Raw genomic sequence first — 233,926 nt, 5'->3', positions numbered from 1 at the left:
GAATGAGAGCTCTGTGTGTATATCATAATATCATAAAACTACTTGTGTCAAAAAAAACCTATTTGTTTTATTAATAGGTCAAGTAAATATAAAAACAGACACCTGTGTGCAGGGGGTGTTTCCCCATGAAATGGGTTTAAATGATGGTAATTGAAAAGATCATATGTTATTGTTTTTCCACGTGGGTAACCACTTTGTGATTTTAGGTTTAGCACCCCACGCCCATGAAGTAACAGGTGGGAGCGAGGCAAGGCGCAGGGCAAAGCGCAACAACCACATAAAATACCACATGAGAGTTTTACAGAAGAAAAACAGCATCTAGAGCTGTCTACACAGCGGTTTCTCAGCTGCTGGTGGGTGAAAGTCTGCTGGAGATGGAGCTCTTTATTCACTCAAACCACAGGAAGAAAACAATAAGCTTGTGCCAGTCGGGGTGGTGAGAGGCTGGAAATGAATTTGAATGTGGTAACATACAGTATTGAGACTTATCATTTACATACAAGTTTTCAGAGATAATTTTGCTGAAGTCAGTATAGCCAAGTGTGCTACATGGAATCTAACTTATACTAAAAATATTTGACCACTAAATGTTACATCTGACCAATGAGAATTATTTCAAATTATGTTGACATTTCCTGTCAACTGGGATATTTTCGATAATTCCAATGCATGTCATAATTCCCATAAAATGTTAGGCTACAACAAAATTCTCCCTTGATACAGTTAGAGATGCTTTTAGACTTGTATGAGTCATTTTTTGTGACATTTCTCATTTGTAGCCAACATCTAATTTCATATAGAGTATTTGGGACTTTTTCGCACTAATGCTTCCCTTTTTATAGAAAGATATCACTTTAAGACAGATTTGAAGCAGTACACTAGGTAAATGTACATAGGATTCAAAAGTTTGATTTCTTTGAAAAACAAATAAAACATGAAACCAATTTATACAAATTTTACTTCAGCCATGTGACATTTAATAGTGCATTTAACAAATACTAGGAAGGAGCTTGATAAAATGCTTGAAGCTTGATTTAATTGAGAATTCGAAAAAGCAAGTGAATCATCTGTATTTGGAAAAAAAATGGGGCACATTTTGATTTCATGTTGACAATAATTTAATTTAATGAACATACTTTGCCAGTCAATGTATTTCCCAGCAGTCATACTGACTTTTAGAACATGAGAAAAGCACAACATCATCACTTGTCTTCAAGAAAACAACATAGCCAATAGAAAAGTGTATATGAGTTATCATAAAATGTTAATTGATGTTTTATACTTTTTTATGTTTACATGACATTTAACGTATTGCTCCCTGAAATCGCTTTGGATAAAAGCATCTGCTAAATGTAAATGTACACTTTCTCACGGTGACAGATCAAACGAAAAGCCTGGTGTTCAAATACGAGAGATTGTTCAAAGAGTTTTTTATGACTGTTAACTTTCCCCACGGATGTCTTTCTACAACATAGAAACTACAAATTAAACCATGAAATGTGTACTTTCTATAATAGTGCTTTCTTAGATTACTCATAAACAACCCCATAACTCTTTAAAGGTTATGCTGAGGTTAACTGAGCAGGGGCGCCGTATAGGAAGTTAGGACAATTCCAAGGGCCCATGACTGACGGGGCCCTAAAAATAAGTGAGAAAACTAAAATAAAATTATCAAACCATCATCATTCATTATATATTACAAGTCATTATATAATACAATGATTGATCTCTTTGTTATTGACAGTTAATGTTACAAATCCCCAATGACCGAAAAGTAAACATCCACATTGACCGACCAACCCCCTGTATCTGCATGAAATGGTTTGGTCCTGCCTTAGCGCTCTGAGCGACGGTGTTCAGTTGCAGTCAGTAGATGCGCCAGAATTACAGTGACCACAATGTTTCCTAATGTAAATCTGGTTTTCAAAAAAGGAAAGAGAAAAAGAGAGAGAGAAAAGACAATGGAAAGCGGGTCAAACTTTAAACCAGTTTTTCACCAAGAAAGGTATGTAGCCTATAGCAGTGGTTCTCAAGACTGGACCTCGAGATCCACTTTCCTGCCGAGTTTTGCACCAACTCTGATAAAACACCTGAAGAGGCAAATCAGTGACTTCAGGAACAGACGCGTTCAACTTCATGTTGTGCTGCGCAGATTGTTTGGCATACAGCATTAAAGTACCGCGAGAGCCATTCAAAGCGTACAGCGCAATCTGCACTTGATTCTCTTTTGCGGTACTTAAATGTCATACGCGGGCCAGACTTGAGAACCACTGGCCTATAGTCTGTGAGTGGTATTAACCTGTTGGCTTAATTTACATAGGGAAATAAAATAGCTAGCAACATACTAGTGTTAGCCTAAATTAAATCAGTGCAGGGAAACGTTTAGCACTATAATTACCCAGGTGTGGAAATTCCAATTTACATGTCCACTTTATTTTTTTGTTGGCATATATGTGCAGCTAAGTAAAAAAATATTCCGTTTTCATTGTTTTGAGAGGATGATGTTAATTTTTAAGTTTGTTCGTTTTTCTGTTTTAAAATCTTTCATTAATAATTATAATAATAATAATAATTAACAATAATATTAATTTTGTTAGGAGAACTTTCCCTTTTGTCAAATTTTACAATAAAAATACATTGAGACTGTTAAAGATAGCCTCCAGCACATTTTTTATGGTTGATTTTAATCTTGCATCAAATAGTGAACTGCATACTAGACTTGCATGGATGTACAAATCACCAGCAGTAAATATCGTGCTAGTACTTGTATTGAACTACAAGAAGGAAGACAGTTGCAAGCCTTTAATTAGAGTAATGTAAAGCTTTTGATTGAACTGTTAGGTCCTAGATATGTTACAACATATGCTCAGAGGGGGTCCAATTTGACTTTTTTTGACGTTTGACGTTTTTTGGAATATTATAATATATTAAATATATAATATTGCTGTGAAGAAACTGTTCCATTGCAGTGAACGGAGTTTGCGCGACTCTATCTCTCATCACCTCTGCGTCCACCCTACCCCCACTCCACATAACAAATAAAAATTAATTGCTAAAGTATATTCTGGTCAGCTTCAAATATTTTTCTTTATTTATTTCCCTTTTTCGGCGATACAGTATAAGTTCATATATGTATAGTACCCCCTCCAGCCTCCACCAACCTGGAAAAAAATCACTTGGGTCACCGTTCATCTCATATCCGGAGCCGGGCCAGCTACGGTCAGTAATTATAAAATAGATACATTAAAATAGTGTATTTAAATAAACTTGTTTAAGTGTTTCATTTCCTCTCGAATAATTTGTTCTTATTAGCAAAATAGATATTTAATAGACATTGTAAATGTGTGGGAGAAGCAAGCAAATCTTTTTAATGTCAGCCACCAGGGGGCAGTGTACAATTAAAAAACAAGTGTTTTAGCAAAAATAGCAAAATCGGGCCTTTTTAAGGTATTTATTAAAAAAGTCAAAATTCTGTACTTTGAGTTTGATATTTCTTGGATTAGATGCTTTTTCCACACATGCATCAGCCACATGCAAATAGCGTTTACAACACCATACACAGAAGGGGCACAATTCATCCTTTTAAGCCTATATCGGATGTTCCACTACCAACTGACGCTTAGTTAAATAAAGTCTGATATGAAAAACATAAGCACGGCCTGTTTCAAAGTGATGTTCTCTCACAGGATGGCACACAGTTCAGGATGATCTAACTGAAGGCTAAGGATCAGGTCAGAAATTGAGGTCACACTTTTGGGTGAGCCTGTGCAAAGAAATTCATTACCTACATCCAGGTGAACCGGAGTAAGGGGCTTTTTGGAAGAGGATAAAAGATTGAGACTGAAATTGGCATCAGGGTATCAGTCTTAACGTAACGCCATGTTTCCAGGAAAAAAAACATGTCTCGGCCAGGTCTGGAAGAAGAGACTGTGAAGTCTCAATGGGAATATGGGGGTAAATAAACAAAATATTATTATGGTCCAATAAATGTCAAACCTAAATGTAATCCTTTAAGGACATTATAAGAAGAATCATCTGAAATATTTGCTCTAGGAATAAAAGGACAGGAACAAACATTGATGGTTTTTCAGTTTTATTTGCTAGCTGTACAGACTCATGGAAATAAATGAGATACTTAACCACTTTGATCACTCAAACTCTGTCTATGAAGGAATTAAATAATATTTTTAAAGCATAAAACTTACTTACAAAATGAGCAAGGGATAAAAAACTTGCAACAACACCTTTTGTCTTTACAATTATGGACTCTGAACATGCAATATATTTTATTCTATGTGTTTACTGCAGGGTGACACTAATTAAAAAAAACACAAGATCAATACAAGTTGAACATTTACTTTACATCTATCAAAGGGAACATAAAATGTGCCATATTTGTGCAGCCTTCTAAGGTTTATAATTGTTCTAGCTGGCTTGCTTTCTTAAGGAGATACAATGCTTTCTATGGTAGCTGGACACAAAAAAAAACAAGAATTTAGTATTACAAAATCTGACAACATGTAAGTAATATCAAGTGTGGTCAAATATGATGAGACCCCAACTAGAGGAGTTTAATTAAATGTCGAATAAGCATTTGAGGTTACTGAGGAGATTGTTTTTAAGATTTTTTTATTTTAACAGGAAGACTGTTTCAGTATGACAAAAAAACTTCTGGAAGCCGTAAAGATGTATTTTAAATTACATTACATTCATTCGAAATACTGTATTGTTTTGTAGCTTGCTTCTGCAATTCAGTGAAACCTGCCTAAAGATAATAAAATCATCAAATTAATTTACATTATTAAAACTTTACATCAAGCCTATCAGGTCCAGTGTATGACATAACATGGATTTATTGAACAAGAAAAGCACAATTAAACAGGGAGAACTGTTATATGTTGACAATACTGTCTAACAGTACATACTGTATAATATGTTCCCTAAAGGGGTCATATCAGGAGAAATAAAATGAAAATTGTAACATTAAAAGCTTTTTCCACTACAAATATTCCACTAATATTTGGTAATTTTGAATACTTGGACATGACCACCCATGTTTACATACTGTATTTCTACAGACAGAGCAGACCCGATTAAACATAAGGGTCAATGAGAACATGCGTTTAAAATAATGATATGATAAAAAATTTGGAATAACAAGTGCAACTCAAAGAAAAAAAATATTAGAAAGAAATGAGTATAACATGACCCCTTTAATAGACTTAAAAATGTATTCCTAGACTGATGACGTCATACAGATACACTTAGATAATAACCAATAAAAACCAACACTGACTGATATAAAATCATTAAATACACACCAAAGTATAAGAGCATAACCATATCCTTTTCTTTAATTATACATGCCAGAAAATTTAGGGAGGGTAATGTGTGCTTTTTGGCTATCAGATTGAAAGTACACAGCATAAGCCTTAGGGACTAGGGGGTTCTCAAATCAAACCAGATTTTCAACAAGGAAAGACAAAAATATTTAGTGATGAAATTGGATAATTGACCATCTCAAATGAATTTTGATCCTGCTCTACAAAATATTGGATTATTTCGTAAATAGTGATAATTACTCTTTTTATTTAAGCTTTCTTTATGTAGCTATTTTGTTCTCCAGAAAAAAACAATAATCAAGATTTTTAGCCGGAGACCTCTGGTCGAATTGACACAGAATGAGCATATTACTAATATTAGGATCACAGACTGTATTCTACAGTAAACTACAACAGACAGTCCTTCAGAATACTTGAAAATTCATCATGATAACAAGAAAATGATTTAAATAGAAAAGTGCATTCACACAATATCATCCTATGCTAACACATGTGACCTAAAATATATAAGCATGTCAAATGTCATGTAAATGCAGCATTCAAATAAAACAAAACACTGAAGCTTTGGTTAATTAGAGCGTTGAACATTCTCTTGTGCATTGCACATTATCCCAATGTCTGGAGCAGTGCATTCTGGGTATGAACGTCTACTTACGGCAGTGCATTTAAGGTCCCGGAAAATTAAATATTGGAAGGAAATGAAACGATAACGTATGTAGTTAATAAGGATAAACGTCTGGGATTGAAACTTTACAGTTTGCAGAAATATAGACTGCATTTATATTTCTAAAAGGACTGTATGTGCAATCTATTTAAAGGTGCCTTTTCTTTTTAGAAAAATAAACCCTTTGTAATTAAAATATTCATTCAACACTCACTTTTATTTTGGGAAACATAACAAGCAAACAGCCATTTATATCAGTCAAAATCAGGGTGATTCAGACTTATCAGCAACCAAAAAGCACCATGGGTAAAATTCACATGCTGAAGGTTTGATGTAACTGTTTTTTTATCCATTTTAACCTTTTATGGTGAACAGATTAATAAAATAGCTACATTCACACTGCCAAGTTTAGGGAGTGACAAATATGATTGTTATGTGTGTATGAAACACGAGCAGCATCTACAACCCCAAACTCCTAATGTTTGTTTGGCTACTTAACGTTTTCAAAGAATGCATGTGAAACGTTTTAAGCATTATACAACTATAAATGTTGAAAACTTTCTAACGTTACATTGCTTGCCTTAATAAGTGCTGCCCAGCTGATATGATTGCCAGTTCTCCATGCTGGAATTGAAAGGTCAAGATGAGTGCAGTGCATTGTGGGATGTGGTATTCTGTACAGAGTGCTTCTTGTCAATGTTCTAGTGGGTCATCTGGACATTCAATGCAGACAGAAAACTCACATCCTCACATCATACATACATCACTACACTATTGTACCGTATGACGTTTAATAATGCAGGTACAGCTGTAGTGGTGGTATTATCCCATTTCAAGAAGATTAAGCAGTGTTTACATAGTTTTGTTTAAGATACTTTAGAGAAGACCAAACAAAGACTGGGGAACATAAACCGCTACTGACAGAAGCTTTAAACATCCGCTGCTAATAAATATCATGCTCTTGCTAGATCCCCCTGAATTTGTAACATTGGCAACATAACTATAGGAAAATAAACCATGGTTTTATATCATAACATTCAAAACCTGTACATGGCACTTTCCTCTGTGGAACACAAAATAGGATACTTTGAGAAATATCTGAGTGGCTTTGTGTCTATTCAATGGCAGTCAATTGGACCAATGTTGTTCGGTTACCAACATTCTTCAAAATATCTTTTTGTGTCCTGGAGATGAAAGAAAATCATACAGAAATCACTCATGACAGTGAGTAAATTATAAAAGAATTTTGGATGAACTATCCCTTTTAAGGCCAAAAACATGCTTGACTAAAGTATGTGAACCAAAATGCTTGAGGTGTGCAGCATGTTCTTATTTAGCTTCCTGTCAAAACAAAATTGTGTGAAGTTGTGCTTTTGCCTCATTGTGATTTACAAATATATTATTTATAACAGAGACATCCCCATGGATGCACAGGAAACCGCTGCTAAAACACTGATCACATCCCTAAACGAATGTGGTAGAAGCAAAGGTCCACCTTAGAGGATGGTGTGATATGATACACAACACTTGCAAAAACAAAAAATGCATTTATAGTGTCCATCCCATAATATAAGCCCTGGTTTGCTGCACCCTAATGTGTCACTTTATTATCTGATATCTATAATAAAAACTCTTAACAAGACACTTTTGGTGTATTTTGGTTCTTCTCAGAAGTTCTAAAATATAAAGGGGATCTTTGTTACTTTGGCTGGAGGACAACTAAGCGTGCATTTTTTCACTGATGCTGTCTGTAGTTCACACAAACTGCGTTTGACACTATGCACTTTGTGTCAAGATATAAATTTGTTGTGAAATATTGCGTGTATCGGCAGTGATCCCTTTGAGAAGCTAAACAGTCAAAATTTCCACTAAATCGAAATGTTTAAATGGAAAAAGTTGGGTTGCTTTCGTCAATCTACTTTACGCACCGCACCCTCAGTAAACAAAGAGCAGAAACATTTAGGGATACTTGTGGAATAAAAACAAGCAGTTCCTGTGACAGTGGAACAGAAAGCTGATGAGGTCACGGGTTCAGAAAATATCAGTGCACTCCCTGTGCTGCTACTGCATTCGCATGCTTTTATTGTTTGTTTTGGGTCCACTACAGACCTGCTCCCTTAATGGAATGCTGAGTCCATCGGCCCCTATGGCGACCTCACAGGACTTCACATCTTCATGTTCCGGTTCTGGCTCTGACTGAAGGTCTGTGTCGGACAGGACCAGCTCCACTGGCATGATGAGGGACGTGTCTAAATCATGACTAACAGAGGGCTGCTGTTCGCCTGAGGAAACAGAGAAGAGCAAATTAGGTCATGGAAATTCAAATATGGCAGCACTGCGGTAACTTTGTTTATTTACATCTTACTGGTGATATCGGTGACTAGTTGATTTCTCTCACAAATGTGTATTTTGCATCAGAAAACACCTGAGGGATGTGTGTGCATCGCCATTTTAGGTGAGCTGACATCAGAGGAACAGTTTAATGACTGATATTAAAGTGCTGCATGTGCACACAAGCACACATTACACTAGAGCTGAAACAGAGAACAAGAGCAGATGAGCTTTCATCAGCCTGAATGGGCACTAGAGCAGGAATTGGAACATGCTGGCACAGATTAAATGTAGAACCAGAGGAAATGACACACATCATTTTGATTTCCCAGAGCCCTGGAGACTGGTTTCTGTAACACCCAGATAACATTACTTAAATCATGTCTGAGATAAAAGAAAATTAGGTCAGGACTGTCTTTCTGTTTTCGATTGTGTCTCTGTTCTCCGTTAGTTTGTCATGCGTTGCACTAATTGGTTCAATGTCTGTTGTCGCAGTTTCTCATTGAGTTCCTGTTTATTGTGTTAGTTTCTGCCTGTGTTTTAACTTCTTCTTGTTTAGTTTAAACCTTTGTCGGTTCTTGTGTGTCTAGATTGTTTATGATTGCTTACATCTTGTTCTTCTGTAATTCCCAAGATGCATATCAAAGTCTTTTTTTACATTCCTGACCATTATTATTTATTCCGCAACATCCTCAGGGGAGCATACGGCCTCAACAACAGTCTTCCAGCGAACTCGGTTTTGAGCGACTCTGTTCATTTTGGCCCACGACCATCCAGCTGCCATCATCTTAGTCTCCATGTCCATCTTTTTTATTCTCTTTTATTTATATAGCACAGTTTAATACAACACCAGGTTGCCCAAAGTGCTTTACAACATCTCAACAAAATGACATACACAAACAGAAATTTTTCACAAATAGACACCAACAGAACACAAAATTGCATGGGCATGATTTAAGTGAGCTAAACCTGCATCACCACAACTCCTCATTTGATTTTAACATAGCTTTGAAGACTGGCAATGAGTTGACAGATCTAATAATGAGAGGGAGGTCATTCCACAGTTTTGGACCTAATTGTGAAAAGGTTCTATCTCCCCTGTGTTTGTATTTTGTCCTAGAAACACACAGGAGGTGTTGATTTTCAATTGAGGGAGTTACAGTAATCTACTCTAGTGAAAACGATACGCATAATAGCTTTCTGCAAATCAATGGTGGATAAAAGCGATTTAGTGTTCGCTAATTAACATGAATGAAAAAAACAAGATCTCTCTACTGTGTTTATTTGCTTGTACATCTTTAATTCACTATCCAAGATGAAGCTCAGATCTTTCACATGGGATTTCATAAAACCTCCCAGGTGCGTTGAACTTAAACATTGAGTAACCTGATTCTTAGGGCCAAAGACAATAAGCAGTTTTATTTTCATTGAGCATCAAAAAATTAGGGCCGTCCAGGCCTTAACATCCTGTAAACAATCTAACAATGGAATGTTCATTTTTGTTGTAGTTTATAGAGAGAAAAAAAACACTGGTGCCAAAATTGAACATTGCGGAATTCCCAGGGGAGATGCAATCTTGAAGAATTGCAGTCTTGGCCTGCCCACTCCTCTCTTTCCTTGTGGGTTCCACTCCAGTGCCTGTTTTTATGGTTTGTTTGCCTCCACAAGCTTGAGTTTGATATGGTTTCTGGCCATCTAATGTGAAGAATGCAGTGGAGGCATCTGTTGTTATCTAATGGCTTCTTATGTTGGAAAGTGCTGTTTTTCAATTCTGTTTAGTGCTTTCGACTTATACTAATACTTAAGTAGGGCTGTAGAATATTAAAGAAAAATAAGACATGTAATGCGATTTTCGATATGCAATACGATTTTTTTCCTAAAATCAATTGAAATTGTTCTAAAATATATTGAAAACAACATATAACCAATGTGGCTCCACAATATTATAGAAAAAATGTGATATACAATAATTAGCAAAATAATGCGATGTGGGATATAATATTGGTGTTAGCTTTGGATGGAGGTTGTTAAATTACTCCAAAGTGGTCTATAAGTAGCTTTTAGAATTTTTTTAACAATTCAGTTATTGCAAATTATTGCCATTTCCATATATTGAATGCGATTTGCGCAGCCCTATACTTAACTGTAATAAAAAACCTCCAAGTTTTCAATGTCTGCATTACTTGCTACTTTCAATGTACATATTAAAGCGTGTCTACACCAAACACGGTGTGATGCGACACAACAAAAGACAACAGAGTGCATTAGAACCAATTATCATTTAAAATTTTGTCCAAACTGAATGCGGCACGACAATCCCATTAGAACAAGCTGTGTGTCATGTAGCGTTGGTTTAGTCTGGTGTAGACAAGTTGTTACGATGTATATTGTGCACAAATGCATTTATTGTATATTATGTGTACACTGTGAATTCAACTACAGTGTTCATTACTGTGTATGTACAGTATATGACTGCAGTGTTAAATACTTATCTTTGCCATAAATTAAAGTCAGATTTTTTTACACTTTCATATTGAATATCACTTTTTTTTGCTTTTGTATAAAGCACCACACACCATTTCTGGATACTCACTGCTTTCTCCGACCTGCGGAATGGAGTCTATCTCATGGTACATGTGTGACAGGCTTGTTGTTCTGACTGGATCTAACACCACAGAGTTCTCGCCCAATGTGACTTCACTGGCCCCCATCATAGGATTTGTGGGGGGGCCCCCGATTGAAACCTCATAGTCCTGAGGGATGTCATCATAACAGTCTGTATCGGGCTGTTTAGATTGTAAATTACAGCATTGTAAGAAACTACATATAGAATGTTCAGGCAAAACCCAAGGTCAAAGGTCGCATAAAGTAGCCCAGTCTTACCGGGATGCCCAATGCCTTGAGGATGTTTATTTTGCACATTGGACAGGTTCTGTGCTCCAGTAGCCAAGGGTCCACACAGCTCTTATGGAAAACATGGCTAACAAAAACAGAACAGACGCGTTAAAACTAAATACAAATTTTTTTTTTGAAAAACAACTATGTAATGCTCTATTGTGCTTAGCCACAGGGGTGTATCTGAGACTCATAATTCTAGAATTAATCAATATGTCTGACTGGAAACTTACTGGCATGGCAGTATCCTCACAACATCATTTGGCCTGTAGTCTTCGATACACACTGCACAATTGTCAAACTCTGACTCGGTCTCCTAGCAAGAGGAGCACAAACAAATTATTTGATAGTAAAATCTAAAGTTATCTTAAAGGCCCCGTTTGTTCCTGTTTTCGAAGCTTTTATTGTGTTTTTGGGTGTTTAACAATGGATGTTCATGTTTATAGTTTAAAACAAACTTCATATTTCACAAACTTTGAGTCTATTGTCCACCCTTGTCTCTCTTCTCACGAAACGACTGGATTTCTTGCGGTTTCTTAAAAGTCTCGCCTTTCAAAACGCTCTGATTGGTAAAGCTGACCAGGTCTGTCGTGATTGGTTCTCCGCTTAGAGTGTGTGTGTGAAGATGTCCCACCCACACCATATCAGCGAGTTCCACTCCTCAAGCTGTTGTAATTGGTCTGTGCCCCTCTCAGTGAACATGAATTCATAAGCTTTGGCTTTTAGCAACAAACAGTAACAATGGGGTCAACTTCACTTCATCAGTTAAAAACATGCGGATCGATCGAAGTGTAACGGAGGTCTGCTAGTGCATACGCAAATGTCAATCTTTGTTAGAGATCACGTTTTTTCTACTATGGCGAGGAAATGACACCGGACCGATTGGCGCCAGACCGGTTATATTATAACTAATAACAGAAGCATTAGTTTGTTTACAATCTCTGATAACCAAACACTACTCCAGCGGCTCTTCCTCTTCTCTAAAGAAGGCCCCGCCCCGTTTTTGGCGTGTTCATTTGGTCCGAGGTTATTAAAAGCACTCGGAATAGTGACATCATGTAGGAAGTAAAGGGCTGTAGTCAATTACAGCCGTTCTCTGTAGTCCTTGAAAAGCGAATTCTGTCAAAGACAATATCTCGCTTGGCATTTATTTTTGAGCTTTATCACTTTGCAGGTATTATTTAAGATACAATAGCAATACTACACACTAACTAAAGTTTGAAAACTACGATCACGGGGAACGTGCTTTTTAAAATGTACTCCAAATGGCGAGAGGCACAAAAAGAACAACCATCAATCATAAAAGCAATCCAAATGACTTCAGTGGGTTTATAAATCAAAAACTGAAAAGAAATCAAAGACACTCACCTTGTCTCCCTTCCTGATGGTCCTTACTTGTAACTTGCTTATGGCCTTTTTTGCAGCGTCCCCCAACCGCCTCTGCAAAAGACTTCAAATGAGCTACAAAGACAATAGGCCTTTTTCACACTTCCGGGTTTTTGAGATCCACATTGTTCTACGCAGGGCAAACGATGTTCTGGTTACAGCCTCATCCAAGTCTAAAAAGAGTGTATGGATTAACTACCTTTATTACCACCTTTTTAAAGATAAGACCTTAATTTAAAAACACCCCACAGCTAAGAGGGGGCTTTAGTACTGCTGTTTTTGTCTTACATTAAGGTTTGTACCGTTTATGGGACAGCAACCTGAGGCAGGTACTTGCTGATTTTAACTACTGAACTGCATATAATAAATCCAGTGATGATGTTCTCTCTCTCTCTGATTTGGTCCAGCATTATATCGATAAAAAAAACTAGCGTTACAGTAAAGGCGTTGTGCTTAAAAAAAATCACCCGATCCTTCCTGTCATCAGACTTTCTGTTTCAGAAAATTACAAAAAATGGCTTCTGTTGTCTGTAAATCTCGCTAGTGCTTCTGGCATAATCAAAAAATGTTCAAAATGTGAAATATATTATATCAGGCGTTCTACTCGCTGGTGCATTGGATCATGGGCACGCATTATGTAATCGTCTTTTATTAGGTCTGCTCTGTTACTGTGATAGGGGAGTGAATAATTGTCTATGGATACAGTATATTAAAATAAACTGAAGACCATGATTATTCAGGAACATTAGAATCTTATGCACAGTATTGAAAGATTGGAGAAGGACAATACAGATGATTATGGTTAACATTTCATAATAATTTATTAACATAAGTTAGAGCGCAATGTAATACGTATTCTTAACCTTGGTTAATTTTTAAGTTTTACATTTATTAGGCTTCACAATTAAAGTTTGAACATTTTACATTTGGTAGTATGAATGAACTAAGAATCGTGTTTTAATTACAATAAAAAAGAAACCCTACCTTGCTCGTTTATGATATCTTATTTACAAACAAATATTAACGAGTTACACACTATGTTAACAGTGAACCTATATTTTAAAGAGATTTCTTATAATACAGTGACGCGATCACATTTGAAACACACAAGCTAGGGTTTATAAACTCAAAACACCTAAATCAATATTAGCAGTCTGAGTGCACAAAACAGATAAATGCACAGATATTAATTTTCATATTTAATATATATTAAAGTCGCAAAAAATGACAGTACAGATAAACCTAAGTAGCTTACATGACACAAGCGCATTCTATAACAATGGGATTTAATCTGTAGGTGAGGTTACCCTGTGGTGAAATAGTTTCCGACTATTTTTTTTGTGAAAAAGGCCTATCACCTACAGTAGATTGACAGATATCAGCCATGGCCGGTCAGAACGATGCAGTTATAGCGATGATCCATATAAATTCCCACTGAATAAATTTAACTCTACGAAAACCAGGTTTCCTTTTTTTAAATGAGTAATGTACATTTATTCTGATAGATTGCTTTAATGTTCATTTCAGTTTCAAGTTCTGTGTTTGTTAGCGTGACTGCACCTGGTTGCGATCTCTCGCGCTGGCGTAGCAGAACCTCTGGATGTAGTAAAAGACCAGCCAGGCCAGAGAGAGGATCATGAGAACGATGAAGGAGATGGAGACGAACACCACTGATGTGCGGCTGACGTACTTCTGCAGGTTCCTTGTCCCGATGTTGATGTGCATCTCCACTGTGATGTTTTTCTCCAGCAGGGCCATGATCTCACGTCCTTTGGGCTCTGGAATCATGATAGCTACCACATCTCGGGTACCTAAGGGAATGAGAGACATGAGTAAAACAGAAATGTAATCTGATTAGAGAGTTGCTGAAAGCCAAACAAACTGCTTTACTCATGTTATGGTATACAGAATCTTATTCGTGCATAAATGGAAACACAGACTAACATTTGCTGACACAGACAGTCAGTGCGACTGCGTCTTTAAGTTCCCCTTATGATTCCCTGTGGCTGCATCGGTGCAGGAACCTCTGTGGTGAGACAATAATACTGAGCTTTTAAATAGAATTCAGACATCTGATCTTCTTTATCGTCTTCTAACAATACCCAAAGCAGCCATACATAAACACCCTAGCAACAACCTAAATAACATAGCAACCGCCTCTAACAACCATACATCCCCTCACTTTTTCAAATGTACAGCATATTCAAACCTTTAAAGAATTAAAACTAGATTACCGCATTTAAACTTCACAAGTCAGCCTTCGAACAATGTTTTAAGACAATGCAAAGAAACATTTAGTTATTCATAGAATTTTTATACAACGTGAAATGTTTTTTGTGTATTTAAGAGTTCAAAAATGTATGTTTGATGGATATACTTTTTTATGCATCATGTCATGGTCTCAGTTTTTAACATTGCCGTTGGGAGACATAATGCCGGCCTTAAGGTTTGCTTTTTTGGAATTCAACAGACATTGGAATGAAATGGTTGTTGTATATGTGATTAAAGGCACATTTGTAGAGGCCTCTTAATCATCTTCAGAGCTACCATGTTTGTAGCCTAGAGGCAAATATTTAGCTTGCTATATTTGACCATCTTTTGCCTGTTTCCAGAGGAAACATTTTCTCATTCTGTCAAGTTCTAGGCAGGGCTAAAAGTGTTACTACTTAAATTGTAAGATGCACTAATTTTTACCATATGAAAGAAAGATTTTTTTTCCAACACATGTTCAGTTAGGAATTAGCTGTAAATGTTGAGCTGTAGTACAGCCTGGTTTGTGTACATAAAAATGTGGTTCAAAGTAAAATATTAACATGAAGTTCTAGAACAGGATACTAGTGTTACAGTCTTACAAGCTTTTGTATCAGTGCCACCACAGCAAATTGACGAAGAATTCTTAAAGCGGTGCTTTTGTTTTCATAAGAACTCTTAAAGGCAAGGTGTCCGATTTCTCATAGGCGTTGTTGATGTTGAAATCATCAAAACTGACACAACCCTACCTCCATCTGTCGCTTTCGTCAGTTATCGGCTCGACTAATGTCCATCCTGTGCACTGTGCTCCTTACTGCTGATTGGCTACAAGGTTGTTTGGTACTTGGCCTGACTTTGTCTAATCAAGCGTAATTCGGAAATCGGACACCTTGCCTTTAAGTGAAAAATAAATAACAGCAACTTAAAATAATAGGGACACATGCTGTATACAGCTTTGGAAATAATAGAAAAATGCCTTTAATTTCTGCATGTGTTACTGGCATCTATTGAATTCTAATAAAAGCAAATTTTAGGAACGAAATAAACCCCCCAACACAATGTAAAAAACTGAGAGCATTCCAAGACACACGAAAGCCGAAATCTGTTTTATTCCATGAAATGTTAATTTTGGAACCTTTAAATACATGTAAAACGTTTTATGATATGAGCTTGTTATTTATGTTATAATAACCATGTTAAATAATGTGTTGTTTATACTTATTGTAACCAATTTGTCCAGTTTTCATTTTCTGGGGGGGATGTTGAGAAAAATATACTTCCCATAATAATAAATGAACAAATTTATTCAGAAATACTGAAAATAATTTTCCAGTCCCCTAACATTTTCAAAAGCTGTATATTTGAGGTGCTGAACCAAAGAATTCCAAAACCAAACTGCAAGACAGGAAGAGGAAAAGAGCGACACCCATCACAGTGCAAAACAGAGACTTAAAACTGCTTGTCAAGCTAGTGAACGCAACCAAAGCAGAAGTCATGAAAAACACAGGAAGTGAAAGATCATATGAAATTTCTGCCAATGTTTTGACAACATCAGGCATCAGCACACTCAAATATTTACATCATGTTCGAAGAACTGCATTCCACAGAACACATAAAGATATTTTATAACTGGTTAAGCAAACTCATTAATGTCTGCATGTGAACGCTTTTGTTTAACTAGGTGTTTGGACACATGATCCCTACAAAACCCCTGAAGGTGTCCTGCCGTAGCATCAAGAACTTAGCAGCAGGTCTTGTAGGTTGTACGTTGGTCCCATTGAGGATCAAACTTTTTGGTCCACCACATCCCAAGGATACTAAATTCAATTGAGATCTAGGGACTTTTGAGACCATAAATGTACATACCCAAGGTTTCCCAGCGGAACATTTGTCTACATATTATTCTCTTACCTTGGTGTGACATAGTAATGGTTTCATTGGGATTGTTGGAGCCCAAATTGAATATGACGACAGCAGATGCATTGAGGCTGGCTGCATGTCTTATCTTCTCTCTATATGTACAGTTTCCTCCTGCTATCAGTGCTATCCATAGACTGTTGGGATGGGGCAGTGGGAATTTGGTATTGCTGTCACACACCTGTCTGTCCTGCAGTAAAGAAGGCATGAGTACAAATCCCCGAGCATCTTTTTTAGGGGAGTGTTCCCCGTATCTCCCGCATTCAGTTTTCTCTGTTCTGACTTGAGATGTTACTGGGTCCAAGTAAGTGATGTTGACAAACGCAGTGTACCATTCCTCTTTCTCGGCCACTGTGAAGTCCAAACACAACAACTGCACAAAACAAAATGACAGCAGCCATATAGACAGGGCAAGACTTCGGCAAGCTTGCGTTAAGGACATTGTCATGTTTTCTTAAATGGGCCCCAACAACAGCTGTGAGATGTATTTCTCCATACTGTCATTTAATATTCTAATCCATAAAAAAAGTGACGATCTTTGAGTAGCGCATTAATATAAAAGTCCACCATAGAAACATGTCCACGTTTAAGTCTGTCGTCATTTTAAAGCGGCTTACAGACGCAGTCAAGCATCCCGTCTTCACCCATCAGCATTTGCGGTTCTTGTGACGGTGCTACCCACAAAGTTGCCAGTTATTGCGACAGTTAGGTTGGAGAAAATATAAAGCCGTGTATTTCCAGATAAAACTATATAATTAAAAAGTAGTAGCAGTAGTATTGGTAATAAAAATAATAATGAAGAGTTAGTGGGGACAGACAGCGATTTCAAGTATTTGACATAACTAAACATTATTGCTATGTCCCACACACACAAAAAAATTCAAACTAAAAAAGAAAAATCAATAATTGTAATTGTAATCTGTATCAAAATGTAATTGTACATAGCATATGATGTGTCAGCACATGAAAATAAGTAATATACCTACCAACATGCTAACTGTCAACGACCGAAAGGAAATAAAGTCCTAAACGTGTTTTGGTTGTTACCTGGCAACCCGTTCTGACTACAACAGCAAAGTACCGTGTGTAGCCTCATATCTGATGGCGCGGGACTACATTTCATTTATTTTTCCAGATTTAACCTGTCAAATGTTAAAATAATATTGCCATAGACATACAATCTGATATAGTCACATATACAGTATAAACAAACCAAAACACACAAAAACCAGCTTCCAAATGCGAGAGGAACTAATGAAAGCGCTGGAAAGTCTTCGTACGTTCCGTTTTACTGTTGCACACACCCTGTGATCAGCACAGTTGTAAGCTGACTGTTTCCTGGGCGATTTTGCGGTTTTCTAGGTATGTTTGGCATGACAGAATCGATCGATTATGTTGTTTAGCTCTGCACTGAACTTTAATGCGTTTGTAAAAGTAATTGTTAAGTGATGTGTCTATTAAAATCATGTATTCAGAGGTCAATTCATTCACGTGCGCTCTGTGGGATAACACATCAGTAGCATATCCGGACGGTAAAGCAGTGTCACCGCAGTTTAATTCGCAATTCTTTTTTGTGACATCGAAGGTGAGAGATGCCGAAAAAGAAGACCGGGGCTCGTAAGAAGGCTGAAAGCCGAAAGGAGCGAGAGAAACAGACCCGAGCCAACAAAGATAATGTTGATGTGGCTAAACACCCGTGCAACTTTGCCATGGTAAGCATGTTTTTTCTAGGCGTTTATGTTACAGATTACAAAATACTATTAACCTTATACCTTATGTCGTATCTTGTCGTGTTTTTCTGTAGTATAATACAAAAATGGACAACCTTTTTATTTTTATTACAGGAATGTGATAAATGTCAAAGGTAAACTTCATTATATATAGTTTCTTGTTGCAATTTTTGCAGTAATAACAATCAAAGTGGAAGGAATAAACACATTTTTATTTTTATATTTTTTTGTCAGGCGGCAAAAGAACAGAGCATTCTGCTATTTCTGCTCGTTAGTGCAGAAACTTCCCATGTGTGCACAGTGTGGTGAGCCTTACTTTGTTAAACAATGTTATTTGATTGAGTATCCTGAACAACTTCACGCTCAGATGTTGACACAACCTGTGGCCAATATAGTTGACTATATTGGGGTATTTTGAAAACCAGTGGAAAACTACTTACATTGATTATGGATGAATTACACATCTCACATTAGAACAGATTTATTCAAAAAAATGCTTTCATTTATACATTTTCTTTCTTCAAAGGCAAAACAAAATGTATGAAGTCTTCAGACTGTGTCGTCAAACATCCTGGCATTCACAGCACCGGAATGGGAATGGTGGTATGCAGAAACAACGACAAGTCTTAAATGCTAGTGCACTTGAACAGCTATTGGACATTTTCTGTCTGTCCAACGGACTATAAAACAATTGAGTGAAATGTGAACAAGGACATGAAGTGGGTTTTTTTTTGGATTTTGTGATTTAATGTTTATGCAGTACTGTTTGTGACCATTAGGGGGCCATCTGCGATTTCTGTGAAGCCTGGGTGTGCCATGGCAGGAAATGCCTGAGTACCCATGCCTGCTCCTGCCCCCTTGTAGATGCAGACTGTGTTGAATGCGACCGCAGTGTTTGGGAACATGGTAATGTGCAAACAACAGAGTCTTGTCTATGATGCATTGGAAAATAACTATCAATAACAATTTACTGTTGGTGAAATTATCTGCTTTTATATTTTGCTGGACAAACAAGTGCAATGATTGTATAAAAACATGCTTTTTATCCAGGTGGTCGAATTTTCCGTTGCTCTTTTTGCCACAATTTTTTGTGCGAGGACGATCAGTTTGAACACCAGGCGAGCTGTCAAGTGTTGGAGGCTGAGACTTATAAATGTAAATTTTGTCTTTTTTAAATATAGTCATTTTAGGTAAAATTTCTGTGACTTAGTCTTTTAATCCAATTCCAGGCTTATCCTGCAATCGACTTGGTCAGTACTCCTGTTTACGATGCAAGGTTAGGATTTTTTTCTTCTTTTGATAACATGTTTGTTTATGTAAATACTTTGTTTGGACAAACGGCACATCTTATTTGCAGGTGTGTTTCTGTGACGATCATGCCCGAAGCAAAGTATTCAAACAAGAGAAAGGCAAGGCACCACCGTGCCCAAAGTGTGGACATGAAACTCAGGAGACAAAAGATCTGAGCATGTCCAGTGAGTGCTATCTCTTATCTCCCATTAAACATTTGTTTAAATTAAGCATTTATATGTGAGAGAAGCAGGGATGTGTTTTCTTCAGTACTCTTGATCGAAATAAAACAAAACCGTGATAAGGCCGTGACTTGCTTGCCAGAATAATGCATTGTTTTTCTATTACTGTAGCAGTTTGATCTCTCTCTTTTCCACTGGATAACTTTGCTTGTACATCTTGCAGCTCGAAACCATAAATTTGGTCGTCAAAGTGGCACTGATGAGGATGGAGCATCAGGATACGCCTCGTACTGGAAGAATTTAGAAAGTGGGGCAGGAGACGATGATGAGATCGAGGAGGACTATGACTTTGATGATGAAGAGGAAGACGATGAGGAGGACGATGATGACGAAGAGGAGGAAGATGATGCTGAGGTTGAGAACTCGCTGTCAAATCTCAGCTTGGAAGCCACCTGTGGAAAGACTTCATAGAAATGGAAAAAATATTTTGTTTGAGATTGTGCAGGTTTAGACCCAAAGTGAGTTTAGAAAGTGAGTTTAACGTAGTCAGATCTGCCTATGTGTGTCTACATTTTAAGACATCCTTTTGAAATTCAGATATATCTGAAGTAATATTTTTAAAAGTAAGTTTTGTGACGTTTTTCATGGTTACCTCAACTTGAGATTTTGAGGCTTGGAAACTAATGTCAATGAATAAAACTTCAAGTAAAAATGTATGTGACCGATTTCATTGATCTATTTTCAAAAGAAAAAAAACACTGGGGCAGTGTTTTTCAAATGACGTCAGTTTTGGGCGGGGACACGAATTTGTTGGCATACCATGGTTTTCAATGCAGTGCACATAGAAACAATGCCATGTATTATTATAATAATTACTATTAATAATAATCTTACTTAAAAAACGTATTACTATCTTTTTATTGTAATATATCATGTATGAAGATTTGAAAGTAGTTACACCATAAGTCTATGACATGATTAATGGTTTTCAGACGCTGTCGTGTGCGTATATGTTCAAATAAACTACGAATTACATTCATCGAGTAGGTTTTCTTCACAGGTGTTTGATAATAATCACAATTATAACGCCCAAATTAAATGATAGACAGAGTGACGAATGTTCACACTGCAAAGTTTTCCGCAACATTGTATCAAAGTGAAAGAGATTCAGCCAGTCGACGGGCTGGGCGTTCTGTTAGCGTGCGTGGATTTCAGTTGCAGCAGATCAGCGGAAGACAAGACGGGTTCAATGTGCGCTCGCGGAGGAATAATGTATAGAAGAATATCTCGCTGGAGTAATAAATAGGATTTGACCCATTCAATGACACACTTCAAGGAATTCAACATAACGAAAACATGTGAATTGTATGCAGCTCTCGTGGTTGGCCTATAATCGATCTGGGTTCGATGATTCTTATGACCATCTGCTTCGCAATTATCGTAGGATTTAGGAATAAACCACCAAAACTTAAAACAATGGTACGTGCTCTCTTGTAAAGTCAATGCATCGGGGTTAATACATAAGTCAGTGATTGTAACGCACTGCATTGGTCAATGCACCGCCGTGCATTTATGAATAGATTGTGGATTTTCTTCTGTAAGGGGATAAATGCCCGTTCATGAAATGTATTCAACTTATTAGCCTAACATATTTTTGCATGTAGCAAAACGTTTTTGACATGTCTTCGTGGTTTGTTAGTCTATAGAGCTGTAAACTAAGGCTAGGTTAGGTTACTAATCTTTATGTAATTGCAGTGCATGCCACAACCGGCTTCTCAATGTTGCTTTGGCGTATGAATATGATAAAGTCCCATTTCTGAATGTGTATTTCCGCAGCAGCATTAGTGTGACGCATCATGATTTTATAAATTGCAATTAGCAGAGAGGAAATGTTTTCTTTTGTTCATGTGTCCATTTTGCCGTGTGTTAGTATTAACCACTGGAGCTCCAAAAAGAAGTTTTTTTCAGCAATTGCAACCTTAATTTGTTAAGTCTATTGGTGTACTAGTTGACTATTAGTGAAAGCTTCTCAGCAAATATGTATCAGCTTTCAGTTTCGACAGACTGTCTTGTAATTGATTCCAGTAACTGTTTGGCCTTCAAATAATTATTTTCCTCAAACTGGAAAGTTCTGCTTTATTTTGGTCACTGAATGTATTAAAGCCGCGTATGATGTTTTTCAGAGAATTGTGAGATGTGGTTGTAACCCCTGGTGCATTGAAACTCACCTGGAATGCCCTTTGAACTCCGAGGTTTGGAATTCTTTCTTAATTCTAAGGTATATCCGAGAATGACTGCTTATTTCATTTTATTTTATTTTTGTCACATTGCTCTTACTAAAGCGATGTGTATGTAGCCTACTATGGGGTCCCAAAGACAGAACTATAGAAAAAATACCAGTTCAATTTCTCCTCTATGTTTTGTTGTATTGTATTTATTTCTAATTACCAGATAAAGTAAAAACGTGAGCAGTTGTCATACTTTCGGGCCTCGCAGTAGTTGCAATGCATTAAAAAACCGACGTGATGTTGTGCACGCATTTACATGTGACAAAAAAACAACAATTTCTCCTTATCGGCCGTTGTCTTTGTTTGCCTGCCTGCCGTTGCTATGTAAGTAGCAAGTGACACATATGTTATAAAATATTATTCTGCTTTAGCTTATTATTAGCTTGATAATGTGATCTTAAGAGCTGTGACCTTGGCATGAGGTAATGTGAACCTGCTATTATGACAATTTTAAATTCAACATGCCTGAAGCAAACAACATTTCCTGCCATAACTTTCAGTACATTATAAATATGAAGGATCGCATAAAAAACTATTTAGCTACGTTATACAAAATGGTTGTCATGACTTTAAAACAATTAGGTAATAGATTTGAAATGTAAAAGCAATATCATAATGACTTGTGATATATTATAACATGATAGTGGTAAAAGCATCAAATAATGCTTGTCACACACTGGTACACAGTGTTTGTCTATTTAGCCAATATTGCCATTGCAGAGAGTATATTAGAGTCACATGGGCAAGGGTGTCAGCTGCCTACGCATTTAAGGACATGGCATGCTACCTACCCAACTCTTCGACAGCATTTAAAGTGGCACACTGACGTTTCTGGATAAGTTTAGTCGAATGTTACTAGGGTAAAGGTTAGGAAGTACGAGCAATACTCAGATTACTTTACTGCCTGGTCAATAAGACTGCACTCATTGATGCTTATGGATGCACAATGGAGATAAAGTGAACAGTTTAAGTGGTTGTGGTTGCAGGATTAGTGAAGCATGATAGAGTGACTGCTGTAGTGGAACATTATTATAGAGATGCTTTCTGTGGGCCAAGGATATATTGCTATTAAGTGAAGCTCACAAAACACGTTGAGGTGCATTCCGTTGCAAGTGATGTCTTAAAAAGTGACTAAAGTTCACCCAAAAACGAACATTCTGTCATCCTTTGCTCGCACTCACGTTGTTCCAAATCAGTATAAATGTCTTTGTTCTGCTAAACATAAAGAAAAATATTTGGAAGAATGTCAGCAACTGAAGATTCTGTGGTTTCATTGACTACCAAAGTAGGAACATCTATAAAAAACGTTTTTGTTCTGTAGATCACAAAAGAAAAGATATTTTGAGGAATTTAGGAAAGCAAACAGTTCTGGGGCACCTTTGACTACCATTTTAATTATTCCACTAGTCAAAGTAGGACAATCAAATGTTTGCAGAAATTGAAAATATATTGCTGGAACTGCTTGCCATGCATCTCTGCACAGTGATTTCTGAGTTCCTGTAATGAGTTTTCTTGCATAATAATAGTAGAAATTCTTAAAATGGAGATTAAGCACCTTTTACATGACAGTGGATAAATAGTTCGCTCAAGTATGTTTTGTCATAATTTGTCAAAATGTCTTGTTGAAACCACAGAAAGTTGTGGCAGAAAATACACTCTGTGCCAAAACGGCATCAGATTTATGTCAAAATACATATTGGCTATTTCAGACTGCAGTGTGAAACAGAAATGTATACAAGCTTTGCCATAAAAGTAATTTATGTCATTTTTCTGTAAAGAATTGTTTATTTGGGTAGTACAAGTGAGTCCATGACTTGTACAGTTCTATAAAGTGATAGTTCTCCAAACACAAATTAAGATTATTTGTTTGTTTTCTCTGTGTGTGTGTTTAGCTGTCTAAGTGCTCTGATGCCTGTGGCTGACAGTCATAAAATACAGGCTCTGATAGACCTCAAGAATGCTCTAAACCAGACAAGAGCTGCATTTGAAGTGAGTCACTAATGGCTTTTGTGTGATTTAAATGCAAAGCGTCTTATTTGTATGCCATGAGGGCCACTTTATGGAGTTTAAAAAGTAAGGACCATTTGTTAAATCTTTTTCCTCAATTGGAAGATGCAAGCATTGCAAATGACTTTTTTAAATGAAATATGTTCAATTGCATTCTATTTAACCATTTTACAGAGCTTAAAAATACACTGCTTAATATATAAATTCTGTGTAGTACTTAATGTAGTATCGTTTTGTTCCCCCCAGAGGTCCGATGCCAGCTTGTATGCACCAAATATTGAAAGTATCAATGTAAGTGTAACACTCTTACACTAACCATTAGCATAACATATAATTTGATCCGTGTATAAATGAATCCAGTACTAATGTACCCTAATTTTTTGTCAGAAATGTACAAATAAGTTTTTCGACTGCTATTTGTTGGAGATGAACGTTGTTCTGCATGAGGAAAAGGTCACAGGTATAAACATGGAAAAAGTGGAGGCAACTTTTGAGGAATATAAAGAACGTGTAAGTGAAAGCACCACAGCAGTTAGCGTGTAATAAAAGAGAGCGTTCTGACTTTAAATTTGGTTGTGTTTTTTTTCCACTGACTGTCTAGAACTGCTCATCTATACATCCATGTGAAGCAGAAGAGCTCACAACCTCTGTTGTGTTTTATGAAAGGATGAAAACTTTTCTTGAAAAATTGACTGTTCTTTGCCAGGATAAACCTAGTGAATCTTCGTGTGATTAGAAGGATTCTTCATGTCAAATAAGCTTATTTATCTTCTATTATATAAATTATACTAACAACTTTTTTATCCATATTTATATGTAACACTTCCCAAACCTATCTCAGGCTAAAGAGTGTCATTTTGTAAAGGTTGTAATAATTATATATTTTTGTAACAAATTAATGTCTAATTGTAAATATTTCTGACTGTACAGAATTTATGGTGAAAAAATATGAAATACTGTTTAAAGTTCTTTGTACAGATGGGAGCAGAAGGTGCTGTTATATATCCATATACTGCTGTTTTTTTACAGTCTTGTTACATTAAACATATTTAACAAAGCAAATGGAGTCTTTTGTTGAATGTTAGGTTCAGCATAACTTTCATTAATCACAAAACCAAAAATCGACCAGATTGCACATTTCTACAGTTCATAATGCACATGTCAATAGGCGTGTTTATTTTAAGAGCTTTGGCTTCTTTGGGCATCAGGAGGAAGTGTGGATATTATTGTTCTTTCCCTTAGGAAGTTCTCAGGGAATTCCTCTGTGACGTAAACCCTCATAAATAAAATATGTTTCAAATTGTGCACAGTTTCTAGCATGACATTTCCTCAAGTAACATTTTGACTTCTTTAACAATAGTTACTTAATCTTGAGGTGGTCTGGGGCCTCATTTATAAAACACGCCTACTGACAGATTTGATCGTAAAGTGTGCACACGCAAAAATCCACTGCAACGTTGAAATTTATAAAAATGGTATTTGACGTGGAAAGTGCTTAGCGCCGCGTCAAGGTCTGAGTGAATAATAATTCATTCCGGCTGCTTGTATAAGATTTGGACGTTGACAGGCGCTATTACATAACCTATATCAAAGACATTTATTATACATAATTAAGGGGGGGGGGTCTGAAACTATCCACCTGCGCGCAATTTCACGATCATTTGCGATTGGTAAATTTCCCATCTGATAAGAGAGCCATAGGCTTCACGTGTTTTCTGTGCGTAAGTTCGTTCTATGATCACACGGACGCACTCTGAGAAATGATCGTAAAATCACATTAAGGACAGTTTCTGCGCAACATGGCCCCCGGGGCCTCATTTATCAACAGTGCGTAGACAAAAAAATGTATTTATCAAACGTGCGTACACGGTTCCTACGCACACCGGTGAGTTGTTGTTGATAAATCCCACGTTTGCTCGTTGACGATCACGTTCATTTGCATTCGGAAACGCCCTCAATGAATCATATTTGGTGACGAAACCTCCCTTTATAAAACACGTGAATGTACTCTGTGTTCATACTAAACAGATCACAGCAGTCTTTGCGCAATGCATGGTTTGCTCAATTATATTTTTATTGTTCATTTCAAAATGATTTATAGGAGATTCATTTTGCATAAATTAAAATGAATTACACGAGAATTCGCAATGTTATTATGATTTGGGAAAGGGATGTAGTAATAGCAAAGCAATAAGATTTTATATTAATATAATTTGATAATAATGATTAATATGCAAACTTCTTTCTTTTTTTTCAATTTGTTTGAATGTATTTTCTTTTCTTTTTTATATATTGTTCTATTAAGTGTGTCTTTTACATTGTCCTTTCAATAAAAGGTCTGCCAGCAAAGTGACATAGGCCATCACATTACTGCTACATTTCAAATTTGTATTCAGATTTCCCATCTGTCTTTTGTAGCTTCCCAATTATACAAATGTCTAACTTGAACTATGAATGAACTAATTGAGTGTTTGCAAATAAAGGACACAGGACATCAGTGGCACTTCCTTTTTGTAGTATCACTGCACTACATTTTCTGCGTAAGCATGCTCAGATGTGTTCTCGTATTTACACAAGTACACGAACAAGTTGGAAGATCCCACACTTGGCCTTAAACTGTTCTCACAGTCCCTGGTCTTTAGGATGTTCCCCCAGGATCAGTAGCAGTATGAAAGCAAGTGTGAACACAAACCAGAACAGACACGTATTGGTTACAAGCAGAGTTTCCATGACATCTGACCCCAAGGAAATGTGGTTATTATGTTTCAAGTTTAGTTTTGGAGAGCCTGTAGGATCTTTCAAGATTGCTTATGAAGGAACAACTTTCTTGTCCAAAACCTGCCCCTAACAGATCTTAACACACACAGTATACCACAACAAAGTTACTACAGTAGTTCCCGATGTATCAGAAGTGTTATGATCAAAACAGGGACAGAAGAACAGTTGACAAAGGCATTTGATGAGCAAACAGATATAATAAAGAAATGAAAACAACTCAACAATTTGAGTAAGAAGAGTAAATAGCAAAGCCTTGAAGGTTTAGACGACTTCACCGTCATTCTACTTCGTCATCAACACCTGTTTAGCTGTTTTGATGGGCTGTCATGCAAATATGTGGATTCTTTGTTTTCCTTGGGCACACACAGTTGATGCACATGGTGTTATTGTTTTAGGAATGTACAGTTGACTCTTTCTACAATACGTCCTGTTCTGACTGGTGACAAATGAGCACAGACATTTAGATAAACACTTAGCTGTAGAAAACACATTAAACGTAATAGAAAAAGGATCAGCTTGGTTTGGATTCAATATTTGTTATTATGAATGTGGATTGCCTGTACCATGAGAGGCATCCTACTGGACAACATTACAGAAAAAAAAACAAGAAAAAAAATGTAAGATGTACAAAACAAACCGCAAAGTCCATAGCAGATTTTAAGAAATAAAATATTTCTTACAAGATGCTAATATATAGAGCACACAGTGTGTAAACAAAATTTACATTTCGTGCAAATGTGCATTATGTTAAATTTACAATCCTTTTAAAATAAGTAATATTCTTCATCGTCCTAACAAACTTCGATGATATTGTGCAATTGCTGTATATACCAAAACAATTATGACAATAAAATATATAAAAAAACAGCTTAAAAACAACAGGTTTTGACACTCAAACATATACAGAGAGGTGATAATGGAGGGGGATACATCAAACAATTACAGAGAGATGCCTGACCTTCCCTTTTTAATAAAACATAAAAAATGATATATCTAAAGTTAACATGGTATTTTTGAATCATGTAAAATAATTCTGTGCATCGGCTAAACAGTCGAATTTAACATTTTAATTTTTGGTGTCTGTTGTAGCATCTATAAATGCATACACACACACACATAAATACATACAGAAGTCTAAGACCATTTGTGTGATATTTTGCTATTTTGTGTTTTTCTCATGTATTTCAGTTAACAAATGATATTATCAGCATAGCAATCAGAAATAATTATGGGGCATTTTCTCATATCCTTTCCAGGTTGAAATGTAACATTTCAAAAGTCTGAGACTTTTTAACCACATTGTTAAAGTGGTCTCAGACTTTTGGACCCCGCTGCACATGTGGTAACCGTAAAAATAATCTTGAGTCTCTCCTGGATATGTTTCAAGAATCCACTTTGCCATACGTTCCTTCTGGTGGTCGGTAGCATTTTGGAAAGGCCATCAGTTGTATCATGTTGAAAGCATATTTTCTGCACTTTATATTCTTTTGCACATTCTCAATCCGGCATCCTTCTCTAATGATGGAAGATGGAGAAAGAAAAACAGAGGTGATGATGAAAAGACATGCCTGTGATGTTTAAGCCAACACGTTATGCAAAGCATGTGGAACCTAAATAAAATGGCACATCATGAATCAAATGCAGATGGAAAAATGTAAATTCTTAATATGTCATAACAAACAAATGAAACAGCTGGTTTTTCACATGCTTTCCAAAAATACCCATGCATTTATCTTGGCTTGGTGGAAAGGAAACATTTGCCTTTATCAAAATTACAGGACTTCAGTGGAACACATGTTTATTCTAACTCCTTACAAAAAACATGCACCAGCACAGTACATAAAACCCATGAGCAACATTCTAAACGTTTTTCAGCTTGACCTTTAGTGTTCCACAAAAAATACATTGTAAGCAAAACATGAAGGAAACTGAACTGATTGAACTGAGGATTGTGTGCCAAAAGTGAAATAGCTTAAACCTGTTAGTTATTAGCAGATAACCACAGCACTCACAAAAAAACACAAAAAATTTGTTTGTCAAGACTAGTTGTGAGACCCAAGAGAAACACTCAGAGCAACCAAGCAAGAAAGTTAGACAGATCTTAGGTGTGACATAATCGGCAGTTTATTGGTATTTTGCAAGCAAAAAAACAACGCTTAAAATGAGCCAGACCACCAGCAGGTGGGAGCTGACCAGCAGAAGGGCGATGGGATAGAAGTGTCGAGACGCCGGCTTGTTAATAGCTATCGAGCCTGTCTCAGGGTCGTCCCATTGGGCTACATCTCCCTGGGCCAACCGACCGCTGACTCAGACCCAAATTAGAGAGAAAAAGCACAGACAAACAGCAAAAGTTAGTAAAATAGTATGTCAAGACATTAGTTTAGAAGAACACTAGTTTAAAGGACACACGTGCACAATGAAGAGGAATGGGTCTGTGAATGCCCAGCAAACACCTAACGTATTAAAGGATAAAGAATGAATGGAATCCAAAGAACAGGAAAGATGTGAAGATAGTTGTAATGCAGGTCAACAGATAATCCAGGTGTGGGTTCTAGTAAGAACTCTCATTTACCCTTCAATTATTTTGTTAGGACATCTATAACTTTATTCAAGAAGTTAATCACAGAATGTTAACAGATGTGGAAAATAAATTGTATTATTTCCGTGTCAACGGCAACCTTTTATTTATATTGCGAGTTACTTAATAAGTGAGAACAGTAAGCTAAGGTTAATCTTCCACCTGCTTCTGGATTCCAAAAGCGGCAAACATTATTTTTCTAAGGCGTTCTTTTGAAAAGAAATGAAAAGGTGTTTGTTACAATTATTTGCTTTATCTTCCTCGTAAAAAAAAAGCTTCACAATTGAGCTGACGTCACGCGTTGACACAGATCCAAATTAAGCACCATGTGCGTCAGATACAATTTCTGAACTGCTTTGGTTTTAAACTCAACTAAACCGGTTCAGCTATGTGAAATCAAACCCTGACATCAACAGCCTTCCCTTTTCCAAAAATAACAAACTGACAGGTCATGAAGTGAAGCCTCTTTTAAATCAAAATCATTTGATGTATACTACAATAACATCACATTTAATTTCACATTAAAGTTGCAAGAATAGGGTCTATTTTGATCACAATGCCAAATGAGGGTGAATGTCTATTGAAAAGTCGATAATTATATTTTTTTGCTTTATTGTAAATATGTTATGTCTTATCGTATTTAAAACGTATTATCGTATTTGGTTTTGACAAAAGTTCTCAAATCCCTGCCTTTATCTCTAGAACAACGAATTTGAGCGCACACACAGAGCCTGCTGTGACAAGCATGAAAAATAATGTATTAAAGTAGGTCAATGATCAGATTTCTCAAAAGTATTTAATTATACCTTGATATGGTTTCAAGACCCATTTGAGTTAACTATTTGGCGTTGGATTGAACGAATCTGAAAGAGCAATGCTATTCAGTGTGATGTGGGAAATAGTGTTATAAACAATTAAATCAATTATACTACTTAAACAATTAAATAAATTAAGTTCATAGAAAGGGAATCTATTAATTGAGTAATTATGAAAACAATGTGGTTATGAAGGCTTACTTTGAGCTCCGATTGGCCGTGTAAAGGGGGCAAAAAAAAAGCAATTACAGTAGTGGCCAAAAGTTTTGAGAATTACATAAATGTCCGTTTTCAAAAAGTTTGCTGCTAAACTGCTTTAAGATCTTTGTTTCAGTTGTTCCTGTGATGTACTGAAATATAATTACAAGCACTTCATACGTTTCAAAGACTTTTATCGACGATTACATGACATTTATGCAAAAAGTCAGTATTTGCAGTGTTGGCCCTTTTTCAGGACCTCTGAAATTCGACTGGGCATGCTCTCAATCAACTTCTGGGCCAAATCCTGACTGATAGCAACCCATTCTTTCATAATAACTTCTTGGAGTTTGTTTTGTCAGAATTAGTGGGTTTTTGTTTGTCCACCCACCTCTTGAGGATTGACCACAAGTTCTCAATGGGATTAAGATCTGGGGAGTTTCCAGGCCATGGACCCAAAATTTCAACATTCTGGTCCCCGAGTCACTTAGTTATCACTTTTGCCTTATGGCACGGTGCTCCATCGTGCTGCAAAATGCATTGTTCTTCACTAAACTGTTGTTGGATTGTTGGAAGAAGTTGCTGTTGGAGGGTGTTTTGGTACCATTCTTTATTCATGGCTGTGTTTTTGGGCAGAATTGTGAGTGAGCCCACTCCCTTGGATGAGAAGCAACCCCTCGCATGAATGGTGTTAGGATGCTTTACTGTTGGCATGACACAGCACTGATGGTAGCGCTCACCTTTTCTTCTCCGGACAAGCCTTTTTCCAGATGCCCCAAACAATCGGAAAGGGGCTTCATCGGAGAATATGACTTTACCCCAGTCCTTAGCAGTCCATTCACTATACTTTCTGCAGAAGATCAATCTGTCCCTGATGTTTTTTTGGAGAGAAGTGGCTTCTTTGCTGCCCTTCTTGACACCAGGCCTTCTTTCGAAAGTCTTCGCCTCACTGTGCGTAGAGATGCGCTCACACCTGCCTGCTGCCATTCCTGAGCAAGCTCTGCACTGGTGGCACTCCAATCCCTCAGCTAAATCCTCTTTAGGAGACGATCCTGGCACTTGCTGGACTTTCTTGGACGCACTGAAGCCTTCTTTACAAGAATTGAACCTCTTTCCTTGAAGTTCTTCATGAACCTATAAATTGTTGATTTAGGTGCAATCTTAGTAGCCACAATATCCTTGCGTGTGAAGCCATTTTTATGCACCGCAATGATGGCTGCACGCGTTTCTTTGCAGGTCACCATGGTTAACAATGGAAGAACAATGATTTCAAGCATCACCCTCATTTTAACATGTCAGGTCTGCCATTCTAATCCAATCAGCCTGACATAATGATCTCCAGCCTTGTGCTTGTCAACATTCTCACCTGTGTTAACAAGATGATTACTGAAATGATCTCAGCAGGTCCTTTAATGACAGCAATGAAATGCAGTGGAAAGGTTTTTTGGGATTAAGTTAATTTTCATGGCAAAGAAGGACTATGCAATTCATCTGATCACTCTTCATAACATTCTGGAGTATATGCAAATTTCTATTATAAAAACTTAAGCAGCAACTTTTCCAATTTCCAATATTTATGTAATTCTCAAAACTTTTGGCCACGACTGTACTTCCATAATCTGTTAATCTCTATGGGACATAATTCCATGGAATACTTTCCATTTAACAGGATATCTGTTACTCAAATGCCATAGAACTGTGTCATCTATTTGTTAGGACCCCCAACCGATTTCTTTGAATTGAGTAACTGAAAAAAGTAATCGAAGCCAAGGACTTTAAATTCACCAACACTTGTCAACATTTTGGCATCCTCACCCAATAAATTCCAGCACACTTGTAGACTTTTAATTACATCCTGTGATGTACATGCCGATATTGCATGCCTGTATGCTTTGTGCCACCGTGAGCATGTAGGCTTCACAGCTTAGGGCTTTGGGTACACACACATCTAGTTTTTCTAGCCACAGTTAAGTCGAATTGGCAAGATTTTAGGAAAACTCATCTGCACAGTCTGACATAAGGTTGTCCGGGAGTGTAGTGGAAAGTCACCAACTATGTTGGCTCTAAATTCTGGAACTTGTCACAGTTAATTGTCAACTTCCTTTACAACAGTGCAAAAGCCCACAGAGATCAACTTTTCTTAAAAGCTAAACCTCCAACACTTCTTAAAAAAAGCATCTTCATCTACTTAATCACCATAATCATCTACTCCGAAGTGTCAGGGTTCCTGTCTACTGTGTCTTTGTTTTCTCTTGTTGAGCACATGATATTGGTTTACAGCCTGTCATGTGCTTTCCTGTAAATTTGGAGTAACTCCGCCTCCTCGTTACCCTGTTGTCTCCTCGTTATTGTTTCAGTCTTCTCACCTGTGCTAATCAGTGTCTTATCTCTTCTCTCTCCTATCTTGTTTTCTTTATGACTCTCACCTGGTTTACTCGTTGTCTTCTCTCTCCTCATGTTTCTAGTTTGGGTTTTTATTTCCTTCCCTTTATATTCCTTTCATTTGTCAGATTGTTGTACGTTACCAGTATTTAATACCCTGTGTTTGTTACAGTCGTTTCTTGACCGATCATAGTCCTGTTTGTATATTATTATCCCAGTTCGTAGTCCCAAGTAGTGATGGCAAAATTAAGCCTCCTGAACCCCTGAAACTTCGCAGACTATTGGTTCATCAAAATGTTCATTACTCGAAGCTTCATTCAGCATTGCTCATTAGTGACACCTAACTGTTAGGCAAAGAAACAGCAGACAAATCAATTAATTCTGAGCCAGTGATCACAGAAGACAATTGCCCATTGCTTAAGTGTCAAATAAAATGTGTTTTTCTCTGTGTAACTTTCTCTGTGTAACTTGTGCGTGCATTCTCTCTCTCTCTCTCGCTCTCTCGCTCTCTCGCTCTCTCGCTCTCTCGCTCTCTCGCTCACTCGCTCACTCGCTCACTCGCTCGCTCTCTCGCTCTCTCGCTCTCTCAAGAATATTGTTTGAAGTTTTTTGAATAAAACGTAATTATTTAAAACGTTAATTATATAAAACTTCTAACAATTTTGTCTAGCACTTTAAATGAGTTCAACAATTATATTTTAGCAAGTTACTATGTCAACAGTCACAGGACCAAACGGATCGAACAAAGAAACATCATGAGGCGCAGAGACATTGAAAAACAAGTTAATTGACAAGTATAGTGAAGACAACAATTTCCAAATGGATAAATATTGGTATAACAATTTTTGCATTTTGACGCATTCCAGAGGTCAAGTTTGGTGAGCTCGGATCTGTGAATTGATATAACATGATGATGAACAGAAGATCGACATATCACAGCGTGACCTTTCATTTGGAGGAAATGTTAATATTGCTAATAAAATTGCTAATCTAATTTAATACGATACAGCTTTGAAATAACGAGGATGAGTTTGATATATGAAGGGACAAAACAGAAGTGTGTAAAGAAGAAGAGCAGGTGGATCAGGCCTGAAAACTCGCTCACCTCCGCATGCAGTCCAGAGCTCGCACAAAGTAGTCTTTATTGAGCTGGTGCTCGTCCCTCAGTATTGAGCACTGCTCCAGAGTTACTGACATGGACGTCCTGTCTTTGGCACTTTTACAGCTGGTGAAGCGGATTCCGTTCAGTCGGCGACAGATCTGAGGAGCCAGATGACATTTCAGTTGCAATTTATTACTGTGACATTGATTTCAGATTATTGATTTTTGTATGATTCTTCTGTCTTGAGTACAGTAGCTTTAAGACAGGGACAATAATAAGAATGTTTAAACTCCAATACCATATTGTATCTCGCATAAGGGAGTAAACCACTCACATTTTTTTAAATATATATTATTATATCTTTTTATGTGACAACACTGAAGAAATGACACTTGTACACAATGTCAAGTAGTAAGTGTATAGCATGTATAACAGTTCAAATTTGCTGTCCCCTCAAAATAACTTGACTCACAAGCATTAATGTCTAAACCGCTGGCAACAAAAGTGAGTACACCCCTAAGTGAAAATGTCCAAGCTGGGGCCAAAGTGTCAAAATTATATGTGACACAATTATTTTCCTGCACTGCCTTAACCCTGGCATGGACTTAACCAGAGCTTCATAGGTTGACACTGGAGTCCTCTTCCACTCCTCCAGGAAGACATCACGGAGCTGGTGGATGTTAGAGACCTTGCGCTCATACACTCTGTAGGGTTTAGGTCTGGAGACATACTCGGCCACTCCATCACCTTAACCCTCAGCTTATGTTCTCTGTTTGACTTTTAGTGTGCGTAATAAATCGTACACTTCCCGGACAGATTCCATAACCTCAGAGCAAACCTTACCATTCCTGCCAGCCACAGAATCTCCACATTCTTCCTCTTCTTAGTTACAACATTCTGGCCAAGGGTGTCGAGAAGTTCTTTAATGTCGGTCTGTGTCTGAAAACAGGGCAAGCCTTTAGAAAGGAAGAGACCGGGAACAAAAAAAAGAAGATTTGAGATATCACGCATGAATGAGTTTAAAGAGGGCCTGTTTGTCTTTGTATCGACAGGCACTGACTGGGATGAGATTAAAAAGTCTAGCGACATGTCCTCCAGTTGTTCTTGAGATACGGAGATTAATGGAAATAGGACAAGAAGTGACATGCTATGATGCATCTTGGCATCCGTCTGCTGGGAGCGCTCATAAGCTAAAGCTGTCACGCTTTGTCAGGAAGATCGACATATCATAGAGCAATAAGTACCTGCCCTTATTTTCTTAAACTTTAAAAATGAGGTCAAATTCTGTAGAAATGCACTGATGTAGGTGATATGTGATAACTTCATGTTTTGTGCAGTTCTAAGTTTTAACAAACAGATTCAGTGAAGACCCACAGATATGACAAATGAATGTTTAAGTAATTTTATGTTTTTGATATAAATAAAAATATACAATATACTTTTTATAGGCCTAGTGCTCCCCCCTAGTGTACATAGGATTGAAGAATTTTTATTTTGTAAACTTATTCCAAAATTTACATTTTGTATAATTCAACATTAAACTTACATTCTGATGGTACCGTGTTGGTTAAGGATTTATAATAGCCTTCAAGAGTCTCAAAGTTCTTCTGGTTTATTCTCTCCTGTAAAGATATGTCACCGAATCTGTGAGGGAGACAGAGAGGGTATCAGCTCAGACACGCTAGAACCCACATCACTGATGTATTATGATTTATTAAACACTTGATTCACAGGCTTGTAACTCAATAGGTGTTGAAGGATAGTGATTTGTTCGTATCAGTGAGATCTCTAACCTCTCGGCGAAGGTCTGCTGCTCGTTTATGCCCACATTGAAGAGCACAGGAAGCACACGCAGCGGCTTGCCCTCTCGGAGCTCCTCGGGTAACGTTTGGAAGGCATGATGTGGGAGTGGCACCTCAAGAGTGTAACGGTCTCTGGAAGGAAAAGAGGTCACATTTAAGAAGTCCATTAAGCACTTGTGTCGAAATGGAAGTATGTGAATGTTGTGTTCAGTATTTGAGCAATATGTGTTGATTAATAAACGCTAACTCTTTTAGAGCAGACATGTATCATCTAGATCACGGTCTCTCTCACCGTCTACCGCTGACGGTTGGCTGCAGGCTGTCTGCTTCTTCAGACATTGCCTCTGTGATTTTGAAGGTCACTCTGTGCAGGTCAGATATTCCCACCTCCATATCCTCTAACATTCCTATTTCTTCGCCTATGTGAGAAAAGTCCATAAAAGTCAAACAACATGTTTATATTGAACACATAATATGAATTTTTTTACAAAGGCACTATGTTACTCTTTTAACATCGTAGTTTGACACATTAATCTGCTCTTACTATGCATTCCAAAACCATAACAACAAGATCTTAATGATGGATCGGAGCTCTGCATTCCTCACATAAAACTATGAACAACATCCTCGAGGACTCAACGTTAATAAAAAAAAATAACGGAGTAAAGTAGAGTGTGTGCTTCTGAGAGTAATGTTATGTTTATTTCAAAGTTTTGTTACCATGGGACACAGCGTCATCATGACCACGCAGTGCACTTACAATGTAAAACATGACGAGAAGATGAACGCTATTATAAGTGAAAGTGATACATACACTACCAGTTGAAAGTTTTAGAATACTTGAGTGGAATGTTTCCCATCATCTTAAAATACTTTTGATATGAAGGTGAATGCTTAAATGTCTGAAATTAGTTTCGTAAAAATAATTTTAATTCTACAATTCATTAAAAAAATTAACTTATAAATAATAAATAGAGCAGCCAACAAGAGCTCACAATATATGTGAATATTGTATAAAAGAAATCTCAGGGAAAGGGAAATCTCAAGAAAGTGCTTGCCAAAATACAATCCTGCAAATTCCAGGGAAAATGTGAAAATATATGTAGAAAATAAATAAGTTTTGATTTATTTTTTGTTACAACAATTCCCATAGTTCCCTTTGTTTAATTTCATAATGTCGACGAGTTTAGTATTATTCTAAAATGTGGAAACAATATGAATAAGTGAGTAAGTGTTTTAGAGCCTCTAACCGCTAGTGTACATATAGAAATATAAAATAAGCAAGTAAAATAGGCAAAAATAATTTTAACATGTAAGGTGTGTTCTTTAAAGGGATAGTTCATCCAATAATAAAATTTCATAATTTATTCACCCTCATTCAAAACCTGTTTATTACTGTTTTATAAGATATTTTGAGAAATGTCTTAGTGGTTCTGTGTCCATACAATGGAAGTCAATGTTGGTGTCAACAGATGCTTGGTTACCAATACTCTTCCAAATATTTTCTTTTTGCAGAAGATACAAAGTCACACAGGTTTGGAATGACATGAGGGTGAATTTTTGGGTAAACTATCCCTTTCAGTAATATACCATACATTTTTGCTTGTGTTGAATGTTTGCATTGGAAATGAAGTTTGTGAATGATTTGCATATGTAACGTTCATCGTTCAGGAGAGACACACATAAAGTGTGAACCGTGAACATACTCACTGTATGTACTGAGGAGACTTTCAAACTGAGCCACAAGTCCGACCGTATGCAGCTGTCTGAGAAAGCCCTTATCCTCCAAACCCGCATATAAACGCATGACAAATCCACACGCCAATGCAGCCAGCTACAAAAACAAAAAAACTATACATTTTGCATTCTGTTTAAACACTGTTGGAAAAAAAGAGCATAGACAGGTTTTGAAATTCTAAGACGGTCTTAACTGGCATCAGATCTGGCGCTGGTGATTATTATTGTATAGAGACTGGCCACGAGATTACTAGACGTTTTACATGACACATGCAATGTCTTCTCCAAATTGAATTTCATTGTTTTTTCTCAGTAAAGATGTCTTTTAGGGGACATTGCAACACGAAAAGTTTCAACCAGTTTATTTTCTTTCTTTGAAGCAGGACATGTTTCTGTTCCAAGTTCAAATACTGTTCAAATACTGTACATGTTGTTACTGTTAGCTGCGGCACGCAAGTCCTGCCCTCATGTTAGCCTACAACCTCGAATGATTTGCTATTGTTTGATGCAATCTTCAGCGCTTTTGGTGTTGAGACCAAAGCAGAAGCTTTAATGCAATTTGTTAAGGGCCTTAAAGGAACAGTGTACACAAAAATGAGAATTCTTTATTAAAAAGTTGTCAGTCACATTTGTGTACTATAGGAGCATGAGATTTGAAAGTCTCAAAATTCCAGAAAATAAAGTAAAAAAAATTGTCCTGTTCCACAAACCAAAGGGTGAATTACTAAATAGCACATGTTATATAGCACACTAAATAGCACACTTTCAAATAGCAATTTTGGAGCTTGTCTGCAACCATCGTCAATTGGCTCTCTCATCCGAATGGTGGATCTGACTCACGGCTTGGCTGAAGACAGCATCTCGTCTTTGCTGGAGCTGAAGACGCTGCACGGTGCTGCACGCCGCTTCCTGGAGTAACACAAAGCTCATCGAGTGTCTGGCTCTCTCTGTCACATCCATCACACATTCCTTTAGAGTGTGAACCAGAACGGCCAGCTGATCATGTAAATCTGCAGCTGTTGAGGAATATGGACACAAAACAGATATTTGAAACTAAGTTTTCGTTGGGAGCAGTGGTTTGGCTTGAGGGTGTAACATTTACGCATTTGGCAGTGAGATGTTTTTATTCAAAGCAACTTGCAGTGCATTCAAAGTACGTTTTCCCTGGGTACCCAACCAACAAATGTTGTACTATTCACTGCAGAGATATAGGTATTGCAAAACGGTTGCTAGGCTAACCTGTTTGGTTGGTATGGACATGGCCTAGCATCTCCCAGTTGATGAAATTATAGGCTATGAGTGAAATTAACCAATCCCCATGTCTCTTCGATTTTCTAATGTTTAGATATAGGTATTGTTAAACGGTTGCTAGGCTTTCCTGTTTGGTTGCTATGGGCGTGGCTTAGCAGAAGCCAATTGATGATGCGTCAAGCTCCAAGTGAAACAAACCAACCCCCATGTCTCAACGAAGTTCTGATGTAGAGTTATAGGTCTTGTTAAATGGCTACCAAGTTAACATGTTTTGTTGCTATGGGCGTGGCTTCATAGCTTAATGAAGTTTCTGGGAAACTGATTGGTAGCCTGAGTCAAATGAGCCCACCCCCTCGTCTCTAAGTGGTTGTACTGCGAAGATATTCAACAATAAGTCTGGCTCTGTCAAGCCAACATAACTAGATTGTAAAGTTTGAGTACAAACTTTATGTTGGCTTGACAGAGCCTGTCCTGAAGAGTTTGAAATAGTTTGAAAGGTTTTATTGTTGAACTTTTTCTAGCATGATGGAAAAAATAACGTGACAAAACGGAACAGTTGTGACGCCTTATATGGGCATGTTTCCTATCCCATCATAAGTATAGGGGGAATTTTGGGGGGCTCTTACACCCCAGGGGTAAAATATACACCCCATTGTGAATTATGTTCTTAAAGAGCCTGCCAGCTTCTTGTTAACTTGCAATTTTGTACGTATATCAAGTCAGTTTGAAGGTTTGTGCAAAGTTTGGTGGCTGTAGCTTGAAAGGTCTATGAGGATTAGTGTTTAGAAATTTTGGGGACGACAAGAATAATAATAATAATAATAACACGTTTAGAACAAGGAACAGTATGTTGGCTCTGTCAAGGCAACATACTATGCTTAACTTCAAATAAATGAGGGCTTGTTATCTCAAAATCCTGAAACCAGACCTTTCCTATTTGCCTGTTTAAACTAGCATCCCATCTGGCAGGAAAGGCTGAAATGCCATGAAAGGGGACAAGAACAATAGAGGTTCAAAACTGTAAAATAAGGTAAATTCATGGTTGTTGAACTAAAGTATATCTCTGATCGTCTGCCTCATAAGAAGCAGAAAATGTATCTGGATTAAATGAGCAGATAACATGACTCTCCAGAACAACAGAAGACCATTTCAAGTCTGAAGCCAAGAATTACAGTATTATACTATACTATAGTCTCTACACAATTTACCAGAAATATTGTTTAAAAACAACATATTATCAAATTGTGAGTTTGCATTTACTCAAATTTACACAAGGTAGAAAACTATTATGACTGTCTATTATTGCGGTTATGGTTTTCAGTGTACTAAAATATGAATACTATAAAAAGTTATTAAAAGTTAGTTAGACATAAGCCCAGTCCCCATGAAAATCAATAGTAAATATTTGATGCCCTTTTCTAAGTGCATCTTTTATACTGGCACATGCGCCAGCTTGTTACTCTTGGCATTTATCATATAGTCAAGGGAATCATATTCATTTGTTGTTTTAGAAAAAGGTTCAAAAGCAAAGCCCTTTCATTTGGATTCCTTAAAAAAGACGCTCGTATGCTCAGGAAAAGGTTCATCATTTTAATACTGGAGTGTGCTCGAATGCATTTGTGTGATTTTGTGTCAAATTTTTTCAGTGCCTACTTTTACTCTGACAGAACAGCCGGATAAAAGCTCCTGTCTCTTTAAATCCCCCATCCTTAAATGCTCAGTCTACTCTGATTGGTCAATTAAAACCACAATACACTTAGCCAAGATAAATAGGCCAACACAAAATACGTTTGATAATCTATAGCTAAATCAAATGAAAAAGTATGCGACCAATAAACACAGCGTTTTGGTTTATTTTTGTGACTGTCACCATAAACCAAAACAAAAAGCAAAAAGCTTTTGTTGTTGTGTTATTATGTACAGTTTGTTATTGTGTTAGCATTTTTAAGATTTTAGATAAGATAATCTGCCAAGTCATGTTTGCGCTCCTGCTGCAACCCGAATTCATAACCGCCCAGGATTTTTTAAATCCTGTGGTCGGAGTCAAGACAACACTAAACACAACAAACAATCTGCATAATTCTGTATGTAACTTTATGTAAATCTAGGCGTGATAAGCAGGTTCACTCTGTATGTTAATTCTCAGTATAGCAGATAAATGGATGGATAACACTTGTTTGGTTTAAAAAAGACTCTGACTTATTATTCAGGAAAAAGTCCGCTGCTTTAGAATCTGTACAGTAAAGGTAGCTGCTATTGCAAAAATAATGAGAAAACCGTCTAAATATAGAATTCTGTAGCCTAGTGCTTATGAATCTTGTTAAAAAATTAAATGCTGTTTTTATATTCCTCTATAAAATGTTGCAATCAGATCTAAAAAAAGCGTCTTCTCAACAACCTTTTCAACAAGCTGTTGATACTCAGTTAACAAACACATTTAGTCTAGTGCATTTTTGGTTTGTATTTGATTCCGCTTGGATCTCATCAGCCAGTGGGCGGCCTTTATTCAGATATGTGACTTGTGTCTACATAGACATGTCACGGAAGTAACTGACATTCCAGACCTCGTTTCTGGAAAGTGATTTCACTTAAAGAGAATACATACCTTCAAAGTTGACTTTTATGCCCAAACAGCAACGTTACACACTAAAAGGAGATAAAAAAGCAAAATAGCATCCAAGCGGCTCTTTAATCTAATGACTGAATCGGCATTCTAATCTTGTTTGTTTTTCAGACACGTTCTGTTTTGCCGCTTCTGTTGCATTAGTCATCAAATATTTGGCAGTATCATCATTTCTATTTTGCATGTCTCCATTCCGGACAAAGATTTGTCTTTGAAGAATCACGCTTGACGGATACACACCTGCTGGGGTGTATCTGTCGATTTGAATCGCAACATAGCCGTCTTTCTTCATAGTTTTAATTTCATGTTCACCTCTTGCCTCGAGCTATGACACATCAAACTCAACAGGTCCATCAATTCATCATTTATTTAAATGTACTGCCATTGTGAAAGTTATGTGTTTCAAATATTTTTTACAACGACACGACACTGCAACTATTCTAGACAGAACAATGCACACATGTAGACAATACTGCATAATGTGTATGCTGTCAATAGTAATTTAGCACGTTAAAAATCAATAATTGGCGGATAATGCTAAATATTTGATGACATCTGACGCAATGCATTTTTTAACCCACCAATCCTTTGTTTACATGTTTATAGGGAAATAATAAAAGAGCTAGTCGAATTTTAAATCAAATTTGGCCAGAAATAAGTTTGGTATGGACACAGAATCAAAAGCAAATTTATTGCCCTGTCAAAGTTCATTATTATATTGAGAATTGCAAAACTGCAAATTCAGTCTGTTTCCAATGGGTGGCAGTATTGTCTTTGTGAAAATATTTTTTCTCACTTGCACAGCTTGTCATTGGTTGTGGGATTTCACACTTTCTAACGCTTTGTGTGGGTAGTTGGCAAAAAACTGCAAATTGCTGCTAAAACTCATCTCTCAAATGACCGATCTGACAAATGTGCTTGGACAAAGTATACCCAGATGGATTGTTGCTTACGTTTCTCTAGCTTATGTAACTGGTAGATCGCTGTGCTGTCAGTGCAAAGGTCATGGGTTCGATTCCCAAAGAAACACAAACTAATAAAATGTACACTGAATGCACTGCTACTTTTGATAAAGTTCAAAGAAGCAAATAAAACCAATTTTGAAAAGTTGCTGCGACAACTTTTCTGTGTATCGTAACTAGCAGAAATAACTTCTGAGATTATGTTCATGGTTCACATTTTTGGGGAGAAATATCTCAAATACAGGTATTGTGCGAGAGTGGTGGTTTGTCATGTGTCAATAACACACCAGGATTGTGGGAGGTGATGACATCAGCAAGGGCTTGACCAGGTGCCGTCTCTTGGTTGTTGTTTTCTAACACTTGTATCTTCTCCACCATGGCGATAACACAGTTCAAGCACTTGGCTACGCCGGCCCACACCCTGTCCTAGAAGAGGCAAACCCAACGTTAATGGACCAATAGTGAGTTGGTCAAAACAAGAATATGTCTAATCAACAACCCACTTTTCATTTGACATGTTTTTCTTCCACATGTTTTCAATAACTTAAAGGGATAGTAAATGAGAATAGTTTTATTAGTTCCTCATCCTCATGTCATTGCAAACCTGTATTACTTTTTTTCTTCTGCAGAACACAAAAAGAAGATATTTTAAAAAGCCTAGTTGAGACCCCCATTGACACCCATTGTATGGACATAAAACCCTTGACATTTCTCAAAATATCTTCTTTTTTGTTACACTAAAGAAGAAAAGTCATACCGGTTTGGAATGACATGAGGATGTGATAAAATATTTTGATTTTGGGTGAACTATTCCTTTAACTCCTATATTACTTGAGAACTGAATTTGTAGCATCTGATTGTAGCATCAGTCGGGAAGGAGAATGAAAAAAAACTACAAGTCAAATTAGATTTTTAAGACCATGTCTCATCTTGTCCGCTAATGTTGAGTTTATATTTTGTGTTATATAGAGTATAAGAAAATACTAAGGAAAAGGCTTTCAACAAAACATTCAATTCCATAACTTTACCCATACTTTTCACCAGATTTGCTTTGAAACATTTATGTAAAAGATGTTACACACGTTACATACCACGTTTGGAGTTTGGATCCTGCGTTTATAGACTCCCCACTGAGCACTATGATCACAGGGCGCTCAAAAGTTTGCCTCTCTTTAAGCTTACCAAAACTGGCCGTACCACAAAGTCCCAAAGTGTTAGCAAACCTAGAGCATCCCTTCATAGGATGTCTTTTTATCCTTTACTTCTCCAAGTGGTGCACAAGGGCGCAGGAGTTATTTTGACATTGATTAGAGATGGTTGTCTTATCTCGGCCTCTAATCCTCTCTTTAGCCTGGTTATGACACACACACACTCCAGAAGGCAATTACAGGAGCTAGACGCCACACTATTTCACCTGCTTGTCACAGCAACGACGGCCATATAAACAAAACACACTCTTTTTGAGCATCTTAATATGAGATATCCTTTGTTTAATGACATAAAGGTCCCTAAAAAAAGTTAAAAGCGACTGTTGAATACGACAAGGCTAACCCCATCTCCTGCCTCGCCTCATTCATGTCTCTATTTCTGCCAAATTAGTTTCAGCCTCTTGAGATTCTATCAAATAAGTCAGAGCACAATTGTTTTTGTACCTAAGAGCGTCACTGTGATGTGCTGAAGAGCACAGCCCAGACATACGGAGGGCCAGGTGTGTGAAATAAATCAATTAGAAAAATAAATCAGGTTTTAAATTGATGCTACGCTGACATAGGATCAAACGTGTCTGTAACGCCAAAGACACAGGATGCCAAAGTTCAATATAAAAGTTTGACGACTGACTACTTGATTTTCAACATTACATTTATAAAATATGCCTCTTTATAAACCTGTGAAAAAATAAAACCCGAACAAAACTTGCCCATTCTTCCTCGTCATACTCTGTCTGGTGAGGGATGGAGTCAGAGCGAATTGGAGACACTTTGCTTTCTTTTGGAGCCATCTGAGAGCTGACAACATTGTTGCAGAGGGTGTGCGGCTCTGCGGTAACGTTCGCATTCGCGTCAGCTTTGGGCTGGCGGGACGGAGTGCATGTTTTGCTGACGTAGCCAGGACGGGCGGCATGCAGGGCCAAAAGGGCACTCTTGACCAACTCGTCCTTCAGGGCGTGCACAAACTGCTCTGTCTGGAGAGAGAGAGAGAGAGAGAGAGAGAGAGAGAGAGAGCATGTGTGTATTTTTCAGGGTTGACAGTAATCAATTGAAGACTCTCACAACAACCAACGATTTGGCAAAAAAAGTTTCTTTAGAAGTTAATGTACTCATTTTGTCATATTATATATTAGTTTACCACTTTTGTGTTTATAGAGTACCTAAACTGTCAGCGATAACTGCGATTTATCTTAATGAAAATTGTAATGTAATTTTTACCTTTTTCCCAACATTGCATGACATTGCAATACATACTTTGAGATGTTGTTGAAATGACATTGGGATGAAAATAATATTTGTTCTCAAAAACAGAATTCATGCTGCACTGTTCGACAAGAAAGTACGTTTATTTCCAAAAAGTCCACAGGGCTGAAACCATGTATTGGGACATCCCCCGTGAGCATTTGATAACCCAGTATTTTAATAAGGCTGCGTTTTATTAAAGTACAGCGGAGCGTAAGAGTGAGTGGGAAGATTAAAGAGATGGGGAGAACCAATTCTGAAAAGCTAATAAGCAGCCAAGGACAAGAGCACATAGCAATGGCCGGACGATAACCGGAGAACAGCGAATGAAGACGTTCGGATGAAAGAGAAGAAATGAAAAGACAACAGATGTGGTTCATCTCGGTATAACAACATCACCACACGATTTGATTAATCTTTAAGAAATTCAGAAAACAGGAAAGTTGCATCTTTAGAGATATATTCTCACACTTGTGCAACTGGATGTTTGACAATTACTATGTCTGGTATAAAAAAGACTGGTGCAACACCAAATGTAGCGTTCACACAGCGGCTACCTATGGGTGTCACTCCACTTCTAAAGACTGAATAAAAAAAAACTGTAAAAAAATTGTGTTGTGCCTTCAATTACGCCATTGTAATTCTTACTAACAAACACTTGAAGACTGAAAACAATCGATAAAAGTGAAACAATTTGTATTTGAACGTAGCCAGGCAGCACATAAAAGCCACTAAACTGCTGTCTACCGCCCTCAAGGCCCTGTCTCGGCCAAGCATTTTGCATTCTGTCCCAACTTCATCTGGCTCCATGAGACTATTAGCAAATTCACAGCCCCAGATTGCTTATCTTTTCAATGTAATTTGCCAGGCGTCAGCCGTAAGGTTTACACAGCCTCATTGCTTTTCACAGGCCAATGAGCAGATTCTCTTCTAGCTCGATTGAGCTGTTTGCCTTGACCTTTTCTCCAACCCACCGATCGCTATTTCAGATATGATAATCAAATTTCACAATTAAACACAATTTCTAGCAACAAATTCACTCTCGTTTGGATTCTCGCCGGTCTGAAAATGATTTTTTTAATGTTTTTATATAAAACTTGGATCTCAGCTCGGTGCTATAGTTACTACAGTTAGGAAACAGATACATACACAACTGTTGACATTATCCAGGGCTTCAAATTTAAAGCACTCAGACATCAAGCATGATAAAATGTTGTACGTGTGATGTTGTGTCATAGCAATTCACATAACTGTGAATGACACGTTCATGTTTACAATTCCAGTCCTGGGACGCCAACATTGCACGCGTTTCCTTTGTCTGCCAGTTCAGTTTATGGACCTCTGCTGACAGGCATCTTAAATATGAGGAATGGTGGGTCTCAGGAATAGAATTAAGATCTACTGCCTTAGGGTTTGTTGATATTATTAAAAAATATATATTGTGTGACCCTTTCCAGGTATTTCAGGACATTCAATATATAAATATATATCAATATTTCTGTATTTACTTTGAAAGTGTTAAAGGGATGATTGCACTAGAGGAACCTTGAGGCAGATTTAAAATGTTTAATGCATTAAAGTCTTATATATAAATAAATGTAAAAGTAAGTAACTTACAGTAAAAATCTTTTAAAAATGGGCAAATTTTTCACTAAATATACAGGAAACATTTTTTTTTAGACCGCTTTATTTGGACACGCATAAAATACAATAATAATAATGATAATCATCATGATTTTAATAATACAAATATTTATGGAAAAAATTGAACAGTACCAATACAACTACTATTTCTTATAATATTTTTTATTTAAATATTTATATATTCATGTGCATATACTAAAACAATTTTTTACTCAACAAATTAAGTTTCTTCTTCTCTATGTTATTAATAGATGATGACTTTTTGCTTGAAAGGATAGTTTTTAAGAGCGAATACAAAAAGGGACAAAGCAAAACCATTTGTGAGTAAATACAAAAATATAGATACACACTGTATATTAAATATCATCAAAGGTCTGACAATTTTTTTGCCTTTTTAGCTACATCACTCAGCGCTGGTTGGTGGTGAAAAAAGGGACAAAGACCGGAATACAAAATCAACACAAACACATGCTCACGGTTGGAGATTTCAATCAACTCGAGCCAGCTAGCTTCAGCTTTTGAATCGGGTGGCCGCCGTCACACTTCTAATCAAGGAGATGACGAGGGGCGACAGGGAGAATTAAGCGATGAAGGCGTCTGATTGCTGTTATTCCACTGAGGCAGAAACAATCTCTGTGTCACAGATTGCCCACCGACAGCACCAGATGTAATTCATTAATTACACCCATAAAACATGAAGTTCTCCAAACTAGTTACTCAGACTGGAGGCTTCTGTTGGTTTTGGCCGAGGGATGTGACGGAGCACTGGCAGTTTGTCAAACTGCCTCAATGATGTAAATCTGACCCGTTTCAAGCCAAGACTTGCGCTCTTGTGTGAATGGAAATACATGGTATCTGAACACTGTTTGTGAGCTGAGGTGAGATTTGGTGCCATCTGCAGAGAGACGGTGTAGGGATTTGTGCATGCACAAAATCTAACATTTTAGAGTTCTGATATTTGAGAATTATTAAGCATGCACAAAACAACATCTTTAGAATTCAAAAAACTGTAAATATGATACCGTGTTAATACCACACTTATCTGATACCCTTGCATTACCGACGGTCATTTGCAATAAAACCTGAACGTATTCTCAGAGATTTTGTAATTATTTTGTCACCTTTATTTTTTAGAGTGTGGGTCTCTTTGAACCCCCGCTGGATTTCATAGATAAGAAACTGGTCTCACCTTCTCCTCTAGGTTCTTTAGTGTGTCCTTCAGCGCCTGGCTGGAGCACTGCTGGGCCACCTGCAGTAGCTGGTCAGCAAGCTCAGAGATGAGAGGCTGCAGCTGGAACACCGTGCCCAGTATCTCCCTGGCCCTGGCCGTCTGTTCTGGAGGGTAGTAGATGGACTGATATGCCGTGCTATAGCTGAAGACAGGTGGGCGGTGAGAAAAACAGGGGAGAGAGATTGAATAAATGTCAGCGGCAGCAGAAGGCTGTCATATTGTTCGTGATCAAACAGGTGTCAGATTATTGTGCCGCTGTGTACAAAATACGCCGTGACATCAATGTGTCGATATGAATGGCTAACATATCTAATGAACTCAGCTGAACCAATTACAATCCCTTCGTGAATACGCCTCACTTCCTGTGGTGTGGTTCGATAAGGTATGATGATGGGTTTGTGTGAACTGGATTGCGGAATGGGTTTCGTCTAAACTCAGGAGCCAGTAGAGAAATAGCTCCTTTGGAACGAGTCAACAGACATGTACTAGCTTTGCTGTACAGGGATTTTCAACCAATCAAGAAACAGTTTGTTAATGTATATAGGCAATACTCCAACACACACAAATTGGCAAACTAACAAAAATGAATAGATTCATTGAGAGTAGCGTATTTCTTTCAACACTTCCAAAGAACAGCATCCATGCTAAGACAACTAGGAGAAAAGAGCCAATACATATTGACCAGAGGATGTGCAGCCACGCTGGGAGGTGCATGTGTCCCGCCTGGCTGGACCCAAGTTAGTCTGTACGTTTGTTTGCGATGGTGGAGATTAGAAGCGGAGTGAGAGCGTCCTGATCCCAGATCAGTGTATCAGTGCGAAACTCAGACAGTCTGGGCTCATCGCTTCAGATAATTGGCTCCTGAGAGAATCACTAACCGCTGCGGCTCTGAGCGAATAAAAGACCCCGCTTAAAGACAGGAGACACATACCAAAGCATATGAAAAATAAAAGAGCGTGTCGATAACACCGCCGGGGCAGAAAGTGATTGATTTCACGTCTGTACCGAATCTGGTTATCTTCAGTGTAGGGTTATATAACAAAATCAAAAGAGCGATGTTACTAACTCGAGTACATTTTTCAGCGCTTAAATTAGTATCCTTGTAAAATTAGTGTAGCTTTTAGAGTAACAAGTGAATTGTTGCAAAATGCAGCAATTTACAGTAGCAAGACAAAAAGGGGTGACATTGATCTGTTTGAGCAATGCAATTTAAGAGATTCGTAGATCAGCCAGTTCATTTGAATCATAACAGCATCCTGAGAAGACCATGTGTGTGTTTTAAAGGGGACCTACTATGGAAAGTTCACTTTTACATAATGTTTGACATAAAAGTTTTCAGCATTGTATGCTCTGCTTATACACACATGAAAGTGATGTTGCTGCAATGACATTTGTCATAGGCCAACCCAAAAGTTACCATTACAGTGGATCTTTCTACACGCTGTTGGATTATTGCAAAAAAGCTCTGTGATCAACAAAGGTTTATTATACTTATATGTTTTGTCCATAAAAGACAACAATTAACGTTAAAGAATCTCGAAGCCTAAATGTAATTGTCCTTGAATAAAAAGCTAAATGTAGGCTATACGCAAACTACACCAGGTCATAACATAATCCCCACCCTCATAAAAATGAACCATATTGATTACCATTTGTATAACCATGGGTTTACTACAAAAACCACTGTTAAACTATGGTTACTGAAGCAAATCCATGGTTTAAGTATAGCAACCCTGTTGTTTTTGGTTGTATTTGTAGTAAAAATTTTGTAAGGGTCAGTTTCCATAAACTCATTCAAAATGTTCTCTGATTAGAAAGTATTCTTTGGATGAATCTACATGCCTAATTTCTTGGGAGTTGTGTCCAACATGCATTATTTTGTTTTAGATTTTTACGTTACGACATGTCCCTGACAGTATTGGTAGTACCATGTACAGTAAAAACTTGTTAGCAACCGCCTTTTGACCTCTGGAGGGAACATGAAGGGCTATAATAGAGCGTTTTGTTAACATGTGCTGGAAATGTCCAAAAACCATATGTCTGCACGTGCCCTGTGTACTCAGGTGGACTTTAGGACCCAGGAATGCTTGGAAATCATCAGTCTGTCTAAAGAAATATAAAGTAAAAGTATTTCACTATACAGTTTTTGTAAAAAAAATTGGACCAAAAGGCCTGTGATCACAAATAAATGGGAGCAGATGAGGATGTATCTATAACATATTCATAATGCGACTCTGTTATCTGTTGCTGACTTTGGATAAAGCTGGACAGTATTTACCTTTGGTAACGATAAGTTGGTAGGGTTTAATGATAACTAAAATATGACTGTTAATATGCTATTTTGCAAAGCAGTGTATCATAGGATCCGTCATGTAACAAACAAGGAGAAGAAGAAAAATAACTTCCGTTTTGCCGTCGTGCTGGAATTATAGACAGAACATGTTTTCAAGTACTTATCGTAGCACCTTCGCTAACACACAAAGAAAACAAAACACTTATCTTCATAATCAAACAGATACTGTTCGACAAAGAATTGATATCCTTCATCTAGCTTTGATCTTGTCTTATGCGAAAATTTGCCTGCAAGATGTTGTTCATCATCTAGCCGTATTTGTGGCAGCTGTGAAAGGCAATTGGTAAAGTCCATTCTGAGGCGTTAGAGGAAGTAACGTTACTGCTACTCTGCGGAACGGAAGATGTGTGACGTCATGTGAAAAGGGCCTATTGGTTGATGTCTTCATGCAAGGGTCCTGCAAATCAAGCAAACCAGCAGGAAACAGAAAGTGTGCACTATTTTATCAGAACCTTATTAGGATGTGATTCACAGAAAGTGCTGGAGACATAATGCCATCTGATACCCAGCAATATGGTTAATGACTTGTTGGGCTGACGCCTCATGGGAGCAAGACCCTATCTAGAGTGAAAAGAGATTCTTTATCAACCCTGCTTCAAGAAAACATCACTCGTGCAAAGATGGCAAGCGGCACGAGACAGCAAGCAAACAGTGGCGACCGACTCATTCATCAAAAAGCACTCACAAATCCTTAAGCCATGGATCCTGGTCTCTGCAGACCTCCGTCTGAGCAAACGGCATGTTTAATTTGACATAAACAAAAACAAGGCTGTCAGGGGCGCAAGTGCTGTCTGCTCAGTACTGTTGTGTAGTGGCCGAGGCAATCGGGCGAAATGAACAACAAGACATCAGGTCACACAAATTTAAGTCATCTTTGAACATTTATACTTACAGTCTCAGAAATCAATATTATGGCATTTAATTTATTTGTAAGCTATTTTGAATAAAATAAGATGTCCCACTGGTATTTGTAATAAAGCTTTACCACTGACAAGATTTTCCAACACAAAAAAAGTTTATATTGTATAATACTCTCGCAATAGTTATATACCTATGTATTTGCTTACATTAGTAGTTGTAAGCTGAATTGGTGTCTTAGATTAAAACTGCTCACATCACTCAAAACATTATTTCTGTTTACACTAAATATAAACCATATAAATATAAACAACATAAATATACATATGAAGAGTTTGGCTCCAAAATGAGAAAACTTTTCAAAAATAGTGCATTGCAATGAATATCAATCAAACAGCAGTTGGATTTAAGCCATGATAACTACAAAATACAGCTAACTAACACAATACAAACATAATAACTAGTGGTGGGCATAGATTATTTTTTTTAATCTAGATTATTCTAGATTAATCTTGGAATTAATCTAGATTAATCTAGATTAAAATGGCTCATTTGAATTCTGCCGAAGGCATTCAGAATATGTGTGCTACCCAAATAATGACTAAAAGTAAGTCTTTGAGAACGGGTTTCTCAAGCCAGGTGGCGCATTAGATCAGGGGCTCATCTCCTGTTTCCAAAATGCATCTCAAACTGCTTGAGAAAGCTGTTCTACTATGATAATTGGTGATGAAAATTAAATTATGTTCAATAAGATGAACTTGTGTTTACTTTCGCATTAGCTAAGGGATGATTTGCGTTTAGGTGGTACTTGAGACTGGAAGAGCTCCTACAGTACATTTACATTTAGTCATTTAGCAGACGCTTTTATCCAAAGCGACTTACAAAGAGTGAGGGAGCAACAAGCGACCTGTCATACAGGAGCCATAATACATTAGATCTCAATACAAAGTTACTGGTTTCAACTAAAGCTAGACCAGTACCTGTTGAGAGAAAGTTTTTTTTTTTAAACCAATTCCGCATTGCACAAGGTGCAAACAACCTTAGTCTTGTCGATGTTTCCATTGGGAAGCTTCTTAAAAATTAATATTCCCTGAAGCAAACCCAGCGGCTTCATAGCTGCATCCATGTTAGCACGTCACGTTTGATGCGGTAATTTCACAGTAACGTTGAGTTGTGTTCAGACCAAACGCGAATGGCGTGTCAAGCGCGAGTAATTTATGTGTTAATGCAAAGAGGCAATAGACCTACTTGCGGCGCGAATCGCGCGAATGAAGCCCTGGTTATGAGATGATGAGGCGGCGCGAATGACGCGAATCAAGCGAGTTAAAAAATCTTGTTCTCGCCCCGTACAGTGCAGTTAAGCTGGTATACATCTGCGCTAAAACATCAAGGTGAAAGTCATCATAGCTTGCGTAGTATAGACCCAGCTCCCAACCCAACTTTGAGAATAGATTAACGGCGACATTTTTTTTATCGCGCGATAACGCCGTTAACGGCCCACCACTAATAATAACATAATAAAAAACATGATTTCTGATTTTTTTTAAACAGAGTTATCTCATCTTGGAACCAAACTCTTCATTAAAATATATCTAATTAATATAAAAATAATATCTAACAAACAAATCAGCGACCGGCAAAGTGTGTGTCCAAAGGGTTTGAAACAAGCTTAAAATAATCTACGACTTCAGCCTCACAAACACACAGCATGGAAGCAAAGCAAGTTTCACCAAACAGCAGGAGACATTAAAAAAGGTCTGCAACCATTAGCCAAATCCTTCATGTGCAAAAGATGAAAAGTGTTTAAAAACAACATAAATATCCACCCTACATATTCACAAATTATCAATGGAAATAAACTACGGTAATGAGAAGAAAGGAAGCACAAAGCCCTGGGTGTATTCAGGCCAACATTATGTCTCCAGTGTATCTCTTATTAAAAGTCCAGATATGGAGGCTGGAAATGATAAAACACATTTTATGAAACTGTTCAGCTGTACTACAAAAAATATATAATCTTAGCATGCATCCAGTAAAACTGCCTAAAACTGTTTTATTTTTCTATTATGAAAAATATCTTCAAAATAACTGCATTTTTACGACACCTCCCTTGTTTTTTGTGCCAAGTTTCAAACTGACAAAAAAAGTGAAAAATAAATTCAACGCAATAAGACTCTTATTCCACCTGCGCTGAATCGTTCACGTTGCTTAATCGTTCCACCCCAAGAACAGTTTGTTATTGTGCTGTATCGTTTCATGTGCTTAGAACGGTTCGGCGTGATGGTGGAAAAGTGCTCAACACAGACTTTTATTTGAGATGTTTTACTTAAAAACAAGTCTTAAAATATGATGCACATAAGTAAAGAGTCTTGTATCTTTTTCAGCTGTTTTTTAGAAACGCATCACCAAAAGTTTGCGTAATGTTTTACTGAGTAACTCACAAATGCCTCTGGCCTTCGGAATATACAGTACCATCTGAAACGTACGCATGTGCAAATACACACTTGCTAAAAAACCTCCACCTCTCGCCATCTAGAAGAAGTAAATTAGCATTGTGCAGTGAGCAATGCTAAATCCAATGCTATAAGATGGGAAAAAATGTCCTCTCGCTCAAACTGAAGACAAATCAAATGAAAATAAAGGCGTAAAGTAGCACCATTGTACACATTAAGAAGAAATATAAGCACAAGCTTTTTGTTAGAGGAGGCCACATGAGAATGGATATTGATTGGCTCTCAAACAGACGGCCAATCAAAGGCAATGCAGATGCATATTACATTGGACCGAGTGTCCGCCCCTGACCCGATGAATCAACCCATGGCTCCCTATCCGCCTCTCTTTCTTGGCTTTTCAGACAGGGAAGACAGACAAATGGCTCTTTCATTTTGCTCTCGGCGCCCTTTTTCTCCAGCACCCTTTTTCCAGCGATCAATTAATAATGACCAAGTATCATGTCTGTTCTATGATTTGTCTTTTAATCAAAGAAAATGATAAAAGCTCGCTTTCTGAGAAGGTCATGACGGGCGGGCGAATCAATATGGGTGTGCGCTTCAGGTTGTATGTGATTATCTGTAAAGCGACACAAAATAGTCCAAGATGATGCAACATATTTATACAAAACAAATTCATGGTTGACATGAGGTTTGAAATAATTTTATTCTCAGAACATCACTGAGGTTTACAGAAGGAGCCAGAGAACTACACAATTGGCGCTGTGAAGGAACTATGTCAAATAGGGAAAAAAATGAGGCCGGTATCTGCTTGGATAACTGTGCAGCGCGAACGCTCTTTCAGAAATTGATTGAAACGGCAAATGTCCTTGCCTTGTATCAGCGGCTCACTCGGCCGATAAATCTCCCCAAATGCTGCACCAAAGGTTTGGAGGGCAGAAAACCTTCGAATACGCTACTTTACAATTACTGGTTGGGCTCGGTAACTTAAAAAAACAACTTCAAATAAATGGTCTTATGGATGTCTTTTAATGAGCCAGTTTCTCTGAGGGTTCAGGAAAGTACAAACCAAGCGATTGCAAAATGGTCACATTCACAAGGACGAAATCAACCCCTCAGACTGGACTATATGCACAAAATAGATCTTCATTTCTGTGTGCAAAACTCAATTGTTCAGAGAGACGAACAATGAATATCTTGTGAAACTCTTTGTTTATAACAATCACTGGAGGACAGAACCCGAGATGCCTGAGTCTCCTCTTGAGAACAGAACATTCATATTTGAAATGTTTCGTGTGACAGACAAACTGCTGTCGTTTCTGCTTCAATCACAGTTCGGCTGCTGCAGTGGAGAGAAAGTGACTCAGTATGTAGAGAACTCCCCAATTAAACATGTCTCCTGTGTCTGTGAGAGAGAGAGAGAGAGAGAGAGAGAGAGAGAGAGAAAGAGAGAGAGAGAGAGAAGGAAGTAAGAGAGGGCTGACAAACATAAAAAGAGAGAGATGAGGATGTGAAGAAGTGAAGGAGGGCAGACGAGAGAGAGAAAGACTGGGTGAGGACTTTAAGAAGAAGGGAGTGAGGGCTTACAGACAAAGAGAAAGAAAGGGGGAATGCGAGATAAAGAGAAAAAGAAATGAGGAGAGGGCTGACAAACCCACAGAGAAAGAGACTGAGAGACAAAGATTAAGGGAAGTGAGACGGGACACACGGTCAGAGAGTGAGAGAGGCAGAGAGACAGCAGCACAAAGCTCCAGAATGCAAACTGGCCACTAAAGCACTATTTTAAAAGGACAAATTACAGATCAAATAAGTTGTTGTACGTCATAGTATGATAGTAAATTAAATATAAAGTTGAATGTGTTTTTCCAAGCTGAATTAAACATCTATACAGGAAACACTGGTGTGCTCATTGTGCAAGTTGTTTGTTGTGTACCGACTGAGTCAGATAAAACCACACATCAAAACGAATAAAGTTTTCCTCTCTGTGGCCGATGCCCATTAGATTACAGCTGCGATTTTATTTTGTTTTTTTAGTTACATTTGTGACCATCTAAGCAGCAGTCTGGAGCCTTGAGAAAAGTAATTAAATCACAGTCAGAATTTATTCAAGAGCGACAAGCAATGTTACACCGATGGGAGCTCACAGGGGCTCCTGCTCCAAATGTCACGTCTCTGACGTTATTAAAGTTATTAAGGATGAGAGACCGAGAAAAAACAACAGACCAATTCCGTATCCCAGCCTGAGCACAAAATGTATCAAATCCATTGTGCTATAGCAACGCATCTGAAGCAAAACCACTCGTACCGTCAGTAAAAAGCAATTATTCTTCATGACAATATAATTTTGACTCATAAGAGGTTCCTCACAGGCAAACCAGAGCTTGATATATTTGAAAAAGGCCGCTATAATGACTGAATGAAGAGGAATGTGGGTTTTTGCGTACTGATTCAAGGCTTGTCAGACTGTACCAAATGACCCCAGTGAGATCTTGTGAATGAGCTCAAACTGTCCGCTGTACAACATCTGTTTTGTACAACACTGCACGTGTGGACTGGGTCTTTCAAATCATCAATCCACGTCACATTCTTCCATCATCTACATGAGAAACCAAAGACTGCTAATATTGCCAATGCCTGGAAAAAATTAAAAATGAGTATCTTGAGTCTGTTGTTGCCGTAAATAAAAACGAAAGTTTCCGACTGCTAGTTCTACATAGCGAGGTAATTTAATTTAGATTTAACGTGAAGGGAATGCTAAATTATGGGGAAAAGAATTTACAGCGAAGACGTGAAGGCAGAGCACGTCACATTAAACAATCCAAGACTGCCCATTTCGTCCCACTATGACAGACCTCCCGGACCAAATGACTAAATGTTCACAGCCAGCGCTGAACTTATAAATGATGATGCCCTGGAACAAAAACTGGTCACAGATCAGGCACTCAACAAAACCAGACTTACTGCCCGCATTGTTGCGTCTGACTCGTGTTGTTTTTTTGTAACAATGTTTTAGTTAAGTTGCGATGCTTACAGTGTAAATTCAAAAAAAAACAGGCGCACAAAAATATAGCCACGGTGCATTTCTCAATAACTTGCAATGTGGGAAATGACTGTGTATGTAACATTATTGGCTAGACTGAAATGTAATTCACATGAGTTGCAGGGTATTTACACAAATATCCAGGGAGCCGAATGGAGATTGCATCATTCGAACGCTGAAATCTCATTAACGTGTGCATTTTATAGCCAAGTTAAAGTTTTTTTGTTTGAATCAAATATTTTCTCTCATTAAGTGCCAATATTGTTAATCTCCCTAGAGACAAACCTGGTCTACTGATGGTGGTACATTTCTATTTTCTACTGCAGTATTCATAGAGCGGTCAACAAAAACCTTATGTTCACACGTACTTGACTTTAGGCCAATGAAATGCTTATGTTCAATTATATGGACGTCAACAATATAATGAACTCAAAAGGGTACCGCCTTGAAGTAAATTTACATTAAACATAAGACAAAATGTTTCAAGCCCTCATTTTTAAGTCACTTTGGGAAAAAGTAAAAAAATGATTTTAAAACATTCTGTTTAATCAGAGAATGTATTTGAATACATTTGTTCTAGTATCTATATATCAGGCCAGTGAGATTGTGGTTCATAAGGCAAGGTCGGGCTGTTTCATTTTGCTGTTATAAAAAATAAAATTCACCCTTAAAGCAGAATAATACCTAGCATTAAGTGAGATCAACTAACCTTTTCTTCTCCGATTCGTATTTGCTGACCAGTCTTTGCAAGCCTCCGTTTTTGAAGCCTTGCGAATGGGCCGCCGGAGCTCCAACTGTGACTACATCATACACACAATCTGTGGAGAAAACAGCAACATCCTTCAGCAGGTCTCACAAATCACCAACGAGGCCACCGAACAGGATTTATGCCTGAATTTCCTCTTGTTTTGAAAGCGTCCTGTTGTTTTGTGAAAGTATTCAATCATTCACTTTCTATACCCTATTACACTTTTTACTCTCTTTCTAAAGAGTCTTCCTGACACGTATATTAAACACAATGCTATTGTTACAGTATTTATGTTCTTCAGACACATCCCAAACATACTAATGGATTTAATGGTTATAATGGGAATTGTCATCATCATCAGTATAATCAATTCATACGTTTTTATATTTTTATCATCTCAGATCACAAAAATTTGCAGTTCTGCTTGCACTGAGCTCAATGCAGTAAAAAAGAAACAGTTCTAATGCCACAGATGGCCTTTCTGTTACTCTATGGCTATATTTCTCATGACAATATACAAAGATGTCTTCAATACCTTCAAATCCTTTCTGTAGACTTTTCTGAATGACCCTGAATAAAATAATCAGTCCACATGTTTGTGGAACCAAGGCCCATGTGGCCATCTACAGGTAATACATTGTAAAAATATGGTAAGCCTGTACAGAGAGCGGGCTCTCACACCCATTAAAAAGCTATTAATGAGACCCTCTTCAGATACACGGGCCCCAGAGAAACAGGATGGTCGAATCGGCCCGCACTATGGCTTCCTGGGGTAGTTCTCTCTCTCCTAATGACGACTAGGTTCTCGCATTACGGCTTCTACAACACCCTTGTGCTCTTACACTGCCCCAGTCTCTTATAGAATGTCTAATTGGCTGTTTCAAACAGTGCTCTCATACAATAAATATATTGCTGTACAGTATACTGTATACAGAGCAGGATCATCTGTCACACTGCCCCAATTTGAGCCCGTTTGTGCTGGATTCTGCGATCTATAAAAATGGAGGCATTGGAGGATGTGTGCTTTGGAGAATTGTGGCTAAGGATCATTATTTTCTAATCCTAATATGTATTTAAATGCTGGATACTTAAGCTGAATTTGTATTCGTATAACGCTCTTATATACGAGGGCTGGGCAATTTGCAGATTTCAGATAATTTCAGATTTTGACCAAATGTTTTTAAATGTTTGATATTGTTCTATAATAATTAAAAAGTTGTTTCTGAATTTTTCTTTTTTTCTGAAAACCTGACTATCCCCATATTACTTTTCGGGGACAAATTAGATCTTGCACACCTGTGTCGCTTGAAGTCGGCATTTTTATGATACTGTGTTACATTTTGTGCTATTTGTATTAATCTTATTTTTCAAAAATATTCGATATTCACAATGTTCTGTAATTTTACATTTATAACATCAGCACATGCTCAGAATCGAAATAATATTCAATTTATATAATATATGCAGTCTTACTTACACCTTTAATATACTGACAATATTTTAAGCATACACATTTACCTTAAAATGCAACAGGTCAACTGCCATCATTTGTGCTTTACATGTCAATCAAATGGTCGATTTTAATCAAATTAAGTTTGTTTATATATTGTAACAGTTTTTGTTACAAATAATACCCTTGAAACCAATGTTTAACAACAGGAATAGCTTCCTGTGCAGATTTTTTTCTTTTCAATATTCCCAAATAAAATCCTTTAAGATTTTAATGACTATTGATTCATCTGACATGCTATGGCACAACTTAAAAGCAGCTAAGTGGCTTGACATCACTATGCAACTCGTAAAAATCACATCACTGCCATTCTGCAGTAAGAAGCCTGACAGCGGCTGTCTCCAAATGTCACCTCACTTCTTATATTTGAGACCATAAGCAAAACGTTTTCCTTGAAGTGTGTCTTTGTGCAGAGTCCATAAAGATGGGCCGCCATTAAGCACTTGAATTGGTGAAGGATTTGGGGCTTTTAAACTCTTATTCTGTCAGTCATTCATTACAGCATTGCTCTGGACTTTCAGTCGTGGTCTAAGGCACAAGTTTTATGCGTTTTTAATGACATTCTTGCATAGAAACCGACAGTCATTTTTGGCATAAGCAATAACCCGCTCGTAATTTAATTTGTCATTAGAAGTGAAAAGGCATTCACAATCATCACATGAAATGCATTTCAAACACCTTGAGTCGACAATCTATCTATCTGTCTGTCTGTCTGTCTGTGAAGAACTGCTCATATTATTTTGTCCTACAATCAGAAGTGTGAATTCCTGCTGTGCTGCATGTGTCCTGCCGTCAGATCCTCATCAGTGATCTCAATGCAGATCTGTACCTGTCCACATGTCCCTTCTGACCCCTCACTGACTGCATCACCACCTGCTGCTGTTTCACACATGTATGACTGAGCCCACTGCTCTGAGCTAATAGGGTGGCACTGATCTGTAGGACCACCACATGCTGCTTCCCAGAAAATGATATACTACCAGTAGCTTAAAAGCTAGACAAGGAGAGTAGGTGAGTGGATGTGTCTGGAACTGCATTTCTGCAGTATATCCTCTGCATTGAACAGTATGCACTATGCACATCTCATACATTTATAGAATATCAAGATGACCTACTTTACTACACTATGCAGTTCAGTAGAGTGCACTGTGTGCAATGCTATATCCCACAATGCATTGTGCTAAACTTGATCTTCCAATTCCAGTGTGACTCACTACTTTAAAAATGTTTGAAATTAGATTTTTTATTTCTAAGATATCAATTAGAAGGCAATGGTTTAAAAAGTTCTAAAAGTATACACTATATACTGTACAGCAATGTGTTCAGTAAGCCATTTCTCCTATTCAAACACAACCAGAGAAATCGAGAGAAAATGCATTGCACCTGTTTTTCTTGGACACGTCACAAGCATTCTCTGCGTGTGCAGGTTGATGGGGATGAACTCCAGATACTTCTGGCCTTTGCTGCAGCTTGGCTTGAACGACGGGCCTAGGAAAGATTGGGAGAAGCCAGACGTTTACACATAATCTGTTTTAGTCCTCCTTCAAAAACAAACAAACAAACAAAGACGGCAAAGTACAAACAGACAGTCTCGCTGCCCGCATGGGAGCTCTCTTGCCATCTGCTTTTATTGAATTACATGCAAATATGGGCGCTTGCTATTCGTTTCATGCGTCTTTATTATGCATTATAGCAATGGATTTGAACGCATTCAAGAACAAAGTGACGTCTTGATCAAATGAATACCACTGGGGCTCGCGGTCTCTGGAAACCGATGGTAGGCAGATTAAATTCATAAAAATATGGCAATTAAACCTAAATTGAAAGAGGGAGCCACAACAAAGACCTTTACAAGGGCCTTTCATTCAAATCTGTGAAAAGAACATCGTTCATACAAGCCGGATAAAAGATCAAATACATCACAGTTGACCTTGAATGAATACTATAATAACCTGTGCTACACACTAGCGAGTCAACTCAAAATCTGATTGTAGATGTAGCAACTAGCGTGAGTACACATATCGCTCTCCAGAACATTAGCAAGTCTATTCTTCCAGTGTAAATCTAGAAACCCCAGGATTTAGTGAATCACAGCACCACCTGCTTAGTAAAAAAACAACCCAATTAAAATCTTAATAAACTGATACAGTAAAGCCCCTTTAATGAAGCACATATCGCCCGGTGACACCCGCGTGTCTTTTGATCCCTTGAATTTAAGATATGCTAATAAAGCCAGCCAAAACCACTTTGAAATGCTATCAGCCCTTTTAAAGTACTTTTAAGCATATTGTCTGGCCCTTTGTGCTGTGAGTAGACAAAACATTAGACATGCATAAATAATACAAGTACATTGTAAGCAAATATCTACATAATTACATAATGGGTATTGAAGAAATACAAAAAAATATGAAAATATAAAGCCTTGCAAAAATGTGGTATTATTTAACCCAGCACAAAAGCAAAATAAAGTGATTACATTTCACAAAAAATAAGCACTGGCTGTTCTTGTATTCTCACTATTCTCAGTGGTAATTTGTATTAATATACAGTATTAATATAAAATCCTGCATACTTCACATTTAATCAAAATACATTTCTGTATTGTGATTGAGATTAACCCATGCTGCGTGTTGTGTTAGCTGTTCAAATCCATATCTTAAAGCATGTTAATAATAGCACACCGAAGTTAAGATTACTCACTGAAAAGCTCAAAGGCTCAATGCTTAATAACCTCAATAGAAGCTCAAGGACTTCCATTACAGCCCACCCAACATTAACATGTTCTTGCATGTGATCTTAAACTCTCTGAAAGGCTGATCTTCTGCTTACACAGGTGCTCCAGGAAACTAGCCCAGGCACTTAAGAACTCGCCAGAATGGATCAGACCTGCCAGTGCATGGATAAAATGTCTCTTTCCATAGTCAGGAGGTAGAGCTTGCCCCCTTTAAGCGAACTATGCGGCTGCATCGCCCCTAGGGGGCCCCCAAGAGCACATGTAATTACAACTCTTTGGTGATACATTCACCAAATGCATGCATTTTCTCACGTAGAGCAGTACCAATTATTTTTCTCTGGTATGTGTCAAAATGTGGGAAATTGTTGACGTTGCATCGAATGCAACATTGCATCGAATGCAAGGAGGCGGGAGTTACTGGTTATAGAGCCAAGCAGTGACCAATCAAATCAAGAATACGAAGCTACTGTCACATCTTCAGCTGTAGTTCAGCAAAACGTGACAACTGAATAATTGACAACTGTTTAGTGTTTAATGACAGAAATGTTGAACATCTGACAGTATTCACTGATGCAAACGACAAATATGTAATTTACGTGATTCATGTAATTTATCATTATTCGATTGTTTTGGGGGCACAGGGGGACCCCCAAATAAATTTCTGCTTGAGCCCCCTTAAGGCTTGGGTCGGAATAGCATCCTCCTTACATACAACTTTTTTAAGTCTTATTGTAAGTTGTAAAAGCACTTGTTAAAGGGACAATTCACCCAAAAATAACCCTAATGTTGTTCAGAGCTTGATTTGACTTTAATTTAGATATTCTGAGAAATGTTCTCTTTGTGTCCATATAATTGAAGTCTATGGGGTCCAATGTTGTTTGGTTATCAACTTTCTTCAATATATCTTCTTTATGTTCTGCATAAGAAAAAAAGTCATATACATTTTAAATGACAAGGAGGTGAGTAAAAGATGAAATCACTACACAAACTCACAAAGTCACTACACAACATGTCGCATGGATGGTGACCAGGGCCATATGGTGGTCTTCTGTAATTAGACAATGTTTCTTTTTTCCATTTGAAACTTTACCTAACACCATCAAAAAACTACAACTACTTTAGGCTACTGTTGTACTTTTACTGTATATGTATATAATGCTGCTTGTCAAAACCACACAAAGCCATCAAAGTTATATGTGTTAACGGACATTTAAATATTACAACTATTAAATATTTTAAGTGTATAAATATTATAAACCAAATTCTTTAATTATTATTACTGACGTTTGTTTACCTATAAGATATTATTAAACTAACCTTATTTTTAGCTCAATAGTCAGCTAATGCTGCACAAACAGTGCAGCTGTAAATACTGGGGCCGTCAAGGAGGTGTAACTGTAATTATTGAGATAACTGGCTCATTCACACATCATTATCACAAGTACAGTCAAGATCCTGTTGTGAAAATACATGAATAGCCCAGTCGCTTCGTAATTACTCCATTTCTGATAGTTTGACAGTTTTGGTTACAATATTACATTAGGCACGATTAATTTATTCCACAAGCAATACTCCATGCAAAATACTGTATAACAACTTTTAAGCTATTTAAATGACAGGGAGTGTGGACGCAAACTCCCTCAGTCCATCATTATAAAAGAACGGCTTAGCGTTATTTTCTCCCAATGTGTATCGTGTGGCAGCTGAAGCCACCCAGCGCATCATGAGACGGGACAGTGTGACTCTGCTGTCATTCAGACAGGTGTGTCATCCCTCTGGGACACAGGCTAATGGAGCTGGGCCAGCCAGCCATGGCAGAGGAATTAACCTTATCGCAGACACCATCTGGCCATCCAGGTGCATTCAAAGGCTGGTGAGGGAAACCCCAGCAAAACTGACCGCCCAGTCTGCAGACCAGCTTGTTTTAGAAGGGGACGGTACGACTAAATCCTTTTATGATGGAAAAGTACATATTACATAAATAACACAATCTTTTAGTCTATAGCTCATTATCTATTTAAAGTCTGCTCATAAAATGTAGAAAAACACATCACGACAACAGTTTAATGCGATCATGTCTCCAATCAGAGTCTTCTGGCAGGCGTACCTGAGCGTATGTATAGAACATTATGCATGTATTATTGCTTTCATTACATGCCCGCCTTTTTGTGCCAAAATCTCCAAGGTAAACCCAGGTATTAAAAAACGGCTTAGGCCCACCAAACTGCCAGAGGAGACGATAGGCACAGAAGTCAAAGCTTAACACACTGCTGGCTAAAGGTGCGAATACTTCTGACTGATGCGGAAGAGATTGATGCATTTTAAATGGGCCCACATCTCCTTGGCTGCGCCAACCGCTTTCAATGTTTTCCTCTCATTAAACAGACGCCAGCAAAACTCCCTGGGCAGCAGCATGAAAAGTAACGTGTGGCGTCTGCCTCGTACCATAGACTGTCTGTGGTTTCGCTGTGAATCTGGAAAGCAAATCAGCGTTTAAATGCAACATTAACTGCAGCAACAGTTTTCACTCTTTGCTGAGACAGTTTAGCTGGCAGAGATCTTAAAGGGACGGTTCAGGCAAAACTATACATGTTGTCGTTTAATCACCCTCATGTCATTTTGAGCTTTTTCCAAATATGTTGAGGAGGGCTGTTCAACTCGTACTGTGAAAAAAGCACCGGTAAATAATCAAAAATGATCAAAATTGTATAGTGCAATATAGCACATAATGTATATACTTTTTACAGAAAAAGTAATAATTTTGACTGAACTGTTTTTTTTCAAAGATGCAATCCATCTCCAACTTTTCTTTTTAAAAGTATACTGCCATCTCTGTTAAGAGAACATTGCAGTTTTCTTTACGTACTTATCCCTATGTGGGTTAAAGGGATAGTTAACCCAAAAATAAAGATTTTGTCATCATTTACTCACTCTTGTCATTTCAATCCTGTATGATTTACTTTCTTCTGCAGTAACAAAATAGGATAATTGAAGACTGTTGGTAACCGATCAGTACCCATTGACTTCTATACAGTTGTTGTTAGGTCAGTTGACTGTTACCAACACTCTTCAAAATATATTCTTTTGTGTTCTGCAGAAGAAGTCATACAGTATTAAAATGACAAGAGAGTGAATAAATGATGACAGAATTTTCATTTTTGGGTGAACTATGCCTTTAAACTTGAAAACTTGTAAAATTGTACCTGACAGCACAAATTTTAAATAAGCGTCTTATTATAACCTTAACATTAACGTCAAAGTAAAGCAAGATGATAATTCTGAACACGGATTTTACAAACCTGCTTAATTTTTGTTTATTTTAATAAAAAAGAAGAACAAAAACAGTCCTGAAAGCGTCCTTTCTAATTATTAAAATGACGAACCATACTTCCTCACTGAACCGACCCTTTGCTTGGATTTGTTCCACTTTGCCGTCTCTCATAGGCCGGGCGAGTGTGCGGTTTCTCTACCCAAGGCCGCACAAACCCGCGCGAGGTCTGACAAACAACAGGATAAGCTCACAGAGCCGCTAATTCCAGCAGCTGCAAACAATGCTAACAGAAAATGATTAATTCATTAGCTAACACCGTCTGAAGTACCCAGAGTCAGGCCTGTCTAATTAAAAATGAATTAAACTAGAAAAGAAACACTGCGCAGGCGACTGCCCTGCCGCCCCAGGGTTATGAGGCCGGCGAGAGAACAGACCTGGCCTTTGCTAGACGACGACGGAAAACCAAACGCTCTCCTGAGCCACGAGTTGCCAACCTTATTATAACTGATAACATGAGGTATCAATAATTAATACTCTGCAGTGGTACTGCGGTGGATTATGGCAACATCCCACAGGAAAGAGGGGGCATATACAGCTCGGGTACAACAGTGATGAGTTGATCAGTGAGATTTTCTAAGATTTAATATACTTTTCGTTTCCATCTGTACACATGTGAGATTACTGCCGTCTTTTAATTTCTGTTCAAAAATCCTGAGGAGCCACAGCGTTTAACAAATCATTCTTCATTCTCACTTCATTCGTTATCTCTTCTGCATCTCAGTTGTGTCTCTTTCATTCACCCAGGAGACACAACTGAGATACAAAAGAGATCTCGATTGAGATCAAAGAGTGTTTGGTTTGAAGTGGAATAAACGGCAGCTACAGCAGACAAGATTAGAGCACGATGAAGCAGCCGGGAACTTATGTGACGAAGGGTTGCAGAATAACCTCTCTCTCTCTCTCCCTCTCCCTCTCCCTCTCCCTCTCCCTCTCCCTCTCCCTCTCCCTCTCCCTCTCCCTCTCTCTCTCTCTCTCTCTCTCTCTCTCGGGACAGAGGTGTCAACATCGCTCAGCTGGTCAAGCACAAACCTGTGAACTCTTGTCACTGCATATCGGCCCTAGTAATGGCTGATCGATGTTAGAACAGGTTTTTTGTCTAGACGACCAAAATCATCAATGAGTATTTTTGCTTTCAGGCCGAGGTGAGTTGCCACAAATACTGACATTTAGTGCTCTGATTTTACTTTTATTCATAATATGGATCATGAATTATAGTCAGGACCATGTGGGATAATGGTATACACTGCTTGATGGCAAACATTTTGTTGTATCTTATACAAATATTTGCACGACTAGGAAAGTGGAAACTCCTCAGAGGTTTGGTCGCGCACATATTCCTCAATGGCAACTGTAACAACGAAAAAATCATGTTCCACGCCCCTTTTAATAAAGTAACCCACTTCGTGTAACCCACTTAATCCAAACTTATTCAAAAAACGACACTTGAATATACATCAGCTTAATGACTAAAATCACAGAAACCAACTCTAGCCAAAATATATTGGGAGTGCAATAGGATTTCATAGTTTAGCATGAATTCCGTTCGTTTTCATGAAGAGGCAGGGTTTATGATCTATACTGCAGCCAGCCACAAGGGAGCCACATTTTTTAGGATGCATGCTTGGTTTTTATACACAGTGGTTGTTGCTAGAAGGGATACAGCAACGGCCGGAAATTGTCCTAAATCTCGCCATATTATTACAATAAATTGCATAAGCTAACACCTACACCTTGCCTAAACCTCACCTTACAATAATAATACAAAACTGTTGTCACCGTGACAAAATTGATGCATTATTGAAGTGCGCATGCCCAGTGGAGGTAGCTGTATCCTGTTCTACTGAAAAGCATACACAGCTGGTAATAACACTATAACTTACGAATCACTTAAACGAATCAAAATTCCCATCCCTACAGCTAGATGCTGCTAAATTTCATACACTAGACTTTAACCCTAAAAAATGATAAGCCATTTTTGTACTATTGTTAACATGTTCCAAAATAAATGAGTAAATCCCAATATGATTATAATAATCTGTAATATTTCTAATATATAATTTTTGTTATTGTATTGATTTTGGTCACAGTGCCTAAGCTAACACGCACTATTAAATAAGGCCAAGAGGAGCTTGGGCAAAATGTATGGCGACAGTGTGATAATTGTCATTCTGGGATATGCACTGTGTGTACTATGTGGTTTACACAAGAGGCTCTGAGCTATAATTTGAAACCGTGCCGGTAGAACCACAGCATAAAATCACAGCACATATCCGACTAATTGAGCCATTCTTGTTTTTGTCCCTTCTACTCAATTCAAACTTTGTTGCCATGGCTACATTACCCCTTCACACAGACATAAAAGAATACCTGCGACCGCTACACTATGGCAGACCCTGGTGTGCCACCCATCGTATCGTTTAAAGCAACAAATATGTATTTATTGTAAACAAGTAAATGAAAATAAAGCGTGCTGTATGTATGTTTATGCAATAGGAGTCAGCAATAAAACGGCAAGCGCACAGCACAGCTTTTCTTGTTCTTTCCGCAACCATGTGTAGCCATTCGAGTTTAATGTTTCATTGAATTTTACAGCTAACCGTGAGCTGCATGTATAAATTTTATGAACCAATAAATCACGCATGAGCGCAGGTCAAAAAAATTGTTCTTTCATGACGGAACTATTGATAAAGCGAATGTGAAATGCAAATTGCAGAAACTATTTGCACTGGGGAAAAATCTCATTTAGGAACGCGTGTGTGTGTGAACCTCAGAATCTCTCACCGGTAAGTTTCTCCAGTTCAGCGAGTGTGTGCTGGTATTCTTTGATGATATGGTCATAGCGAGAGATGACCTCTTTTCTCATGTTGTCCCAGTGTGGAGAAAGTGCTCCCAGATCATTCAGCTCCTGTATCCTGTGAGAAAGAAAATGACATCAATCATAATCATTACAGCAGACCCTCATACAGCGGAAGTTCAAAATACATACATTAGTGGCCAAAATTTATGTCCACGGGTACTTGTAAAATATTAGTTTTTAATGCTCCTTTATAGCATAAAAAAGAATGGAAAAAACACTAAACTGAAGGTAGGCCTATATATTGGACCAAATTATTGAGCAAAAATGCCATAATATCAAATCATATTGGTTTTGTTCAAATATACAACAAGTGCATTTACATTTAGGCATTTGGCAGACGCTTTTATTCAAAGCGACTTACATTGCTTTATCCTATACATCTTACATAGGTATTTGCAATCCCCTGGGATCGAGCCCACAACCTTGCGTTGTTACCACTGAGCTACAGGAAAGCTGTATAGAATGAGGTTGGAGGAAAAAAGCAAACATTGAATACGATTTCATCTGTATTAGTATCATTAATATTAATATTTAGGAATGCACCAAATATTCGGCAATCTAAAATATTCGGCCGAAAATATGAAAAAAAGCATGTTTGGTGTTTGAAATAACGTGAAATGGCTGAATAAATTTCCGGAACATGACATGTGATACGATCAAGCAGCAACAAGCGCAGAGATAGAGATAGAGATAGAGAGAGAGAGAGAGAGAGAGAGAGAGAGAGAGAGAGAGATTATAAATGAAGCAACATCTCAGCAGCGTCTTTACCGGTCAGTAACTTGTACTTCAGACTGGAGCGGGCGGCCTGACAGTAGAGCACACAGTTCCCTGTACTAAACAACATGTCAAAGTATTTACTGTGCATCACAGCCACGAATGCAACTTATGAGACAACAGTCAGCTTTTGTGGGCGGAGTTTGTAGGAGAGACGTGAACTGAAATGGTTGTTTGCCAGCGTCACTCATGGATGTTTTCTTTCTTTTAATTATTTTGCAGTGTAGCCTATAATAATCCAACAGTTTTCGTTTATCGTATTTTTAGCCTATAATGTTGAATGGCACTTTTTAAAGAAATGTTTTGTTGTAGGGGTAAAGAGTGCAGTACAGCAGTCGGATATTGGCCTAATATTTTCAAGAAGAGAGAGGGCTCAATTTGGAAAAAATTGTCAAAATAAATGGAAAAAAAACATGTTCGGTGTTCATATTGGTTTTCTACACTTGAAAAATGCACCAAAAAAACTAAAACCTTACAGGAAAAAGAAAACATTGATGAAAATTTGATCTGTTAGTTATACTATACTTCTAATTAACTATTATTATTAATATGTTAATTGTGTGGTGTACTAACGTTTTGTTGCCATTTTCCTGAGTGATGTTTTTATAAACTTAACTTTTTTGCCAAGCCTCTTTAAATCTTTCTCAAAGTCGTGCTTCAGTATACAACTATGTGACACAAATAACCAAACAACCAATCAAATCAATAGAGAAGACGTAATTGTCTAAAATTAGACATTTACTCTTGACCGGGACTGTATAAAGGCCAAAGACCACTTAAATGCTTCTGTTCTTTATTCTTCATTCGTCATACACCATCATTTTCATTAGGTTTTATCCGATCAGCTAAATATATTGAATGAAAAACTTAAACAAAACGCTCTTGTTTCTTTAATCTAAAAAGATCAATGAAAACATAATTCCCTCTGATATGACCCCTTTAAATTCAACTTTTAGATGTACACTTTGACATATACAGAAGATGAGCAAACTATAGACATGGACTAAACGGTTCAAATCTCCCATCATCAAGTGGATTATTCATGTACCCTTATACATGTGACCGGCTCATGGAGCTATCGAACAAGCTCAATTATTCACTAACTAAATAGACAACAGAGGAAAGAACTCTCGCCTTCAGCAAGCGAACACCCATACACATGGATTTTCCCTTTATATCTCTCGCCCAACGCTTCTCCCTGTAACAGAGAACTCGTTCTAATTGGCCCCATCTCTTTTGCTAAGATGTTCCTTTCCTTGACTTGCAATGGCTTTTAGAAAGCAATTGTTCATTGTTATCATGTGATGTCTGTAGCTATTTGTTGCACAACATGACACAAGCACGCTAGATTTACATAAAACATAGGGACTTATCTCTCTAAGCAGACAGCGAGCGCTTTCTAACGGGTGTCATTAAGAAATGGTTCAGACGTCTTTCATTGTGCCGGGAAATTCCAAGGGAACAATGATTAATTTTCATGTAAATTCCCTCTCAGCGTTTGTGAAAGTTTAATAATTTCAACAATGTGATTAGAATCTTCAAAGAAAATAAAGAAACGAGCAGAAATGGCCTTTTAAGAAAAGAGTGATTATGATTTTATTTAAATTTGTCAAAGGGTGGATCTTTATTTATAACAAGCTAAAGAAAGAACACGTCTGATAAGTTTGAAGTGTTTGTAGATTGAAGCACCTTATCTAGATCTGTTCTGATGATCACCTATAGTACATCAGGGGAAAACTTTGATGACACAGTAGCAGAAAAAGCACTGTGATAACATTGCCAGCGGCGGCGCTAGGTCAGAAAACTGCTTAGCCCCGGCAAAGCACCCCCAAGGATTTAGCCCGTCTTGTAAGCAGAGGCTATATACACTGACTCTGCCTACCAGTTTTGACGCTGGCCAAATAGTGTCTCAAGTGGCCGAACTATTTTCATAATTTTAGTTGAGTTCATAAATACGTTTGTTTCGTCGGTTACTTTACACATTGTATAGTGTTTTCAACAAAAAAGCACAGCTTATAATGAGCTTGTTCAAAAATGTTCACAAAATCTTATTTAATTAACAATGACTATAACCAAGTGCACCCACTGAGGAAGTGTAGGTTATTAAAATTGTAAAATTGAATGTTGTCTTGCTAAGCGTTTATTAATTTAATAATTTTATAAGCCCACCCTCTAAACTGTTAAGCCCGCCCTTAGCACCCGCAAGAAAACGTCCTGGCGCCGCCCTTTAGCAGTGAAAAGGTTTTGGGTTTGGATAGAAGCATCTGTCAAATGCAAGTATGTAAATAAAGCGAGGAGAAAACACTTTCTTTCTGGTTGATATCAAAGGTGGTATATCTAATTAAACTCGGTGCAAATTCATCTGTCACTTGGTAGACGCTAGTCAAATTAGTCAGATGCAAACATAGACAGTTTGTGGGAACGTGACATGAATTACACAAGGTGAAAATAGAAAATACTTTCTATACTATCTTTAAAAAAAGCGAATGATAAACAGGTGCACAAACAAGAAATACAAACATGGTTTATATGTTTTGTGCAGTAAAGTGCTTAATTATAATATAATATAAGATATTTAATTTAAAAAATATATATATTTTATAGTTATATTCATATTAAGATATATATATATATTTATATATATTTATATAATTAATATTTAGTTATATTAAGATAACATTTATATTATACATTGTAAAATATGTATTTAAGAAATTCACATATTTTTTAAATAATTTCTGTCAGAAATAGACAGCAAATTCGGGTATAAAATGAAACGCATGTAATTTCACTTGACAAAAATGCCATTTTACTTTAAACTGGTGCCCCAACCAGTATTATGCAATATTATTAGTATTATGCAATATTTTTTTATAGTGTTTAATATTAGTTTTTCATATAAATATTGCCTAAACTGTTCGGTAACATAAAAACGTTTTAATGCTTGACTTTTTTCCTTTGTATGCAGAACAAAGTGTATCATGTCCACAGCAAAACAAAAGGTGAGAAGGACTGAACTATGTGAAGTGCTCACGGATTATCTGAAAGTACATGCATTGTTTCATGTTCAAGGTCACACAGGGCAGATTGGTATTATGGGACCAAATTACTGCAGGTTATTTAAAGATTTTTGCTTTAGACACCAGTCCGTATCTTCCTCAAGTACCCAAGGCATTCAGAATGATCTATTCCTGTTTCATTCTCATTGTTAAAGAAGCGTTATCTTAGGAAAAAAGGTGAAAAGAAATTATTCAATTTCATGCCTACAAGTCAGAGAAATCTTGCGCCGAAGCAGGCGAGTCGCATATAAAATCATATCTGCCATCTTGTTCGGTTCAAAAGCTGCGACTTGAATGTAATGTAGCTTTATCAGAATGTGCTTTGAGTGGACCAGGATGTGATGATAAAAGAGAGATTTGTAGGTGAAAAAAGCGCATGCGGGACAAAAGTCAAAGAAATTTCTGTTTCCTATTTTTATAGGTTTGGGGTGAAAATAGACATACTGATGGTATAGCAGAGAAAAAAGACGTTAGAGAAAAATGAGGAACGGTATCACGATGAGAGAAAAGCAAAAGTTTTGATGATGAGAGATGAAAACGCTGGAATTATGTGCATGTGGCAGTAAAGGAAGCGGTTACACAGCGGCCTTCATTTCATGGTGCGTTACAGCCCCTGTTCGCTTTAATTTACCAATGCCTTTATGTCTGCCTTCAATTCCACAAAGGTGAAGGGAATAGCAATTAAATGCAGCTACCTTTACTGCAGGACGCCAGCGCAAAACCGGACAGATCTCCGACGAGGTTGCAGTGAATTGATAGTTCACCCAAAAATGAAAATTCTCTCATAATTTAATCATCCTATTGTCATTTCAAACCTGTATGATTTTCTTTTGACCGCAGAACACAAAAGAAGATATTTCGAAAAATGTTTGTAACCGAATAGCAGCTATTCGCTTGCATTGGTTTTGTGTCCATGGGTGCCGGGGCTGTTCTGTTACCAACGTTCTTCAAAAATATCAGCTTTTCTGTTCTGTGGAAGAAAGGAAGTCATACAGGTTTGAAATGAGGGCGAGTAGATAATGGCAGAATTTTTTTTTTCGGATGAAGCCCTTCAAGAGCTCAAATCGTATTGCGTCATGTTACGGATGGTTGTGAAACAATCGCTCAAGTTTATGCTTGCCCAAAGTACAATGAGAGAGAAAAATGATAATGTTCATCTGTCTCGTAGCAGAGATTCAACATTGTATTATAAACGTTCGCTGCAGTCGGGTTTTTGCACGTAATGAACATCACGATTTAGATTTATTTGGTAATGTTGAAACTACAAAATACACCAACCTGAGGGTTAATTGACTAAATAAGCTGGGAAAAAAATATTTGTAACATGGTGCTGGAATAATGACAACATTAGGTGAGAAAATGTCACTCTATCTCTCTCACTTGCTCTCTCTCGCTTTCTCCCTCTATCTCTCTGTCCAATCTTCCTTTTCTCTCCTACCAAAACCCACTGATGGGCTGTCTGCATCAAAGAAGGATAGAATAAAAAAAGAAGTCTTGATGCAGCACCTGAGCTACAGTAACATTTTCAACGTTCTTCAACAAACACACTCCTGCACTTCAAAGGCTTTTGAAGAAAATGCCACATCAAGTGACATGTGTGGGCTGATCAGATGAATGCGCAAATAAAGACACGAAAACAAAGACAAAAGATTGCATTTATAATACAGACAAACTACATATGTATATACGCTGCTTGTCTGTGTAAAGTTCTTCCTGCAAGAATTTGAATTATAGAATTTGAATTTTTTTTACATTTCTGAATTTGAATTGCGGTAGCAAATATATTTAAGCTATTTAACCCTCTGGGGTCTGAGGGTGTTTTAAGGTCCTTCAGAAGTTTGGATATTCCCTTACATATGTGCTTTTAAGCAATTGTGGTTTATAAACACATTAATCGCTAAAGTTCTATTGAAAGTCCTGTTCAATTATTTTAAGAATTAAATATTTTTTTTATTAAACAATTAAAATTTAAAGTCCTCATGAAATTAAATCTGACTATTCTTATTATTAAATGGACTATTGCAGTGTTAATTATAAATGATTTATCTGTTCAGGTCACAACATGGGTCTCTGCATGACATGTCTCAATGTGATGCATGATTATATTTCAGGCTAACTTCCAATATTCCAATCAATTCCATCCTGACAGATGATATGAATTACAAATTATAAATGCAACTTTCTTTTATGTATATTTTTGTTTGCTTTACAGACCAAGTTTATCAAGCTTTCATCAATGTGTCCAAGGAAACAGGAAGTAAGGGTAGGGCATCTCCCCCTCTCATGCAAACATCACACAACATAAAAACATTGAACCTATTTGAATAAAGTGAGAGATTGCATGTTTTGAAAGCTTGTATCTTCTATGCTAACTTTGTCAATGAGCGCAATAGTTTATAGATATCCTTGAGGCTAACAATTTTTAAAAAACATAAATTTTGACTTCATGGAGACTTTATGTTCCACTTTAAAACAGCCTACTTCTGTTCCATTTATATATGTATACAATTATATTAAACCACGGTGAAAGGATTATTTAAACTACTTTTTCCATTAAAACCAATGCACGTTTCATTTACAGAAGATCACCATTACATAATTCCTAAACGTGAGAAAGCCAGACAACCAAAATGTGGGTGTAGAATTCCTAGCTTTCACCTTGAAATCTGAAACCCTATTTAATAAACTGCTATTTGGTTTTGAATTTAATCAAATTGTGTTAAACCAGAACCAACACAAGCAGATAAAAACAGGCTTAAAGGTGAATGTGGTGCCCGGGCTGATAATTGGATGTCTTGGGATAGAAACGGCTACTTAAGTTACCTGTCTACACGCGGGAGAGCAGGTGTTGAGGCCAAATAGCCTCGCTGAATAATGCACACATGATGATAATTGCTTAGCAGGGTCTGACCCACGGGCGCTACAGTCTGGGAATGTGTGTCTGGCCGAGTTAATGATCGGAAATTCTTGAACGGCCATGCACGATTCCTGGTCAGCCTTAAAAATGATTTTGAGGAAAATGCGTCTATGCTAATATCTGTCAACTTTAGCATAGTCGCCACGGATAATGATGTGAGCTGAGAGGCATTTCGCATGTGCATAGAAACTCGAGGGACAGAGCGAGTCTAGGAGACGCAAACTTTGCTTAGACAGGCGCCAGAAATAAGACTCAAATCTGTGTTTGGTAAACTGAACAGCAGAAAAATACACAAAAATAAACATGAAATCTGCGTTTGCAAACCAGAGCTAAACATTTTTTTTGATTGAGCTGAGCATTCATACATACTCAGAGTAGCAATGCAAATCCAGATCCGTCACCTCTGTTCTTTCACAGATGTTCACAGAGGTGCGTGGCAATCGTGAAAAGCTACTTTGCGGGGACGGCTTCATTTTATTGAATAGCGCAGGAGCTGAGAAGTAACACCCAGTGTTCTTAAAAACATCAATGCACTTTGTTGGAGAGTACTATTTACCGCTGTGCTTTATAAACCTTTTGACTTAAGGTTTCTTCCAGCGCACACTTGTTCTTTTCACCTTGCGATTCCATGTAGTTCAATTTGCTTTTGCACAGGTAACAACGATCCAACAATGAGGAAGAGGGAATAGAAACGGAAGGGTAAAAATGACAGAGAGAGAAAGAGAGAGGGAGGTGGTGGAGTTTCCGAGGCAGAGGACGGGCACTCTGCTTTGAAGTGTTAAACATCATTGAATAATTTAGCACCGGCTCTAAGTATAGCTCTAAAACAGCCATTTCAATCTTTGAAATAAACCCTTGCACGAGGAGCATCATATCTCGCTGGCTTTTTTGTTGCATTCCTTTTTCCAACAATTCCAGACTTTCCCCCAACGCTTACCTCGAGGAGAGGGAACCACCAGGGATCTTACAAAAGAGTCATCATATTTATATGCTCATGTCTACAGCGTTTTATAGCATTGTGTCTTTATTGGAAGCAACTGATGATGCATCATAATGGCAGTACTGTAATATGTTATTTTCACCGGAATGCAACCGAAACCAATTGGATCTAAAGGTGCTGTGTGTCATTTTTTGGAAGATCTATTGACAGAAATGCAATATAATATTCGTAACTATGTGTTCAGAGGTGTATAAAGACTTTACATAAAGAGGCATTATGTTTTTATTACCATAGAAGGAGCTATTTCTATCTACATACATCAAGAGTCCCCTTAAATGGAATTCACCATGTTGTTTCTACAGTAGCCCTAAACGGACAAACTGCACACAGAACGTGTTTCGTAAATACTTTCGAAAAATCTCCTTTGGGAAAGTTGCGAAAATGTGATAACATCTTAGTTCTGTGTCAGCCACCGTAGTGCTTCAAAGGGGAGGGGGGAGGCGTGGAGTGAGCAGTTGGTTCCAATTTGCAACCTCACTGCTAGATGGCACAAATTTAATGCACTGGACCTTTAAAGTTGACTTTCATTAGGTTATTTAAAAACCTGATTATGTAATAGAACAGCAATATTTACTACTAATTTTGATATTGTCAATATTATTTTAAATAACTATTTTAGTTGTATTCATAAAAGCTGTGATTACTTACAGCCATGTCATACAAAATGTATTTAATATCAGAAACGAAATATCATGTATTTAATTTTAAAATAAAGGGATATCATTAACATCACTATGTGAATGCATTACAATTAACAGCAATAACAATTAAATCAAAACTATTTAAAATAATTACTCAAATAAATATGACACATGCATCCAGTGTAGAAACAGTTTAAGTGTTTTGAGGTTCAAACCTGCACGCTTTTGTTTAGCAACCCAGGCCTGTCGTGGCCTCTAAATCTTCAACACTTTACTCCGGCTGTCACCTTTGATCAATGCCAAGACTGAGGTCTCACCTGTATGTGTCCTCCTCAATGTAGAGGCTGATGAGCTGTTTGGGGATGCTAAAGGACAACGTGCACTCAGCCATCTGCTCCCGTACCAGCATCCATTTACTGTCCACCGTCTGAAAGCGATACACCTTACAAATGGCATTCTTAAACACTGAAAAAGAAAGTGAGAAATATTATGTCAGGTTTGGAACAATATGAGGGAGGAAAAATAAAGAGTTTTATAAACAAATAGTTTTTTATTAATAAAGATAAAAAATAGTTTTTTGTTCATGTCAGCTACACACGCAAGAACATTTTATGTGATGTACAGTTATACTAAATCCAAACTCTCAACAAACATCTACCCTGTTCCACCGCATTGTTTAAAGTTATTGAAAACCCTGCTAAATAACAGAAGGACAGATGAATGAGTGACCTCTAGAGGAGGACTAGTGGACGTAAACGCCCTCAACCGACTCTCGGTTCGCCAGAGAACAGGATTAACCTTTGACTCCACTCTCGTTCTAATCCAACAATCAAAGTAGATTGAAGCGAGCATCTGCTCAAGCTCTTAGAGTAATGACATAGCTTTAGGTTTGTATTGGAGCACAATACATATCCATGGATGGGGGTGGTGGAGACAAAATTCATTAGCCAGTCTTACCGCAGTACAAAGACTAAAATGTTTTGACACTAGCAACCACGATAGTAAAACGTCACACATTGTTGGTCGACTAATTGTTTCGCCTGGCTGCAGTGACAAATATAGATCGAGAGACAAGAAACAGATATTTTTATACCACATAAAGGAAAGACTTTCAATAATGTTGACTTTTATTTTAGTCCTTGCACCCACAGAATCGTGAAAACAAACAAAAAGCCAAGGAGCGGTGAGATGTTTAAACCTTGGAGTAAATGGGGCTGACTTTTTCCACACCAGGGCCCAGTTGCATAAACTTAGCTGCTAAATTAAGACCTCGTCTTAATTACTAGTCTCACTGACTAGCAGTAAGTTAGGACTAATTAGTCTTGCTTTTTGATATTTAAGTTAGCCCAATCTACCTTCTTGTGTAACTGATTTAAAGAAGTAATGACAATTCTATGACAATAAAAAGGTGAGTAACTTCTAAGCAGTTTATGCAACTGGCCCCAGGTCAAATAAATCGACATTGACTAAATGTCTTTTAATCTTTACCTATTCTCTGAAAAGTGTTTACACTGCTTCCTAAGGGAGTGGTTCCCAAGATGGGCACCTGATGTGACAATAGGGTTCGGAAACATTATGTTTTTCTATCTACGTATATACACCGCGGGTCCCCTTACATGGAATTCATCATGTTGTTTCAGTAGCCCTAAACGAACAAACTGCTTTACAGAGTGTGTTTCGTAAATACGTTATCTCCTTTGGCGAAGAAGCGAAAACATGACATCTTGTTGTTGTGTCAGCCACCGTGCTTCGAAAGGAAGGGATGAATGGTGGAGTAAGCCGTTGGTTGCAATTCGCAACCTCACCAATAGATACCGCTAAGTTTCATACACTAGACCTTTGAAAAAAATACATATCACAATACATTTAAATAAAAAAATGTATGTACTCACCAGCATTCATTATAGGTCCATTATCTTTGTCATTACTTCCATGTGACGTTTCATACACGAGCGTGCACTGTTGCAAAAACAGAAGTGTGTATTAATATTAACAGCAATGCCACTTTTTTATTTTATTTGTACACTACACAATGTTTTAAAGCAGCTTTCGCAGAAAATCATACTGTAGTATCCTAACTTTCCTGTTCAATGACATTTCTTAATGCCTCCTTTGACACTTAAAAATATTGGCTTGTTCTCTAGTGGTTAATTTATACCAGCAGTTGGGTTTTATTTTACTGCATTTGACCCATCCATGGGTTAAAAAAAAAATTTTTTTTAGAGTGTAGGGCAGAAGATAACAAGCCAAAGATGATATTCGAATGGAAGTGGAAGTCTATGGAAGACATAATGAGCGGTAGTTGGCAAAAACACCCAGTCCTTCTCTCTCTCTCTCTCTCTCTCTCTCTCTGCTACAAGCCACACAAACATTTGATAAGCTGTCACCTGCACCGGTGCTCAGATAATAATCGAGGGGTTCTCCAAGTATCCCAGAGTGCCAATGTAAGCAATCCGGGAGCCAAAGAGACCCTCCCTCACGCCAGCTCAAGACAAACACAGCTCCTCCATCAACTTTAGAGAGTCAGCCCCGAAGCGCTTACGCCCTGATCACTTTAAATTCAGACTCCGCACCAGTGTTTAGTGCCTGACAGATGACTCTTCACGTCTCATTACATCACATGACCTTCATTGGGCCTGGAACAGTTTCGAGACACTTCTTGGCACACAGCTCAAACAAAAAATGTACCATATATCTAATTCCAAACATGTGCAATATAACCTAGTGTGACGATAACAATCATTTGTAAAAACTTTATTTACATTACTTTTTAAAATTACATTACATCATTGTGGGTTTATGTTGACACATAACCTGTAGAAATAAATAGTAATTTAAATGACTTTTTATAGGTGTATTAGAACCTATTGTATTATTGCTACTGTATGACATATCATCTATTGCTCCCTGAACTGTCTGTAAGTCTCTTTGGATAAAAGCGTCTGCTAAGACTAAATGTAAATTAATAAATACTGCAAATGTATATCACATTGATATAGTTTATTCCTCAAAAAATGCAGGGTTATCTATAATTCTCTTTGATTTGCATTGTAAAAACCATGTACATCCTTTAGAAAGAACAGCTTAAGCGGGTTTGCGGATTTGAGCTTGTCTCCCAGCCCAGTTAAGCTTGTTTCTTGGCAGGTTTAAGTCACTTCCATCTGGTCTGGAAAGTTCAGCACTACCTTTGACAGACTCCCTTTATTCCTGCTTTATATCTTCAGCACACAGTATTCCAAATTCACTCACTTCCACTCCACTCATTGTAGATGTCGCTTTATAGGGAATAGTATATGAGCGAGCGAGTGAGTGATTTCAGACACAGCAAGTTCTCTAAACACACAGTGGCAGACGCTGCACTCAAACATCAGCTCTGACCAACACTCCCTTCAGAAGAACTCGAGGAATAAGGACTAAGCTAAAGATTTGAGCCGATACATTCTCAGACACTTGAATTTTAATGCTTTTTAGAAAGATGCAAGAATGTTAAGTTGCTGTGTTAATGTTGGACTGCTAATTGTGAGTCTTCTGTCTGTCTATCTAGTAGACTGTTTCAAAGCAACAACAAACTTTACTGCGCATGCAGGCTTTTGTGATAGACTCCCTGCAAATTATTTGCAAAAGTGATAAGAAGTAAATTAGATTAGCTAGCAAGTTAAAAGTATGTCTAGTCAGTATTATTTTGGGTTACCAGTAGAAGAAGGAGCCACAGGAGCTGCTCACACAGTACTACTCGGCCATCATTGAGTCTGTCCTGTGCTCATCCATAACTGTCTGGTTTGGTTCAGCTACTAAATCAGATATTAAGAGACTAAAACTAACAGTCAGGACTGCTGAGAGGATTATTGGTGCCCCCTGCCCAACCTCCAAGATCTTTACACCTCCAGAAAGAGAAAATCATTTTGGACCCCACTCACCAAGCTCACTCCCTCTTAGAACTGTTGCCATCTGGCCGGCACTACAGAGCACTGACCACAAGAACAGCCAGACACAAGAACAGTTTTTCCCGCAGGCTACACTCAGGCTGAACAATTAAAAGCTCTTACAACACACTGTCCATCACATTGCACACTTGCACATGGCACATAGCATGTGGAAACTGTACATAGTAAGAAACAATAGGTTAAACCTGTGAATAATACATCTGTACACTCTTTAAAAAATATATAAATGTTGTTTTTTGTCTATATTTTTTCACTTTTTGGATATTCCATTCCATTTTCTACCGCTTATCCGAACTACCTCGGGTCACGGGGAGCCTGTGCCTATCTCAAGAGTCATCGGGCATCAAGGCAGGATACACCCTGGATGGAGTGCCAACCCATCGCAGGTCACACACTTTTTGGATATTGTGCATTATTATTTTTTATTTGATTTCAAAAATGTTCTATCTTAATGTATATTTGCACTATGTTCAGACCATGTGTACACTTTCTTCTGCACTTAGCTCCTGTCGCCAAGTCAAATGTGTGTGTAAACATAATTGGCAATATAGCTCCCACTGATTCTGAAGAACGGTTTCTTGGCTCTAGTTAAATGCGACAAAGTTATTTTGTGTTCAACAAAATGTTTATATAATGCAATTATTATACAATAAATTATCATTATAAATGAATGTTAATATAAATTAAATAAAATATAAATAGTTATATTATTAGCCACTAGCCAGACCGATCAAAAACAACAGAACGCAAGTAATTAAATGTTCACAGTATATAGCCTTCTGTATATATTGTTCATAGAACATTCCTTCTGTAAAGTATTTTCATAGTTCATGCCTATTGTATATTTTTTTTCCTAATATTGTATTCTGTATTTATTCACACTGTATATCCCGCACTTGCTAATTTCACTTCTGGTTAGACCTAAACTACATTTCGTTACACTTGACTTGTATATGTGTATTGACAATAAAGTTAAATCTAATCGAATCTAAACTTCGTGCCATGTGTCCGATGAAACCACCAATAAAGTCCTTGTCAGGCTGGATAGAATTATAAATAAATGCCTTTAATGAATGAATGAATTTATTGAATATAATGAAATAAAAATGAATCAAATACAAATTTCAAAATGGTGGTATTTAAAATATTGACTTGTATTGTTTTTGGATATACATCAAACAATAGATGTGTGATAACATGTTTATCTTTACCTACCAAGCTTACAGTATATAACCTTCAACCTCTAAGATTTGTTTTTTCTGTTTCTTGTTGAATGTTACATTAGGAATTACATAAAATACATATTTATAAAATTCCATGTTATTATTTCTTATTCAAATAATGCCGCATCCAATATGTTACATCACTTCAATATGAATTGGTTTTCAGCTGTTAAAATAATTTTCAATGCATTTCTGAATGCAGCACAACCCAGATTCTCTGTGTAAATCTCCTCCATTTGCTCTTCACGTTCATCTCCATAACTCTCAATAATTTTCCCACCCTCTTGATTCCCTTGCTCATCACACACTCTCTCTCTCTCTCTCTCTCTCTCTCTGATTAATGAAGGTTAAAGGGGTCTGCTGGTGTGACAGTGTTAGTTATTAAGCTGACATTCTGTCTCTCGGGGTAGCATATATAAACGCTCAGAGAATTCTCAAAATGGGTAAAATGGATGTTTGCTTTTTCACCGAGCTTTGCAATTTAATTTTGGTGATGTGCAACTTTACCTCCACTCAGTACTGGAAACCAGCATCACATAAAATGCAGCTTGTGTAATAACTTGTTGCAGTTACAGTTAAATCAAACAATTCTAAACATTTCACTAAACTATTTTAGTGTTGTACGGAGCAACAGATGCCGCTTCAACACTCCACGGCCATTCTCGCCACAGCTCTTGGAATAGGTAATAAACATTAAACATTACCAAAATGACCTTAGAGGACTTGATTTACTGTGAACAAAATTGTATCAAAATATGTTTCCCGGCGTATCCACATGCAAATGAATGTAAAAAGCTTTTGAAAGGGTTTATTTGGATAACCGGACCTTGTGTGCATGTGAGAGAGTCTTACCTTCTGGTGCATGTCGGTGGTGATGTGGTCCACCTCTCCATCCTCTATCTCACCCATCTTCAACCTGCTCACCACCACTGTCCCCACTGTTGCTGAATCATCTGTTGATCTAAAACACATGAACAGAGAAGATTAAGGAAAGTGTGTGTGCGGTGGGCATTTGAGTCATGCATATTCATGAGTACGAATAAGCGTGTCCAAATACTTTTCATTTGAGGGATTAATGAGCTCTCTAATCATTTATAAAGATCGAAATGAAAACAATGACGTCCAGGGATAAGGATAAATGTTTACATAAATTAAAACATGATAATGAAGTCATGTGAAGGTCTCAATCTGGGATTACATTTGGTGATAGATTGTTCACATGTCACTCTGACAATTCTTCCTGTCTAAGTGGGCGGACCTTGCCCGCAAAACCATCTGAACCTTCTCAGCAGTCAAAGGTCCGGATACAAGAGACTGCGAGGGATATAATTATTCTGACGGCATGTCGAAACGCTTTCCGGAGACGCTCTCTCCTATTCTACTTGATATTCCGTGAAACGCATTGATTAAAAAAGATTAATCCATTTGTGTTTGGACTGCAGTAACCAGCCACAGGTTTGGCACGAGCACCGGCCGTCGATGTTTGCTTGCCAACAGACTTGGAGCGGGTGTGATGTTTGAGGGTATGAGTGACCTCATATTAACTTTGAAGCTCAATTGAGTCGTTGAGGAGACACAGAAATCTCAAGCCAGCCATTAGAGACGCACTGGCGAATAGTCCACCCATGACCATGTCCTAGACAAATCTAATTGGCCCTGGGTCTCTTTATGACAACAGTAAATCAAAGAGCTTTGTTATAGAACAAGCTGACTGCGTATTGTGGGATACCTACGCTTTTTGACCGGGGGCTTACACAGTTTTTCCAAGACTTTACAAGCCAATTTGCAGTTATATAAATTATTCTAAAAGGATTTTTAACCTTCCATACGCTCCCCGTTTGACTGCCTTAAAACTGCATTGATTTCCACTCCATTTCAAGGTTTCCCAAGACTAAGATTCTTCGTTGAAGTCACTACTTTATTGTAATGCATTAGTGCATTACAATACATCAGAACAGGAAGCTCTATGCAATCAGATTTATTATCTAGTATTTATTTTCATCTTTAAGTCAGTATCAACAGGCAGACAGACTGCCACAGAAGAACATCTTTTGATCTGTATGCACATACGGCAGACTTTGTATCTTCCGCCCACAGTGCGGTGAGATCGAGCCATCATTAGCTGTCTACCGCATGGCTGCACATAAAACAAAAGATGTGGGTATTTTAGGTTTTAGATGCTACTTTTTCCCCCACTGCTTTTAATTAAGTTTCCGTTTTATCATTTTAATGGTCCTGTGGTGCGGCAAATGTATTTTAAATACAAATACTCCATGTAGCCTCTCAATTAATGCATGTTTAATTATGCAGTCTTGTTTAGTATGTCACACTGCATGTCATTTAAAGCTATAAGGATATTTTGACACATTGTGCTCCATACACACACTGTAAATACTTAAGAACTTTAACATGTAGTAGTTAACTTGTAAAATGGTAAAATTGCTCTCTATTGTGCAAAGGCAGCACGGGACTCAAAACATGTATATGGAAGCTACACATTTCATGAGCAGCAGGAAGGTCAAATTCTCCCTCTCTTACAAACACTCAAAATGGAAAATACCTTATTTTCTACATGCGGTCCTAACCTTTTTGCTACTACCGTTATTTATTTGTATTTTTCGGGATAGGTTTACGTTATTTTAGATACTATATTCTTTATATTATTTTAATTGTATTGGTAAATTGTTAGTTTCACTTCTACCCTTTTTTCTTGTGAGAAGTATACAAAGTAAGAATTTCATTTCACCTGGTACACGTGACAATATCTTGGATTAATAACATTGTCAAGAGATTTACAAATTAAAAAATAATTTGTGATATAATTGTATAATTTGTACATCATTTTATTCCATTAGTTATATTTAAAAAATAGACCCCACTAAGATCACAATGGTTTTTTATGCTTATTTTTTTATTACATGTTGATTTTTATACATTTCTGTATTGCACGGAAATTGAAAGGCTATTTTTATGTTTTTTTAACACTTCCTTAACTTCACATTTTAATATTAAATTTTGGGGGGGGCAATGATCATTATAAGTCATCCTTTATGTTTCTAATTTTTTTGCCAGTAAAACCATCAAAAGTAACGTTTATCACAATATTTAATCGTTAAAAAATACAGCGTGTTTTCCATTTCCTGAAATTTGGATCTAATGATGAGAAATAAAAGTTTGAGTTCAACCATTCATTTACCATGATTTCAATCTATGACATGTCATTACACTGTCAATATTAAAGATGTCAGTATTATAACTTCACAGAATGTTCTTTACATTATGTGGGATGATTTTATGTAGAAAAAAAATTATCAGAAAAAAATACTATAACTGGGTTTCACAGGCAGGGTCACAAATGTATCATGAAGTCCTGCAGCGTTGTACGGAAGGGTGTCGGAGGGAGCTGAACGCGTTGATGTCAGTTCCATAAATCTTCACACGTATGCTAACACGAGTCTTGATGATTTATGATGTCTTTAAATTCACAGCTGCTCTGACACAATTCTCCACTGTGACCAAGTGTACAGTCAATTAAGCTGAGCAGAATTAATATTTCTCTCTCACACAGCCTCAGCCTTTTTTATTTTGATAGAAGGCAATTGAAGAACTTGATGCTCTTAACACACAATAAAAGATCTGAAGAAAGTTGCCACAAAAGGAGCTGGAGTAGTTCAGACTGTACGTGATCTTCCGGAGGCAGCAGGTAGTGAAAAGTCAGTGGAGGAATGACATTGAGGATACACTTGACTGATTTGTATGAAACCAGAGGCCTGTGTGTTGCAGACATCTACAATGAAAAACCTTTCTCTATGAGAAACTATGTGGGATAAAATCTGTTTCAAAGTTTAGGACCACTAGACGGAAATATTTATTTGATCTTAAAATCTTATCATATGAAGGAATATGTCTGAACATTCGGAACTAGTAATTTAATTTGTACTAGTAAAAGTCATTTGGACAAAATATTAAAGGAAAATAATAAAATAAGAAGCCATAATAGATGGCAACTCAATGTTGAAAAAGCATCTCAGGGTTAGAAGTTGTCTTATAAAATGCTGAAAGTAAACTTTTGCAACTTCTAGTTATACGGCTGTCTATTTAGATAGAAAATAACATTAAAAATAACATTTTTAGTTACGTTTGTGTTATTCCTCAGTTTTATTATAAAAAATGAATTACCTCTAAACTTTTGATTGGTATCGCATTTTTGGAATTATGTTCAAATAAAATGACCCAGAGCTATTTGTGTTTGCAAAGCACGTTATAAATTGCAAAAATCTGTCTTTATTTTTCTCCCAGGTGAGAAGTTCCATACATTTCGACCCACCAGGAGAGAAATTTGTCTCCGATTCTTGACCTACATAAAGCCTAGACCGGGATAAAAATAGTTTGGCGATTTTATGATTTGTTTGTAATGACAGCAGAGTAATGCAGGTATACATTTAAAGTGGATCGTAGAGCAGTTCTGGATCCTTGTTAAAGATAAATGGGGTCTTTTCCCTCTGTGTTTCCAGTGACAGCAGTAATTACGTTTGGATTGCCGTCTCAATCCGTGGCATGAGACGATGAACAGAAATTGGTGGAGACTGACTGTGCAGATGGCTGTTTTGGACAACATCCAGTCTTTTTAAGATGACGAACCCATTAATGAACATGAACAAGCCGAGTACACTGCGCTATTTTTACAGTTCCACATAAAAAATTGATTTTATTCATTCAAAAGTCATGTTGCATTTGCAGTCGCTGACAACAGGAGGTTTTGATTTATCTCCTCTCTCTTTATTAAAGTGAACAGCTCGCGGATGCCGCTCGGCTCTTTGAAAAGGTCATTCGTCTGTTGATTTCCAAGGGCGGTTAAAATCGCTGCTACAAACGAGGTTGTGTTATGAACGTCATGTATGGACTTGATGCTATAACAGTCTATTATAGACTCCATGTTTCGTTTGAAGAAAGGTGGTGATCTTTTCAATAGGCTAACCGAGAAATCGGTTAGTCTGTGTACGTGTCGTGATTGATTGTAGGGTTTAATCTCAAGAAACCTGTCAAGAAAATGTCCACTTCATATATCATCCCAAAATAAAAAAAATGCTTAATAAAAATTGGGACAATAAGACAATAAATACTGAATCAAATGACAATAATAAAAGAAAATATGTTAACAAAGAGATACGGTATGGTGCATTACGGTAATTATGGTGAATTCTGGTAATGGCAAATATTAAAAAAGTGCAAAAAAACAACTAAAATAAACAATTTGTATACGAAAATGCTCATCTTTTACTTTCTGTTGTTCTTCATCTGTTTCAGCCCTCTGATGTCTAGCTCAATCTTTCTCTGTTATGAAGTCCACATTGCTTTTTCTGAAGATTATATATCATGGCTGTGTGTTTGGTGCAGTCTCTCATTTCCATAAAGCTTCATTATGTAGGCCCTGCTTGTGGTTGTGAGTCAATTTGTGCAGGCATTTGAGAGACAGGTCCCAATCGATGACAATTGAATGAGAGAGCCAGTCATCGGTGCTGAAAACAGGAAGCCAACCATTGACCAATCACAATTCAGCACACTAACTTTGCTCTATTATCATCTTAATATGGATGTTTCTTAAACCTAATTATTCCTGTTATTCAGGTATATTTACATGAAAAAATCAAAATGGCTCAAGGGAAGTCAGACCGAATATACTGTTATTGTTATTTTTTACATTTTCTGCATCACGAAAACATGGTCAAAACTGTTTAACGGAGCTAGACATATTGCAAACCTTAGAAAAAGACACAATGTAAATGTTACATATACACAGAATTCTTTCACAATATCTTCCAAATAAAATAAAAAGTAAACCTCTTGTTGCAACTTAGTTGCATCGCTACAAAAACTTGTGAAACCTACTTTTTTACCTCTGATTGATAATGGCAATATATTATATTTGCATGCAGCGTCCTGCACCATAGTGGGTCTTGATTCTATGTAACATGCATCCTTGCATTTTATTAAAATTGTAAAGTCATTTACACATCATTGCACTCCCATCACTTATGATTAGGTGGGTTGGACATCATTGTCCACCCGAATAAAACAGCACTGGCATATATTAATTCATAAAGCTATATGTGGGACACTTCCTACCTATCTTTTTCACATTTTTAGTCTTAACTCTGGAAGTTATGAGTTACGCTCTTCAAACAGGTTACTTTTTACTGTACCCTTTTCCTGAGGGAAAACTGCTTTTTCTTAATATGCCACATGGAATTAAAAAAACTTCTAAGGAATGTTGTAAAGCGACGTAATTGTTTCCTTTAGAAAGATTTGTGTGTGTTTAAGGGGTGCTGCATAACCTGTATTTACATGTATTTTAATTGTTTGTATCTTAATCAGAGTATGTATGGCTGCAACATTGGCCAGGTCTCTCTTGTAAAAGAGATGTTTGATCTCAATGGGACTTTCTAGAGAAAAATAAAGGTAAATAAATAAACACGTCCTCACTGCATCACCGATAGTCGCTGAAGTCACAGGAAATCGCCAGATCTCTTTATAAACAAACAAGAGGCACATCGCTGTAACTGTACAGTTTGTGCACAACCTTTGAGAAAAGAACATGTTCCTTTTCACCGTTCGTCAACACTGAAAATGTGTTTTTCACAAGTCACTCTTTCTGTAGCTTCAGCAAGTTCACAAAACACTCAGTGTTAACAGAACAAAGTAGCAGCTTACAAACACAGTTTCTTGACTGACAACATTCAACACCATCTCTTTCCTCCAATGCATTGTTCCACTGCAAATAACTTAAACGTCCCCTGATACAATGTTTTTTGTATGCATATCTTTCCTACACAGTGTGCGACCCTTATATCTGACCTGTTTGCAACTGGATAATGCAAACAGGTTCTCAACCTTTAACACCAAAAGTCTAGTCCTGTGGTTGCGAATGTAAAAGTCCCCCAGGCAAGTAAAAATGTCGCAACGACCATTTCCTGCAGAGTGTAAGTAAAATGCACGGCAATCTATAAATAACTTGTTTTGAGGGACTGGACGGAAATAGCTAAAAGGTACGCAGTCAAAAATAAGTCATGTTTTAGAAACTCTGAAAGCCTTGGCTGGAAAAAGCTCTTTATGTCACGTTGCATGCATAATGAAGCATTCAAAACACAGTTGTGTAAGCCTGTTTGTTGGATGGAAAGTACAAAAGTCTTACATATAAACAATTTTGTCAGTCATAATAAGTTACAGACTGCCATTTTATAGTTTCACAATTAGGATACAATATATTAATACTGACCAACCTCGATTTGATGCATATTTGAAATTGTCAATCATTTTTTTAGTTCACTATTATAAAAATAAATATTTCTCATTATAATAATAGAAAAGATTCTCTGTATTTTTTCAGAGCTCAAATACTGCAAATAAAATAAATTCATATTCACATTACAGCAGTAATATTTGTAAATGTACTTAGGAATAGTTTATCGTAGTTTACATGGGTCTTGTCATGCTGTCAGTCTTTCACTATGCTGTTGGATGACTTTATGTCACTATAGAGTTCACTATAGAGTTCAAAGGAGTTCACTATAGAGTTCACTTTATTTCACTATAGAGTTCAAAGGCAAAAGTGAGTGCTGGTGTCTTTTTCGTGACGTGTGCAGTGGGCTGGCAGAGCTCAAGCAGGAAGGATTTGAGATGTTGATGTGAATCATTGATATTGACAGTGTGGGATGTTAGCATTCTGCCTGCGAGCTTGCGAAAATCCCCAGGATTATATTCATCAGAATTGATGCAATACCAGCGCTAATCTTCACTCGCATTATCTCACTCACATACAAATACTCCTGAATCAAAATGCAAGAACTGGATAATAAATTAAGTAAAAAGTTGAAAAAATGTAGGGGCCTCAGTTGAAAAAATCTGACCAGGAATTAAAAACGTCAAATCCCACCCCCCCCAAAAAAACAAATACTGTTACTAACCCATAACCTCAAAAACTGTGACAGATCAAGTGCTTAAACTAACTTTTGACATTTTTGATGAAATCGAAATTGAATTTTAAATCTGCAAATGACCGGAATACATTAGTTTTACTACAATTTCATTACATTTTCAATACTTAAAGTTTTATTGAATTTCTCTGTGAACTGAAAAACCCAATTTTAAACATTACCAAATAACATATTACCCGTATAATACCAGATAACCAACCTGATCTCACAGGAATTTGTAACAATTTTATGAGGTGGCTTATTCGAATTTGTACGTTGTGAATCGTCCAAAAACGTACGATTAATAGAAGAAAAGCAACACTGAATTCCCATCCCTGAGCCCGCCCCTACCCCTAACCGCTAAAGCAAATGATACAAAAATGTAGGAAAGAGATCGTATGAATTTAAATAAATTAGCCAAAATTAGCCACAAAATTAACTATTTCAACACAGCCATGTGATGAAATAACCCTTATTTTTTACCAGGGTACGTACAATTCAAACATTGACATTAAACCTTCTGAAGTTTGACTGTCCGCAATCCCAATTAAACAAGCTCTTCACAAATCTCCATCCTTTGCATCCCTGTCAAACATGACAAACAACATGAATACATGCGTGCGCGTTCTTTTTGCTGGTCATTAAAACCGAACGCATCCTCTCGCCTCGCCCCACATGTCAGGCCATGACAAGCCGGTCTTATCCTCGTCCCTCTGGTGTCAAAGCCTACTTCCTCCGCTCGAAATGCACAATCCACTCTGTCAGCCATTTTAAGTCACCGTGGAGGAGCTCTGTCTAATACCTTCAGACTAACAATGAGAAAAATGTCAGAGCCATGAAAAATGGACCTGCTCGTCTGCCAGCGCGCCGGCTTTGAGCTAAACGTCAAAGCAGGATCGGACGGCCGCTTGCTCTTTAACCTCAGCAAACAGACTGTGGTTTGTTTACCCTCTAGCTTTGTTTTAAGAATGGAAATGTGTAGCAGTAAGACAATAAACAACTTTGAAGTCAGGTGTAGGTGTCCCAAATACCCGTGAGCCCCCTTGCTCTCTACCCAGACGACAATTGAGGTTACTTTTTATAACTCAGAAAGTTTAACTGTGAGGTTTCATAGGAGACGTAAAAATAGAGACAAATGAGACAACTTCTGACATAAAGTGGGAGTAAAGAGGTATAAAATAAATGTGATGTATGATACGTGGCCCAGATTATTTCTTCCTGGCAGAATTTAATAAGGAATGTTTGAGTTCATCTTAAACCGATCAAATCTGACCACAATGACACATCGATGAGATTTCTCTTGGTTGAAAGACAATAGGTTTGTCTTTCGAAACAGTCTTTATAACATGTCTTGAAATTGTCTCTACGCAGGCAGCTCACTAAGCTTTGAGACTGTTTTTAGGACCGCAGCTGGAACAAAATCTACAAAGCAAGCTAATATTTAGATAATCGCTTCCGAGTAACATGCCAGCTGCACACGGAAGGCTGTGTTCATGAATTTTCAAATCGCAAAATCTTCCAGCATTTGGCACGCAGAACATCACCAACCAGCCTGGTTTTAGAGGAATACAAAACTTTTTAGTTTTACGCACCGAACAGAAATATGAGACACACCTGAACAAGACAGAGTCCTAAAGATGACTGAGGTTGGGTTACTACATTCCCTCCGATCAGTGAAACTGTTGATCTCAAACTGAGAAAAGCATGCAGTTAAAACAAAAGCAAGTATAACGCATCAGAAGCATGACACTTCTGCTACAACCTTAAAACAACCTATCCTGTGTGCACGCTGTGTGAAACCCGTCCTGCCTGCCTCAAACATGTAGATGACTTCCTAAGTGAATGCTTGCATACTTAAAATGAGAAACAAGTGTTAAGAAGCAGCCCACAATTAAAAACCAAAGAGGAAAACACATGCAGACAAGAGACAAGAGAAACACTGCCGTGAGAAGCCACTGTAAAGTGTGAAGTGCTTGTGTTTTGCCATAGGAGAGCTGTTTATACAGAGGTGCACATATCCATTTTCTACTAAGATATGTAGCCTATTTAACAGGAATAAGCCGGGCTACACAGTTTGTGTGTGTGTAGGTCTGTGTGTTTGTTTGCTTTTGAACGCTGCAGTGTTGTGATATGAAGACTATTAGGCTGAGAGTTTATGAAAAGCTAAGGATTGGTACAGCATACTGTAGATAGCCAAGCTTAATACCAACACTTCTGATAAAACGATTCAGTATAATCTCACCATAGTGAGCACAAACATACATACCGTATACACGTTCAGCGTCTTGCGAAAATTCCAATACCACGTGACATGACAGGAAATTGAAAAACTCGATATATTCATTTTGTGTTTTAAATACACTTTTAAATGTTATACATGATCGATAAATATGTAATACATATAATATAGCCTTTGTGCAATTTTAGTATAACTGTTGGTAGTATGAATTATTTATTATTATTTACTGGTCGATGACGTAACTGTAGCGTGACAGGCAGCTCAAACACAGAGCGGGAACATACACGCTTGTGACTCTCTCTCACTCTCTCTTTTCAGATGACCTGCTGGTAAATTAAGCTTCTTATGTATTTCTGGATTTGAACCGCTTTTTTAAAGCTTATGTTAATGCTTTAAAGCGCTAATTCAACACGCGTCTGCATCTACTCTAGGTTAATCAATGAAGCGTGTGTTGCCATAGTTGTGAACATTTTAAGAGCCGCTGAAAGAAGCCGATTTTAAAAGGGTTATGTTTTTTCTACTATTCATAATATTAGTAAAGTCATAATGTAGTTTTTCAAGTGCACTTTGTACCCTCTCTCTGAACACTTAACAAATATACAGGCTTTATTTTGTTTTTGCTATGCATTTAAAGGGGTCATTTGATGCGGCTAAAACAAATATTATTGTTTGCTTTAGATGTAATACAATGTGTATACATTATTTAAGGTTAAAAAACGATGTATTTCCACATACCATTCATGTTTGTATCTCCTCTTTGCTCCGCCTCTCTGAAACGCGTTGATATTTTACAAAGCTCATCGCTCTGAAAAGCGAGGTGTGGTATGATTGGCCAGATCACTAGTCTGTAGTGATTGTTCAAATGCTGCACGGAAATGTAACGCCTCTTACCATATTTGGAACATCAGGTTCAAAAGCATGTGTACTGACAGGTACGCCCACCTTACTTGCGTTTAGATTTGGGCGGTCTTAGTCAAATCGTGTTACGAAGTGACGTAGATTCGCCGGGGTGTGGTTACGATGCGTTTCAGGCAGGTCTGGGTGAGCATTCGCTTCTAGATAAAATACATCTTTTGTTCCGACACTTACATTTCTACAATTTTACGTGTCTAATACATGCATGGGCAACTTATAACACACCAAAGACAAAGAAAAACACGTCATTTTGGCGAATCACCCCTTTAATGCAAATGCGTAAACACCCATGATGGGTCTCTGTGAGAGGTTAAACTTCAAGTTAATGTCCAATCTGGCCATCGTTGGCAAACCAATAAAGTTATACTGACCGTGATAAATAACAAGTCTGGCAATTTTTTTGCGTTTTATGAAGAGAGGTTATCGAGGGTGGTGTGAAGGTACATTTATCGAGAGAAACATTGTTATGGAAATAACATTTAATGTGTTCCGGTGATATAGTATGTCCTAGGGATGTAAATATATAAAACTGCAGCTATACCTCGCTATAAAGTCCACGGTACGATTCTTATTCTAATATTCAAGATGACAAATGATTACTTGGAAATGTGCTATAAGCTTCATATTTTCTTCCCAATCCTCTTTATCCTCCTCTAATCATAACTGTCATATAGAAGTATGAGTAGCATGAGATGGGTCAAATGACCAAAAAATCCTTTCTAAACTATATCTGAATTTCTGAATATTAGGGTTGTGCTTTTAAAGACACAGCTCATACTACAGTTCCCTTTGTGAAAAGAGGCATTCACGACTGAAGTAATTATGTGTTATTAAGGCGGAGGTCGACGGAAGCTATTCATCTCCACGACTATTTAGAACAGAAGAAACAGGGTCATACAGGGTGAGCAAAGCATCATGGGTTCTGATAATTGCCTTCCTGGTCGTCCATCAGCGGGTATGTCGATAGCGACATTAGGTATTAGCATGCTAGCAAATCACTTAGTAGATTGGAAAAGAAGTTCCATTACCGGTGCAGACTCTCTATTGCATTTTGATGTTGAAAGTCTCATTTTGAAATCATTTTTATTCTTAAATAGCATGCACTCCTTTCCATTTACCCTATAAAGGGTCCGAAAACAGAACACTTACAAGCTGTGTACTCAATTACACTGAAATTCAATTATACTGAATTTGGGTGACTGATTGCTATCCGTATATCCATGCGGTTTATCATGTGGTTTACAACAAACAAACCCCAAAACTTTGTCTAACAACTAAAATGTTACCTGTTAACCATGGTTAATTTTCAGATGCAGAGAATTCATTTTAAATGGGAAAGTAAAACTGATCATATTTTAGGGATAGTTCATCCCAAAATTTTAATTCTGTCATCGATTAATATCCTCTTGTCAATTCAAACTTTTATGACATTCTTCCTTCCACAGAACACTCAAGATATTCTTTAAAATGTTGGCAACCGAACAACGCTGTACCCATTCGCTTCTATTGTATGGACAGGCAAGTAAATCATGACAGATTAGAATTTTTGGGTGACCTATATAAAAATAAATGGTCACACAATATTATTAATATATCCAGCAATAACAGGTGCACCATAACGTTTCACACCCTGACCCAACATTAGACAGCTTCAAGGAAGTCGTCATTCAGCACAAAGAACAACCGGTTTAAATTACGAGAATGCAGGATTTGTTACGCCATGGGTACGGCACGTCTAGTAGAGAATCAACCAATATACTCCTTTCAATCAATACAGACTTGTAAAGTGATTGCATTTTGAATGCAAAGATCTCCACAGCAAACCTCCCATTTTTTGTCCTTCACTCTTTACATCTGCTCGGATAAAGATCTATAAATAACTGTCATGATACACGGAGAGGAAACAGATAAACAGACGGCTATGTATAGGTGACCTGCAAGGGAACAATGTGTGGTAATACAATGCCTTCTGAAACACAGCGTGGAAGACCTGAAGTCATCTTGACGAATGTGAGCAAAATTCCCACAAACATACGCTATTCCCTCATTTCCTATTCAAATGATAAATATCGCTTCAATTAAAGCCATAATGTTTGTTGGAAAGTTCACTCACCATGCAGATAAATTAATGGAAATGCTGCATATTGATAATCATTTTTATACAAACATTTTTGTTTAAATAAGACAATATCAACACCATATGTAAGCCTGTTTACAAAGTAAACAACAACTATAATTAAAGTAATTTCACACCATAGGGCACAAAAAAATCGATTTGGTTGTAAGTGATTTAAACTGCCAAATTCAGCCAAATATTCACAAAACAACACAACAAATCAAGTAAAGCAATCCAACAAATATATCTATCGTTGTATACCAAAGACTTTGCCCATTCGTGCCCCCTCAGATTTTTGAACAGTCAGTTCTTCATGCAACCTCAAAATTATGAGTTGGGCATCTATTAATCAGTTGCAGGATTCTATAGGAAGACACTATATCAGTTATGATCTGAACCCTCATCCTCTTTTGGAGATTTTCGCCGCGAGAACTGGACCCATGATCTGGGTTTGTGACTTAAAAGCGGCGCTGCCCAGACCGGTCAGTGTACATCACAAACTACTGTGAGAACAGACTGTTCCATATGCCTATTGTCTTGACCCCTGCCCATCTTGTTACCTTATTATTGCTTCAGTTGCTCCAACTGTTCTCCCGCATTACTTATTTGCTGTCCTATTTATGTTCCTTGTGTTAGCAGTCCTGTTCCAGTTTCGTTGTCTTATGTAATAAATTGTGTGTCTTGCCTGCTGTTTTCCCTTGTCCCGCCTAGCCAGTCAAGCAAGTCAAGTTGTGTATTTCCCCCACGGGGGGGGGATTTTGTTGCATGCCGAGGTGGGTAGAGTAGCCAAATTCTTCACTCAAGTAAAAGTACAAGTAACTGGAGAAATTGTTACAAAAGTAAAAGTCACTATTTGAAAAATTACTTAAGTAAAGGTAAAAAGTATGCAATGGAAAAACTACTCAAGTAGCTAGCTACTTAGTTACTTTGTATCTGATTATATAGACTAACTATTCATAAAATTAATATTAATGGCAATATTTTAATCAATATTTTTAACTATTATTATTATTATAATAAGCAGAGACCAAAGAACAGACAAAGATAGAAGAGACAAGCATTTCTGTAAATTTGATCTATTCCCAATGTCAATGTAGCCTACACAACCACAACTTACATAGATTGAATATAGACGATATCAAACTAAAGTAAAACTGTAGAGTTTTGCATTTACAAAGCATTTAACTAAACTCAGAGCATTTTCTTAGATGATCTAGATCATCTGCAGTGGTCACGCAGTGCAACAAAGTAAAAATACAGATTACAGATTAAAAGTAAAGATTTTCTATTAATTTATCAAATAAAAGCCAGAGACTTCCTGCAAACTTCCATTCACCCACAACCCTGACAGAACGAACTGGCCAAATGAGGACTCGGCGGAAGAAGGGTATTCATCATCCACCAGCTTCCACTCAAAAGCAGTCCCCTCTATGATAGCATTTTTCATTTCAAGACTTGCAGCTGCAGCTTCTCCAGAGGTGGCCATAGACACTGCAGCTTCTCCAGAGGTGGCCATTGAAAATCCAGTTTCCCCAGAGCTGACCAAGGATGCTCCAGTTTCCCATATGTCGGTTGTTCACACTTTGCTTCACTCATGTAAGCGGAGAAAGAGAAGAAAGGCTTCCCTCTAACCAGGCCCTGTGGTTCCAGAGTTCCCAAGCCCCAAGTTTGATGGTCCTGGAGGGGTCCTGGTTGAAGTGGCCCTAGATCTCCCAGTAACGGCCATAAAGTGTATTTGGAGTGCTGTCCAGGGAGCGGGCTCCAAGCTTGCCTGTTCCCATGAATCGGGGAGAGGAGCCGGGGTGGTGGAGGGATGTTTATAGACTTAGAGGAGGCACAGGTAATCGTCTTGTCTATATATATGCTCTCTCACTTGAGTTGATAGGGTAGGTGCCGCGATTGCTGATAGTGTACAAGCTGGACTGATTTATATGCTCCGGCTCCTCCCAAACTTTGTTACTAAAACATCATTAAATGAAAGCCAGAGACTTCCTGCAATTGAGACCTTGCCTTCAATGAATAAAACCACATTTTGAAGATTATGAAAGAAAGCCCGTTTTATCTAGCATTTTTGAAAGCACACACTTCAACGTATTAAAATCTTAAATGAATGCAAAGACTTGTGAAAATTTGTGTCATCTGCGTGAAGATATAGCTCTTAAAGGGGCCGCGTTCTTAAACCTACTGATGTGACTCCTTTCACTGATGCTCATCACAGAACTAAAGAAAAAGATTTGTGTTTAAGAACTTCTATTAAATTTCTGTATAGTTCCTACCTTTTAGAGATGATAGCTCTCAATTATACTTTTGAAGGGCTATAATTAATGTTAAAATAAATAAAAAACTATCCATTTAATAGAGACATCAGTAACAGTACTAATATCAGAATGTTGGCTTTCATTCATAAAGATTCATATATCAATCAGATATTGTTGTAATTTAATCCTCGCAATAATTTGTGCAATGTTTTGAATACGGATAAGAGATATTCTCTATAATATTGCTTTAAATGTATGTATTTGTACATACAGGACATGTTTCTCTGTGTAAACTGTCCCCTCTAAAAAAATGGGTGAATGACGTCCCTGGTATAAACATTGCACAATTAGTCTCAAACCCCCACTGATGTGAAATGCAGACATAACCCAAGCACCCATTGGCCAGTCAGCTCTCTCTGTATGACGACGTAATGCGACAAATACGCAAACAGACGGCGGCTTTCCGCAGGAATCACAGCCTTGTTTGATCAGCTGTTTACTTTTGATTCTTCACTTTCCCCTCAGAGAGTTCAGAGCATGAACACAAATCAATGCCAAATAAAGTTCAGACCATAAAACTGCCGAAACGTAGCAAACACTCAATGCTCTTCAACTTACCTTAAGTTGAGAGAAAGCTGTTGGTCTTTGGACTGGAAGAATTCAGCCACCGAGAAGCTGGTAGTTCCCAAGAATCTGCTCTGTTGAAACAGATGAAAGAAAGCATGAAACGTTACTCAGCATTAGCAACGTGGCCTGTGTTAGTTGCACTAGCAGTGAACTCCACCCGCTTGAACTTGAATGGGGTTAAAAGCCCCCTGAGAGTTTCCAACATACACCTGTCATTCATGTTTAAGAGGCTGTACGTTTTAATATGTTTGACAACCTCAAAGCTGCTGTAAAATGCTGATTAATGCATGCACGCTTAAGTTAAAGGGGCAGCAGATGATTTGAAGAACGTTGGTAACAAAACAAAACTGGACCCAATTCACTTCTATTGCATGGACACGAAACATCAAAATGTCTTCTTTTGAGTTCAACTGAAGAAAGAGTCATATACAGGTTTAGAATAACATGAGAGTGAATAAACAGTGTTATCATTTTAACTTTAAGGTGAACTATCCATTTAATTAATTGTATTATTGTACCTATATTTACTTTTCAGTCAATATTCCATTTTACCCTAAGAATTTTTTTTTTATGTCATTATGTATTAATGACATTAGAAAAGCTGGTCTGTCTTTAAATAGATAAAATGACAACATTTTGATTGGATGAGCCAAATTCGAAGTCTTGAAAAGCGGATACAGAATGAGTTTCATTAAAGGAGCACTGCAGTTATTTTGAACAGACAGCATTCCTGTAGTCGCACCGAGATTTGTCAGGAGGTGACTCAGCCACAATAACCTTGAAGCTCTTTGAGGTCATGAGACCATGATGTTTGCGTGGCTCACTCACACCTGTCTAAAACGCAGCGAAATGACGTGACACGCGGCGGATGCTTTCAAAGGGAACATTTTCATTCCTAGCACACGCGGTAATCGCCTTCTCCTGGCAACCTGTGTGTGGGGAATCCAGGGGTTTTGTGGGCATGCATAAAGTCATAGAGATGAATGTGCAAAGGCCATCAATAAACACACACACACATGAACTGAGTGGATGCAAGTGAAAGAGCGAAAGATAGAGATAAATAGAGGGACAGAATGGATGGATGCTTAAATGACAGACAGATAGACCCCCAGGAGTTGAGTTCACAAATGTATTCTAGTTTAAATATGTAGCATTCTGGCTTCGTCAAGAGCCTAATGAGGAAGATACAGAGAGATGAAAAGTCTGGATTTGTTTAAAACTCTGACTGGTTTTGTTCAGCTACAGAGATACGGTCATAGGAAGGACACACAGATCTCTACACGGCTCCAATTAGTAATTAAACCAACACACACACACACACCTTGACATTTTCTCTAAAATTCTTGTTACAGTCATCTTCACTGTAAAAGTTCTCCACCGGTCCAGCATGATCCACAGACTTGCTTCACATCTCCTGTGCTGATTTTGGTACAATCTATGTTGTTTTAAACAGCGTAAAAACTCTTATCGCAAACTGGAAGCACAATTACATCAAAATTCACATGTTAATTTACAAACATTTTGTTAATTTAAAAAATGTAAAAACATTCCCCATAAGAGAAACCATTTAGTGCAACTTTTGTAAAAATATTGTTCTATTTGCCCGACACAAGAAGCTCTGTAATACTTGAAGAGAGATATCCATTGAGAGACCCATTTATCTCAATTGGCCGGCTATTGCAGATCAACCCAAAATCGTGTAGTTACGGCAAAGCAGAGTCGATGTCATGACTAACTGACCCATTCTAGCCTGCCATTGAATCTAGCGACATTGGTGGAACAGGTGGAACTCCCCTTTGTCTTCATTTTTGATAAACAAACACACAATGGCCGGGTGGAGGGGGTGTTGAACTTTACGCTCCAATTCTTTAGAATTGTGGTCATGCATTACAAGTGCGACATATAATATCATACAGTTATTGTCTCCCTATTCTCACCTTTCTATCAAATACGTTAGCTTGTGTATCTTCCACATAAACCCTTTTAGTTATTTTACTTTAAAATACTACGAATGCAACAATCTGAATATGTGCATTTTTTCATTTGTGTTTGTCTTAATTATTTACTCGTATCGATGCACGACAACATTTAGCCAGCTGCTGCTGTCAGAGATGAGTCACAGATGAAAACAGGAGATCTGTCTCCCAGTCGTGCTTCACATGATGAAATATCGTGGAATATTTTGTACAGTTTTGTTCTGACAGTAACGCGGGGTAATTGGGAGCGCGAATCTGTTTATTCCCGAGCACGCGTTGGCTTAGTATCATCTCTGGAGAAGGTCACTATCAGCTATGCGGAAGGGTAATGCATAGAGAAAATAGTGATTTATTGATCTCTTTGCATGTCCTGTAAAGGTTACAGGCCAATTTCCAGTATTGACAGAAGACCGAGCAGAATTGCTGTACTGCGAGTCTACGTAATAGGTAAATGTACTCTACAAACACTCTGTAATTTACCTCCATTTGTTTTAAAAGTACTGTTCTTTAACACATAGAATGTAATACAATTCTTTGTAATCTTTTACAAAGTACTCCACGAATACTTTAACCACAAATGTTTTAAATACTCCACATCTATTCTACAGATGCTTTATATACAGTATACACTATCAATAGTGCATGTACACACAAGAAAACACAGGGTTAAAACCACAAGCACTTCCAAAAAAACAAAGATCTTCCTGATCCATCATGATTTCCTGATCATGCACAATGGCAAGTTCTTTGTGAGGTCATTTGAAAGCATTGGTTGCAGATTTATGAAACACTGAAATTATTATCGTTTTGACACTAGAAACTTGAGACCAAAAAGGTATAACATGAAAAGCAATGAAATCCACCTAGCAAAAATGGCTCGCATATAGTCATGAATTTTCCTTTATATCATTATAGATGGTTTCTTTGGACACATGCGCCTGGCTGGAAGTTAACTTCCAATCTGTGTTTGTTGATCGGTCTGGCTTATTGGCTAACAATACCATTTATATACTACTATTTTATTGTATAATATTTGTATTACATATACAATTTGTTCAATTTTATTGTATTTAATTTTTTTTAATAAACAATTTGACTGACGTCTTGTGTACCTTTGTCGCATTTAAGTTTAACCAAGTACCAGTGTTACTGGTACCCAAAATAATACTGACTAGACATACTTTTAACTTGCTAGCTAATGTAATTTACTTGTAATTTTGGGACACAAAAGCGTGCATGCGCAGTAAATTTCATTTATGTTGTCACTTACAGTGTAAATGTGAAAATTTGAGTTGTGTTTTACAAAGCCTGATCACAGTAATTCATAACTATTTTACAAGGTGGCAAATTCATGTGAATTATTATGATGTAAGTCATACAAAAAAGCAATACTGAAGCCTCACCCATTAATCTAATTGTACTAAAATGTACAAATTCATATGAATTAGCCTTCGACTGCATTGGTTTTACCTTTTATTATTCTACAGACAAGATATTCTAAAGAAGACTATTCCAAAGTACTCCACAAGCACTCTACATACACTCATATACTCCATTCATACACTATACTACACAAACAAACAATCATTAAACACTCACACAAATTCCCTGCACACTGCGTTCATCTTTGCTAACTCACTTTCATTCACTCACTCACACACACACACACACACGCACGCACGCACGCACGCACACACACACACACACACACAGGTGGGACTTCCTGATGCTAAACCACCTGCAGCAAAATCGTTTTTTTGTTACTCTGTGTTTTCTTTCTAGCTTCCTTTCCTTGTGTTTTCAGTCCTGTGGCTCCTCGGGCGACTCATGAAGGGCCAGACATCAGCTCACAAACAGTCTCAAGATGAGTCACATGAGCAGGCTTTTTTGCTCTTGTACTTTTCCAACTGTTGGTGGAGGAATTTTCAATCTTTAAAGGGCAGCGTCTATTCTGACCTCCTCTACTTCCTTCCTTAGCGCTTTCTTGCTCATTTGTCAGCTGCACAGTTGCGTTTGCAAGATTACACAACCACACGCGTGCATACTCAACATATTTATGCATGATATATTTAAACATCGCTGAACGTCAGAAATGAAGACTACAACTTTTTGTTTGGAAAAGGTAGAGTTCGCCTGCATCGGCTGTCTCTCACACTCAGTTTAAAGAAACATGCATGGAAAGGCAAACACATACACATGCAAAGGTGCAGTATGCGTTGAAGGGACTCTGTGGACAATGCATCAATTGCTTTTCTATTTCAGACATTCACCGATCAACTACTGTCCTCTGAAGCAACAGTTTGACAAGAAAGTAAGTTAAACTCGACATGTTTAAAGGTAGCAAACCGAACAATATGTCCAGACATATAAAAAAATTATCCTATCACTAGGCCTAAGGGACTCAAATTGGAATTGAATTTTTTTTAAATAATCTTTGTTTTCAAAGAGGTTTCCCAAAACACAGCGCAGTTAGCAATTGGTTAGCAAAAAAACATTCCCGCCCCAAACTCATGGCATTGGTGAAGATGAATGTACAATTGGTTCACGTTGTGTTGACCTTCCATTTGTAATTTACTGTTAAGAACGAAAATTACAATCAAAGCTGACACCAAACTAATGCTAAAAATATCTACCAATATGTTCACTGTATGTATTGTGAGAGGTTCAATGCTAACCAGAGTATTGTCCTTCTGAAACCTTGTATCTCCATATTTAGTGTTTTCTATTTTTTGTCATAAATCATTATTATTAGTCTCTCTTTATGTTTGTTTCTGGTCATTGCAAGTTTCTAACTAATAAAAATGTTTTGAAAGTGCTTGTCAAATTTGATGACACCGTATATTATCATTTTAAAAGTTCTGTGTTTTATTTGTATTTCCTGAAAAACACAGAATTTGGACATGCAAGTTTCAGGATGACAGCAACAATATGAGAAATAGTCATCAAAAGAAAAACACTTATCTGTCAAACTTTAACAAAACCGATATCAACGAGATAAGATCAGGGAGGCCTGACATTCATAGTTTGATCACTTGTAATCTCTCATTCTGACAGTTTGAGGATTAATAACAAACTTGTACTCCTGCCTTCTTGACACTGGGTGAAGTGTGTACACGCATAATGCCAGCACGAACCACAAACACATTTATTTAAACAACAACATACTGTAGATTTCTATAATAAAGCTTATTGTGATTTCCACAAACTAACCCAAACCTCACTTTTAAAAGAAAGCATTGCACATCTGTAGAAAATAACATTAACACAAAAATTATGGCTCATTTTCTCACCTGAGGACACTGTATTCTGTCAAATTGAACTCACTTCTGTGTACAACTGTATACCCAAACTAATCACACAAAACACACATGTGGCTCGACAAAGACAGCATGTCTGACACTTCACATCCCACATATATCCACCCCGATCTGCCACCACCTGCGCAAGAGCACCAACTCCAGTCAACGACCAAACAGACCTTCCGACCTATAACTTTGGTCATTTCTGCATCTGTCTCTGAAGAATTTAACACAGGATGGCTTGAAACCACTGCATATATACAGAATTAACCCTCCTATTCACATGTTGACATCCTGGAAAGGGACTCACTTGAGAAGAGTAGCGCGCAGACTGAGAGATCCAGGGAGGAAGTGCCCGAGCAGAGCCGTGTCGCGGGGCAGAAGTGCCTCACGGTGCAGCTGCGCAAGGGGCTCTCGGCATCCTCCTCTGACAAGCGGCGGTCTGGAACAGTCTCCCTCTCGTCTGTTCATACCAGCCGGGGCGAGCAAACATTCACTCACGCACACGCCAGCGGAGAGTGCAGCACGCAGGAACAACAACACAACCTGAATAAACCTCTGCAGACCTGAGTCAACGCCAGTGAGAGAGAGAGAGAGAGAGAGAGAGAGAGAGAGAGAGAGAGAGCTAAAAGGGGAGGGTGAAAATCTGGGTAGGCGTGTAATACAAAGAGATTAAGGAAGGAACAGAGAGAGAGAGAGAAAGAGAGCGAACGATTTCTCACACTGAGTGTTCAGGAGTTAAACAGTAACTGGGGTCAATGACTTGGCTACTTGAATTCACATTGTTCAAATACACACAGAAACACACACATAGAGTCCAGTGTGTAATATTTGAGTTAAATATTTGTGTGTGTGTTTTCTCTGCTTTGCAGTGCAGATGGAGGAATCGCAGTTTTAAGGGCTTACAATTAATCCCCCCACACACACAGCTGATGGTTTTACTACATTAGTGAGGAAATCCCATAAACGCAGTAGTGTTTTATGGAGATGATATTAGTTTAAGCCCAGCCCTTCCCCTAATTCTCGCACAAACTTCATGATATGTATATATCTTAAGCAAAAGATAATTTGGCCATGAGCTGGACCTCTACACACTGAGGGCCACTTTGAATTACTTGACCAATTTCAATGTATTTTACAGAAAATTTCAAATAAATTATCTTACAGTGACGACGGAATAACCCACCTAAATTACAACTTTTCAGATATATAATGTAAAACATTTTGGTCCTGTTGAGGATATCCCACAGGGGAATTTTTCAAGTTAAGCTCAAGAACAAACTGTTCCTAAGCTGCTAAAAGAACACACAAACGCACAAGTCTCTGTTTCTAATGTCAAGTTTAACCAAAGATATTACACACATTTTGTATCTAGATCTTAATGCAAACCAACGTTTGATTGTATTGTCATAAATTGGGCTGTGCTTTCGTAGGTTTTTCTTGGCAGCATTTCAAGCTATACATAACCCACAACAATATGAATGCCAAACACCACAACTCTAGCTACACAAACAACTAAAGAGTCTAAGTTATTGACACTGGTCGTCTGATTTGACCTTCTTGACAAACAAATCTGGCCCACCATTCAAGTAGATGGTAATTATGCCTTAATCCCTTTTGCCAACAAGCAGAGTAAATTAAAAGGAGTTCACCCCAAAAATAAATTAGCCTATCCCAGGTGTATATGGCTATGTTCTTTTAACGGATCACAATTGGAGTTAAATTAAATCATATCCTGGCTCTTCAAAGCTTGGTAATAGCAAAGGATAGAGACCAAGTTTTTAAAGCTCCAAAAATTGTATATAACTTATCCGTCCAGGGACGGATTTAGTGATTTGAGGGCCCTAGGCTCCAAAGTCAGTCCTGGAGGGCCTGTGTCCTGCAAAGTTTAGCTTCAACCCTTATCAAACACACATGAACAGCTAATCAAGGTCTCACAAAGCAGACTAGAAACTTCCAAACAGGTGTGTTGAGCCAAGTTGGAGCTAAACTCTGCAGGACTGTAGCCCTCCAGGACCCACATTAGACACCCCTTCCCTAGGAAAATCCATGTACTGCAACTGCAGTTACAAATGAAAATCTGTTTAATGCACGCAGTATTTTTTGTCAAGACACTCCACATATTTTTGACGAGAGTTTGAGGCGGCACGAAATTTGACTGAGGTGGCCCCCTCCAATTTCTTTATGCAGGAAATACCCCTATAAACAGTATTCCGGCTCTCCGACCTTTCGTGCATTTAAATGTGACCAAATTTCTGTACTAGTGCGTACAGTACGAATCGTTAGCACTGTACTGACGTTATTATATTATGTCAGTAAAGATAAAATAACATAAAACGTTATGGGATTTTCCAACTATTTTGATGATTACTTGGGGCTCTCCATGGCTGCTGACACGGGGTCCACCCTTTGCTTTTGGAGACCCCTCCAAAAACGTAAAGTCTGCCCCTGAATGCTTCTCAAAGTAGTACCTACAACTCCCGGGTTAATACCAGTGTTGGGCAAGTTAATTTAAAAAAAAGTAATCCGTTATAGTTACTAGTTACTTCTCACAAATAGTAATAGAGTAAGTAACTGAGTTACATAATTATAAAAGTAACTAATTACCAAGGAATGTAACTATTACGTTACCTTTTAAAAAGCCTTTTTTTTCATAGTTTCTTTACAAAAGTAAACAGTTTATTAACAAGAAGTGCTCTTAATGGTTTGATTTCTTTCCAATATGATAGCGGAATGTTAGTTTATGCATAGATTACATTTTAGGAGACGGAAATTTGAATATTTAATTACTCGCAGTTATTGTTCGACAGCGGAGCGAAAGGAAAGTTTCGCTTTCGCTTTGGAAATGTTGTAGATTTGTGTTACCCGTAGCAGCATCCCTGCCTCATTCCATCCATTTAAAAAAGTTATTTGAGTGAATTGTTCCTTTAATAAGCCATGAATGGCCTTCGACCTTCATGGGTATCTCTAGTGGTCACTTAGTGAATAAGAACAGAATATATTGCACCAGCTTTAAATAAAAATGCCATGCCTAAGTATAGAGTTGAGCACTTAAATTATTTTCATGTAGATTCAAGCATTTGAAAAATGTTATATCTCAAAAGCACTGTTTATTGTTTTTCAAATCCACAGCCTATCCTATTCTAATGCAGTGAAACAACAGGAATGCTGCATCATATTAATTTGACATAATTATTTAAAAATGAATTGAAATTAAAGAACAAAAAGGAAACCTTGAAAATGAATGTGCTCTTTCGTGATGAATTTCCCATGGTATTCTGAGGATGTTTTGAATTATAGTGAAGATTTTTTGGCTGATGATCATTCAAATTCCCAAAGGCCGTTCACATGGAATGTGTTTGCTGCATTTCTAACTCGACTTTAAACACTGTATTTATATTACAATAAAACACACACGACTGTTGTGCATATGGCAATACAGATGGTATAATAACTGTTTTTTGCGAAAGACTTGATGCCTCTAAGTTTCTTTAAGTTAACTTTTTTGCAAATCTACAAATTTTGTCTGTCTATGCACACACAATGCTGAGTTTGTTATAATACCATAAAGTTTCTCATGCCTTGTGCCAGTAACCAACAAATGAAAGCCAATTACTTAGAATCTTAAACAGGATCACATTATCATCACAACATGATGGAGTCACATACCTGCTTGAACATCAAAGTCAAACAATGCTTTCTATCTTGACACAAACTGCAGGAGACCCTGGCAGTGCCATACGTACAGGGTTTTTCTAAAAATCTCCATACGTGATAGTGAAACACAACATACTGCCATGAAAAAGAGCAGACTACAGTCATTCCACAACATGCCCATGCACGTCGCACACCTCCACATGACTTTTAGGAGCTAATACCTTGTTACTTTCTGTACCTTCAACCAGGGTTAGGCAAAATTCAGATTTTAAAATTGGCTGCTTTTCAACTATTAGTTGGAGCGCTAGATGAAGGCATGAAATCAAAACTGAAAAATCGTATTTTTGTATGGAATATTGTACTGTGTAATTATCTTTGCCCTTAATTATTTTGTGTAATTCATGTGCCCTCATAATCTTGAGCTACTCCCCCTTTCCCCAGCTTTTTTATGGAAGGGTGGCGATGGGAAATCCGGCAAAAACTCGGATTCAAACCTGCCTCCTTTTTTATCAACGCCCATCTTCTAACAATCCAATTAGATCTCGTTGTGGGAAATCAAGTCCCGCCCTACATTTCCTTTCATTTCAGAAGCTGTTTCACTTGGATATACACTCTTAAAAATAAAGGTGTCTAAAAGGTTTGAAATTTTTGATTCCACAAAGAACCATTTAGTCAAAGCTTGTTTAAAGAACCATGTCTTTCCTAAATTGTTGTAATCTGAAGAATCTTTTGTCGCCACAAAGAACCTTTCCTGAAACAGAAAGGTTCCTCGGGTCTTAAAGGTTCTTTATGGAAAAAAAAGTCATTCTATGGCACCGAAGAACCTTTTGAAGCACCTTTTTTTTTAAGAGTGTACATCACATAACGTAAAAAAATATGATCGTTAAAGCTATACAGTTTTGTTACAGTTAGCAATAGCATAGCATGTCTTATTCCCCGGTGTGACAGCGTTACAATTAAACACATTCCATTACAAAAATAATAAACATAAACAACTTACAGATATTTTTAGAGCTTAGCGGTTTTGTAAGCTTGTTGTTTACAGTATGAGTGAGCAGTGTGCATAGTAGGCCCGTACAATGACTAATTGAACATTTTATTTTTCCGAGACCATTAGTTTTCCACAGAAGATCCACTTTAATTATGAATTACTATCAGGATGTGAAGAGATTTTCAACCAGTAGGCCTTATAGCAATAAATGTTTTTGAAAAAGCATTGCCTGCCCTGTGTTTCATATAATTACTACTGAAAACGTAGAATCTATTGAAAAAGTTTGAAATTGCAATTACTGTTCTGCTTATACTGTTTGTCACCTCAATTTGAACTCAATTTTAAATCCGGCACAAAATTGAAAATTAAACAGCATCTAAATTCAAACCTTGTCTCCCACTGTGAAGTGAAAGTCATTTTTCTGTCTTTCAGACCTCTGTGGTTGGGTCTTCTAAAAGCCTAATGACGTTTAGGAGAAGGTATTTACAATATAATGCAGAATCAAGCGGCCATTACCACAGACAAACCCAGACAAGGGAATCAGGAACCGATCTTGCATCATCCGAATGGGTTTATTTCACGATAATGACTCAAGGCATTGACTTTATGGTCACGACTGTAAATTATCCCACTTATTGTTTGCCTATTTACCAAATAAAATGAAGTGAAATATTGATGCCAGTTAAAATGATGTTATATTATTATGACACTGTGTTAATGGGTCTATAGTCAATTAAAGCATGTAGCAGTCCAATAAATGCGTCTGACCTCAAAATGCTTTAATTGACCAATCACAATTAAGCATTCCAGTGAGGCATGTTATAAGATGTAGATATTTGAATGCATCTTCTCGCTTAGTGTCAGTATGTGCTTGCCTATCCGTGCAAGTTTTACTCCACACACGAACCCTGAGGGAGGACAGCAGCCCGCTGGGGAAAAGCTAATCAAATTGAACTCGGAGTCACCTCAAGCCTGCAGGTACAGAAGGCCAATCCAACAGCTTCTTTCGGAGGGATTCACCTACAGCTTTAAATCACCAGGGGACATTACAGGAGGTTCTGGTATAGCAGGGGTATCAAACTCATTACCTGAGGGTAACTTGACAGGTGGTTCTCTGCAGGAGGCCGGTTAAACACAGCTCTGCATGTTTAGTAGAGAAAGGTCTGTATTCTTTATGAACTTCAATTCAGATTGAAAGCAGTTCCACTAAGTTAATAGAAACATGACAAGATGATTTGTAATGATCAGATGGTGTTACTATATGCAATGCAACAATCAATTTACCAAATATATCAGTGGTCAATTTTTAAATATAGTGTGATGTTTATCCTTTATTAATAGCAATACAAATTATTGTAGTTGAATGAATAAAAATAAGATGCTTGTCAGGATTGGAGACATTTAACACAACATTAACTTTAAGCGGCTCTACAGCGCCCCCTGGAAACAAGTTTGAAATCTTGTGGCATATCCCATATGTATACTTAAAAATATGAATAAATTAAAAATGAGTTATAATTCAAGTGTTCTAATACAGTAAGATCTTACTTAAGCCAACAGTGTAAAGTCAGAGTGAACCAGGTCGATTTTAATAGTTTTTCTAATTAAATTCTAATTCGATTTTAATTGTTTTTCTGAGTGAAAAAAAAAATATATAAATAAACATGTCTGCTAATTGAAATCAAATAAATGATTATTATTAAATATAATATTCGTAAACGAAACTAACCGAAAATTAGAAATGTTGCCTTAGCAATAAACTGAAATAAATTTACGTTGAAGCTATAACATGATTGATTTAAAATGAATAAAATTACAGTACAAAAATATTATAATTATATCAAATATTATCAATATAATAAAGTTACTGTAACTTATATAGCGACATAAAAAGTAAAATAACAGAAGCACAGAACAAAATAGCTGAATATCAATAAAAGCTAAATCAAATATTAATACAATAAATACAATAATAAAATACATACAATCAACTGAAAACAAAACTATAACTTTGCCTCAGAGATTAAATAAAGATATTTCATGAGGACTTTTAAATAAAGGTCTGTGTGGTCCCCAGGGGTCAAAGTTCAGAGTTTGAGAGCTCTTATCTCAATAATTCTTTCCATCTTTTCCCTTCCACACACATGCTCATTAAAACACAGTGTCTGTCTGTGGGTTATTTTAATCAAGCTGTTTGATGCTGCCTTGTGTTTGGATATTCTGTAATTGTGAAGTAGCCTACTGTATGCAGGTGGGGGGCCTGCCGATAAAAATAACAATGACATGATAATTCACTCCTGATAATCTCATCACAGACTAACGTTTCAAAACTCTGCTCGACAAGACATAATTTTCAGCCTGCCAGCATCAATACATTTGCCTGCGGCTGGTCGATTGCCTTTTTTTACTAACTCTGTGGTAATATTGACTTTGAGGAATTTAGGGACAAGGTCATTCTGTATACACGCACACAGACAGACGCTTTCACACATTCAAAATAACTCACTGGTGTTGAAAAATTGCTTGAATCTAGTGGTCAGAAGCCTCACAAAAACATTTCCACCAAGAACACGTCCTCACAGTCAATCATTCAAAATGTGATCACACATGTCCACACATGTGATCTGTTTGATATGTTTGAATGCTAGCACTGAAAAGCGCAGATTTGAATTTCAGGAGAGTTTGGTGCGGGCATGTTGCTAACATGGGCGATACACTATTAAAGGGATAGATCACAAAAATAAATGAAAATCAGTCATCAGTTAATCCCCCTCTTGTCATTTCAAACCTGTATAATTGTATTTTTTCTGCGGAACAATAAAGAAGATATTTTGAAGAATGCTTGTAACCAAACAACGGCGGTACCCATTGACCTACATAGGTTTTGAGTTCATACAATAGATGTCGATGGGTACCGCCGTTGTTCGGTTACAAGCATTCTTTAAAATATCTTCTTTTGTCGTCTGAGAAGAAACCGAGTCATTTTTGGTTTGAAATGACAAGAAGGTGAGTAAATGATAACATAATTTTCATTTTCGGATGAACTATCGCTTTAAACTTCAGATTGAACTATTCGTATTGTTTGGATACGTTTCTGTCCTTGAAATTAGTACAATTAAAACCAAAACAATATTTAATTATCAAATGTAAACACTCTCTCTGCTTTTATTATGTGCTCAAAATGGCCACTGTCCCAAGTAGTGTATTAATAATGTACATATAACTCTTTATCACACATGTGAGTCTTTCAAAGTGTTTTGTGATGCACACATCATGATCATATAAAAGTCTAATGTATATATATGAATTTTAGCTCAGAAAGCTATTCTTGTCTGAATGGTGTGAGCAAAAAATGTTTTCAACACATTGTTTCACTCTTATTGATACAGTATTATTAGCATTGCCGCATGTGCTCGTAGCAGTTGGTCTCACACCTGGTGTGTCATATTTAAGACCAACTACATTTCCTTGAAGTCTGTGTTTTAGATGTTAAAGATGTATACATGGTTTATATAAAACTGGATGCATTTTAATTGTTACATTCACCTCAAACAATTCAAATTGACCCAGTCTGATCTCCGGAGCTGGATTTGTAATATCGTACATATGGCAGAAAAACAATTCTTTACCTACTTGTATGGAAGCAACTTCCTGCGCCTAGAAGAGAAACAAAGTAACAAAGTCCAGTGGCCTTTTGTAATTCAGAAGCAAGCATAGCCACTACAGTCCATACACTACAGTGACCTTTATCAAAAATAATTGTACAGTTTTGCCAGTTCACATAGAGCTACAGGTATAAAGATAACACACATGTGTGTCAAATTGGTAATGAGAATAATTTTAAAAGAATTAAGTCCTAAAGAAACATTTCATGAGCTGGGTTCCTTAGATATTAAGAAAACACTAAGTAACTTTGTACAGCGAGAGATTAGCCAACTATTGAATTTAGCTGTGACCCACTAATACAAACGTGCGCAGACAGGTGATAGCAAAAGAATTGGCGATTGGTGGGAGGAGGAGGGGAAAGGTCGATGTGAGACAACCTAAATTACATTTCAAAATGAAAAATGCATTACAAAATTGATCTGGACAAATCCCATCTTAAGGGGATTATAAAGGAAAAGGAGGGGTGTTTGTAAAATGGCCTGGCAGCTTCCCTCAAGAACGACTTTGTTCAAAGATTTGTGATGTTAGGCTGTAAAGTACTATGTCACCTTTTTAAGAAATGCTCACGGCTGGAAGGAATTCTGGGGTAGAAGAAGATATTTAAAAAAATGATTTTGTGTCCATGCAATTGAAGTCAATGGGTGTCGATGTTGTTTGATTACAAACGTTCTTCAAATATCTTCTTTTGTGTTGTGCAGAAAAAAGAAAGTTAAACAGGTTTGGAATGACATGAGGGTGAATAAATGATGAATGATTGCAAACCATAAGCATTAATTAGCATGTTGGTCATTATGTCAAAAGATTTCAGTTCACTTTGCATTAACACTACATTGAAACTTGACTTTTACTTTCTAACTGTACCATTTTCACTCACACTATACAGGATACAACTGAATTCAGCGTGCTGTTCGAGGGCTTCTCGAATTGCCGTATCCGTGTTATTTTTCCCACAAGCCTCGTCCCGGCGCCACCGCACTTTTATAACTGACAGACTTCACAAGATGTTAAAAAAGCAGCTGTCAGAGATTCCGCTCACCAGCTCCAATCTGCATGTAAAAATTCAGCAGCTGCTTGATTTTTGTGAGTGCCACATTTGTCTAACAACCAGTCGGCCGAGTTCCCTCTAGTTCTGGAACCCTGCCACTCTCTACAACTATAAAATCAAGAAGCAGACATCCAAATCGCTGTTAATACTCGCTGCCATATTAAACTCTGATACCGTCTACAATAGCACTGTATTAACAACCTAATTCATCACTTTTCACCTCTACGCATTTATGGGGACGTTTTTTACTGGTCGTTCAGTGTAAAATGCAGAGACTACGCTCGTGGGAAGTTTAAAGGTTAGATAAACAACATAAAAGTGAAATGATGAAATTGGTTACATCGTTTAACAAAGGGGCTCATTTCGACCAAGACGTCATGGTGCATATAGGTGAAAACAAATTCATTTTAGCTCGCTTTTAAAACTTAGTTGGGAAGACTTGCAGTATACTTCATATGTACAGTAAGCAGCAAGTCTAACACCGTGTCTTCACCGGACACGACCTGCAGTGTTAACAGCGTTAGTTTTTTCAGTAACTAGTAATCAAATGCACAACTGTTTCCCCCGTTACAAAGCCGTTACCTTTATTGACAATAAAATGCAGCATTACTATAATTGAGCTCACTGAAGCAGTTTTGATCCGAGTAGGCTCTCTCTCATCCAAATGACCTACAAAGATTTTTTTCTCTGCTGTGTGAGTTGAGGTGTTGGACACATGACTGGTTTTGAATTGCGTGTGGGGTGGGAGATAACCGCATATAACTGATGATGATTGGCTTGGGTAAAGTAAATTTTTCATCTTTTGCCAACCAGAGGCAGACAAGGTTCCCTTTCTGTCGGTCTCTCGACGTTGTGTCGAGAACGACAGATGGGGTTCGCCCTTGAGAACCAATCAACTCTGACTACTATAGAAAAGGCCAATGAAATTTGGCGAATGCAATTTGCATGCCGGGCTCCGCCCCCGGAAATCCGGTATAAAAGGAGGCCGGCGTGCAGCATTCACTTACCTTTTGTTCTTCAGAGCCATCGCTCATGAGTACAACTCAGGATTCAATCCTCTACAACTACACGCTGGTGCTACGACGTGTTACAGCGGATCGTCCCTTCCTGCAGCGACCTTCCCCTGGGCGTCTCGGCGGTTCCGGAGGTGTTAGAGATTTTTTCTAAAAGTCCTTTTCAGGACTGACTGAGCATTCTCCAGCGCGGCATGTCCCGCTGTTCTCTTGGGTGCGGCACCCTCATCGAGGAGGGGGATGGACACGATCGCTGCATTAGGTGTCTGGGCGTCCAGCACACTGAAGCAGCGTTCGTTGACACATCTGCCTGCACTGCGGGCAGATTGTCATTCAGAAGTTGCGGTCACGGGTGGCTGTCTTCCTACGGGAACCAGCCACCATTTCGTCTGCTACCCGGGCTGTGACATCTGTGGCTACGGCCCCGATGACCACCCACGTTAGCAGCGTTAGTGATATGGGGAACTCTGCAAACGTAAACCCGCCAGCCAAGTGCTCACGGGCCGATCGCACCCCGATTCGCTCTTCTGAACGTTCCCCAACCGGCGGTGGCATACCGTCCGGATCCTCACGCACACACTCGGAAACGATGTGTGACGTAGATGAGATGTCGCTCGCAGCATCGGAGGGAGACTGGCATCCGACTCTGCCGAATCCAAACTCCACCCCCAACGGTCGAGTTCAGGAGGAAGCAGAAGTGATGTCATCCGTGCTAACCCGGGGATACGTGGTTCCCGAGGTCGGTGCGCGGTGCAAACCGCGGCCACCCTGGGTGCCATGTTTTTCCCGGAGGTGCATGAGGAGCTGTGTAAAACTTGGAACGCTCCACTCACGGACCGTTCCAGTGAAACCAGCTCCGGCTCCCTTACTTCCCTCGATGGTGAGGCAGCCAAGGACTGCGTCGAGATCCCCCGGGTGGAACGTCCGCCTGCGGTGCACCTGTGCCGCGGACGGCTACCACCTGGGGGGGGATCGACCACTCCTACCGTCCAAAGCACGTAAGACTTCGGCATCACTGGTGTCGAAAGCTTGCGATGTTGCGGGCCAGGCTGCCTCCTCTCTCTATGCCTTGGCCATCCTGCAGGTCCGCCAGGCCAGGGCGTTGAGAGGGCTCCACGAGGGTAAGGCCGACCCGGGTATAATGCAGGATCTCCGTGTCACCGCTGACAGCGCTCTACGGGCGACTAAGGCGGCGGCACGGGCCCTGGGTCGGACGATGTCCACGGTAGTGGTCCAGGAGAGACACCCCCGGCTATACCTTGTGCAGAAGAGTGACAGCAAGGAAGTCCGCTTTCTTGATGCACTCATCTCGCAGGGTGGGTTGTTGGTAACACCGTTGAGGACTGCGCTCAGCAGTTTTTTGACGGCGAAGCAGACAGTGGCAATTAACCACATTTTTTTCACGCCGCAACTCGGCCGCCTACAGGCCTCCGAGATCTCACGTGACGTCTGCTTCCCTGCAACCCAGGACCCTTTCGACATCGGCTCCGGTTCCTGTGCCCCCACAGGCGGCACCCCGGAAGCAGAGGTCGAGGGGGAAACCTCCACCCCGTCAGCAACCTCCTCGCGAGAAGGGACACTGACGGGAAGACCCCAGGGAGAACAACATCGGGCCCGAACCTTCACAGCCACGGCTCTGATCGGTCGGTACGGGACGACTCCTGCCTCGTCACCAAAGCCGGGCCCTTGTTAGGGCTTGGCGCCCACTTACTCACTGAGTTTTCTGTTCTCCCCGGGTTTACTTGCAGCCGATCGCACACTCCACTGGACTGTGCTTGGCGAACCGACCTCACACCCTGGCGAGGCGTGAGGTCGTACACATACGACAGCCGTCACCACTCTCAAACCGACAGTGCGTGCCGTTGTCCCGCCAGGCAGGTAAGCAGGCGGAGCAAAAACCTTCCCTCCGGGGACTCCCCGCGACATGGTTAGCTCCGCCAGCCGACGAACCACCCCCCGTGGGAATGATGAAGCAGACCGTCCCCTTGGTCAACCTGTCACAGTCCCTGGGAGCTCGAGAGCTGCCCACACTGTCTCGCTGGCTAATGAGGGCGGTCCGTCTTGGTTACTCGATCCAGTTCGCCAGAGACTCACCCAAGTTTCGGGGCATCATCTCTCCCTCTGTCAGAGGCAGGGACGCCTCCGTACTTCGGGTAGAGGTCACCACCCTTCTGGCAAAACAGGCATCGAGTTCGTCCCTCAAAACCAAGATGTTCAGTGGGTCACCACCCGCACTTCATCGTTCCCAAGAAAGACGGCTGGTTGCCCCCAAAGGCTGCGTACCCTGAACAGAGCACCTTCACAAGCTGCCATTCAGGGTGCTCACACAGAGGCGCGTCCTGACATCTATGAGGTGTCAGGATTGGTTCGTGGCAATCGACCTGAAGGACGCTTACTTTCATGTCTCGATCCTCCTCGACACCGGCCGTTCCCACGGTTCGCGTGCGAGAGGCGGGCATATCAGTACAGAGTCCTCCCTTTCGGTCTGTCCCTGACCGCCCTTTCTCCCTGAGAGGAGGAAGGCGAGCGGGTACTAAACTATCTCAGCGACTGGCCTATCTTGGCACACTCGCGAGATCTGTTATGTACACAAAGGGACCTGGTGCTCCGGCACCTAGGTCGATTGGGACTCCAGGTCAACCAAGAGAGGGGCAAGCTCTCCCCAGTGCAGAGCATCCTCTTTCTCGGTATGGAACTCAACTCTGTCACCATGTCGGCACACCTGTCCGCAGTTGTGCCCAACCAGTGTTGAACTGTCTGAAATGAACATTTTAGGCAGACAGCGGTCCCCCTGAAACAATTCAGAGGCTCCTGGGACACATGGCGTCCTCGCGGGCTAATACCCCTCGAGTTGATGCACATGACACCGCTCCAACACTGGTTTCAGAGTCGAGTTCCGAGGAGAGCGTGGCACACCGGCAGCAGGCGCATGGTGATGCCGCCCTGCTGCCGACGCACCATAACCCCTAGTCTTTATGACTTTTTCGACGGACTCAGGTCCCTCTGAGCAGGTTGTGAGGCAGGTCGTGGTGACGACTGAAGTCTCCCTGCAGGGGTGCGGTGTAGTGTGCAACGGGCACGCAGGTAGGGTGTTGGACGAACCCCCGCCTGCGCTGGCATATCAATTGCCAAGAGTTGTGGGCTATGCTACTTGCACTGAGCAGGCTACGGCCTCTCGTGCGAGACATGCACGTGCTGTTCCGAGGACAGCACTATAGCTGTAGCGAATACAGATCGTCAGGGTGGCGTTCGCACACAGCAGCTAAACACAACTTGCTCGACGCCTCCTCCGGTGGAGTCAACAGGTGAATCGTTCCCTGCAGGCCACACACCCCGGGCAAACTGAACTAGACAGCCGACGTGCTTTCTCGCCAGTTTATGCCTCGTGGATAGTGGCGACTCCACCCCCGTGCAGTCCAGCTCATTTGGAGGCTGTTCGGGTAGGCCCAGGTATAACCTGTTCACCTCCCGTAACACCACCATTTGCCCGCTTGATAGTCCCTGCCCTCGGCACGGATATCCTTGCGCACAGCTGGCCGCGGGATGGGCGGAAGCACACCTTCCCCCCCCCAGGAGCCTTCTTGTACAGACTCTGTGCAAGGTCAGGGAGCAGGAGCACCAAGTGTTATTGGTTACACCACACCGGTCTAACCGCACTTGGCCTCAGAGCCGATGCTCTGGACAGCGACTCCCCCTGAACCATTCCCCTGACAGAGGACCTACTCTCTCAGGGGAAGGACACGTTCTGGCATCCCAGATCAGACCTCTGGAACACCCATGTCTGGTCTCTAGACGGGACGAGAAGATCCTAAGATGGCTACTCCCCCTATACGGCTGAGACCATCACCCAGGCTAGGGCCCCATCTACTAGGCGGTTACACGCCTCTAGACGGTGCCTCTTCTCGTCCTGGTGTCTTTCTCAACGAGAAAGACCCACTGAGGTGCTTGATCAGGATTGTGTTCCCCTCCTCACGAGACTGGAGACTAACATCTCCCTTCCACACTGAAAGTGTATGTAGTCGCTATTGCCACTCATCACGACTCAGTCGGTGGAAAGTTTCTAGGGCAACACGACCTGGTCACCAGGTTCCTAAGCAGCGAGAGGGCGGAATCCGCCTCATCTCCGCTCCAGACCCTCTTGGGACCCTAAGTGGTCCTGGGGAGCCTCAGGGCCCCCCAAAGAGCCCCTCGGAGGTTCCGATCTTCCTCATAGAGTAAGACGGCCCTCCTGACGGCGCTCACTTTCTTCAAGAGGGTAGGGGACCACCGAGCATCCTCCGTGTCCCTGGATTGCCTTAAACTCGGCCCTGGAAACTCTCACGTTATCTTGAGACCCAGGCCCGGATGCGTGCCCAAGAAGTTCCCACTACTCCCTCCGGGGCCAAGTGGTGAACTTGCAGGCGCTCCCCATAGGGGAGGAAGACCCAACCCGATTAGTGTTGTGTCCAGTACGTACTGGACCGCACGCAGAGCTCTGAAGCTCTGACCAGCTCCGTGTCTGTTGGAGGACAGCAGAAGGGGAAGGCTGTCTCCAAACAGAGGCTGGCGCACTGGGTCGTGGACGCCGTTACGACGGCATTCCGATCTCAGAATCTCCCATGCCCATTGGCAGTGAGGGCTCACTCCACACGGAGTTTAGCCACCTCCTGGACACTGGCAGAAGCGCCTCTCTAGCAGACATCTGTAGAGCTGCGGGTTGGGCTATGCCCAAACACCTTCGCAAGGGTTAACAACCTTCGCGTAAACCCGGTGTCAGCCCACGTCCTGCGTGGCGACATGTAGGACTGGCATCCGGGGGGGCGTATGCCTGCGAAAGCACCTTTCCACCCTCTAACAGGTTGGGTCAGTGTGCTATTTACCTTTTCTTCTTACCCGAACACATCGCTAAGAAACTGGTACCTCACCAGCCTCCCTTCTTACCCAGACACTGGTTAAGAATAGGCATTCCATCCATCACCAAACAAGCACCCCCTGGGGGCTGGCTGGGCAGAGCAGCCTTCCCCCTTAGGCCGGGATACCATGTGAGCTATCACAGATAGCTCTAACCGGACCTAGTGCTACCGGACGTCTGTAACACCCCCTCCGTGGGCTGTTCCGTCTGATGTATCCTCATGAGAATGGTTCCCACTCCTGGTAACCCATGAGCTTCCCCAGGTGGGCCTCCACCTCGCGGTTAACTACTCAGTCCGCACGTTCCATGCGTTCTCTCCAAGGACGAGACCATACCTATATCCACCATATTCCTCCCCACGGGTAGGAGGTGGCCTCTGTAGCGCTTCTCTGATTAAGAGTCGCGCTTACCCGGTGTAAACTGATCTGGACGGCCTCTCGCCTATAGAGAGCTAAGGCCCCGTCCGTGAAAGTTACCGGTCAGGGCTGTACCCATCTTTCTCCAAGAAAGCTCTGGAACCCCCCGACCACCACACTGGAAGGTTACAGTCTCACGAAAGCTTCGAGATGACACGCCCAGGCTTGTTACCATCGCTTCGCTAGAGATTGTGACGCGATACAGCGTTGTGGCGTTTTCCATAGGCAACCCCATCTGTCGTTCTCGACACAACGTCGAGAGACCGACAGAAAGGGAACGTCTTGGTTACGTATGTAACCTCAGTTCCCTGATGGAGGGAACGAGACGTTGTGTCCCTTATGCCACGAACACGTATCGTATTCTGCTGCAGTTTGAGAGGTCTCAGGCTCTTCAGAACAAAGGTAAGTGAATGCTGCACGCCGGCCTCCTTTTATACCAGATTTCCGGGGGCGGAGCCCGGCATGCAAATTGCATTCGCCAAATTTCATTGGCCTTTTCTATAGTAGTCAGAGTTGATTGGTTCTCAAGGGCGAACCCCATCTGTCGTTCTCGACACAACGTCTCGTTCCCTCCATCAGGGAACTGAGGTTACATACGTAACCAAGACGTTTTCACACACGAACATAGTCGCACAGAGTACACCAATGCCTAGGAGTCGGAGAGCGATGGCAAGAGCAGTTCAAATGAAAAGCTCTGTCTCAAGCTCAGTGTTTTATCTGGAACAACATGTTGCCAAATTGCTAAACTATCGAACTACAAGTTCAGAAAACCACATCTTTACAACTTACAACTTTATAAAAGGATAGTTCCCTCCCGATATTATCCCTCTAAGAGGACAACTTGGAAAAAATCTGAACAAATCTGTCTGGCCCTTATTTCTTTCTTTCCTTACATTTCCCTCACAGCAACAACGCAGTCATTTGATCATTCATTGAAACTGAAAAAAACTGGCAGTTGGATGTTGGTACATGTCTTTAGAAGCATAATTTATTTGTTTTGACATTTTCTTGTTGACCAGTTTCTGTGCAAAAAATAGTAAAAGTTCTGAACTATTCTATTGTGTTTTATCGTTCCAGTATAGTAATGATTTAATTTACAATATTGAAATGTAAAATATTTAATTAAATACGTGTCTCACACATTGACCCACAGCAACATTAAAATAGTGTAGATAAGTGTACAATGTTTTATTCAAATAATTTATGTGACTTAGTTTCCATTTCATTTATTTAACATATTTAATATTGGGGGCATCCAAGTTATTTGACATATTTAATTTTTTTTTTAAAAGGCAACGCAATAGTTACATTCCCTGGTAATTAGTTACTTTTATAAGGATGTAACTCCGTTACTATTTGTGAGAATTAACTATAGCTAATTACTTTTTAAAAGCAACGTGCCCAACAGTGGCGACCAGCATGAAGCGAAATGACAAAGGACATAAGAATCACGTTAGAACCCATTATAATAAAAAAATGTGTCCACACTGGATGCGGCGCTCCGGTCGCGTCCAGTTTAGACACGGTGTAAGGAAGTGGTCAAACAGACACTGACTATTACAAGTGGCTGATTCGCAATGGCAGCAGATTATACACATTTAGTTTCTTACACAATAAACATTGATGTTAGCATGTTTCCATGGTAACACTGTGAGGGAATAAAACATTTAAACATACCATTTAAATAATCAACATCTCAGTTGAATTATAGATACCCTGATCACACACATACATCTATGAGACATCTATTTGATGCTGCAATGCATATGTCAATATGTCTCGGAGACGTTTCAAGTCAGATATCTTACAGACATTTAAAATATTTCTGAAAGATGTTTATGGTTTAGAGTGTATGTAAAACTGTGTTTTCTAAGACATTTATCGGATGTTTTTACACAGCAGATGTATTCCAGATCTCAAGATCTTTAGCAGACATTTTACAGACGTACATGTGCTATCTATTTGGATGGATTTGTCTAAATAAGATTGCTCCATTGCCTTCTGGGATTGTTTTATCCTTTACGGGTGCTTATGATGCTACTTAAAATATGCCACAATACACTTAAATTAATATGAATATTTTCCAAATATATTTTTTCATCCGTATTTTGAATTAAGCTGTTTTAGCATGAAGGAAAATGTCAATAAAATTAACTGCTAATGTATTCGCAGAAATTTACAAGCACATTTTACTTTTGCTCAGATATATAACCCAAATATTGTATGCAGGTCACAAAGTTTCAACACATTTTGTTTCATAAAAAAGTGCACAAATGCAATCCTTGGGGCTGGCAGAGAAATAAGATATGAAATGATTCTATACTTGAGCACATGCATTGCTGAGAAACCAGCGACTGCGATGCCATGTTTTTCTAGAGGAACCCTTTGAATGACAGAACATTAACATGAAATTAGCATAAATAAAACTGGCAGATGGGAATAGTGTTCATAAACGTGCAAGATTTTATTCGAGGGCTGTTTTGAAACTACAGTGTGTCGGTGGTTGGAGTGAGTAACTAATCAACACTGTGTGCAGCCCAAGACATCTTAATAATCTCCTCATTAATCTCGCCGTGAAATACAAACACAGCCGTGAGCAAACTCTTCAATTGTCAACTCTTGGTCTAAATTCTATTATTAAAGCCCTTTGCACCTCATTCCACCCTTAAAATACGAATAATCAGAGAAGAACAGAGCGCCGGGGTGGCGGGGATGCGAAGATGGCTTTTCATTGGGATTGACAGGACAGTTTTATCAGCGTGGAGCACCTGCGCGAGGGTCAGAGCCGGAAAACCACACACAAGCAAAGCCGATCTGGGCAGTTACAGCTGCTGTAATTGGTTTCATTGACCCTTCTCTGATCGGAGCTTTTTGATTCTGAAGGATCTCTGACAGGTTGGGTCAGATATTACTTCAGCTCGCTCGGATGCCATCGGGGGCCATTGCTAATCTGCGGGAAGATCCGACACACACACGCTTCCATTCAAATAGCTGCAGTTTAGCTATGATAAAGCTATGAGGTAGAGACCAACTGCTATTTTTAGTATGGTGTACATTTTTAAGAGTTCATGGTGTGTTGAAAAAAAAAATATATATATTAAAATAATAAAAATTATAATAATAATAAATTATATATAAATCATATTTTAGTTGTAGACTTTTTTTAGGGTAAAGTGATAAGATTAAAGTTATAACAATAACATAATAAAGTAAACATTTGATTAAAAGTTAATAAATAACTTTAAATCAAAGTTAATTTAAAGCTGACATATAACACAAATGTTTCATACAATGTTTTCCATAATTGTGTGATCACTTAGTCATTGCATTGCATTATTTACATTACTTTAAACCACCAAAATAAGTTAATACATTTCACTGAGTTTTATGAAGTTAAAGCACTTTATAACAAGCCAAAATTCAAGAAATATGTAAAAAACCTGCAATTATGGCTCTTCCAATTCTATGTGTCATACAGTACTTTTTCCACGGTAAAATAACCGTATTCTATCCACTGTGTCACATTCTGTATTCAGCTGGCTGCTTCTCATTTGACATTCTCTGCTTGAACGCATACAATAGAAGCAACAACTTCAGATCTCCAGAAATGAAAACTGTCCTCATGGGGGAGGAAAGTTGCGACACACGGGTCACTTCTTAATGTAGGTGAGAGAGAGGAAACGTCCTGGCCAGAATATGAAGGATTACCTGTCAGGTCTGAAGGAAACTCGCTGCAGTCTGTGTGTATGATTCTCTTTCTGTACTTTTGCAGAAACAAGCGCATTACTTGTAATAAATCTTTGAATGTGACAGTTAACAAAGCTCAGTAATGTGAAAAGGAATGCTTTTGTGTTTGTTTTATACTTATAAAAATGCAATGCAGATCGCTTTACATACAGTAAAAGCAAGTGCCAAATGCATGAATGTAAATGCTATGATATTGTGGCTGAAATAAATCCACACTTGGAGGAGGTTTTGATTTAAAGGGCAAAATTTGGTCAAAGACCACAAACACTGATACACAATCCACAAAGGAATCAGGCCAAAAGCAGTTATCCAAAAACGTAATCCACAAAGCAGGCCAAAAGGTTGAACATGTGGAACAAAGCAGTAACAATGAAACGCTCAGTAAAGCTGTCAACAATACATCACAGAAAGCCAAATTCATTGCAGATGCTGCATGTGAAAGGTGCTGCCATATTGGAAAGGGCAAAACGGCCTTAAAAACATCAAAAAATAGAGAACCTGCATTTTTCTGAATAAGAAGTACAATGATGCTTACAGTTCTCATCCAATTTCAATGCTTGACAAGCATGAGTTCTCACGATTCCTTTTCTGACAAAAGTAACATCCTGACAATAAATAAATAGAGACAAAACTGTTTGGAGGTCCATGTAGATAACCCATTAAAATTGGTCATGCAGTATGTAATTTCCTATCGTGGAACTGAATGAAAAGTCAAAAAAAAAAAAATTACACACGCCCCCTTTCTGACACGTTCACAAACATACTGGTACCCACCGCCCAAACTGCAATATCGTAGGTTGAGCTAATGTTGCTGAGTTGGGCTCCTACAAACAGGTTACAAAACCATCTGGTGCATCTAGCTTGCAGAAATGAAACACTGTCCCAGTAAGGGCTAATTCTGCAAGGCTTTTATCTAAAATGACTGACAGCACACGAATCTACAACCTTAACTCATCTTTAGCCCCTAAATCAACATGACCACTGAAGTATGCATAAATAACTAAAAGTGTGCCACAAATAAAAGATTCCCTGCTGTCAATCGGCATGTTGTCTTATTCGCTACTAGGCCAAACTGCTGTTATCAATGAAGATTTCCTTTCACTGTATGAGATAAGCAGGTGCAAATAGCCAGTATGATTCTTACACACAACTGGTGTGCAAATTTCTTCCCTGAAGAGAATGCTGGAAAGGTCTTCAGGTGGATACTATTAGATTACAGGCCGACAGCAGAGGGGATGCTGGGATTGAACTGCAGGTGGTTGCCCTTGCTCATGATGGATGCTGTTGTTGTCTGCTTCTGTGTAACTGATCCCAGAAGAGTGCTCATGAGACTTGAAAATATGTGAACATCTATATTATGTCATTTAGCAGACGCTTTTATCCAAAGCGACTTACAAGTTGGGTAAACAATGGAAGCAATTGGGCAAACATAAGGACAACAATGGGGACCAACATGGGACAGACTGTTGAATAGGCAGGTCAGGTCTGGGTACTCATTCGCTTCTAGATGAAATATATATTTTGTTCCTACACTTAAATTTTTGCAATTTCACGTGTCTTATACATGCATGGGGAACTTATATCACACGAAAGATAAAGAAAAACAAGTAATTCCGGCGAATGACTCATTTAACTCGTCCTAGACATTCCACACATTCATTTAGGAGATAAACACCGCAAAAAGGCAGATGTAAGTGTTCAAATGAATATTAATACGCATCTGCAACATTAACTACGGTACAACGATATTACCGTTTCAAAAATAGACGGATATCGCAGGTATTTTTAAGCTTTAGCATCCCGATGCTACCGTAGCACCTGTATACCGTGCAACCCTACTACAGTATACAGAGCCAAGTTCAATTTATCTAAGCATACTTTTTTTAAGTGTAAGCGAACAGACCAAAAAATCAAGAGATTGAAGTATTTATTTAAGCTCATTACTTGAGAAGCAACAATAATGAGATATCACGATTCATCTCTCTTACGGGGTATTGTGTTAATTTCTTCTATCAGGATGCAGTTAAGTGAAATATCATGCAGATTCACAACAAAACACCAAGCCTGTGTTTAATGCTGTGAATGTCTATAAACGTGAAGGTGGGAAGTGTTGCTCCACATCCTGCTTGTTTTATCTTTATCACTCAGTTTCTTTATCTCCGTGTAAGGCTTTGATTCAAGCTTCTCACTGGATTAAAGATGTCTTGTCCTTCAGGGCATAAATGAGTATAAGGATCAGCCTGCCTTTTTATCTGGCATTATGATGACATCATTTTCAGAAAGAATGATGAAATATAATCTGTGAAAGATTGGATTTTGTATGTTTGTGCTGCTCGTAAAGGATCAGATCAGGTTCATTTGAAGCGTGCAGGATGAACTTTAGAATTATGTGAGATGATGTTTGTGATGAAGAAACACAAAGGGCGACATAGTAACTTGTGCTATTTTTCAAATATTGAAAGAAAAATAATTCCTCTGTCAACAGACACAAATATATATGTAGATATACAGTATACTACCTGTCAAAAGTTTAGGATTATTTATTCATTGTTTTTGAATTTTGTTGTAATAAGGTTCAATAAAAGGAAAGAAGGAGATGGGAACCGGCAAACATTTAAACATTTAATAAAATAACAACAAAGTAAAAAGACAGCCGGCAGCCCCACACGGACGACTGCCGGCGAATAACACAAACCACAACTAAAATCCAGGCCTGGTCCTCTCTTATTAACGGTCCGGTCGCTCTTCCTCTTATGCTCCCTATCTCCTCCGTGATACGAGACCGGTGCACGTACAGCTGAAGCTCATTATCACTCACTCAACGGCCTCGACTCACGGTCTCGTCCTGCCTACTTCTCTACAATTGTTCTCACATTTACAATAGTAAACTAACCCAAACTATGGTTATACACTGGAAATGATGTTTTTCACTATAACAATCTAACAATCTGGACCCACCATTTTCCTAAAATTTTAACAAATGTTCTCTCTGTTCTTGATTTATAAATCCTTAATGCTAACTTTTACCTTAATGCTAGACTTGTATAGTGTTGATTTTGGACTTTATAGCTGATGTAAAGCAATATTTGTTTGCAATGTCTAGTCACACCATGTCATGGTCAGTTTAAATACATTAACTTATATTACATAGTCCCCATCCGCCCCCGAATTTGACTTTGAAAACAAAAAAACTCAAACAACACAGGCTATAAATCTCACATCTGCTGTTGTTTATGCACTTCATCATACAGAATGTTTAGTTCTGGGGTTATTGTTGTGTAAACCATGCAAAATCTGTGTCCTGCAGCAAAGCTGCTTTTCATGTCAACAGAGATACAAACACAGGTGCTAGAAAATAAAACTTTGAAATGTTTCATGAAAATGTTCAATGATTTTAATAAAGAATGATGAGCCGGCATGTCTAATTCAACGTCAGTACTTTCAAAAACATGGAAACCCGGATTCTTCATTCATGTTTAATGCTCCACAGCGAGGTGCATTGCAGCTATAAAGCGAAATCAAACATGTCCAACTGAGATCTTTTGATCTTCAGATAAGCCACTATATATAGACAGCAATCTCTTGAGTAAACGCAAAGAAGAACCAGACCTGACAGCAAGTTCTGACTTCAGTCCCCCACCGGGGGTTCAGAAATGTTGCCTTGTGTACACAAATGATGTATTTTTAGAATTTTAAGGTCATGGGAATGTTGTGTTCTTGTAAAGGGCACTGTAGGTTACTCCCTGTACTTTAGATAAGGCTTGAGTATATTTAATGTATAATATTAAATATATTTTTTCTTTAAACATATATACTCGGTCTGTATAAATGCTGTTTCAAAATGAAAAATCTCTTAAAGGAATAGTTCACCTTAAATTATTTACTCACCCTCTTGTCATTTCAAACCTGTATGACTTTTTTTCTGTACAATAACAAAGATATTGAAAAAGAAATAGAAACCAAAGAATAGAATAATAAAATGTTGGCAACAGAAAAACGTTGGACCCTATTGACTTGTATTGGTTTTGTGTCCATTCAATAGAAGTCATGTCTTTCTTAGTGCTTTCCCATAATGCATTGCAAAAGATAGGTGAGTCAATACACCCATAAAAATGCTGATAATAAATAACCAACAAATACAACAAAGTAAATACTGAAAGGTAGCTAAAACTCTAGGATGTTGACGTGAAAGGCAGCTGTCTATGTAGGCAGTTGGGCAGCTCACCAGGTTTTAAAAGGGTGTCATTTGGGACATGGCTCAAAACACAAGTCTACTAGACTAAAGGATCTCCTCCAAAACCCTAAAAAAGCTTCTTTACTTACCTTTGCCTCGCGGTTATCCTTCACATCGTATACGCTGAGCTTGATAACCGATTCACTGTAAACAGGCCAATCGGGTGGGAAACTCACACCAGCAGGAAACAGAGGATCTCTTGTTGCCTGCAAAGAGGAAAAGGACAGTCAGTGTTTGAGGGCTATAAATGAGTCAACAGCCTTCTTTCAACACTTTTAAACACATGTGTCCCTCTCTGCCTTATGCTTCTACAGATGGAAACCGGGCTGTATTGAGTGCAACATTCAACTATTTGCTTTCTGTAAACTCAATTTATTTTCATAAAATATGCGGTCACCAATTCATGTCGAATGACTTCAAGCTCAGGTGAGATGCCTCTGATCAGCGCTTCTCTGGATTTTCTGTGAAAGTCTTACAGTTTCATCTATAAACTTATTTATCAGGGCGTGCAGCAAGACGTTTCAGATGGCCTGTTGAGATAAAACTCGCCCTGCTTGAAAGAACAGGTTGTGGTTCACACTGCTTGATGTGGTGACTCTTGTGCTGATCTCAGATCTGTTCCTGGGAAGGAAACTTGTATTCACGCCTGTATTTACACGCTGGTATTTCCTCAGGTTGTTGTCGATGAACTGGGGCGTGTCTTGAATACGGCCCCTTGAGAAGGGTGGCGACGGATAGCGAATACAGATTGGTGATATGAGCTCATTTACACAGAGAGAAGTCCAGTATTAAGTCTGAGACTGGTACAGCCGACAACTCACCTCTTTCGAGAATAATTAACTGAATCATACACATAAAAGACAGTTGTGACTACTGTATATCTCTCTTAGTTTAAATTATGCAAATTGGCTTTCACTATCTGAATCTTATGTCTGAAACTTTGTACTGGCACTTCTCGTGGCTTGCCCTATTAGGATGAATAGCTTCTTGTGCTTTAAATAAAAAACAGCACCTAAATAAATAAAGTGAATAGATTCGTGGTCTATCTGTTTATTATTTAATGCTGCATTTCCACCGCGGCAACTTTTCCCCCCTGGAACTCGGGACATTGGGGCAGTAATCGGTGTGTTTCCACCGGAGGAACTGGGATCAAAAAAAGTTCTTAGTAAACAACCCCCCAGAAAGTCCCTACTCGTGAGGTGGTACTTTTCCAGAGTTCCAGTAGATTCAGTGGTGGGCCTTGGTTCTTGAATATGATGATAGGTTAACTCTACATGCTGCATCGTGTTTCGGTAAAAACGAATCACCATTTTTTTTAAGTTTGTAGAGGTGCGTGTAGTTTCAGCTGTTAACTGTTTGAAATTGATCAAAAATATGACGGATGGTCCAGGCTTTATTAAGAGTTTTTGCTGAGGACAAAATCCAATGGGAATGTGAAACGATGACCCGCAATGAAAGGTATACTTAAAAATAGTCGGTTATCACGAAAAAGTGTCCGTCGCTTTATGTGACGTCATTGTTGTTTGACATTACTGACCCCCTCGACTGGGAAGACCCGTCACATGTAATCCTACGTCACGGGGCTGATTTTCCTAATCTTCACAGGACTTTAGACCACTATGGAAATGCAGACAGCAACAGGTCTGTGGAGAAAAAGTTCCTTGGACAAATTGTTCATGGTAATTATTGTGGAAATGCAGCCGTAAACTAGAGATTCCTAAAAGTCAGAGGGCTACGACCCACCGAAAGCTTCAAGGCCCCATATTCATTTTTCCTGTCTTGGTATTATAACATACATGAATAGAATACAGCCTGTATATTTTGAATATTTACTTTTAATTTCTATTATGGGCAATTCCATGAAAATGTCAACCGTATCACGAAAATATTACATTTTTTCAAGATATTTACTATGGTAACAGCATAGATTTAACATTATTTCTAGTGCATGATTATTCATAGTCAGGTAAGTGATATTTTTAGGATTGTCACATCCATAACGCTACTTATTCCTCATAAATGGACACTTGAAAATGAATATATAGTAACTATTTTATGTTCTATAAAGAGGCATCCCTTCTCTATTCATTGGGTTTTATTGCTTCAGGATTGTGCTTTTTTTTACAGAAATCCTACAAAGTTTATCGTCTCCCAAAAAGCACGTCCTGGAATTGCCCTTATATATTTATTATATTAGGCTATCAATAGTTTATATTGCATGTATGTGGGATCACTCTAAAAAATGAAAGTAAATATAAAAAAACACAGTTTATCAAATTATTAGTTACTGAAGATATTACAGGATACTATGATATTTATTCTCTACTGTAGTATATTTTACTATAGTTTACTTAAGGAAATACTAAAGTATACTATACTAAAATTCCCACCCAAGTTATCTGCAGTCTGGAAAGCCCTGATCTAGGCAGACAATACTATCAGCGTTGACAAGCACGTCTTTAAGTTTCTTGGTCCTACAAACTAACAGAGAATTTTGATTTGTTCAAAAAAATACTTTTTTAGTATTTCCAAACCAGAAAGCCATCAAGCCATAATGAAGCATTTCAAGGCTAATAAAACCAAAGTAATCAAAATGAAATGACAATTAATACAAAAAATACATAAACAATCAAGTTTGAGGATACAAAATGACATGAGGGAGAGTGAACAATGACGAATTTATTACTGTTCCTAAAAAACTGAGAATGTGCTCCGAAAGACAGACACCTCCCCAAGAATGCTTCAAGTAAAAACACAGAGCCAGATTGATTTTATAAGCTGCTTAATTAAAGAACCAGCAGGGAATGGGGACTAAAAGGCCTTACAGCGGACCCCCGGTCAGGTCCTGAGAATCTTTCCAAGTTTACAAGCTCAGCCATTAAAAACCTTTACGGGCTTCAACAGCACACTAACCTTATCCTCCATCCCTGGAAGTTCAGCAGTGTCGGAGCCGAGCTAAACCAAGTGACCAGCAAAAATCCAAAGGTGCACAATCACAAGGTCAATACCATCGGTGGCAATAAATCAGTGTAGCGTCACAGGGGAGCGCTGAAAATTCTTCTGCTGTGTGGGTAATGGTCAGTCCTCAGGGCTAATGGCCCCGTTTCAAAAAGCCGGGTTTACTTAGTGTGTGTGTGGAATATGCAGGAGTGGGAGGGTGGGGGTAATTTAGACGTGTCCCAAAGTGGCCAATTTGTTCTGTAATACGCTGCCATGCTGCGCAGTTCCCTGCACGCTCATATTTTAACTCCAACCGGCCATTCAATAGAAACATAATACAAAAAGCAAAGTCTAAAGAGATGATTTTGGCCAGAAACACTATGCAGACATGAACACTTACAGAACACACCAGCATCCAGCAAGAGCTCTTCAGTTTCAGCCACTTGATCATGCCGGTCGCCCAATTAGACCAGTACCAAACCTACACTGGTATTACAGCAATGCTGGTATAATCAATAATCATTTCTGCATGGTACAAACACACACATAGCTTTTCTATGCGCATAACCAAATATGGCATTTTATGGAGCAGCAAGATCTTGACGTCATGGCCCCTCTTCAGCACTGATATGCATTTGTAGAATGGGACTTTCCAGCAGATTAAAGGAGAGGAATTCCATTGCCTCTCCTACTGGATGGGAACACACAGACCCACATTCATCTGCTGTATTTAACCTGGGATAATGAATTTACATTTGATCATCTAGCAGAGGATCTTATCCAAAGCGACTCGGAAATAGGGGAAACACTAGAAGCAATCACATCAACAAAAGGGCAATAAAGTACACTAAATACTGGTCTCAGCTTGCTAAACACAGTACACACAGCAAAAACGTGTTTTTATTTGGAAAGGATGGGAACAACAACAGAAATTAAATGTTTGTATTATTGGGCAGGTGTTGATGAAAAATGTGTTTAGGCGTTTGAGGGGTATTAAATTGTGTAAGGTTTTGTAGTCTTCACTACCTGACCTCAAAATGATAGTGCATGATAGATAAATCACTGTTTTGGTCTGATTTACAATCTGAAACACTACATTTTGTTGTTATTTAACGCATTTAAATTCATTAAATAGTAGTTGATGACCCATGTTATTTGTTTCAAATGGGCACCTTGTGTTTTGTAATGGAAATAATGATCAAAAATGTCAAAAAAGGCCTTGTTTGAATAGTGACCTATAAATACAAAAATATACATACGTACATACTGTAAACATATACAATAATATGTAAATAAGCCTTTAGTAACATTTGAATGTGCACTCAGACAGTTACCAAAAGACAACTTATTTGTTAACATTTCTGAGAAGATTTAGTACCACTTGAAGAGTTAAACTACTACTTGTTTTTATTACATTAGTTCTTTTAAAATAAATATTGTAACATTGATCATATTTGTGATTCTGTCTGTTTAGAAGCATTAATAAGTCATGTATTTATCACTGTAAATGAAATATTAAGATCGATTTCGAGATATAATACTCACTTTTTTATTTAAATATTGGATGTTATGTTTTTAAATACTGAACGTATTAATTTTATTGATGATTTATTATATGCATTTACTCTATATATTAGTGCATATAGGTTTTATTATTGTGCACAAAAGAACACAGGAAGTTGGCTTCCTTTACACTCACTTAAATTTTGACATGACATTACTCAAGATAATAGGATTATATTTTCACAGAATATTCTTTACCTTATGTTGTATGTAGAAAACAGTAAATCCAACCTGATTTTACGAGGTGGCTTATTTGTATGCATTCGTACATTGTCAATCCGTACATCATAAATCGTTACGCTTTTGCAGTGATATTGTGTTGGTAAATCACAAAAAAAATGAATCAACTTAATGAATCAACTTCATGACATTTCAATGAATTCAACAACGCATCAGTAATCTACATCACGGTGTTCTGTTTTCCGTCTTCAGATCCAATGGTAACAATCTACAGAGGTCAACAACCGACACAATTAAACCACCAGAGAGCCGAGGGGGTTGTCTTTCAGAATCAGCATGCAGGATCTCTGACACTGCAGCTGTTCCCAAGCAAGACCTCCAATGGGAAACATAGGAATTTGCCAGGATGAACGACTGACTGCCTTCAACATGTTCTCTCACACACACGCTACATGAGATTACATGTGTATTAACAGAAGAGGACGGCAAACAGCTGAAGTCTCTTAGTACACTACCTGTCTATATTAAACAACAAAAGTGGGCCAACTCTTTTCAGAGTGTGCAGCCCACACCTGCAGCTATTTTAGACAACTGCAATTCACTGGGATTCACAACATATATACTATCTCCTGCTCTAGAAATGCCTGAGGAGCACCAGGGATATACACCCCACAGCTTCTTCTATTCGCTTTCATAATCGGTTTATCTTCAGAGATGATCGGATGCATTTGAGGAACATCTCTCATCATTTATGAATGCAACAGCTGCTGGAAGAGGCCAGACAAAATAACAAGATTCCCTAAGGCAGGGCTTCAAGGATGCCCCCTCAAAATTAACATTTAGAAGATTGAAGGTAAAACAACAGCATAAGTTTGAGACAATGTGAGGGTGTTTTTTTGGAGGAGGGTAATACTGTTCCCTAAAATGTATCAGTAAAACATAACATATTAAGAGTTATAAATAAATATTACATTAGTAAGCCTAGTGAAAATACATTAAAATATGCTACAGGTCAAAAGTTTGGGATCACTTATTCATATTTTTCCATATATAGAATAATATTCAACCCATCAAAACCATGAAATAACACAAAAGCTGCATGTGGGAATTATGTAGTGGCTAAAAGCATCCAAAATAAATTTTCTATGTTATATTTTAGCATCTTTAAAATAGCCACCCTTTAACTAGAATCGTACACTTTTAATTTACCATCCAGCTTCTTTAGATCTCATCCTGGGAAGCTTTTTATCCAATACTAAAGGAATTTCCATCTATGCTGGACTGTTATTGACTGCTTTTAATTTTTCATTTGGTCTAAATAATCCATTTAAAAAATAATCAAAAAAATATGTTTTTCTAATAAAAAAATGATATGTTGGCACAATATCACAAAAGTGATTTCAAACATTGAAACACACACCTTCACATTAATTGTTTTTAATAAGATCGTAAACAATTTTTTTTCAAGGGATCCTAAACATTTGTCTGGTAGTGTATGTTTTAACATTATTACACACAATTATCTAAAATTTTGATATAGACATACCCTCAGCCTCCAACAACATGATATGAAGTCCATTGCACCTTTAATCCAGAGTTCACTGAGTTTTTAACCAAAGGTGCCAACCTTTAGAACTTTCCATTACTACTTTAACACTGTATAGCAACATATACACGTACAGATTTTAGCATGTGCGTTGCTGCTGAACTACAAATACAGGCGTAACAACTGCAGTGTGTGTGGATTTCAAAAACCTCTTTCCTCCAGCAAATCAAATTTGAAGGGGAAATAGAGTTCTCTTTGTGCACTCGTGTGGGGCCAACAGTCCATGTGGAGAGAGAGAGAGAGAGAGAGAGAGAGAGAGAGAGAGACATTAAGACACCCCTCCAGTTTCGCGTTGAGAGAGAGAGAGAGAGAGAGAGAGAAGGGGGGTGGAGTGAGAGAGAAATTAAGACACCCCCTAGTTTTGTCTTGATAGAGAGAGTCAGAAAAAGAGAGAAAAAAGAGAGAGAGAGAGACATCCATGTGCCACTGGAGGGTGTGAGATATGGGCAAAAGGAACAGCCAGCTGTTGCCCTCAATAATACTCTCAGGAGTATTGTCAGCAGAAACTTGCTTCCCTCTCACAATAAATAATGTGTGTTTGTATTTTAAAGGAGGCTTATGGTGTGGATAATGAGCAGTTTGTTTAGCGATGGTGTGGTAAACTGTATGTGGGGACACATATTGGCCCACTTTACAAATAGTATGATGGTTTCGTCTGTGAATCCATAAACAGTGACGCCCAACCTTCATGTGTACAGTTATGTACTCTACAGCCGTGGAAAAATTAAGACACCCCTCCAGTTTTGCCTTGCATCAGCACTTTTGTATGTTTTGTGGAAATTCCAGTCCAGTATTTCAACAAAAACAAACCTTAGGAATTACAGAAAGTCAGCAAACAGCAACATGAAAGACAGATAATGCAAAGACGCATACAAGTTGCGTTGTTTCAACATGAATATGAGCTTGCTTTCTTTGCATTATTTATTCAAGATCGGCAAACATCTTTTAGTTATTTTTGCCCTTAGTCCCGCATTCATTTTCTGTAAATACATGCAACAAATACTTTTTTATTTGGAGTTTGGGAAAAATGTTACTAGTTCAGAGATAAAAACTACTATCACCATTTTACTTTCAATTTTAACACATACCTACATGGTACACATACATGGTAAATTTAGACATATTGAAAATAGTTTGGCATGTGGTCTCTAGAATGAATTCATAGTTGTGGTCAAAAGTTATCTGCAACCATGGAAAATAAGGCCTTTGCTTTTCACTCAATAATAATTCAAATATATTCAACATTTTGCATTTATGTTGCAAAGTTGTGCATGGAGTGTAAATTAAAGCTCAGCTTTTATAATTTTAAATGTTTATATATATAAACATATACATATCTTTTACATTTGAGATTTTCAGAATTTAATGAGGCTTTGCGAAAATTACACAAAACACATGTACAAGAGTCAGAGCTCAGGAGAAGGCTACAAAATATTACCACTCAGAAGTTCCAACTAATATTAACACCTAATAAAAGTATTTGATAAAAATTTGTATTTCTATGTTTTTTATGCTTGAACCTTATTCCTCATTATCGCTTTTTTGTTTATCATTTTGTTCAATAAATACCTCAAGTGTTTTTTTATCCATTTTGTATCAAATACCTCATATTTTGATGGTTTGATCAAAGCTGAGGGCACATTACAATCAAATGTTATACAGTACAAATACACTACACTTTAATATATTATCATTTTATTTCATTTTCAAAATTGTGTCATTGGTCCAGCAAAACCATTTTCACCACCATGAAGTTTCCTGTCCTTGATCTCTAACCAACAAGCGAAAACTGTGAATTTGAAAGCAATGACAGTTTTATACACAGATCTGTAGATTAAGAGAAAGTGTACAATATTGTCCAAGATTCACTCCCCAAAAGGAGAGAAACTCTTTAAATGCAGCGAGGGGTTTGTTTGTATCCACAGGAAGTATCTCAGAAGGAAACAGGAACTCTGGCTGGAGGCATGGAACTAGGTGTCTGGAGCTGATACATTGAGCAGTATCTCTTCTCTTTAATTACAACTAAATTTCTATCAGCACCTGCTTTGATGAGGCTTTCAGCCTCCTCTCCTGGTTTCCTCTAGCAGGAAAAGCCAGTCAGCTCTGGAGTAGAGGTCAAGAAGAGGAAGAGGGATTTCGCTTTCATTTCCTACCCATTTCTCTTGTCTTCCTGTATAACTGCACTCCAACTGCCTGATGTATGTTCAATAAGCAGTTTTCTTAGAGTAGTCTAGTTCCAACACCAAAATATAGTGAGAAAAAAACAAGGTCATTGGTTTTACTCCCAACACATACCTTACATTGGACATTGGGTGTCTACGTCCACCTGATTTTGGCAAGCGGTTGATGTCCTCAGGACATTTTTATAAATAAAACCTAAACCCACCCCAAACCCCAACCTTAACCATAACTTACCCCTAAAATCAGAGGGAAATGATGATGAAAAAAATGGTCTCGAAGCACCTAATCCTGGTTGGAAGATTACATTTAAAATAAACTGTAAATTTATTTCTGAAATCTGTTGTGTTGAAAGGTTCAATAAAAGGAAGGAAGGAGGCGGGAACCGGAAGACAGTTAAAATAAAGATTTTATATAAATAATAACAGCCGGCGGCCCTTCACGGCCGACTGCAGGCGAACAAAACATAAATACAAATACAAACGTAAAACATGTTCGGGCCTGGTCCTCTCTCCTCGACGGTCCGGTCGCTCGTTCTCTTATAACTTATATGCTCCCAATCTCCTACGTGATTCGAGACCGGTGCGTGCACAGCTGGCGCTCATTAACAATTACTCACCGGTCTCGAACCACGATCTCGCCCCGCCTACTCCACTACATGTTGATTCAACCAGTTGGCAAAAACAGGAGAGCCTGGGTGTCTATGTACTTCTTTGTTGATTTACAAAGCATAATACACCTGGAAATAAAAAAGTGCAACATGTAAAAAAAGGCAGAACAAGAAGATGAAAATTTAAGAATAAAACTTATTATAATTGATATATAAACAATGTAAATTGTGATTTTGTTTAAACACCTTATTTTTTTCATGACTGGCTTTCAGAAACTACAAAAATTGGATGGACCCTATGAAACGGGAGGTAGTAAAATTGACCATTGACTAACAACCTAGTAATTCATTTTCCTCAGGTCAACGTTGGTTAACTGGAAAAGTATTAATAACGTGATCCGAGCATCCCAGTAGGGTTGTATAAGGTGAGCTTGTACTTGTGCAATATTAGTTGAGTCCGAACTCCAGACGTTTTTCTGTAGTCTCAGACTTGTCTTGGACTCTTACTAGTTGGACTCTTGATTTTCATTAAGTTAATTCTGTTTCCTCTTGGAGTAGGTTACTTTTTTTGATGGGTGTCAATCTATAAAAAAAGATGATAAATAATATCAAATGAAGTTGATGACTGATCTGAGTGTACTGGTTCTAAGATACTGTGCCAAATTAAACCAAAAGTTACAAACCTCAACAATGGTGATAATCATCAAAATAATTAAGATAAACATATTTATTGCAATGCAGGCTGGGAGTCATGCAGGAGTTTGTACTATGGTGTTACCCAGTATGTCTTTTTGTCACTTTTGTTGAGTTTCATGATTCTTGATGTCTTATCGATTTACTAATTCAATTTGATTCACCGTTTTTGTGTGTGTGTATTTTCTATCAATTAAAAGAAGTATAATAAACCATACCACTGCTTTAATCTCACACTGTAGTATCACACAATATGCAGTTAAATAAATAATGGCTCATGAGTGCATTATTTTATTGATTTAAGAGTAAAGACTACAATCATTATCACCTGATCACACTGGATCTTAGTTTTCATTGCTTCAAAATTTTTATTTTAGCACACTGTTATAACAGACAATGAAAACCTTATGCTAAAACACAAGAATCAAGAACCCAACTAAAACTAATACCTTTATGTGACATGCTCTACCTAAAGTTAATATAATGATCTAATTCAATCCGCTTTTTGATCATTACAAATAAAGTATGTGGTCTTGAAGATGATTCTTTTTTTCTGTCTCTGTATTGACCGTCTCAGTTGGACTCGGTCATGACTTGGACTCAAACCTCTTTGGACTTGACATGGACTCGAAGCTCATTAGATTCAATCACAACTAACCCTGTTCTTGGACTTGCAAAGGTGGACTTGAATACAGCCCTGCCGTGTGCTGCAGGTAACGCAAATGTCAGTGTAAATATAGTATAGATATCCCCAACCTACTAAACACAGATGTGTCAGTAGATTAAAGTGGTCTTTGGATTCAAGTGAGTCAACATTATAAATGCCATCCGGCCAAACATTCAGCACAGCAGAGCTCCTGCAGCGTCCTCTTATTGTCTGAGAATGGCTATGAAGAGACCACAATAAACTTTCAGCAGTTAGGGCGGTTGTCATTTTAACACCAGATGTAAATAAATGCGCTGTCCTGCAGTGTGGTTCAGTGTACATAGATGTGCGTGATAAAAATTCTGACATAACACACTAGAATTAGAAGATGATAAATCTCACTTAGATTTTTTCTGAATCCAGACTTCAGCTAATCCTAACAAAAGATCTGCGAATGCCACAAAAAAGAGCCAATGCCAACTCAAGTTTGGGCTGCAAAAAATTTACACAATCTAACAATAAATAACAGTGTCCTCAAGGACAAAACTGCTCATTTATTTATGCCCTTTTTGCATTGTGTTTCATCAGATGTGAAGCTTCCACCGCAAGACCAAAAATCCTTAGACCACAAATACACAAAGACTTTATATCAAGGTTAAATTAGTCTAATATATGTACCTTAAAAGTCAATTTTCAAGTATTTACTTTATTAGTGGGAACCTTCCAATACTTTGGCCCTAACAAGCATCATGTACACACTTACACACAGATACGCACAAACCTTATGGTTGTATTTGTTAACATTACTGAATGCATTACATGAACTAACAATACCATTATAATACGGTAGTAATCTTTGTATATAAGCGCCCCTTTTTTTGAGCATTTTAGTGATTGCAAAAACAAGTTCCGAATATAACTGTTAAGTGTTTTAGATTTCAAATGATGCATAGTTTGTGATAGTTGATTGAATAATAATGTAAAAAAAGATGATAAAAATGCAGACATGATAACACTTATATTTCATGGGCTCATGCGCCCTGTACATTGTCAAGTTTTTTTTTAATGTTAGTTAAAGGCGGGGTGTCCGATTTCCGAACTAAGCTTGTTTAGACAACGTCGGGCCCAGTACCAAAACAACCTTGTAGCCAATCAGCAGTAAGGTGCACAGTGCACAGGACAGACATTAGCCGAGCACTGAAGAAAGTGAAAGATGGGGGTAGGGGTGTGTCTGTTTTTGTGATTTGAACATCAACAACGGCTAAGAGAAATCAGACATCCCTTCTTCAACGCCAATACGATTGACATTAACTAATGTTAACAGTTACAACTTTTAATTTCAAATTGTATTAGTAAATGCTAAAATTAACATGAACAAAGATTAATAAATGCTCAAGTATTGCTCATTGTAAGTTAATGCATTAAATGTTTAGTAACAAAGGCTTGTTTTAAAACCATTTAAATGCACAGGTGTAACATTTTAACAATAACACAAAAGGATATAAGTATAAAAATCTAAATATCAGAACCTTTTACAACATCGTGTCAAAATTTTAATTTCTTACAGTTGTTCATATTTATGCAAATACTAGTACAGTTCTGTAAATAGGCATAAACATAGTTCTGTATAAGTATTTTTACTTTCAACAACATTTTTAAATATGTGTACTTTATCAGTGTTTTTACTTTGAAAAAAAGACTTCACTTGTACCTTTTAAGTACAATAAAATCTAGTATTTTTTCTTACATTATTTATACTTTTGATAATGATAAAGTTAAAAAATAAACTAATGTAGCTACATTAGTACTGTATTAAAGGTAAAAAACGTATCAATGAAATGTAGTGGAGTTAAAAATGATATATTATGAATTATGATATATAATAATGCTTTATAATGTATTGCAGTATTTTATTTAAATTATTCATAAAGTACTAACACTGCATATAAAGTGTCATTTCCAAAGCATTAGCATCACCAAATAATATTAAATTACAAAAATAATGACATTGATGGAAATTAAAAATTACTTATGAAGACTGCTCCATTTTACGTAAAATTACACAATACTATCAGATGGCAAGACTACTGTTATAATAACATTGAAATGCGTTAAACACTGTGCATTCTGTAGCAGGCAGCGTTCCAAATCGGTCGTCATTTATCAAATGAAAACTTAACGTTACATTTATTCCATATCAACTAGACTCTTCAAAAAGCCACTTCATCAGAATTTTCGCACCTGCAAACCTGCTGCGCAATTACGACTATACAAAATGTGATCTTCAATTAGCATAATAATCTAACACTCTGAATAATATTAATCACGTCTGCCAATCCTTGGCAAAGCAATTACGCCACGCTGTTTATTTAATGTGACTGCAATATAGCGACCCATTAGCATAGAAGACGAGTTTGCTCTGTAATTAGTTTACAACAGCGAGACTCGGCAAGTTCGAAATTCATCAATTTGAGGATTCAGGAGAAAAGTGGGGAAACCCATGTGTTCTTTAAATAAGGATTATTAATCACGACAGTATCAACATTTGTGTTTTTAATGTGACGGTATTTGCATCCTCATTATTTAACACCTGTTTGGAGCGTTTATTTGACCAAAAACACAGGCGTGAGAAGGACATCTGACCCGACGTAAACCCTCAAAATTTAAAAGCCTCGTCAGCCAGATGATGCAACTTTCTGAGGTGAACCTTTGAAAAACGTCCTCTTTGAATCTGCATGGAAAGAATGCGATTGTTAAACTTGAGATTTTGTGCGACTGGGTGGCACTTGGACCTCGATGAGCTTGTTAGCGCGAATAAAACAGGCCATAAATGAATACTGACCACCATTAAAACTACAAAAGGCCGCCAGAAGGATTTAAGTAGATTGCATCAAAGGGTTAAATTACTGAATTTAAATGTGCAAAGCTGCGTAACACGTGTTAACAAATCTTTAAAGGCGTCAAACGAATTTGAATAAATCTGTGAGGCGCTAAATGAAATGGCCTTACTAAAATGTTAATTATGAGAAAATGACTGTGTTGGAGACAAAAGATGTATTTTTCTCATCTCACTGAACTTCAGACTTTTATCGTCTGTCCCCGATGAACCCAAATGAGGGCAGATAAAGGTTTAAAATGCAATTTGGGAATTTCAGGTTGAAGGATTGATTGTCAGATTTTCAGGGCAAATAGGTTTCGATGGGTGTTGCTTGTTTACTTAAAAGTGAAAATTTTCACTCTCTTGGGTGGGATATAAAGGGATATTTCAGCACCAAATCAAAATTTCCCTAACTGAATATTGTTTTCTTCTTGAATAATAAACCATATTCTAATACAATGCTCTCCTTGCCGGTCTTCCTGCAACAACTATCAAACCGCTGCAGCTGGTTCAGAACGCAGTACCATGCCTCGTCTTCCAACAGCCCAAAAGGGCTCATGTGACACCCCTTTTCATATCTCTCCACTGGCTACCGGTTGAAGCCCATATCAGGTTCAAGTCATTAATGCATGACTACAGGACAATCTCTGGATCTGAACTGGGATACTTTCACGCACTCCTACACCCCATCAAAATCCCTGAGTTCAGCAAACCAACGTCGTCTTGCATTGCCTTCCCATGAGGGCAGTAAATCGCTTTCCCGCTAATTCTCATTCTCACAACTCCAACTCCGTTCAAGAACCTAATTATTTCGGCACGTAGCAGTTTTAAAATGTATTCCAAATAATAAGTCTAACTTCTCAGAAGTTGAGCTACAATACGAATAGACCGTTTTCGATATTTTGGCTGACGGTGCGAAAAGCATTTACGAAGAAATAAACCGGCTAAAGTCGCAAGTTGCTTGCCATTCTCTGCATTGACATCATTTTGCTTGCGGTCGGTTTAATATTAAGATCAGTTTTAACTTTCTAATGGTAAAAAGGTAGTTTCTTAAATGAACGATAAGCAGCATGATGCGTCAAACAAAGGAAGAAAGGAGGCAACAATGTTTCTTCACTGTTTATGCAACCCGAGGTTCTGGTGGCTATCCAAAGATCTCACCACGTCCTGTTTAATGCATATATTTCACAACATGCTTTCATTTGGTTAACTGGATCAAGAGTTTCATTTTTAATGTTTTGATATGTTTTGACAGACCACGCTTTCAGGACAATAGGCCTACAATTCATTAACGGGGCTTGTCTCTTAACGTGCACTTGCTGCGGCTGCCATATTTAAAATAACTTGCCTGACATTATGAAAAGCCTACTGCAGAGACATTTCTTGATTTATGACAACATATCCCCAATGCATGTGAATGTAGCCAACCAACAAGTACACGTGAATGTTTATGAAATAATCCTGGGTTAACATTGGAGAAACCTGGCTGTGTTTGCAGGCAGTGGTATTTATTACCACTATTGGGGATATGCTGATAATCCAACGACATTATAGAGCACATTCGGTTTTAAAGGAAATAAAGCTAATTCATGTTGGAGTTAGGCCATTTTCTATGAATGAATTAATCGCAATACACACGAGCAAACATGCTCAGAGTTTTGCACAAGCACTCCAATCTCACTCGCTGTATTTCTCAATTGCACAAAACACAGAGCGATTACAAACATTAAAGCTCTGCATGCAGCCAAGCATGAAATGAAAACACTCCTTATATATTGAAAATGATTCAAACCGAATAAAGCATTGATTGAATGCATAGAGCAAATTTAAAATGTAAACCATTGTTAAATTAAATTGTGTATTTATGACTAGTATTTAATATAATTATAAGTGCCAGTGGATTTAATTTCTTGTAACTTTGATATTGTAGACAGCTTTGATATTGTAGACAGTCTTTTACGCCAAAAACGTCTTAACTCTTGCCCGTCTGCTGACCGTGGCAATGAGTTTGAAGCATCAATTTGCGCTAAGTGAAGATCTGTGAATAGACTGCAACTCTGCGGTAAACAAGAATCAACACACATTAAAGAACTACCGCCGTGGAGACGGAGGCGGTGGAAGGATCATTCTTGTTGAGTACCTACTGTATCATTTTACTCCCAAGCGGTAGAAAGGGAGTGAATGGGTGTTGACTTGTTGAAGCTCCAAAAAGTGCATACATCGATCAAAGAACTGCTCAGCATGGCTCTGTGGTCTTAACAAAGGTTTTCTGAAGTGGATCGACGCATTTGTTTAAGAGAAATATCCATATTGAAAGCGCTATTAACGTTGATGTCTAGCTTACGTCATCTCTCGAATGCGCATAAACCACAGCCTTGTTTTTCCGGCAGATGACACTGGCGTGTCGTAAGTCACCATCATTTGCCTAAAAAACAAGCCTCACGCTCATTCGAGAGATGACGTCAACTTTAATACTGCTGTCAATATGGATATTTATTTTAAACAAACGCATCGATTCTACCGCTCGGAAGTTAAATGATACGTGTTATTATAACACCGACAGCATTATTTTTCAGTTAGGATGCCTCAAGGGTGAGTAAAACATGGGGAAATTTTGATCCAGGGGTATACTGTCCCATCCCTTATATAACTCTGTATACACAGCGCAGTGTTTCAGATAAAAGAAATCAATCATCAGGTATTATATAACCATTATTATAATAACCATCTTTCATTTAAATTTTCAAAATTTGGTCTCTAAATCTATGTCTAAAGCCGTATTCGCACGAGATTAGCATTACCAGGGAACCTCTAGTAATTTGTAATATTCGCAGAGGACGAACACCGAGGTCCTGTGAGAATATTAGGCCCATGCGAATGGGGAACTCAGTGATTTGGCAGCCGCATAATCCTTTTTCAAGGTTTTATCCACCGTTTGCGAATAATGGAGGCGGTTTTGAAGTGTTTTGATATTATTTTGGGTCCTGGTTCATATCCATACCTGCATAAACTGTCGTTTTGGCCGTGAGTCTCCCGTTTGTTTATTTATCATTTGAGACCCGGGATGGCGTTTGGTGATCTTCCTCAGGTTCGTGATCGCAGGTCTCAAATGCTGACAGGTACGGTCATATATCATTATACACCATACAACTTAGACTATACAAAATATACGCAAAGCTTCACTTATCCCATGGGAACGCGCCACATGAAATACATGATGTGGGGAGGTCATGTCTTAATCACACGAGGTCCCCAGATAATACTAATCCCGTGCGAATAGGGCTTAAGATACCTGTTAAATGTACAAAAGTCTTCCGAAGTCTAAGACTGTTCATTTTTCATTACTATTTTCAATGTGCTCTAAGACTTTTAGATTCTGTATGTGAACTCAAAACCAAAATGATCTTGTGATGAATGTGCAGGCTTGAGAGAACAGCTGGAACAAATAGGAAATCCCTCATTCCTGTTACTTAGCAACAAGTACAATGCTAATATTCTCCACCTGCTGAATATTTATACTCTAAATGAGTGTTTTTTGGGATAGGAAAGGTGAGACAATAGTAACACTTGGCGTGATCTTTGCACAGAAACGGACCCCCAAGACTCTGCATTGTGATAGAAATTTGTTAAAGATTAAATATTCAATTTTTGCCATTTTTCATTGCCTATTAGTGCATCTGTACAAGAATAAAATAATGATGGGAATAATAAATGTAACCTATTGAAACGGTCAGATTTATAATTCGCAGTGAGAAAGAAACCACCAGCCAAGTCGGCATCTAAAATATGGAGAAAGCTTTCCGGAAACTTCAATTCACATTTTTATTTCCCATACTGCTTCCACTCGTGAGAAAAAAATAACTATTAACCAATCAAATTAGAGAAACTTTGTACGATTTCTACAATATTTAAAAAACATATATGTTTGCAATACAACCAAGAAGCGCTTGAGGAAGTTTTTTTGAAGGAAGGTAGTTTTAGTTTCCCATCATCTCAAGCGTGTAGCTGATTTTAATCCGGATCACGTAAAAAGCCCCCCTGTTAGAATCGTCACATAATCAGGACTAGTTTGGTGACTGATGGCAGATGACGGGGAAAATCAGATCAAATCAGATCCGAACCGACTTGTAAAATCTACACCGGGAATTGAATTTGGGTTGCCGTGGCAGGAGTTAAAAAATTGACTGCTAAACTAGACAGAACTGAGGTCCATCCAAAAGCAATTCATCTGCTCCTGCCTTCAACTCACTCGAGAGAGATGGCAGAATAAACTATACTTCTCTCCTTCAATCCTTAAGCTGATTGTCTTCTCTGATGCAGTCTATCAATAATGTTCTGTAGTTGTAGCCGAGAAGGACCTCTGCCTGTAAGTCCGTAGACCCGAGGAGGAGGATGTATGGATGATGGCATGGAATGAAGGCTTGTTAGGAGGAGTCTGAAACTTTGGGAGAAAATCTGTCCTATCGCAGATGTATTGGTTCATCACTCTTCAATAATAAAGATTCTACATGATACCTTGGATGGAATTGTCCCACTTTATAACCAAAGCTTTCATGCACAGCCAGCCTTGATTTCTCCCATTTTTATGAAGCAATCATCTGTGAAATGCGCTGCACACACTTGAATATTTGGATTTTAATGTCTGGAACAGTATTGTAAATGAAATGTAACCATTCGCTTTAGTTGTCTCATCTTTTGGAAGGGCAAACAAAGAGGCTTTCTTTTCTTTTCACAACGAAACACACAGGGTCACCACGACATGGCTGCGGCGGCGACAATACAATGAGATAAACAAGTACGTCTATCTGACTTGAGTATACATTTGGGTGGTCTTAGTCAAGTCATACCACGAAATGACGTACATTTGTGTGGGTGTGGTAACACGAGACGTTTCAGGCAGGTCTGGGTTCACAATTGCTTTTATGTAGAATGCGTTTGTTTTTCCGACACTTTAATTTTTGCAATTTTACATGTCTAATACATGCATGGGCAACTTATAACACACCAAAGACACAGAAGTATTCGCGCCACATGACCCCTTTAAAAAAATGTGGTTTTCACTTTTATACAGGGGGCGCTGTTGCACATCTTTTGAAAGAGTACAGAATCTACGGATTCAAAAGTAGCTCAAATACTTAATATTTGCAGAATTTATCATTCTGAATCCAATTTGACAAAAATATGTTTTGTTCATAATGTTTTTGGATTCAATTTTATTTAACAGGTGGGAAAAGATTCCTTAAAGCTTTAATGTTATAATAAAAAATTATCATACAGTAACAAAAAATATGTTAATAATGCAACATAATAGTTTTTCAAACATAACTAATAATCCTTATAACAAAGTACTGAAAAACTCAGATATGCCAAATGCTTTCAACATAAACTATGAAAAAACAGTACAGGGACATTTAACATGAGTGACATGCCCTTCACAGCAGCATCTAAATGAGTCCCTAAGCTTTTATTTCCAGAATGTGTCACCTCTCACTGTCAATCTCTGTACGTTCGAGATACAGAGGCTGTAGGTAGCAGGCATCTAAGCAACAGAATGTTATCACTGGTGCTGTTGGTATATGAAGAGAGAGATCTATCTATGTGAAGCCTTCTATGAGTCCGGGTAATTAAAGTGCCCCTGCTGCTTCTATTCAATCAACAAAATGCCATTTCGACTTTCACAGGGAGCGATCAGAGGGGACGAGAGTTCGTCTTCACTTGTAAACGCTAATGTGAGACACAGCAGATGTAATTGGATGATGCTTGCAAATGGTTTGCGGTGGTGACCGTAATACTGACCCATCATCCGAACGCTCGCCAACTCATTTGAAGGCGCAGAACATCCTTGGGAGAGCGCGGAGGCGATTTCAGGGCAAGCCGTGTCTGAGACTCTAATCAAATGTCTTGATGGATGCAGAACTAATTTATTTAGTTCACAATGACATGTATTTGTAGCTGGTAGCAAATTAAATCTCAGATTTGTGTGTGTGGCAATGCGTTCGTTCAATCTGTGACAGGCATAATTATTAGTCTGCAAAGTTTTTAGTTCATCTCCTGCTCTGCTTAAAGGAACAGTTTACCTAAAAACGATAATTTACAAACCATCATGTTGTTTAAGTGTAATATTCTTTCCCAACGTAACCCAATAGAGATTTTAGACACAATGTCTGTAAGATGTATGAAAGCCTTTTGTAAAGCACAAACCTAAATTTAAGCCACCAATTGGAGCTCTTCAATTTATTTTGTTTCCTTCCAAGCACCACTGGCTCTCATGTCACGACAAAAAGAGGAAAACGCTTAGACATCATGGCTAACATTTTCTTTTTTATACCACAGAAGAAAGAAAATAATCCAAGGCCGAAGCGACACAAATATAAAAACATGAAGACAAAATTTTGGGGTGAAATATTTCTTAAATTGCAGTTCTCGCTGTCCACAACAAAGAATAGAAAATGATAGGTCACACTGACGCCCATTTAGACGGCTTTTCCGAACAGATGCATTACTTAGTCTACAGAAAGCGATTTTTAGAGACCAAATGCTTTGCACACTTTTTTTCTTGCCGAAGGCGATGAGGTGCGAGTAATGGTTGACGGGAGAGGTCACGTCTGATGTCAAACTTCAGAAATATGAAGTAAAATTGCAGGAAATAAATAAATATAGACCAGAAAAGTTACAATCCCTGAAAAGAGACTGACAGGATGAGAGCTCAGATCAATGTGGCTTTGAAGTAACAACCGGTTTTGAACGTGTAGTCTGCGAGGGGAGTGACTCAAATATATTTCCCGCGATGGCATCATCGACTGAAATATAACCTCAGATCTAAGACTTATGCAGGCACAAGTCCAGGTGTGAGGTCTTTGGACATGAAAAATCTTCCTTCCTTCTTCACCATCAAACATAATAATAAATAATAATAATTCATTACAGTTATAGAGCGCTTTTCTGCCTCGGCACTCAATGCGCTTTTACATGGTAAGGGGCTTATCTCATCAACCACCACCAATGTGCAGCATCCATCTGGATGACATCTACGAGGAGGGCTTTAGACAACAGATATCCTGGATCTAGTAGATTTTCATTTGGTGATGTAGCTATAAGCGCCACAAGTACATATGGTAGCACATGTTTTTACCTCAAAAGATCAAGAGAAAATGTATGTTATGATGTTAGAAGAAGAAGTTAATTAACTGCTTCAGGAACATTTATGTATTTTCATGTAAAGCTAATAGGAACTGGCTCGATCATTAAACGGCGTCATCTGCTTGTCATGTGGAGACTAATGACTCTAAATCTCACATGATTGATGACAGAGGCACTTCTGCAATATGCAACCCGTCCGCAATATATCCTACAAATGGCTGCGTATGTCACAATGACTGCATTCATAAATCTGGGGGCTTGATTGGTTTCCTCATGTGCCCACACAACCGATCGCAGCCCCAGACACCTGAACGCTCCACATGCCACGTCTACAGATCCACAGACAGCTCATCGCTTATGTTTAACTGCACCTAAAGAATTATGCAGATTTCTCTGTGAAAAAATAAAGGTCTGTGCCTGAACATATACTGTAAACCATGAGAAAGAAAATCTATATATTTAATATCTAAATTATTTTTACAGTAATGAGATTCAATGGAGAGCAAAGGGAGACTTTTGAAAATGGAAAGTTTCTGAGATAAAGAGACATCTCACAAATGTCTATTAGTTTCAGAAGCGACAATGTTACAAATTGAGCTCAGATTTGCCAAGTATCCAATCAAGAGTCAAAAGTATTATTTCAATACGAAACCAAACATGTCTCATCTTATTTACATAAGACGACAAACTTTTTACAAAATTACTTAAACCAACTTCATTACAAGTTCCAACTCAGCTCCAACTCACTGCTGGCCAAAGTTTTGAGATGTAAAATACATTAAAAGTGTGAAAAATTTACGGTAGAATAATCTGGATCGGGAAAATGTGATTTCAAATTTTTGAGTTTGTATTAAGATTTATAATAATATTAACGTTAACTCAGCCTTTAACATGATGTGTACCACTGCTGTAATGGTGGCATGGTTAGTCAACTGGCGCCCGTCAATCATCTTAACATGTCACACTTTTACATTTTTTAAGTGGAGAGACTTGAAGAATGGTGTGCTTTAAGAAATGCGGTGTGCACACTTGATAGGTCGCGTCTTGTGCCCTTGAAAGTAACCGCAGAAAGGGCACTACACCACATGAACTGTTGTCTCAGAGAAGGGAAAAACAATGTTGTTTTCATATTCATTATGTATGATTTAAACAGCTTTATTTAAGAAAACAACTGTTCATCTCCCCCTCCAGTACTTGCACTTCAAATGTTTTGCCCTTATTAGTGCGTGGGGCACATGAATGCGATTGGAATTCACCCGAAGATTCGATACTAGCCACTTCTATGATAATAGCATTCTGTTTCTTGCACAGACCTATTGATTCGCTTTATAAAACGCTAGTTTAACGTCAAGGTTCAGAGATTACTTTTGTGCTGAATGTATAAGCGTTTTTACTTTTGTTAATTCAATCAAATATCTTAATAATTATCTTTTTGAAAAAACAATGCCACCCACATCTTGGAAGAACTGGGGTCTAGTAAATTAACTGCAATTTCATTTTTGGGTAAAGTAACGTATTAATTAAAATACAATTAAAAAGACAATATCCCTTTTAATTAAAAAGATTGAAAGGGCATAAAGACTGAATGCAATATTTGTGAGCATGTTTTAATATATGACCTATAAGTAACAGCATCAAAAACAGTATAAAAGTAACACAATTCCATAAACAACAGAAGAAATGAGCTCTGATACTTTTAGAAAATGGGCCTTAAATAATAGTATTTGAAGACCCCTGCTCTATGGAGACATTTTTAGACTTTTGACCTCAGAAAAGAGAAACAGGAATTATGATAACATTTAGTTGACAAGAAAAGATAAGAAGACAGGAGACTTAAGCAAAAGTTTCTCTAGAAGTAATAATTGAGATAGATGAAAAATTAATCCAATTTAATTGTACTTAAATATTTAAACCATGTTAAGAAAATGCTTTTGCTCAAGTCTATTATAAAAGCAGCCTCAAAAATAATGTCACCAACTGAGCTCAGATTTGCGAAATTATCAATCAAAATCATTATTTTTGATTTAAAAAACAAAAAAATGATATATTTATAAAAACAATTATATAAAAACGAAATGATTTTTAAAGTCAAAATAATTATACATAAAAAGTTCATTTTAAGCAATTTCATGGCAAATATTTGAAATCAAGTTGAAATGAAAATCAACTAGGAAGTCTATCCAATCTCCATGAGCTATGAAAGATCAACCTCTGAGCGATACAATTTCCTTCTTTTTATGTGTATTCCTGGCTCTTATTAGATAAAGGGACGGGACTTCTTACTGGCTCAACTCAAAGGACACATCAAAATACTCCAGCATCCACGGTCTACTGCGTTCCTGTAAAACTTCATAATTACAGCTTTATTTTAAATTGTAACCACTTATTGGCAAACGAAAAAGCACAGAAAACATTCATTTCTAATGAGAGGGACACGGCAAGAGACCTTCAGTAGTATAATGATCGTCGTTCTTCCTAGAAGCTCAGCTGAGCGCATTAATGAAAACTCAGCTGGGCCACACAACAGCACACAAACACAAATAATTATTACAAATATCGAATTCCCCGAGGACAAGCTCTAATCAACCGCGCTTTGCCGATGATGAAGTTCTCATTATGTCTGCGACTCAATTGAGTGACCTTAGTTGGTCCTAGTTGATTAACAAGTACCGATGAGAGGCCAGGGAGCGACGTCAACGTATTTATAACCCGCGTTCATAAGCATAAACAAGCACACACGTAAAACGCATGAGGTAATACCCATTCTTGTGTGCACTGAACCAATGCGGCTGGACGGACGATCCATAATGTATGCAGATGTTGAAGGGATGTTTGCCATGCATTACTGATGAATGCATCGCCGTGACCTCATTCCGCACAACTTAAGTATCTGGCCTTTTTAGAAAGCTTCCGGATGGAGATATGCTTGTGCAGTAGAAAGCTGCATTTGTAAATAGAAATGCAAAACTCATTCCTAACCCCAAAAGCCGAACCTGACCCGAAACCAAAAGCCTGAGATTGCATCGACTCATGTACTTTCTCCCGGAAGAGTCACGGCTCCAATCTGATTTCTCTTGATTGCCCCTATCAAATCCTTATCCTGTTTCATGAATAGATATTACATTACTTCAGTGAGACCCAGGGGGAATCCGGAGGGAATGCTTTTCATATTCACTTTCTTCTGCTAGGCCCATTTACTTATAAATGACTGTGAAAAGAGGATCATGGGAAATTTCAGGTCTCGTTCAGCGCATTTGTACACCGGGAGAGAAACGGTACTTGCGTATGACGTGACTCAAAGCGCTTCACGGCTAAACTCGTGCCCCATTACCTCAACAACGCATTGACAAAGATAGTGTTTGTACCTTTGCTCGTGGGAATCTAAAGACAGACTGACAAAGCTGTTTTGGCGAATATCAATACAGAAAATGTTTTGATCCACCAACTGGATCAACCTTAACCAGCATAAACTCAGTATTGAGATTTATGCAGGATTCTGGTTAAACCTGATTCTTGCAAGAGCAGCTCTGAACGTCTTCTATTGTTGATCTGAATATGTGTATGGTGTATCTGCTCATTTGAACAGTTTGTTGAAATAATATTGCCTCTGGCATCATTAGAGAAACTTTTCTAGGTCACCAAGTGCAAATGTGCGTATGTGTGCGATGAAAATCTCTCCACGAAACACAAACAAATCCACCTTGCCAGTGGAAATGTGCGGCTGTCAACCTCGTCGTCTCTGTTTGCTCTGTAATTACCTGTTCAAAATGCTGCATTGGCAGAAAACCCCCAATGCTGTGCGCATGAATGTGGTTATTGTTACTTATCTTAAATAACTGTCTAAAGGCATCACCGCTCAGCAGCATCCGGCTAAACTACAAAACGCAGAGGCTTACTTTAGAGCAATGAACATGCGTTGATTGTTTGTCGACTTCGTATTTTATTTTGTTCTATTAAGGGTTTTCAAACTTTTGGATGACAAGGACCTTCAAATTTGAGGAACCTTTGGTGAGGGATCACCCTTCAAAAATAAATAGGCTATTTATATTTTGTGGTATAAGCTCTTCGACAAATAGTAAGTATAATGTTCCACAGACCTTGTTATTAGAAATGAAACTAATAATCTTCAGTAAAATCTTAAACTGTGACGTCAGCCCAATCGCCCACGACCACGGCCATCTTTCTTTCCCAATGTTTAGCGCTCACAATCCCCGGACTATTGATACACTCCATTACTCACAATGCATCACATCACAGCAGTTAGCTTGATTTTTCCACCACCTGTCATCCATTCCCCGGACAATATTTAAATGCACACCTTACTTGTAGTTTTGTCAGATCTTGTTGTTCCACTCTTGGATTATCACTATGTTGTGATAACAAGTGGATTATATCTTCCTTTTTTTGGATGTTTTGTGACCTTTTTTTATTCTGGACAACCTGTTTGGAATAAATATCTCGTTGAACAAGGCTTTAGTAGAGTGACATCATTTCTCTGGGTGATTCCATTACAACAACTTTTTTACAACAACAGCATTTTTGCTGATAAAATTTTATGAGCACCCCTTACAAGATTCTGCAGGCCCAGAGTGGTCCCCAGACCCCAGTTAAAAAAACATTGGTTTTAGGAAGCTCATTAAGTTATGTACAGAATGAGACTAAATTTGAACAAAGCAATTCTATTATTCCAGAAAATAGCACTCATTACGCACCTTAACCAATCTAAATGCTTAATGCTCTAATCAAATGCTTTAATAAAATTTTAGCAAACTTTTACAAAACATTTATTTAGGTGTTGTTGGTTTAGTTTTGGTAAACTGTTCTCTAAACATAGTTTAATGCTATAAAAAACACAAAATAATCTATTCGGGGATTCTCAGTAAAAGACAACGTTTTAAAACTTGGCTACATGAGGCTTCTTATATTAGAAGGCATCAATATTTCATTGAAGAATGTCTGCCGAAAGAAAAACTGAATATCAAAAACACTTTTTAGTGACAAATTAAAAAATACGGAAAGAGACGACGCCCAAGTCGATTTACTACACTCACGGACACCAAGGCATTCTTAAATGACCTGTCCACTCAGTTTTCAACAATTTCTAGGCGACACGTCAATCATAAAGTGTAGTATGTTTCCTTAAGAGAACAGAGAAAAGTTAAATGCTAAAGCAGCATCAATAATAAGTCCCTGATGGAAACTCCAGACATTTTCCACATTTCTGTGCTGTTACTGTGGGAAAAATTAAAGAAACAACTATTAATTGATACTAGGTATGTCAAAAGTGCTCACCTCTTTTCCAAATAGCCCAAAAGACTTGAACACAATTAGCTTATAATCATGAGGTGATGTTGGTGGTAATGTCATTGGATCAAAAAATTATTTATGGCCATTCTTTCCATCGGATTCTGCAGATTCTATGGTGGTCTGCCAGTGGTTCTGCATCTCTACCTGGCCTTCTGCCCATGTGAGGGATGCTGGGAGATTTAAACTCCTGTGCCAAGGGTTTTATGTGGCCACCAGGCAAAACATAACAAAGATGGAGACAGGAAAACAAACACCAGTGGAAAACACTAAGTCTCACCTGCTCTTGGAGAGTCATTCCAATATTTGCCTCAAATATCTGAAAAGTCTTGTGTGTATAGAAATACTCAGCGGTGGCACCTTAGAAGTGGGGACAGCAGGAATAATTGTAACTTTTTACAGAAAACATTAAGCTTAGAAAATGTTATCTTAAGCATTTTGACATGCCAAAACTCATTAACCTTGGCAATTGAATTCAAAACTTAAACGGAGAGTTCACAAAATAAACATTTTGCTATCATTTATTCACCCTCTTGTTGATCAAAACCAGTATGCGAATCTGTATATATCTTGAAAAATGTTTCAAATTTTTCATTCCAGCAATGGAAGTCAATGGAGGCTGATATTGTTTGGTTACCATCATTCAAAACAACTTCTTTAGTTTTCTGCATGAGAATGAGTAACCAATTAAATAATTATAATTTTAGGGCAAAACATTCCATTAAATTTGAAACAAAAATGTGATAAATGCAACAGGCCAATGTCAATGTACATTAGGGAAACTTTACATTTTCTATAAACAACCAAAAATAAAACCTTTAACTTCAGTCTCCTACTGTCAAGAAACTCGAACGGGAACCCAAGTGCAGGCAGAGAGATAGGCAGGACGAGAAGATACGGGGTTGACAGGTTTATTTAACAGAAAACAAGAACACTACAAAAGGGTCAAAACAAAAACCCACGAGGGGGAAAACAGGACAAGAATAATATATAAACTATAACAACGTACAAGGACACTGACTCACTAAACTAATAAAACAAGCACTTGAAACAAAACACTAACACTGACTGAACTACACTTACTTTGACGGAGAACAGGAACAAGAACAACTCAGACGAGGACCAGGTATCACACACAGTATACAGGTACAGCTTACAAGGGACATCATACAATGAACGAGCACTAGACAATGAAACATGAGAGGTATATATGGGGGAAACAGACAAAGGATAATCAATAGGGACCAGGTGATAGGGGTTAACAATCAAGGAAAGCTAATTAACACAAACTAGGGAACAGGAGGGTAGGGAACAATGACGCAGACTAGAGAGAGAGTATGGCGGCAAATAAGTGCCAAAACTGTCTCTCTCCCACATGAAACAATCAGGCAATGCCATGGCTCCACTTGAGACAAGAATAAAACATGACATGGTAGTGGAACCATGACACCTACTCTTACTAAGTTATTGTACAAAATTTAAATATTACCAGTAATATGGATAACATGTATATTTTGTGTAACTTTGCAAAAAAAAGGTCAGTTTTATTAGGAAATTTTATTAATCCCCTGTGAAATGTAGAACATTTCTTCCCTATTCCCAGCTCATGGCTGAAAAAAGTCAAATTCAGAAAGTAAATTTTCAACTCAAAGACTTGACTAAGATGGAATTTTAGGAATGAGGAAGGTAGGCAGGCTAGGGAAAGTAGAAGATATGAAAAGAAAGTGGTGAGGCAGGAGAGAATTTATGTTCTGTACACTGCACGACTCCAAACATCAATCTGCTTTGGGAAAGAGAACGTTTGAACGTAGGTGCCAGGACCAGTATTCAAAATGTGCAGAGCTTCCACAAATTCAGGCACTGGAAGAAAAGCAATCAGTCAAAGCCTGAGAACAATCTCACACTCATCAGGTGTGACAGGAAGATATCTGGAGAGAGATAGATAGAGAGAGAGAGAGAGAGAGAGAGAAAGCAAGAGAGAGAGAGAGAGAGAGAGAAAGAGAGCGAGACAAAGAAAGAGAAAGAGAGAGAGAAAGAGAGAGAGAGAGAGAGAGAGAGAGAGACAGAGAAAGAGAAAGAGAGAGAGAGAGAGAGAGAATAATTCAATTATTATTATCTAAACCACCTAACACATAACCTATATGTATTAGTATTACATGTAATAAATGTTGATCTGTTTAATAGATAATACATTTATGAATTATGAAAGTTAAATGTATAAAAGTTGTCAAAGTCTCCATGTAGCTTGATCCAAGCATTTTAGAGATGTTGCTTAACAGAATAAAACTTTAACAGATAACTAAATAATGACCAACCTTTCTTTTATCAGTGCACTGTTCCTTTAAGAGAGCAGTAGAATATTCAAGACCATACTGAAAAATAAAGTTAAGTAAATATATTGGACAAATACTGGAGATGAAAGTAGCAGCGTGAAAGGAAGGATTTGAGCAAAAGTGAGATTTCATATTTCCATTTCCTTCACGCACTGGCCTCAATATAGTGTTAAATGTTGTCATCCGCAGTAAAAGAAATACCTAAAGCGCAGAAAAAAATTAATTAAATCTGTCACACCCAAGACAAAAACGTCAAACAAATGGCGGAATAATAAAATAAAATAATAAAATAGGAAATAGGAACAGTTTACCCAAAAATTAAAATTCTTTCATTATTTACTCCCTCGAGTTGTTCCAAATCTGTCTAAATTTATTTATTCTGATAAAAGCAGAGAAAGATATTTGGACGAATGCTTGTATCCAAACAGTTCTTGGACCCCATTGATTACCATAGAAGGGAAATTGCTTTATAAATTAATTTTGGTCTGGTTAACACAAAAGATGATATTTTGTAGATTGAAGGAAAGCAAACAGTTCTTTTGACTACCATTGTAATTTTTTCTCCTATGGTAGTCAATGGTGGCCAGAACTGTTTGGTTGCAAGCATTCTTCCAAATATCCTCCTCCGTGTTCAACAAAACAAAGAAATGTATACAGATTTTGAACAATTTGAGTGTGTCTAAATTAGAGCATTTTCATTTTTGGGTGAACTGTTCCTTTAGAACAGAATTTAACTCTGTGCCTTTGAACAGTAACTGAAACAGAGATGAATAAATATTTAAGTATCCGGCACTAATAGACATGCAGTGTCCATATTTTTCCCATCTAAAAAGTGTCTTGCCATCTCGTTTTTGATTTTTCTTTGTCATTCATCTTGCAGGTGTTTGGTTTAGTGCCTCAGAAATCTCAACAGAGTAAATACATGTGACTAAGGCTTCTGGAAACCAACATGGCAGAAAAATAGCAACAAGAGACATGTGTTCATGAATCCAAAATCGGTTCATTAGGCAAAGATACCTTTCATCTCTCGAGTTTAGCAGGTCTAGCCTGGAAAAGCGGACGAAACTCCTGTAAGCCTCTGCGTCAATAACATTGATGTCCCACAAATGGGAAGTCGAGCAAAGACGGAAAGATAATGATTTCACGATACAGTCTGGAGAGAATCATCTACCAGATGCACAGAACCGCCTCTATATTTGGGTGTTAGGTTCTCGCTCTATATTATGTGGCGTTTGACAGATGAGTTTAATAAAGAGGCTTGTGGGTAATGACCCAGAGGAGGCCTCAATCTGACGGGTGTTGTGGGGTAAAATCACAAGGTAGAGAAGGTTGTACGGGTCAAGTTCACTCCAGCAGCATGAACGTGATTTAGTCCACACCATCAAGAACAGTCACGGCGAGTCACAGAAGAGACTGCCAATACGGCAAAAACTGACTAGAATCAAACAATGATCAATAGTTAGAAAACATTGACAACCGGTTGAATTTGTCATTGAAAGACATGATAACTTTACCAAATACATTTGGTTAAGTCATTTTGAAAGCTAGATGATATTCTTAAAGTTTCCTTGAGAAACTTCCATTAAGAGATCATTCTACTTGAGACAGCCCATCCTCAGGCTCAATACTCCATACACTTTCTTCACTCGTCTAAATGCGTATTGATGAAGTCTGCATCAGAACTCAAACACACACACACGGTGGAGACCCGACAGACAATAGGAGAGACTGCAAAAGATCCATCATGGTGTCAGAAACATTACCTATTCTCTTTCACTTCGTCTGTATCGACATCATTCCTTATAAGAAGAATAGTTGTTCTCCAGGCCTCTCCGCTCATCTCTGTACCTTGAGCTGCAGGAGACAGTTATGACAGATTTTTAAGTTCTCTGAATTTTTTTCCGAACACACACGCTGCAAGACGGTTTTAAGGAAGTGTGCAGTACATAAACTGAACTAAGCAGTGAGGACAATATTTTATATTTCAATTATAGTCAACATTTGAGCATACAGTATAGCTTTTTAAAGAGACAGTACACCCCAAAATTAAAATTCTGTCATCATTTACTCACCCTCGAATTGTTCCAAATCTGAATCAATGTATTTGTTCTGATGAAAACAGAGAAAGATAGTTGGAAGTATGCTTGTAACCAAACAGTTCTTGGCCACTTTTGACTACTATTTAAATTTTTCCTACTATGGTTGTCAAAAGTGCCCCAGTACTTTTTGCTTTCCTACATTCTTCAAAATATCTCATTTAGTGCTTTAACAGAATTTTTTTTAAAGCAATTTTGCTTACTAAGGGAGTCAATGGTGGCCCAGAACTGTTTAGTTACAAGCATTCTTTAAATTTTTGGGTGAACTTTTCCTTTCAGGTACTAAAAATTAAATCAAAGTTTGTTTGTTACACAACAAGGGTTCGGATAGCAGCGGTCAAACTCAGATGAACCGCAAAAGAGCAATCGCATCAGAGTTTGTTTTAATCGAACCAAACATGACAAGCGTAAACACCACTTTAAGGACCCAGTTTATTGTATTTTGTTGGATAAGTAAAAAAATGCTTGCGGGTTATTTCAAGATCCCAAGAGATAATGTTAGCACTGAAGTTAATGCAAAAAATAAAAGCAAGGCTGTGTTTTAATTGTAGGTCACATTGTAAGGCACCACAGGCAAATATTTGTAATAAATTACCCAATTTGTATTTTATGTATTTTTTATGCTTAAAAAGGCCACATGGTAAAATTAAACTATATTGAAATAATGTCCTAGCACAAAGTTTTACAAACTCCACTGCATATTAACACAACACACACACAAGGTTTTATTCCGCACCCTCTCCTGATTGATGTCCTGAGAGAAATTGTAATTGTATTTCCTCGCTGGGTTTGTTTGCTTTGTTCAATGTGCCTGTCATGGCAGTGAATAATCAAACAGAACAGAGGAAACCATTCAGAGTTATTCTACCGCTGAGATCAATAAAAACATTTCATCCAGCGGAATTGTGCCAAAGTCCTCCTGGAACCTTCAGGCGTAGGCTGAAATGACTAGAAATAATGCAGGTCCTGAAGCTTCGGATGTGAACTTCGTACATCAAAGCAGGGTTGAAATGAAGTGAAGCGTTCACACCTGTTTACGTCAAACACAGAGTAGACTGAATGGACAAACTGGATTTTCTCATATTCTGGGGAAAATGTTAATGTTGGAAAACAATCACCGTGATGCTAGGGCGTTGCAAAAGCTTTCAGGGTAGTTGTTAGTGTGTTTCTAGGGTATTCTGGGAAGTTCCTAACTTGCCCGACTTTAAAGAGGCAAGTGACTATTACATTCTGGTCACTAGAAACATTTTTCTTCAAAGCAAGCAAATCTGTTAAAGACAACATAACTAGTGATTTTTAGTTTTACTTCCGTTTATCTAGTGTCCAACAACAAGTTTATGTACATAGAAGGTGTAAAAACACTATTATTTCGTAATAATATGCAGTTATTCTTACCTTACTTCTTGACAGACTCTCAAATGATTCGTTCCATGATTCATCTGTCTAAACCCCTCCTTTCCGCTAGAATAGTCTGCTGTGATTGGTCTATCGCGAATGAGGTTCCCGAGGTACAGTGTTTGGGAGAGATGAGTGATGTTTTCACGGGCAGTCCTGGCAAAACGTAGGGGAGACTATATGTAGAGACGTACATCGGCGGTTCACGAATCGGACTAGGTACGACTCGTTTGCGTGATTCAGAGTTGACTCCCTTTTTTCCAAGCCAATAACTTTGTTATTCATACACCATTAATATGTTCAAACATGGCAACATTATACAATGCATGAAATGTCATTTTAATGATCTCATGTTATGTACTCTAAAAATACTGTAAATTTCATAGACACACCTTGGGGATAATAATAAATAAAGCACTGGACAACATAAATAGCCACCATTAGTCAACGCCAAACAATCTCTGCCCCAAGATCCCTCAACCAGCTCTGACATACACAGTAGGTCAAAAAGTCTGAAATGTATTGGTCAGGCTGTTCAAACCCTTCAGACTTTTAAGTCTGTGTTAAAGGGATAGTTCACCCAATAATGAAAATAATGTATTTTTTATTGACCCTCTCATCATTTAAAACCAGTATGACTTTCTTTCTTCTGCACAACGCAAAAGAAGATATTTTCTAGAATGTCAATAACTGAACACCGATGGTACTTACTAACTTACATTGGTATTGTGTCCATACAATGGGGAGGCTCAGAGATTATGTATTTTTGTAGGCCAACCCGGAAGTAAGCGGAAGTAAGTTTGTCTATCAAGATAATCTTTACAAATGAACACAAGATTTGTTACTTTTGAAGCCGAAATACAATCGACAGAAGTAAAAATATAACAAGATGATATAACCAGACTACACTTAAGGTTGCTCGATATCAATATCACCACCACCAAGCCTCCGACAACTCTTTCAATCTTAATTAAAAATGGTAAGTGATTACTCCCCGAATGAATCCGCATCTACGTTTTAAAGGTCCAATTCCCCGCATTTTTCAACCTTTAGTTAGTGTGTAGTATTGCTAGTATAGTATAAATAATACCTCCAAAAGGATCCAGCTCAAAGTTCATTGCCAAGCAAGATATTGTCTTTAACAGAATAACATTTTCAAGGACTACAAAGAGCGGCTGGAATCGGACTACAGCCCTCTACTTCCCTTGTACATGATGTCATAATTCAGAGTGCTTTTAATAACCCCCGCCCAAAGGAATATGCCAAAAAAGGGGAGGGCCTTCCTAAGAGAAGGGGAAGAGCTGCTGGAGTGGTGATGGTTTATCAGAGATTGTAAACATTTGACAGAGCTTCTCGATTACTTCACTTCACTTACATCACAGTCCTACAGCTGGTAATAAGAATTCAGCTAGACTCATTCTAAGATAACCAATGGTCAAATAACAGCTCCTGTGACTTAAACATAGGCCGTAAAAGCTGTTACGTGTAATACACTGATATTGTGTATGCGCATACCTCTAAAACACTTCTATGAAACGTCCTTTGAAGTCCTGCTTGCAGATGTCTCCTAGTCAATCGGCTTGTTTTATTATCCAATTTGGGTCCAATATAAAAAGGCAAAACTAACGCTTCTGTTATTAGTGTTAATTAATAAAAAAAGGTCTGAAGCCATTCGGTTGGGTGTGCGATCTCTAACAAAGATGGACGTTTGCACATGCACTAGCAGACCTCCATTACTGTACACTTCGATCGATCCACATGTTTTAACTGATAACGTGAAGTTGAGGCCATTGTTACTGCTTATCGCTAAAAGCCAAAGTTTATGAATACATGTGCACTGAGAGGGGCACCGACCAATCACAACAGCCTTAGAAGTGGAAGCTCGCTGATACGGTGTGGGTGGGACATCTTCACAAACACGCTCTAAGCTGGGAACCAATCACGACAGACCTGGTCAGCTTTACCAATCCAAGTGTTTCGGAAGGAGGGACTTTATATAGACCGGAAGAAATCCTGTCGTTTTGTTAGAAGAGGGACAGCGGTAAACGATAGGCTTGAAATATGTGAAAAATAAAGTTTTTAGAAATTAGAAACATAAACATCCAGTGTTAAACACCCCCAAAAATGCATCAAAGACTCAAAAACAGCAAAGAATGGATACTTTAAGAGATTTGTGCCCATGTTGCATTATTTGTGAGCTTTATATATGCGACGACGTCTAATGTCCCCGCCAAAGGAAGAAGTCACTTTCAGCAACTTGTTAGCAACCGCCATTTTTAAGACACAATTTCAAAAATCGCAAGCGGATTATTATTGGTGTTTTATAAATATTTAAAGGTTTTGTTTACCACTGAACCAAAAACCCATAAAAAAACCTATAGACTTTGGAGGCATGGAACCAGAAGTCCTAAAATGCTGACTCGCTTCCGGGTTTTGCAAACAAAAATATGTCATCTCTGTGGCTCCCTATAGAAGTCAATGGGTACCGGCGGAATTTTTAGGTAAACTATTCCTTTAAGCTCTGCGCTTGTGAATGTGTATTTTCCCCTCTCATTTATAAGCTGAGCGGATTTGCCTGCAGTTGACCATCAGACTGTTTGCTTTCCACTTTTAAGAATGTAATTTGTATTTAATTAAACTAAGCACACACATCCTACTCCAATTGGCTTGAATTGGTTTTGATTAGAAAAAAATGACACTTGGCAAGAAACGATCTGCAACTCTCATAATTAGATGTGTCATATGAATGACTGCTTTGTTTTTAATTGGCATTTGCCATTTCGTAAATTTAAATCAAGACTTCTTCACTCCGAACAGCGTTTGGTGTGATTAACTCATGTTTGGACACGCAGAACCGCGAGTGCCACTTATTTGTACAGGGAACAAATCACACTCAGTCAAGCACAAAATAACTCCGGCTTCATACATCTCATAATGTGTAGTGACAAACCTCAGCTCATGCTGGCACAAAACAGCATCACCTGACTGCCTCCCGCGACCTCCAGCTACCCTTCTGAATCACGACAGCTCTGAGGCACTTCAGACAGGGTGAGGAATGGAAACGTGTATCAACCATCCATGTAAAAGTCCTGACTGCCGTATGCCTACAGTTCCCATGAGGCTGTTTGTCACGCTGACTGGAGGAGTTGCAAGGATATTCATTTTTATAAGAGAGGTTAGGCTACTGTGTGGAGCAAGTGATGGAGATGAGAGGGACTTTTAGCACACTAGTCCTAAAGTTCTTGATTTAGGACAATAATTCATAAACGCACCTCATGCCATAGGTTAAGCAAACAACAATGCAGTGATGGCATCAAGAGACCAAAGGCTGGTTTATGCACATTAAGCAGTATTTTAACATCTAACACCTATTTTGTCCGTCACAACATCGCTCCAACCTAGTTCTGACTTCAATTACAGGATAGCATGGTGAAGAACCGCAGAGATGAAGTTTGCATACACAGCCTGTTGTTTTTTTCCTTGAGAAGCAGTGAGGCATTACACTTGCCACAAGTTATTAGAAACGTTGAGGAGAATTTGGCAGAATGTAGGCAAGCGGCTAACAAGCATGCGGCGCAGACCGCAGAGACTTGAGAAAAAGGGACAGGTGATGTGAGAACACAAACGCTCGCAGCTAACTCACTTTGAGATATTATATACTGTAAGGGCTCATACTGTAGTGACTGCAATGCAATTCAAGAGAACGAATTCACCACAGAGTCCCTACAGTAAGATGAGCAATGCTAAATACGCCTCGCAAACATGCTAGCGGGGATGTTAAAGGTCGGCTGCTGCCCGGAAAGATTACGTCGACCACCTCCTGGGTTTAGATATTTCACTGAGCACAAAGGCTAACAGTCAAATCTTTTAATATGCAAGGTCATTTTACTCTGACCTAAAAAGCAGGTGCATATGATGTCTTACGAGTTCGAGCGTGATCGTGATCGTGATGAAGCAGGCATTGAGCGGTGCGTCCTCTCACGGCAGGCCCCGCGGTGGAATTGGATTTGCTCCTGGTGCAGATAATTGCTCCCTCAGACAGGGCTGCAAAGGCCTGTCACCTTCTCAAGGAGACGCCAGGGGAACCAGAGAAGAGCGGCACACAGGCGAGGTGTGTTTTCATTATTGTCCTTTTTATTATTGATTCACAACAGAAACCAACACTTCTATAGCAGTTGGTTCCTGTTCATGTGAAAAATACCTTTATATTATTGCAATGGTATTGTATGTTGCTAATATTGTGTATGTTTGTTGTGTACGGATTTAATACAATGTGGAGCATTAGTGTCCCAAAAATGATCATTAAACAAACCACATATTTGAAAATGTTTGTGTGGGTTTGGTTTAGGGGTAGGGTAAGGGTTAGGGGCTAGACTATACAGTTTGTACAGTATAAAAGTCGCCATGTCTATTTAACTATCAAGTATTTTGGTAGTTGACTAATCCAATGTTTTGTTTAAGGAGTAATGAGTAATTGTTTTTTATTTTTAATTCACAATAGTGAATCTACTGGTCCAATTTCACATTTTTGTTTTTGACACTTTCTGTTGTTTTTAAGACAAAACTGCAGAAGGTATTTGGGGACAAATTGGTACCCAAAAGTGAATAAAACCCGACAAATCTGAGCAAAAACTAAATATTTGTAAACAAATTCTAATGAAAAAAAAAACAAAAGCATTTTTAGGGTTAGGCTACATGGGTCTTCAACGTTTTTTCGAGAAGGGTCATCAGAAGGGTCCAAGGTCGTCGGCACAGCCGTCCGCACAGCCGTCCGCACAGCCGTCCGCGTGCATCCCATTTTTTGAGACACAACAGCGGATAACAGCACATGCGTGAAGAGCACTAGGGGTCAATACACACAGAATCGTCTTCTCCTCTTTCTTTTATTTTCCTCTTCCTCCAAGAACAATAAGCAAAGAAGCATCTTTTTTTCCATCCTCGCTGGTTGCTGTTCCTTCTTTATCTCAGTCGTCTGCAATGTAGTTGCCACTCTTTCTATCATTGAATTGCAGTGAGCCTGTGAATAATGCAGCTCAGTGCTGCCCACTGACGGTCTGGTGGGGTAGACATACTCATTTGTACTGCGCATGTGTCAAACTCGTCCGTCGGCATGTATCCGAAATGGAGTATGTGCAGCAGACGCGTTTGTGTGCGAGACAGACGTGGAAAGTGAAGTATAACCGGGCCTTTAGATGAGAGATGCTCGGAGCAGGGACCCCCTTATACTAAATGTGTAAACAGAGCTATTTAAATAGAAACAACCCTATTGTCACAGCAATATTATGTTAAGACATAACATTAGCACTTTTATTTTATTGTAGTACATGAGCTAAATACTTTTCTGTGTATTATATTTGTTTTTTATATAGATTGCTTGATTATTTTAAGGGATTTCCAGCATCAAACATTTCAATTTTACTGTGACAATTAAACATTTATTTGAACCTTTGCTTTTATTAAGGCTTCAATGAGATGACTCACCCTGGTTAATGGCACAAAGACTATTCTAGTGGAGGTTAAGGTTGTCTCTTGATGACATTTCTTATGATTTTATGCATTCTGCTGTAAAATCAGGCCGTTTTATTAAGTTTCATTGTTTTTGTCTTCTTCAGCTCCTCTGTGTGTTGCAGAACACACTGCTATTTTATAATTCTGAGCTCCGTCGTCTTTCTCGTGGTTCAGCATGGTCATGGCTGTTTACAAAAACAAACAAGTTTTTTTCTGCAGAGTATCATTTCAGACTCAGGAGAGCAAGATGCAACGAGTCTGTGTTTTACAATGTAATAGTGGTGTGGTGTCATTTGGCTGTCAAATTAGCGCTTTACAGCTTTAACAAATTTGAACAGAATTTCGGAAGCATATGAGAATGCACTTTATTTGCACGCAACTCCTTACATGCATGCTTTTATCGGAAGGGAGACAGAGAATGCATTGATAACACTACTGATTTTATGATGCAGATGTAACGTATCTTCTATTGCTTGCTTCCGCTGCCTGAATGGTTGTTTTTGTCTGCACGCAGGCAGGTTAAAATTGCAATGCTCGTGAACGAGTCCGCTCGGACGCGCACGTGCGCAGCTTAAAGAGAACATTGGTTGTAATATTTCTGAATCCACGCTTTACATTTTTAACAAAATGTTGCCTGTTAGTAAACAGTAATTAGCAGACCCCTTGTAGTTCCACCGCGGACCCCCTGTTGGCCGCAGACCCCCGGTTGAAGACCCCTGGGCTATAGTATTTATAGCTACAGTACCAGTGTATAAATACAAAAGTCTATGGATAGATAAGTCATTTAGACACATAAGTAATTCTGTGTGTTTATAATATACACATAATACAAAACTGTAAACAAATAAAAATAATTTAAAGACATTTCAGCGGCAACAACATAAACAAACATTATGTGGCCCAAACTTAACTTCGGTAGACCTCTGCAAAGAATCGACAACTGTTGAGTAGTTTAATTAGTAAAGTTAATTTAATAACATTAATATACAATAAAATATTAATTTAAATGAATATGTATGTAACTTAAATATTTACATTTACATTTATGTATTTGGAAGGCACTTTTAACCAAGGCAACTTACATTGCATTATACTATACATTTGTTTCTAAGTATGTGCAATCCCTGGGATCGAACCCATGATCTTGGCGTTGATAACATGCTCTAACCATGCACTGAGCCTAAAAATGATTGAAATTAGTTGAAATATTAAATAAATTGTTACATTATAACTAAACACACACACCGGAAGTTAACTTTAGGCCAAGCATGTGTGTCCGACTATAAATCAACATTAAAATATATTGGAACCACTTTTTAAGTTCCATTTGTTACCATAAGACAACTATATTGTATGCGGACCCATGAACTATAAACATTATTTCCACAGCATTTATTAATCATAGTTAAAAATGCATATTTGTTATAAGCTAACATTAATTGTACAATGAACTAACATGCAAACTGGATAAACAACTGGATTTGCATTAATTGAATGCCGAAACAATAATACAAGAATTATGGAGGAAAGCAGTCAAATTTTGCGTGACTGAGGCTGCAGTATTATCACAGTGTCTGTTTGTATGGGAGACATTTGTTATGTTTATTAGGCATGTAACGGCGCTGTGAAATCAGGGCGGTCTGGTCACTCGCCCGTGCTGCATTATTCAGAACACAGCACATAAGCTACTCTAAATTCTGTGTGCGTCTGTTGGCAAATGTCCTGTAACGGCTCAAACTCTAATAGCTTTCCACGGCATATGGAAGCGCCATGATTAATCATATTTGGGTGGGGACATTTGTACCAGCCCAAAAAAATCCACCTTTAGCAGTTTTCATAATGTTGCCAAATATTTTTTTTTGGACTGTCGGGATTTAGTGATGTCTCATTTATACTTAAGATTTGCTGTAGGTGACCTACAAAAAACTATTATTATTAAGAAGCCTGAGGCGTTGCATTCATTATTCTACAAAGGAGCATTAAGTATTTACAAAAAAAGATCCACTTTAGCCAGTTGGGGATGGAAGACAAGAAATTATGTTATTAGCCTTGAAAAAAATTGACTGTAAAAACTGTTTAAATGCCATTTTAACACTTAAATAATGTAATTGACTTCCTGCATGAATGTCAATATGTGGAGGACAGAAATGACCATGACTTAACCAATAACTTTGTATTTTTCTGAGCGCTTTCCAATGTTTGTACACACCTTAAATAAATGAAAAATGTATTTTCTGCCCAAACATTCATTATGAGCTCACTGAGGCATTTAATGAAATTCTTATGCTCAAATGTTTCAAATGTCTTCATTAAACAATTTCTTCTTTAAAAAGGGCGCCGAGGCAACCCACTGTTATAATGAAATGTCCTTGTTTCCTGCTTTAGGAAACAAAATGTGAATGATTTTAATATAAATTTTTTGTGCTTTTTAATTTAAGATTTATCAACAGAGAATTCAGAGACAGAAATTGTCTCCGTGTGCATAATTAAAACCGTATCAACTAGATCCTCAAGAAAATATAAATGTATGGTTGCCCGTACTTTCCAAGTTATTATTTTGAGATTTTATAATTTTTTCAGGTGGTTAATAGATCAGATCAGATCAAAAGAATCCACGTCTTTATGATATTTTTGTCACTAGATATTCTGTGGTCCCTCTCTACTGTGTATACTGTATTAGACAACTGTACATTTCAATCATTATACAAAAACCATAACTACCATCATTTATAATTAATGATGCACCTTTCTTCTTCAACCCGCCTGATTTAAGGGGCATTCACGTCTGTACAACAAATCATGTGAAACAAGTGACAAATCAAAGTTTGAAGTGTACGGCGTAGATGTGAAGTCTGTCCACCTGCTCCATGTGCCACTGCGCACCAGCTGTGAGGCGAATGATTTTAAAGGACAAACATGCACACTCACAATCCCTAGCTCTCCGAACTGAAATATTTAGGATGTACCCATGTCAGCAGGAATCTATTAAACCGCAGTGAATCGATCCCATTGATTGGATGATAAAGACGGCAGGCGGGTGTGAAGGAGATGAGGTCACGGCGGACCGGAAAAGTTTCCGCTTCACCGCCAGGCTCTGTCACGCTATGAAAAATGCATGAGACCTGCTCGGCAAGCACTGTGATTTTTATTTTTTTTTTCTTAGCAAACTAAAGGCAGATGAAGGAAACAGGACACTTAAAGCACAGACGCTTTGTGTGGATTAATGTGACACAACAAAGTGCAGGGAGAACCAAATTTCTCCCAAACGTTATTAGCAATAAACATTATCAACTGGCAAAAGAGCAAAGCCGTAATCCAAAAGGAGAGACAATATTTTTATATTTTATGCTAAGCACTTCTTGCCCGTTATAAGGAAATGGCTTAATGCAGCTCGATATATTGAGATCATAACCCTGGAAGACACATTTTTATTCCACCTATTGACCATAAATCTTGTCTACAGTTAAACCGAGGAGGTTTCTTTTTAACGCAAAGCCTTAGTTCACCTAAAAAGAAAATTCTTTCTCATGTAGATCATACAGAAAACAGAAGATCAAACATTCTGCCCAATATGTTGCTTTCTGTTTTACATAGGCCTATGGGAGAAAATAATGCACAATCCCATCATTACAATCCCCCAATGGTCATAAGCATAAAAACATGTAGAAAAACTGAAACCGCCACATCCACGTTCCACCCAGACACTTTCCTGTGTTCACGCACAACAAATTCAGAGAACAAGCAATTACAGATGGCTGTGGTGGAAAAAACTTGAAAGCCAATTAGGAAAGCAGCAGAGAAGAGACGAAGGCACAGGGCCGATGCTCAGAGCGCAAATAAAAACCAGTTGACACGGATGAAGAACTTCACATGGCTTTCATTACTCTATTTTGGTAGGAATTGTACCAGACCATGTGTCCTGCATCATCTTTCTGCCCAGACACTTCCATACTTTTCCATTCCAGCTTCACGTCATATTTATATTATTCGTATTATTTGACGAACGGCTTATGGTTCATTCACACCAAACGCTCTTTATTTCTCGCGGGAATAGTATAATATAAAATATAAGTAAACTTCAACTATACTTTAGTAAAGTTCAAGAACCTTTAGGAATGTATGTAATAAAGCATACTAACACCAGCATACTAATATCAATCTACTAGTAGTATCCATGTAAGTGTACTGTTTTAATACTACTTGCTAATTGTCACACTATTTAGTTTATAAAAGTATACTTCTACCTACTTCTACCTTTAAGTGTGACAGTAGTATACTTAGAATATAACTAGTTTACAACTACACTCAAAACACTTCACTATAAGGGGCAATTCTCAGTATTAACAAGTTGTTAATAGCATGCCTGTTATTGGCATATTGGCACATATTCTGCATGATCTTATTCTATATCCCTAATCCTACCCAATACCTAAACCTAACAGCTACCTTACTAACTACCAATAAGCAAAAAGTTAAGAGTTTATTGGGGAAAAAGTCTAAGTTAATGGTTTGTTTATAGCGAAAATTGACCCCTATACTGAAGTGTGATAAAAAATGTATACGCGTCACGTGGTTCCACGCAAATATATTAAGTAATCTGAACTAATAAAACTTTAGTTGTATGAACAAAGTCATTTTTTGTAATATTGAAAAAAACTGTTTTGAGTCAATCCAAACCATTCCGATTGTACCAGTAATTTTAAGTTAATTAAACTCAATATTTATCCTTTTCATTGGTACGTTTTGTTGTCATTCATAAAATATATAAAGACTTACTGCATGTAAGTCAAAACAATGAGCATATCAGATGAGAGGCATCTCAGTACTGGCATTAGCCAGTTAGTTTTTGAGGGTATTCTTAAGGGTATAATAGGTCAATACTAAGCATATTTTTAGTTTATAATGGTTTTGCAAAGTATACTGTCAGTAAACTATTAGTAAAAGCTGTAAAAAACTTTTATATTAGTATAATAAAGTACCATGTATAGTGGGATTTAGTATTTTCTATGAATTTAAAGAAATACAAAAAACTTTTTTTAGAGTTGAAAAAGTATTAGCACACTTAAATAAACTTATTTTGTGAAAGAGTGGGCATGGTAATCCATTCTGCAACCTTTTACAGTAATTTCTGAGGAAATAAATTATTATCAAGATCAATATAAAAAAAACAGCAAACGGCTGATGAAGAGATTTATCTGAACAAAAATAAAGCCGTGACATTAGCAAACCAGACTACTTCAAAAAAACTTACCTATGCAGACACAACACAAAAACACAAGGGAGAAAGTAAATCATTCTCAGAAAGACTCAGAAATCATTTCCACTTTAGTCTGCGAGTTCCCCTCGGACATCCAGTAATTGATTTTTTAAACCTCTATTGTCATCAATCTCAACACGCTCTGTGCACTCTCAGCGTTTCCTGTTATATCCAAGCAGCTTTTTATCCCCGGGAGTCTCTGATACCCCACTCTGCACTCACCCCACTAGACCCAAGATGACTTTACTTTCCAAAACCCTTTCTAATAAACAAAGGGTCCTGTCTAAATGCCCCCAAATGCTTTATATGAGCAGAGTCACAGACTCCAAAACCTAGTGAACTGCCTACGGATGCAACATTTAAGAAGTCATAAACACACTCCCTATAGACACTTTTGTGTTAGTAAACATTGTGATGCCTTTTCGTGGGCGGAGCATAGGTGGAGGCACAAAGATTCCCTTGGCCGCTTCACCCACGCTAGCGAGCACGTTTTGATAGCTTATTTTATAACAATGACTGAAGAGAATCCGATTTAATTTGAATATGTAAATTCAGTTACAGCCCGGGACTGTGACTGTTGTTGAAAAAGTAAACTTTAACAGAAGGAACCAGATTGATCAACTTGTACACACTCACTCACTGGATGGACGAACTGTCAGTATTATGTTACCTCCAGTTAAGCGGTCTGACATCCACACATACCACATAGAGAAAGAACCCAAGCGTGTATAGTCAAGACAAACTGAGAGAGAACAGATATTTAGTACTAACAGTGGCAAACGTCACCAAATGCAGCTTTAACACACACCTGACACATAACATGAGCCTTCACACTGTTCCCTCTCCTGGGTTTATACTAATCTACTAATGAATGCTGTAGAAGCAGCTACAACAAAATTTTATCTTTATGCTTATTCTCCAGTGGTTGGCTAACTGCTAGTTGTACAACTAACAAAGTCAGCTTGTATATGTGCTAAAAAAAATGGTTAGCGTTACGTGAAAAATAACTTGAAAATCATTTCTGTGAAGTTCGCTGGTTTTATTGTGTTTAACTACAACTGTCGTCGTTTTTTTTCTGGCAATGGCAGCTGGGATGTGTTAGATTGTCAGATTAGAGCATTCGCTCTGTCGATTCTGGTACTCAAAACACAGCAAGTGGATATTTTAAAGTCCTTATGTAGCCGACTCTGTGCTGATGTGTATTAGCCGTCTCCAGTTTTCCCGTTGTTTAGCATTCAGTTATTGACGTTACGAAAACGTGACGTCGGTTCAACAGGGTCTATTTAGTACGAAGACTGTTTCAGAAACATTGTACATCTTCCAATTTTCAAATTCAGTTTCCTCTATTCCTCCTGCCTCTCTTATATAATAACACAATAAACATTATAAATGAGTACAGCTGATGTCATACACCTACATATACTAACTAGATCATCTCGCACAAAATAACTAAAGAATCAAAATCTATAATAGAACTGTAGAAAAACTGTTCTTTACAACAGCATAAGAGCAGAGTTTCTATTTAATTTGCCTTTCTTATTCCAGCTGTGCCCTGACAGTATGCAATTATAAGGTAATACTATTAATAGGAGACATTCCTGAGCATCTGACAGGAGCATTTCTGCACCCAAATCAAGAGTCCCTTAAGAAAAATCACTTAATGAGCAAACAGCTACTTTAAGTAGGAAAAGGCATTAAGGCAGTTTAATTGAGCAAGGATTTAGACTTTTTTCTGTAATGCTAAAGGAATTCAGCCAGAAAATTTCCTCTTCAAGACAAGATGACACATTTGGCAAAACCGACAGCCAGCTGCATGCATGTAACGTGCATGTGTAGAAAAGAGAAATATTCAGATTCCCGAATGAGAATTTGGTACCATCAGTACTCAATATCACAGGGAGAGAAAAGCAGAAAATGTTTTAAAAAAGAAGCCATGGCACCTTTTTTATAGCTGTAATTACACTGTAAATACCGTAATGTCGCCATTCAGTTGAACAGATTATCACATATTATGTTCAAAACTTTTTGTTTAAATATGTTGAAATACATTCTTTTACCCGTACAATGCCCAAATACTCGTTTTTTGAAATACAGAAAAAGAACGGCAATTTTCAACATAAAACGAAAAAAACATTATTAAAACAAAATTACTGTAATTTCACAGGAAAACTGTTTTATTTACGGAATAGTTCTGGCGTCCCATTTTTTTAACAGGATTTTTGTTTGTCAAAAGCAATTTAAAGGCCAGTCTTTACTACATAAACACCAAACTTTTTTATTTAAAACTGTATTGTATATTTATGTTTTTATGTATGTTTCATTATATTTATATACAAGTATACATTATATATATTTTTATTTCATTAATAAATTAAACCAAAAACAAATCACTGCTTTTCATAGGAGAGTTTAGTTAAAAATATGCATATTTAAAGCCTTTCCAAACGCAAGGACCTCTGGAGGTTCACTTCCATCTAAACATCGTGAAAAACAAAACAAGATAAACAACAACAGGTCTCAAAATAATATGGATTGCTAGCGCTACCAACGGGACAAGATCAGTCCAGTCAATATGCTAAAAAGGTCTCTCTCAGCAGGAGTAAAACTAACTTAAGCATGCTTTTAATATCTCTTTCTGCTTCAGTCCAAGAAATAAATGAGAGCAGGAACATTTTATCGATATTACCATTGGACGCTAATAAAATTCTTAATGTGATGGGAATTCAATGGAGTTTTTTCGCAGATCAATATCAAACCTTTCGGGCAAGAGAACTAATCAATCACATGCGATTATCGATTATAAAAGTAGGTTGTGCCAACTAAAAGTCAAGACGTTACCAAAGAGATGTTTATCACAGCATCCCATCCCATCTGTTGATGATACCGAGCCAGCAAGGTCAAGCAATATACAAGCTGCTTTTGTCAGAAAAGCCACATTTTATTTTAACACCCTTTATTTTTTGCTTTATGAATAATCTATATTTAAGGTACATATACTTTACTGAGGACATCAACTTGCCACACTTCCCAATCTCCGAGACAGAGACAGGTGCACGGAAATCCTGCCCAACACCGAGGCTCTGTATTCATGTTGCGTTCGACTCGAGGAAACAACACGTCCAATGTCATATTTCATTCTGACTGGACTTTGATCAAGACACTGCTGCTCCACATTTCTTCACCGTGATCTCTGACGGAAGACGGGCTAGTCTGCCACAGCAGGAGAAATCAGAGGGTAGATGAACATGCAGAAGACCAAGAGCATGAGGTTCTTCAGATGTTTCTCTCCAGCCATCAATATTACATGAGAAACAACTGTACAGTCTCTCTGTGAAACTATGGGTGGCATTTTTACCATTGAAATTGAGTACAGAGAGTGTGGTCTTAAAGAAACAGTGCAGAAAATTCACTCATTATTTATACACCATCATGTACATTTTGACAACGCGGACATCACCCAAACATGATCAGCGGCTGTCGTTACCAACATTGTTCAATCTCAGTGAATAAAGATTTATATGTTGTACGCATTCTAACCTAAACAAGATAAAAATGAATAACAGTATATGGATTTTAAATGACATGGAGGGGTGAGTAAGTAATAACGTTATATTCACGGTTCAATTATACTAGAGAATAACTGTGAAATATGCTCACAACCTTTTCCATAGTCTCCAGTATAAGATGAAAGAATCCATACGGCGGGATCCATATCATTATGAAAGGCCAACGCAGCGACACTCCGCGAGTCACCCACAGACTCACAAACTAGCTGCGAGACGTACAAATGTAGATATAAAGAATGGTTTCACAAGTCTCAATAATAATTCATAGACCTTCAATAAAGCTTGGAAAATACAAATATTGGATGTCTGCTAGAGAGTTTGTTTCTCGGTACAATGATTTCAACTGATGGCCACGACATTGCACACGCTCACTGGTTGCTGCAACAGAAATATAAATACTGTATAAAGTAGAGTCGAGATTGAGGTCTTACTGACAATATTTCATGAATATATCCGTGGCCCGGTTCTATGGAATCGAAAGGGGTATAGTATTCACACGTATCTGCTCAATCACTTGGACAGTGAGAAGGAAGTTGTGAAGTCTCTGTCTTATTAGAAATCTCAGCAAGGTTCTGATAACAGGGATTTTGCTCTGAACTCAATATTGTTCAAAATTCAGTCTCACCATCTCTGTTTGAAAAATGAAATTTTAGGTTACTTTACACACGTTTTATGGGTTGAATTGAAATGACATAAAACTGACATTTTGTGAGAAGTTGTACCGAACAGCTCAACTTAAAATTGTTATAAGCTTACAGATGTAAAATTATTTAAGTCTCACCGTTTTCTTGTGAAGTCATCAGAAAAAGTTAGCAGGCAGAGGGACATCACAATGTTTTGTCGCAGGAGGCAGCGTTGTGTGCTCCACAACAACGCTTAGCTGCTCACAGATGCACTTACGGCACAATCGGCCGATGCCGTTTCAATCGGTTGACCTCTAATACCAATATATACAAACCTGATTTTGCTTTCAGCCATCAATAAGAATTTAATACTCCATTATTCCACTCTTCAATTCATTCTGCAGAATTTGGCATATTTCCCCCCTCAAAGCAAAAAATGCAAAGCTGGGATACAGTAGCTTTTTCAAACACAATGTTTACAGTAATGATCTCATTTAGAGATTCAATGTTTTTGCTCGCAGGCATCGAGATAAATCTTCAGTTTCACACCAGCCCTTATATGTATGGAAAGATTCTGCACCAAGGAGGGAGGGTAACATCACAGGTAAAGTAGCGCATACGATATGAAACACATTTTACTATGATGTTCCTGATTCAAAGCACAAAATGGCTTGAGGGATTTTACCCAAGCTCTGTAACATTAATTGCTATATATCTTCTGTTGTTGTCGGTCATACTGCGACAAAAACTCCATTTCTCTCAGCATTCATTTAAATGTGAACAATTCAAAGGTCTATAAGCCATGTTCATAACATGAAGGAAAAGTCGAAGTCAAGCTATATCGTAAATGGAAGATCAAATTTTTCTAATGTCAAAGAAACACAGCAGAATTTTTTTGCACATTTTCTTAATGTGAGACCTTTAAATTCAAATGGATTTTATTTGGCAGTCAATGTGCGTTCACAACAATGTTGTTCCTCTTTTCTATTATTATTAAAGGCTATTTGCGGTGTGGCTATTCCTTAAAATTTAGAATTATTTTTAAAACATTATAGTTAAAGTTATTGTATTTGATGTGTAAATACCTTCATACTCTATCTGTGGAACATCAAAATTGAAGATTCACAACGCAAGACTTTTGCCCAAAATTCAGACAGACCATATATATCAGGCTCCAAAAATTACAATGAAAGGCTCTTATTTTGCTTCATAAAACTTAACAAACACGGTCACTATTAATATGAGGTTTATTACTACGAGGATTAAGACTGTCTTCCACAAAAAGAAAAAAGCATAAGGGTTTGAAAAGGACATAATGATGACAGAATTGTTATTTTGGATGTGCTGTTGCTTTAAGCGCTTCACAGCAGTGCCGTTTGTGTCATAACCTGCTTCTTCTCATGTTAAACCTCCCGCTCTGAGGCAAAGCTCCTCTTTCCTCCTTCAAGCCCTGAATTATTCAATATTTCGCTTAATGTCTTTGTTTTTGAAGATGTTCTCCCTCAAAGCATCTCTCCTTTCTTCTCCTTTTCAAGACAGCCTTCAGTGAATTCATTTTTCATCTGAATCTTATGATGATGTGAACCATCTGCTCATGTTTTATGAGAGGAACCAGTGAATCCGTCAATACATAAGAGTGATCTTGATATGTTTGAGACACATGGTTACAAGGACAGATTGGGAAGTTATACAGTACAGAAGGCCAGCAGACATAAAGGCAATCTAAAATTGATGCAAAAATGGCAAGTAACCTCCATAAGTCACTAAAACCCACATTCAAGTTCGGAATAACATGAGAGGGGGTATAACATAATGGCCAAATATTCATCAAATGATCCATTGTCTTTTCATGCATGCATTCTCAAAAACTGATGCGACCAATTACCTATTGTTTTGAATGCGTAACCTAGAGTGCTATTTGTATATTCTCCGCCTGACTGTATGTGCTGTCATCTAAGATAACTGTGCTTTCCTCAAGCCAACGAAAACAGCAGATGATTATTGGAGGAGCAGGATAAATTTTCCCAGATAAACTGCCGATGCCGTGAGTCAGCTGAAAACACAGCACTGTCTGTGATTGCCTTACAAACACCCGGCAGGATCCTATCAAGTTGCTCCTAAGGATACTTTGAAACCCACCGCATCATCTATTAGCCCCCACGCGCACATGCAAACCCATGATGGGCGATAACTTATGCAGCGTGCTCTAAATATTCGTCAAATTAAATAAACTTTCAGTAAAATGCAAATTTCGTCCTAAAAATGTATCTCTCAGTGATGCTGGGAGGTGTTTGCTCAGAGTGTGTAACAGGCCTACAGAAATTTCCTTATTAGTTCATGAAAATAGAGTACAAAGGTATGTGGAAGACAAAAAAAGATATTTGGAGATAAGAGTGTTTTTGTGTCCATACAATGGAAGTCAAGGGGGGGTAATGTTGTTTGGTTGCCAACGTTCTTCAAAATATCGTGACATGAGGATGAGAAAATTAATTTTCATTTTTGGGTGAATTTGGGTAAATTGTCATTTTTCATTTATATTATACGAATATTATATTCTAAACATTACCCCCTGATCATTATCTAGCGATGTCTGTTTTGTTAGCAAATTATTCTTGGGATAGGTCTATTGACGAATCAATTAAACCAATTTTAAAAGTTTTCGAGATTTGTTCATGATTCATACTGAATTGTTACATTCAATAGACAATATTCACAAAACTGTCACAGTTGCGGACAGAACCCAAGCGGAGGAAGTCAGAGGATACAAAAAGCTTTTTTAAATAAAACAAAAACCCACAATGGGTAAACACGATGAACAAAACAAGAATCAAAACCAAAAACTTCCCTCAAGGGGGACAAACCAAAACAAGGTCTTGAGAATAATAAATAATAAGTCCACAGCAAACAAAAGGGAATAGGGTTATCCAACAGGTAAATCCACATTGATTATAGACGGGATATAGGAAGGAATGATCCAACAAGAGGTAAGGGAAACCGAGACACTAGATATGGGGAACATTAACGAGGGGAGACTGCATGGGGACAGAGACGGGCAGATGACAAGACTCAACACTAATGGGAACTGGCGGGAAGATGATGGGACAGGTGAAAGGGATGAACGCTAATGGGGAGCTGGGAGGGGCTAAAAGACCCGACAACGGAGAGAGAACATGGCATTATCGAACCAAAACAATGCCATTACCTTTCTCCACAAAACACATGGTTATGTCATGATCCTGCCACTGACTCGAATATCATGACTAGAAGATGCAGGACCATGACACAAAACAAAGAGAATACATTTATAACGCTATTGTTACGTAAATAGTCTCATTAAATTGAATGTGACAATTTATGAAAGAATTTTCATGCGTGAGGCCTATCGAACCGAAAAACTTCGGACATGTCTGACCTGAACTGAATTGCTCAACCGAAAACAGTCTACTTTTGACTGGTAATTTGCCAAGAAGAAAATTGAACAGAGTAAAACAGATGAGGTGAGGGAAACCTTCAAAATAATCTTGTTTTCTCTTATTCTTTTATACTCCATCTTATTTCTCAAACTTGGCAGTGTGATACTGCTGATGTTCCAGCTCTTGTTTGGATAACTGAAAATCTATAAGCTGCTAAATACATCTGCTAATTATCTACATGCTAACGCACAATACAAAAATACTTTTGTTACTGTACGTTAGCTTCAGTGTAAATGGATTAAAGGGAATATGGATTATGACACAATGCACCGGCATCACTGTGTGTACGAGTTGTATCTGATGTAGAAGTTCACTCGGGTACTAATACTCAAAGATGATACTGCTAGCAGCACGCCTGCAACTCTTTCAGAGAGACAACCTGAATAACAAACAGCTTAGACAGGCTGTATAAAAGATGGGCTTGCAACCTAACAATCAATCACTTAGCCAGCTGGCCACCGTAGGTAGCCTTGCTTACAGAATTTAATGGGTTCACAGGTCAGAAGGAAAGAAACAAAACATTGCAGGTACATACAGCGTGACGCAGTCCCCCCTCACAGTAGCTCTGACCTTCTCAACACAATGGCAAAAAAATCTCACCTGCCCGTCGAGCTGGTTTTGTGTCTCCTGATGTTAGGGGAGATACAAGCGGCAGGTTCAAGTTTGTGACATAGAGAAGCCCCTCGAATTGCGTTTAAGATGCTCTGCAAGGGGAAATTCTCAGGTTGGCGCTGACGTTTCAAGGTTACTGGAGCATGCTTGGCTGTCGGAGACCCTGAACAAGAGAAGGGTCGAGGAGTAATCACATTTAGTTTCAGCAAACTAATTATATGAAGTAGTCACTCACCTTCAATGACAGTCAACGACCAAACACGTCACAAGAAAACACACCTTTAAATGTTTTTTATGTGATATTTTTTTATCAAAATAAAGTTATTTAGTTTACAACTCATTTTATAAATGAAATGGAAAATAGTAGGGCTTGACTATAAATATTTGATATATATATTTTAAAGAAATATTAAAATCATACATGTATGTGTGTGTATTTATATGTACATAATTAGTATATACAGTACACACACACATTTATTATGAATACGAAAAACTTTTATTTTGCTTTCGAAATAACTGTGTAGTAAAAGTCTGAAATTGTGACAGCCCTATTAAAGTGATAGTTCACCCAAAAATGAAACTTCTGTCATCATTTACTCATCCTCTCATCATGTCAAACCTGTAGGAGTTTCTTTCTTCCGCAGAAAACAAAAGAAGATATTTTGAAAAACGTTGACCAAACAGCGATGGCATGCAATGACTTGCATTGGTTTTGTGTCCATTCAATGCCACTATTACACACAAGTCTATGGATTCCATCGCTGTTCGGTTATCAACATTCTTCAAAATATCTTCTTTTGTGTTCTGCAGAAGAAAGAAAGCCATGCAGGTTCGTAATGACACGAGGGTGAGTAAATGATGACAGAATTTTCATTTTTGGGTGAACTATACCTTAAAGATCTATTTAGCACTACAGCACTAACACCATTTGTAAATATGATTACGACTGCTTATGAGAACAGCAGTATAATCCTTCCCTCTTATAGGTACGGCAACAGAAGATAATGACCCAACGAAAACTCTTCAAAGGAGGAGTGTGTTTTTGTAGCGATGGAAGATCCATCCTGCTTTTTCAATCGGAGATGAGTACACCACTGTCCACGCTTCTTTCCTCTCCAAGCACTCTTCAATTCCCTATGGTATGAGAGAAAATCCAATTACTTTTCAAACAACCCCAGAGGCACCAAATGGTGCTCGGCTTCTGCCAATTATCTCTCACTCTCAAGGCTCCTTCTTGGTGACAGACACACGTTTCGAGTGTTTGGGACGTTCAACAGGTCCGCTGACAAAACCCCCTTTATTTAAAAATCATTTGATATGATTGTGTAGAGAAAGGGGAGAAAACGTTTCGTCCGTGATCTGTAAACTTCAAAGCATCTTAAAACACGTTTCGAAGCAATTTTTAGGGAAAAGTCAGGTTTCTTTCCCACGAGATGAGAAGGATGACACTTCAGTTGCATGTGAAGTCAACAACCAACTCTCCACTCCTGTAATGTGAACAAGACAGTTTTAAACTCCTTGCTCCAATGCAATGTGCATTGCATGAGGTTACAAGTGACTTAAGCAAGTGATTTCAAAACAAAGACACTCTTAAAGTGACCCGCCTTCTTTCATGCAATCATAGCGGTGGGATCATATTTTGAGCATGGGGTGCAGTGAATTTCTTTTTTTTGCCAGTGTAGAAGTTATGAAGTTTATGAAGTTATTACATTTTCATGCGATGTGTAATGTTCCCGTGTTTGAAAGTTAGCAGTCTGCCAGGTTGTACATCTGAAGGTGAATGAATAACAAAGTTATTGGCTTGAGAAAAACGAAGTCGACTCTGAATCACGCAAACAAGTCGTCCCTACTCCGATTCGCGAACCGCCGTGGATTTACGTCACTACATATAGTCCTGCCTACGTTTTACTAGAACTGCACGTGAAAACTTCACTCTTCTCCCCAAAACACTGTAGCTTGTGAGGCTCATTCGCGGCAGACCAATCACAGCAGACTTGACCATCTGACCAATCACATCAGACTAGGCTAGCGGAACAATTCATTTGAGAGTCAGTCAAGTAAGGTAAGAAGAACTGCCTATTATTACAAAATAATAGTGTTTTTACACCTTCTATGTACATAAACTTGTTGTTGGACACTCCATAAACCAAAGTCGGACCTTAAAAATCCCTAGTTATGTACTCTTTAATGTTATTAAATAACGGAGGCAAAAATTAGTTGCTGCCGAGACTAAAGAAGGATGCCAGTGTGATTACAGGATACAGCATTAAAACAAACACATAAACGCAATTTTACATTTAGTCATTTAGCAGACACTTTTATCCAAAGCGACTTACAGGTGGGGTTAGCAATGGAAGCAATTGGGACAGCATAAGTACAACAAAAGCATAAGTGCAATCAAAAAAGAAGACTGGTCTCATATAACCTAACACAGTATATAGAGTTAAGTTAGAGTTTTTTTAATTTATTTTTTATTAAGTGTAGAGAAGAAATAGAAGTCAGAACTGATCAGTCAGTTGTTGACGGAAGAGATGTGTTTTCAGACGTTTCTTAAAGATGGCTACAGAATCTGCAGATCTTGTAGCAGCGGGCAGATCATTCCACATAGGTGGAACCGATCCTGAGAAGGTACGTGATATTTTTTACCTTTTTGGGATGGCACCACAAGAAGTTGTTCGTTTGCAGAGCGTAGGGATGTATGCCTTTAGCCAAAGCACAATCTGTTGTACGAAACTAGCTGCGCGGCGTCATCTTAACCACCCAAACATCAACCTATAATAAACCATGGGCAAACCAGTCACACGATTAAACAACTGCATGCTGCATGGCGATAGCACATAGAAATCAACCCATATACATTCTACCTATAGACCAATTACACACAATCTCAAATAAAGAAATAACTGTCTTAAAATACTGCTGGCCTGCATGCAAAACTCAAAACGAGTCCAAGGCAAAGAGTCTTACAGCGCCCGCAGGAGAGAGACAATAGTGATCTGGATCAGGGAGAACACTCGACCCGAAACTCACAGTGTGAGAGAGGTTTTCAATCCCTGTAAAGGTTGCAGTCCTTTGTCCGAAGAGAGGGTGCCTGGTGGGTGAGGCGAGGGTACTCCGGGACACCACCGGATACTAGACAGGGGTTACAAGGAGAGTTGACCAGAACAGGGCAGCAAGAAAACAAAAGACAAGGCTAGAGGGATGTGGTAACTGTTACTAGACAAAGGAATATAGGCTAGACTCACTAGACCTAAGTCAGTCTGAACTGGCAATACGAATGCAACAGTCAGACACAGGACGAGGGAACAAGAGGGGTAAAAAAGAAAAACCTAATGAGAATGGGCTGAAGGTGCGGGATTACGGGAATAAGCAAAACTAAAGGGGAATGAGCAACAGGTGCTAGTTACGGTGAGGGGAAAGCCCTGATGAGGAAACACGAGGGCGGGGCGAATGAAGCAGACACCGAGCATGTGGCAAACCCTCACTATATGGGGAGTCTGCAGACCTGGAGCATGCAGTTTTGCGCCCCCAGGCAGTTTTACGCCCGGCAGTTTTACGCCCCTGCTGTTCCTTATTTCTCCAGTAGGGGAAGTTGATTGACAAAGTAAAATATGAATCAAACTGCTAACCAAATATCTTTAGTTACCATTATTTTTTTTTGACAATGTAACGATATGCAGAACAGTTTAAAATATTTGTAGATATCTACTAATGGTCTTAATACACAGTTTAGAGGAGACAATTGATTTGCAATTGCAAGTGCAAAGTGTTTTAGTGAATTGAAAAATTAATAATACACACAGTTTGATCAGATACTTAGTACAAAAATAATATATAATATAATGTGGCCTAGTTATATACAAATATATATATATATATATAAGACTTGAGTGTTTGTTGTGAATGTATAGGCATGTTATAAAGTTACCTTCAAATAACAAGACAGTACAACTGCATGATCATTTAATATTTGTTTAATTATTTCCAAGTATTATTACAAACGAGATCAATGAGATTAATTAGCCAGCCAACAACTACTATTAAGAAAACAAGATGGATTAATTGCGGGGGGCACGGTGGCTTAGTGGTTAGCACGTTCGCCTCACACCTCCAAGGTTGGGGGTTCGTTTCCCGCTTCCGACTTGTGTGTGTGGAGTTTGCATGTTCTCCCCGTGCCTCGGGGGTTTCCTCCTGGTACTCCGGTTTCCTCCCCTGGTCCAAAGACATGCATGGTAGGTTGATTGGCATCTCTGGAAAAATTGTCCGTAGGGTGTGAGTGAGTGCGTGAGTGAATGAGTGAGTGTGTGTGCCCTGCGATGGGTTGGCACTCCATCCAGGGTGTATCCTGCCTTGATGCCCGATGACTCCTGAGATAGGCACAGGCTCCCCGTGACCCGAGGTAGTTCGGATAAAGCGGTAGAAAATGGATGGATGGATTAATTGAGCACTAACAATCACAAACGTGATAAAACCCACATAGGGTGCTCATACAATTTAATCCAGATCATTAAATTGAAATATTCAATGGAAAATATCAAGAGGTATATTGTATTTAGAATAGATAATGGGATCATCTCTTTAACCACTCAAATCAAGATCCATATGGGACTTATGTTTTCAATTTGAGTTTGAACATGTTTGTGGTTGTTGGTGCTCAATTATTGACTTTTTTATTTAAAAAAAACTTGAGTAAGTGTGCAGCTAAACTGAAATGGTTTATATATAATATATAATGCAAGTTGACAGGGTCAGAAGAATACCAGGACAGGCCATCTCGCATTGACTACGGAGACAAAATGAGAATCAATTATAAAGAAAATAAATATGAAAATGAGTAAGAGATATCGAGTTGGCATACACGTGGTTAGCTAAGGTTGATCCAGACACAACATTGACCTGGTGGCCAATAAGTATTAATTGTATTGTCTTTGAGTTTAAATTACACTCACCAATATCTATATTATATATATGTTAAGATGTTTAAATTAATTCATAAAAATATCAATTAATCGTCAAAAAACGATGCATTGTTGGACCATTGCTTAGTAACAAAAACGATTATTAACCATACCTCTAACTCCCGATAGACGATGAAGTTTTCTGTTAGGTCTGTTCTGGTGGTTCATAATGAACAGCGAACCCCTACTGGAGAAATAAGGAACAACAGGGTCCCAAAACTGCACAGGGCGTAAAACTGCAGGGGCGTAAAACTGCATGCTCCAGGTCTGCAGACTCCCCCTTCTCAACCCTCAAACAACGGAGCACACGTGCTCCACAAAAACATAACACACACCGTGCCAGTTAACACCAAGACAAGACCGGGATCATGACAGAATTATATTTATTTTTGGTAAAACATTTTAATTTACAGAGTTTCTATTTACAAATAGCCAGCCCAAGGCAGTATAATCATTATATTTAAAAAATATAATAAAATGATGGCAACGTATTATTAAAAGATATTAAAGCTCTACCCCTAACCTAAACTTTATGAATAAAAATTAATTTTAACAAATGCCTTTAAGATTTGTAATGTGAGCGAGAGGTGGATTAGAACCCCGGTCTCCAGTGTCAAAGCTATATAGACTATACATTTTACTCCTCTGGAGTCGCTGTTTAAAGTGGTCGCTGTTTAAAGTATTTTTGACACCGTTTCAGTTGACACCAGGGGGTGCTGCAGCCCCCAATTCCCTCCGCTATGCATGCAATTATCTAATCATCTACACTAACTATGTTCTGATGAGCCTAACAAGCTCTTTCAGGCCATGTCAGGAGACTAAAAACTAAATCAATAATGCGGTATACACTGTTAAAAACAAGATTCATCAATTGTATTCCCCTTGCCCCATGATAACAGCACAATTCATTACAAAACTGATGTTGTTATTGACTGCGCGGTAATATATGACACAAATGGAGAACAGCTCTCATTAAAGATCTGCATACACTACAAAATACTTATGTACCAGAAGCCTCGAACAATGAAGAATCCGTGCAGCGTTTTTTAACATTGTCAATGACTGGGCTTCATTTATTCATGAGGTGGAACAATTACCCAGTCAGACGAGAGTCAATCACACAGAAAGTAAGTCAACCTGCTGCAGGAAGTAAATCACACGCAGTATTAATCAAGCTATAGACCAATGAGAACTTCTGTGCTAATTCTGTGGAGAGGATTTAGACACAATACCATGAGTTAAACAGAATTTAGGGTATTACCTCATTCTGGTGGCTGAAAACAGTGTCAAATTAGAAAAAAATGTATATTATTTAATAAATAATACTGAAATTGGCAATGTCTTAAACTTCATGGCTTGTCTGATTTAGATTTTTACAATAAATGCTTAAAAATGACAAGAAAAGACCAGAAAATGCATTGAATCTTTGCTCTGTACACAGAAAATGTTAAGGAACATCACCAGTTTAATATTAATAAATATTAACTTAATCTTCAGAACCGGTATCTGTAGAAATCACTCTGTATCTGTATCGGTGGAGAAATGTAGTATTGGTTCATATCTAAAAAAAAAAAAACACTAATGAAGCTCCTCCTCTAACCCATGAAACCAAATTGTACTAAAACGTACGAATGAGATTCTACGTATTTTTATTTGTATTGATTGTTTTGTATTTTGTTGCTTTGCATTGTAATAGTTTGCAATTCTGAAACTTAGGAAAGAAAATATACCAAAATACTAATTCAAGAAAACAGTATTATGTTCCCTGATTATAACAGCAATTCATGGTTTGAATCTGGAACAACCCCTCCTTGAACTGCCACCTTACCGTGGTGGAGGGGTTTGAGTACCCGAAAGACCCTAGGAGCTATGTTGTGTGGGGCTATATGCCCCTGGTAGGGTCTCCCAAGGCAAACAGGTCCTAGGTGACGGATCAGACTAAGAGCAGTTCAAAAAACCCTTATGATGCCAACAAATTTGAGGACTGTGACGTCAGGCCCGGGGTTGGGGCTCGTATGCGAGCGCCTGGTGGTCGGGCATCCCCCCATGGTCCCCCCGTTCTGCTGGGGGACTTCAACGCCCACGTGGGCAGCGACAGTGACACGTGGAGGGGTGTGATTGGGAGGAACGGCCCCCCTGATCTGAACCTGAGTGGTGTTCTGTTATTGGACTTATGTGCTTGTTACAGCTTGTCCATAACGAACACCATGTTAAAGCATAAGGGTGTCCATCAGTGCACATGGCACCAGGACACCCTAGGCCGGAGGTCGATGATGGACTTTGTGGTTGTTTCATCTGACCTCCGGCCGGCGGGGAAGGAAGCTGGACTCGGACTCGGCAGACCAAAATGTACTGTGAGGGTCTGTTGGGAACGTTTGGCCGAATCCCCTGTCAGAGAGATCTTCAACTTCCACCTCCGGCAGAGCTTTGACCAGATCCCGAGGGAGTCTGGATATATTAAGTCCGAGTGGACCATGTTCTCCACCTCCATTGTAAACGCAGCCACTCAGAGCTGTGGCCGTAAGGTCTCCAGTGCCTGTCGAGGCGGCAATCCCCGAACCCTGTGGTGGACACCGGAAGTAAGGGATGCCGTCAAGCTGAAGAAGGAGTCCTATCAGGCCTGGCTTGTGGGACTCCCGAGGCAGCTGACGGGTACCGACAGGCCAATCAGACTGCAGCCCGGGTGGTTGAGGAGGCAAAAACTCGGGCCTGGGAGGAGTTTGGTGAGGCCATGGAGAAGGACTATCGGTTCGCCTCGAAAAGATGCTGGCAAACCGTCCGGGGCCTGAGGAGGGGGAAGCAGTGCCCTACCAACGCTGTTTACAGTGGAGGGGGGCAGCTGTTGACCTCGACCGGGGATATCATCGGGCGGTGGAAGAAATACTTAGAGGATCTCCTCAATCCCGCCGTCACGTCTTCCATTAAGGAAGCAGAGGCTGAGGGCTCCATCACCTGGGCTGAAGTCAAAGAGGTAGTCAAGAAACTCCTCTGTGGCAGGGAACCGGGAGTGGATGAGATCTGCCCTGAGTACCTCAAGTCTCTGGATGTTGTGGGGCTGTCTTGGCTGACACGCCTCTGCAGCACCGCAGTGGGGGTCGGGGATAGTGCCTTTGGACTGGCAGACCGGGGTGGTGGTCCTTCTTTTTATGATGGGAGACCGGACGGTGTGCTCCAACTATCGGGGATCACACTTCTCAGCTTTCCCGGGAAAGTCTATGCCAGGGTACTGGAGAGGAGAATCCGGCCGATGGTAGAACCTCGGATTCAGGAGGAACAGTGTGGTTTTCATCCCGGTGGTGGAACACTGGACGAGCTCTATACCCTCTCCAGGGTGTTGAAGGGTTCATGGGAGTTTGCCCAACCAATCCACGTGTGTTTTGTGGATTTAGAGAAGGCATTCGACTGTGTCCCTCGCGGCACCTTGTGTAGGGTGCTCTGGGAGTATGGGATTCGGGACCCTTTGCTAAGGGCTATCTGGTCCCTATACAACCAGAGCAGGAGCTTGGTTCACATTGCCGGCAGTAAGTCAGACTTGTTCCCGGTGCATGTTGGACTCAGGCAGGGCTGCCCTTTGTCGCCGGTTCTGTTCATAATTTTTATTGACAAAATTTCTAGGAGCAGCCAGGGGCCGCAGGGTGTCGGGTTTGGGGACCACATGATTTCATCTCTGCTCTTTGCGGATGATGTTGTCGTGCTGGCCCCTTTAGACCAGGACCTTCAGCATGTACTGGGACGGTTTGCAGCCGAGTGTGAAGCGGCTGGGATGAGAATCAGCACCTCCAAATCCGAGGCCATGGTTCTCAGTCGGAAAAGGGCGGCTTGCCCACTTCAGTTTGGTGGAGAGTTCCTGCCTCAAGTGGAGGAGTTCAAGTATCTGGGGGTCTTGTTCACGAGTGAGGGAAGGATGGAACGGTAGATTGACAGATGGATCGGGGCAGCTTCTGCAGTAATACGGTCGCTGTACCGGTCTGTCGTGGTGAAGAAGGAGCGGAGCCGTAATGCGAAGCTCTCGATTTACCGGTCAATCTACGTTCCTACTCTCACCAACGGTCATGAGCTGTGGGTCATGACTGAAGGGACAAGATCCCGGATACAGCTGAGGTAGCTCGGGCATCTTTTCCGGATGCCCCCTGGACGCCTTCCCGGGAGGGTGTCCGGACATGTCCCACCGGGAGGAGACCCCGGGGAAGACCTAGGACACCGTGGAGGGACTATGTCTCCCGGCTGGCCTGGGAACGCCTCGGTGTCCCCCCGGAAGAGCTGGAGGAAGTGTCTAGGGAGAGGGAAGTCTGGGCATCCCTGCTTAGACTGCCCCCCCCCCCACCCGGCCCAGGATGAAGCGGAAGAAGATGGATAGAATCTGAAACAAAGTCATGGAAACGTCAGACCGCAATCATTAATCAAGAGTTTGTGCGCTGATTCTAGGCCAGAGAGACCCTGCAAAAGGCTACAGCCCACAAAATCTATATCTTACATATAACACTACACACAGCATACGTATATTATATGGGCTCATTGTCAGAGTTAATTACCGTCCTAAATGGAATAATAAGAACACTTGAAAACCACACACATGCATACAGCCTTGATTTTTTTTCCTTTTCAATATAAAATCATTGGCATTTGTAACACGTGTCGCAGTGGCAAATTCCGCATCACCAAAGAGAGTTATTTTAATAAACTTTAGAGACGCTATAGGCTATGGCTTAGTGTGCTGGAAATATCTAATGAGATTTTTGCACTAAGTAAAACATCAATACCACAGCATTTAAGAAAGAAAACTTTCAGGAGATTTCAACAAATTGTGTGGAAATTACTAAAGCTTTAAAACGTATTGGCTTTGTGACAAAGGCGTAAATATCAAAAAGGCATTAAAAACACAGTTTTAAAGATATCAAGCTGCTTATCTGGTTTAGCATTAAAGCTTTGTGGTTTCAAGAGAAACAACCTCCTTTAATAGGGCAAAATCAAAGCTGTTTTCCTCGTTGTTTTACTGCAATGAGCCAGTTAACTCACAAAATTATTAGCTCTTTTCTTGATAGTGTCGCCTCATTCGTTACAGACCATAAAACCAAAGACTAACAGAGTCAAAGCCAGTTCACAAAGCTCTCACCCTGGTAACCCCACAGCGGCTATTACGATTGGTCGATTTAGCTCAAAGAAATTACACTGTATCTTAATATTCATATTTCGGATGTTTTGTACTAATTTATGAATGAAAAGCCATGATTTATTATCTATGTACATGTTTCTCCAAGGTACCATCATGATACTTATCCAAAAGACAACTGCACCATGATATTCTGAAATTTTGTTAATGAAGCAATGAAAATAGCCATTTCCATCTTGAATACACCAGAGGATTTTAGCTTCCTTTTTCATTCAGAGTCGAAGGACGACTTTGTAAGATAGCAACAAGGAAACAGTGAACAAGATCAAATGATCAGCAGGCAAGAGACAGGAACAGAATTTATAGTTGGGTGGCAGGGACACATTTAGTGAAAAAGCAAAGCTTTTACATCCCAACACCTAAAAGATTCAGAAACGTTTCTCAAAAACATAATTAATTGGTCTGTGTTTACAGGACCACTTGAAAAGAAAGAGTTACGCCACTGTTTCAAATAACCAACAGGATACCCAGATAATTGGTCACATGCTCTACCTCAAAAGTGGAGTAAATGTTTTTTATAGGGACTGTAGGGCTGGGCAGAATGATGGAATATTCTGTTACCGTTGAAAAAAATGTCAATCGTAAGAGATTTTTCTATTCCGCGGAATGTAAATAAGTAGGCGTGGTTAACTCGGCACTCTGCAAGATGGCCGTTATTATGCAAAAACAAACATGTGTGAATGAATTCACCCATAACAAATTAACAATCAAATACTCTATCCGGCGCTTTCTCTCACCGCAGTGCTCGTGCAGGGGTGCAGTGATCTTCGCGAGCATATAAAAAAGCTAATTCTCACGTATGTCAGAAGTCAGGTTGCTTTGTAATGCTGTTAATATTTTTTAAAAAGTTGAACTTTTGGGCGAGCCAAGGCAAAACTTGCGAAGAACGCATGATGATGCTCACCACGTGAGCGCTTTTGATGTGATGCGCTGCTACTGGGAGACCTGTGTGGAGTCACCAGAGACTCGGAGTTAAGATAAGAACGAGAATAAACAAACCTGACAGAGAGTGGCAACACATTAAAAGTGCACATCTAATAGAGAGTGAAGAGCGATAAGGACCTACAGTACAGACCATATGAACACCAGTTTATAACACCAGACATATACTGTGCATATATTCATACTTCATTGTTATACTAGTTATCTTTCTTCCTACTGTATACATATGATATACCCGGAAGATAAATATAAATAAATAATAAATCTGATTATCAGAAGTAAATTTTATATCTTTTGTACATTTTCATAACTTGCCTTCATTTTAACTATGGTGAGCATTAAAATGAACTCTAATAAATATAATAATTAAATCAATCTAAGAAAAATTAGGTATAAGATATAGAATTAAAATAGGAGATTGTTTCTGTGAAATATATCGACACCGTGAAATAAAAGATTTTTGGTAATACTGCCCAACCCTAAGGGACTGTATGGCGGCTGGTTTTCTCTCTACAATTACTCTTTACCAGCCTGAACTGACCATGAGATCCATTTTATTGAAAACACACACAAATGTTGAAATGTAAAATGGCAATTTTATCGAGTGGTTGTATTGTTGGTAGTTATATTGGCATTTCCATTGCAAGATGCTCTAATGTTACTGATGGGCTGTGGATGTCTCCATAGCTTTTTAAAACTGGTAAAAAATATGTCACTCTAATAAAAAACGAAGAATCAGTTACTTTGCCACTAAATATTCATATTCACCAGGACAAAGTCTTGGCTTACATTCTCTTTCTCTGCTCAAACAGCTGCGGAAAAAATAAGAGGCCGCTACAATATTTCATTTCAAATCAGCACTTCTAGAAATACTCTGGCAATTCCAGTCCAGTGTTTGCTACATTTCAATAAAATCAAACCTCAAGAGTGACATAAAGTCATCTAAAAGCAATGTGAAAAACTGACAGAACACATGAAAACTGTGATAAAAATCGAGGTTATCTCATACGTTTTTTTTTTACATTTCCCAAATACATTTTCTATAAATACATATTGCTTAAAAGTGAATATGAACTTGTTTTCTAAGCAGTATTTGATGTCTGAAAAAATGAAGAGGGTTAGGCTTTTGCTTAAGCGTTCATTTTCTTCAAATAAATGCACTAGAAAGAATATATATATTTTAATTTGGTAAAAAATATTGTTAGTAGTCCCCAGAATGAAACAAAAATAATAATTTTACCTAAACACATCCCTTTATATAGTGTATTTTAAAATCATAAAATGGTTTTTTTATTTTTTTCGTGGCTGTATATTTACAATATAAATAATTTTTGGAGGAGGCAAATAAAGACATTAAAACTTCTCACAGTAACAACACATTCTCCATCTAAAAATGCCAACCCTAAACGACAAAGATTCCACTTTACTTTGCCACCTCAAAATGCTGTGTGAATGCTCGATAAAGTTCACTTACTCCACTTTGATTTACTTTCCTTGTATCTGGCATGGGTAAGAACAGAATACAGGTCAGAAACAGCATGAGGGTGAGCAAATAATCGCAATTTTTCATTTTTGGCCTTTACACTAAGCTTGTTTAAAGTTACAGGATAATAATTTTGAGCCCTGGAAAATTCTCAGGCCATTTTTCATAATGCATCAAAATTTTACAAGCAACTATTCACACATTTGCCTTTACAGTGATGGCTGGTCTACAAATGTGAATGTCTTATAATGGGGAAGCAGAGTGTGTGTGTGAGAGAGAGAGAGAGAGAGAGAGAGAGAGAGAGCATCTGGAAAGCAGACAACAGTTAACCAGAAATACGAATTCTCTCATCCTCGGAGCACCACCGCCGCTGCCTCCCCCTGCCATTTCAATGCTCCCTCATTAAATCACAACACAGCACTATATTAATGACCTGTCAGGACTGTTAACATTTATTTCATGTGAATTCATTCAAATTGAGTGAATCTTACAAATGGCGCCCACCAACCGCCGCCACGGTTTTTTCTCCCTTCATTGAATTTAAGCCAGCAGAGCTTCTGTGCTTTTGATTCGGGGAGAAACATGACAAATGGCTATATTTATGGGTTTCAGAAACATTGTTCTCCGAGGTGCAATTGTTCAAGGCGTTAAACAATATCTAGAAAAATGCAAGGACCGGCGCTGGAGATTAATCTTTGTGACGACTGAGTAAATCCCAGCAATGAGCGCGGTGCTATAAATATAGGCATATATATTCCATAACCAATCCAGCCTTAAAAGCCGCCATCCCGCAGAGACCTCCCTGCTGTCCGTCATTGACACCCTGAGGCTGGAGAGAAACTCCAAATCATCATTCCTTATTTTACTAGACCTGTGTGCTGCCCTCCACACAGTGAATCATCGGATTTTCACATTCACCCTGACTGATCACAAGACTAGCACTTCAGTGACGTTATGAAGTTATGAAGGCCCAAAGAAAACAACCCCACACAAGTTCATGGAGGTGGTGTGTTCTGAAATGATGCTCTGCATACCTTTAAGACTCCACAAACCAAGACAGCCAAGATTGAATCAAGAAGATCACAGTCTACCTGAGTAAATCCATCCTCAGCTCCCGGTCAATGGGTCTTCTGGCCTTCCTAGACCAATGAATATTGTGGTGTCTAGTCTTCAACCATCTAAAGAGATGCTATTGTTTGTATTCTGGCCAAATACAAACAATAAATAATACAAAACATTCACAAAAATATACAAAAAAAATAAAAAAAATAATCTAATGTCTTTGAAGGGGCATACAACAAAATTCTTATACTCTGATGTACAAATATATGGCTCATAAGAATATTCATAAGAGGGGAAAAAACCTTCCGAACTACTTTGATTATAAATAAACAGTAATTTCCTGTCAGACTAATTAATATCCAGAATGATCTGGGCAGATTCCTCTTTGCCGCAGTAAGCAATAACCTCCCTCATCTTTCGCTGTATTTACGACGCTGCCTGTTACTTCGTTTCACGAATTGCAAATAGTTCTGCATCAACACTTTCTGATGGGAGGCCGAGGATGTTAACAACAGTTCAGAGAAACCATTTTCTCCGAGCTGAGAGTGAAAGATGGAAGGAGGAAGATAACTTGGCTTTACATCATTTTCCCATTTCTAAGACAAACATGCTCATGAAAGAGGAATTCTGGCTGTAGATTCGCAGCAAAGTGAAAGCTACTGTAAGAATCTCATCCAATCTCATTCTTTCATGGGCCGACTGCCGGCAGGAACGCATTTGCTAAACTGAAGGTTTTGTTTGGGATTAATGATGGCGATTTGTAGGCCTCCATCTTCCATCTCGGCTTTGTCGTCGTAATATTTTTGTTAAAGGTCCAATGTGTAATATTTTTGGAGGATCTATTGACAGAAATACAATATAATATACATAACAATGTCTTCACAGGTGTATAAAGACCTTATGAGCATTATGTTTTTATTACCTTAGAATGATTAGAAGAGCTCTTGCATGGAATTCGCCACGTCGTTTCTTCAGTAGCCCTAAACGGACAAGCTTTCATATCTCATTCGGCAAGAAGCGAAAACGTAACACTGTCAACAGGACAAAATAAAATTAAGGCGGTGGAAAAAAGATACCAGAAATATATCAGGAGAAGAGAAGACACCTGTCAAATCTGTGCATGTCTGAAGCACACGTTCCTTTTGTACAACAGGATTATTTTCCCTACAGTGAACTGCGACTGACAGCGAGACTGAATTTATAGCAACATTAATATAAAAAATAATCAGCATACTTACTAAAACATGATGAATTGCGCTGGTAACATAACGCTGCAGGATTCCCTGGAAAATTGTCAGACTGCGGCATTCTGCATTATTAATTTACTTTTATTAAAGATAAAATCTGTAATTTCTAAAGCACGTGTATGTAGCCACGCGATGTTTAAATGGACCCAAATATCACATATTGCAAACATCCAAATACAGACCAAATACATAAATCACATATTATATACTAGCATCTTTATTACAATCATTAGTGTATACGATGCTTTCCTTTAACATGAGAATTAATTATATACAGTACAGGTGATGATACCACTAAAAACTTAAATGTGGTGTAGCAGAACATGTCTCTTGAGGGAATAAACTCATAAATATGTATTCCTTTATAGAGTCTTATCAAGCATTTATCCTTTTAACAGTTTTTTTTCAATGATCTTAACACAAACAAGCTAATATGAACAGGCTTCAGGCGAATAAATTATGAATGGCGATTACGATGCAAAACCAACACAAACACCCACTTTTCATGCTTCAGGGAGGTGAAGTTAAAACTAAATGAAATAGGAATCTATGAATTGACCTAATTGCATGTGCATTGGATTAAAATAAGCAGGACTGGGAAACTTTATGTGAGGATATGATGATTTATTTTGCATCATCATTTTTTACTAGAAGTCTCATACTCTCACATACATTTAATACAACAGCTAAAAAGTGCGCACACACACATTCTCAGAGCATTTCAATTTATTGGTGAACAAACTGCGGGCAGCTTAATTTAAGAGCAGCACTATTAACAAGTTAAACGGACACGGGCCGCAACGTTTATCAGCCAATGGCTATATGAGAACACGAGAGCTCATTAAAAAGTGTATTCAGTTAGTGGACTGTATTCGCTCTTTCACTAGTGTGGCAAGTATTCCCATTGGAGTGAATAACTAACAGGGCATTTAATTATACACAAGTCAGTGAGCTGTGAAATACTGTCAAATTCAAAGGAAGCATGTCACAAGTTCACCAGCAGAGGTCACTGTAATCAGAGAGCTGAGACTAGCCAATCACATGCTTGTAATTACTCTTTGCTTTTCTGCTTCTCACTTACAATGAAGTCATTGGTTTTAACATTAATTATTGACTTTAAAGCCTCTGTGTGTTTGTTATAAATTGCTCTTTTGACTTTGCAATTATGCCTTTGTTTGTATCTCAAACTTTCCAAATTTCAAACTTTAGGGGTTCCGAAATTATTCTTAAATGTTGATTGTTCATAAGTTCATGATATTGTTCAGAGGTTCATGGAACCAAAGCTCTCAGTTTTATTTATCAACTGGAAGAATCGATTTTGCTTTCTAATTCCTTCAAAAAAAATAAAGTAAGAGAAAAGGGGTAAATGAAAAAATCTACAATGGGTCACATTACCTTGAGTAGTTTTTCAAGTGGGCATCTGTCATTTCAGGCTTCTTTCTATCCTACAAGATAAAAACCACAGATTGATCCATTGCACAACCTTTAAAGTCAATTATACTGCCACAGAAAATAAGAGACCACTTCCACTAAGCATTTCTAGATTTGTGGTGACCAATGCATCATGTGCAAATAAAGGCAAATATAAAAAATGATATTATATAAAATTTTTGAGAAATATTGTTATAGCAATTCACAAAAATAAATAATGTTACCTATCTTATTTTTTCCTGAGGCCTTAATACAGTATATATCTTTACCTTTCTTTGAAAGTTAAAAGGCCTATTCATTTTTCCATTTCAATCAGTTAGTTGCACTATGTTATGTGTCAAATATCATGGAGGTTCTTTTTGGCTTATGTTAAATACGAAAACACAGACAGATGAAAATATATATTTAAATCAAGCATTAGCAAAAGAATAAAAGAGGGCAAAAAGGAAACGTTAATGAGGTGGCACGCAAATATAACACCTTTGCTTGACTAGTAGAACTAAGTGGAGTTTATCAGATGTGTACATTTCCTGAGACAGCCATTTAGAAGATCTCGGGGTTTAAAGACTGCGCCTTAAATCCAGTGAAACTTGCAGCCAATTAAAAAGGCCACACAACAGCAAATCTCAAAGAGTTAAATTACTGAAAACCAGGCACTTACTTTTCTGAATGAGGATATGAACAGCTTGTTTCGTGCTGTTGTTCTGTTTGATATCTGCTTGATAACATGAATCTGATGTATAATTCATTGGCATTGTTTGTACAACACAATGTTCCAAACTACCAATACAAAGGAGATCTCTTTAAGATCACATCTGTTTCCTCTAAACTGCAATGAGATTAATTGGGAAGCCAATAATTGAGCCAAAAAGCAAAGACGGAAATAAAGGAACAAGTTTTCAGCCAAGAATCTTCTTTAGTGTTCTACTGAAGAAACAATCTACATCTAGGATAGCCTGATGACCCTTTACATATTTAACACAAAGTCTACTAGAATATGAATGTAAACAATAATTTCCAAAAGCAAATGTGCTGGGCTATTCTTTCCTGTTCATATGGTTTTACTGTACAGTGTGTCAATAACGATCTCATTTGTGCCTATTTCAGGAGAAACAACCAATACTAATTGAACCATAATGAGAACTCTAATAAAGCTTCGAAAGAGCAACCGCCGAGGAACGCAACTGTCCTCTGGGACTGTTCTCATTCTCTTTCCACTGAGAAACAGTGAAAATTTGAGTATGAAATCAACAAAATAAACTCTAAAAACTCAAAATTTCACAATGTTCTAGGAGAATCTTTTTGATTTGAAGAATGCACAGAATACATTGTGAAATGATTTCTTGCATGCGAAAAAAACAGATCTCTCAACACTTCCATCACAATCGAACCAGCTGAACCAACACACCTGTGGTATAAAACTGATCAATGATTAAACAACCAGGTCTAAAAACTACCCAAACTATGACTGCACACCTGAATTCTCAATTCGTCGCCTCTAGTCAAAGCAGGTTTGAATATAGCAAGAGGCCAGAGTACATCCCAGAGGACCCAAGAGAAGAGCCAAAAGGTTTAATAAAGTTTATTTTTAAAGACGTACCTAAATGGACCATGTGGTCATCAAAGATTGAGGATCCTATTGACAAACGTGCTTTTAAAGATGCACACAGCACTGCTGCTTCATTATTCATTATTCACAGGTGACTGAAAATAAGATAAAAAAGAGAGAGACTGTCACACTTGGGTAGCGAGAAATGGCAAATATGTACAAACATACTAACACGTGAGGAGACAGGAAACCTGCGTTACACGTAAATTAGTGCTTCCTGCTTGAATCTTCTCCAGCCTGAACCATTTCTCTGAGCACTAGTGGAAATAGACATGTGTTCAGTGAGACATTACAGGGGTGTGTTTGATCAATGCTTCCTCTTTCAACCATGACTTCGGTGCTGCATCTATATTCACTTGAAAAGAATGTAATAAAGCATGTTGGACTACAGTGGGCTGTAATGGTTCAGGCCAGCAGGTCTGATCTGTGATCAGCTGACATATATACATTTATTAATTGTGCAGACGCACAAAAAGAATTCAGATTTTATTCAAAACGATTTTAAGAGCATAGTAATCCACAACTGCAGTATATTACTGAAAACATTAAACCAGTGTTTTCTATTTTAAAGAAGGATCAACAGTGCCACCTTGTGCGTCATATACACCCGGAATGGTGTGAGTGTGAGTAAATTAAAGAAAATATAAAGTTCAGAAAATGTATTTTCTGTCTCACCTTTCAACAGGGCTTTTGCTGAACCACTTGTGATTATTGAAACTCATGTGATCTGTTTTGTTTTGGAAGCGCCACTGCACCATCCACAACAACAAAATCCCCAAGGACCACATTGTAGTTGGCTTATCGTTGCTTTCACATCTGTTGAAATACTTGAGCGGACAGTATGGTCTTGTGTCTGGAAAAAAAGACACTGTTATTATAAGCATTTATTACTATTATGATGTTTATGTTGTAGAGCACAGTGTAACTCATAGCAATAGTTAAAAAATGTTTATTTAACTAAAATACAGCAAACAGTGTTTACTGACAGTCTGAAACTGTTGTATATTTCCCTTTAGTCTCTTGTCATTCTTATATTGAACATGTGTTATACATTCACAAGTAGCCTACAGATATTGGACTGTCTCAGTCTCAAGGTTTAACAGGGCAGTGTTGTGAAGCAACACTCAAATTTCATTTTTGAAATTGCCAGTAAGTCTGTTTCTAGTCAGATGAAGTCAGTCTGAACACAGCGAGGGATATTTAATAAAGTGTTTATTTTATTCTACACTGTAAAAAATGATTCCGCATTTTAGTTTTCTCAACATAATTTTGTAAGTTGACACAACTTGCAGTTTTTTTATTTGTTGATATAACTTACCATGCTAAGTTTTCACTGTCTCAACTAGTCTCAAGTTGACTGAACTTAAGTATGTGTCGACTCAACTTAAAAATGTTTGCTGAACCAGTAAGGTTAGCATATCGCGAGATCTTCTGCAGCGAAGCGGCGGGAGACGTTCGTAGGCCATGACATGGAGTTTATTTCGGCAGTTGTTTTTAATTCCTCAATCATCATCTAATCTGGTAAGTATATTTGTTCATTAAGGTGTAACAACTTGTAAAATGACATGTATGAACTAATCATCAATGTATTTTTACAAATCGTCGATGTGTTTTTGCACTATTAATATTTCCAGATCTGACTGATAAAACCGTTGCAATCCATGTGGTGTTCCCACATATAACCCAGTTATCAGTACTTTAGTTGATCATCTGCAAATTAAAGCTAAAAAAATCAACAAAACTAGTAACTTAATCTAGCACATCTTTTTCTACAATTCATTAAAGACGTGCATTATTTGTTGCTTAAAGGCGGTTGCTGCTAATTTTACATGAGGGATATATGATATATGCCCTCCCTTATTCAAATAATATCACAATATTTCAATTAATGTGTAATTAAGTAAAGTAATCTGCACCGTTCTAATAATGTGAGAGAGAAATATGGATAAATGGCAAAATACAGAGCGGGAAAATGTGTTGTGAGACATAACGCGGCTTCATAATTAATTTTTCCTGTTCAAGTTATTTGCGTCAAAACGAATCACTATACAGCCAAATCAGCGTTTACGCGAGATTGACAAATGTTATGTTATTCCATGTAAAGCTTTGTAACGTTAAATGGTAACGTATGGCAGGCTTCAAAGCCTGTGCGACCGGACGCTCCTTCACGTGAACTGAAAAGTTACTTAGCAGCTGAACCGAGTCCGACCTATTTAGACGACATAGATGTAAGTGATCGCTCCCATTGCTGAAAAAACTTTGATCATAATACTTATTATATTATTTCGTTGCAAGTGACATGAATAAACAAACACTAGAATAGCTTTGTGTGCGAGTGAAACATGCTTTTCGCAAACGTTACTGCTAAAGTGGTTAATTAAAACAGCTTGTGTGATTTGACATACTACATCTGCATGAATTTTCACATTTAAGATCATACATCATTTAAATAACTCCAAGTCTCAAAAAACACTGGGTGCACTCAATGGACTGTTTTTTGTAACTGCAGTTGCGGCATTATGCCTCAAGGGAGGCGCTGTTTTGTTATAAGCACAGAGAGTAAAGTCTACAAAGAGATGTAGAGAGGGAGTCCAAGGTCAACAAAACAAAGTGAAGAAGCCAAAAAGATCTGAAACAAACTTTCTCCCAGATCTACCTGCCGGAAAAGACCAGAAAACACTGGAACACGAAAGGGGACTGATGTGCCAAGAGATGAAAAAGACAAATCCAGACATGAGTTTTGTGGATGGAGCCATGAGCAGCACATATGCTCTACGAAGACAGAAAATCATAAAGAGCCTCCAGTGTCTGAAAGGAAGAAGAAATGGCCGGCTCTTTTTTGTGAAAGACAGGTATGGTTCTGTTATTATTTAAATATATAGTTTACTAAAAAATGAATATGCTATTATCATTTACTCACCCTCATATTGTTCTGAAGCTGTATTAATCTCTTTGTTTTGATGAACACAAAGGAAGATATTTGGAAGAATGTCAGTAACCAAATCAATCCCATATTATTTATTTTCCCTAATACAGCAGTACATTTGGGATGAGATCTGTTAAGTCACTGATATTCTTCCAAATATGTTATTTTGTGTTCAGCAGAACAATGACATTAATACAATTTTGTAACATGCTACCTAATTAGTAGCTATACTTCTTGCAATGTACTTTAACATGTTGTGGTTATTTTTGTGTCATTTAATATAATTACTTTAGATCAGTGCAGAATTCAACAGCCTAGTGACACTGGATCTGAGCAAGTCTTTCTATGAGGGTATAGACCGCCATCTACCAAAGCTGCTGTGTCTGTACCGTTCAAAGTGCTGTATGGAATTGTAGAAATCAGGGCCATAATCGACAGCCTAGATAAAAATGTAAGTACATATATTCACATTCACTCACTTTTAGCCATAGCGAGGATGACATGCTGCAAGTGAGTCCAGTGACAACAGAGCCCCGCCTCCTTTTACAGACTTGACTCGTTTCCAGCATTAAAATTGTTTTTATGTTAAAAATATGTCCAGTTAGGAGTTTCAGTATCAAATCTGGAACTTGTTGCACCTGAAAATTTAGCTTCTGTACACTCTTCGATAGTAGGGATTTGTAAAACATGCGTACGCACAATTGAGAAGTTGAAGTTGGATGTGGATGGAGTATAGGACCGGTCAAAAGTTTAGGATCACTTACTCAAATTTAGAGTAAAAAAAGAAATAAAGATTTAGAAATTTGAACAACACTGTTGTAACTATGGGATTTATGTTGTGGCTTAAAAGCATTCAAAATATATGACTTACAGTATATTATATTTTAGCATCTTCACTGTAGTCACCCTTTGGCTAAAATTTGCTAAATCGTACACTTTGCTTTTTATCATTCAGCTTCATGGGGTCTCAACTTGGTAGCCTTTTAAACAGTATTAAAGAAATTCCTTTTTTGTTGGACTCTAATTAAAAGTTTTAATTTATTATTTTAATTTATAATTTAATTTTAATTTAAACATTTTTGTGAAGGGATCCTTAACTTTTGATCAAGTGGGTATGTATTAAATTAAATATAGCAGAGACTAGGGCTGGGTTAAAAGACATGTCATATCAGCAATAGCACTAGTTGGACTGTAATTGTTTCCATTGAGGACATCTTAAAACTGAATTTGCCTGGGTTCTGTTATTAAACATGAATTTGGGTGATGTTTATTCACTGTGGAGGTATTTCCTGTACATCCCTATGAAAAACAATTGTTCATTAGTAAGGAACTATTCTGATGGTGCATTCCATGCACGGCAGCAATGCGTCAGCATAGTTATTCAAGCTGGACTTGTCATGAAAGTACATGTTGGCTTTAAAATTAGGTTTGATTTGTTGAATTTAAATACGATTTGGTGTACTCATGTTGTATTTAAGTCTTTGATGTTTAGTGCTGTATATGTGAAAACACACATTTTGAAGTTTGTCATTTTTTAAATACAGAACACAGATTCGGAAGAAGAGATGACCAGAGGCATGACTCTTGGAATCCTCACAGTGGTGGAAGATGTGACAGACCCCCTTCCGTGCAGCTTGTGTGATGTGGCCCTTTTAATTGAGGAAGCAGTTGTTCTGAGAATGCCTATGTGAACATGATGGGGTTGTTGTATGCTGTCAACATAAACTACCCAAAAACCTCAGATACACCTTTGAGGTAATTCAGAGGCCACTGATGAACATCAGCGCTGAAACTTGTACTTCAAGAGTGCACTCCCTTAAAAATGCATTGTCTTATTAATTTATTCCAAGAATCTGTTTAAATTTTACTCAGAAATCCTTTAAGTTTTCATTTGTTTTAAGTTACTTCGAAGTTAAAGTGGTTTTATAAATGTGTAAAATCTTAGTGTTAGTTCACCCAAAATCATGTATTTGTGGACTAACACTTTTCATGTGTGTTCAAATAGTTTTTTTACTTTTCAGTATTTCTATATTCTATGTGTATATATATATATATATATATATATACTGATATATATATATATATATTTATATCCCTTACAGAAAAGACACATGTGAAATGTGTGTTTTTGGAACATTTGGGTGTGAATTCCCATGTGAAACACATATGATTACAGGTAAAAACCCATGGGATGACATGTGCGACATGTGGTGATATGTCTCCACATGTGAACACATGTTCTTCACATGACAACCTGTGTTTCACATTTCATCCCCTGGATTTTTAAATGTTATCATATGTGTTTCACTCGGGAATTCACATGGGATTCACACCCATATGTTCAAAAAACACACATTTGACATGTGTTTTTTTGCACCTGTTAAACACATGTGGTAAGCATATGATCACATGTGAAATTCATGTGTCTTTTCTGTAAGGATATGTGTATTTATGCATGAGTTTTACTCAGAGTTATTGAAGTGGAGATGTCATTTTGTGTAGGAGGTACTTTAAATGTGAGATGGTGGTCTAGTGGGTTAAACCACGGAACTGGTAAATCAAAGGTTGCTGGTTCGATCCCAACAGCCACCACCAGTGTGTCCTTGAGCAAGACACTTTACTCCATGTTGCTCCAGGGGGATTGTCCCTGTAATAAGTGCACTGTAAGTCGCTTTGGATAAAAGCGTCTGCCAAATGACTAAATGTAAATGTAATGTAAATGTAAATGTGACACGTAATGTTATATTTCATTTTTGTCATGAGAATCAACTATTTGAGTTTTCTCCTGAACGAGTATTTATATGTAAGGGACAATAAAATAATTTAAATGAAAAATATCTGTTATTTATTTGGTTGAATGTGCTGTTGCAAGTTGAGATAATATGCCATAATAAGTTCAAAGAACATACAGTTTAGTTTAGATAACTAGAAAATGTAAGTTAACGTGCTTCAAATTAACTTTTTGAGTTCAGGCAACTTGAAATAAATTGTTGGGCCAAATAGTTTAATTATGCCAACTACACATTTTAAGTTGAAAATACTTTAAATACTAAGTAAATTCAACTTAAATCCTTAAGTGCAAAAAGATAACTAGAAAATTTAAGTTGAGTAAACAAATTTTTTTTTAGAGTGTATCAAATTTCTGTCTTCGGTCTAACTGTGCGTTCAAACCGCCAGCAAAACTTTCACAAGGTGTCAATAGTCTCTTGCAACGAGGTCGTTAAAATACGTTCCTATCTCAACTTTGTTGTGTCGCTAAACACGGCCTAAACACGCCTACTGTATGTCGCTCGTGTTGTCGGCTCTCATTTGAAATTAATGACATCGCCTCACTTAATCGCTGCGTATCGCTGGCGGTGTGAACGCACAGTAACTGCGCCATTTTTGGCACAGGAATATTTCTTTGTCTTGCAGCTGGTCCATGACTTTGATCTTCAGGTGATTCCTGAAACCATGCATGTTGGAGGATTTCTGCCAGTTTAAGCCGGTTATCTGGATTCTGTTGTAGGCACCAACTAATCAGATGGCAGCATTCTGTTCAGAAAAAGGAAAGAGACATCTGAATACTACCATAGACTTTATACCTGGTCGGTCATTGATGAGGGTCAGATGTTGAAGTCAGAAAAACAATATAAACTCATCCATCAACAATTGAGAAAGTTATTCCTATATTACCCATACAAGTGGTTGTGTTCCTGTTTTTTTTGCATAAAACGTCATGAGATGTATTTTTAAAAGTGCTATTCTAAGTCTCACCTGTAGCGATATGTGAGGACCATCTGCGTCCAGCAAACTTTGCGTGGTCTTTTTTGTTTGGGAAGCGCCCCATCAACAGCCGGAACAACAAAATCCCCAAGGACCATACTGTAGCTGGCTCAGCGTAGTAGTTCCCTCTGATGTTCAATTCGGGTGGACAGTACACATCTGTGCCTGAAAAAAAGACATAGGGAGTTTTATTATTTAATCAAATGTACTTATATTAATATCTTAGACATTCAGTGTTGATTTCATAATGAAGCTTCCAGGGATAATACGTACCTATGAATGATCTGTAAGGAATTGTCCAGAGGAGCTCGCCGGACCCAAAATCAATAAGTTTGACTTCCATGCTTTTCTTGTTGATCAGCAGGTTCTCAAGCTTGATGTCTCTGTGGAAGACCCCTCTTTCAGTGCAGACGAGCGCAGCTTGCACGACTTGGCGCATTATGCAACATGCTTTCTCCTCTGCGAGGAATCCAAACCTTTCCATGAATCTGGACAGAGTCTTGAAGTCTGGAGGCCGCTCCATTACTATGATGTTCTTGTCAGGCTCATCATACCAGGCTATGAGGCCTATTATTTCAGGTGCTCTGGGCTCTTGATTCGCTAGGACCATAAGAGCCACCTCTGTTGGTATGGGGACGGGATGGTGAGGCTAAAAAACAAAGTTCATGTTGATTAGGCAACAAATGAAACGTTTTCAAACATGGTGACGGTGCTGAAGTGGGTGAAGGAATTCAGAAGAAATAGAGAATCGTACAACTTTACTTACAATAATGACGTAAGCCAGCCCTTGATTCTTTTTCACAACTTCACTGCCACCTTAAGACCATCCGATCTTCTCGTCCCTTCATAAACTGCTCCAAATCCTCCTGCACCTATCGATTTGCACACTTTGAAGTCGTTTTTCAGACTCCGTTGCTCCCCTGTGTTGGGCTTTTCTGAAATGAAAAGAGCTTATTATTCAATCAAATGTCATTTTCCCAATGTCATTTTTGTCTTACAATAATAACATGTATCCATTTGGCAAACGCTTGTATCCATAGCACCCTACAAATGATAACATTATGTTACAACGTTTTGCCTAAAAAGCCACTAGAAACACAGTATACAAGTTAGAAAAGATATTAAGTTACGAAAAGATTAACAGCCAACAAGAAAATTGACTTTTTTGTTTTACACAAAGTTAAAACAGTGATAGTGGTCATTCAAGTTTTCTATAACCACACTTAAATTCAGCCCTTTAAACTCAGTTACTGTTAAAATATTCCTAAGTGTCGGTTAGTTCAACTTTATAACACATAATACACTAAATAATTATAAATATAAAGAAATAATTAGTTTTTCAATAACGATAAAATTGTCAAAAAAATAAACACTGTGTTTCTGCAATTTAGCGTGTCTGTTGCTAAACGTCAAGACGTGAGCAGGACTAACTTATCACGTGCAACTCTTCGATATACACTTTTATACACTTTTAAAATTAAAATGTAATTGTCATACTACATATCAGTTTTGCATGACACATATCTTACATTTAAGGGTATCATGGATTGGTGCTTTAATTAAAACAGTGGCGGCTGCTGATCTTTTAAAAAGGGGAAGCTCATTTTCGACCTAAATCATAAAAATTGTCCATTTATTTATATGTAAATTCTGCCCTACATTCCTTTTCAAGAAAATGCTCTGCAACCCTGTCGTACCAACTAGGCGTGTTTTCCAGTGACTTGACCAGTGTCCTCTCAATGGCCAGCAGAGCTAGGCTGCTTAAACGGCCTTGGGCCATTGTGTTACGGGTGTAGGACTTGAGCCGCTTTAAACAGGAGAAGCTCCTTTCTACACTTGCAGATGTAGCTCCAATTGTTGCCACTAATGAGAACAGTTTGTAAAGCTGAGGCATTGCACTGTCCAACTCCATGTCTTTAAGGAACACCAAGTAATCACACAGCTTTCCCATGTTACTCTGCAAGTCCTGATCTGAATACAGGACTTGAAGTTCAGACCTCAGTCTCCCTGAATCAAAGTGATGGCCATAACTTTTCAGGGAATGGCCAGCAGTACATTTTTTTTTCACAGCACTTCCAGTCAGCCAGCTAACTTTGTCATACCAGGAGAGCTGAAAAGACCTGTTACTTTTCCCTATCTTTTGCACTAAATCAATCTAAGGTGTTGATCTGCCCTGCTGTTTAATTCTAAGTTTCTAATCGAAAGGAAAACTTTCTAATGGCTTTGCCAAAATCAGGTCGACAATATTAGCACTGTCTGCCATCGTGTGCAGTTTGCTAGTATGGTGGTTTTTCTATTATAGTATTGAGTTTTCTTACATAAAATGATACATTTAGTTAGTTATAGGTTTCATGTATTCTTAGGAAACAAGATTGGGCCTCGTGTATAAGTATGAGCTCATGAACACCTGCATGAACAACAAGCATCTTATCTTAGCTGCACGTACACCACAAATAAGTTTTAATAAGGAAGTTTGGTTTGTCTCATAGAGTCAAGGACGCTGGTATCTCTAAACAGTGAGCTCATTTTAACAAGAGTCTGAACACTTGAACATCTGCACACACACCAAATATCTTTTAACACTAAGACGAACTCCCCACACACTTTTGTAGAGAAGTTTAATTAAATGGCATACAACCGAGGACACCGGTAGCTCATTATCGCTAAACCATGAGCTCATCTTTAATAAAAACATGGTTAAATCATGTATCGTCCGAAACCCCCAGGAAAGTGTCAAGATAAAGAGGCACTTGTTTTTGAGGGGCGCACGCAACCATTAAATCCTAATATGGTAGGCCGGAACTATGAGCGCAGAGGGACGGGCTAATGAAAAAGTGATGTCATATGAAACCTGATTGGAAGAAGACGATGTCATGCACACATGATTGGTTTAAACTGTGATAACAACTGGAAAACAATGTATAAAAGATGGAGTCAGATATGTATTCGTTGGATCCCTTCAGATGAACTTCTGAATATCCCACTTTGTTTGTCCGGGCAAATAAAGTTTAAACTCTTGGCACCTGGAACCCTTGTCTCTGAGATTTCTTTCTGCGATGGAAGGCCGATTCGCCACAACACTAGCTGGCTAGTTCAGACTATATGAATTAATGAACAAACGATCTAATATATATATATATATTTAACTCAACGGGAGGAAATGTGGGAATTAAGTTAAACTGAAACAATGAATGTGGTGTGAAATTGTGTGAAATATACGATGAAGGTTGCAGCAGTTTGCCTCCTTGTCATTTATGATTTATAAAGAAAAAATGTCTAAAAGCTGATATGTGACAATGTGTATAGCAAACAAGCTAAAAAAAAACAAGAAATACGTTTTTAAAAGCTGTCGACCCCAAAAAAACGAGCGTTTTAGGACATAAAAGTGGATTAAAAAGAGATGACAGACCCTCCAATCATCACGCAGACGCTCGGAGTCCGGGCCAGCCCACTCCTACATTCATCCCAGAGACGCTGAGCGTCCGTGGGCGGGACATAATCGCAGCATTATCCAATGACCGTCTTGTTTCTAAGCACTGAAAAAAACTGTTTAAAGCGCCCCATTGAAGTCAATGGACGCTGGGCTTCAACAGAGTAATGCACTGTACGCTACGGGAATGAATGAGAAGGAAATCGAGTCAGCCGACCTAAGTAGCTGATTCTGAACGAAATTGTTTTCGTTCGAGATGAACGTGTTTAACGAGTTTTTAGCCAATAAAATGTTAACATAATAGTACATATATTTGACCATTCAATTTTTAACAATTATAGGGGAAGCTGAGCTTCCCTTGCAGTCTTAAAGAAATCGCGTCTGAATTAAAAGTACCTGCATTCTCCACAGAATGTGTGTCTTTCGGGGATCCTCTGTCTGATCTCCGCTTAATGGATCGACACCATCAGGACGATGTCTTCTCTTTCTTCTGCTCAACTTTCTCACTAACGGTACATTGTTTGCCACAGCAAAATAACATCGTGTCAGACAAGTGCCGAGAGATATGAGTGATGAAAGTTACCGTTAAGAGAAAAATCACATGACTGTAATCTCTCAGCGTTACGCGGCGTTTCTCAGCCGCAACTAGTGTCGTTGATTATAACACATCATCATTTAAAACTTTCTGAAAAACAAGAACGTGTGAAATTAATAAAAAATAAACACTTTGTTAACTTTATTGCGAGTGTGCCTATTCTCATAATACATATTTGCGATGCAGGTGAAAACTGAAATTCGAATAGGAACGGTTGTCAATGCCACGTCACTCAATTCTCGGTATTCGGTGTGCATGTATGTTAAAATCCTCTGCTTTGCTTCAGGACAGGTCCGTTTCTGTTGCATGTCAATAACATCATGTTGCCGGTGAGTGGGGACATTCGGTAAGTTTATACAATTGTTCGACATAACTTTTCCCGCGTACACAAGACTTAAAAAAAGCCTAGGCACGTTTCCATACGTACATACGATGTAGTTACCGTATAACCGCGTAAAGGAAAATGTAACAGTTGATATACAATTGTAATTAAATATTGTAAAAATATGAATTAAACGCCTTTTACACCCACTTTCCTTCAATGTAAAAACAACGTGTTAACCTAATTTTCCATTTATCAGGGAGCACACCAATACATCAATGCCCAAGGCAAAAATATGTTTATTTGAAAGAAAAAATGTGGAGAAATGTTTATAAAAACAATGACATTTATTAGTCACATGTTCAATCGACTACTCAAATAAAGGGTACACAGACAATATTGAATGCTCTGAAAATGAAAGAGCACAAATCATTTATCCAAGGAACTGGAATGTGGTTTAAAAAAAGCATAAATACAAAAAAAACACATTGACAGCACAGCCGTAGTACATTTTGTTATACCTAAAAGAAAGATCTAATGTACATCTCTACGCCTTTCTAAAAAAAAAAAGGTCAAGCTACTTGTAGGGCGAGGATCAGTGCTGTAGATTGATACCGTTCATCATTGGGACCCGTAACAACAAATGCATGTATTTGTGTACTGAAGGTCCTCGCCAACTGAGGTCTTACATCAGCTCACAATTTGAGCTTTTTCCGGCGACCACGACCGTCAGGAGTCCCATCCTGCTTGCGTTTCTGGGCCTGTAGGATAAGAATGTAGATAGAGTTTTTAAAACATTTTCTCTCAACAGATGTGATGTGAATGACAACCACCGGCGTTAATGTGTTTACCGAAGATGTGCGAGGTCCTCTCTTTTTCTTCTCTGCCCTCTCTCGCTCCTCCAGCTCCATGTTCTCACGTTCAATAAGTGTGATCAGGGTGTTACACCTCCTCTGAAGCTCCTACACACACACACACACACACATTAAGATGTTAAATGAATATGCAAATTTCATAAAATATAAGGAGTCGATGCGAAAACCATATGTGAAAGCTCACCATGGCCGTGCGGGATTTGAGAAACCAGTCGAAGCGAAACTGGGGAGAGTTGCGTATGCACTGACGCAGCTCGTCGTAAACGCTCTCCTTGTCAAAACCCAGCTTGTGCAGCATGCAGATGAGAAAGCGATCCTCTTCCTCTGTGTAGTTCTTCCCTTTGTTGGTGCCATAGGAGATTCTGAGTTGATGAAAAGGTGCCTTATAACGACCGATCTAGAGAACAAGGGAAATATTAGGCACTAGCTTTTCACAGTAGGTCTGATAAACGTTTAAAAGTAATACGTAAAATACATTTCCTTTCTTTGAAAAGGAGGCAAGACTCACTTTAGAGTCCAGTGCTTTCTTGATGCTGATCCTTCTTTGGATTCTGGCTTCTCCTCTTTCAATCTGAGCCATGATCTTCTCAATGTCCTGAAGCTCATTGCAGCGCTCCCAAAACACAGCTGCACAACACAGGAGAAAGGATCTCATTCACATTCTATATGCGATTCATCTGCAAATATCTGAGAACTAGGGGTTGTGCAAGTAGTCGACATTACTGCACCAACGCAACCATTAAAGCTAGATGTCGACTAGTTGCGGGTCATTATATTTTGACACTACCTATAAAAAGAGGCTGTTCCAAGAGAGCTGGGCGGGGGATGATATTCCCACCCACTTCAGCGGGATTCCGTCACACTCCCGGCGATAATATATGTTATCTTGTCCTGCTTCCGCACGTATCATTAACAATGTGTCCTGTTTCCATCCACAACATTTACGATTTGAACTGAAGCCGCAAAAGCTTGCAGGTAAAGGCTAACGTTACATCGATTTCAGTGCGCTGTGCTTCAACATGCAGCTCTTTTAATATTATAGGCTATTTTTGATATTGTTCTCCATTTACTAAAACATGAAAGAAACCTGAAAAAAAATCTTATATTGGCTGTGTCTCTGAGGTGCTGCGTTAGTTATGCCACTATGATAAAGCGTCTGCTGCATTAGGCTAATAAATATATTGACGTGGTTCTGAAGTCATAGGCCATTACCAATAAACAACATATTTTTATGTTGTTTCATCTATTAGTCCACATGACCCTTTCAGTTGACTTGTTGTTAATGCAAGTGAAGTTTGGTGTGTAAACACGCTTCAGATCTGCAGTATGTTAGGCTACTGTAGAGATCCACCTGCTGCTCTTTTAAAGCCTAGCACCGCTACCACCGACCTCGTGCTTTAAAGTAGTTTTATCTTAGTCTAGTTGTTGTTGCGCTTGTGCAAAAGATGAACAAAAGTAAATTTGTACTTGGATGCTATATTTTTAGAGGCTATCAACATGACTTTTATCACATAATAGTCGACTTCAAAAAAGCTGAGGTCATTCAATCCCTACTGAGAAGACAAACATACCAGAATATTCCATGACCTCCTCTGGCGTTTTTCCCTCGACCTCACGAGCAATGTTCTCTATGTCATCTCTTCCCCACTTCTCGTTGGCCTTGATGAACTGATTGAAGTCTCGCTTGGTCCAGATAGTGAAACCCTAAGTACAGAAAGACTATATTAGCACCATCACCTGAAACATGAAGGGTACCGTAAAGATAAAAGTGCAGTTTTATGAAACACCAAATAGAAAGACAGGGTTCCAGACTGTGACCAGTTTTTGAGACAGCGCGAGCATTTTTAACAAACATGTACATTTTCCAGTCGTTATATCTCATGTGAAATGAAGAGTAGATTGCGAGCCCACCAGTGTAGGCCTATGTGTGTGAGAAGGGAAGAGTACAGGGCTGCGTGCCGTGTGTGACTGGGTGACTGATGTTTCTCGCTGTCGTCGCATCAGTCACAGCTCAGTTCATTATTGACAAGTTTACAGACAATGCCAGCTTTACTACGATTCGCTGTTTGCTCGACAGATTTTTAGCCGGAGGACGAACAATTTGATGTTTCAGACATTACAAATTAAACTAACCACAGAGGAGTTCAGAATACACCATTTACTGTATCTGTGATTACTTGAGACAGCTCTGAATCATTACAGGCGAATGCTCTTGTTAAGTTATCTCTACATTGTGTTGTGAACATGATAAGTGTCCTTAATACACAATAAAATCATCGTAAGTAGGTAATAAGACGAGCCCTTTCGTTTTGCTATAAACAATACAAATATATACTTTTTCATAAAAAAATGACATGCACATTTTCTGTTGGTTCAAATAAATTCAGAGTATTAATTTGGTCTGGTGTAATCAGAGTTAAGCAGTCTCTTTACTTAGCACTCAAAGCTTCTCTGTAGGCTCTGTCTCTTTTTAAATGATGAGCAGAACCAAACCACAGTCACTTGCAATTAAGTATTTTAAAACTTTTTGAACACATTTACACTTCTGTACATATTCCTTTTAGGCAATTTACCTGTGAGAGGAGGTTCTCCTTCTCCTCTAGCTCCTCCTCATTAAGTGGTTCTGCTTCATCAATCTTTGCCTGTTCCTCCTTCTGCGCTTGGGCCGAGTTGGGCAGATCTGGGTTTCTTGGCACCTGTTTAAATTGTAACACTATGCATTAGAAACTTTAAAAGATTATGGTCTTTACAAAGAAATTCTGATTCTGATCTTGACCAATTTAAGAACATATACACACCTTATAGCCAATAGTTTTCCTGTAATACAAAATCTCCTTCTCTAGCAGCTCAAAGAGCCGAGGAGGAAAGAACTGAAAGTCTTGAACGTTAGGCTGTTTGGGTGGACGAGGAGCCTGTGGGGATCAGGAGAAACATTACATTACAACAGGTTGATTTCGATACCCATTACAGAAAATACAGTAAGGCATGATGTTTCCCATAATACCTTTGGTGCTTTGGGCTCGCTGACACGTAGGGCCTCTCTGAAATAGGCGTCCACAGCGTAATTAGCCTTGCGTTCTCTCTTGGGCGGTTCAATCCAGTTAGTGATGACCTAAAATTGAAAATGTACAAAAAAATAATGCAAGCCATTCTGACTGATACCAGTCAAGTCAGGTCATTCACAATCTTAGCAAAACCAATGTCAATAAGGTATCACAGTGACAACAGAGTGGCCCGTTGATGTCCGAAATTTGTAATGCATTACCTTCTTCTTTTCTCTGTAATCTTCACCCTCAAAATTGTACACGCTGTTCTCTGTGTCCACAGTGAAGTTTTTCAGTGAGCCTTCGCCAAGATTGGATAGCCTTTCCTTCATCTCCATGGTCTAAAAGGCATCATAAAAGCCCATTTAGCGCTTAGCATGTAAAATTGTTTTTTTAGTTAAGTGTAGTCCAACTTTGTGGAACGACGTCTCACCTTCTTCTCTCCTCTCTCCAAGATGGCATCAATATCTTCATCTGTGATCTCGCTCTCCTTAGAAGCGAAAACGTGGGTGGCACCGTGTCGAATGATGGACAGCATTTCATCCTTGCCCAGTTTGTTCATACTTGGATCTACTAGTCTGCCTGTTGGGAGCAATTATTATGAACTTTGTGAAACTCCAACCTGCCATTACAGCCCATGTAACAGGCAAAAGTTTGCTAGGAATTGGAGTACTTCCAATACGGTCATCACAAATGTTTTTAATTTGTACTAGCTCAATATTCATTTTACCTTGCTGAATGACGATGGAGTCCAAACGGAGTTTCATTTCCGCACGCTCCACAATTCTTTCCTCGACTGTGTTTTCTGTGATGAAGCGGAACACGCGCACCTGTTTCTTTTGACCAATCCTGTGGGCGCGATCCTGAACAACAGACATGACAACCAATGATTCAAGTATTCTGTTCCAGACTGATTCTGACTTACAACTATACTGCTTTAGTAAACAATCAATGGGATACTTCACCCAAAAATGACAATTCTGTCATCATTTACATTTACATTTAGACATTTAGCAGACGCTTTTATCCAAAGCGACTTACAAATTATCACCATCGAGTTGTTCCAAAAGAAAAAGGTATTTGGAAGAATGCTTATAAGCAGACAGATTTGTCCCCCATTGACCAACAAAGTACGAAAAAAATACAATGGTTAACAAAAGTTCCCCAGAACTGTTTGCCATCTATATTCTTCAAAATGTCTTCTATATCGATCAACAAAACAAAAAAAAAGATGAGTAATTTTTCCTACTACTGGGTGAAGTATCCCTCTAAGCAAAATGACTATAAATAAAAATGTTTTTAGTTTTTTGTATTCCGTTACAATATTAGGCTCGGCTTCACAACACCGCTTGGATGAAAATGAAGAGAAAAATGTATAAAAAGTAAAACATGCATAATATGAACGCTACACCACACTGACCATAGCTTGAAGATCCACTTGAGGATTCCAGTCCGAGTCGTAGATGATGACAACATCAGCAGTGGCCAGATTGATCCCGAGACCTCCAGCTCTGGTGCTTAACATGAATAGAAACTTTGGGCTGTCAGGCTCATTGAAAGCATTGATGGAGATCTGCAATATGAGTGAAGATCAATAACAGTTACACACTTCAGTACCACATTAAAGGGGACATTTCATGAATAACAGTCTTTTTCCATGTTTAAATGCTAAAATCGTGTCTCTAGTGCACCTGCCAACTCAGAAAACGTGAAAAAAGACAAATAATAAACTTTTTTATGTGAGCCTATCTCTGCAAGCCTTTGAGATAACGAGCGCTTCAGAAATAGCGCTCTTACTGACGCAAGTAGCCGTTCTTATTATAATATTTCCGCCCCTTGTTCTGAACGTGTCCACCCATCGCGCCGCCGCCATTGTTGTTTTCACATGTGTGAAGTTCCAACACCATGGCAAAAGTAGCAAAGCTTACGAACTGTTGTGTTGTTGGCTGCACAGAACAATGTTCCCAGCCTTACGGGAGACAAGAGAGCGATGAATTTATTTAGTTTTCAATGGAAATGATCCACACTGAACGAGGTAAAAACGCTACGCGGTTCTCTCTCCCAATAGGGACCGGAGGGGCTTCGAGAATGGCCCTGGGGGAAATAGGTGTGCTTATCGAAAACAATGTGTTTGGTGTTCAAAGACGAGAACTTGTTTCTCGTTCGCTTTATGGGACCATAATTTATTGTTTTGTCGCTGGAAGAACAGGGGGCAGAGACTAGCAGCTCTTTTGCATTTAAAGAGACACACACACCAAAACAGCATGTTTCTCCTCACATGCAAAAGTGGGCATGTAGCGCATGGTATATTAAAAGATCTGTGGTGTTTTTTTAGCTAAAACTTCACAAACACACTCTGGGGACACCAGAGACTTATTTCACATCTAGTGAAACCATTCAAAAACCTCTCCTTTAAATAAACACCAGTAGACATGTGCCCGGTTAACCGCAATTACCACTAAATCCTGCTGAAACCGAGGTGGCCGCGATAATGCAAGGTTTGGTTTATTTTATTAATGCTTAGCTTGTCTGTGAAGCACGGCTCTGGGATCAGTAAGAAATGCTGCTCGATCTAAAAGCAGTGCGAGTTTGAGTCGCTTATAACGTGCATTTAAAATAGGAACCCCCGTCAAACTTGTTAATTATTAATATACTTTATTATCATGAAAATACTTGGGGAGGCCTGGGAAGTCCTTATGCATTTCCTAGAACAACTTCTTCTGCAGTGTGTATTTGGAGTTTCTGGATGAGAGCGCCCTTCGGCTTTAGCAGCATTTTACCGTACTTTAATCACAAATTGTGCATAAATCACATGATATATTTTCGGTTGACCGGGCAGATGTCTAAGCACCAGTGAATGAGCATAAACATAATACCTGTCGCTCCTCATGGGGCGTCTGTCCATCCAGGCGGCAGTAATTATGGTTTCGCCACATACAATAATCCTCCAGAATGTCCAGCACCCTTGTCATTTGGCTGAAGATCAGAACACGAGAGCCTGCAGAATGTTAAACGTTAAACTTTTGTTTTGGTTTTACATATTTCATACAGCATGTAGAATTCCTCACCTTGCTCTTTGAGTTTAGGTAGCAGTTTGTCCAGCACCACCATCTTGCCTCCGTTGACAACCAGGTGGAGGTCAGTGGTGTAGGGTGGGCCAGGCTCCGCCCCATCAAACAGGTAGGGATGATTACAGCACTTCCTCAGCTGCATCAGAACGTTCAGCAGGCGCATTTTGTCCATCTTACCAGCGGAGTTTAAAATGTCAATATCCTTCATCAAAATCTTGGTGTACCTGAAGTCAAATAACCAAAGAGAAATTTGAGTGCTTCCTTCCGTTAGTTTTATTCCCATAGAACACAGTTGCTGATAAATGTATCCTTTGAATTCAATGTAAGATTTTGGATTAAAACATCTGCTGAATGTAATGTTCATAGAGCAATGTAGTATTAATACCATTCTCTCTGCATCTTGCTGAGCCCAATATACATCTTGATCTCCTTTTTGGGGAGTAGAGATTTCTCCACGTCAGCTTTAATACGTCTCAACAGGAATGGACGCAATACCTGTGTATCAAAGAGATGTGTTACTTGCACTGAATATGATGCAACCAAACAGAGATGGATCACATAGGTTTTCCACAGCAATGTCTATGTACAGTTTAAATAGACAACATCTTAAAAGTAAAAAAGTTCAAACTATGGTAAACATGAACATTTAGGATAGAAATGTGCTTGGGGAGTGAAATGAAAAAAAAATACTCACCAAATGTAGACGCTCCACCAACTTTTGGTCTCCAAGACAGTTATTTGTGTCAAACCAGGCGTCAAAATCCTTCACAAAGAAAAAATAATAGACATTAAACTTGAAGTTGGCAAAGTACCAGCTCACACACCTCTGCGCTTTCTGCTGGAAAGGGGGCTGAGACCAGAAGCTTATTTGCATTTAAAGAGATATAAACCAAAACAGCCTGTTTTTCCTCACAGCCAGAAATAGTCTTGTAGGGCACAGTATAATAAAGATCTGTGGTGTATTTTGAGCTGAAACACATTCTGTGGACTGAATCCTAAGATATATATTACATGTTGTAAAAGGGCTACATTAGAGGGCCTTTAAATACAATAAGGTGACATGTATAACTGATTTGGTTATAAATAGTGCATCTAAACAAGAATGTGAAGTGTTGAAGGGATGCTTCACCCAAAAATGTTCTGTCATCATTTAATCACCTTCGAGTTGTTCCAAATCTGTGTAAATTTCTTTGTTCTTATGAACACTGAGAAAGATATTTCGGAGAATGCTTATAACAAAACAGATCTTGCCCCCTCCATTGACTCCCAAAGGTGTTAATCAGAAAAAAAAGATGCAGATTTGGAACAACTCTAAGGTGAGTAAATGACAGAATTTTGGGTGACGTTTCCCTTTAAGCAAATGCCAAAGATTGCCAAAGATTTTAACAGTGTAAAAAAAAAAAAAATCGGACCTCAGAAGAGTTGAAGACATCGGGCAACAGGAAGTTCAGCAGAGCCCAAAGCTCATGAAGGTTGTTCTGCAGAGGCGTTCCAGTCAGCAGCAATCGATTTGTCGTCTTGAACTCTCGCACAATCTCTGAAAGCTGAGAGACACAAACCCTGCGATTAGCTGTTTGTATGTAGGTATTTGATCATATCTGTTGTGACGTTATGTCATGTGCACATCAAAACTGGCCGTGAAAGACTGTTTTAAAACATGGCTGAGTTACACAATGAAATGTAAACCTTTGATTTTTCATTCTTGATACGGTGGGCCTCGTCAATAACCAGGTATCTCCAGTTGAACTTTTTGAAGACGGCCCTCTCGATAATAAGCATCTCATAGGAGGTAACGCACACATCCCATTCGCCTGGCAGCAGCGTGTCACGGATAAATGCGTTCTGGAGACAAGAGTGAGAGTTTATATGGACATATCAGAATAGGATAACAGAAATCCTATACGAGAAATCTGATGTCATGCTAAAAATATTCATGCAAAGATTCTGTAGCAGGAATTTCAGGAAGTCTTTTAGAAACTGCTTATTATAAATAACTATGATATAATGCTTATACAGTGAATTAAATGCTTTTAAAGGGAACTTCAGCTTTTTTGATTCTGAACTTCATCAATATGAATCAAAAGAGTTTTCACATTTATTCTATTTTCATGTCTAAATAAACGCATAACTCACTCTTTCATTTTTATCACCGATGAGGCAGACGGCCCTCAGAGAGGGAACCCAGCGCTTAAACTCATTCATCCAGTTATACAACGTGGACTTGGGCACGAGAACCATGTGAGGTCCAAGAATATTTCTATAATGCTTCATGTAGCCCAACAGAGAGATGGTCTGGAGAGTCTTTCCAAGACCCTGAGAAGAAAAGGCAACAATATGATGCTTTAGATGGAGATAAAACAAGAGTATGCAATTCAATATTTTCTTCTTAACAATAACTAGAAACGTGTTGAATTTTAAAATGAATCCCGGACAGAGTCCTACCATTTCATCAGCCAGGATTCCATTAATTCCATTCTCATAGAGTGAAATTAGCCAGTTGAGTCCACGGACCTGATAGTCTCTCAGCTTGCCGGATTTTACATCTGTCAACACACAGCATTACAAATTATGCTGTTAATACACAAAATACCACTAAAGAACACTTGCATAACGCTTATATAAGCATTTTTTTAAATTCTATGTTTATGCTGCAAGTGTCTCATGCATGTTTAGCTCACATGAAGGGGAGTTATCAAAACGTGTGCAAACGCTGGTGGCCTTGCTGTTTTCACTTAGAAGCTCCTCATCTTCCTCCTGCTCAGTGCGACGATGCCGGTTACTAAGGAAAGATCAGACGGAGACCGGGAGAGATCAGTCACTAGAGATTTTGGTTTGATTAGTGACTTAAAACTTTAATACTGAAGAATTGAACAGCTATGACACATACTTAAAGTGATACTTCACCCAAAAACTTAAAGTCTTTTACATCATTTACTCCACTTCGAGTTCCAAATCTTTGACAGAATTTTCATTTTTGGACGAAGTGTCCCTTTAAGCGGAAGGTTAAACAGATGCTGTATGAAACAGAACGCGAAAACTCACTCTCCGGCAGACAGCAGATTCTGTTTCTCATCTTTTTTAATGCGAGGGCGACCAGGCTTCATCTTTAGAGGTGAAGTTGGCGTCTTCTGGGCGGCTGGTTGGATGAAATGAGCAAATACTTCAGTCTGCTTCAGGAGGTACTCGAATCTATTTGTCCGGTCTGTTTGCTGTTGAAACAAAGCATTAGAAGTTACTAACAATACAAACAATGTCTCTGCAAGAAGAACCTTGTTCTCAAAGTAGCTCAGTAATATGTAGAGATGCTCCAATATCGTTTTTTAAAGACAGGGTACGAGTACCGATATTTTTTCTGGTACTCGCCGATACCAACCAATACAGATGCAATTTTCCAACCACAACACACTGAAACTACTAACTTTGCATCAAAACACATTATGAAACTAAAAAGACAACTTTACGTGCTTGTCACAAACTTTGAAAGCACAAATTTCAGTCAGTTCTGACAGGTATGTCACGTGAGGTATCAGTCTTTGGTATAGGGCATCAGACCCGATACCAATATCGGTGCATCCCTAGTGATATGTGAATAAATTGAATAACAAAGGCAAAATCCATTACCACTTTTTCTTCGTATCCACTCGACAGTTCAACTTGTTCTTTCTCTGAGGGAGATGAGGATGACTGGACTTCGCTATCCAGCGCTGTATCCGAAACTTCATCACGACCATTTTCTGACGTCTCATCCTTAAAAAGACAAAGATGTAAATGAATAACTTTTTAAGATGAACACACCAATAATTGAAATATATTTTTTTCAAAGTTCAATTGTTGACACTTTATTATTGTCTGGTTCAATTGTTGACATTGTCCCATTTCAAATATGATATTGACAAAAAGACTTTAAGAAATTACCTGACGATACAAAGTTTGCAATTGGTTATTTAGGACGAATCCGAATTCAAGCCCTTACTTTCACATTCATACGTTTGATGACACAATGTAAATCGCAGTCGCCAAACCTAATACAGTTTTGAAAAGTAGCTTAATTATACCAAAGGTTTAATGGCTTTGAAATAAATAACACTAATAAATGTCACTGTACTTACATGCAAAAATGATCTGCCATCAAAACATTAATTTTCTTTAAGGAAAATTAAATTTAGAAGTAAACTTGTATGGTTTTAATTGTCCGATTTCGTTAATTTAAAAAGAATAAAACGTCAACAAAACACATAACCTCATATATGACTCACATTATCCTTAAATCCGCTAACGTTAGTTTAGCGGTGTCAGAATACAAACTTACGCATGATTAATGCTATTCTCTATGTTTATGAGTGTGAAAATGGACGCCGATGAGCTCTATTCATTTGAGCCGGAACAATACAACAAGCTAACAAAAACTTTCAGCTTGCCTCGAGAGGGACGAACGGAGATGTTTCATCTACACCTTCATTCTAGCTTCTCAATTCCGGGCTTTTAAGTAATAAGTACTAGATGAGAATAATGAGTGGGATAGAATGGGATAAGAACCGCTCACCTCTGCTGGACCGGCCGGGTCGTGTTGGCTCGGCTCTTCTAGCTGCTGCTCCATGCTGCCTTCTGTTTCGGACATATTATGGTGCTGGAATCGCGTATTTTAATATGTACACGGATAATTCCGGACACGATGAGTTTGAAAAGACGAAAAAGTAGATAGTGTTGATTAAGAAGTTTCAAAATATTGCCCAAATAGTGCGAGCAGACCACGCTTCACTTACGGCCCCCGGCTTTTCTGTTGACAATGTTCCCGCAAAACGGGCCCGGTTTACCACTATCGCGAGATTTCAAACCCGCGTGACGTCACACGTATGCTATGAGTGAAAATCCATCTTGTGGTGTTAAAAACGTGTAACAGTTAATATGTTGCTACTAGAACTAGATCTTATATTTCATGTTAAAAGGGTTGGGCGTTTCTTCTTAAATAAAAAGAAAAGTTTTAAGTAAGTGTCGTTTAAATAATTGCGCAGATTTTGGGTCGTAAAATCTATGCAATAATTAAAATGCATGGATTTTACACCACAGAAATAAAAAGGGAATGAATTGCTATTTTTTTACCGTAACCTAACCCAATATCTGTATTAATTGTATTTAAAGATAAAAACGGGATGTATATCAAAAGAATTCCAGCTTGTGATAAATGTACAATTTTAATCATGTTTATACTGTGGTGCTTTCTTTATGTATTACTTTACTGGTTGATTTTCAGGTTTTAATGTCAATATAATCCTAGCAAATTACACAAATTAATTAAATAATAAAATGACATTTCAAACTTCATACTACCCACGTAACGTTACATTGTATCATTTTCTCTACAATATTCTTTTGTCATCGACGATAAGTACTATTCATTGTGTCATCAGTGATATACCATTAGCATATTATTCTATCAATCTTGATATCAAAATAATACGAATTTTAAAGAGTTACATATTGTAGATTTTTGCCAGTAAGCTTTATTATTTCAAACCAGAACTGTTGCTCTTCACAATATTTAATGTTTTCCTAAACAGTGTATGAGATGTTAAATCCCAGGTTTAATAAAACAATTAAATATAACCATAAATCAAATTTTGGGCGGAAATGAGGGTTTTACTTAACTCGAACCGCGTGCCATCTCTTTTAAGCTCGCGCGGAATCTTGTACCGTACGTGTCAGCGCGCGCGGTGTCTCGCGCATCAGAATAACACGGGATAATTTTTAAACAGATACATGTTCCGATTTCAGGTAAATGTTACCTCCCTTCACATTAAGACCGCTATAATAGGCTTTTTACAAAATGTCTGAGAATTAGTACGTTGTTTCAAAGACAAATATTCAGATTCTGAGAGGAATATTGGGCTTTGTTTTACGAAACTGATGTTAGCAAGCTAAAATTGCCTGTAGTGCATAATCGTGGCTTTTCTCTGGTGTTTGTCATTTATAAGCTGTGAAAGCTTCATTTTCCACTCCTTAAAATCTGGAATAAGCGTCAGTCTTGTGGCGTTTCGCGTGTATTGTTGTCCAGATGTGCCATATTAAACCTTTGGCCTGTTAGCATGTTAGCGAGGCCGTGCTAGTGCTTCAACTAAGTTAACCAGATCAACGTAAACGCGCTCGCGCCAATCGCATTTACCAACATTGCGCGATTGTCTTTCATTTATATAGTGAATATGATGACGTTATTAGGTCGAATCAGGTTTTTGATCGTTTTGTATTATATTAGCCATTACAAGCTTCTGCAGTTTACATAACGACTGCTGCTAAAATGTATACAGCCAAAGAGGAGTTTCAAGAAGTGAAAGGGCAATATCTGCTTTAACTGTCAACGCTAATAAACGTTTGTAATAAAAATCGATGAAGCATAAATAATTGTGCTAACATGAGTTTTTTTTGAGTGTTGTCATTTTCTGTTGTATAGTCCTTAGATGAAGACTGCACCCTGGAGGAGGAAGGGTTGGTAGAGGAAGATGAGATTGACCAGTTCAATGATGATACTTTTGGAGCAGGGGCAATCGGTAAGTTTCATACCTACTCCCGACATCTAGAATGATGGCCAAGCTAGTAAATAAATAATCGGACAATTGATTAAGCTCTTGATAGGAAACATGATGACACACTATAGTTTTGAAAAGGAGAAACGTAAAATAGATTTGTAGTGGTTTTGGTATTTACAAGATTTGCCACAATGTTATGTTGTTATATACTTGCTATGATTGGAGTGAGTTGCAATGTTTAAACGCCTACCCTAAGAAACAATAATAAAACTAAATCCAAACCTAGATAGCTAGGTGCACCAACAATTTGTATATTTCTATCTGTATAAACAATATGTTATACATCTTGGTTTTAGCATTGTTCGGTTAATAAATTATCTCATGCACTTGCATTAATCATTTTTTAAACTTACACAAACCCTATAGCAACATCTCCTTCTAAATCTTTTTTTTAGATGATGATTGGCAGGAACAGCATGCCCGCCTCGCAGAACTGGACGAGCTTGTGCGAGATGAGCCAGCCGGAGACACCCCCTCCCCCCCTCATGAGCTTCCTCCTGCCACCAGCTCCACCCTCTCTCAACCACCCTCTTCCTCCCTGTACTCTGAGGAACGGGCCGGGGGTGACCTAGCGGAGTCACTGTCTCGTCTCATCTTGGGCTCGGATCCCGCCATTGCTGGAGTAGGCACAGCCAGCTTGGATAGATCTCGCCTGACCCCTGTTCTCTCCAGTCACACTCATCCTCCAGCATTAGCAGGACAGTCTCCTCTGCTGCTGAGCTACCCACAAAATCAGCAGCTCCTGAACAGGGTTTCAGCTCCTCTCTCCCAGGTGTGGATGATAGATTGACTTAAAACAAGGATGTTAAGGTTACATGCTCCATGTCAGATGCTCCTTGATGTGGAATGCACTTTCTTAAATAAGAACTGTTACATTATAACAAATGAGTTTTTTCAAAGAAATAGTTCACCTAAATCTGTCTTTTAGATTTGTTTCAGTAATTTGATCGGCTGCCACCATAATGTAATAGAAATTTGGCTTATTTGGATTGTTTTGTTTGATATTCATAAACCAGCAGGCATTGTTTGTAATTTATTTGCTCAGTTAATAAGCATCCAACATCATACTACGCAAAAATGAGAATGAATTGAATTATTCCATAACAAATATGCAATATAACTTATCAATCATTTGTTCCCGTTTACCTACAGATAAACTCTCACAGTATTTGGGAAAACAGTATGGTCTTCAGTCCGGTTAGTGTGAACTCTGGACTTGTCCATCAAACTGAGGTAAAAATCCAGCCTTTTTCATGTTTTATGTATTGTCCCTGTTGTTTTTCTTATTTTCTCGATTTTATTACTCAGGATAGGCCACTACTATCTATTATCAAAGAGGTCGGCCTTCCAAAGCGACCTCCTGCCCTCGGCAGAGAAGAGGGGCGGGATTTGTCGGAACGTGTACCGCCTCCTCGGTCCTCCTCACCTGTGATTGGCAGTCCCCCTGTAACAGCTGTGCCTATAGGAACCCCTCCAAAACAGCCCATGAGTCACATGCTCATTCAGCAGGTAACACAAAATATTTTTTGGCCCAAACAGATGTTGCAGCCAATTGAAAATGCTTAATGCATGTTGTACAATACTGTAAAATGTAATTTCGCCTCGTTCATTTTCACTTAACACACACTTCTTATTCTTCACAGAATAATCACCCTTCAGCTGTTCACATAAGAGCCTCTGTGCCGCTCCGTTATCCCCCTCCCTTCCCCGAGCGCCTTTCTCCCAACAACCTCCTGAGCATCACTGTAAGTTTGTTCAGTTGTTTCTACTTTATTCTTTTTACTTGGTTGTATGAAAATGTGTAAGATTATTACAATAAAAATGTGGTACAGATGGACCAATCTACTTTCGTTTTACATTCTCCTTCAGAACCCAACATTGTCTCATCATTCATTCCCTGGTGTTGGCCCTGTTCTCTCTCAGATACAGAGAGCACAGCTGTTGAACTCTCAGGTGAGGTCAAACTTGTAACAACTCTCTAAATGGGATTAAAGTTCATTATTAGAGTATATATTAGAGTGGACTGTATAGTAGGATAAATATGCGAGTTTCCATCATACTGTGAACTAACTCCTTGACTCTCCTTTGGTTGGTCAGTTTCAGCGTTGTACACCACCTCCATTATTACAGGGTGGGGTCGGCGGCTTCCGCCCTTTCTTTGGGCAGTCTGGACCTAGAATGGGTCCCCACGGCCCACATCTCGGCCATATCCCCATCAGACACAACACCACCCACCTCCACCCGCAGCATCGCAGGATGCTGAACCTGAGGATGCAGAACAGAGGCACAGGGTGGGTACCATCAACACTTCAGGATAAAGCATCACTGTAAAGTGCTTGTGTTAATTTTTCTCTGCGTCTCGTCTCCTCAGGGATCACCTCAGTGGGAGAGGGGTTTTGGAAAGGAAAAACAGAGACCCCTATAGCAATCTGATGATGCAGAGAGAAAAAGAATGGGTTGCCCGAATCCAGATGATGCAGCTTCAAAGCACAGATCCTTATCTGGATGACTATTATTACCAGGTAATTTAGACCTGTTGCACGTATTATAAATTTACATTTTGTCCACACTAAAAGGGCGACACGGTGTAAGAATGTCACTCTCAATGCGGTAGAATATGGCGGCAGGGACGTGCATTGTCTAAGCTGAGCATGCCTGCGCCTGGTTGTAGTTTTAGATGGTTCATTAGGTGTAAATATTTATCAGGAGTCTGGACGTAGTTATGTCTGACATTGGGCTTACACTCAACATTTTTACGTCCAGCTGGTGCAACCGGCCCGTGGAGTAATGTCTGTATCATTTTTTAGAGACCCTGTTGCTAGATTTTTTTTTCTATGATGGTAGAATTACTATGAGAAGATGGAGAAGCGTCAGGAGCGGGACATGGACAACAAAAAGGAACACGCCACCAAACTCATCACTCCTCAGGTGGCCAAGTTGGAGCACACGTATCGGCCAGGTAAAGACACCTTATAGTCCAACATAGGTTAGGACACAAACAATAAGGATCTCTCTTGTCAACAATGTTGGTCACAATCTTTTCATCAGTCATCTGTTTTAAGCTCTTTGTCTTAATCACATCATTATTTAGATTGATAATCTTTTTCTCTCAACAGTGTCATAATAAATTGTTTTGTTCTTGTCATGATGTGATGTTCTGGTTAACGTGCGTAAATTATTATCAAATATAGCTTGTTAATGAATTAACTAACATTGTGTATTTGTCTGTTTTACAGTGCAGTTTGCAGGTTCTTTAGGGAAACTCACGGTTTCAAGCGTTAACAATCCCAGAAAAATGATTGATGCCGTAGTGACCACTCGCAGCGACGATGAGGTCAGCACTATAGCCAGCTATACTTTTATATTGTGCTGTGTATTCTAGGGGTGTCCTCGACTAAGGATTCACGTCTTGCCTATAGTCGACTGATAGTTAAATCACAAGCCCGCACGTGTGGGTGCATGTGGGGATGACACCAGGTGGTTAACAAGGGTACAGTGCAGCGCAACATTGATGCACCAAAAAACAATCAAACATTAATTTTTCTTTCTCTTTCTCCATCCTCATGACGCACACACTTGCTTTTATTGCAGAGAATGACGAGTTCACCTTCAGAACTGCCTTAATTCTACATGGCATTGATTCAACAAGGTGCTGAAAGCATTCTTTAGAAATGTTGGCCCATATTGATAAGATAGCATCTTGCAGTTGATGGAGATTTGTGAGATGCAAGAAAGCTCCCGTTCCACCACATCCAAAGATGCTCTATTGGGTTGAGATCTGGTGACTGTGGGGGCCATTTTAGTACAGTGAACTCATTGTCATGTTCAAGAAACCAATTTGAAATGATTTGAGCTTTGTGACATGGTGCATTATCCTGCTGGAAGTAGCCATCAGAGGATGGGTACATGGTGGTCATAAAGGGATGGACATGGTCAGAAACAATGGTCAGGTAGACCGTGGCATTTAAACGATGCCCAATTGGCACTAAGGGGCCTAAAGTGTGCCAAGAAAACATCCCATACACCATTACACCACCACCATCATTGCATTAATAAGAAATTGAACAGGTGCTCCTAATAATCCTTTAGGTGAGTGTATTACTTTTATAATTTTTTGTATCACGCAGCGGAAAGTTCAGTCTAAGTTACGAACCATGTGCATTTACAGACAAAGTGTTAAAGGAGTCAAATGACACTGCTAAAACGAATATTATCGTTTGTTTTAGATGTAATGAAATGTGTGTAAACGATTTAAGGTTCAAAAACGCTGTATTTTTAAAACTTTGTGTTTCCTCTTTGCCGTGCCTTTCTGAAAAGCACCGATTTTTAACAAAGCGATGTGTGCTATGATTGGCCAGTTAACCAGTGCGTAGTGATTGGTCGAATACTGCAATCGTATGACGGAAATGTAACACCTTTTACAATATTTGGAACATCTGGTTCCAAAGCAATTGTACTGACAGGTACACCCACCTTACTTGCTTATACGTTTTGGCGGTTTTAGTAAAATCATACCACGAACTGACGTAGATTTGTAGGGGTGTGGTATCACGAGGCATATCAGGCAGGGCTGGGTGAGCATTCGTTTTTAGATGGAATGCATCTTTTGTCTAAATGTAAATGTTTTGTTTGAAAAAACATTTTTGCAATTTCACGTATCTAAAACATGCATGGGCAACTTATAACACACCAGAGACACATAAAAACACGTGTTCCCGCAATATGATCCTTTTAATTCCTATTTATATGCCCAAACATTGGGTAAGTGACAAATGTTCGGAAACTATGTACACATTCATTTGCGAGTCATCTGCGGTTGCATGTGGAACGTGCTGCTTCTCTATACCGGTCTGACAGCACAGAAGACGCGGAGAGACGCGATCGTGCGCTGGGTGATAGCCGGACCCATTTCTTTACATCATAAATAATATTTTTAACGGCGCAGTACGTGCCCGTTTGCTACACCACTGCCTATATAACCTACATGGCATGATCCCCATTGCACAACAACTCTGCGAAGATTCGACTGTGAGATTGGTAGTCGAATCAGGCTCCTCCTATCGAAGCATTGAATCTTCGACTATTTGGGGTCACCCCTAGTGTATACACTTGAAATTTGGGGATTTTTATTATTTCCCAATGGTATTTTTTTAGAAGTACTTCACATATGTACATGTTTTCTTTTTGACTTTTCCTCATGAATACAAAGTTGCATGTCATGTCACTTCTTAATGAGAATGTGCTTTGTTTCTGTCTTTTTACAGGAGAAACGAGAGAAACAAGTTTGGAATAAAAGACGGCAAATCCTCTACACTGTAGAGAAGGTAAGAACAATGAATATAATTGCTGTCGTCTCTGTATTTTCATATTTACATGATTGATAAATGTTCATGTATGATTTTTGTGAATCTCAGTTTTTATAATCAACACTTTTGTTCCAACAATGTATAAATACATAACGTTTAAGAACTGTGTTTGTTTATTATACAGATGTACACTCTACTGCTTGAGGTGCAAGACTTCGAGAAGAAATTCTTGCAGACCCCTGAGCACCAAAGAGACGCTCTGATTGAACAACACAAATCTCACACGCTGCAACTCTACAGCTCCCTCAAAGAGAAAGAGTGGGCCGACCGGTGAGGATCATCATCATAATACGAGGGACTCCTATAATAAACATCCAGAATATGATTGACACTCTCTCTCTCCTCTGCAGAGTAAGCGATGAACAGTGCTTAATGATCATGTCTGTGCGCAAGGGAAAACGGCTCATCTCCAGGCTCCTCCCCTTCCTGCTGCAGCAACAGGCCGCTGCTGTCGTGATGGCAATTGCCAGGAACCTTCCAGCCCTGGCCAAGAAAGACAAGCAAGACCAGGTACAATGACAGATGTGTGTGTTTTATGTGTTAGATGTGAAAGCGAGTCGTCCTAGTTCCTTTAAAAATTTCACGTGAACCTCTTGTAGGTACTGTGTTGGTTGGTTGAGCCAGTAACCGTGGTGATCCACTCCATGTCGAGTACCTCCCTCACTGATCTCCTTCAGGAGCTGCAGGGCAGTGAAGGACAGCTTCCACTGGTGCTGCAAAATAAGGTACAGCATTCCTGACTTTAAAGTCTCTGATAAACTGATGTATGCCTTGTATTTCTATATACATATAGTGCTTCATTTAACACTGGTCCGTTTTGTTCTTGTGATGGTCAGTTTGGTGTGACCTTGCTCTATGTGGTTTTGAGTGAGGGGGAGAGAATGCAGAGCTCTGATCCTAACTGTCAGCTCATGGATGATAACCGCTGGTAAGCGTCTTTCTGCACAGTGGTAAACAATTCTATTATGTATGCTGTGTCTTATATCTTAAATTTTGTTGTATTATTTAAATGGACAACAGATAAAAGTTAAAATGTTGAACGTATGACTGTCATGTTGTTCATGTGTGACGGTGTGTGCTGAGCTTTAGAATTTCATAATGTTGGTCAGAATCCAATTTCTTTCTATTTCGTCTGATCTTTCTCTAGGACTGAGCTAGTGTTCTCAGTGACCAGAGAGCTTCTGAAGGTCCCATCATCTGCTCTCTCATCCCCACTGTTCACTCCTCCAAACCTCGTCTCACTGTTTTCTCGATATGTAGACCGACAGAGACTGGAACTCCTGCAAGAAAAGCTACAGTAAGATCTACATCCGACAGTTTTAATCTAGAAAATACTATAGCAGGGCCAAGCATATAATAATAAGAAACAATATAGAAGAAAATTCAGAAAAAAATTGAGACCGTTCCAATTTTTTATTTAGTCACTACTTTTAGATTTAATGTGGCCATTTCAGTCAAGTGTTCGAATTTCAACAAAATCAAACCTCAGGAGTGATAAAGTCATCTAACAGCAATTTTTAAGACTGACCACATGACAAGATGCATGAAAAACTTAGATCAATACATATATACAAATGTGTATATATATTTATAGCCTTTCCTTAATGCATGTAGAAATATGTCTGTTATATTGTGAATATGAAAATGTTTTCTTTGAAGTATTTGAGGTCTAAAAAAATACAAAGCATCTTTCGTTATTTTGACCCGTTTCATTTTCTGGAAATAGAAAAATATATATATTTGGGAGAAATATTGTTTAACAGAATGAAAAAATGATAAATTTTACTTAAACAAATACAGTAACTAAAAAATTGTAAATGCAGAGAAACAAAAATTGTCTGTTTATGTACCACCCAGTTTGCTGATCATTGTGAAAAAGTTGACTGGTGAGAAAACGATGGAAGCTATAATGCCTTTAGATTAACTTTCTTCCTTTAATTTCAGGATCACGGCCTTGTCCAGGTAGAAGTTCCTTCAGCCATCACTGCTGAAGAGAGACTGTTAATGTAATTGTGAACAGGCAGTTTTATGTATGATATGTATTGGAGGGTGAGGGTGGGTACTACAGAGTAATGTCACCTTTCTTTCTTGTTCTAAGAGTTACAATAGCTAAGAAACACCTTTAAATGGTAATACAGCCAATGCTGAAAGGTTTGTCAATAAAGGCAATCAGGTCTTTGTTCTAGCTTCCACTAGGGGTCAACTCTGAGCAGAGGAGCCAGGAAAGTGACCTAAATTAATCCCGTATGTGACAGTCCCTGTTCTCCAGATGATGTTTTCCAGTGAAGCAGTTTAATCATGAAAACATCCAACCTTATTTATAGACGCATAGTTTTGTGTAGAAATTTGCTGTACATTAATATCTTAATTTTCTTAAACACTGCAGCTTGAGGTATGTTTGCAAAAGAGTGACTGTGCAAGTGTGTTTGTGAGTTTAAATGAAGGTTTAAACAAAGTTATTCATTTTTTAATCGTGACATGATGCCTGTGATAAAACATGAAATTAAAACTTTCTATTATACATCAGTGTTCAATTGTGGTGCTTTGGTTTTATCAGCTTCTTTGTGTAATTGTATCACTATTACAGTATTCCAAACATCTAGGAATGTTAGGTTGCTAGCATAAATGTGCACACATAAATGTAAATAACACACAAAATTCAGTGTTATGTAGCCTACAGTCGTCAAAAAATTGTTACGTAAACTACATTTTTTAACTTTGCTTAAGGGAATGTTTTCGATGAAATCTAAATAACTCATTCTAAATATTTATGTTAGAAATCACCAAAAATATTAAGCGTTTATTAAATATTAGTTAAATATTTATGTTAGTTATATAAACTTCAATTTATATGTACATTTTGGAGAAATTAACTGTTAGATTAAAAAAAATCCCTTAAATGATTTTTAAAGATTTTATCAAGTTAATATAGCTTATTATCTTTATGATATTTACTAAGACACTAGAGAATTTTGGGAGAATTTATTAAAACAATAATTGGCAGTCTAATGGTAAATTTAACATAAGCATTATTGCATGCTGAGTGAAATTGTATGTTGTATTGTCTGCATGAACAGACTGATAAGGTGTTGTCTCTTCATTCAAGGCCTCAAGGTGTTGTTCAGTGATGTCAGACATAACTGGTAAAGACACATCTGCCTCTTGGTTTGGTCTAATTGATATAAAACTACAAAGAGAGATATTAACTGAGGTAGAAACACTAATGTTCATGCAAAGCTGTGTTTTGGGAACTTTCAGGAGTGTAATCTTGCAGTTTCCTTATCAACTGACCTTCAAGATAACAGAGAGAAGAGGCAGAGAGAAACTTCCAGACAATCCATGAAACGAGCATTCATGCTTGCTTGGCATAATGCTAGAAATAGAGAACAACTAGTATAATTTCAAGTAAATATAGAACCACTTAGATATAAATTAAATCAGAAAGAAATTAGAATTAAGAGACCATTCCCAATTTTCATTTCAAATCAGCATTTCTAGATGCATGCAGCCATTCCAGTCCAGTGTTGGTTGAACAAAACAAATGTAACCTCAAGAGTGACAAAGTCATCCAACAGCAACGTGAAAGACTGACAGGATAAGACGCATGAAAACTTTGAAATATTTATATTTTTATATATATAGTTTAAATACATATATACATATATTCAATAACAATATGATAGGTGTATTGCTTAAAAAGATATATGATGTTAATGCTTAGATGCAAATCGATTTTTTTCCACATTTATATTTGAAATATCGTATATATATTGTTAGTAGTTGCATGAAATAAACAATGATAATTTTACATAATCACATACCTATAAATAGTGGAAAAGCAGGTCTATGAAATGGTATCTTAATTTGTTCCGCAGCTGTATTTAAGACTGGTTGTATAAAGGGGTTAGTTCGCCTGCTATTTATGAATTCACATCATTCTTTACCATATAATAAAAGTTAATAAAAACTGAAGCAAACAAACCCAAAGACATAAGCAAAATTCCTGTGGTTAAAAAAATGCCCTATGTTCCAAGTTCTATAAAAATGTCACCTCGATAGGAATAACATTAGTAAATAATGATGTGTTTTAACACGTTTGTTATATTAAAGAGAGCGGCAAAAACAACATGAAAAACATTATAAAATACAACAGCAATCCATGCAGCTTTTTTCTTTGGGCATGTATGTTAATGTAGGCCTACGTTTAGGTGATTTTGGTGTTTGTTGTTGAGGTTGACCTCTGTTCAGTGACTCTTCAGAGGAAGAATGTGGAGATTCAGAGGTTTGTAAAAGTGGATGATGATCCTCATATACAGATAATTCATCCTGTGATAAGGAATCTGATTCTTCGTTGTCCATAGTTTTTTGAAGAAATTCTTTTAATTTTAAACCTTGAATCAACTCAATGAGATCTGGACTTATGCAGTAGGTTCGATGCTGGTCAAACTGTTTCCTTTTCCCTTTCTGGTTTAAATGTTGAGTCACATAAATCACTTTGAATGTTTTTTGATATTTATCATATGAAACAATGATGCGATCTTTGTTGCACTTATGTTGTTTTTTGGTGTTATCCCTGCTGGTGATATAAGAAGGAAATGACATCTGATTCAGGTTGCCCACCTCATAGTACGGTAGATTGCTTTCAGGAAGAAGTCTGCCTGCATTGCTTGTATGGCCTTCACTTCTGTTATTGAAATGTTTCTGTTATTGCAAACATTCCAGTTGTCAAGGGGAACTTTGCAGTCATTTTGCCATTACTTATGTTAACACATTCATGTGCAAACCACAGAAGTCTGAGACCATGTGTGGGATCCGGTTGACCAAAACGTGTTTCTTTCAGCTCGGACAAATCATTTAGTGTTTTCATCATGCATTTAATGTCTTCCTAAAAATAAATTTAAATTTTTTTAAAAAGATACATTTAATAATTGAATAGGTCATGTCGTATAAATGAAAACTACAGACATTATTTCAAGCTTTGCTGGTTCATGTCTTTTTAATTATCGGAAACCTAAAACATTGAAGTAGGGTGTACTGCTGTAGTACATGCTTATTTTGTGTGGCATACTTATACAATAGTTACAAAAGACTAAAGAGTACAGTACTTGATCATTTACTTTATGTACTATTGGCAAAGTATATACTCCTATAAAGGATTAGTTGTTTCAACTTCCATTTCACATTATTATTTTAACATTAAGTTTATTTCACATTTATTGGGATTAAATCTTTTTGTCGGTTGTCACCATTCACGTCTAAGTACATCAGTAAAATATGTTGCTCGCCTTGTCGCAGTCCTTACACACAACAGCGCTTTTTCCATCACAACACACACATTTCCAAAGAACAACATCATCAACACTTCTAACTAAATATAATTTTTTATAGCTTCTTGATTTAATTACAAATGCCACAAAATCAAACAACATCATCCATTGAGCTATTTCGTCAAATTCTTTATCCCCGCACAAATGTTCTGAGTGAAACACTACTCAGTTTGCCGAAAGAGAATTACTTTATAACACTTTACCACAAGGCTGTATTTGTTAACATTAGTTAATGCATTTGATAACATGAACTGACAATGAACAATTTGTTTACCTCATTTATTCATCTTAGGTCATGTTTATTTCAGCATTTATTAATAACATAAAAAAACATTAAAATCAACTGTTAGACACAGTGAACTAACACTAATAATTATATTGACATTAACTTTAACAATGTTTCATAAACTCTAATCGCTAAAAATAATATTGCTCATTATTCTTTCTCGAAAACTAGCAAATGCATAATGTTAAAAAATACAACCTTATTTGTTATAAATCTTCACATGTTATAAGTGAAGATGGACTTTTTTGGAGATGTTTAAGCATTTTCTGGTATAAGATAACTTGAAGTAAACACAAATCCTTTCCTTAATTGTTTTAAGTAAATTTCACCCTTATTAAATGTAACCTCATAAAAACTAGTAAGATGTAACAGTGAGTAAGGTGTACTAATTATTAAGTATAATACATTTATATTATGCTAGTCAAGACTGCTTGAATTTTCAGCGTGACATTAGAACCTATTGTCTAAGGCATTCTGGTTTCATTCAAAAAAGTATAAGAAAAAATCTTAAATTTGTACCTTGAAGACAAAGACAGATCGTCCAAGATGCTTCCAGTGAACTGAACTGTTCACGTTATATTTGTGTTGTTCTGTTTCTTCTAAAGCGCAAGTAAAAGTAGAAAAGTACAGAAAACCAGTTTGACCAGTGTTGAGTACCTGCGTGAAGTTGACTCCCTTCCCAACGCAAAACATTTGCAAAATGCCCTCAATCGTTTGTGCTCCGTTTGTGCTGGTTTGTGCCGTAAAAAAAGTATCTTGTGCTTTGTCTCTCAATTCAATTCAATTCAATTCAAGTTTATTTATATAGCGCTTTTCACAATGTGTATTGTTTCAAAGCAGCTTTACAGGGGCAAAAGGAAAAACAGAAAAGTTAAAACACAGCACAGTGCATGGTATTTATACAATGAGTAAGATCATTCTAATAAATAATATCCAATTTCTTAATGAATAAATAAATGTATGTCTCTTTGTTGTGTCATACCAGAACAAGAGGTGAATTCAGAAGGCTTCTGAGTTATTATACTTATTTATGACATGACAAGATGATTCTTCTCATGATAAGAAGGCCTCTTTCTTAAAAATACTCAATGACTGTTATACACTTCTCTTTGTACATTCTGTTTCCATACATATATTCAGGCGCATTACTCTTTCTTTGTGCCTTGTTGTGCTTTTATGATTATATCATACTGTATGTATTTAAATATACTGTCATTCAAGTATGTTGAGGGTTAATGAATTACACAGATATATAATCATTAAACAGAATGAACTTCATCTGGCTAACCCAGATCCTGATACCCCCTGCTCTTATGCAAAGAAAATATGTTTTTCTGTATATTAACTGGCAATATATTAAATCATTTAATATACATTATATTTGAAAACGTGTGAATTAAAACATTGTATTATTGTTAATATAATAATATTACAATATATTAAATAATACATAGGCCTAAGGAATTTCTAAGGAAAAATATAAGCACTTGGTTGCAATATGTTTTATTTGATAAAGTGTATGATATTTTACAATATATTAACAATATATTTTTTGTGTCCATTAAGGAAAATGTATGATAGAGAATTTTTTATAGGCCTACTGGTCAAAGAACAAGTAGTATTCGGTTGTTGTAATTTTATGATAAATGGGTTTGATAAACAGCGTAAGTGCTCACTAAATTAAACTACTGAAAAAATCCATACATGTAGAGAGTCATTTTGTTTTGTAAAATTATCACACTATAGGCATAATTCAATTAAAAATCATTTAGATCTCGCAATATAAATGTTATTCAAAAATTATATTAAAGGTTGAATATTCATCAAAGCCTCAACTGCTTAAAAATCATAAAAGTTAATATGGCAGCAGATTAATAGTTTTATTAGTAAAAATAATATCCATGAATTTTTGTCATTTTGCTAAAAGTATGAAGGCATTATAGTATGGTGCAGAAACGTTCACAGCATCTCTTCTTTCTGGGTAACGTCTCAGAGTGTTTTTGTGTTTCTGTGTCATTTTCAATATTCACCGAGACATCACTGTTATAAAAAGTAGATGTTGGTTCCACGTCAATACTAATCTCAGAATCATAATTCTCCAAAGGCAAAGGTGAAGCCCGCTGATTCAATTTAGGGACCCACAGACAAAGTTCTGGGTTGTAGTACCACACAGGGCTCACTGGATTACTGGTCGGCACAATTTGGTTTGGTGTACGATACCTCGTGTCCCTCAGAAAGTCATTAATACTCTCATATGCTTTGATCAGCCAGATGAGGGTCCTGGTGATGTGAAATGTGGCGCTTGGATCATAATTTGACTTATCTTTGTGTGTGGTCACATAAACCTTCCCAAACTTATTCTCTCCGGGATAGCACACAATGATGCGATCTGCATTGCTGTTGTCCTCAATGCGGCGAGTGTTGTCTTCCCTAACATAATCTGGCAACATATAGGCTCCTGGTGAATTCAGATTGCCAACCACGTAGTAGTGAAACTTTACATCCGGAAGAAGTTTCACACTGGGTCGGTTGCATCTGTTTGAAAAAAAGTGAAATCCAAAATCTCCTCCTGTGGGGTCACACAGCAGGATCATGTCGTCATTCCATGCATCAGAAATGCATTCATCCGCAAACCAATATAAGAGTTTGAGTCCATGCCGGGGCCATGGCTGACCGAATCCAGACTCCTGCAGCTCAGATATGTCTTTGATTCTTCTCACCATCGTCTTTAGGTAGTGGACTAAAGATTATTAACATAATATCCGCTTCAGTTTTACATGTGTGTATCATTTTTGAGAAAATCAAAACTGAGACAGCTGTAGAAGTATCTCTGCATTGTTTGATACAGTGGAAAAAACACATATTTTTGTTAAATGTCATGACCGTAAAAAGGTATACATACCTGTGCTTTATGTTCCTACAGATTCATTGTATAAGCAGGAATGTGGTGTGTGTCAGCGTTTATGCAGAACAGGAAAGAGATACAAGGTCAATAGCTGGGAAACAGAAACTTTAGCTGACTGGTGACTTGTGTGGGAGTGTCTAAACATGACTACACTATGAACCTTATCATAAAAACTAGCAAGAACAAGTGTTGTTGCATATATTGATACATATTGGTGAATGTTGATTTTACATTTACTTTTTTACATGTGCACAATATCATTTTTAGGTGGATTTCACATGAGTACGTCACACAACACTGCTTAGCAGTAAATGCCTTGAAGAAGTAAACCTCATCGAAAACATTTTTAAATTGCAATTATCTGTTCAATATAAAGTGTTTTTGACAGTATTTGATTTGAAAGGCAAATTAGATTTTTAATTTTTTTTCATATTTGTTCACAATTTAAAGGGAAAGTTCATCCAAAAATAATAACTATTTTTAATCACACCCTCATGTTATTCCAAACCTGTATGACTTTCTTTCTTCTGCAGAACACAAATGAAATTTCAATATCCAATCAGCACTGGCCCCCATTGACTTCCATTGTA

General features: G+C 38.2%; 8 protein-coding genes and 1 long non-coding RNA gene across 20 annotated transcripts; 4 read left to right on the top strand and 5 right to left on the bottom strand.

The window, feature by feature from the left end:
- Nucleotides 1-6,196: 6,196 nt before the first annotated feature.
- rnf150a (ring finger protein 150a) lies at nt 6,197-17,879 on the bottom strand. 8 transcript variants are annotated; one of them, XR_008904884.1, is made up of 8 exons: nt 16,780-17,755; nt 14,179-14,429; nt 12,601-12,672; nt 11,466-11,548; nt 11,221-11,317; nt 10,931-11,123; nt 8,372-8,540; nt 8,153-8,288 (listed from the first exon to the last, which is right to left on the bottom strand). XR_008904884.1 is itself a non-coding variant. In XM_056733843.1 (8 exons), exons 1-8 carry the CDS (start codon nt 17,775-17,777, stop codon nt 9,797-9,799), a joined length of 1,317 nt encoding a protein of 438 aa, XP_056589821.1. In that variant the 5' UTR covers nt 17,778-17,879; the 3' UTR covers nt 9,742-9,796. The 8 variants fall into 8 exon arrangements, 6 of the variants coding, with proteins under 6 accessions (XP_056589803.1, XP_056589821.1, XP_056589843.1 ...); XR_008904883.1 differs by having other exon boundaries at nt 8,168-8,288; nt 8,365-8,540; XM_056733843.1 differs by lacking the exons at nt 8,153-8,288; nt 8,372-8,540 and adding exons at nt 9,742-10,032; nt 17,772-17,879 and having other exon boundaries at nt 16,780-17,158.
- Nucleotides 17,880-18,007: 128 nt separating this feature from the next.
- Nucleotides 18,008-20,703, top strand: znf330 (zinc finger protein 330). Its single transcript, XM_056733877.1, has 10 exons — nt 18,008-18,147; nt 18,371-18,497; nt 18,630-18,649; nt 18,750-18,820; nt 19,042-19,118; nt 19,295-19,421; nt 19,566-19,670; nt 19,745-19,791; nt 19,873-19,990; nt 20,211-20,703. Exons 2-10 carry the CDS (start codon nt 18,378-18,380, stop codon nt 20,456-20,458), a joined length of 933 nt encoding a protein of 310 aa, XP_056589855.1. The 5' UTR covers nt 18,008-18,147; nt 18,371-18,377; the 3' UTR covers nt 20,459-20,703.
- A 450-nt stretch (nt 20,704-21,153) lies between these two features.
- Nucleotides 21,154-25,344, top strand: il15 (interleukin 15). Its single transcript, XM_056733890.1, has 6 exons — nt 21,154-21,466; nt 22,171-22,265; nt 24,168-24,264; nt 24,529-24,573; nt 24,670-24,792; nt 24,884-25,344. The coding sequence occupies exons 1-6, from the start codon at nt 21,395-21,397 to the stop codon at nt 25,016-25,018; spliced, it is 567 nt and encodes a 188-aa protein (XP_056589868.1). The 5' UTR covers nt 21,154-21,394; the 3' UTR covers nt 25,019-25,344.
- Nucleotides 25,345-27,281: 1,937 nt separating this feature from the next.
- inpp4b (inositol polyphosphate-4-phosphatase type II B) lies at nt 27,282-129,421 on the bottom strand. Of its 4 annotated transcripts, none has more exons than XM_056733792.1 (20): nt 129,251-129,418; nt 126,427-126,543; nt 97,394-97,473; nt 82,127-82,235; nt 78,000-78,066; nt 76,425-76,572; nt 67,641-67,771; nt 60,178-60,282; nt 57,246-57,354; nt 47,794-47,977; nt 44,429-44,692; nt 42,798-42,936; nt 38,515-38,690; nt 37,648-37,771; nt 36,230-36,356; nt 35,929-36,069; nt 35,682-35,779; nt 34,979-35,091; nt 34,139-34,293; nt 27,282-28,575 (listed from the first exon to the last, which is right to left on the bottom strand). In XM_056733792.1, exons 1-20 carry the CDS (start codon nt 129,260-129,262, stop codon nt 28,443-28,445), a joined length of 2,532 nt encoding a protein of 843 aa, XP_056589770.1. In that variant the 5' UTR covers nt 129,263-129,418; the 3' UTR covers nt 27,282-28,442. The 4 variants fall into 4 exon arrangements, 3 of the variants coding, with proteins under 3 accessions (XP_056589770.1, XP_056589759.1, XP_056589777.1); XM_056733781.1 differs by lacking the exon at nt 27,282-28,575 and adding an exon at nt 29,169-29,362 and having other exon boundaries at nt 129,251-129,421; XM_056733799.1 differs by lacking the exons at nt 27,282-28,575; nt 126,427-126,543; nt 129,251-129,418 and adding exons at nt 29,169-29,362; nt 102,988-103,252.
- Nucleotides 129,422-196,078: 66,657 nt separating this feature from the next.
- Nucleotides 196,079-200,573, top strand: LOC130408665 (uncharacterized). Of its 2 annotated transcripts, XR_008904788.1 has the most exons (4): nt 196,079-196,364; nt 197,494-197,695; nt 198,063-198,220; nt 199,314-200,573. It is a non-coding gene; the product is annotated as an uncharacterized LOC130408665 (long non-coding RNA). The 2 variants fall into 2 exon arrangements; XR_008904787.1 differs by having other exon boundaries at nt 196,079-197,695.
- A 202-nt stretch (nt 200,574-200,775) lies between these two features.
- LOC130412176 (serine/threonine-protein kinase pim-3-like) lies at nt 200,776-205,517 on the bottom strand. The gene is made up of 5 exons (XM_056737347.1): nt 205,361-205,517; nt 202,301-202,469; nt 201,808-202,183; nt 201,526-201,699; nt 200,776-201,303 (listed from the first exon to the last, which is right to left on the bottom strand). Exons 3-5 carry the CDS (start codon nt 202,142-202,144, stop codon nt 201,008-201,010), a joined length of 807 nt encoding a protein of 268 aa, XP_056593325.1. The 5' UTR covers nt 202,145-202,183; nt 202,301-202,469; nt 205,361-205,517; the 3' UTR covers nt 200,776-201,007.
- A 645-nt stretch (nt 205,518-206,162) lies between these two features.
- smarca5 (SWI/SNF related, matrix associated, actin dependent regulator of chromatin, subfamily a, member 5) lies at nt 206,163-217,688 on the bottom strand. Its single transcript, XM_056738779.1, has 24 exons — nt 217,415-217,688; nt 216,493-216,618; nt 215,914-216,080; nt 215,550-215,650; nt 215,314-215,414; nt 215,005-215,184; nt 214,558-214,713; nt 214,284-214,415; nt 213,566-213,634; nt 213,257-213,366; nt 212,869-213,095; nt 212,677-212,798; nt 211,221-211,373; nt 210,531-210,663; nt 210,234-210,382; nt 210,022-210,141; nt 209,761-209,868; nt 209,555-209,668; nt 209,330-209,452; nt 208,328-208,460; nt 207,265-207,383; nt 206,941-207,153; nt 206,733-206,843; nt 206,163-206,642 (listed from the first exon to the last, which is right to left on the bottom strand). Exons 1-24 carry the CDS (start codon nt 217,487-217,489, stop codon nt 206,577-206,579), a joined length of 3,108 nt encoding a protein of 1,035 aa, XP_056594757.1. The 5' UTR covers nt 217,490-217,688; the 3' UTR covers nt 206,163-206,576.
- An 821-nt stretch (nt 217,689-218,509) lies between these two features.
- On the top strand, nt 218,510-227,339 carry patl1 (PAT1 homolog 1, processing body mRNA decay factor). Its single transcript, XM_056737568.1, has 18 exons — nt 218,510-218,643; nt 219,317-219,413; nt 219,848-220,224; nt 220,605-220,685; nt 220,761-220,961; nt 221,096-221,197; nt 221,322-221,405; nt 221,550-221,743; nt 221,824-221,974; nt 222,297-222,411; nt 222,689-222,786; nt 224,717-224,776; nt 224,943-225,088; nt 225,169-225,328; nt 225,418-225,543; nt 225,655-225,746; nt 225,966-226,115; nt 226,763-227,339. Exons 1-18 carry the CDS (start codon nt 218,629-218,631, stop codon nt 226,782-226,784), a joined length of 2,271 nt encoding a protein of 756 aa, XP_056593546.1. The 5' UTR covers nt 218,510-218,628; the 3' UTR covers nt 226,785-227,339.
- Nucleotides 227,340-231,964: 4,625 nt separating this feature from the next.
- wu:fc75a09 (uncharacterized) lies at nt 231,965-233,445 on the bottom strand. Its single transcript, XM_056736074.1, has 2 exons — nt 233,334-233,445; nt 231,965-233,171 (listed from the first exon to the last, which is right to left on the bottom strand). Exon 2 carries the CDS (start codon nt 233,152-233,154, stop codon nt 232,369-232,371), a length of 786 nt encoding a protein of 261 aa, XP_056592052.1. The 5' UTR covers nt 233,155-233,171; nt 233,334-233,445; the 3' UTR covers nt 231,965-232,368.
- Nucleotides 233,446-233,926: the final 481 nt, after the last annotated feature.

The sequence above is a fragment of the Triplophysa dalaica genome, chromosome 2 (assembly GCF_015846415.1).
Source record: "Triplophysa dalaica isolate WHDGS20190420 chromosome 2, ASM1584641v1, whole genome shotgun sequence".
NCBI classification, from domain to species: Eukaryota; Metazoa; Chordata; class Actinopteri; order Cypriniformes; family Nemacheilidae; genus Triplophysa; species Triplophysa dalaica.
Note: the sequence above shows the minus strand (reverse complement) of the source record. Positions and strands in the feature narration are given on the sequence as shown.

Bases quoted from the DNA above. Each gene is read 5' to 3' on its own strand.
- rnf150a (XM_056733816.1), bottom strand. From the start codon at position 17,233: ATGACAATGTCCTTAACGCAAGCTTGCCGAAGTCTTGCCCTGTCTATA. The intron at 14,430-16,779 runs GTAAGAGAATAA...TCATTCCCTTAG, and splicing joins CATTACTATGTCACACCAAG to GTACCCGAGATGTGGTAGCT. The intron at 10,033-10,930 runs GTGAGTATCCAG...TCTTCACATTAG, and splicing joins TCCGCAGGTCGGAGAAAGCA to ATGGCCAGAAACCATATCAA.
- znf330 (XM_056733877.1), top strand. From the start codon at position 18,378: ATGCCGAAAAAGAAGACCGGGGCTCGTAAGAAGGCTGAAAGCCGAAAG. The intron at 19,671-19,744 runs GTAAATTTTGTC...ATCCAATTCCAG, and splicing joins GGAGGCTGAGACTTATAAAT to GCTTATCCTGCAATCGACTT. The intron at 19,792-19,872 runs GTTAGGATTTTT...TCTTATTTGCAG, and splicing joins ACTCCTGTTTACGATGCAAG to GTGTGTTTCTGTGACGATCA.
- il15 (XM_056733890.1), top strand. From the start codon at position 21,395: ATGATTCTTATGACCATCTGCTTCGCAATTATCGTAGGATTTAGGAAT. The intron at 21,467-22,170 runs GTACGTGCTCTC...GATGTTTTTCAG, and splicing joins CACCAAAACTTAAAACAATG to AGAATTGTGAGATGTGGTTG. The intron at 24,265-24,528 runs GTGAGTCACTAA...TGTTCCCCCCAG, and splicing joins AGACAAGAGCTGCATTTGAA to AGGTCCGATGCCAGCTTGTA.
- inpp4b (XM_056733781.1), bottom strand. The intron at 76,573-77,999 runs GTGAGTACATAC...TTTCTTTTTCAG, and splicing joins TGGACCTATAATGAATGCTG to TGTTTAAGAATGCCATTTGT. The intron at 36,070-36,229 runs GTGAGAGAGACC...TTTTCCTTCCAG, and splicing joins CCAACCGTCAGCGGTAGACG to AGACCGTTACACTCTTGAGG.
- LOC130412176 (XM_056737347.1), bottom strand. From the start codon at position 202,144: ATGGTCCTAGCGAATCAAGAGCCCAGAGCACCTGAAATAATAGGCCTC. The intron at 201,700-201,807 runs GTACGTATTATC...TCTTTTTTTCAG, and splicing joins TCCTTACAGATCATTCATAG to GCACAGATGTGTACTGTCCA. The intron at 201,304-201,525 runs GTGAGACTTAGA...TTTTCTGAACAG, and splicing joins GTCCTCACATATCGCTACAG to AATGCTGCCATCTGATTAGT.
- smarca5 (XM_056738779.1), bottom strand. From the start codon at position 217,489: ATGTCCGAAACAGAAGGCAGCATGGAGCAGCAGCTAGAAGAGCCGAGC. The intron at 213,367-213,565 runs GTGAGTATTTTT...TTTGATACACAG, and splicing joins TGGTGGAGCGTCTACATTTG to GTATTGCGTCCATTCCTGTT. The intron at 208,461-209,329 runs GTAAATTGCCTA...TTCTGTACTTAG, and splicing joins AGGAGAACCTCCTCTCACAG to GGTTTCACTATCTGGACCAA.
- patl1 (XM_056737568.1), top strand. The intron at 219,414-219,847 runs GTAAGTTTCATA...TCTTTTTTTTAG, and splicing joins TTTTGGAGCAGGGGCAATCG to ATGATGATTGGCAGGAACAG. The intron at 220,686-220,760 runs GTAAAAATCCAG...TTTATTACTCAG, and splicing joins GACTTGTCCATCAAACTGAG to GATAGGCCACTACTATCTAT.
- wu:fc75a09 (XM_056736074.1), bottom strand. From the start codon at position 233,154: ATGGTGAGAAGAATCAAAGACATATCTGAGCTGCAGGAGTCTGGATTC.